We start from the raw sequence: 288,358 nt of genomic DNA, 5'->3' as shown, positions 1-288,358 counted from the left end.
AGTATCAAACTTGTATAGAAATTGTTTTATTAAATTTAAAGATCAAACAGCCGATTAGTTGGGGAGGTGATAGAGGCTGTACATAGTCGGCACCCCAATCCCCCACATGCTACATTCTCGGATGTATGGGGAAGGACGCGAATAAGGGAGATCTTAAGTAATAAAAGATCTCACCTTAAAAAACTCGCGTACGATGATGGGCTAAATGTAGCTGCGGGTGGCTATCCTGTCGAGAAACCTGCCACCACTGCGCACAAACGCGAGTGGAAGGAGGCAAAGAAACGAGCAGAGGGTGGCGTGAAGAGCAGGCAGCATGTAGAGGCACGACGGATCTAGATGGAGACCATTGGATCTTCGCATTTCGGATCTGGCGGCGTCGAGTCATGGGAGGCAGAGTTCGTAAGTATCTTGCCACTTTATTTGATTGTTTACTTAATTCATTGATTCTATGATTGTTTTAATCTTACAAATTGTGCTGATTATGATACTGTGACGGGTTACGGGGAGGAAGCCCACAACCCACGATACTGCGTATACTCGCTGGCATAGTAGACGTGACACGTGGGCCATCTTCAGAGCCGAGGGATGTATTACGAACGCGCAGTTTGAGATGGCCATGAGACCATACGGTTGACACGTACTTGAAAACTCTAAACGAATGATTTTGGTTTATTGAATTACATATATATATACTTATATACTATATATTACTTGAACAGGCACAAGCTGCTGATGATCCACCCATCGCCACTGCAGAGGGTGGACGTGAGCACTACTCATTGGACATTACGACCGATGTGAGCTCATCTGAGCATGGAGGGAGCACCGAGTCATCATCTGGGTGTCTGAGTAGTACTCAGACTTATAGTATCACATTCCATATTGAGAATGTGGTTGTATATATTTTTTTGTAAACTGAAGCCATGGGCTACTTCGCCATATGGACTCCCTTGTATATATGTGTGAAATTTTGATAGTAATATTGAATCGTGAATCGATAGTATTGCATTCATGTCTATCTTGAATCGTGTATTGACAATGTATGCATTCATGTTGTTCTTGTCTTAATCTTTCTCGTGGATATGTTCTTCGTGGATGGTCCAATGCACCAAAAAAAAATCTAGAGAGTGTTATTGGGTGCTGCAATGCTGGAACAGCATTCAGGTACCAAATAGCACTCTCTGGATTTTTTTTTGCTCTCTGTTCGCGTGTATAAATGCGTCAAAACTGCAAAAAGCCACGTGTATATATGCGGATAATCTGTAAAATACGCATGTATAAACGCGTCAAACCTGAGAAATATGCGTGTATAAGCGCATCTAAAGTCACAAAATGCATGTATAGACGCTTGTATCAACGCGTCTAAATGCAGCTAGAACTGACAGAATGCGTGTATACGCTCGTGTATCAGCGCGTCTGAACAGTCCTATACACGCGCTTTTACACGCATGTCTGTGGCCGCGATGATACACGCGCTGATACACGGGCCCGCTACTTTTTTTCACAAGTCATTTTTAGTGGCTAGGAGCGTGGGTATGAGCCCGATCCCTTGTAGTGCTCCATTCTCTGAAGTGGATTTTACCAGGGGCACAAAAAACAACTTTAGACGCCCAAGCATCCAGGAGAAAGTTCAAACAATTGTTTCTCCTAGAAGTAAGCATACAATGAAAACCTTACCATCTTATTTGGGAGAATATGAGAACTGTTCTCAAACCTTGAGGATACCCTCCATGCATAGAAGGTTGACAAAGGAGATGGATATGGGTATCGTGCAAGCTATTTTGTCAGCACCAGTGGCTTGTACCTTACCTTTGCGTGATTTGATAAAGCTTCGACCAGAGTTGTGGAATGATATTGCCACATGTTTGTCAGAGCAGGTATTGCTACAAAAGGGTCACCATCAATGTACTATACACCCCCTGAGACAAAGCATGTTATGCCAGTTCCTATCAACAAAGTAGGAAAATTTTGTGAGGATGATCAAGGAAATGCTACCCTCCCATTAGAAGTGCGAAAAGTAGCTTCAAGTGCAATACTTGATAGTGGTACAGGAGTGGGCATTGTGACAAGGTCCATTTGGGAGAAGTGGGGCAAACCAGCTATTAGGAGTACAAGGATGCGCTTGCAGCTAGTAGATAGAAGCTTAGAATATCCCATTGGGCTGCTAGAGAACACATTGGTCACCACACGTGGGATTGAATATGAGCACACATTTGCAGTAGTAGTGGATTTTGGAAAGTATCCAAACTATGAAGTGATATTGGGTAGACCATTCATGCGACAATTTCAAATGATTCAAGATTGGGGATATAATTATTTGTACCTCCGACATGATTCTATCATCACAAGGGTCAACCTAAAGAATCACTCATATCGTGATGTAACGCGGTCTCCAATAGATGAGTTTGATTCTGCTTCATCTGAGGGCTCAAGGGTTACATTGTCAGATGGGCGAGAAGATCTGTGGATGTGTGGAGCCTCATGTAAGGATTTCAACACTGAGAGACTTAAGGGTAATCAAAGTGTATCAGATGAGGCATACATTCCACAACCCTTCCCTGAGCACTTAATTGATCCCCTAGAATGGAGTCATGTCCTTGCAACATTATCGACATGTGCTTTACCTAAGCCAAATCAGTATTGTGACTCAGATGGATATGACATTATTCCTATACGAATGGTACAACCACGTGACCTTCTAGATGATTTGTACTATGGGGATGCATCCACAGCACTGCATGTAGAGGAAGTCTCAGTGGAGGATTTAACACTCAAATCTGCTAATGATGCTGATAAGGAAGATGGATGGGACTCTGATTTTGATGATGATGTGATAATCCCCGAGGAAGAGTTAGGAAAGGCACGCCTACTCTTGAGAGGAAGGGAGGTTCAAATAGAGATCCCTCGAAGCCAAACGAGGAGTTTAAGAATGAACTCTCTCGACCACCACCTCACTTCTCAGGAAAGAATGGATATCTATACTATGTCCAAGCACAAGATAGTATCAAAGACCAAGTAAAACGATTAGATGGATTCCAACCAAGAGAAAAGCTAAAAACTGTTAGGAAAAATTGCAATAAAACAAAGAGACCAAAACAAAAACTCAAGTCTCAAACAGATTCAAAAGAGAGTGTCGGAAGTGCAAATATAAAGGTTGAATGAAAAACTCTGATGCAAGATTGCAAAAGAGAGCTCAAAACCGCATGGTCTTCAATTAGTGATGACTCAAGTGGACAAGAACAAGGTCTCAATGTTCCCCCCAACTTCACACAGTACACTCTTCAAGATCGAAAGATTGTTCTTCAGCCTATGCGACAAAAGCCAAGCATGCCAGGGATTTCATATGATGGTCCAAAAGATGCAAAAAAAATTGATATTGCTGAGCCAGGAGAAGAGCCTCGCTATGTGTGGATTGCCACACAGACTTGTCCTTAAATGAGGAGAAGTTATTAATTCAAATAATAAAGGAGTATCGTGATGTTTTTGCTTGGAGTTATAAAGACCTTAAAGGAGTTGAGCCAAGCATATGTCAGCATACAATTCCATTGCGAGAGGATGCAAAGCCTTCCAAGCAACGTCCTTATACTTACAAAATGAGAATTTTGCACGAAAGATAAAAGAAGAAATAGACAAACTTTTAGAGGCAAAATTTATCTATGAGATTGAACACACTGAATGGGTTTCCCCTATTGTAGTGGTGCCCAAGAAAAATGGAAAACTTCGAGTATGTGTAAACCTCAAGAAGGTAAATGCAGCTACTGTACATGATCATTACCCACTTCCAATCACGGATCATGTTTTGGAACGTGTTACAGGGAAAAAGGCATATAGTTTCTTGGGTGGATTCTCCGGTTACAATTAAGTGTCAATTGATCCGAAGGATCAACACAAGACAGCCTTTGCTATCTACTGAAGATGGCATCTTTGCCTATCGTGTTATGCCATTTGGTCTAGCAAATGCACTTGCAACCTTTCAGCGGTTAATGAGTCATGTATTCAAGTACCTTAGGCTATTTCTTGAGATCTTCATGGATAATTTATGTGTTCACTCAGAAGAGCGTGCTGATCATATAGAACGCCTCATACTTGTGTTTCAAAAGTGTCAAGTTTATCATATATGCTTGAATCCTGACAAGTGCAAATTCATAGTAAGACAAGGGGAGATTTTGGACCATATTGTTTCTCGCAATGGTATTTCAATAGATATGGATAAAACTGATGTCATTGTCTCATTACCTCGACCTATCAACCCTAAAGGGGTACAAATATTCATGGGACATTGTGGCTATTATCGTCGATTCATCTACATGTACACTGTCCTAGCCAGACCATTATATGCTCTTCTTGTAGAGTTTAATTGGACTGATGAATGTGAGGAATCCTTTGAAAAGTTGAAGCAAGCATTAGTATCTGCACCCATCTTATGGACGCATCTTACAGACAGATTGGAACCAAATCTTTCATGTCCAACATTGCAATTGGATGTATTTTGGCTCAATCGAGAGAACATGATAAGGATTTTCCAATCTCATATGCTAGTCGACAGTTGAACAATGCTGAGAAGAACTATACCACAACAGAAAGAGAAGGTTTGTCCATGATATATGCAGTGAAAAAGTTTCGCCATTAGGCAAACAAATTTATATTTTTTGTGGACCATCAAGCACTACTATATTTGGTGAATAAGCCTTGTGCAACTGGAAGAATTGTGAGGTGGTTTGTCATCCTTCTTGAGTTTGATTTTGAAGTGGCAGTTCGAAAAGGAACAACTCATCTTAGGGCAGATCATTTGTCTCCAATCACCTCTTGGGAAGCTCCTGTGGTGGGTGTGGATGATGATATGTTAGATTCAACACTTTTCCTTATAGAGACAGCTCCTAAATGGTCTGAACCCGTCTTAGAAATTTTGACAAGTGGGCAGATACAACTAGCGGGTCCTAATGTGGACCTATGGCGACTATTCAAGTTAATCTCAGGGAGATTATATCGTCAGGGTAATGATGGAGTGTTGCGGCTTATACCTAACCCTGACCAATATGAGGAGATCTTGGAATGGGCACATGAGGGTATTCGTGGAATCCATGCATCAACTACTACTTGTGTGCGACGTATAACTCAGGATGGGCAATGGTGGCCTACCATGCATGCGGATGCTGAAAAATTTATTCGTAACTATGCTTCATGTCAAATTCAACAACCAATTCATAATGTCACATTATTCCAAATTTCAACTACACCAAGTTGGAGTAAGTATATTGTGGACTATCTTCAGCATGGTCATATTGATTGAACAATTCCTAAATATCGAAAGCATGCTATTGAAGTTGAAGCGGCCAACTATATGCTGATAGAGGGCCAACTCTACAAGAGGGGTAAGGATGGCAACTTGTGCTTATGTGTATGTGAAGCTGACTACTTGAAAATCTTGACTCATGCACATGCAGGTGTTGGGGGTGGACACTTCTTGGGTAATACCACAGCTAAGTTGATTAGGTGGTCTGGGCTTTGGTGGCCAACCTTACAAATGGATGCTGAAGAATATGTAAAATGTTGATGATTGTCAAAGGACCAAACCTCCCATCACAAAGAACAATATGCCATTGCGGCCTATGTTAAGCACACGTGCTTTTGCCAAATGGGGTATTGATTTTGTCAGTCCCATTAAACCTCCAGCTCGTCACACGCATGCCGAATATATTATAGTCGCAACTGACTATTTGACCAAATGGGTAGAGGCAAAGGCTACAATCAAAAATGATGCCAGAACCATAGCCAAGTTCTTGTATGAGTACGTGTTTACACGCTATGGCTTACCTATTGAAATTGTTAGTGATCAAGGTGTGCACTTTGTGAATGAGGTCATAGAGTTTTTACTTCAAGAATTTATGGTAATTCACAAGCATTCTGCACCCTATCATCCCCAGACCAATGGTCAAGCCGAGAGTCCTATAACAAGATTCTCTGCAAAGCACTCACAAAGATTGTTGAGGGACATAGGACTGATTGGGAGCAAAAGTTGCACTCAGTTCTTTGGGCATATAGAACAGCCTATAAAACATCTATGGGCACAACCCCATTTGATCTTGCTTTTGGGCTAGATGCAATTCTTCCCATTGAATTTCTTGTACCTACTCTACGAGTTGCTAAACAGTTGGACTGAACTGGTCATGAGCTTTCTCAATGCATTGATGAATTGGAAAAGCTTGATGAGACCCGCTTATTGGCGATAATGGGGATGTATGCTGAGAAGAGGAGACAAAAGCAATGGTATGATCAAAATGTAACAACTGGCCGATTCAAAAAAGGAGACCTTGTGCTCTTGTTCACACTTAAGAAGCATAAGCGAAAGCTCAAGAAACATGGCGTAGGGCCGTTTGTGATTAATGAGCTTACTCCTAGTGGTGCAGTGCATTTAGAGACACTAGAAGGTATGCCTAACTTCATTAATGGAAGTCGTCTCAAGAAATACAATGAACCATTAACTGAAGCCATGCTTCAACAAATGCATGCTGCACACACACGAAAAGAAGCACATGACCTACTTAAATGTCAGGCTCAAGAAGAAGCTAAAGCTAGAGTTGCAAAAGCCAAGGAGCGTCTCAAGGCTTCTGTGTTGACCTTGCTACTGATGAACAATATGTCGATCCTTTCAATATTCACGTGTGTCTTCATCTTCATGAGACTACCTACTTTGTCTCTGCCTTAATTGACTCTGGTGCAGATTATAATGTTTGCTCATTTGACACATGGGTAGCCTTGGGAAAACCAACACTTGTGCACACTCCTATTGACTTACGAAACTTCTCAGGTGAAGATAACCCTATAGAGGGAAAATGTGTCATTATGATGTCCATTCAGGATCACCAAATGTCAGTTCCCTTTTATGTGGCTAGTAAGTCCAAGGCAGTGGTAGAGGTTGTTCTTGGTCAATCATGGTTAAGTGCTACCAATTGTTCATTAGATTGGAAGAATAGATAATACAAATTACAAATTGATTCTCATTGCATCTTGGAATTTGCTGCTCCACGAGTTTTATCATGTCAAAAGGGTGGTAGTTCTACCTTACACAGCCCACTTTCAACATCTGATCTTCAAGCTCCAAGACAAATGATGTGGATAATCGATGAGTCCTCAAGTGAGGGCCATGGCTGGCATGTTCCAACTACTCTAGTCACTGCTCAAAGAAGGCCAAGCAAGAAGGAATTGTCAATTTGGCTACCCAAAGATGCGTAAAACTTGTAACATCTAGCCTAGTTGCTAAACCTCCTAAAAAGCATATCTTTTCCAAGCCTAAGCCTCAGATTGTTACTCATTGGGTCCCAAAGCATGTTCTTAAAGCACAAGGCTATTATGAGGGTGCAACAGCACTTTAGCTTCCCAAATGCCATGGTTTGCTAGAGCCAAAAGAGTGTATCAATAAGATTCCAAAAGCCACTCTTGGTTTTTCATATCAGTGGGTGCAAAGGAAATCAACACAACCTCTTCAAGATAGGATAGGTGGTTGTGATAGCACCTACAAATCTCCTTGTGTTGACCTTCCCCAAACATGTATTGAATCACCAGTTGTCCCAGCTTCTCCTTGTTACACACTTCCACCATCAACTTGTGTACCTAAGACAAATCCAACTTTACATGAGTCTCCTTTGAGCATAGATTCTAGCACTTCACTGCCTAAATCCTCTTATCTTGTGTAACATACCCATTGTAAATAACAATGTACTTGCTTCAGACTTGAAAAATATAACCTAGTTTGTCAATACAAAGACGAAGCGTGCCATCCTTCTTTCTCTGGAAAAGAACAGGCGCTCCCCATGGGGAATTACTAGGGCGAATGAATCCTTGCTCAATGAGTTGCCTAAGTTGTTCCTTGAGCTCTATGGCTTCAGGAAGAGACATTTTGTAAGGTCTCCTTGAAACTGATTCAGCCCCAGGGATTAACTCAATCCCATGATCTACTTCTCGAGATGGGGGTAGTTTTGTAAGTTCCTCTGGAAAGATATCTGAAAACTCCTGGAGCCAAGAGGGTTCTAAATCTGGGTTGCTTTCTTCTACCTTGTTGAGTTTGACAAGGAAGATCTGTTGGCCCTTACGCACTCCCTTAAGAAGGCGATTTGCTTTGACCAAATGAAATTTGGGTTTACCTGTTTTTCCCTGGGCTGATACTACCTGTCCTTGACTATTCTTAAAGGTGATGCTTCCCTCAGCACAGTGAATGTCGGCATTGTTTGCAATTAACCAGTCCATACCAAGGATTCCATCATAAATCCCTAATGGTAAGCTTCTGAAATACCCATGGGTTGATTCACCATCCAATTCAAATTCAAGATCTTCCACACAATGTCGGGATACTTCTTCTTTTCCACTAGCTAGCTAAACAATCATTGCTTGGGCTGGTTTTTGATCTAATTGTAACTTACGCAAGCATTTTGGAGAAGGAAATGAATGCGTACTACCACAATCAATCAAGAGCTGGAAAGATCTACCTTGATAAGTAGCCGGAGCTTGGATAACAGAAAACTGCTGATTAGGTCCTTGATGTTCTACAAGTGCATGAATGGTGGCTTGCTCTTCTTCTTCCATCTCTAAAGTCGGCTCACCAATCATAGAGCAGACACGGGCAGTCACTCCACGACCTCTACCACGTCCACCACTACCTCGTCCAGCCTGGCGGTTATTAAGAATCCCACGACCTTGAACTACCAGTCAATCTGTAGAGCGGTTCTCTCTATCGTGCAGTATAGTGCTCATAGAGTACTACCGATAAACAAATGTGTTAAGAAACACAATGTCAATCCAAGGACTCGACCCGATTAGTGCATGAAGGCTTATCCCATGAGGGAGAGCTCACATACACGAACCACCACTTGATGATTCAACCATTCAAACACCTCAATCAATCTCTCGATCCCTTAAATCCACTACACTAATCAAGAGAACAAGCAATGCATGGCAATCTCTTAATCCCATTCAAACATTGATTAAATCTTAGCTTTCCCTAATGCCAGCAAACCCATAAGCATGCATCTACTAACCCACAAGCTTAAGCAAGCATAGAATGTAACATTCACAAACCCACAAGCTCATAAAGAGAGTCTATCCATGAATAACTCATTGCCAATGAAGTGGGCAAGAGCTTGCATCATTGGAGACTACACACACACACACACTACAAGCATGCATACACAAGAGAAAGAAAGAAGCATTCAACTAATCATAGATTAATCTACTTCAATGATGCTAAAACAGATTAAGAGAAAGAAGTGGAGCTATACTCATTCGAGCTTGATGCTCATTAGAGTAGAATAGAGAGAGAGTTAGAGAGTTGCCATAGCTTGAGAGCTCAAGAGCTTCACTCAATAGCTTATGAGAATGGCCAAAAACGTGCTCTTTCTTTAGCTAACATCTCTTTTATAGAGATGTCACTAACCCTAACCCTAGGCCTCTTTCACACATGGGCGGACAACCCCATAAGTGAGCCTTGCTTAATACACTTAGAACTCTCATTTAGAACCCACCTTGTCCTAAAACGATTTACATTGCACTTCGGCACAAAAATATGGAAAAATTATGTGCGTCTTTATGTTCCCATGGCTACAATGCCGCTCTCTTGCATTAATTGCTTCCGGCCTCCTTCCATAGTCCGTGTTCCCGTGGAACGTTCCCCCCTTCCTAAATCGCGCACGGCTACAATCCCGCTCTCTCGCATTAATTGCTTCCGGCCTCCTTCCATAGTCCGTGTTCCCGTGGAACGTTCCCCCCTTCCTAAATCGCGCACGTCCTCGGGCGCGGTAGAAACAAAAGCTGCAAAAAACAATGGAAGACAAGTAAAGCCTTTTATTGAAAAAAAACTAGAAATGACAATCTCATACGTGAGCATGCAAGTGAAAGGCCGATTAGAGTTTTAAAGAGTGCTAAAAGGAGCGAGTAAAGACTAGTCAAAGTGAGACTAAGTGGTAGATAGTGCTATGCAAAGGCAAGTGTGTTTGTACACCGCAGGTTATGACCACAGTCTCAATGTCCTACAAGTGTTTAAGTTATGACCATATTCTCAATGTCCTACAAGTGTTTAAGTTATTCCTAAGTGGCAACCCTACTCCTAAATATAAGCCATGGTGATTGGACCTTTCTTTCTTTCTTTTTTTCTTTCTCTTTTTTGTTTTTTTTATTTTTTTGTTTTTTTTGTTTTTATTTTTTTTTGTTTAAAGAGCAGAAGATTAAAGAGAATTATTATTTTTAGCTTGATAAAGAGGAAGGTTCCATCCCAATGAGACCCAAGCAATGGCCAAGAGACCTCTGCCAAGAGAATCTAAAGGCCGCTAAGTATCTCAAGGGCGACAAACCCTTTTCTTTCTTTTTGACATAAGAAGTACCCCATGAAGATGAGGGCATCGGTCTCGAGGGCCCATAATGTACCCAAGAGTCCTACCAGCATCTATCAAGGCGATAGAGTCCTTGTACGTCTTCTTCTTAATCTTTTAGACGTCAGTGTACACCCCATGGAAACCAAGGCATCGGCCCCAAGGTGCTAAAACAACCCAAGCATTCCACATGGCCATAGACACGTCATGTCTTAAGTCACTTCTATATATTTTTTAGGGCATGTGTTTCGTAAATTTTTGTTTATCGTAGCACCTAGCCCATACCTAAGAGGTGGCTACCACTAGGGATAACTAATATACTTCTAGAGCTTAAGAACTTAGCATACTCTGTTGGTATATGTCTTGCACCATCTTCAAATAGAAATACCTTCTACTAAGTCCTCTAAGAATCTAGAAATCACTCGCCAATAGTAACAACTAATTTAAAACTTAAACCAGCCAACTGTGTGTGAACATGCAAACAATATATGCAAAAGTGAAAAGCACATAAACAACAAAAGATTATGATTTGAATACACCTTTTGTAGTGCTCGTTGATGTGCCATGTTTGTCTTGATGCATTGCTAATGTGTAGATTGCTTCTCTTTGCTCTTTGTAGGCATTGCATGTCTCCCCCCTTCCTAATTTGTGTGCACGGTAGATGGACTATTGGAGCATGTTTGTACGCTCTTGTTTTGCTGAGATCTTTGCAAAATGTCTTATTAACAAGCAAGAAAAGAAAAGAATAAAATTTGTTATTGGTGCCAATCACCGAATATAGCGGAGGGGAAAAACCCACCAGGAAAAACCCACCAGTGGGAGAAAAGTGTCCTAGCTTGTTGATCTTATTGTGGAGTTGATGTGCTTATCCTTGCACTGGCGGTGGATCCGTGTCCACTTCTGCTGAAAAGATTGTATAAATCACTTCAGGATGCAAGGACAACCCTGTACAAAAGCCGGCCTCTGGAGAAGATGGTAGAGGAAGGAGTGCTTCCTCGCTAAAATATGGCATTGGTTCTATTTGAAGGTTAAGCAAACAATGCCGATTTTGGAATTGCTCAATATAGGTGCTCATAGTGATCCAAAATTGACATGTTTAGGCTGGGGGAAGAAGGGCTTACAAGATAGGTGGTTGCAATTCATTTATGCATGTATCCCTCCATTGTTGTGCCTAAACCTCCTTAGGTAATCTACGTTGATTTGGTCCTCGGTCTGGTACTCTCATATCAAGAAGGTTATGGCGTTGGGATGTAATTCCCACAATTTGTTTCATTAAGCCCGTGCCATATCGTCGAAAGTAAGAGCGGCATAGCCAACAAATGTGTGAAGCTTTCCCTAATACGAGTCGTGCACACTCTTGACAATGTGGAAATGGATGATGCTATTGATAGAATAAAGTGACAAAGTGATGCCCATAGCAAATTTCACCTAAGGGAGCATAAAAGTACCTAGAATGAGTTTGAAAAGGAGGAGCACTATAACCCCCGCGATGTTCAGGTTGAGTACTATCAGGGTCAATACATGGTGGACATGTATCTCGCCAAGTATCCATCAGGAGGTATCTGGGCGTAGAACAATGAAATTTAGAAACTTCAAACTTTATACACTCATATCCAGCATTACAATCCCTATAAAAAACAAGTAGATAAGATCATCTCAAAAAGAACACAACCCTGTAATGGCAGAAGGAACCACATTAGTAAAATTAGTGAGACTATTCAAACACTGATCTACCAAAGAGCTTCAATTGTAGTGTTAATGCCTTACCTTTGGTTTTGGGTATATCCTTCTTAAGAGGTGGGAAGGATAGCAATTATCGAGGAATTTGAGCAAGATAAGAGGATTTAGGCAGTGAAGTGCTAGAATCTATGCTCAAAGGAGACTCATGTAAAGTTGGATTTGTCTTAGGTACACAAGTTGATGGTGGAAGTGTGTAACAAGGAGAAGTTGGGACAAGTGGTGATTCAATACGTGTTTTGGGAAGGTCAACACAAGGAGATTTGTAAGTGCTATCACAACCACCTATCCTATCTTGAAGAGGTTGTGTTGATTTCCTTTGCACCCACTGATATGAAAAACCAAGAGTGGCTTTTGGAATCTTATTGATACACTCTTCTGGCTCTAGTAACCCATGGCATTTGGGAAGCCAAAGTGCTGTTGCACCCTCATAATAGCCTCGTGCTTTAAGAACATGCTTTGGGACCCAATGAGTAACAATATGAGGCTTAGGCTTGGAAAAGATATTCTTTTTAGGAGGTTTAGCAACTAGGCTAGATGGTACAAGTTTGTACGCATCTTTGGGTAGCCAAATTGACAATTCCTTCTTGCTTGGCCTTCTTTGAGCAGTGACGAGTAGTTGGAGCATGCCAACCATGGTCCTCACTTGAGGACTCATCGATTATCCACATAATTTGTCTTGGAGCTTGAAGAGCAGATGTTGAAAGTAGGTTGTGTAAGGTAGAACTACCACCCTTTTGACATGATAAAACTCGTGGAGCACCAGATTCCAAGATGCAATCAGAATCAATTTGCAATTTGTATTGTCTATTCTTCCAATCTAATGAATAATTGGTAGCACTTAACCATGATCGACCAAGAACAACCTCTACCACTGCCTTGGACTTACTAGCCACATAAAAGGGAACTGACATCTGGTGATCCTGAATGGATATCATAATGACACATTTTTCCTCTATAGGGTTATCTTCACATGAGAAGCTTTGTAAGTCAATAGGAATGTGCACAAGTGTTGGTTGTCCCAAGGCTACCCATGTGTCAAATGAGAGAACATTATAATCTGCACCAGAGTCAATTAAGGCAGAGACAAAGTAGGTAGTCTCATGAAGATGAAGACACACGTGAATATTGAAAGGATCGACATATTGTTCATTAGTAGCCAACTATAAGGTCAACACAGAACGCGACGCTCCTTGGCTTTTGCAACTCTAGCTTTAGCTTCTTCTTGAGCCTGACATTTAAGTAGGTCATGTGCTTCTTTCCGTTGTGTGGGCAGCATGCATTTGTTGAAGCATGGTTTCAGTTAATGGTTCATTGTATTTCTTGAGACGACTTCCATTAATGAAGTTAGGCATTTGCTCACCTTCTAGTGTCTCTAAACACACTGCACCACTTGGAGTAAGCTCATTAATCACAAACGGTCCTGGGCCACATTTCTTGAGCTTTCTCTTATGCTTCTTAAGTGTATACAAGAGCACAAGGTCCCCTTTTTTGAATCGGCCATTTTTGGTACATTTTGATCATACCATTACTTTTGTCTTCTCTTATCGGCATACATCCCCATTACCACCAATAAGTGGGTCTCATCAAGCTTTTCCAATTCATCAATGCATTGAGAAAGCTCATGACCAGTCCAGTCCAATTGTTTAGCAACTCGTAGAGTAGGTACAAGAAATTCAATGGGAAGAATTGCATCTAGTCCAAAAGCAAGCTCAAATGGGGTTGCGTCCACAGATGTTTTATAGGTTGTTCTATATGCCCAAAGAACCGAGTGTAACTTTTGCTCCCAATCCGTCCTATGTCCCTCAACAATCTTTGTGAGTGCTGTGTAGAGAATCTTGTTAGTACTCTTAGCTTGACCATTGGTCTGGGGATGATAGGGTGCCATAAATTCTTGAAGTAAAAACTCTATGACCTCATTCACAAAGTGCACACCTTGATCACTAACGATTTCAATAGGTAAGCCATAGCGTGTAAACACGTACTCATACAAGAACTTGGCTGTGGTTCTGGCATCATTTTTGACTGTAGCCTTTGCTTCTACCCATTTGGTCAAATAGTCATTTGGCGACTATAATATATTTGGCATGCCTATGACGAGCTGGAGGTTTAATGGGACGACCGACAAAATAAATACCCCATTTGGCAAACGCACGTGTGCTTAACATAGGCCGCAATGGCATATTGTCCTTTGTGATGGGAGGTTTGGTCCTTTGACAATCGTCACAACGTTTCACATATTCTTCGGCATCCATTTGTAAGGTTGGCCACCAAAGCCCAAACCACCTAATCAACTTAGCTATGGTATTGCCCGAAAAGTGTCCACCCCCAACACCTGTGTGTGCATGAGTCAAGATTTTCAAGTAGTCAGCTTCACATACACACATGCGCAAGTTGCCATCCTTGCCCCTCTTGTAGAGTTGGCCCTTTATCAGCATATAGTTGGCTGCTTTACTTCAATAGCATGCTTTCAATATTTAGGAATTGTTCGATCAGTATGACCATGCTGAAGATAGTCCACAATATACTTGCTCCAACTTGGTGTAGTTGAAATTTGGAATAATGTGACATTATGAATTGGTTGTTGAATTTGACATGAAGCACAGTTACGAATAAAATTTTCAGCATCCGCATGCATGGTAGGCCACCATTGCCCATCCTGAGTTATACGTCGCACACTAGTAGTAGCTGATGCATGGATTCCACCAATACCCTCATGTGTCCATTCCAAGATCTTCTCATATTGGTCAGGGTTAGGTATAAGCCGCAACACTCCATCATTACTTTGACGATATAATCTCCCTGAGATTAACTTGAATGGTCGCCATAGGTCCACATTAGGACCCGCTAGTTATATCTGCCCACTTGTCAAAATTTCTAAGATGGGTTCAAACCATTTAGGAGCTGTCTCTACAAGGAAAAGTGTTGAATCTAACATATCATCATCCACACCCACAGGAGCTTCGCCAAAGGTGATTCGAGACAAATGATCTGCCCTAAGATGAGTTGTTCCTTTTCGGACTGCCACTTCAAAATCAAACTCAAGAAGGATGACAAACCACCTCACAATTCTTCCAGTTGCACAAGGCTTATTCACCAAATATAGCAGTGCTTGATGGTCCACAAAAAATATAAATTTGTTTGCCAAAAGGTAATGGCAAAACTTTTTCACTACATATATCATGGACAAACCTTCTCTTTCTGTTGTGGTATAGTTCTTCTCAGCATTGTTCAACTGTCGACTAGCATATGAGATTGGGAAATCCTTATTATGTTCTCCCGATTGAGGCAAAATACATCCAATTGCAAAGTTTGAAGCATCAATATGGACATGAAAGATTGGTTCCAATCTGGTGCCCAGACACTAATGCTTGCTTCAACTTTTCAAAGGATTCCTCACACTCATCAGTCCAATTAAACTTTACAAGAAGAGCATATAATGGTCTGGCTAGGACAGCGTACATGTAGATGAATCGACGATAATAGCCACAATGTCCCATGAATATTTGTACCCCTTTAGGGTTGATAGGCCGAGGTAATGAGACAATGACATCAATTTTTTCCATATCTATTGAAATACCATTGCGAGAAACAATATGGCCCAAAATCTTCCCTTGTCTTACCATGAATTTGCACTTGTCAGGATTCAAGCATATATGATAAACTTGACACTTTTGAAACACAAGTCTGAGGTGTTCTATATGATCATCACGCTCTTGTGAGTGAACACATAAATCATCCATGAATATCTCAAGAAATAGCCTAACCTGTACTCCTTGAATACATGACTCATGAAAGGTTACAGGTGCATTTGTTAGACCAAATGGCATAACACGATAGGCAAAGATTCCATCTTCAGTTGCAAAGGCTATCTTGTGTTGATCCTTCGGATCAATTGACACTTGATTGTAACTGGAGAATCCATCCAAGAAACTATATGACTTTTTCCCTGTAACACGTTCCAAAACATGATCCGTGATTGGAAGTGGGTAATGATCACGTACAGTAGCTGCATTTACCTTCTTGAGGTTTACACATACTCGAAGTTTTCCATTTTTCTTGGGCACCACTATAATAGGGGAGACCCATTTAGTGTGTTCAATGTCATAGATAAATTTTGCCTCTAAGAGCTTATCTATTTCTTCTTTTATCTTTCATGCAAAATTCTCATTGTTGTAAGTATAAGGACGTTCCTTGGAAGGCTTTGCATCCTCTCCTCGCAATGGAATCGTATGCTGACATATGCTTGGATCAACTCCTTTGTGGTCTTTATAACTCCAAGCAAAAACATCGCGATACTCCTTTATTGTTTGAATTAATAACTTCTCCTCATCTAAGGACAAGTTTGTGGCAATCCACACATAGTGAGGCTCTTCTCCTGGCTTAGCGATATCATTTTTTTTGCATCTTCTGGACCATCATATGAAACCCCTAGCATGTTTGGCTTTTGTCGCATGGGCTGTTGAAGAACAATCTTCCGATCTTGAAGAGTGTAATGTGTGAAGTTGGGGGGAACATTGAGACCTTGTTCTTGTCCACTTGAGTCATCACTAATTGAAGACCATGCGGTTTTGAGCTTCCTTTTGCAATCTTGCATCAGAGTTTTTTGTTCAACCGTTATCTTTGCACTTCCGACACTCTCTTTTGAATCGGTTTGAGACTTGAGTTTTTGTTTTGGTCTCTTTGTTTTTTTGTGATTTTTTCTAATAGTCTTTAGCTTTTCTCCTGGTTGGAATCCATTTGATCATTTTACTTGGTCTTTGATACTATCTTGTGCTTGGACAGACTTGAGTTTTTGTTTTGGTCTCTTTGTTTTTTTGTGATTTTTGCTAATAGTCTTTAGCTTTTCTCTTGGTTGGAATCCATCTGATCGTTTTACTTGGTCTTTCCTGAGAAGTGAGGTGGTGGTTGAGATTGTTCATTCTTAAACTCCTCATTTTCTTTTTGAGTTCTCTCACGTCGTTCCCTCTCATCTTGTTTACGGATTCTCTTATGGCTCTTACAACATTTAAATTTGGGTCGGCTTCGAGGGATCTCTATTTGAACCTCCCTTCCTCTTAAGAGTAGGCGTGCCTTTCCTAACTCTTCCTTGGAGATTATCACATCATCATCAAAATCAGAGTCCCATCCGTCTTTCTTATCAGTATCATTAGCCGATTCGAGTGTTAAATCCTCCACTCTGAGACTTCCTCTACATGCAGTGCTGTGGATGCAACCCCATAGTACAAATCATCTAGAAGGTCACGTGGTTGTACCATTCATGTAGGAATAATGTCATATCCATCGGAGTCACAAAATTGAATTGGCTTAGGTAAAGCACATGTCGATAATGTTGCAAGGACATGACTCCATTCTAGGGATCAATTAAGTGCTCAGGGAAGGGTTGTGGAACGTATGCCTCATCTGATACACTTCGATTACCCTTAAGTCTTTCAGTGTTGAAATCCTTACATGAGGCTCCACACATCCACAGATCTTCTCGCCCATCTGACAATGTAACTCTTGAGCCCTCAGATAAAGCAGAATCAAACTCATCTATTGGAGACCATGTTACATCACGATATGAGTGATTCTTTAGGTTGACCCTTGTGATGACAGAATCATGTCGGAGGTACAAATAATTGTATCCCCAATCCTGAATCATTTGAAATTGTCGCATGAATGGTCTATCCAATATCACTTCATAGTTTGGATGCTTTCCAAAATCCACTGCTGCAAATGTGTGCTCATATTCAATCCCACATGTGGTGACCATTATGTTCTCTAGCAGCCTAATGGGATGTTCTAAGCCTCCATCTGCTAGCTGCAAGCGCATCCTTGTACTCCTAGCTGGTTTGCCCCACTTTTCCCAAATGGACCTTGTCACAATGCCCACTCCTGCACCACTATCAAGTATTGCAGTTGAAGCTACTTTTCGCACTTGTAATGGGAGGGTAGCATTTCCCTGATCGTCCTCACAAAATTTTCCTACTTTGTTGATAGGAACTAGCATAACATGCTTTGTCTCAAGGTGTATAGTACATTGATGGTGACCCTTTTGTAGCAATACCTGCTCTGACAAACATGTGGCAATATCATTCCACAACTCCGGTTGAAGCTTTATCAAATCAAGCAAAGGTGAGGTACAAGCCACTGGTGCTGACAAAATAGCTTGCACGATACCCATATCCATCTCCTTTGTCAACCTTCTATGCATGGAGGGTATCCTCAAGGTTTGAGAACAGTTCTCATATTCTCCCAAATAAGATAGTAAGGTTTTCATTGTATGCTTACTTCTAGGAGAAACAATTGTTTGAACTTCCTCCTGGATGCTTGGGCGTCTAAAGTTGTTTTTTGTGCCCCTGGTAAAATCCACTTCAGAGAATGGAGGTGAAATAATAGAGGACATATTCTCATTAACTTTCTCATGAACTGCTGCCTACATCTCATTTGCCATGTCCTCATTAGCATCAATAACTTCATCATTGCATGGGAAGGCAAGACTAGGTGGTGGCAGAATGCCTTCTTTCAATGGGGTGTTAATTGGTGCATACTTCTCGCTATGAGCTTATGAGATAAGCTCACTTTTCATTTCCCAACTTGATGACACTTCTGGTATGGTTTCTAATGTTGGCTTAAGAGAGGTTGGGCCTATAGGTGGAGGTGGGCCCTCAAAGTATTGATTGAGCTTCCCTAATGAGTTGCTAATGTATAGCTAGATTGATCTCCTCCTCACGAGGGTTTGGGTATTCTTGAAGCTTCTTGGGTAGCTCAGATAAAGCTGTAATGCGACTTCTATGAGCATCAATGATGGCATCTAGAGTCTCGTTCACCTAATCCACAAAAACAAAACCCCCAGAACTATCCTCGGTTGTACTAGCCTCATCTTGTTTAGCACTAGGCCCAGGTTGAGGTTGATGCTCCTCATGCACTTCTTGGGATGTAAAAGCTTGATCCTTCATGTCTTGTTTAGAGACTTCTTGAGATCTAGTGGATGCACTCTTAGTTTGCTTGTTGCGGTTCTTTTTCCTCCTAGTGGTCCTTTTTCTATTGGAATGTAGGGTCTTGTCTACTAGATTTGCCTTTGCATCCCTAGTTCGAGGTGTCTCATCAGTCTGTATTTCGGCATTTTGTGTCTGTGATCTAGTCATGACTCTAAGTGGCACGACATCCTCATTATTTGATGAAGGTGGCAATGGAACTACCTCTACAAAGTTGAGTGAGACCTTTGGTTGAGAGGTGCCTTCCTCATGTGGTTTCAGCAAACAATCCTTTGGAAAGTGTTCTACACAACACCCCCTAGACAATATCTTTCAATTGGTGGAAACTGTGGTACTGTTGTATTGGATTGAGCTGCTTGCCTTGGACGATGTGGAAAATCACAAGCCCAATGGGGTTCTCCGCACTCATAACAGGGGCCCGTTAGTTTGGCTTCTACTTTCCTTTGCTGCCACCATTGACCTGAGGGGCCTGGAGTCCTAGGTTGGTAGCCGCCTAGCCAGAAAGAATTTTGTTCCCCCGGTTGAGGCTCCAGTGCTTGGCTTGGATATGCGGGACTTTCAAAGAGATTTTCCTTGGATGAATATGATGCATATTCCTCCTCCACATAGCTTGGGTTTACCCAGTCTCTACACATATTTGAATTGTCATAGTCAACAAACCTCACAGGAGTAAACCCAAGAGTAGGAGGTTGAGATCCAAGTACAGGTCGTGCTTGCTCTTATGCCATCGGTGGCTTACATTCAGAATTAGTGTACTATTGATGCATTTGTGGAGCCACTGCACCCCTTTGCTGCTCACGTTCTTGTCTCATTCTTGCCATGCGAGTACATTCTTGTGTGGTGTGGGTATAAATATTCCAAGCACAAGCCTGGCACCACTTCTTTGTGGGTTGATTTGTGACTAGAGGAGAAAAGGTATTACATTCTTCAGTTTTATGGTTACCGCCACATGCTCCACAAAGATGAGGACCAATAGGTAGTACACTCCTCATTCACTTTTGCTGCTGTTGTTGTGGCTGCATGGGTGGGCGGTAGGTTTGTCCCAATCTCCTTAGTACTAGGTTAGCTATGTGGTCTGGATTTACTAGTGCGCTAGACCCTGAACTTTGGTCATCACCCCACTGATCTCTAGGTTGCACCTCAGGGCCAGTACCATCTTTGAATTTGAAGTTATCTATGAAATCCATAGCATCATGGTAACACTCATTGAAATTTGTATGCTTCTTTGCATAGAGATGTGTGTGCAGTGTTGAATTTTTGAGTCCTTTTAAGAAGAGAGAAATTAAGCGACTCTGGGTGGGCTTCTCATCTTCTGGGCAACGATTAATGTACTGCTTCATCCTATTTACACAGTCTCTAACACTCTCAGTGTCGCCTTGCTTGAAAGAGTAGATGTTTGCTACTGTGTCATGTTGAATCCCCATGAAGGAAAAAGCACAATGAATCTCTCTTCCAAAACTCGTAAAGATTTGTCTGATACCTCTAGTGCCTGAAACCAAGCAAGGGCCTTTCCCTCAAGAGTGAGCCCAAACCCTTCAATTTGCATATGCTTGTCAGTCATCAGCTTGAAGTGCTTGCCTAAATGCTGCTACATGGTCATATGGATCTCCTGACACTTCGTACTTCTTTATCAGTTTCTGAAGAGTTGATGGCCTTACTCGTCTCTTGAATACTCATCATCAGGCCTACGGCCTCTCACTCTCAGTGGTTCCTCTCTTTGGTAAGGTGGTCCATATGCATCCCGAATTGGTGTGGGTCCCCTATTACCTGCCTCACCAACCCTCTCCAAAGATCCTGTTACCCGCATTTCAGGAGGTGCATTTATGGGAGGCTGAGTTGGCTCCCCTACCCTCCGATTGTCATAGTGAGAGAAACGTTGTTGTGGTGTAATCTGTGGTCGCACTTTTGGTGTAAGATAATATCTTGGTGCTAGAGTTGGACTACTTGCAATGGTCCACTTTGATGTTGATGGTCCCTCTCTAGTGAACTCTCGTAGGGGAGGAGCAATAGTTTCTCCAAGAAAGGTTGTCTCTCCTGGTTTAGCTGTATTAGTAGAGAACACTTCCATGAATAATGGTTGTCCTCTCCACATGAGCTCACGAATCTCCTTCCAATCTAAGGTTCGGTATTCATTGGCCCATTTATCAATGATTCGGTTCTTGTATCCTACAAGCTTCTCAACTACCACCACAAGTGCTAGAGGAAGATCTAGCTCTGGCAATCTAGTTGTGGCATAATATCCTTCTAAAGAGTCCTTATAGACCTCTTGAAGTGGGTCATCCTGAAAGACCTTTGTCACTAGAATTTGTCGTACAAACTCCCATTGGTTCTCAGCCCCCTGATCCATTTTGCTCTTGCCTTTCATTTCCCTTTCCAAATTTAGATCTACAAAAAGTAAATCATCTATGGATGGCTTTGAGGACTAGGCATTGGATGGTCCAGGCATGTCCGCCTTAATGAGCCAATCATCTCTAGACTCCCTTGCTCCGGAAGGCTTTGATAAATCTAGGAACTCACTCTTAGAGAGCTCTCCTAATTTGTCTACATTCTCTGGATGATAGGTGATTTCGTAGCGAACACCATCTCCACCCATGTACATGTTACCCTGGTCATTGACTAGAGGTGCTCTATCAAGCTCTGAGAAAAAGTCCGCAATCTTAACGAGATACCGTTGTTGTGGATCCCTAAAAATCTCAGCTCCTTGAGCATTCGTGTAGACATATTGAAGTCTCACATTGAGTGGTAACCCCATGGTGTCGGCTTCAAATGGATTAAAAGATCTTGTGGGTGTCCTATTTGGGGATAAGGGATGACTATTTGATGGCCCTAGATTGTCCATAGACAATGAGCTAGTTGTCCTAGAAAGGGTATCAAATTGGGATTCGGAAAAGGTTTCAGCAATATTTGCCAAACATTAGGGCCAAAAACGGCTAGAAAAGGGCTGTTTGTTAATCCAAGGATTAAGAAATTGTCCAATTGTGAATTGACACGTATACAAAAGTATGGCATTCTTGTCTCCTCCAAATGTCTTCTTAACGGTTCTATTTTAGTGGCGAACGGCTAAAACGCCTAAATTTAGACGTTTACGATGGCTAACATTAAAGTTTGGGTCCAAAATAGTGACAGCTTGTTCCATTTTTTATTTCAAAAAATCCAGCATTAAGATACGAAATCCTCTTTTCAGGCCTTGAAAACAACGCTATTAATGACAAAACATCATACGTCTACTTTCCGCCATCCTTTCATTTTGGCATATGGTTTATTCTTTCTTCTTTGCACTTTCAAAAGATTCACTATTCAAAAGATTCACTATTCAAAAGATTCACTATTTTTCTCTTGTCTGTGAGCTTCTATGGCGTCCTCACGTCGTCCTTCTCATAATATTACTTCTTGTGATTTTCATAACACGAGAGAAGATGGTGTTTGGAAACCCATGTCTTTTCGTGTGAATGATTGGGTAACAATGCTTCCCTCTTGCAAAGGTGCCCACAGGGTGAAAAGAACCAAGCGGAATGAAGTGAAATCCCATTGGAAAGGTCGTGTTCTTGCATTCAAAGTTACCGACAATGGCTGGCTTGCAAAAGTTCAACATGTCTACATGGCCAAAGATATGGTGTTGAACTTGGATGAACATCCAATTCTCCATTCTTACTGTAATTCAACAAACCTTTATCTATTTGACACAACACAATATTTCTCTTTCTGATATATTTGTTGTTTGTTTCATTTCAGTTATCTTTCCGTCAACAGCTGTGGAGTGGCAGCCTGTTGAGAGCTTAAGTGGCACATTCAAGGCAATTCACAAGGGGATTGCAGATGTCATGTACACAGACAAACCACCTTCATTTTACAAATCAGTGGATTTATTTGTGTATTTTGCAGAATACAGGGTTCCATCAAGAGAAGGTGTTCATGGAGAATTGTATGACATACCTATTCCCACAATAATGTCACTAGAATGGGAAGTTCCTGATCCAAATACCATAACAAGCTTCAAATCCAAAATCAAAGATGATATTCTTAAAGCAATGTCTCCTGGAAGGATTTCAAGAAGGATTAAACTTCAATGGTTCTTGCCTATACATGTCTTTGTGGCATGTTTCAAAACAATGGAATTGGAGAGGACAAGAACGATGTGGCTTAATAGAAGACTATCTCTGACTGATCTGGACACTGTACTTGGAGAAGGATGGAGTACCAAGGAAACTTTTCATATGGGGGACAATATCAGTTGTAGAGTAAGCCCAAATTCTTTGTCCATCTCATACCAACTGTGTCGCCAATCCTTAGTTTTGGGCTATGACTATAGGAGATGGAAAAGCAAGCTTGGTAGTTGGGTCCCTTTGGACTCTGAAGAGAATTGTCCAGAGTTTGAATTTAACATCATAGTCCATCCATTCATAGATCCAAGGAAACTCATAGTAACATCAAACTGGCGACTACAACATGTTAGAGAGTCGCTTGAGTTTCTGGATGAAATATCACCCGAATATAGATTCAAAGTAGATGATATTGTTATCCGTACAAGGATGGAGAGTGTAACCTCATGCATCACATGTCTCCCCCCAAAGAAAGTTGTATTTGAGCCACTTGCAAGGGCAAGTTTGTATAGTTGAAAATGATAATGTAATCAATATATTCTGCTAGATTTCGTCTCGTCTTCTTCACAAAATTGGTTAACAAATTGTTCGCGACACAAAATAAGGTTTAACAGATTGATATCAAATTATTGATACAGAATTTTACAGAAAAGTAACCCAAAAAATTGTGTTCATATGGACAAAATGAACAAAACAAAATCCAATATGTGGAATCACTCTGCAAAATCAACTTTCCTTTTGGCATGAGATGACCCTGCATCTTTAGAGAATCTTTCTCTCTTCTGTTTGCTTCGATCAAATTTTGCTGATTGAGGTTCAAGTTCTGGAGTTTTCAGAACTTGAGGTGTTGGAGAGGAAGACTTTAGAGTGGATTCCCCTAATGGTGGTAAGTTGGGCTCCTCTTTGAGACCTTCACGTGTTGGCGAGGGAGATTTGGCAGTGGGGTCTGGTTTTGGAGAAGATTCTTTGGAGGTTGGCCTTGGAGACTTGGCAGTCTTCTTGGGGAACTTGAACAAGAAATTAAATGGAGAGCCAACATTTGCCTTCTTACTACCTTTGTTGGACAAACGACGCTTCTGAATTTTAAATTTCACTGGTGAGTGAAAAGGAAGACCTTTAGCAGCACTCCTCTCTTTGACAGGGGTCTTCTCTTTGATAGGTGTCTTCTCTTTGATAGGAGGACTAGGGATCTTCTCTTTGATTGGTGTCTTCCCTTGAGCTGGTGAAGAGCTCTTCTCTTTGGTAGGAGGACTAGGGATCTTCTCTTTGATTGGTGTCTTCCCTTGAGCTGGTGAAGAGCTCATCTCTTTGGCAGGAGGACTGGGGGTCTTCTCTTTAGCAAGAGGGCTAGGGCTCTTCTCTTTAACAGGAGGGATAGGGATCTTCTCTGTAGCCTGAGGGATCTTTAATTTAGAATGGCTCTTTTTCCCCTTGGAAGACTTGCTCTTGGAAGGGCTCTTCTTTCTCTTCTTCTTCTCTTTGGCAGAGGTCTTTTCCTTCTTGAATGAGTCATCCTTGACTTTGCTTTCCTTCTTCTCCCTTTTCCTTTTCTTTGAAGTTGTAGCCTTGGCTCCAGGTGGAAAGGGAGAATCAGGATCATATGGATTGATGGATCTGCTCAAAACCATGGACACTGCCTTCTCCCTTACCCAACTCACCCAAGAATCTGAATACTCATGCAACTAAGACAAAAGAAAATAAAAAAGTAAGAAAACAGGTCACTCAATGTATTCACTAAATCAATCAATGGCTTTTATTCATGAACTTACAGGAAGTGTTGTCATTCTGAATCTTGACTCAAGAAATCTCCAAGCATTGGCAAGAACCATCCATCCACAAGATGTTGAGTCTTTTTGCAAGGGAACTTCCTGATTGAAGTACTTAAAATCTTCAAGTTTGTAGTCTACATAGGTAGAGGCTAGAAAACTCAAGATAAGTTTGACAGCACTGCAAACAAAAAATTTTGAGGGTCAACCAAATAATTGAAATCATGCAAGAAATTTGAGGGTCAACACATGGCAAAATTTGAGGGTCTTACATTTTACTTCTCCCATGGATGGATGCCAAAGAGTTCATAAAGATCACATCTCTATCCAATAGATTGATAATAATAAGACTCCAATGGCCTCTGTGATAATATGAGTACTTAAATTAGTAATGAATACTGTCATGTCTATAATAGGCAAAAGGTATTAAATTGAGAATGAGTCTTACACTTCAACATAAGGGTACACAATGTAATTGCAGGTAAGCATATCAAGGTTTTTGAGAAAACTTGCAAGATCCCCTTGCCTATTGAAAAGGCACTGTGTAACAAGGGGATCAAGAATTGTCACTTGCACAGCCATTGATTCATGCAGATCCCTCATAAGACATCTGGATACACAAACAAAACATGTCAACAAAATATGGTTCCTAGGAAATTCATCAAGAAAACAAAAGCAAATCCCTACAAACCTCAGGCAGATGAAGAGGACTGTGTCAGATATCTCAATATTAGGATTTACAAGCATGCTTGTGTCCTCAGGGGCAATGTCACAATACACCTCATCCTCTCCAGGCATGGACACATCTACAATCATCTGACCTGTCACATTCTTATAAAGCTCTGAATTGGATGAATGGAGAATCTCAGCTTGCTGAGAAAGAAGTGCATCTTCTGAAATTTTCTCTTGCTCTCTCTCTTTTTCAACTTCTTCTTTGATATCCTGAGCTTTTCTTGTATCATAAGGATGAGAAATATCTTCAATAACAACAGACTGCTTGGGTTGCCTTGCTGGAGGGATATTAAGAATTTTAAAAGCTCTCAGATCTTGACTTGGAATAGGCTCCAAAGCTTTGTCAAACTTATATCTAAGTCTGGACACCAGCACAAAATCTTTGCTCATAAGAGTGATCCTATGAGCAAATGCAGCAGCAATGTAGCCATCATTCATAAAGTCGATTAAAAAATCTTCAGCAGCCTCTTGAAGACACATGAGGGCCTGGGTTTCCCATCGAACTTTCTGAAGATATGTGTTTCTCATTTTACCAACCAACCTTTCTGATATGTCCCTGACAACCCGTGTAAATGGCAGTCGAGGGATGAGGAGACTTGTAGATTTCTGTGCTGCTCTTATCTCCCTTAAGGACTTCACCTGATAATTCAATCTCTTTCTTGCTGTCGCCCTCGCACGAGGCTTTGGAAGGGGCTTTTCCTGTTCGGAAGGACCTGGCTTGTCTTCAGCTTTTTCAGTCTGCAATGGTGGATAAACTTTCCTTGCAGTCTGCTTCGTCCTTGCCATTAAAGCTAGAAAAGGAGACCAGATCAAGCAATTTGTATTATAGGACCAAAAAATGAAGTAGCCCGAACGAAGCGATAAAGGGATTCCAAACTTTATGAAAGGTGACAATCGCTTGATTCGGGCACGAGGTAAAAATAAGAAGAATCCCGAACGAAGCGATGATGACAATCCGGGAGGTTCGGATGTAGTTTATCGCTTGATGCAGGATGCAGACCTGAACGAAGCGATGATGACAATCCGGGAGGTTCGGATGTAGGTATTCGCTTGATTCGGGCAGGAACGAAGCGATGCGGAGAATGCAAAGATCTCGGATGTCAGTTATCGCTTGATCCGGGTAGGGATTTGAAAACGCTTGATATGGGAAAAGTGGGGTTGAGAAACAAAAGGTGCTTGAGACAGTGACGGAGAAAAAAATGAATATTTTTAACATTATTTAGTATTTATACCTAAGATATGTCGTACAGAGTACCGTTGAGTACACGTGGTATATAATCATTATTGCCACGTGGCTTGAACGGTCACTATTTAATGTCTTTTAGTCACGCGCTTTTAAAATTTTTCCCCACTCATTTGCGTCAGATCAAGTTGTGCACCGTTTTCTCTTCCAAACCCTGTTTTGCAAAAATCAAAATTTATTTGGAGACCTTGGAATTGTCAAATCCCGCACCAAGCGATAGAGTCAATCCATTCTTTTTGGACCTTTCATTTTCGCTTGGTTCTGGCACATCAGAATTTTTCAGTCATTTTTGTCAAATATCTCAATGAGTAAAGGTGTTGCGGGTCGACATGAGCTTGTTGAAGAAAGCCCAAGTGAGAAGCTCTTGAATGCTATTTTGCAAGATGGTCATGATATGAAGGTATACTTTGATGCAGTGGAGATTTTCAATCCAAGGTTTTCTCTTTCAGATGTTTTGTTGAAGCTCAAGGACATTCTTGAAGATGAGTACAACCAATTTGAAATGTCAATTCAAGCTCATTGTTTTCGTGTCGGAGACCATGATTTTTGTCACCTTACAGATTTTACACAGCTATCCGTGGAGAAAGCTAAAGTAACAAAGAGGTTCAGTAGATTTTCAAATAGAACTTCTTTCACATGCCCTTCATCCATTTCTTGTCCTATCCATAAAAAACATTGCAACCTTGTCCCCAAGGATGTCTCCTTTCTTTTCTTCCTATTTTTGAAAGCAGAGATACAGGATAAAGAGCAACAACCAGAAATTGATGCAGAGAATGAGGAAGAAAACTTAATTGTCACCACAGTTTCAAAGTTAGAGAAATGTGAAATTTTAGGAGAGGAAGAAATTGATGTTCAAGCTGAGGAGAGAGAAAGTGCAAATCTTGATGTTGCAGAATTTAGGGCTTCCACTATTACTGAAGAGCCTTCAGAGGTAGCAAGTATATCTGAATCCTCTGTTACTCTTCCAAACCTTCCTTTCTTTTATATCAATGAAAAAGATTTTATTCCCCTTTCCTATCTTCAATGTCTCTTCAATATCAGAGAAGACTACTGTATTGCAGCAATTTCAGAAGCTTGTGAAGTGGCCAAAGACTTTATTGATACAGAAGTAGAGCCAAAGGAAGAGTTTTTGGCACTTGATTTGCAAACATCTGACAACTCATTTATCCCTGCTACTGATGCACTTGCCTTGTGCCTTAACAAAATGGAAGAGGGGAAACCTTCCTTGAGTGATGAGGATTTTGAGGACAGGCTAATTGAGTTAGGTATTGAGTCTTTTGGCAGAGATTTCAAGCTTCAGCCAGATTCTGATAAAGTGGAAAGGGTTGGCTCTTGCAACTTGATGAAAGACAAAGTTGTAATTGAGGATGAGTTGCAGAAGGTAGCTTCCATTTAATCCTTTGTTAAATGTCATTGTGATTGTATTTTTTTTTAATTGAGTTTTTTGTCTTGCAGATTGAATTGCTTGATAAGGATGATTTTCTGGGAAGAGCTAGAGGCACCAGAGTGAAATCTACAGAAACAAGGTCAAGAAGGCCTTCATCTGCTCTCATGCACTATTTGCCTACATTGGATAAGGCTGTGTTCTGTGCATTCCACATGAACTTCTCTGAAGATGCTGAGTTGCCAATATTTGCCTTCAAGGTGTTGTCAAGGTTTATGGGATATACTCCCCTTCAAATAAATGCTAACAAGGTTTTGCTTCTAGAGAGAGCTGCTGCTCTTAGAATCTTTGGATATGCTGCAGGTTTCAATGCCTCAAGAGCAGGATACTTTCTTTGCTACTCTAGTTATGCAGCTGCAGCTGAGGTGTCAGATATCAATCTCCTTGGAGGTTATAGAAGGAGAAAATTTTTGAGATACAGAGGTGACATGCCAAGAAGTCCCAAGAGAATCAAGTACTAATGTACACAATATTTTGCAAGGACCAACTTTATTTCAGCAAAACTTTTTGTTAGATGTACAAATGTGTTAGTAATCATTAGTCTCTTTCTTGAGGTGTTGGTGTAGTTTCAGATTGCTGGGTCTTTGATCTCATCCTTTGTAATTGCCTCCTGTAGAACCAATTGAATAATTCGTTAAGTGCATTGCTTCTTCTTTGTCCACCTCCTCCTCTTCGGGTACATCTAAAAAAGGAAGTTCTCGCTTGATAATGAGACTTTTCCAATCCTTGTGTATTCCATGTTGCAAGTGGTCCTTCTGTAGCAAAATATGGTCCATGCAAGTAAAGAATATGCTACAAAGAAAATTTTTGTTAGTACATTTAAGAAATTTCAAGTAATAGGTCTGGACACACCAATTTATAACTGTTTTGATAAGTCTGAATACTCACCAAGTAATAAGTTATGTCTTTTTCTCCCCAGGCATCTGTGATAGCTTTGATCAAAAGCTTTATTGCGTTTTTGAAATCATCTGCATAAGTATTTGAACCAACTTGTCGTCTAAGGACTTTGAAAAAATTATCGAGTTTTTTCCAAACTTCCATACGTTTGTTGGCTACATCTGGTCTACTTTTGACATTTGTGGTGATGACACACAGCTGTTTCCAACAGTTCCACATTGCGTTGACTTGTTTGGTGTCATGGTTGCTCAAAAATCTTCTCGCTTTTGCTCCTCCCATTGAAACATCTTGCAGAACATCACCTGTACCTCCAGAAAGAACAGGATCTTTTTTAAGATGCACTTCCCCACCATGAAAACCCATTTGAGAGAGCAAGGCTTCACACTTTTCTATGCACTCATCTGCAAGTTTAGTCGGCTTAATAGAATATGCATAGTCCAGATGAAGTCTGAGCAATTTGTCCAAGATTCTTATCTCTGCATGCAGTGTGCATATATGCACATTCTTCAAATGTATTGGTAGAATTGGATCCCATATTTTAACAGAAGTTGGATAATCGACAATATTCACATTATTTCTGGATGGTGGTTTTCCAATCTCATTTTCTGCAAGCCATTCTTTTGTCCCTGTGCTTGCCATGCAATAAAGACATGGATATTTGGTATTTGCTCCTCCACATACACCAAACATACACTTCAACGCCTTGAGGTCGGCACTCAAATGCCATTCCACAATGAAATCACCTACGTCATCAACATGAAGGTGTTCACCTGTATTCTGGCTCTGAATAACTGAAGGAATGTCTGTTTTTGAGAAGAGCCACTTTAATGTTTCATGACTCTCTACTGGTACCTGAGCTGATCCAATCCACCATAGCTCCATTTCTGATTGAGTTTTGTGGTGTGGAGAATCAAGCTTACCCTGACTATAGTCCAATGCTTTATTCATTAGGGATATAGATATTCTTTCCATTTTTTGACACTTTTGGATTTGAGCTTCATCTAATTTTAAAACAAATACAAGTTTTCCTTCACAATCTATTTCTCTTATGTTGTAATATCTCACCATAAAAGATTGGACTTTTCTAATGTTCATCCAAATATTATTATAAACGTTGTATTCAAAAGATGATTTTTTTTTTTGTCTCTCATATGGCATTGTTCCCTCAATATGGAAATACTCTCCGAAATGTTTAGAAATTTCCTCATTTAACATAGTTCTATATTTTCCAACATTGTGAGGTCTAGGCAACCCAAAAGCTTTGATTTTGTAATACTTAAGGACCCTGAACCAGGTTTTAGAGATGGCTCTGTATCCCTTTCTACTCACTCCCACTGTGTCACAAACTTCTTGCATTTGGGAAGGCTGGACTAATAAGTCCATATCTTTTAATAGATGTTGAAAGACCAGTTTTTTTTTAGTTTGATTTTCAGGAAGTTCTAAAAGTTTCAAGATATCCGACCTATTCATAAGCTCATTCAAAAATCTCACCCTTTCCTGAGCATTAGACATGTCAAATCCTAGAAGGTTAGTAACATGATCTCTTACAAGTTTTAACCTTTTTTTTCTTTGTCCAGATCTCTCTGTTAAGTTAACTACATCCCGCATTCGTTTTACTCGTGCTCTTAATCCTATTGGAGTTTCTTTTAAGGATTTCAATTGATCATTTTCTTGTTTCAAAGACACTATTTCGTTTTCAAGTTCTAAAATTTTTTTTGCATTCAAAGATGAAGTATTTTGAAGATATGTAGTATATTCTGCATAATTAATATGTGATTGAGATAGTCTTGAACTATAACCAAGTAAGCCATCCTCCCCATCACCAACAAATCTAATCAAATCATGTGGTGTGTGAAAAGAAGGATACCTTCCTGTTTTGGGATCCGGTGGATATAGACTTCCATCTGTCCATAGGTCAATATGCTTCTTTCCTTCGTTGCGAAGATGTTGAGCTTCATTTGCACATGATAGGGATCTTTGGTAGACACTCCGTGTAGTTGCATACTCTTGGTTGAGCTTGATGTTCAAATGAAACTTTCGATTAGATGTATCACTCATTACTAACCGAGCAAAAAGTATAAGCAGAGCTATTAGATCATGAGAGACACAGAAGAATGAGAATGAGATGTAGCTTGTGAAATTTTTAGAGAAGCAGAGGAGTGAAATTTTTTTGGAGAATGGATAAGAGCGCGTTTGGAGAGAATGGTCATTTTGCCACGTAGTCACTAAAAGAGGACAAATTTCGAGACGAGCCATTAAAGAGTAGCATGAAAACGATCTATTTTTTAAGATTTTAAAATATGCACTTAGATACGTATTCAGTCAGATAGATACGCTTTAAATACCCAAAACGGCTAAATTTGGAGCCGTTTTGACCGTCAACATTCTACTAATTAGCAAGTTAGCGAAATTCCTTACACAGCCCATTTTGAGACGTTTTTGGCCCTAATGTTTCCTACCGATTGGGTCCCACTTTCCTACGTAGGTACTCTAGAAGGTGCCCTAGACCCTATGGCAGTGTCTATATGACGTCCCGACCGCAAGTGCATAAGGTCAAATTTTAAGTTTTTTTTTTCAAAAAAATCCGAAAATTTTCAAGTTGGCTCAAACTTTGCCAGAACCCATTTTGAACCCCCTCAAACACATTAGGCCAAAAAAATAGCGTATTTTTTCAGGATCGAGAATTGCCTAAAATTTACCAGTTTCCCACACTGACTCACTATGGGAAAATGGTTCCGGGACCGAAATTTCGACGACGGGTGCTTTCTAACTCCTCTTGAAAAGTTAGATAACCTCCCAATTTTTTGTGGCAAAAAATGAAAAATTTTCCACTTTTTTCCTCCTTTTTTTTGCACCCCCTTATCCGGTGCGGTGGCGGTCTTTTTGGTGCGGTGTGTGGGTCTCTCCGCACGTGCGCTGTTCACTTTTTTGAAGTGCATGTGTAGTGAACTCAATGCGTGTGCAGTTGTGAGATTTGCAGCGAATTCAATGCCTGTGCAGCTGTGAGATTTGCAGCGAATTCAAAATGTTCAGTCTTCATGTGTGTGTACAGATTTTAGTTTCTCTACAGGTGCAGGTTTAACAGAGAACTAAAATGCACAAAATTAAAGATGCAGAACAGAAAATAAAACGAACATGCGGAAAATTAAAACTGTAAAAATTAACCTCATATAGCAAAAATTATCCTCAAACAGAATGACGGAAATGCAAAAACAGGCCTCTCTTTCGCACACAAATTAAAATTGGCAGGTTGAGCGCCTACCTCCAATCCTTCCTGTGTGTTGAATCCTTGTCCTGACCTCAAGGGAGAAGCGTAGCTAGCCAATCACACTCAAATTGCAAGACAAATAAAGAGAATTTAACAACAGATTAGTCTTAAATAAGTACCAAAATTAGTCCCAAGGCCTGCTCTCCTATCCAACAGTTTTGCAACTGATTGGAGCTTAACAAGGAGTGGTAGTGTGTGTATGGTGCTCAACTAATGTAGGCCCTCGCTCCCTAACAGCGGCGCCATTGTAGAGCGGTTCTCTCTACCGTGCAATATAGTGCTCATAGAGTACTACCGATCAACAAATGTGTTAAGAAACACAATGTCAATCCGAGGACTTGACCCGATTAGTGCATGAAGGCTTATCCCATGAGGGAGAGCTCACATACATGAACCACCACTTGACGATTCAACCATTCATTATCTCAATCCATCTCTCAATCCCTTAAATCCACTACACTAATCAAGAGAACAAGCAATGCATGGCAATCTCTTAATCCCATTCAAACATTGATTAAATCTTAGCTTTCCCTAATGCCAGCAAACCCATAAGCGTGCATCTACTAACCCACAAGCTTAAGCAAGCATAGAATGTAACATTCACAAACCCACAAGCTCATAGAGAGAGTCTATCCATAAGACCGTATTAGGTATTATGGGAAAAATCCCGCATTATGGGAATTTTGAAATTGAGAGGTTTCATGTATTATGGGAATTTCCCACTTAATGTGGGAAAAGTTATTGTGGAATTTCTTAATATAGAACGGAGGAAGGTAGTGTTGAGATAATCACTTTTCGAACCAAAAAAGTGGTATAATTAGTATTTGTGCATAAACATATTTTGAAAGGAGTTTGATAATCATGTAGGAAGGTGGTGTTGATAAACACCATTAATAAGAAAGTGGTATTTGTTTCTTTGCAAACAAGGACCTGCACCAATTGAGTGGTACACTTCACAAAATTTATGAAACAATTGAACAAATAAGATAGAAACATTATTATATAAAAAAAATGTAGGAGGCACAAAGAAAAATTTCATTCAATAAGTGAAAATAAAAAATAAAGAAGATAGTACAAAAGTACATCTGTTTTGGATATTAGAGTTATAACCTAAAAATCCACATTGTCAATATTGCATCTACAAATGCTACTCCTCATTGAAGGAACCATCAATATGAGCTTCATCCTCACAAGCCAAGCCTAAGCATGCTTTTGCTTTACGGGCTTCCTTTTCTGGTATCTTGATTCTTTTGTATGGTGGTGGATTCCTTGGTCTCCACGACCAAAGAATTGCATCAGCATTTTCCCATACTTGTTGTTCTGCCTCATTAATTTGCCAATATCCCTTCCAACAATCAGCATAAGCTTGAGTATCTGTCAAACCTTTCTTCCTTGCACAAGGTCCCCAATATTGAATCAAGAGTTTCTTGTAATTTGGTGATGTAGGCTCATCATTGTTGAGATTCAAGCTCGATGTCAGTGTGAGCCAGCTATGCTATGTGCTGGCAGATTAGGTAGGAACATGTGTGAGACATAAATGACCGCGTGTCCAGCTGGTCATAGTGTGTGGACATTAGCTAGGGTTAGTAGAGTGTGGATTATGGATTAGTGCATTATGCTTTGTGTGAGAGTGGACATGGTTTCCCTCTATGGTTAGGGTTTGCAATATACATTAGGGTTTGCTCCTGTGTGTGTGTCTCCTCCTCCTCTACCGTTCTTTTAACATGGTATCAGAGCCTTGTGCTGTTTATTAGGGTTTATGAGTGAGTGAGTGAAGAGGGAAGAAGAAGCTGTGAAAAGAAGCTGTGAAGCTGCCATTGGAGCTGTGAAGCTTGGAGCACACCAAATACTATCAGATCTGAAAGCTTGGCCTACCGGGTAAGGTCCTCTAAACATCCTTGAGCGGATTGCAGGTGAAACAGGCAAAAGCAAAGCATTTTAGAGCAAATCAAAGCAAAGCAAAATTCTGGTTTTTGAAGCTTTCCATTAAAGCTTGGGAACATTGATGTATGGTGGAAATATGTGTGATTCTGGCAAAGCAAACATGTATCTGACAATGAGAGATGTATTGGCAACTTCTATGCAAGCCCTACTGTGATTTTGGAGCAATTTACATGCATTTAATTGAGTGGAAAACTCTGGTTTTTGACCTCTCACAAAATAGAGAAAAGGAGGTGAAGATTTGATGCATTTGGAGCATATTTTTGGCAAAAATTCAACCATTGACTGGTTGCACACATACCCAAGTGTGTTGGGGACTTGGTTAGCTCTTCAATTAGCAAGTTAATCACTCCCAAAGGACTCTACAGCAGGCGGCGCTGAATCTACAGAGAAAATAGGGCAGAAAACTGTTCATTTTGGAGCGAGGAGGTCAAATTCTCACTTGGTGCTTGATATATTACACAAATTCCTTAGCAATTGGATGCTTTACATCTTGGAGAAGAGGGCTATGTGATTTGTTTGGTCAATGATGCTTAATTGAGCTGGGAATGAGCTGATTAAAACAGGCTGTCCACTGGTTGCAGAGAAACAGAGCATTTTAATTGAGCAATTAATCTTTGGTGTTTTACAATTGGACAAATTCCTCTTACATGGAGTTGATGGACACTATTGCTAAGCCAATGAATGCCTGGTTGCTCAATTTGGTGAAATATTGAAGAAATTAGAGCCAAATCATTACTGGTTTTTCTGGTTTTTCTGGTTTTTTCAAAAACAGAGAAAGGGGTTTTCAAAAATTGATAATTACACATGTCAGATGGAGTTGATACTCAACATTGAGGTTCATTAGGTGTCAATGCAAGTTTCCTATACTTGATTGCACCATTACATTGCGATTTGGAGCCTTGGAAGGCGTGTCAGTTCAGGGTATCCCGCACTGCGTGAGTCAGTTCATCTAGGATGATTACAGGTTGATTTTCTACATCAAATTTGGAGTTTGTTGGCTATCTTGGAGTATCTGGAACATTAATTGGAGTGTGGTTGAGCTGAGGAAGGCTCATTTATAGATTTGAAGTGTGCGGAAGGTGTACGCATTGAGCAACATGTCGGACAATCCAGTTCAGATTGTTGGTGAAAAGCTAGATAAGAAGAACTTCCAGGCATGGAAGTATAGGATAAAGAGTTTCTTGAAAGGGAAAGGTTTTTGGAATCTCATTACAGGTGCTGAGCTAGAGCCTGAGCTACCTCGGCAACCTACACAGCAGCAACTTATTGCTCATAAGCAATGGTCAGAGAGAGCATTCAAAGTGCTGCATTATTTGTCTATATGCATTTCTGATGCTATGCTCATACACATTCAGGATGCTGAGAATCCCAAAGATGCATGGGATACTTTGGTCAAAATGTTTGATACAGATACGAGTGCTCGCAAGTCTCAATTGCGACAGCAGATACACAATGTGAAAAGGAATAAAAGGAGCATACATGATTATGTGCAAGAAATCAAGAAGTTTGCAGATGCATTGGCCACAATAAATGCCCCCATGCCTGATGATGATTTGGTGGATATTACCTTGCGTGGTCTTGGCAAGGAATACAAATCTTTTGATACATCTATCTCAGTGAGGAGTACAGGTCTACCCGACTTCGATGAGTTGGTTTCACTCTTATTGGTTGAGGAAATCAAGCTCAGTGATTCATTTTTGGATGCATCTTCTAGCCATGATGATGGCAGAAATCAGGCTTTCTACTCGCAGAGAGGTTTTAGAGGCAGGGGGAGATTTGCATCACGAGGACGTGGTGGTAATGGTCGTGGATGGCAGGATAGACCTCCACAGCAGAATTTTCAGCCTTCATATGGTGCTCGAGGTGGTCGTGGATATGCACCTCAGCGAGGCAGAGGTAACCCCCGTGGTCGAGGACGTTGGCAAGGCCAACAAAATTCTATGCAAGATGTGGAATGCCATTATTGTGGCAAATATGGTCATATGGCGAGAGATTGCTTTCGCAAACAGAATGATTTGAGAGGGGGAAGAGCACAACGTGGTGGTCATTATGGTGGAAACTATGCACAACGTGGTGGTCATTATGGTGGAAACTATGCACAACATGGTGGCAACTATGCATCAAGTAGCAATGATGGAACTGCAAATCATTTGTTTGCCATGAAGCATGTTGTGGGTTCTATGACAACAAATGCTGAGAATGATGATACATGGTATATGGACTCAGGAGCATCAAATCATATGACATGTCATGGAGAATGGTTTGAGCACATGAAGCCAATGGATGAAAAAGGCTATGTGGAAACAGGTGATGATACCCAGCATGTCATTACACATGTTGGAAGTGTACCATTGGTCATGCATAATGGTCAGACAAAGTCTATGTCAGATGTGCTGTATGTGCCTTCGATCACTAAAAGCTTGGCCTCAGTTGGTCAAATGGTAGAACAGGGATTACAGGTTAGATTCAATGAGCATGGATGCTTTGTTGAAGACTTTAAACATGGATGTAGAGTGATTGCTAAAGGCAAGAAAGAAGGAAGATTGTTTAAGCTGGATGCTGGAATTCCTGAGCTAAAATCAGCCATGTTCTCAAAGAGCAGGAATGTGGTACAGGACATTGATATGTGGCACAAGAGGATTGGCCATGTCAATATACAGAGATTAAAGAACATGCAAACAAGAGGCATTGTCAATGGATTGCCTAGGTTCAAATATGATGGACATATGCATGTTTGTGAAGCCTGTCAGTTTGGGAAGCAGGCAAGGTTGAGATTTCCTAGAGAAGGAAATATGAGTAACAGGCCACTTGAGATAGTACACAGTGATGTATGGGGTCCTGCACAAAACCCATCTATCAAAGGCAGTCTATACTATGTTACATTCATTGATGACTTTAGCAGGATGACATGGATATACTTTCTCAGGGAGAAGAGTGAAGTATTGGAAAAATTCATGGATTTCAAAGCTTTTGCAGAAAAGCAGTATGGCTGTTGGATTAAATGTCTGAGGACAGATGGAGGTGGTGAATACACCTCAAAAGCTTTTGAGCATTTCTTGCGGAAGCATGGGATAAGGAGACAGTTGACATGCAGGTATACACCTCAGCAGAATGGTGTGGCTGAGAGGAAGAATAGAGTTATATGTGAAGTGGCAAGGGCAATGCTTAATGAAAAGAGCATGCCAGATTACTATTGGGCAGAAGCATGTGCTACTGCAGTATATATATTGAACAAAACACCTACAGCAGCCATTCATGGAAGCACGCTGTCGTGAAGTGTGCGGTACACCCAGGAAAGTACGAAACTTCTAGCTGTGAGAGTGAATGTCAAATCCAACAAGGAATTTCACGCACAAAATTTCCCAAGGAGTATTGAACATCACTATTTCCAATAACAATTACATGTGTCAACTTGCCTCAATACATCCTTGAGTTCATCCTGATGATTGCACAGAATTGCATGAAATCCTTTGAACCATTCACATGTGGGCATAACAAGTCCTTCCAATTTTTCCAATATACATGTGACTAGTTACATCCTTAACATCCAGTGCCATCAAAACCATTATTTCGAGATGCACTTTATCACCTGAAAACCTGCCTTAATATTCTAACATCTCACAAGCAAAATATAGCATTTGGCATAGCTTTAACATACTCGTAATTTCCAAAATCCATTTGAGTAGAAAGTAAGATCAATTACCCTCAACTTCAATGCATTTTTCACAAATCTCCGAGCTCCAAATTCTTTAGCTTTTTCCCCAAAGTCCTTCTATTCATTTCCAAATTCTTTTTGATGTATGGGAGATTCGATTCTCTCAATTCATATAGAGTGAGAGTAATTTTAAAGAAAATAAAATAAAATAAAACACTTAACTGACGATTTACATGCGTGTATCTCTTTATTTGTTTCACCAATCACAAGCTGCTCGCCGATTATGCGAAGGAGAAACATCTGGAGCAGCATCGCTTCAGTCGATTTTGAAAATGGCTTTTCCCCAAAATTATATCATCATGTAGTATTTAATTTACCCATTAATTCTAGCACCTACAAGGCACAAGCAGTATATATATTTTTGGAATAAAAGAAACTGGTCAAATGGACGCTGTTCGCTCACTCTGCAGAGTTTTTTCTCACACACTAGTTCGCCGCCGTCGCCTCTGGTCTTTTCTCCTTTTTCCCGCGGAGAACTCGGCCCCTTACCACCTTTTGCAGCTATTGATGCGGGAGTTTCCCATGTAAAAGGCTGCGCTCGCGTTTTCTTCCATGCTATCTAGAAAACCCCAAATATTTCCTTTTCCACGTATGTTGCTAGCCACGTATGCTGCTAGCCTTAGTGCTTTGTTTGTAACCTTAGCATTAAGGTTGTAAAGCATAACCTTAGCGCTAGTCCCACTTTGAATTCTCTGCTTTGGCACAAACACAAGATTCCCAAAGCATTCTCACACCTACGAAAACATGCTTACAAGCCCATGTTTTCTATCTCCATATTAGATATACATAAGATACATGTACCTCTACATGATGATCCATGAAGTCCAAGTGCAGTTTTCTATCTCCACATTTCCCCAACATTCAATGAACTCCTCGGCACTGTGATGTTCATTAAATCTCCATTTCTCTTGACATCTTCATAGTTTATAAATCATCATATCGGCCCATGTGATTTATAGAATCCCCAATTGCTCATTCAAGTATTTCTCCATGCCTTCATAAATGCATTCCTTTGTGCATTGGTATGCCCTCATGCCATCATATATAACTGGATGCTTCTAACTTGCCCATGAGCTCTGAGTAACAGCAAAAACATCATCCTCCATACTCATATACAAAAACTCCTAGATCTGGCTCAACCTCAGCTCGTCTTATTGAACCTCATTTACAATATGAACATATGTACATGGCATCATATAATGACTCCTCATGGCACTTAACCCATGCATCTGGATGTGTATTTGATGGCCTCACATGCACGGTTTCACATCATAGACGTACCATGGCACGACATCCACCCCCTCTAAACCTGCACATCCTCTGGTATGTGCCAAATCATCATCAAGGTCCACATATAACTGGATGTCGTCTTCATCTTCTGCAGTTCCAGGAAGATTATCCTCTTCCTCTTCAATCATATCCATACTACCACTGTCAAGCTTCTCATCCTGAATCTCTTGTGAATCAAAAGGATCACCATCATGCCTTCTTTTAAATATCTTGATTCTTTTGCGAGCCACAAGATTCTTTACTTCTGTTCCATCAAGCTCACACAGAGTATACGTGGCATTTCCATGCACATGCTTGACAATGTAAGGGCCAAACCATCTTTTTGCAAATTTTCTTTGAACAGTGAATTGGTTGTCAAGGCTACTATCGTACATTAGAACCCAATCACCTTCTTCAATAGGTTTTGGCCGGAGTCTGTGTCTACTATCAAATCTTTCTTTATTTTTCAACCTTGCATCTTTCAAGCGAGCTTTAGCAAGCTCTATATCTCCAGGCCTCCTCTCCAACTGTCTTATTCGCAATGCAAGGAGGTCATCTCTGCTCAATCCTTCCACCCAGGGCAATACGTTCCAAGTTAGAATTACTTCTTCAACTGGCATCACTGGCTTCTGACCATACATTAATTCTGCAGGCATGTATCCTGTCACTGAGCTATGAGTTGTACGGTCAGCCCACAAGGCATATGGTAGCAGCTTTGGCCACTCTCTCATCCTTTCTCTGCATGCCTTAGCCAAAGCTTTAATGATTGGAGGATGTCCTCGCTCACTTTTCCCATTGCCCTCAGGATTGTAAGCACATGTTAGGGACAGTTTGATACCAATTCTAGAGAAGAATTCCCTTGCTTCTTCAACATCTAGCTCACCCCTATCAGCTGTTATTTTCCCAACACAACCATACCGGCAATTTGTCAAATCTTCTCTTGCAAGTGCTATATACCGCATCTGCCAAATTCCCAAAGGCATTGTAACTAGATCCACTACCCATTTGTAGTGCATGGCAGGTGGGTAGGTTGGTTGCAAGCCATCACGATGCCGCACATTTGAGTACATTTGGCATACTATGCATGTTTCCACATATTGGGAAATATCCTTGTACATTCCTCTCCACCAATATTTTTCCTTTATTTTGGTAAAGGTGGCCCATACGCTTCTATGTCCAGCCCAGAGACTCTCATGGAATTCTTTCACAAGCTTTCCTTGAGTCTCTTTATCACATATGACTCTCTGTGGCATAGCATTCCTCTGCTTAGGATGCTTCTAGAGATACCCATCCTTTAGAAAGTAACCATATGCTTTTCTGCGGATCCTCTTAAATTCTGAGTCAGACCAATTTTCTTGCCTTGTTAGAGTACTCAAATATTGACCAATAAGCAACCAATCTCCTTCATATATTTCCTCAATAAAAGACTCAAGTGCATTTGATAGGCAAATATGATCCCCTTTTGCATATGCTGTAGTATAGAACTTTGTACCCACATCATCAATGTCACTAATCATCTCTTTCTCATCTTCATACCTAGCTCTTGATAGCATATCTGCAACTGGATTATCTTTTCCCGCAATATGCTCAAACTCAGGGTTTAGTGACTTGATATAAGCAATCCACCTAAGCATAGCAATATCTGGAGTGGTACAACTTGCTATCATCCCAAGAAGTGGCAAGCAATCAGTCTCCACAAGTACAGATGCCCCAATAAGATATTCTTTTTCACATTTTAGAGCAGTGACTATCCCCCATAATTCTCTCTTGATCTGTGGATACTTTCGTTGTCGAAAGCTTAATACCTTTGCTCCAAATCTAATTACATACCTATGATCATCCTCATCATCTTGCCCTACTGCCCATCCTATCCCAGTAGGACTAGTATCAACTGTAACAATCACAGGCCTGCCACACTTATAATCTGCCTTTCTCAATGTGGGTGATGATTGGAGCAAATATTTCAGCTTCCGCATAGCTTTAATATGTACTGCATTCCACAGAAATTTTTGATTTTTCCTCAAAAGTTGATAAAGAGGATCTGCTACATGTGCATAATGTGGGATCCAAATAACATAAAAGACACATGCTCCAAGAAATCTCCTCAGCTCTGTAACATTAATGCATGTCTCTTTCATTCTTTGTATTGCATCTATTTTGGCTGGACAAGGTCGGCGTCCACTAGTACTACAAAGATGTCCCACTATTAGCACTTCACCAACTCCAAACACTGATTTCTGCCCAGATAAAGTAAGATTCACCTCTTCAAGCCTGGATAGAATCATGTCACAATCCTTTATATGATTTGCCACAAACTTGCGGCACCCTTTTGAATCCAAATCCTCATCTTTGTCTTTCTCATCACAGCCCTTTATTGGCACATCATCCAAAAATGGCATAGTTTTTTGTGGTATGAAGTCCCGTAAGACTTTATTCATTCCATTCATCATATGTGCCACTGAGTTAGTGGCTCCCTGTGGTAAGGTACACATCCTTACTAATCCCAAAGGAGTTCTCATTGTGGTCAAGTCCCTGCTTTGTATATCCAGCTGGAACTGATCATATCCCGAATACAGATCACCCTTTGAGTATATAGCTTTCCCTGCAAATGCTTCTGCAAACTCATCCACAATTGGACCTGCTCCCACATTCCTGATTGTGACTTTGTTTACAGGTTGCATGTCTTGAATAAAGCGCAATGTCCCATTTTTCTTTGGTACAGTAAACCATCTGTTGGAATATGGGGCACATGAAGGCTCCAAGATTCCCATCCTGATCTTTTCCTTTAGTAATTCCATCAACTTTGGCAAGAGAGCCTTTGGTACTGGAATTGGCCGCAGGTTCCAGGGCACATGTGGAACAGTAAAGATCACCATTAGTGCTGTTACACTTGGATCAACACAGCCTATCTCATGCGGCTGAAAAGCAAAGGCTTTCCCATGTTTTACAAGCATCTCCTCAAAGCATTCCCTTTCAACTGCCAACAGAAAATCCTTCTCACCAATCTTCAGCTCTTTCAGAGTTTCTTGAGTAAATTTATGCCCAATTTTCTTCGGATCTCTAAGATTTGGCTGCATAGAAGCTTCATCTATCTTCTCCTTGCTTCCCAGTGGTGGCAAGGGCAAGGCAACTGGTTTCACCTTCTTTGCAACCGTTTTGTACTTTGTATCAACATGAGCATCCATCTCACAATTCATGTTTTTACATTCCACCCCCTCAAATTCCTGGATTATATCATACATCTCCACAGATGACACCTTTATCATTTCATTTCCACCCTGTAAGCATGCTCTTCCCATATCAAAAAGCACATCCATAGTATCTATAAATGACACCTCATCAAGCACCCCTGAAATAAACTCATTCTTCTCCAAAAGACCACACTGCTCAAAACCTTTTTGTTCATTTTGTATATGTTTTTGCATGCCACGCTTCAAATCCTTGCTTTTTACAAAAACCAGTGACCCATAGCTGGAGAATCCCTGAAAATTTGCTGAAAAACTATTTACATTGATTGAGTCCTGCGAGAACTCATTTCCCCTTGTACCATTGGAATCCCGCTTTACAATGGCACCTGGTCAAAATCCCTCATCTCCCTGTAATTCATGAACTCTCTGTTTATCTTTGGGAGTGACTGTGTCCTAAGAGACTCATGATTCCTTTCATGATTAATGCAAACTGTCAAAAACTGAACAGCTTTTTTGCCATCTTTACTCCTTATTCTTGCATATGCTGAACCATCATCCAAAACCTTTGTTTCCATCCTTACAGCTGTAATGTAGGGTTGCCCAAGAATGAGGGGATACGATGACATCTCCTGAACAAAGAAATTCTGATCATCCTTCACATCCCCTATAGTTACCCTTACATTTGGACATGCTGCATAAAGCTCACCAGATGAATTATTAGCTGCTTTAATCATCCACCCATGATCCACATCCATTGGCCACTTACATTTGTTGTAGAGATTTTTAGCCATAAGATTTATTTCAGACCCATGATCAATTAGAGCGACATATGGCTCTTCCAAATCACCTATCTTGACAAGGGTTTCAGTGGTTGCTCTTGCCCAATGGCTCCTGGAGTAATGACTCTTTGTAAGAACTTCTTTTTCATCATCCTCTTCCACAAAGCGCACTTGTCGTGCCCCATCAGCAGAGTGATTACATTCCACCACATTTTCTCTCTCTTCCTTTTTCTGTACCTGTACTCCATGAGTCTTGGAAGTGCTTGCCTCCCCTTGTGATGGAATAGATTCAATTATGGACTGCCTTTTTCTTCGTATAATATCAATTATCTCATCATGAAATTCTTTCTTTGCAATCCCCAAGACTTCCCCTAGTGTGAATTCCACCCTGCTGTTTAGAATTCTCTCTTCAAGCACCTTTTTGAGATCTGTTGCAACTTCAATATCAGATTGAAGCTTGTAGAGTGGACTTTTCCCTTTACCCTTCTCCTTCATTTTTGCTGGCACTTCTTCCATTGAAACATCATGTGGAGGTCTGCTATACTTTGGAGGCATATGTGATGGCCCAGGATCCTTCTTTTCACTTCCACGTGTAACTCTTTTTGATGGCCCTCCTTCCTCATTTTCCCTTTTTCGCTTCTCCTCTACCTGTGCCTCATTATTTTGGCATTTGGCAATATAGGCATGAATGGATAAAGAATCCACAGGCTCCTCCCAGCCAGTCTCAAGACGTATACAATCACCTGCCTCATGCAAAGCTTGCTTTGACACTTTCTTTGACGCAATTAATTCCATTGTTGATGGCCAAAAATTCTCATTCTCATAATCCTCATCATTCTCAAATCCCTGCTTTAATTGACCAACCTTTAATCCATAGGTTGCTGCCTCAACCATAGAAATGGCATGACTAGCAGCCATATCCTCTACCAGCTTTTTCATCCCTCCTTTCCCAAAGTTTGTACTCAATGGAAGACCAGTCTCTGTAAGATGGATTTTCCCATCTTTGAAAAACACAAGTTGATTTTTAAGAGCTTCTTTATAGCTAGTACAGTCCTTCTTTGCATGCTCTGGGTCATCACACCATATGCATCTATATGTAAACCCTTCTTTGCTTTGAGGTCTTTGCATAGAAGCCTGCCCCAATGGTAGACCTTTTTCTTCAATCCTGGACATCTTCAATTTTAAATCACGCATACCCTTGATAAGCTCATCCATCGGCCCATCTATCTTTGGAATTGTAGCAGCTGGTTTGGATAGATTCTCAGGGGTAACAGCAGTTATTGGGGTTGCAGAGCCCATCACCATTTTATCCCTCCTCCGCTGCCGCTTTGCTAACATAGTGACTGCATCCTCAACATCATTCCAATCACTCTTTAATCCCTGCTCTGTATTCTTATCCTCAAGGAGGATTTCCAATTTCTCCTGGAGATCTTTCCCAGTTGCTTGCAAGAAGAGCTCTGTTTTTTCTCTATCCAAAGTTGCACGCTCTATCCTTGACAACTGGGCATAACGCTTCTCAAACTCTCTTAGCAATTCTGTGGCAGAAATTCCCATTTTAGATTTTGTGACCCATTCCAAGAAAGTTCGTTTGGTCACTCGCTCAGAATCCTCCATGAAATATTCATCCTTTAAAGCAAGCTTGAACTCTTCCCAATTTCTGCCACCCTGTGCTGTCTGCAATCCTTTTATGCGCTCTCTTATTTCAGGAACGCATACCAGCTCGAAACTTCGAACCATATCCTCCTCAGTCACCCTGTTTAGCTCCATCTCCTTTATATAATTGCGCAGGTACTTTGTAATGTCCTTCCCATCAAATTGATCCACCTTTTTCACAATTGATTGTAATGCCTTGGTCGTGGAAATTTGTCCCCTCTCAGCAGCTTGTTGCTGTTGCATGTACATGGTAAACATTTGAAACATCTGCATAACTCCGGGGTCAAAATGAACCCCCTGACCCTCAGAATTCTCAGCCATAGCTTCCCTGTATATTTCACCACACTCTCACCCCAGCAGTTTCACGTCGGGTTCACCAAAAGATGTCGTGAAGTGTGCGGTACAGCCAGGAAAGTACGAAACTTCTAGCTGTGAGAGTGAATGTCAAATCCAACAAGGAATTTCACGCACAAAATTTCCCAAGGAGTATTGAACATTACTATTTCCAATAACAATTACATGTGTCAACTTGCCTCAATACATCCTTGAATTCATCCTGATGATTGCACAGAATTGCATGAAATCCTTTGAACCATTCACATGTGGGCATAACAAGTCCTTCCAATTTTTCCAATATACATGTGACTAGTTACATCCTTAACATCCAGTGCCATCAAAACCATTATTTCGAGATGCACTTTATCACCTGAAAACCTGCCTTAATATTCTAACATCTCACAAGCAAAATATAGCATTTGGCATAGCTTTAACATACTCGTAATTTCCAAAATCCATTTGAGTAGAAAGTAAGATCGATTACCCTCAACTTCAATGCATTTTTCACAAATCTCCGAGCTCCAAATTCTTTAGCTTTTTCCCCAAAGTCCTTCTATTCATTTCCAAATTCTTTTTGATGTATGGGAGATTCGATTCTCTCAATTCATATAGAGTGAGAGTAATTTTAAAGAAAATAAAATAAAATAAAACACTTAACTGACGATTTACATGCGTGTATCTCTTTATTTGTTTCACCAATCACAAGCTGCTCGCCGATTATGCGAAGGAGAAACATCTGGAGCAGCATCGCTTCAGTCGATTTTGAAAATGGCTTTTTCCCAAAATTATATCATCATGTAGTATTTAATTTACCCATTAATTCTAGCACCTACAAGGCACAAGCAGTATATATATTTTTGGAATAAAAGAAACTGGTCGAATGGACGCTGTTCGCTCACTCTGCAGAGTTTTTTCTCACACACTAGTTCGCCGCCGTCGCCTCTGGTCTTTTCTCCTTTTTCCCGTGGAGAACTCGGCCCCTTACCACCTTTTGCAGCTATTGATGCGGGAGTTTCCCATGTAAAAGGCTGCGCTCGCGTTTTCTTCCATGCTATCTAGAAAACCCCAAATATTTCCTTTTCCACGTATGTTGCTAGCCACGTATGCTGCTAGCCTTAGTGCTTTGTTTGTAACCTTAGCATTAAGGTTGTAAAGCATAACCTTAGCGCTAGTCCCACTTTGAATTCTCTGCTTTGGCACAAACACAAGATTCCCAAAGCATTCTCACACCTACGAAAACATGCTTACAAGCCCATGTTTTCTATCTCCATATTAGATATACATAAGATACATGTACCTCTACATGATGATCCATGAAGTCCAAGTGCAGTTTTCTATCTCCACATTTCCCCAACATTCAATGAACTCCTCGGCACTGTGATGTTCATTAAATCTCCATTTCTGTTGACATCTTCATAGTTTATAAATCATCATATCGGCCCATGTGATTTATAGAATCCCCAATTGCTCATTCAAGTATTTCTCCATGCCTTCATAAATGCATTCCTTTGTGCATTGGTATGCCCTCATGCCATCATATATAACTGGATGCTTCTAACTTGCCCATGAGCTCTGAGTAACAGCAAAAACATCATCCTCCATACTCATATACAAAAACTCCTAGATCTGGCTCAACCTCAGCTCGTCTTATTGAACCTCATTTACAATATGAACATATGTACATGGCATCATATAATGACTCCTCATGGCACTTAACCCATGCATCTGGATGTGTATTTGATGGCCTCACATGCACGGTTTCACATCATAGACGTACCATGGCACGACAACGCCAGAGATGCGGCTCACAGGTTACAGGCCAGACATTGGACATCTTAAAGTTTTTGGATGCATAGCTTATGTGCATGTGCCTGATGAAAGAAGAAGGAAGTTGGATCCTAAAGCAGAGAAATGTGTATTTGTTGGATATGCACAGGATCGAAAGGCCTACAAGTGTTATAATCTGTAAGATTCCTCCCCCAAACCCCTTTTTGATGTCTAGTATCTTCTTCTATAATCAATCCCTCTTCAAAAATATAAAAGACTTGTTTCTAACTGTTTTAACCTAGAGAGAGAAAATATTCTAGAGAGAGAATATTCAGATTTTTAATATTTTTAGATAGAAAATTATCTCCTCTTATTAAAATAAGTTCCCCTGAAACAGAAATTCAAAAAAGAACTTTCCAATGTGCAATTGGAATTAATTAGAAATGTGTATAAAGGACCTTAGTCTAAGGGTCTAGATTTTCAGAAAATTTTGGATTATGGTCCAATTAAGGTTCCTATGGGCCAATAGCATCAATCCATGTGTAGGGAGGAGATAAATCCAATTTGAAAAAGAAGATACCCAAAAATGAGTAAATGCTCACATAAGATGAAGAGTTGAAAATGTACAAGGTTTATTAGTAAAAAATTATGAGCAATATTAAAAGTATGACATATGTAAGGAAGAGGAGTTCTTTAAAGGAGGTGCATATTTCACATAAGATGAAGAGTTGAAAATGTACAAGGTTTATTAGTAAAAAATTATGAGCAATATTAAAAGTATGACATATGTAAGGAAGAGGAGTTCTTTAAAGGAGGTGCATATTTCACATAAGATGAAGAGTTGAAAATGTACAAGGTTTATTAGTAAAAAAATTATGAGCAATATTAAAAGTATGACATATGTAAGGAAGGGGAGTTCTTTAAAGGAGGTGCATATTTCACATAAGATGAAGAGTTGAAAATGTACAAGGTTTATTAGTAAAAAACTATGAGCAATATTAAAAATATGACATATGTAAGGAAGGGGAGTTCTTTAAAGGAGGTGCATATTTCACATGCTTGAATGAGTTTTAAACTCATAAAAATTGAGATATTTCATCTCTCCTCTCTCCTCATTTAAGTCTAGTTCCAAAAAGTTAGCTTAACTGACCTAAAAATGGTCAAATATTGACCAAACTGATTTAGAAAATTCTAGAATCAGTTTGTTTGGTTAGGAGCTCAATTTTTCCTATAAATAGAAGCCTCCCCCTTGTTGAAAAATATATAGTGTTTATGCATCGTTACTCTACTCCACCTAAGCCAAGAACTGTGAATTCATTTAATAATTCACTAGTTTTTGGAGCTTCCCTCTTTCTTCAATCCCCATTAGTGGCTCCATCAACATACTTAACCAATTGATTGGTTGGGGGCCTCTACCGTGAACAAAGAATCAAGCAAGTTGTAAGGTAATTAGTGAATATTGATCTTTCTATAATGTTTCTCTCTTCTCAACCCCTCTCAAGCTTGAGAAGTTTAATTGGTATGGTTTTTTTTAAATGCTATTGAAGTTTGAATAGTAGTGAAGAGTTACATAATGCTATTGAAGTTAATTTTCATTTATGTTTAAATTCTAATGATTTTTATGTAAATTCTCTCTCTCACTCAAGAAATGGTCATACTCATGACCCGTTCTCAAGCTTTTCATAAAGCTTTTCCTTAACCCAAGATTAAGCTATGCTTGAGGCCAAATTAATGGCTTTTCTCTATGCTTTTAGTTTATGTATATTAATGATTCAATCCATTATGGATTAATAATCCAATTAGAGATTATTTTAATTATTTCCTTAATGATAAGCATTATCCCTTAGAAATATTGAGATTTATCAGTCATAGCAGCGGAGCTATGGCAAAATTTTTATAAAAATTATGCATAAAATAATCTCATTCAAAGCATAAAAAGAGGACTTCCTACCATATTCTAGGAATTATCATATTAGATTAATTGAAAGAATTTCATTATAATCATGGAGAAATTAAATTTTAATATCATGCATAAAGGATAATTTTTTTTATATCAAAAGTGTTACTTTTATCATTTTTAATTTTCATGCATAGAAGTATGCATAAAGGAAAAAATTTTATATCAAAAGTGTTACTTTTATCATTTTTTAATTTTTCATGCATAGAAGTATGCATAAAGGAAAATTTTTTATATCAAAAGTGATACTTTTATCATTTTTAATTTTCATGCATAGAAGTATGCATAAAGGATAATTTTTTTTATATTAAAAGTGTTATTTTTATCATTTTTAATTTTCATGCATAGAAGGATGCATAAAAGAAAAATTTTTAGAACAAAAGTGTTACTTTTATCATTTTTAATTTTCATGCATAGAAGTATGCATAAAGGATAATTTTTTTATATCAAAAGTGTTACTTTTATCATATTGGATTTCATGCATAGAGGTATGCATAAAAGTTGAATATTTTATTATAAAAGTGTTACTTTTAGCATAATTGAATTTCATGCATAGAGGTATGCATAAAAGATATGGGAAGTGATAAGATATGATAAGATGCATGTGGATGTGGATGTGGATGTATGAATGTGGATGTATGGATGTGAATGTGGATGTGGATGTGGATGTATGAATGTGGATGTATGGATGTGGATGTGGATGTATGAATGTGGATGTATGGATGTGAATGTGGATGTGGATGTGGATGTATGAATGTGGATGTATGGATGTATGAATGTGGATGTATGGATGTGAATGAGGATGTAGATGTGGATGCATGGATGTAAATGTGGATGTGGATGTATGGATGTATGCATGTAGATGTGGATGCATGAATGTGGATGTATGAATGAGGACGTGATAATGTATGTATGTATGTGGATGTGGATATGGATGTGTATGTATGAATGTGGATATGGGATGTGGATGTATAAATGAGGATGTGAAAATGGAGATAAGCATGTAGATGTGGATGCATGAATGTGGATGTATGGATGTGAATGTGGATGTGGATGTGGATGTATGAATGTGGATGTATGGATGTATGAATGTGGATGTATGGATGTGAATGAGGATGTAGATGTGGATGCATGGATGTAAATGTGGATGTGGATGTATGGATGTATGCATGTAGATGTGGATGCATGAATGTGGATGTATGAATGAGGACGTGATAATGTATGTATGCATGTGGATGTGGATATGGATGTGTATGTATGAATGTGGATATGGGATGTGGATGTATAAATGAGGATGTGAAAATGGAGATAAGCATGTAGATGTGGATGCATGAATGTGGATGTATGGATGTGAATGAGGATATAGATGTGGATGTATGGATGTGAATGTGCATGTAGATATGGATGTATATATGTGAATGGGAATGTGGATGTGGATGTATGTATGCATGTGGATGTGGATATGGATGTGTATGTACGAATGTGGATATGGGATGTGGATGTATAAACGAGGATGTGAAAATAGAGATAAGCATGTAGATGTGGATGCATGAATGTGGATGTATGGATGTGAATGAGGATATAGATGTGGATGTATGGATGTGAATGTGCATGTAGATATGGATGTATATATGTGAATGGGAATGTGGATGTGGATGTATGTATGCATGTGGATGTGGATATGGATGTGTATGTATGAATGTGGATATGGGATGTGGATGTATAAATGAGGATATGAAAATGGAGATAAGCATGTAGATGTGGATGTATGGATGTGAATGTGGATGTGGATGTGGATGTATGAATGTGGATGTATGGATGTGAATGAGGATGTGGATGTGGATGCATGGATGTAAATGTGGATTTGTATGTATGGATGTAGGCATGTAGATGTGGATGCATGAATGTGGATGTATGGATGTGAATGAGGATATAGATGTGGATGTATGGATGTGAATGTGCATGTAGATATGGATGTATAGATGTGGATGTGGATGTATGTATGTATGTATGTGGATGTGGATGTATGAATGAGGACGTGATAATGAATGTATGCATGTGGATGTGGATATGGATGTGTATGTATGAATGCGGATATGGATGTGGATATGGATGTGTATGTATGAATGTGGATATGGGATGTGGATGTATAAATGAGGATGTGAAAATGGAGATAAGCATGTAGATGTGGATGTATGGATGTGAATGTGGATGTGGATGTGGATGTATGGATGTGGATATGGATGTGAATATATGATATGTGATGTGAAGGAATCTGAAGTGAAGAGATGGAAAATGATATGATTGGATGAGTACACATATAAATGAAATGTGGAATAAGTAATGTGGATTGCATGAGGGATAATGTGGAAAAATGAGAGTTAATATAGAAATTGTATTTGTAAACTGTTTGTAAATGCTGTTTGTAAATGGCTGTTTTATGTCAAGAATGCTGGGAAAGCATTTTGACCGTCTTGTGATTAAGGTCATGGAGACCTAACTGATAAAGTTGCAACTGCTGACGGAGAGTCAATGGAGGACGTCTCGCGTAGCAAGGTCGGCCGAGGTCTTGACCAGCCTCGGTTCGATTAAAATGGTGAGCTTCCGGTACGGTGGATGAGGGACCAAGGAAGCGGCCTATGAGTGAAGCGCTAGGTCACCTGCGAAGGATCCTAGAGGGTGCTGACCATACGGTGCTCGGGCTCTGGGTCGCCCAGGATACCCACGCGTGCGTCGAGGAAGATATTGTAACAAGGAGTAAGAGTTGTTTTGTGAAACCGGGCATGGATCTGGTTGACTGACCTTGCTGGTCCTCAACGGATGAGTCCATGGCTCTTTTATATGGATCTGTTGGTTGATCTTGCTGATCTTCAACGAGAGTCCATCTTGATAAGTGATTATATTGCCGAGTATTATGGGCTAGGAACTATAGAAACGGCCCCTGTGAGTGGTCAGGTGGTGAGCGTTCTAGTTGCCAATGATGCCATAGATACTCTGATGAAGGAATGATGGGAAATTTGAGAATCAACCGGATAATTTGGAAGACTGTGATCAGTGGTACTATGGTTTCATTAAAGGATTGTTTTAAAGTTAGCTGATGCTAAGAAAAAGGCAATTTCATATTGGGTGTGTAAGTGGTGTGCCTAATTTTATGTTTGCATGAACTTCCGGCTAGGGGGCCTTGGAACTCTTTTCCTTGGTACCCGGGACAAAACCTAACCAAATTCCAAATTGGATCCCATCACTACAGTGGTTGGGCGGTTGGCTAACCCATGGGATCGGATGGGGTTAGGCTGGACTGATGGATCCGTAAATCGAGACTCAACTTTTGTTAATACGATAGATAAAGTAAATCCCGGACAGTAATTGTTCTATGGATAGGAATCAACGGCTGTGCCTCTTGAATGGGGAAAAAAGCGTTGATCCCAATGATCCAAGTGCAAGTTTCTTCCTTGATCTGATCTAGTATCTTGAAGATACAATTGGATCAGCTTGATCAGAAATGATCTTGTCTTCGTTAGAGAAAAAAATTATCCTGGTGGAATCGCCCGTGCTTTCCGGTAAGGGAAGTTTTTTCCGGGTTCGATTTTGGAAAAACCGACGGATTAGTCTCTTGTCCGGATATCCGTGGACGAGGCCCCGAATGTGGGACCCCTGTCCCGCGCGAGAAGTGCTACTTCCGCTGCTAGTACCCGAATCTGTTGCTCGGTGGGAACAGGGGGACCTCACAGTTGGTATCAGAGCTTTTGGTTAATAAAGATCAATTGAGAAGACAAATAGGTCAGAAATTTATCAAGAAACACAAAAAAGGTTGTAATTGTGTGATATAATTCATACAATTTGATATTCAAATTGAAATTCGTAATTTGGTAATTGGGTCTTCAGATGGAAGTACCGCAATTATATAGAATCCTTGACTTGCTTGAGGCCTAGACATGATGGTATTTACCTTATAATTCCAAGGGCCGTGACTATCCGTATATACCGAGAGTATAACTGCAGCTCTTTACTGACAGTATATACGAGTAAATCTAAGACTTGAAATTATAAGCGTTAATGCTATCCAGATGATGATTTCGAATGTGGTTGATATGATTTTTAGTTCTGTTTGGAAACCGATGAATTGATTTGGATTCTGATTGAAAAAAGATGATCCCTGAAAATGGATTGAAATGTAATAAGCTGAGCGAAACCACAAGGTGGATGATTGGGACGAGTCCCTGTAATGATAAATGATGAAAATGATTCAGCAAATCACTATGAGATTAGTGGATTGTGCTGTCAAATTACTACTGTTAACACTTGACCGTTAGATCAAGTTAAGGGATGACAAATTGAGAACTTACTTGACTGAAATTCCCGTGGAGGAATGCTCAGAAGGAAATTTTTCGGTCTAATGGACCTTTATCATGTTAAAGATATGAATGATATGATCTGAATGAATTGTTATTTAATGATGAGTTCTAAGGGATATTTATCCCAGTATTCTGTTGGGTTGACCAGAATATAAGGAACCCCAGAATAAAATTGGATCTTAAGAAAAAGAGTTGTCCTCTACTTTATGAGATGAGGACATCTCGCACTTTTTAAGTGGGGTAGAATGTAAGATTCTCCCCCAGCCTTCGAGGTATACAGGAGTAAGAATCTCCCTTTTTGATCTTATAATTATTCCCTCTCTAAAATAAAAGAAAGATTCTGTTTAAAAAAGGAAGAACCTTTTTCCTGAATACTTCTCAAGAGTTCCACCTGTTTTAAGGATTCAGAACAACGAGTTCAGAAGTGAGAATCGATGTTTTGGATATCAAGGTTTTGGTCTCGAGTACGACCCAAAAGAAGTTCTTTATCTCTTGGGAAGTATAAGAAGTTATCTCCCAGATATTGTGGACCAAAGAAAGTAGGTGATTTAACTTACGAACTTCTTTTATCTCCTCATCTCAAAGTTCTTAATGCCTTCTATAGAAAATTGTGCCAAACCCAAATCATGGAAAGACGGTAAAACTTCAGTGGCAAGCTACCGTTGGCTTCTAAGTTACGCTAGCTCCTTCCTTTATATAAGTCGTAACTTTTACTTGTCGCTCACAGTAATCTTACTCCCATCGATCTCCTTTCTTCCTAATCTCCTTCATGGCTTGGCAACAAGAATTAGTTTTATCCATAATGATTCCTCACCTTCAAGACGCAAGTGAGTCTGTGAAGAAGGATTTTATAGAACAGTATGAGCGCTCACTTTTCCCTCACTTGGGAACTTCTGTAGCGCAGACCAAATGGCGGACCTATCAAGACATAACTAGGGTAACACCCTGGGGTCAGGAGCACTTTCGCAACAATGTCCGCTTGGCCATGGTTATTGAAGCCTTGGGTTTGGGTCCCCGATACTACTGCGTCATGAGATCAAGGCATCCTGGGTTTTCTGAGCGGGTCTTCTTATTGGCGTGTTTTCTTCCTCATGAGAAGATATGCCTTTACCCCGTTTTTGGCTTGCCTCTCAGAGGTCCTTTTGTTAGATCACCTCATACCACTGAGATAGGTGCGGCAATAACCAGCAGAATCATTCCCATAGATGAGTTACCCTATACTTGTGCAGCTTGTGAGTGCTGCTTTTGTGATCATATGATGGACGGGCTTATGGAAGTGTAAAGAGTTCTTCTATCTTTACTGTATAAGTTCCGAGAATGAATAAAGTTTAAATCTTGTTCTTATCTTGAATCTTGCTCTCCTTGAGACTTTTTCTTGGTGGTTAATCCTGATTTAAATTTTTCTCTAAATCTCATAATTCGTGCATCTTGCGAAATTATCCCAGTTTGCGAGATGAGGACATCTTGCGTTTTTTAAGTGGGGTAGAATGTAAGATTCCTCCCCCAAACCCCTTTTTGATGTCTAGTATCTTCTTCTATAATCAATCCCTCTTCAAAAATATAAAAGACTTGTTTCTAACTGTTTTAACCTAGAGAGAGAAAATATTCTAGAGAGAGAATATTCAGATTTTTAATATTTTTAGATAGAAAATTATCTCCTCTTATTAAAATAAGTTCCCCTGAAACAGAAATTCAAAAAAGAACTTTCCAATGTGCAATTGGAATTAATTAGAAATGTGTATAAAGGACCTTAGTCTAAGGGTCTAGATTTTCAGAAAATTTTGGATTATGGTCCAATTAAGGTTCCTATGGGCCAATAGCATCAATCCATGTGTAGGGAGGAGATAAATCCAATTTGAAAAAGAAGATACCCAAAAATGAGTAAATGCTCACATAAGATGAAGAGTTGAAAATGTACAAGGTTTATTAGTAAAAAATTATGAGCAATATTAAAAGTATGACATATGTAAGGAAGAGGAGTTCTTTAAAGGAGGTTCATATTTCACATAAGATGAAGAGTTGAAAATGTACAAGGTTTATTAGTAAAAAATTATGAGCAATATTAAAAGTATGACATATGTAAGGAAGAGGAGTTCTTTAAAGGAGGTGCATATTTCACATAAGATGAAGAGTTGAAAATGTACAAGGTTTATTAGTAAAAAATTATGAGCAATATTAAAAGTATGACATATGTAAGGAAGGGGAGTTCTTTAAAGGAGGTGCATATTTCACATAAGATGAAGAGTTGAAAATGTACAAGGTTTATTAGTAAAAAACTATGAGCAATATTAAAAATATGACATATGTAAGGAAGGGGAGTTCTTTAAAGGAGGTGCATATTTCACATGCTTGAATGAGTTTTAAACTCATAAAAATTGAGATATTTCATCTCTCCTCTCTCCTCATTTAAGTCTAGTTCTTCAATACCTAAGAATCTTTGTGCCTGGAATTGTTCAACATTCATATCATCTAATTGATGGGACCCTTCAGATTTTGGCCAAAAATCTGTGTACTTTCTTGCCTCTGATTGTATTGGTTTTCCAAGCTCTTCGATTACATTACTCCAATAATCTATGACGGGCCTATAATATCTTGGCACAAATGAACCATTACTTAGATTCTGCCAAAATTTTATGTAACCCTTCAATCCTGATATTACTTCTGCATGCATCTTTATATGCTCCGCCATTGGTAGTAGAGGTGGATCTCCTTTTGGTAACCTTGGTTTACCTTCACTGTCTGTCTTCCAAAGACGGATACTTCCACTCCAATTACGAATAGCTACATGTGCCTTAAATTGCATTACCGGTGTGTCTCCTTCCATGAAGAACCTGAATAGAAGTGGTTTGGAGTGACCTATAAGTGCTTCTTGCCCATCACAAATGTAGCCATCACAATATGCCTTGAAGTCAGGGACCTCTGTAAGCAAGAAGGGAGCTAGAGAAGAAGTTGAGCTGGTTCTTAAAGTATCCATCAAATGTGGTAAAGTAAAGGTTTGCCCCACTCTTAATTTCTCTAAAAACCTGCTAAACATCGCATCTATATCCTCATGTGTATGTCCGACCATTAGAAATCCCAACTGTACAGTTTTGAAAGCACCCCGTGCAACAAGCAATGACAAATAGGCAAATAAGTATCGATTTTTATTTTCTCCATCACAATTATCTAGTTGTAGCAACAAGTTTTCTAGCAACTTGCGAAACGAGGAAACCCAATTCATTGTGTCTCCCTGATTTATACATGGTTCAACAATGGGATCTTTACCATCACTCATATTGTGGTTGTCTAAATCGATAGAACCAAACAAGTACTCCAACTGCAGCCACCACTGGAATCGGTAGAACCAAACAAGTACTCCAACTACAGCCATACATGATGTAACTCCAAAGAAGAGGTTTACTGGCAGAAAACCTGATTTGTCTCATCTAAAAGTTTTTGGATGCATTGTATATGTGCATGTGCTAGATGAGCTGAGAACTAAGCTAAATCCAGAATCTTGAAAAATGTGTGTTTTATTGGGTATTCCCTTGAGGAAAAGGGATATAGGTGTTATAACCGTGCTACACGTGAGTTGAGGGTAAGCACGGATGTTGTTTTTGATGAGATGAGCAGCTGGTATGCTGTTGAAAAAGAAGCTGTTGGGGCTGATGTGAGTGGAAATGTGGTTGCACAAAATGCAAGTCAGCAATCACAGTCTTTGAGTGGACTTGTAAGATCCCTGTTCCCACCGAGCAACGGATTCACGATACTGGCAGCGGAAGTAGCACTTCTCGCGCGGGACAGGGGTCCCACATTCGGGGCCTCACCAACGGATATCCGGATAAGAGACTAATCCGTCGGTTGTTCCAAAACCGAACCCGAAAAAACTTCCTTTACCGGAAAGCACGGGCGATTCCACCTGGATAACTTTTTACTCTAACGTAGTCAAGAACATTTCTATTCGAGCTGATCCAATTGCATCTATAAGATACATGGTCAGATTAAGGAAGAAACTTGCACTTGGATCATTGGGATCAACGCTTTTTTCCCCATTCAAGAGGCACAGCCGTTGATTTCTATCCATAGAACAGTTACTGTCCGGGATTTATTTTATCTATCGTAAAAACAAAAGTTTAAGTCTCGATTTACGGATCCAATCCGATCCCATGGGTTAGCCAACCGCCCAACCACTGTAGTGATGGGATCCAATTTGGAATTTGGTTAGGTTTTGTCCCGGGTACCAAGGAAAAGAGTTCCAAGGCCCCCTAGCCGGAAGTTCATGCAAACATAAAACTAGCCACACCACTTACACACCCAATATGAAATTGCCTTTTTCTTAGCATCAGCTAACTTTAAAACAATCCTTTAATGAAACCATAGTACCACTGATCACAATCTTTCAATTTATTCGGTTGATTCATAATTTCCCATCATTCCTTCATCAGAGTATCTATGGCATCATTGGCAACTAGAACGCTCACCACCTGTCCACACAGGGGCCTTTTCAATAGTTCCTAGCCCATAATACTCGGCAATATAATCACTTATCAAGATGGACTCTCGTTGAAGAATAGCAAGATCAACCAACAGATCCATATAAAGAGCCATAGACTCATCCATTGAAGACCAGCAAGGTCAATCAACCAGATCCATGCCCGTTTTCACAAAACAACTCTTACTCCTTGTTCCAATATCTTCCTCGACGCACGCGTGGGTATCCTGGGCGACCCAGAGCCCGAGCACCGTATGGTCAGCACCCTCTAGGATCCTTCGCAGGTGACCTAGCGCTTCACTCATAGGCCGCTTCCTTGGTCCCTCATCCACCGTACCGGAAGCTCACCATTTTAATCGAACCGAGGCTGATCAAGACCTCGGCCGACCTTGCTACGCGAGACGTCCTCCATTGACTCTCCGTCAGCAGTTGCAACTTTATCAGTTAGGTCTCCACGACCTTAATCACAAGACGGTCAAAATGCTTTCCCAGCATTCTTGACATAAAACAGCCATTTACAAACAGCATTTACAAACAGTTTACAAATACAATTTCTATATTAACTCTAATTTTTCCACATTATCCCTCATATAATCCACATTACTTATTCCTCATTCCATTTATATGTGTACTCATCCAATCACATCATTTTCCATCTCTTCACTTCAGATTCCTTCACATCACATATCATATATTCACATCCACATCCACATCCACATTCACATCCATACATCCACATCTACATGTTTACCTCCATTTTCACATCCTCATTTATACATCCACATCCCATATCCACATTCATACATACACATCCATATCCACATCCATACATCCACATCCACATGCATACATCCACTATCACGTCCTCATTCATACATCCACATCCACATGCATACATCCACTATCACGTCCTCATTCATACATCCATATCCACATACATACATACATCCACATCCACATTCCCATTCACATCTATACATCCACATCTACATCCATATCTACATCCACATGCATACATCCACTATCACGTCCTCATTCATACATCCATATCCACATACATACATCCACTATCACGTCCTCATTCATACATCCATATCCACATACATACATACATCCACATCCACATTCCCATTCACATCTATACATCCACATCTACATCCACATACATACATACATCCACATTCACATCTATACATCCACATCTACATCCATATACATACATACATCCACATCCACATTCCACATTCACATCTATACATCCACATCTACATCCACATTCACATATATCCACATCCACATTCCCATTCACATCTATACATACATATCTACATCCACATACATACATACATCCACATCCACGTTCCACATTCACATCTATACAACCACATCTACATCCACATTCACATACATCCACATCTACATTCACATTCACATCTATATCCACATCTATATTCCCATTCACATCTATACATCCACATCTACATCCACATACATACATACATCCATATCCACATTCCACATTCACTTCTATACAACCACGTCTACATCCACATTCACATCTATGCATATACATCTTCATGCATACATCCATTTTCACATGCATACATCCACACTACCATCTCCACATCCACACATCCACATACATACATCCATTTTCACATTCCCATTCATATAACCCCATATGCCTTCATATCTAATCTTTTATATCACATCCATTCTCACCCTATCATCACAACCCATATACATCTTATCCTATCACATACACTTCTTACCTCATCCCATACACATCTTATCACATCTTAATTCATCTTATCACCTCTTATACACCTCTTATACACCTCTTAATTCATCTTATCACATCTTATCACATCTTAATTCATCTTATCACCTCTTATACACCTCTTATCACATCCTATCACATCTCATATCTATTTATAGAATACAAGAGAATTCTTATATTTGATATAAGATTTCTTTACACATTTACTTATGCATAAATTCCATTTAAGGAGATTAATACTTCCGAAGTAAAATCAATCTTTTATGCATCTTCCTATGCATAAATTCATTTTAAATGAAAATGACACTTTTGAATTAAAATTAATCTTTTATGCATCTTCCTATGCATAAATTCAATTTAGATGAGAATGACACTTTTGAATTAAAATTCAATCTTTTATGCATCTTCCTATGCATAAATTCAATTTAGATGAGAATGACACTTTTGAATTAAAAATCAATCTTTTATGCATCTTCCTATGCATAAATTCAATTTAGATGAGAATGACACTTTTGAATTAAAAATCAATCTTTTATGCATCTTCCTATGCATAAATTCAATTTAGATGAGAATGACACTTTTGAATTAAAAATCAAATTTTTATGCATCTTCTTATGCATAAATTCAATTTGGTAGGAATTACACTTTTAGAATAAAAGAATTTCTCTTATGCATCTAAGTTATGCATAAAATCCATTTATGATGAAAATCACACTTTTGTAAAAAAAAAGAATATCTTTTATGCATACCTCTACGCATGAAATTCAATTATGCTAAAAGTAACACTTTTATAATAAAATATTCAACTTTTATGCATACCTCTATGCATGAAATCCAATATGATAAAAGTAACACTTTTGATATAAAAAAAATTATCCTTTATGCATACTTCTATGCATGAAAATTAAAAATGATAAAAGTAACACTTTTAATATAAAAAACATTATCCTTTATGCATACTTCTATGCATGAAAATTAAAAATGATAAAAGTAACACTTTTGATATAAAAAATTATCCTTTATGCATGATATTAAAATTCAATTTCTCCATGATTATAATGAAATTCTTTCAATTAATCTAGGATGATAATTCCTAGAATATGGTAGGAAGTCCTCTTTTTATACTTTGAATGAAATTATTTTATGCATAATTTTTATAAAAATTTTGCCATAGCTCCGCTACTATGACTGATAAATCTCAATTTTTCTAAGGGATAAAGCTTATCACTAAGGAAATAATTAAAATGATCTCTAATTGGATCATTAATCCATAATGGATTGAATCATCAATATGCATAAACTAAAAGCATAGAAAAAAAACCATTAATTTGGCCTCAAGCATAGCTTAATCTTGGATTAAGGAAAAGCTTTATGAAAAGCTTCTTTTGGATTGAGAATGGGTCATGAGTATGACCATTTCTTGAGTGAGAGAGAGAAATTACATAAAAACCATTAGAATTTAAACATAAATGGGAATTAACTTCAATAGCATTTATTAAATTATGTAACTCTTCACTACTATTCACCAATTAACTTCAATAGCATTTAAAAAACCATACCAATTAAGCTTCTCAAGCTTGAGAGGGGTTGAGAAGAGAGAAACATTGAGAAATTATAGAAAAGAGCAATATTCACTAATTACCTTACAAATTGCTTGATTCTTTGTTCACGGTAGAGGCCCCCAACCAATCAATTGGTTAAGTATGTTGATGGAGCCACTAATGGGGATTGAAGAAAGAGGGAAGCTCCAAAAACTAGTGAATTATTAAATGAATTCACAGTTCTTGGCTTAGGTGGAGTAGAGTAACGATGCATAAACACTATATATTTTTCAACAAGGGGGAGGCTTCTATTTAAAGGAAAATTTGAGCTCCTAACCAAACAAACTGATTCTAGAATTTTCCAAATCAGTTTGGTCAATTTTTGACCATTTTTAGGTCAGTTAAGCTAATTTTTTGGAACTAGACTTGAATGAGGAGAGAGGAGAGATGAAATATCTCAATTTTTATGAGTTTAAAACTCATTCAAGCATGTGAAATATGCACCTCCTTTAAAGAACTCCCCTTCCTTACATATGTCATATTTTTAATATTGCTCATAGTTTTTTACTAATAAACCTTGTACATTTTCAACTCTTCATCTTATGTGAAATATGCACCTCCTTTAAAGAACTCCCCTTCCTTACATATGTCATACTTTTAATATTGCTCATAATTTTTTACTAATAAACCTTGTACATTTTCAACTCTTCATCTTATGTGAAATATGCACCTCCTTTAAAGAACTCCCCTTCCTTACATATGTCATACTTTTAATATTGCTCATAATTTTTTACTAATAAACCTTGTACATTTTCAACTCTTCATCTTATGTGAGCATTTACTCATTTTTGGGTATCTTCTTTTACAAATAGTATTTATCTCATCCCTACACATGGATTGATGCTATTCGCCCATAGGAACCTTAATTGGACCATAATCCAAAAATTTCTGAAAATCTAGACCCTTAGGCTAAGGTCCTTTATACCCATTTCTAATTAATTCCAATTGCACATTGGAAAGTTCTTTTTGAATTTCTGTTTCAGGGGAACTTATTTTAATAAGATAAGATAATTTTCTATCCAAAAATATTTAAAATCTGAATATTCTCTCTCTAGAATATTTTCTCTCTCTAGGTTAAAACAGTTAGAAACAAGTCTTTTATATTTCTGAAGAGGGATTGATTATAGGAGAAGATGCTGGACATTTTGAGAGGCTGGGGAGGAATCTTACATTCTCTCCCACTTGAAAAATGCGAGATGCCCTCATCTCGCAAACTGGGGGTAATTTCGCAAGATGCACAAGTATGAGACTGAGAGAAAATTTTTTAATTAAGATTAACCACCAATTTAAAAAAAGTCTCAAGAGAACAAGATTCAAGATAAGAACAAGATTTAAACTTTATTCATTCTCGGAACTTATACAGTAAAGATAGAAGAACTCTTTACACTTCCATAAGTCCGTCCATCATATGGTCACAAAAGCAGTCCTCACAAGCTGCACAAGTATAGGGTAACTCATCTATGGGAATGATTCTGCTGGTTATTGCCGCACCTATCTCAGTGGTATGAGGCGATCTAACAAAAGGACCTCTGAGAGGCAAGCCAAAAACGGGATAAGACATATCTTCTCATGAGGAAGAAAACACGCCAGTAAGAAGACCCGCTCAGAAAACCCAAGATGCCTTGATCTCATGACACAGTAGTATCGGGGACCCAATCCCAAAGCTTCAATAGCCATGGCCAAGCGGACATTATTACGAAAATGTTGCTGACCCCAGGGTGTTACCCTAGTTATGTCTTGATAGGTCCGCCATTTGGTTTGCGCTACAGAAGTTCCCAAGTGAGGGAAAAGTGAGCGCTCATACTGCTCTATAAAATCCTTCTTCACAGACTCACTTGCGTCTTGAAGGTGAGGAATCATTATGGATAAAACTAGTTCTTGTTGCCAAGCCATGAAGGAGATTAAGAAAGAAAGGAGATCGATGGAAGTAAGATTACTGTGAGCGACAAGTAAAAGTTACGACTTATATAAAGGAAGGAGCTAGCGTAACTTAGAAGCCAACGGTAACTTGCCACTGAAGTTTTACCGTCTTTCCCTGATTTGGGTTTGGCACATATTTCTATAGAAAGCATTAAGAACCTTGAGATGAGAAGATAAAAGAGGTTCGTAGGCTAAGTTACCTACCTTCTTTGGTCCACAATATCTGGGAATAACTTCTTATACTTCCTAAGAGATAAAGAACTTCTTTTGGGCCCTACTCGAATGAAGACCAAAACCTTGATATCCAAAACATCAATTCTCACTTCTGAACTCATTGTTCTGAATCCTTAAAATAGGTGGGACTCTTGAGAAGTATTCAGGGAAAAGGTTCTTCCTTTTTTTTTTTAACAGAATCTTTCTTTTATTTTAGAGAGAGAATAATTATAAGATCAGAAAGGGAGATTCTTACTCCTGTATATCTCGAAGGCTGGGGGAGAATCTTACATTCTACCCCACTTGAAAAGAGCGAGATGTCCTCATCTCGCAAGGTAGAGGACAACTCTTTTTCTTAAGATCCAATTTTATTCTGGGTTCCTTATATTGTGGTCAACCCAACAGAATACTGGGATAATTATCCCTTAAATAGAACTCATCATTAAATAACAATTCATTTATGTGAGATCCCTGTTCCCCACCGATCAACGGATTCGGGGTACTAGCAGCGGAAGTAGCACATCATGCGTGGGTAGGGGTCTCACACTCGGGGCCTCGCCCACGGATATCCGGACAAGACACTAATCCGTCGGTTTGTCCAAAACCGAAACTGGAAAAACTTCCTTTACTCGGAAAGCATGGGCGATTCCACCAGGATAACTCTTTACTCTAACGTAGTCAAGATCATTACGGATCAACTGATCTGACTGCACCTTTAACGGTACTTGGTCAAATCAAGGTAGAAACTTGCACTTGGATCATTGGGATCAACGCTTTTTTCCCCATCAAGAGGCACAGCCGTTGATTCCTATCCATAGAACAATTTCTATCCGGGATTTACTTTATCTATCGTAAAAACAAAGTTGAGTCTCGATTTATGGATCCATCAGTCCAGCCTAACCCCATCCGATCCCATGGGTTAGCCAACCGCCCAACCACTGTAGTGATGGGATCCAATTTGGAATTTGGTTAGGTTTTGTCCCGGGTACCAAGGAAAAGAGTTCCAAGGCCCCCTAGCCGGAATTTCATGCAAACATAAAACTAGCCACACCACTTACACACCCAATATGAAAATTGCCTTTTTCTTAGCATCAGCTAACTTTAAAACAATCCTTTAATGAAACCATAGTACCACTGATCACAATCTCCCAATTTATCCAGTTGATTCATAATTTCCCATCATTCCTTCATCAGAGTATCTATGGCATCATTGGCAACTAGAACGCTCACCACCTGTCCACACAGAGGCCGTTTCCATAGTTCCTAGCCCATAATACTCGGCAATATAATCACTTATCAAGATGGACTCTCGTTGAAGATCAGCAAGATCAACCAACAGATCCATATAAAAGAGCCATGGACTCATCCGTTGAGGACCAGCAAGGTCAGTCAACCAGATCCATGCCCGGTTTCACAAAACAACTCTTACTCCTTGTTCCAATATCTTCCTCGACGCACGCGTGGGTATCCTAGGCGACCCAGAGCCCGAGCACCGTATGGTCAGCACCCTCTAGGATCCTTCGCAGGTGACCTAGCGCTTCACTCATAGGCCGCTTCCTTGGTCCCTCATCCACCGTACCGGAAGCTCACCATTTTAATCGAACCGAGGCTGGTCAAGACCTCGGTCGACCTTGCTACGCGAGACGTCCTCCATTGACTCTCCGTCAGCAGTTGCAACTTTATCAGTTAGGTCTCCACGACCTTAATCACAAGACGGTCAAAATGCTTCCCCAGCATTCTTGACATAAAACAGCCATTTACAAACAGCATTTACAAACAGTTTACAAATACAGTTTCTATATTAACTCTCATTTTTCCACATTATCCCTCATTAATCCCCATTACTTATTCCACATTCCATGTATATGTGTACTCATCCAATCACCTCCTTTTCCATCTCTTCACTTCAGATTCCTTCACATCACATATCATATATTCACATCCATATCCACATCCATACATCCACATCCACATCCACATTCACATCCATACATCCACATCTACATGCTTATCTCGATTTTCACATCCTCATTTATACATCCACATCCCATATCCACATTCATACATACACATCCATATCCACATCCACATCCACATCCACATTCACATCCACGCATCCACATCTACATGCTTACCTCCATTTTCACATCCTCATTTATACATCCACATCCCATATCCACATTCATACATACACATCCATACATCCACATCTACATCCACATACATACATACATCCACATCCACATTCCACATTCACATCTATACATCCACATCTACATTCACATTCACATACATCCACATCCACATTCCCATACATCCACATCTATACATCCACATTCCACATTCACATCTACATTCACATTCACATACATGCATCCACATTCCCATACATCCACATCTATACATCCACATCTACATCCACATACATACATACATCCACATCCATATTCCCATACATCCACATCTATACATCCACATTCCACATTCACATCTACATTCACATTCACATACATGCATCCACATCTACATTCCCATACATCCACATCTATACATCCACATTCCACATTCACATCTACATTCACATTCACATACATGCATCCACATCTACATGCTTACCTCCATTTTCACATCCTCATTTATACAACCCCATATACCTTCACATCTAATCTTTTACATCACATCCATTCTCGCCCTATCACAACCCATATACATCTTATCCTATCACATACACTTCTTACCTCATCCCCCCATACACATCTTAATTCATCTTATCACATCCTAACTTATTTCATAAGCATCTTATCACCTCTTATCACACCTCTTATCACTTTCCATACGTATCTTATCAATTCTTATCACATCTCATACACCTCTTATCACATCTTATCACATTTCATATCTTTCTTTTTTTTTTTAAAGAGAATTCTTTTATTTGATATAAGATTTCTCTACACATTTATTTATACATAAATTCCATTTAAGGAGACTAACACTTTCGAAATTAAAATCAATCTTTTATGCATCTTCTTATGCATGATTTCAATTTGGTAGGGAATTATACTTTTAGAATAAAAGAATTTCTCTTATGCATCTAAGTTAAGCATAAAATCCAATTATGAGGAAAATCATACTTTTAGTATAAAAAGAATATCTTTTATGCATACCTATATGCATGAAATCCAATATGATAAAAGTAACACTTTTGATATAAAAATTTTTCCTTTATGCATACTTCTATGCATGAAAATTAAAAATGATAAAAGTAATACTTTTGATATAAAAATTTATCCATTATGCATACTTCTATGCATGAAAATAAAAATGGTAAAAATAACACTTTTGATATAAAAATTTATCCTTTATGCATACTTCTATGCATGAAAGTAAAAATGATAAAAGTAACACTTTTGATATAAAAATTTATCCTTTATGCATAATATTAAAATTCAATTTCTCCATGATTATAATGAAATTCTTTCAATTAATCTAGGATGATGATTCCTAGAATATGGTAGGAAGTCCTCTTTTTATGGTTTGAATGAAAATTTTTTATGCATAATTTTTATAAAAATTTTGCCATAGCTCCGCTGCTATGACTGATAAATCTCAATTTTTCTAAGGGATAAAGCTTATCATTAAGGAAATAATTAAAATGATTCTCTAATTGGATCCTTAATCCATAATGGATTGAATCATCAATATACATAAACTAAAAGCATAAGAAAAAGCTATTAATTTGGCCTCAAGCATAGCTTAATCTTGGGTTAAGGAAAAGCTTTATGAAAAGCTTGATTTGGATTGAGAATGGGTCATGAGTATGACCATTTCTTGAGTGAGAGAGAGAATTTACATAAGAATCATTAGAATTTAAACATAAATGAAAATTAACTTCAGTAGCATTTATTAAATTATGTAACTCTTCACTACTATTCAAACTTCAATAGCATTTAAAAAAAAAACCATACCAATTAAACTTCTCAAGCTTGAGAGGGGTTGAGAAGAGAGAAACATTGAGAAATTATAGAAAGATCAATATTCACTAATTACCTTACAACTTGCTTGATTCTTTGTTCACGGTAGAGGCCCCCAACCAATCAATTGGTTAAGTATGTTGATGGAGCCACTAATGGGGATTGAAGAAAGAGGGAAGCTCCAAAAACTAGTGAATTATTAAATGAATTCACAGTTCTTGGCTTAGGTGGAGTAGAGTAACGATGCATAAACACTAACTATTTTTCAACAAGGGGGAGGCTTCTATTTATAGGAAAAATTGAGCTCCTAACCAAACAAACTGATTCTAGAATTTTCTAAATCAGTTTGGTCAATATTTGACCATTTTTAGGTCAGTTAAGCTAACTTTTTGGAACTAGACTTGAATGAGGAGAGAGGAGAGATGAAATATCTCATTTTTTATGAGTTTAAAACTCATTCAAGCATGTGAAATATGCACCTCCTTTAAAGAACTCCCCTTCCTTACATATGTCATATTTTTAATATTGCTCATAGTTTTTTACTAATAAACCTTGTACATTTTCAACTCTTCATCTTATGTGAAATATGCACCTCCTTTAAAGAACTCCCCTTCCTTACATATGTCATACTTTTAATATTGCTCATAATTTTTTACTAATAAACCTTGTACATTTTCAACTCTTCATCTTATGTGAAATATGCACCTCCTTTAAAGAACTCCTCTTCCTTACATATGTCATACTTTTAATATTGCTCATAGTTTTTTTACTAATAAACCTTGTACATTTTCAACTCTTCACCTCATGTGAGCATTTACTCATTTTTGGGTATTTTCTTTTTACAAGTTAGATTTATCTCCTCCCTACACATGGATTGATGCTATTGGTCCATAGGAACCTTAATTGGACCATAGTCTAAAGATTTCTGAAAATCTAGACCCTTAGGCTAAGGTTCTTTATAGCTATTTTCAATTAATTTCAATTGCACATTGGAAAATTCTTTTTGAATTTCTGTTTCAGGGGAACTCATCTGAATTAGAAGAGATATTTTTCTATCCAAAAATATTCAAAATCTGAATATTCTCTCTCTAGAATATTTTTCTCTCTCTAGGCTAAAACAGATAGAAACAAGGTCTTTATATTTCTGAAGAGGGATTGATTACAGGGAAAGATACTAGACATCAAAAAGGGGGTGGGGGAGGAATCTTACATTCTACCCCACTTAAAAAAATGCGAGATGTCCTCATCTCGCAAACTGGGATAATTTCGCAAGATGCACGAATATGAGACTTAGAGAAAAATTTTAATCAAGATTAACCACCAAGATAAGTCTTAAAGAGAGCAAGATTCAAAATACGAACAAGATTTAAACTTTATTCATTCTCGGAACTTATACAGTAAAGATAGAGGAACTCTTTACACTTCCATAAGCCCGTCCATCATATGGTCACAAAAGCAGTCCTCACAAGCTGCACAAGTATAAGGTAACTCATCTATGGGAATGATTCTGTGGGTTATTGCTGCTCCTATCTCAGTGGTATGAGGTGTTCTAAGAAAAGGACCTCTGAGAGGCAAGCCAAAAACGGGGTAAAGGCATATCTTCTCATGAGGAAGAAAACACGCCAGTAAGAAGACTCGCTCAGAAAACCCAGGATGCCTTGATCTCATGACGCAGTAGTATCGGGGACCCAAACCCAAAGCTTCAATAACCATGGCCAAGCGGACATTGTTACGAAAGTGCTGCTGACCCCAGGGTGTTACCCTAGTTATGTCTTGATAGGTCCGCCATTTTGTCTGCGCTACAGAAGTTCCCAAGTGAGGGAAAAGTGAGCGCTCATACTGCTCTATAAAATCTTTCTTCACAGACTCCCTTGCGTCTTGAAGGTGAGAAATCATCATGGATAAAACTAATTCTTGTTGCCAAGCCATGAAGGAGATTAAGAAAGAAAGAAGATCGATGGAAGTAAGATTACTGTGAACGACAAGTAAAAGTTACGACTTATATAAAGGAAGGAGCTAGCGTAACTTAGAAGCCAACGGTAGCTTGCCACTGAAGTTTTACCGTCTTTCCATGATTTGGGTTTGGCACAATTTTCTATAGAAGGCATTAAGAACTTTGAGATGAGGAGATAAAAGAAGCTCGTAAGCTAAGTCACTTACTTTCTTTGAAGTCAGATAAGGCTCACAATATCTGGGGGATAACTTCTTAAACTCCCCAATAGATAAAGAACTTCTTTTGTGCCGTACTCGAATGAAGACCAAAACCTTGGTATCCAAAACACCGATTTTCACTTCTGAACTCATTGTTCTAAATCCTTAAAACAGCGTGACTTCTGAGAAGTATTCTAGGGAAAGGGTCTTCCTTTTCTTAAACAGAATCTTTCTTTTATTTTTGAGAGGGAATAATTTTAAGATCAAAAAGGGAGATTCTTACTCCTGTATGCCTCGAAGGCTGGGGAGGAATCTTACATTCTACCCCACTTAATAAGTGCGAGATGTCCTCATCTCGCAAGGTAGAGGACAACTCTTTTTCTTAACATCCAATTTTATTTTGGGGTTCCTTATATTCTGGTCAACCCAACAGAACACTGGGATAAATATCCCTTATATAGAACTCATCATTAATATACAGATCATATCATTCATATCTTTAACATGATAATGGTTCATTAGACCGAAAAATTTCCTTCTAAACATTCCTCCACGGGAATTTCAGTCAAGCAAGTTCTCAATTTGTCATCCCTTAACTTGATCTACTGATCAAGTGTTAACAGTAACAATTTGACAGCACAACCCACTAATCTCATAGTGATTTGCTGAATTCATTATCATCATTCCAGTATGAATATCATCACTAGGACTCGTCCCATTCATCCTCATTGTGGTTTTGTTCAGATTTTTATATTTCAACTAATTTCAGAAATCATCATTTTTCAATCAGAATTTTCAATCAGAATCCAATTCAATTCATCAATTCTCAAACAGAGTTAAAAATCATATCAACGACATTCGAATTCATCATCTGGATAGCATTAACGCTTATAATTTCAAGTCTTAGATTTACTCGTATATACTGTCAGTAAAGAGCTGCAGTTATACTCTCGGTATATACGGATAGTCATGATACTCGAAACTATAAGGTAAATACCATCATGTCTAGGTCTCAAGCAAGTCAGGGTTCCATACAATTGCGGTACTTCCAATTGAAGACCCAATTACTAATTTACGAATTTCAATTTGAATTAACAATTTGTATGAATTATATCAAACAATTACAACCTTTTTGTGTTTCTTGATAAATTTCTGACCTATTTGTCTTCTCAATTGATCTTTATTAACCAAATGCTCTGATACCAACTGTGAGATCCCTGTTCCCCACCGATCAACGGATTCGGGGTACTAGCAGCGGAAGTAGCACATCATGCGTGGGTAGGGGTCTCACACTCGGGGCCTCGCCCACGGATATCCGGACAAGACACTAATCCGTCGGTTTGTCCAAAACCGAAACTGGAAAAACTTCCTTTACTCGGAAAGCATGGGCGATTCCACCAGGATAACTCTTTACTCTAACGTAGTCAAGATCATTACGGATCAACTGATCTGACTGCACCTTTAACGGTACTTGGTCAAATCAAGGTAGAAACTTGCACTTGGATCATTGGGATCAACGCTTTTTTCCCCATCAAGAGGCACAGCCGTTGATTCCTATCCATAGAACAATTTCTATCCGGGATTTACTTTATCTATCGTAAAAACAAAGTTGAGTCTCGATTTATGGATCCATCAGTCCAGCCTAACCCCATCCGATCCCATGGGTTAGCCAACCGCCCAACCACTGTAGTGATGGGATCCAATTTGGAATTTGGTTAGGTTTTGTCCCGGGTACCAAGGAAAAGAGTTCCAAGGCCCCCTAGCCGGAATTTCATGCAAACATAAAACTAGCCACACCACTTACACACCCAATATGAAAATTGCCTTTTTCTTAGCATCAGCTAACTTTAAAACAATCCTTTAATGAAACCATAGTACCACTGATCACAATCTCCCAATTTATCCAGTTGATTCATAATTTCCCATCATTCCTTCATCAGAGTATCTATGGCATCATTGGCAACTAGAACGCTCACCACCTGTCCACACAGAGGCCGTTTCCATAGTTCCTAGCCCATAATACTCGGCAATATAATCACTTATCAAGATGGACTCTCGTTGAAGATCAGCAAGATCAACCAACAGATCCATATAAAAGAGCCATGGACTCATCCGTTGAGGACCAGCAAGGTCAGTCAACCAGATCCATGCCCGGTTTCACAAAACAACTCTTACTCCTTGTTCCAATATCTTCCTCGACGCACGCGTGGGTATCCTAGGCGACCCAGAGCCCGAGCACCGTATGGTCAGCACCCTCTAGGATCCTTCGCAGGTGACCTAGCGCTTCACTCATAGGCCGCTTCCTTGGTCCCTCATCCACCGTACCGGAAGCTCACCATTTTAATCGAACCGAGGCTGGTCAAGACCTCGGTCGACCTTGCTACGCGAGACGTCCTCCATTGACTCTCCGTCAGCAGTTGCAACTTTATCAGTTAGGTCTCCACGACCTTAATCACAAGACGGTCAAAATGCTTCCCCAGCATTCTTGACATAAAACAGCCATTTACAAACAGCATTTACAAACAGTTTACAAATACAGTTTCTATATTAACTCTCATTTTTCCACATTATCCCTCATTAATCCCCATTACTTATTCCACATTCCATGTATATGTGTACTCATCCAATCACCTCCTTTTCCATCTCTTCACTTCAGATTCCTTCACATCACATATCATATATTCACATCCATATCCACATCCATACATCCACATCCACATCCACATTCACATCCATACATCCACATCTACATGCTTATCTCGATTTTCACATCCTCATTTATACATCCACATCCCATATCCACATTCATACATACACATCCATATCCACATCCACATCCACATCCACATTCACATCCACGCATCCACATCTACATGCTTACCTCCATTTTCACATCCTCATTTATACATCCACATCCCATATCCACATTCATACATACACATCCATACATCCACATCTACATCCACATACATACATACATCCACATCCACATTCCACATTCACATCTATACATCCACATCTACATTCACATTCACATACATCCACATCCACATTCCCATACATCCACATCTATACATCCACATTCCACATTCACATCTACATTCACATTCACATACATGCATCCACATTCCCATACATCCACATCTATACATCCACATCTACATCCACATACATACATACATCCACATCCATATTCCCATACATCCACATCTATACATCCACATTCCACATTCACATCTACATTCACATTCACATACATGCATCCACATCTACATTCCCATACATCCACATCTATACATCCACATTCCACATTCACATCTACATTCACATTCACATACATGCATCCACATCTACATGCTTACCTCCATTTTCACATCCTCATTTATACAACCCCATATACCTTCACATCTAATCTTTTACATCACATCCATTCTCGCCCTATCACAACCCATATACATCTTATCCTATCACATACACTTCTTACCTCATCCCCCCATACACATCTTAATTCATCTTATCACATCCTAACTTATTTCATAAGCATCTTATCACCTCTTATCACACCTCTTATCACGTCCTATCACTTTCCATACGTATCTTATCAATTCTTATCACATCTCATACACCTCTTATCACATCTTATCACATTTCATATCTTTCTTTTTTTTTTTAAAGAGAATTCTTTTATTTGATATAAGATTTCTCTACACATTTATTTATACATAAATTCCATTTAAGGAGACTAACACTTTCGAAATTAAAATCAATCTTTTATGCATCTTCTTATGCATGATTTCAATTTGGTAGGGAATTATACTTTTAGAATAAAAGAATTTCTCTTATGCATCTAAGTTAAGCATAAAATCCAATTATGAGGAAAATCATACTTTTAGTATAAAAAGAATATCTTTTATGCATACCTATATGCATGAAATCCAATATGATAAAAGTAACACTTTTGATATAAAAATTTTTCCTTTATGCATACTTCTATGCATGAAAATTAAAAATGATAAAAGTAATACTTTTGATATAAAAATTTATCCATTATGCATACTTCTATGCATGAAAATAAAAATGGTAAAAATAACACTTTTGATATAAAAATTTATCCTTTATGCATACTTCTATGCATGAAAGTAAAAATGATAAAAGTAACACTTTTGATATAAAAATTTATCCTTTATGCATAATATTAAAATTCAATTTCTCCATGATTATAATGAAATTCTTTCAATTAATCTAGGATGATGATTCCTAGAATATGGTAGGAAGTCCTCTTTTTATGGTTTGAATGAAAATTTTTTATGCATAATTTTTATAAAAATTTTGCCATAGCTCCGCTGCTATGACTGATAAATCTCAATTTTTCTAAGGGATAAAGCTTATCATTAAGGAAATAATTAAAATGATTCTCTAATTGGATCCTTAATCCATAATGGATTGAATCATCAATATACATAAACTAAAAGCATAAGAAAAAGCTATTAATTTGGCCTCAAGCATAGCTTAATCTTGGGTTAAGGAAAAGCTTTATGAAAAGCTTGATTTGGATTGAGAATGGGTCATGAGTATGACCATTTCTTGAGTGAGAGAGAGAATTTACATAAGAATCATTAGAATTTAAACATAAATGAAAATTAACTTCAGTAGCATTTATTAAATTATGTAACTCTTCACTACTATTCAAACTTCAATAGCATTTAAAAAAAAAACCATACCAATTAAACTTCTCAAGCTTGAGAGGGGTTGAGAAGAGAGAAACATTGAGAAATTATAGAAAGATCAATATTCACTAATTACCTTACAACTTGCTTGATTCTTTGTTCACGGTAGAGGCCCCCAACCAATCAATTGGTTAAGTATGTTGATGGAGCCACTAATGGGGATTGAAGAAAGAGGGAAGCTCCAAAAACTAGTGAATTATTAAATGAATTCACAGTTCTTGGCTTAGGTGGAGTAGAGTAACGATGCATAAACACTAACTATTTTTCAACAAGGGGGAGGCTTCTATTTATAGGAAAAATTGAGCTCCTAACCAAACAAACTGATTCTAGAATTTTCTAAATCAGTTTGGTCAATATTTGACCATTTTTAGGTCAGTTAAGCTAACTTTTTGGAACTAGACTTGAATGAGGAGAGAGGAGAGATGAAATATCTCATTTTTTATGAGTTTAAAACTCATTCAAGCATGTGAAATATGCACCTCCTTTAAAGAACTCCCCTTCCTTACATATGTCATATTTTTAATATTGCTCATAGTTTTTTACTAATAAACCTTGTACATTTTCAACTCTTCATCTTATGTGAAATATGCACCTCCTTTAAAGAACTCCCCTTCCTTACATATGTCATACTTTTAATATTGCTCATAATTTTTTACTAATAAACCTTGTACATTTTCAACTCTTCATCTTATGTGAAATATGCACCTCCTTTAAAGAACTCCTCTTCCTTACATATGTCATACTTTTAATATTGCTCATAGTTTTTTTACTAATAAACCTTGTACATTTTCAACTCTTCACCTCATGTGAGCATTTACTCATTTTTGGGTATTTTCTTTTTACAAGTTAGATTTATCTCCTCCCTACACATGGATTGATGCTATTGGTCCATAGGAACCTTAATTGGACCATAGTCTAAAGATTTCTGAAAATCTAGACCCTTAGGCTAAGGTTCTTTATAGCTATTTTCAATTAATTTCAATTGCACATTGGAAAATTCTTTTTGAATTTCTGTTTCAGGGGAACTCATCTGAATTAGAAGAGATATTTTTCTATCCAAAAATATTCAAAATCTGAATATTCTCTCTCTAGAATATTTTTCTCTCTCTAGGCTAAAACAGATAGAAACAAGGTCTTTATATTTCTGAAGAGGGATTGATTACAGGGAAAGATACTAGACATCAAAAAGGGGGTGGGGGAGGAATCTTACATTCTACCCCACTTAAAAAAATGCGAGATGTCCTCATCTCGCAAACTGGGATAATTTCGCAAGATGCACGAATATGAGACTTAGAGAAAAATTTTAATCAAGATTAACCACCAAGATAAGTCTTAAAGAGAGCAAGATTCAAAATACGAACAAGATTTAAACTTTATTCATTCTCGGAACTTATACAGTAAAGATAGAGGAACTCTTTACACTTCCATAAGCCCGTCCATCATATGGTCACAAAAGCAGTCCTCACAAGCTGCACAAGTATAAGGTAACTCATCTATGGGAATGATTCTGTGGGTTATTGCTGCGCCTATCTCAGTGGTATGAGGTGTTCTAAGAAAAGGACCTCTGAGAGGCAAGCCAAAAACGGGGTAAAGGCATATCTTCTCATGAGGAAGAAAACACGCCAGTAAGAAGACCCGCTCAGAAAACCCAGGATGCCTTGATCTCATGACGCAGTAGTATCGGGGACCCAAACCCAAAGCTTCAATAACCATGGCCAAGCGGACATTGTTACGAAAGTGCTGCTGACCCCAGGGTGTTACCCTAGTTATGTCTTGATAGGTCCGCCATTTTGTCTGCGCTACAGAAGTTCCCAAGTGAGGGAAAAGTGAGCGCTCATACTGCTCTATAAAATCTTTCTTCACAGACTCCCTTGCGTCTTGAAGGTGAGAAATCATCATGGATAAAACTAATTCTTGTTGCCAAGCCATGAAGGAGATTAAGAAAGAAAGAAGATCGATGGAAGTAAGATTACTGTGAACGACAAGTAAAAGTTACGACTTATATAAAGGAAGGAGCTAGCGTAACTTAGAAGCCAACGGTAGCTTGCCACTGAAGTTTTACCGTCTTTCCATGATTTGGGTTTGGCACAATTTTCTATAGAAGGCATTAAGAACTTTGAGATGAGGAGATAAAAGAAGCTCGTAAGCTAAGTCACTTACTTTCTTTGAAGTCAGATAAGGCTCACAATATCTGGGGGATAACTTCTTAAACTCCCCAATAGATAAAGAACTTCTTTTGTGCCGTACTCGAATGAAGACCAAAACCTTGGTATCCAAAACACCGATTTTCACTTCTGAACTCATTGTTCTAAATCCTTAAAACAGCGTGACTTCTGAGAAGTATTCTAGGGAAAGGGTCTTCCTTTTCTTAAACAGAATCTTTCTTTTATTTTTGAGAGGGAATAATTTTAAGATCAAAAAGGGAGATTCTTACTCCTGTATGCCTCGAAGGCTGGGGAGGAATCTTACATTCTACCCCACTTAATAAGTGCGAGATGTCCTCATCTCGCAAGGTAGAGGACAACTCTTTTTCTTAACATCCAATTTTATTTTGGGGTTCCTTATATTCTGGTCAACCCAACAGAACACTGGGATAAATATCCCTTATATAGAACTCATCATTAATATACAGATCATATCATTCATATCTTTAACATGATAATGGTTCATTAGACCGAAAAATTTCCTTCTAAACATTCCTCCACGGGAATTTCAGTCAAGCAAGTTCTCAATTTGTCATCCCTTAACTTGATCTACTGATCAAGTGTTAACAGTAACAATTTGACAGCACAACCCACTAATCTCATAGTGATTTGCTGAATTCATTATCATCATTCCAGTATGAATATCATCACTAGGACTCGTCCCATTCATCCTCATTGTGGTTTTGTTCAGATTTTTATATTTCAACTAATTTCAGAAATCATCATTTTTCAATCAGAATTTTCAATCAGAATCCAATTCAATTCATCAATTCTCAAACAGAGTTAAAAATCATATCAACGACATTCGAATTCATCATCTGGATAGCATTAACGCTTATAATTTCAAGTCTTAGATTTACTCGTATATACTGTCAGTAAAGAGCTGCAGTTATACTCTCGGTATATACGGATAGTCATGATACTCGAAACTATAAGGTAAATACCATCATGTCTAGGTCTCAAGCAAGTCAGGGTTCCATACAATTGCGGTACTTCCAATTGAAGACCCAATTACTAATTTACGAATTTCAATTTGAATTAACAATTTGTATGAATTATATCAAACAATTACAACCTTTTTGTGTTTCTTGATAAATTTCTGACCTATTTGTCTTCTCAATTGATCTTTATTAACCAAATGCTCTGATACCAACTGTGAGATCCCTGTTCCCCACCGATCAACGGATTCGGGGTACTAGCAGCGGAAGTAGCACATCATGCGTGGGTAGGGGTCTCACACTCGGGGCCTCGCCCACGGATATCCGGACAAGACACTAATCCGTCGGTTTGTCCAAAACCGAAACTGGAAAAACTTCCTTTACTCGGAAAGCATGGGCGATTCCACCAGGATAACTCTTTACTCTAACGTAGTCAAGATCATTACGGATCAACTGATCTGACTGCACCTTTAACGGTACTTGGTCAAATCAAGGTAGAAACTTGCACTTGGATCATTGGGATCAACGCTTTTTTCCCCATCAAGAGGCACAGCCGTTGATTCCTATCCATAGAACAATTTCTATCCGGGATTTACTTTATCTATCGTAAAAACAAAGTTGAGTCTCGATTTATGGATCCATCAGTCCAGCCTAACCCCATCCGATCCCATGGGTTAGCCAACCGCCCAACCACTGTAGTGATGGGATCCAATTTGGAATTTGGTTAGGTTTTGTCCCGGGTACCAAGGAAAAGAGTTCCAAGGCCCCCTAGCCGGAATTTCATGCAAACATAAAACTAGCCACACCACTTACACACCCAATATGAAAATTGCCTTTTTCTTAGCATCAGCTAACTTTAAAACAATCCTTTAATGAAACCATAGTACCACTGATCACAATCTCCCAATTTATCCAGTTGATTCATAATTTCCCATCATTCCTTCATCAGAGTATCTATGGCATCATTGGCAACTAGAACGCTCACCACCTGTCCACACAGAGGCCGTTTCCATAGTTCCTAGCCCATAATACTCGGCAATATAATCACTTATCAAGATGGACTCTCGTTGAAGATCAGCAAGATCAACCAACAGATCCATATAAAAGAGCCATGGACTCATCCGTTGAGGACCAGCAAGGTCAGTCAACCAGATCCATGCCCGGTTTCACAAAACAACTCTTACTCCTTGTTCCAATATCTTCCTCGACGCACGCGTGGGTATCCTAGGCGACCCAGAGCCCGAGCACCGTATGGTCAGCACCCTCTAGGATCCTTCGCAGGTGACCTAGCGCTTCACTCATAGGCCGCTTCCTTGGTCCCTCATCCACCGTACCGGAAGCTCACCATTTTAATCGAACCGAGGCTGGTCAAGACCTCGGTCGACCTTGCTACGCGAGACGTCCTCCATTGACTCTCCGTCAGCAGTTGCAACTTTATCAGTTAGGTCTCCACGACCTTAATCACAAGACGGTCAAAATGCTTCCCCAGCATTCTTGACATAAAACAGCCATTTACAAACAGCATTTACAAACAGTTTACAAATACAGTTTCTATATTAACTCTCATTTTTCCACATTATCCCTCATTAATCCCCATTACTTATTCCACATTCCATGTATATGTGTACTCATCCAATCACCTCCTTTTCCATCTCTTCACTTCAGATTCCTTCACATCACATATCATATATTCACATCCATATCCACATCCATACATCCACATCCACATCCACATTCACATCCATACATCCACATCTACATGCTTATCTCGATTTTCACATCCTCATTTATACATCCACATCCCATATCCACATTCATACATACACATCCATATCCACATCCACATCCACATCCACATTCACATCCACGCATCCACATCTACATGCTTACCTCCATTTTCACATCCTCATTTATACATCCACATCCCATATCCACATTCATACATACACATCCATACATCCACATCTACATCCACATACATACATACATCCACATCCACATTCCACATTCACATCTATACATCCACATCTACATTCACATTCACATACATCCACATCCACATTCCCATACATCCACATCTATACATCCACATTCCACATTCACATCTACATTCACATTCACATACATGCATCCACATTCCCATACATCCACATCTATACATCCACATCTACATCCACATACATACATACATCCACATCCATATTCCCATACATCCACATCTATACATCCACATTCCACATTCACATCTACATTCACATTCACATACATGCATCCACATCTACATTCCCATACATCCACATCTATACATCCACATTCCACATTCACATCTACATTCACATTCACATACATGCATCCACATCTACATGCTTACCTCCATTTTCACATCCTCATTTATACAACCCCATATACCTTCACATCTAATCTTTTACATCACATCCATTCTCGCCCTATCACAACCCATATACATCTTATCCTATCACATACACTTCTTACCTCATCCCCCCATACACATCTTAATTCATCTTATCACATCCTAACTTATTTCATAAGCATCTTATCACCTCTTATCACACCTCTTATCACGTCCTATCACTTTCCATACGTATCTTATCAATTCTTATCACATCTCATACACCTCTTATCACATCTTATCACATTTCATATCTTTCTTTTTTTTTTTAAAGAGAATTCTTTTATTTGATATAAGATTTCTCTACACATTTATTTATACATAAATTCCATTTAAGGAGACTAACACTTTCGAAATTAAAATCAATCTTTTATGCATCTTCTTATGCATGATTTCAATTTGGTAGGGAATTATACTTTTAGAATAAAAGAATTTCTCTTATGCATCTAAGTTAAGCATAAAATCCAATTATGAGGAAAATCATACTTTTAGTATAAAAAGAATATCTTTTATGCATACCTATATGCATGAAATCCAATATGATAAAAGTAACACTTTTGATATAAAAATTTTTCCTTTATGCATACTTCTATGCATGAAAATTAAAAATGATAAAAGTAATACTTTTGATATAAAAATTTATCCATTATGCATACTTCTATGCATGAAAATAAAAATGGTAAAAATAACACTTTTGATATAAAAATTTATCCTTTATGCATACTTCTATGCATGAAAGTAAAAATGATAAAAGTAACACTTTTGATATAAAAATTTATCCTTTATGCATAATATTAAAATTCAATTTCTCCATGATTATAATGAAATTCTTTCAATTAATCTAGGATGATGATTCCTAGAATATGGTAGGAAGTCCTCTTTTTATGGTTTGAATGAAAATTTTTTATGCATAATTTTTATAAAAATTTTGCCATAGCTCCGCTGCTATGACTGATAAATCTCAATTTTTCTAAGGGATAAAGCTTATCATTAAGGAAATAATTAAAATGATTCTCTAATTGGATCCTTAATCCATAATGGATTGAATCATCAATATACATAAACTAAAAGCATAAGAAAAAGCTATTAATTTGGCCTCAAGCATAGCTTAATCTTGGGTTAAGGAAAAGCTTTATGAAAAGCTTGATTTGGATTGAGAATGGGTCATGAGTATGACCATTTCTTGAGTGAGAGAGAGAATTTACATAAGAATCATTAGAATTTAAACATAAATGAAAATTAACTTCAATAGCATTTATTAAATTATGTAACTCTTCACTACTATTCAAACTTCAATAGCATTTAAAAAAAAAACCATACCAATTAAACTTCTCAAGCTTGAGAGGGGTTGAGAAGAGAGAAACATTGAGAAATTATAGAAAGATCAATATTCACTAATTACCTTACAACTTGCTTGATTCTTTGTTCACGGTAGAGGCCCCCAACCAATCAATTGGTTAAGTATGTTGATGGAGCCACTAATGGGGATTGAAGAAAGAGGGAAGCTCCAAAAACTAGTGAATTATTAAATGAATTCACAGTTCTTGGCTTAGGTGGAGTAGAGTAACGATGCATAAACACTAACTATTTTTCAACAAGGGGGAGGCTTCTATTTATAGGAAAAATTGAGCTCCTAACCAAACAAACTGATTCTAGAATTTTCTAAATCAGTTTGGTCAATATTTGACCATTTTTAGGTCAGTTAAGCTAACTTTTTGGAACTAGACTTGAATGAGGAGAGAGGAGAGATGAAATATCTCATTTTTTATGAGTTTAAAACTCATTCAAGCATGTGAAATATGCACCTCCTTTAAAGAACTCCCCTTCCTTACATATGTCATATTTTTAATATTGCTCATAGTTTTTTACTAATAAACCTTGTACATTTTCAACTCTTCATCTTATGTGAAATATGCACCTCCTTTAAAGAACTCCCCTTCCTTACATATGTCATACTTTTAATATTGCTCATAATTTTTTACTAATAAACCTTGTACATTTTCAACTCTTCATCTTATGTGAAATATGCACCTCCTTTAAAGAACTCCTCTTCCTTACATATGTCATACTTTTAATATTGCTCATAGTTTTTTTACTAATAAACCTTGTACATTTTCAACTCTTCACCTCATGTGAGCATTTACTCATTTTTGGGTATTTTCTTTTTACAAGTTAGATTTATCTCCTCCCTACACATGGATTGATGCTATTGGTCCATAGGAACCTTAATTGGACCATAGTCTAAAGATTTCTGAAAATCTAGACCCTTAGGCTAAGGTTCTTTATAGCTATTTTCAATTAATTTCAATTGCACATTGGAAAATTCTTTTTGAATTTCTGTTTCAGGGGAACTCATCTGAATTAGAAGAGATATTTTTCTATCCAAAAATATTCAAAATCTGAATATTCTCTCTCTAGAATATTTTTCTCTCTCTAGGCTAAAACAGATAGAAACAAGGTCTTTATATTTCTGAAGAGGGATTGATTACAGGGAAAGATACTAGACATCAAAAAGGGGGTGGGGGAGGAATCTTACAATTTAAATCATATCATTCATAACTTTAACACGATAATGGTCCATTAGACCGAAAAAAATTCCTTCTGAACATTCCTCTACGGGAATTTCAGTTAAGCTAGATCTCAATTTGTCATCCCTTAACTTGATCTACCGGTCAAGTGTTAACAGTAGCAATCTGACAGCACAATCCACTAATCTCATAGTGATTTGCTGAAATCATTATCATCATTCCAGTTATGAATATCATCACTAGGAGTTGTCCCATTAATCCTCATTGTGGTTTTGTTTGGATTTTTATATTTCAACTAATTTCAGAAATCATCATTTTTCAATCAGAATTTTCAATCAGAATCCAATTCAATTCATCAATTCTCAAACAGAATTAAAAATCATATCAACCACATTCGTATTCATCATCTGGATAGCATTAACGCTTAAGATTTCAAGTCTTAGATTTACTCGTATATACTGTCAGTAAAGAGCTGCAGTATACTCTCGGTATATACGGGTAGTCACGGCCCTTAGAATTATAAGGTAAATACCATCATGTCTAGGCCTCAAGCAAGTCACGGATTCTATATAATTGCGGTACTTCCATCTGAAGACCCAATTACCAAATTACGAATTTCAGTTTGAATATCAAATTGTATGAATTATATCACACAATTACAACCTTTTTGATTCTTGAAATTTTTTTTGATATATTTGGCTTCTCGGTTGATCCTCATTTAACCAAAATGCTCTGATACCAACTGTAAGATCCCTGTTCCCACCGAGCAACGGATTCACGATACTGGCAGCGGAAGTAGCACTTCTCGCGCGGGACAGGGGTCCCACATTCGGGGCCTCACCAACGGATATCCGGATAAGAGACTAATCCGTCGGTTGTTCCAAAACCGAACCCGGAAAAACTTCCTTTACTGGTAAGCACGGGCGATTCCACCTGGATAACTTTTTACTCTAACGTAGTCAAGAACATTTCTGTTCGAGCTGATCCAATTGCATCTATAAGATACATGGTCAGATTAAGGAAGAAACTTGCACTTGGATCATTGGGATCAACGCTTTTTTCCCCATTCAAGAGGCACAGCCGTTGATTCCTATCCATAGAACAGTTACTGTCCGGGATTTATTTTATCTATCGTAAAAACAAAAGTTTAAGTCTCGATTTACGGATCCATCAGTCCAGCCTAACCCCATCCGATCCCATGGGTTAGCCAACCGCCCAACCACTGTAGTGATGGGATCCAATTTGGAATTTGGTTAGGTTTTGTCCCGGGTACCAAGGAAAAGAGTTCCAAGGCCCCCTAGCCGGAAGTTCATGCAAACATAAAACTAGCCACACCACTTACACACCCAATATGAAATTGCCTTTTTCTTAGCATCAGCTAACTTTAAAACAATCCTTTAATGAAACCATAGTACCACTGATCACAATCTTTCAATTTATCCGGTTGATTCATAATTTCCCATCATTCCTTCATCAGAGTATCTATGGCATCATTGGCAACTAGAACGCTCACCACCTGACCACTCACAGGGGCCGTTTCTATAGTTCCTAGCCCATAATACTCGGCAATATAATCACTTATCAAGATGGACTCTCGTTGAAGAATAGCAAGATCAACCAACAGATCCATATAAAGAGCCATGGACTCATCCATTGAAGACCAGCAAGGTCAATCAACCAGATCCATGCCCGTTTTCACAAAACAACTCTTACTCCTTGTTCCAATATCTTCCTCGACGCACGCGTGGGTATCCTGGGCGACCCAGAGCCCGAGCACCGTATGGTCAGCACCCTCTAGGATCCTTCGCAGGTGACCTAGCGCTTCACTCATAGGCCGCTTCCTTGGTCCCTCATCCACCGTACCGGAAGCTCACCATTTTAATCGAACCGAGGCTGGTCAAGACCTCGGCCGACCTTGCTACGCGAGACGTCCTCCATTGACTCTCCGTCAGTAGTTGCAACTTTATCAGTTAGGTCTCCACGACCTTAATCACAAGACGGTCAAAATGCTTTCCCAGCATTCTTGACATAAAACAGCCATTTACAAACAGCATTTACAAACAGTTTACAAATACAATTTCTATATTAACTCTAATTTTTCCACATTATCCCTCATATAATCCACATTACTTATTCCTCATTCCATTTATATGTGTACTCATCTAATCACATCATTTTCCATCTCTTCACTTCAGATTCCTTCACATCACATATCATATATTCACATCCACATCCACATCCACATTCACATCCATACATCCACATCTACATGTTCACCTCCATTTTCACATCCTCATTTATACATCCACATCCCATATCCACATTCATACATACACATCCATATCCACATCCATACATCCACATCCACATGCATACATCCACTATCACGTCCTCATTCATACATCCACATCCACATGCATACATCCACTATCACGTCCTCATTCATACATCCATATCCACATACATACATACATCCACATCCACATTCCCATTCACATCTATACATCCACATCTACATCCATATCTACATCCACATGCATACATCCACTATCACGTCCTCATTCATACATCCATATCCACATACATACATCCACTATCACGTCCTCATTCATACATCCATATCCACATACATACATACATCCACATCCACATTCCCATTCACATCTATACATCCACATCTACATCCTCATACATACATACATCCACATTCACATCTATACATCCACATCTACATCCATATACATACATACATCCACATCCACATTCCACATTCACATCTATACATCCACATCTACATCCACATTCACATATATCCACATCCACATTCCCATTCACATCTATACATACATATCTACATCCACATACATACATACATCCACATCCACGTTCCACATTCACATCTATACAACCACATCTACATCCACATTCACATACATCCACATCTACATTCACATTCACATCTATATCCACATCTATATTCCCATTCACATCTATACATCCACATCTACATCCACATACATACATACATCCATATCCACATTCCACATTCACTTCTATACAACCACGTCTACATCCACATTCACATCTATGCATATACATCTTCATGCATACATCCATTTTCACATGCATACATCCACACTACCATCTCCACATCCACACATCCACATACATACATCCATTTTCACATTCCCATTCATATAACCCCATATGCCTTCATATCTAATCTTTTATATCACATCCATTCTCACCCTATCACAACCCATATACATCTTATCCTATCACATACACTTCTTACCTCATCCCATACACATCTTATCACATCTTAATTCATCTTATCACCTCTTATACACCTCTTATCACATCTTAATTCATCTTATCACCTCTTATACACCTCTTATCACATCCTATCACATCTCATATCTATTTATAGAATACAAGAGAATTCTTATATTTGATATAAGATTTCTTTACACATTTACTTATGCATAAATTCCATTTAAGGAGATTAATACTTCCGAAGTAAAATCAATCTTTTATGCATCTTCCTATGCATAAATTCATTTTAAATGAAAATGACACTTTTGAATTAAAATTCAATCTTTTATGCATCTTCCTATGCATAAATTCAATTTAGATGAGAATGACACTTTTGAATTAAAAATCAATCTTTTATGCATCTTCCTATGCATAAATTCAATTTAGATGAGAATGACACTTTTGAATTAAAAATCAATCTTTTATGCATCTTCCTATGCATAAATTCAATTTAGATGAGAATGACACTTTTGAATTAAAAATCAAATTTTTATGCATCTTCTTATGCATAAATTCAATTTGGTAGGAATTACACTTTTAGAATAAAAGAATTTCTCTTATGCATCTAAGTTATGCATAAAATCCATTTATGATAAAAATCACACTTTTAGTAAAAAAAAAGAATATCTTTTATGCATACCTCTACGCATGAAATTCAATTATGCTAAAAGTAACACTTTTATAATAAAATATTCAACTTTTATGCATACCTCTATGCATGAAATCCAATATGATAAAAGTAACACTTTTGATATAAAAAAAATTATCCTTTATGCATACTTCTATGCATGAAAATTAAAAATGATAAAAGTAACACTTTTAATATAAAAAAAATTATCCTTTATGCATACTTCTATGCATGAAAATTAAAAATGATAAAAGTAACACTTTTGATATAAAAAATTATCCTTTATGCATGATATTAAAATTCAATTTCTCCATGATTATAATGAAATTCTTTCAATTAATCTAGGATGATAATTCCTAGAATATGGTAGGAAGTCCTCTTTTTATACTTTGAATGAAATTATTTTATGCATAATTTTTATAAAAATTTTGCCATAGTTCCGCTACTATGACTGATAAATCTCAATTTTTCTAAGGGATAAAGCTTATCACTAAGGAAATAATTAAAATGATCTCTAATTGGATCATTAATCCATAATGGATTGAATCATCAATATGCATAAACTAAAAGCATAGAAAAAAAACCATTAATTTGGCCTCAAGCATAGCTTAATCTTGGATTAAGGAAAAGCTTTATGAAAAGCTTCTTTTGGATTGAGAATGGGTCATGAGTATGACCATTTCTTGAGTGAGAGAGAGAAATTACATAAAAACCATTAGAATTTAAACATAAATGGGAATTAACTTCAATAGCATTTATTAAATTATGTAACTCTTCACTACTATTCACCAATTAACTTCAATAGCATTTAAAAAACCATACCAATTAAGCTTCTCAAGCTTGAGAGGGGTTGAGAAGAGAGAAACATTGAGAAATTATAGAAAAGAGCAATATTCACTAATTACCTTACAAATTGCTTGATTCTTTGTTCACGGTAGAGGCCCCCAACCAATCAATTGGTTAAGTATGTTGATGGAGCCACTAATGGGAATTGAAGAAAGAGGGAAGCTCCAAAAACTAGTGAATTATTAAATGAATTCACAGTTCTTGGCTTAGGTGGAGTAGAGTAACGATGCATAAACACTATATATTTTTCAACAAGGGGGAGGCTTCTATTTATAGGAAAATTTGAGCTCCTAACCAAACAAACTGATTCTAGAATTTTCCAAATCAGTTTGGTCAATTTTTGACCATTTTTAGGTCAGTTAAGCTAATTTTTTGGAACTAGACTTGAATGAGGAGAGAGGAGAGATGAAATATCTCAATTTTTATGAGTTTAAAACTCATTCAAGCATGTGAAATATGCACCTCCTTTAAAGAACTCCCCTTCCTTACATATGTCATATTTTTAATATTGCTCATAGTTTTTTACTAATAAACCTTGTACATTTTCAACTCTTCATCTTATGTGAAATATGCACCTCCTTTAAAGAACTCCCCTTCCTTACATATGTCATACTTTTAATATTGCTCATAATTTTTTACTAATAAACCTTGTACATTTTCAACTCTTCATCTTATGTGAAATATGCACCTCCTTTAAAGAACTCCCCTTCCTTACATATGTCATACTTTTAATATTGCTCATAATTTTTTACTAATAAACCTTGTACATTTTCAACTCTTCATCTTATGTGAGCATTTACTCATTTTTGGGTATCTTCTTTTACAAATAGTATTTATCTCCTCCCTACACATGGATTGATGCTATTGGCCCATAGGAACCTTAATTGGACCATAATCCAAAAATTTCTGAAAATCTAGACCCTTAGGCTAAGGTCCTTTATACCCATTTCTAATTAATTCCAATTGCACATTGGAAAGTTCTTTTTGAATTTTTGTTTCAGGGGAACTTATTTTAATAAGATAAGATAATTTTCTATCCAAAAATATTTAAAATCTGAATATTCTCTCTCTAGAATATTTTCTCTCTCTAGGTTAAAACAGTTAGAAACAAGTCTTTTATATTTCTGAAGAGGGATTGATTATAGGAGAAGATGCTGGACATTTTGAGAGGCTGGGGAGGAATCTTACAGGACTAGGAGAGTCCTCATCTAGTGGTTCAGTTGATAGACCATGGAGTGGCAGGCTACGTCATAATATCAGTCCTGCAAATGTGATTAGTACATCACATAAAGGAAAAGAGAAAGTGGTTGAGCCCCTTAGTATGCCTAACATTTTTGCAGGGCATTCTCATGTTGATAGAGAGTCTAGTGGCCAGAGATGAGCCTTGATGAGGAACTTGGGATACCAGCTATGAGAACACCTGGTGTAAAGAAGGCTATGGAAGCCATGAATGTAAAGCTGCAAAGATCTGGGAGAGTGAAGAACCCTATGCAGAGGTCTACCTATGATGGTTATGTGGCACATCACTTTGCATACATGGCAAAGGTTGTAGAAGTTGTAGAGCCCACATGCATTGATGAGGCTGTTGGAAACGTGTGTTGGCAGAAAGCCATGGATGAGGAGATGGATGCACTATATGGAAACGAGACTTGGGATTTAGTGCAATTACCTGAAGGAAAGAAAGACATTGGATGCAAGTGGGTGTACAAAGTAAAACATAACAATGATGGAAGCAAAAGCAGGTACAAGGCTAGATTGGTAGCCAAAGGATATGCGCAGACATATGGCATTGATTATGAGGAAACTTTCAGCCAAGTTGCCAAGATGGCAACAATGAGAGTTGTTCACTCACCATGAGACAGATCTTATCCAGTTCAATCTAGATGGTAATGTAACCGACTGTCAGTTCAAAGTCTTACCTCTGGGAGTTTTTGACAGGATCCTTGGAATGGATTGGCTCCACAAAAATCAAGCTGACATACACTGTCACAATGGAACCATTTCCTTCCATGACCTTTACGGGAACAAAGTTCAAGGAAATGGAGTTTTCGGATCCCCAGACCTTCAGTTAGTATAAGCTTCCAGGTTGCTAAAAGGACTTAGGAAGAAGCTGCAAATTTATGTTCTCAAAATGAACCCAGTAGACTTAAAACTTAAGGCTAAAGAACCAGAATGGTTAAGTGAATTTGATGGTCTATTTCCAAAAAACTAACTGAAATGCCTCCAATTCAGGAAGTACATCATGTGATTGAATTGACCCCCGGAGCTCAGCCACTAGCCCTGCGCACGTACAAAATGCTAGTTCCTGAAGCCATCGAACTCAAGGAACAACTTAGACAGCTGTTAGAACAAGGGTTTGTAAGACCCAGTGTTTCACCTTAGGGTGCGCCAGTTCTCTTTCAGAAAAAGAAAGATGCAACGCTTCGACTCTGTGTGGACTATAAAGGTCTAAATCAGTTGACAGTTAATTATAAGTATCTTATCCCAAGAAATGATGAGCTTTTGGACAGGCTAAATGGAGCCCTGAGCTTCACAAAGATAGATCTCAAATCCGAGTATTACCATATAAGGATCAATGATCAAAATATACCAAAAACAGCCATCAATACTCGCTATGGGCATTATGAATTTACTGTCATGCTATTCGGATTAACTAATGCCCCAGCTACATTCAATCGCCTAATGCAGGACATCCTCAGAGAATACTTGGATGATTTTGTTCTAGTTTTCTTTGATGAGATTCTGATTTACTCAAGGAATGCAGCTGACCATGAGACTCATGTCCGAAAAGTTCTTGAGATTCTAAGGAAGCACCAACTCTTTGCCAAAAAGAGCAAATGCACTTTCATTGCCGACCACGTTGAATACTTGGGCTTTCTCGTATCCAAAGATGGAATTTCTCCAGATTTCACAAAAGTCCAAGCAGTCATAGATTGGCCTGAACCAAAGACAGTGAAAGAAGTCAGAGGATTCTTGGGATTAACTTGGTATAGATTTTTTATACCAAAGAATGCTCTCATAGCTTCCCCCTGACTAACCTTCTCAAAAAGAATACCCCATTTCAAGGATTTGCTAGGTGCCAGAGTGCTTTTAATAAGCTGAAGACCGCTTTGGTAACCAGTCCCGTTCCGAAGCTGCCAAATTTCTCTCTACCCTTTGAGGTAGTAACTAATGCAAGTGGTTTTGCCCTGGGAGGTGCACTCATGTAGGAAGGTCATGCAGTGGCCTATGAATGCCGAAAGCTCAGAACGCATGAGCGGAGTTATGCTGTTCACGACCTGGAATTACTTTCAGTAGTCTATGCCTTAAAGTTGTGGAGACATTACCTATTGGGAAAAAGAATCACTTTGATGACAAACCATCAGAGTTTAAAGTGGATCTTCACTCAGAAGGACCTCAACATACGCCAAAGAAGGTGGATGGAGACCCTGTAGGAATTTGATTTTGAAATCAAGCACCGCCCAGGCAAAGAAAATGTGGTAGCAGATGCCCTCAGCAGAAAAGCCTCTTTGCTTGTAATTACTGTAGTATCAAATCCCTTGATTATTGAAGCAAGAGAGAAGATCATGCAAGATAGATTCTTTGGCCCTATTACTACCCTACTTATGCAGGAAAGCAAAACTCCACAGGAGTTGAACAGAGTTCAAGGGTACAGCCTGGATGATGGTATTATGTATTATAATCGCAAGCTATGCATTCCCGATGATGAGGGAACTAAGGATCAAATTCTGAATGAAGCCCATGACAGCCTTATAGCAAGACATCCTGGTTTCATCAAAACCTACATGCCTGTAAAGAAAAGCTTCTTTTGGCCTGGTCTGAAAAAGGATGTACTGAATCATGTACATCAATGTCTAACATGCCACAAAGTCAAAGCTGAAAGAGTAAAATTGCCTGGGAAGTTACATCCATTGGACATCCCCCAGATGAAGTGGGAATGTATCAGTATGGGCTTTATTATTGGATTACCTTCAGTGCAATCAGGTTACAACTCCATTTTTGTGGTAGTTGACAGACTAACCAAAGTTGCCCATCTGATCCCAGTAAAAGAAACCTACACCGCAGTGGATGTGGCTAGAGTGTTCCTCAAAGAAATCTTCAGATTGCATGGCCTATCCGGGAGAATAGTAAGTGATCGAGATCCCAAATTTACTTCAAGGTTCTGGACTGCATTTTTTGAAGCAGTGGGAACTTTCTTGGATCTGAGCACAACTTATCACCCTGAGACCAACGGTCAAACTGAAAGGGTAAACTAAGTAATCGAGGATATACTTCGGTCATGCTGTGGGAGAGAACCTAAGAAGTGGCTAAGCTATCTGCACCTAGTCGAGTTCGCCTACAATGCTTCTTATCATAGAAGTATTGAAGTATTGGGATGAGCCTTTTCAAAGCTTTGTAATGGACAAGATTGCTTAACTCCATTAACTTGGTCCGACCCATTGATTAGGGTCGAGGTATCTAAAACAGATTCTTGACGACATGGAGCAGCAGATGCAGGCAATTCGTAAAGATATAAAAGCTGCCCAGGATAGACAGAAGCAATATGCAGATAAGAAGAGGACAGACAGAGAATTCAAAGAAGCATATATGGTCTTCATTCGAGTACGGCCCAAAAGAAGTTCTTTATCTCTTGGGAAGTACAAGAAGTTATCCCCAAGATATTGTGGGCCATATCTGATTACAAAGAAAGTAGGTGACTAAACCTACGAGCTTCTTCTGCCTCCTCATCTCAAAGTTCACAATGTATCTCATGTAAGCCTTCTAAAGAAATATGTGCCAAGCCCAAATCATGTGCTTGATGATGAAATCCTAACCTTTTCAACCCAAGGGCAGATGGAACTCCAACCTGAAGAAATTCTTGATGTTCGAGAAAAGATTCTCAGGAACAGAATTCTCATTATTGGTAAAATGGAAGTTCTATCCTTTTGACGATGCCACTTGGGAGAATGAAGCCGATTTGTTGTGGGATTACCCCTAGTTTGTGAGATGAGGGCATCTCACATTTTTCAAGTGGGAGAGAATGTAAGATTCCTCCCCAGCCTCTCAAGATGTCCAGCATCTTCCCCTGTAATCAAATCCCTCTTCAGAAATATAAAAGATCTTGTTTCTACCAGTTTTGGCCTAGAGAGGGAAAATCTTCTAGAGAGTGTGGTAATTCGATTTTTAAATATTTTTGGATAGAAAAATATCTCATCTTATTAAAATAAGTGCCCCTGAAATAGAAGTTCAAAAAGATTTTCGAAGGTGCATTAGAAATTAAGTATAATCTATTCAAGAGGCATTATCCCTAGGGGCTCAGATTTTCAAAAATTTTTAAATTAAGGTTCCTATGGACCAATAAGATTCATCCAAATGTAGAGAGGAGATAAATAGAAGAATAAAAGGAAAATCCCCCAAAAATGAGTAAATACTCACATAAGATGAAGAGTTGACTAAGGACAAGGTTAATAGTTAAAAAAGAGAGATATTTAGATGAAATGATGCATTTTTGACACCTCAATATGGGGGAATTCTCCTCATGAAGAAGGAGGCACCTATTTCACATGTGTGAGAGAGTTTTAAACTCCCAGATAATGAGATATTTTTATCTCTCCTCTCTCCTGTTTCAACTAGATCCAAAAATCGGACTAGACTGACCCAAAAATGGTCAAAATTAACCAACCTGATCTGGAAAATTCTAGAATCAGTTGGCTTGGTTAGAAGCTCACTTTTTCCTATAAATAGAAGCCTTTCCCTTTGTTGAAACTTATTAGTATTTTGCACTGTTACCCTGCTTCTCCCAAGTGCCAAAAACTGTGAATTTTACTCATAATTCATTAGTTTTTGACCTTCTCTCTTCTAAAAGATTGGCGGCCAATCTTGTTTCAAACAAGAGTAGAACCCTCAACCCATCTAGCCAAAGGAAAGCTCTCAAATTATCCATGTAAGTTGGAGATTCTTCTCTTTGCTCTTTCTTTTATGTATTTTTTTATGATTTTTATCTTCTCTAAAATGAAATGATGTTATGCCTCATTAAAAAAAGGCATTCCCCTCTCTTCTTTAGTAGATCCAACCATTATTTATCCTACATGATTGATTATTGGATAAAATCTGTAAGATCCCTCTACCCCTTCGCGCGAGGCAGGGTTTCTCACTCAGGGCCTCGCCCTTGAATGTCCGGGTACAAGACTAAGCTGGTCGTCACTCCAAAAACACGAAATCGGGAAAAATTCCCATGCCCGGAAAGCAGGGACGATTCCACCTTTATGATTTTATTTTTTTTAAAATAAAAATCTTTCTAACGTGAACAATTCTACGCTATCCTTCAACTAAATAAATCAGATAGAAGGAAACTATCACTAATATAATTTGATCATTTTAGTAAATTCAACGCTTTTTTCCTGATCAAGGTCAGGCACAGCCATTGATCCACTTATTTGAAAAATTTATCAGGGAATTGTCTAACTATTCGAATCTTAGCGCAATCCTAATATTTTTCAATTTGATTATTAAAACTCCACTGATTCCAGCCTAACCCCATCCGGCCCATGGGTTAGCCACCACCCTACCACTGGAATCGGTGGAACCAAACAAGTACTCACCCACCCATAATTGAAATGCCTTTCTTAACTTTAGCTTTAGAAAACAGATACGCACACACTCCTCTTTATTAAACTTTAATAAAAACAATCCTTGATAAACAATTTACGGTTTATACATGTCATACTTCAAAATTTCTCATTGAGTCTTTGTTTCTCAACAAAACAGTATCACTCTAGACTCTCCGTTGAGACCAGCGAGTCAACAACGAGATCCACTGATAGATTACAAAAAACATAGGTCCATCATATAATATCTTCCTCGACATACGCATGGATGCCCTCGACACCGCGAGCCCGTGCATCGCCTGGTCAGAACCCTCCAGGATCCTCCTTAGGTGTCCTGGCACTTCACTCAGGGACCGCTTCGTCGGCCCTCGTCCATCGTACCGGAAGCGCACCATTTTAACCATACGGAGGCTGGTCAAGACCTCGGCAAGCCTTGTCGCGTGAGCTGTCCCTCGAACACTCCCCGCCAGCTGTTGCAACCGAACTTCCCTTAGATAAACATATATGCCAAATGCTCCCTCCAGCATTCTGGCGTAAGAAGACAGTCTTTTAAGAAGGCAGGGTTTCTATGCAAGTTTACAGTTTTGATTTTGTTTGAATACCATGAGTATATCTTAAATCCGTATCTCATTACTTCTAGATCCAGTTCTCAATTCTAAACAGAATTCCTCGAATTCTGTTAACTTGATCCTTAGATCAAAATCATAAATCTTAACTTAGTTTCAGATTCAGTGGGTGATTTGGGTATATTTTTCCTGAACTGGTACATCGTCATTGATTGAAACTGACGAAGGAATTAGGTCTTGGTCAATAGTCTGAGTCAGAGTTTAGGTCCTAAAATTATCTTTCTCAAAGGTACTATCTCAATTTCTCTTTTTTTTTTCTAAAATTTCTTTCAATGAATAATTGTTTACTGATTTCAAAAACATGGATTTCTTGAGGAATATTCATTTACGTCGATCTCCGATTAAAATTTATCTTTATGCATACTTCTATGCATTAAAATCAAATATGATAAAAGTAACACTTTTATAATAAAAATTTATCTTTTATGCATACTTCTATGCATTAAAATCAAATATGATAAAAGTAACACTTTTATAATAAAAATTTATCTTTTATGCATACTTCTATGCATTAAAATCAATTATGATAAAAGTAACACTTTTATAATAAAAATTTATCTTTTATGCATACTTCTATGCATTAAAATCAATTATGATAAAAGTAACACTTTTATAATAAAAATTATCCTTTATGCATACTTCTATGCATGAAAATTAAAAATGATAAAAGTAACACTTTTGCTATTAAAAAAATTATCCTTTATGCATACTTCTATGCATGAAAATTAAAAATGATAAAAGTAACACTTTTAATATAAAAAAATTATCCTTTATGCATACTTCTATGCATGAAAATTAAAAATGATAAAAGTAACACTTTTGATATAAGAAAATTATCCTTTATACATACTTCTATGCATGAAAATTAAAAATGATAAAAGTAACACTTTTGATAAAAAAGAAATTATCCTTTATGCATACTTCTATGCATGAAAATTAAAAATGATAAAAGTAACACTTTTCATATAAAAAAATTATCCTCTATGCATACTTCTATGCATGAAAATTAAAAACGATAAAAGTAACACTTTTGATATCAAAAAATATCATTAATCAATTTACTTCAATAGCATTCATCAAATTATGTAACTCTTCACTACCATTCATCAATTAACTTCAATAGCATTCAAAAAACCATTCCAATTAAGCTTCTCAAGCTTGAGAGGGGTTGAGAAGAGAGAAACATTGAGAAATTATAAAAAAGAATCAAAATTTACCATTTACCTTACAAATTACTTGATTCTTTGTTCACGGTAGAGGCCCCCAACCATTCAATTGGGTTTAGTATGTTGATGGAGCCACCAATGGGATTTGAAGAAAGAGGGAAGTGCCAAAAACTAATGAATTATTAATGAATTCACAGTTCTTGGCTTAGGTGGAGTAGAGTAACAATGCATAAACACTATATATTTTTTCAACAAGGGGGAGGCTTCTATTTATAGGAAAAATTGAGCTCCTAACCAAACAAACTGATTCTAGAATTTTCTAAATCAGTTTGGTCAATTTTTGACCATTTTTAGGTCAGTTAAGCTAACTTTTTGGAGCTAGACTTGAATGAGGAGAGAGGAGAGATGAAATATCTCAATTTTTATGAGTTTAAAACTCATTCAAGCATGTGAAATATGCACCTCCTTTAAAGAATTCCCCTTCCTTACATATGTGTCAAAATGGAATCATTATACCCAAAATATCTCATATTTTTAATATTGCTCATAGTTTTTTACTAATAAACCTTGTACATTTTCAACTCTTCATCTTGTGTGAGCATTTACTCATTTTTGGATACCCAAAATATCTCATATTTTTAATATTGCTCATAGTTTTTTACTAATAAACCTTGTACATTTTCAACTCTTCATCTTATGTGAAATATGCACCTCCTTTAAAGAACTCCCCTTCCTTACATATGTGTCAAAATGGGATCATTATACCCAAAATATCTCATATTTTTAATATTGCTCATAGTTTCTTACTAATAAACCTTGTACATAGTCAACTCTTCATCTTATGTGAGCATTTACTCATTTTTGGGTATCTTCTTTTACGAAATTGGATTTATCTCCTCCCTACACATGGATTGATCCAATTGGTCCATAGGAACCTTAATTGGACCATAATCTAAAATTTTTAAAAATCTAGACCCTTAGGCTAAGGTCCTTTATACCTATTTCCAATTAATTCCAATTGTACATTGGAAAATTCTTTTTGAATTTCTGTTTCAAGGGAACTTATTTTAATAAGATGAGTTATTTTTCTATCCAAAAATATTCATAATCTGAATATTCTCTCTCTAGAATAATTTTCTCTCTCTAGGCTAAAACACTTAGAAATAAGATCTTTTATATTTCTGAAGAGGGATTTGATTACACGGGAAGATGCTGGACATCTTGAGAGGCTGGGGAGGAATCTTACATTCTCTCCCACTTGAAAAATGCGAGATGTCCTCATCTCGCAAACTGGGGATAATCCCGCAAACAGATCAGCTTCATTCTCCCAGGTGGCATCTTCAAAAGGATAGAACTTCCATTTTACTAATAATTCTCTGAGAATTCTGTTCCTGAGAAGCTTTTCTCGAACATCGAGAATTTGTTCAGGTTGGAGTTCCATCTGTCCTTGGGTTGAAGAGGTTAGGATTTCATCATCAAGCATATGATTTGGGTTTGGCACATATTCCTTTAGAAGGCTTACATGAAATACATAATGAATTTTGAGATAAGGAGGCAGAAGAAGCTCGTAGGCTAAGTCACCTACTTTCTTTGTAATCAGATATGGCCCACAATATCTGGGTGATAACTTCTTGTACTTCCCAAGAGATAAGGAACTTCTTTTGGGCCGTACTCGAATGAAGACCATATCTGCTTCTTTGAATTCTCTATTTGTCCTCTTCTTATCCGCATATTGCTTCTATCTATCCTGGGCAGCTTTAATATCTTTACGAATTGACTGCATCTGTTGCTCCATGTCATCAAGCATCTGTCTGGACATCTCGACCTTATTCAATGGGTCAGACCAAGTTAATGGAGTTAAGCAATCTTGTCCATACAGAGCTTTAAAAGGGCTCATCCAGATACTTCGATGATAAGAAGCATTGTAGGCGAACTCGACTAGATGTAGATAGCTTAGCCACTTCTTCGGTTCCCTGCCACAGCATGTCCGAAGTATCTCTTCAATTACTTGGTTTACCCTTTCAGTTTGACCATCGGTCTCAGGGTGATAAGCTGTGCTGAGATCCAAGAAAGTTCCCACTGCTTCAAAAAATGCAGTCCAAAACCTTGAAGTAAATTTGGGATCTCGGTCACTTACTATTCTCCTCGGTAGGCCATGCAATCTGAAGATTTCTTTGAGGAACACTCTGGCCACATCCACTGCAGTGTAGGTTTCTTTTACTGGAATCAGATGGGCAACTTTGGTTGGTCTGTCGACTACCACAAAGATGGAGTTGTAACCTGATTGCACTGAAGGTAATCCAATAATGAAGTCCATACTGATACATTCCCACTTCATCTGGGGGATGTCCAATGGATGTTATTTCCCAGGCATTTTTACTCTCTCAGCTTTGACTTTTTGGCATGTCAGACATTGACGTACATGATTCAGCACATCCTTTTTCAAACCAGGCCAAAAGAAACTTTTCTTTACGGACATGTAGGTCTTGATGAAACCTGGATGTCGTGCAATAAGGCTGTCATGGGCTTCATTCAGAATTTGGTCCTTGGTTCCCTCATCATTGGGAATGCATAACCTATGGTTATAATACATAATGCCATCATCTAGGCTGTACCCTTGAACTCTGTTCAACTCCTGCGGAGTTTTGCTTTCCTGCATAAGTAGGGTAGCAATAGGGCCAAAGAATCTATCTTGCATGATCTTCTCACTTGCTTGAGTAATCAAAGGATTTGATATTACAGTAATTGCAAGCAAGGAGGTTTTTTTGCTGAGAGCATCTGCTACCACATTCTCTTTGCCTGGGCGGTACTTGATTTCAAAATCAAATTCTTGCAAGGTCTGCATCCACTTTCTTTGGCGCATGTTGAGGTCCTTCTGAGTAAAGATCCACTTTAAGCTCTGATGATCTGTCATCAAAGTAAATCTTTTACCCAGTAGGTAATGTCTCCACAACTTTAAGGCATAGACTAGTGAAAGCAATTCCAAGTCATGGACAGCATAATTCCTCTCATGTGTTCTGAGCTTTCGGGATTCGTAGGCCACTGCATGACCTTCCTGCATGAGTGCACCTCCCAGGGCAAAACCACTTGCATTAGTTACTACCTCAAAGGGTAGAGAGAAATCTGGCAGTTTCAGAACAGGACTGGCTACCAAGGCGGTCTTCAGCTTATCAAAAGCACTTTGGCACTTGGTAGACCATTGAAATGGGATATTCTTTTTGAGAAGGTTAGTCAGGGGGGGAAGCTATGAGAGCATACTTTGGTATAAAAATTCTATACCAACCAGTCCCAAGAATCCTCTGACTTCTTTCACTTTGGTTCAGGCCAATCTATGACAGCTTGGATTTTGCAGAATCTGGAGAAATTCCATCTTTGGATACCAGAAAGCCCAAGTATTCAACGTGGTCGGCAGAGAAAGTGCATTTGCTCTTTTTGGCAAAGAGTTGATGCTTCCTTAGAATCTCAAGAACTTTTCGGACATGAGTCTCATGGTCGGCTGCATTTCTTGAGTAAATCAGAATGTCATCAAAGAAAACTAGAACAAAGTCATCCAAGTATTCTCTGAGGATGTCTTGCATTAGGCGATTGAATGTAGCTGGGGCTTTAGTTAGTCCGAATGGCATGACAGTAAATTCATAATGTCCATTGCGAGTATTGATGGCTATTTTTGGTATATCTGGATCATTGATCCTGATCTGGTAATACCCTGATTTGAGATCTATTTTTGTGAAGATCTGGGCTCCATTTAGCCTATCCAAAAGCTCATCAATCCTTGGGATAGGATATTTATTCTTAACTGTCAGCTGATTTAGACCTCTGTAGTCCACACAGAGTCTAAGCGTTCCATCTTTCTTTTTCTAAAAGAGAACTGGCGCACCCCAAGATGAAACACTAGGTCTTACAAACCCTTGTTCTAACAGCTGCCTAAGCTATTCCTTGAGTTCGATGGCTTCAAGAACTAGCATTTTGTAAGAGCGTAGGGCTACTGGTTGAGCTCCGGGGGTCAATTCAATCACATGATCTATTTCTCAAATTGGAGGCATTTCAGTTAGCTCTGCTGGGAATAGATCATCAAATTCACTTAACCATTCTGGTTCTTTAGCTTTAAGCTTTGAGTCTACTGGGTTCATTTTGACAACATAAATTTGCTGCTTCTTCCTAAGTCCTTTCAGTAACCTGGAAGCTTTTATTAACTGAAGGTCTGGGGATCCGGAAACTCCAGTTCCATGGACTTTGTTCCCGTGAAGGTCATGGAAGGAAATGGTTCCATTGTGATAGTGTATGTCAGCTTGATATTTGTGGAGCCAATCCATTCCAAGGATTCCGTCAAAAACTCCTAGAGGTAAGACTTTGAACTGACAGTCGGTTACATTACCATCTAGATTGAACTGGACAAGATCTGTCTCATGGTGAGTGAAAAGAGTCTTCCCACTGGCCAATTCAACTTGCATAGGTTTCCCTGATTTCTGTTCTAAGACTAGCTTACGCAAGCATCCAGGGGAAATGAATGAATGAGAACTGCCTGAATCAATCAAAAGCTTAAAAGGCTTACCCTGATACTCTGCTGGAGTATGGATGACGGAGAACTGCTGGTTAGGCCCTTGATTTTCAATTGCAGCATAGATCTGCCCTTTTTCCTCTTCTACTACATCTGAAATTGTGACTGCTCTGGCTGCTGCAGTCTGAGATAGAACTCTTTCTCTTTTGTTGTTCCAATTCTGGGAAGGAGTTCTGAGATTACTCTGGATAGAGGCAGATGGTTGGGCTGGAATTCTTTTGGGGTTTCCCTGGCTAGGGCGAGACGGAACTTGATTAGACTGGAATGAAGGGGTTGGTCTCTGAATTTGGGGTTGGTCTCTGAATTCGGGGTTCTTGAATTCCCTGTCCCCTTGACATGGCAGGAGTCGGGCAGTCTTTTAATTGGTGACCAAAACCCTGGCATCCACAAAACATCGGTTTTCAGTTCTGAGCTCATCCTTTTGATTTTTTGAAAGTGGTGAGGTTCCTGAGAAAGTACTCTGGGGGAAGGGTCTTCCTTCACTTCTGAATCTTCCTGCATCTTGATTCTGATTCAGGCCTTACTGCCTCTTTGGGGGTGGAAAGTTGGACGTACTTCCCTGGGCTTGGAATCTCTTAAAGTTAGAGGGTTCAGGTTTTGGTGGGACCTTTACTACAAAAGCTTTGGCAAAATCTTTTGCCATTCTTACTGCTTCAGCCATGGACACTGGCTTGGCATTTTTGACCAGTGTGTCCGAGGGTTCGTTCATTCCTCAAATGAACCTGGCCATGAGTTGCTCTTCATCAAGAGGTGGTGAATATTTGAGTAGAAGGGCAAAGGCCTGGTGATATTCCTCGATGGTTTTGCTCTCCTGCTTTAGTTCTAAGAATTCGTTCATTTTGGTTTCTAAAAATCTAGGAGGGCAAAATCAAAAAATATCCTTTATGCATACTTCTATGCATGAAAATTAAAAATGATAAAAGTAACACTTTTGATATAAAAAAATTATCCTTTATGCATACTTCTATGCATGAAAATTAAAAATGATAAAAGTAACACCTTTGATATAAAAAAATTATCCTTTATGCATACTTCTATGCATGAAAATTAAAAACGATAAAAGTAACACTTGATATATCAAAAAATTATCCTTTATGTATACTTCTATGCATGAAAATTAAAAATGATAAAAGTAACACTTTTTATATTAAAAAATTATCCTTTATGCATACTTCTATGCATGAAAATTAAAAATGATAAAAGTAACACTTTTGATATAAAAAAATTATCCTTTATGCATACTTCTATGCATGAAAATTAAAAATGATAAAAGTAACACTTTTGATATAAATTTTTTTCCTTTATGCATACTTCTATGCATGAAAATTAAAAATTGATAAAAGTAACACTTTTATGTTAAAATAATAATCTTTTATGCATACCTCTATGCATGAAATCCAAATATGATAAAAGTAACACTTTTATGTTAAAATAATAATCTTTTATGCATGAAAATCAATTATGCATAATATAAAAATCAATTTCTCTATGATTACAATGAATATCTTTCAATTAATCTAGGATGATAATTCCTAGAATATGGTAGGAAGTCCTCTTTTCATGCTTTGAATGAAATTATTTTATGCATAAATTTTATAAAAATTTTGCCATAGCTTCGTTGCTATGACTGATAAGTCTCAAATTTTCTAAGGGATAAAGCTTATCATTAAGGAAATAAATAGAATGATCCCTAATTGGATCATTAATCCATAATGTATTGAATCATCAATATTCATGAAATACATAAACTAAAAGCATAGAAAAAAGCCATTAATTTGGCCTCAAGCATAGATTAATCTTGGATTAAGGAAAAGCTTTATGAAAAGCTTCATTTGGATTGAGAATGGTTCATGAGCATGACCATTTCTTAAGTGAGAGAGAGAAATTACATAAAAACCATTAGAATTAAGCATAAATAGAAATTTATGTAATTCTTAACTATCATTAATCAATTTACTTCAATAGCATTCATCAAATTATGTAACTCTTCACTACCATTCATCAATTAACTTCAATAGCATTCAAAAAACCATTCCAATTAAGCTTCTCAAGCTTGAGAGGGGTTGAGAAGAGAGAAACATTGAGAAATTATAGAAAAGAATCAAAATTCACCATTTACCTTACAAATTACTTGATTCTTTGTTCACGGTAGAGGCTCCCAATCAATCAATTGGGTTTAGTATGTTGATGGAGCCACCAATGGGGATTGAAGAAAGAGGGAAGTGCCAAAAACTAATGAATTATTAATGAATTCACAGTTCTTGGCTTGGAGTAGAGTAACAATGCATAAACACTATATATTTTTTCAACAAGGGGGAGGCTTCTATTTATAGGAAAAATTGAGCTCCTAACCAAACAAACTGATTCTAGAATTTTCTAAATCAGTTTGGTCAATTTTTGACCATTTTTAGGTCAGTTAAGCTAACTTTTTGGAACTAGACTTGAATGAGGAGAGAGGAGAGATGAAATATCTCAATTTTTATGAGTTTAAAACTCATTCAAGCATGTGAAATATGCACCTCCTTTAAAGAATTCCCCTTCCTTACATATGTGTCAAAATGGAATCATTATACCCAAAATATCTCATATTTTTAATATTGCTCATAGTTTTTTACTAATAAACCTTGTACATTTTCAACTCTTCATTTTGTGTGAGCATTTACTCATTTTTGGATACCCAAAATATCTCATATTTTTAATATTGCTCATAGTTTTTTTACTAATAAACCTTGTACATTTTCAACTCTTCATCTTATGTGAAATATGCACCTCCTTTAAAGAACTCCCCTTCCTTACATATGTGTCAAAATGGGATCATTATACCCAAAATATCTCATATTTTTAATATTGCTCATAGTTTCTTACTAATAAACCTTGTACATAGTCAACTCTTCATCTTATGTGAGCATTTACTCATTTTTGGGTATCTTCTTTTACAAAATTGGATTTATCTCCTCCCTATACATGGATTGATCCAATTGGCCCATAGGAACCTTAATTGGACCATAATCTAAAATTTTTAAAAATCTAGACCCTTAGGCTAAGGTCCTTTATACCTATTTCTAATTAATTCCAATTGTACATTGGAAAATTCTTTTTGAATTTTTTTTCAGGGGAACTTATTTTAATAAGATGAGTTATTTTTCTATCCAAAAATATTCATAATCTGAATATTCTCTCTCTAGAATAATTTTCTCTCTCTAGACTAAAACACTTAGAAATAAGATCTTTTATATTTCTGAAGAGGGATTTGATTACACGGGAAGATGCTGGACATCTTGAGAGACTGGGGAGGAATCTTACAAAATCAAGTTTTTCATAATGTTTCTCTTAAATAGGTAGAAAATATTTACATTAGAATGATTAAATACACTTGTTGAACTTCTAATTAATTTTAGAGAGAAAAAATTTGAAAAATGGTCAACCATACAAAGGAGGTTATGGTAAAATTTTCTAAAATTGTGAAAAATATATTTTTCTTTATTCAAAAAGAGTAATTCCCATCGTATATGTTTTCGTAAAGTATTATTTTTCATCCTAGATATAGAAAAATGCTTACTAAAAATATTTTATAAAAAGAAAGTGTTACTTTCTTTAGAATTAAATTCTATGTATAGAAGGAAGCTTATTGAAATTTTATTTTGATCATAAAAGAATGATTTTCATCATAAATGATTTTTATGCATAAACATATGCATAAAAGATATATTTTTATATTAAAAGTTGATTTTTATGCATAAATGGGTGCATAAAAGATTTTTTATATTAAAAGTGTGATTTTCATCATAAATGATTTTTTATGCATAAACATATGCATAAAAGATATTTTTTATATTAAAAGTGTGATTTTCATCATAAATGATTTTTATGCATAAACATATGCATAAAAGATATTTTTTACATTAAAAGTGTTATTTTTATGCATAAACATATGCATAAAAGAAATTGTTTTATACTAAAAGTGTGATTTTTATCATAAATTATTTTTATGCATAAACATATGCATAAAAGATATTTTGTTTTATATTAAAAGTATGATTTTTATCATAAATAATTTTTGTGCATAAATGGGTGTATAAAAGACGTTTTTTTGTATTAAAAGAGTAATTTTCATTATAAATGATTTGTATGCATAAACATATTCATAAAAGAAATTCTTTCATGTTAAAAGAGTGATTTTCATCATAAATGATTTTTATGATGATAAAAGTGTGACTTTCATCTGAATTGGATTTTATGCATAATTAGATGCATATAGAATCTTTATAATTAAATAAGGGTTCTCTTTAATCCTCTGTTAGTTTTTCATAAAAATTAGAAAAATGAATAAGTAGATAATATGTGAGAGAAAATTCTACCGTTTCATATTCACTAAGATGGGAATGAGAAAATTCAAATAAACTATCGAAGTTGGAGATCGAGATAAATGATTATTTTATTCCTCCTAGGAAATCATGTTTAGTTTAGAAATCTATAAGAAAATATTCAATGAATGAAATTTAGAAAAAGAGAAATTGAAATATTACCTTTCAAGAAAGATAGTTTAGTAAGAACCTTTCCGGACCTAAAACTCTGATTCAGACTATTGACCAAGACCTATATCCTTCGTCAGTTTCAATCAATGATGATGTGCCTAGTTCAGGAAAAGTGCACTTAAAACACCCGCTGAACCCGAAATTAAGTTAAGACTTTTGATTTTGATCTGAGGATCAAGTTAACATAATTTGAGGAATTCTGTCTGGAATTTAGACCTGGATCTAGAAGTATTGGCATACGGATTTAAGATTTATTCATGGTATTCAAACAAAATTAAAACTGAAAACTTGCATAGAAACCCTCTTTTCTGAAAGGATTGTCTTACGCCAGAATGCTGGAGGGAGCATTTGGCATATGTGTTTAACTAAGGGAAGTTTGGTTGCAATAGCACGCGGGGAGTGTTCGAGGGACAGCTCACGCGGCAAAAACCTGCCCAGGTCTTGACCAGCCTGGGTATAGTGAAAAATGGTGTGCCTCTGGTACGATGGACGAGGGCCGACGAAGCGGTCCCTGAGTGAAGTGCCAGGACACCTAGGGAGGATCCTAGAGGGTTCTGACCACGCGATGCACGGGCTCGCAGTGCTTAGGACACCCATACATATGTCGAGGAAGATATATGACGACGTGATTATTGTAATCTGTTACTGGAACTCGTTGTGCTCTGGTACGATGGACGAGGGCCGACGAAGCGGTCCCTGAGTGAAGTGCCAGGACACCTAAGGAGGATCCTAGAGGGTTCTGACCACGCGATGCACGGGCTCGCAGTGCTTAGGACACCCATACATATGTCGAGGAAGATATATGACGACATGATTATTGTAATCTGTTACTGGAACTCGTTGTGCTGACCAGCTGGTCCCAAACAGAGAGTCAAGAGTGGTACTGTTTTTGTGGTGAAACAAGGGATTGAATGAAAATTTTGAGTTATGAAATCTTTGATCATATCTGTTTTGTCAAAGGATTATTTTTAGATTAAAGTTTTAAAGAGGAGTGTTAGGGTTTTGTGAGCGTGTGTGTGCTTGCAAGAGCTCAAGCTCTCTTCTCCCCTACATCTTTTCAAGGGAAACTAGCAATGTCGCTATTTGAATGAGCTTTTTCATCCTTTATCTACTCTAGGAGTCATAAGTTCCTATTGCTTCCATGTACTACTTTGGATCGGAAGGAGGGGCATCTTCCCTATCTAGTTGTGCGTCCTTAAGAGCTACTCTGGCTCTATCTTGATGCCTTATAGGTGCTTAGCTAGTTCATGAATTTTGCAATTTTGTTTTATAGCTAGAAGGCCTTAATGCAATTTTGTTTTCTAGCTAGAAGGCCTTAATGCACATGCTTGCTTGTTGAGCCGTCTCGAATAAATTTTGCATACATTTTAGAGAAGTCTCCTTCTAGATGCCCATGCTTTTTTGTTCCATTTTAGAGGTTCGGATTTGTGTTATCGCTTGATGCGGGATGGAGAAAAAAATGAAGACCCGAACGAAGCGATGAGGGAAATCCTAGTGAATCGGATGTGTATAATCGCTTGATTCGGGCAGGAACGAAGCGATGCGGAGAATGCAAGGATCTCGGATGTTCGATATCGCTTGATTCGGGTAGGGAATTGAGAACGCTTGATATGGGAAAAGTGGGGTTGAGAAACAAAAGGTAGCCTGGTTTCGCTTGATACAGTGACGGAGAAAAAAATGAATATTTTTAACAATATTAAGTTTTTATACCTCGGATATGTCGTACAAAGTACCGTTGAGTACACGTGGTATGTAATCATTATTGCCACGTGGCATAAACGGTCACTATTTTATGTCTTTTAGTCACGCGCTTTTAAAATTTTTCCCCAGTTTTGGACCACTCATTTGCGTCAGATCAAGCTGTGCACCATTTTCTCTTCCAAACCCTATTTTGCAAAAATCAAAATTAATTTGGAGACCTTGGAATTGTCAAATCCCGCACCAAGCGATAGAGTCATTCCAATTTTTTTGGACCTTTCATTTTCGCTTGGTTCTGGCACATCAGAATTTTTCAGGCATTTTTGTCAAATATCTCAATGAGTAAAGGTGTTGCGGGTCGACATGAGCTTGTTGAAGAAAGCCCAAGTGAGAAGCTCTTGAATGCTATTTTGCAAGATGGTCATGATATGAAGGTATACTTTGATGCAGTGGAGATTTTCAATCCAAGGTTTTCTCTTTCAGATGTTTTGTTGAAGCTCAAGGACATTCTTGAAGATGAGTACAACCAATTTGAAATGTCAATTCAAGCTCATTGTTTTCGTGTCGGAGACCATGATTTTTGTCACCTTACAGATTTTACACAGCTATCTGTGGAGAAAGCCAAAGTAACAAAGAGGTTCAGTAGATTTTCAAATAGAACTTCTTTCACATGCCCTTCATCCATTTCTTGTCCTATCCATAAAAAACATTGCAACCTTGTCCCCAAGGATGTCTCCTTTCTTTTCTTCCTATTTTTGAAAGTAGAAATACAGGATAAAGAGCAACAACCAGAAATTGATGCAGAGAATGAGGAAGAAAACTTAATTGTCACCACAGTTTCAAAGTTAGAGAAATGTGAAATTTTAGAAGAGGAAGAAATTGATGTTCAAGCTGAGGAGAGAGAAAGTGCAAATCTTGATGTTGCAGAATTTAGGGCTTCCACTATTACTGAAGAGCCTTCAGAGGTAGCAAGTATATCTGAATCCTCTGTTACTCTTCCAAACCTTCCTTTCTTTTATATCAATGAGAAAGATTTTATTCCTCTTTCCTATCTTCAATGTCTCTTCAATATCAGAGAAGACTACTGTATTGCAGCAATTTCAGAAGCTTGTGAAGTGGCCAAAGACTTTATTGATACAGAAGTAGAGCCAAAGGAAGAGTTTTTGGCACTTGATTTGCAAACATCTGACAACTCATTTATCCCTGCTACTACTACTGATGCACTTGCCGTGTGCCTTAAAAAAATGGAAGAGGGGAAACCTTCCTTGAGTGATGAGGATTTTGAGGACAGGCTCATTGAGTTAGGTATTGAGTCTTTTGGCAGAGATTTCAAGCTTCAGGCAGATTCTGATAAAGTGGAAAGGGTTGGCTCCTGCAACTTGATGAAAGACAAAGTAGTAATTGAGGATGAGTTGCAGAAGGTAGCTTCCATTTAATCCTTTGTTAAATGTTATTGTGATTGTAATTTTTTTTAATTGAGGTTTTTGTCTTGCAGATTGAATTGCTTGATAAGGATGATTTTCTGGCAAGAGCTAGAGGCACCAGAGTGAAATCTACAGAAACAAGGTCAAGAAGGCCTTCATCTGCTCTCATGCACTACTTGCCTACATTGGATAAGGCTGTGTTCTGTGCATTCCACATGAACTTCTCTGAAGATGCTGAGTTGCCAATATTTGCCTTCAAGGTGTTGTCAAGGTTTATGGGATATACTCCCCTTCAAATAAATGCTAACAAGGTTTTGCTTCTAGAGAGAGCTGCTGCTCTTAGAATCTTTGGATATGCTGCAGGTTTCAATGCCTCAAGAGCAGGATACTTTCTTTGATACTCTAGCTATGCAGCTGCAGCTGAGGTGTCAGATATCAATCTCCTTGGAGGTTATAGAAGGAGAAAATTTTTGAGATACAGAGGTGACATGCCAAGAAGTCCCAAGAGAATCAAATACTAATGTACACAATATTTTGCAAGGACCAACTTTATTTCAGCAAAACTTTTTGTTAGAGGTACAAATGTGTTAGTAATCATTAGTCTCTTTCTTGAGGTGTTGGTGTAGTTTCAGATTGCTGGGTCTTTGATCTCATCCTTTGTAATTGCCTCCTGTAGAACCAATTGAATAATTCGTTTAGTGCATTGCTTCTTCTTTGTCCACCTCCTCCTCTTCGGGTACATCTAAAAAAGGAAGTTCTCGCTTGATAATGAGACTTTTCCAATCCTTGTGTATTCCATGTTGCAAGTGGTCCTTCTGTAGCAAAATATGGTCCATGCAAGTAAAGAATATGCTACAAAGAAAATTTTTGTTAGTACATTTAAGAAATTTCAAGTAATAAGTCTGGACACACCAATATATAACTGTTTTGATAAGTCTGAATACTCACCAAGTAATAAGTTATGTCTTTTTCTCCCCAGGCATCTGTGATAGCTTTGATCAAAAGCTTTATTGCGTTTTTGAAATCATCTGCATAAGTATTTGAACCAACTTGTCGTCTAAGGACTTTGAAAAAATTGTCGAGTTTTTTCCAAACTTCCATACGTTTGTTGGCTACATCTGGTCTACTTTTGACATTTGTGGTGATGACACACAGCTGTTTCCAACAGTTCCACATTGCGTTGACTTGTTTGGTGTCATGGTTGCTCAAAAATCTTCTCGCTTTTGCTCCTCCCATTGAAACATCTTGCAGAACATCACCTGTTCCTCCAGAAAGAACAGGATCTTTTTTAAGATGCACTTCCCCACCATGAAAACCCATTTGAGAGAGCAAGGCTTCGCACTTTTCTATGCACTCATCTGCAAGTTTAGTCGGCTTAATAGAATATGCATAGTCCAGATGAAGTCTGAGCAATTTGTCCAAGATTCTTATCTCTGCATGCAGTGTACATATATGCACATTTTTCAAATGTATTGGTAGAATTGGATCCCATATTTTAACAGAAGTTGGATAATCGACAATATTCACATTATTTCTGGATGGTGGTTTTCCAATCTCATTTTCTGCAAGCCATTCTTTTGTCCCTGTGCTTGCCATGCAATAAAGACATGGATATTTGGTATTTGCTCCTCCACATACACCAAACATACACTTCAATGCCTTGAGGTCGGCACTCAAATGCCATTCCACAATGAAATCACCTATGTCATCAACATGAAGGTGTTCACCTGTATTGTGGCTCTGAATAACTGAAGGAATGTCTGTTTTTGAGAAGAGCCACTTTAATGTTTCATGACTCTCTACTGGTACCTGAGCTGATCCAATCCACCATAGCTCCATTTCTGATTGAGTTTTGTGGTATGGAGAATCAAGCTTACCCTGACTATAGTCCAATGCTTTATTCATTAGGGATATAGATATTCTTTCCATTTTTTGACACTTTTGGATTTGAGCTTCATCTAATTTTAAAACAAATACAAGTTTTCCTTCACAATCTATTTCTCTTATGTTGTAATATCTCACCATAAAAGATTGGACTTTTCTAATGTTCATCCAAATATTATTATAAACGTTGTATTCAAAAGATGATTTTTTTTTTTGTCTCTCATATGGCATTGTTCCCTCAATATGGAAATACTCTCCGAAATGTTTAGAAATTTCCTCATTTAACATAGTTCTATATTTTCCAACATTGTGAGGTCTAGGCAACCCAAAAGCTTTGATTTTGTAATACTTAAGGACCCTGAACCAGGTTTTAGAGATGGCTCTGTATCCCTTTCTACTCACTCCCACTGTGTCACAAACTTCTTGCATTTGGGAAGGCTGGACTAATAAGTCCATATCTTTTAATAGATGTTGAAAGACCAGTTTTTTTTGAGTTTGATTTTCAGGAAGTTCTAAAAGTTTCAAGATATCCGACCTATTCATAAGCTCATTCAAAAATCTCACCCTTTCCTGAGCATTAGACATGTCAAATCCTAGAAGGTTAGTAACATGATCTCTTACAAGTTTTAACCTTTTTTTTCTTTGTCCAGATCTCTCTGTTAAGTTAACTACATCCCGCATTCATTTTACTCGTGCTCTTAATCCTATTGGAGTTTCTTTTAAGGATTTCAATTGATCATTTTCTTGTTTCAAAGACACTATTTCGTTTTCAAGTTCTAAAATTTTTGTTGCATTCAAAGATGAAGTATTTTGAAGATATGTAGTATATTCTGCATAATTAATATGTGATTGAGATAGTCTTGAACTATAACCAAGTAAGCCATCCTCCCCATCACCAACAAATCTAATCAAATCATGTGGTGTGTGAAAAGAAGGATACCTTCCTGTTTTGGGATCCGGTGGATATAGACTTCCATCTGTCCATAGGTCAATATGCTTCTTTCCTTCGTTGCGAAGATGTTGAGCTTCATTTGCACATGATAGGGATCTTTGGTAGACACTCCGTGTAGTTGCATACTCTTGGTTGAGCTTGATGTTCAAATGAAACTTTCGATTAGATGTATCACTCATTACTAACCGAGCAAAAAGTATAAGCAGAGCTATTAGATCATGAGAGACACAGAAGAATGAGAATGAGATGTAGCTTGTGAAATTTTTAGAGAAGCAGAGGAGTGAAATTTTTTTGGAGAATGGATAAGAGCGCGTTTGGAGAGAATGGTCATTTTGCCACGTAGTCACTAAAAGAGGACAAATTTCGAGACGAGCCATTAAAGAGTAGCATGAAAACGATCTATTTTTTAAGATTTTAAAATATGCACTTAGATACGTATTCAGTCAGATAGATACGCTTTAAATACCCAAAACGGTTAAATTTGGAGCCGTTTTGACCGTCAACATTCTACTAATTAGCAAGTTAGCGAAATTCCTTACACAGCCCATTTTGAGACGTTTTTGGCCCTAATGTGATTGCTAATGCATGCCAACTCCATTTGCTCCAAAAAGTCACACACATCCTCATCCTTCCTGCCATGAAATTCCGGATAAGACCACATCATGAAAACCTGTAACAATCCTTGAGCTCTCCTCAGTGGGACATACACCCTTTAGGCAAAGAACAACACCAGAGCTCTCCTCAATGGGGGCACCAGAAAGGATGTGAGGTGAAAAAAAGAAAGAAAGACCACGCCTCTATAGCCCTTCACCTCCTAACTTTGGAAACACTAACACCAACGGGGGCACCACGAGCCCCACCACAGGCTGGAACACTTCTCACGGTTCACCACACCACCCACACCAGAAAGACAGCACAAAATACGAGCACCATAGACCAAGATAAACACCCAGCAATTATATTCCCAGAAAGCACATCATACAAGCTTCTACCGACACAGAAGCCTTACACAACCATACAAACACTCAGGCCTAGATTTATTGCCAAGGGAATTCCACCACGGCCACACCACCTCAGGAATTATGACCTTGCGTCTGATGACCAAGCCTTTTTAGCCACAAACACATCAACACTTCTCTGCACTGCACTCTCTCCACAGTCGGCTTTTCCAATCAACGCAAACCTCTCGCCTCCTGCGTGCTGTGCCAATCACACCAGAAAGAACCCGACCACTCTCACTCTTCAGAGGGCGCCCCACCAACTAACCCTCAACTCTCTCTGCAGCCCATCACTTCTATGTGTGTCGGCAGCAGCTACTTCAACACCTCTCTCTCTCTCTTTGTCTATGCTGATCCTCTACCAGCCTCACAACCTCACTTCCTCTGCCACCACAGGCAGCTTCTCTGCAATGCTACCGGCCCCACCAGCCAAGCAGCAACACCTTTGTCTTTCTCTCTGCTTCACTCGGCACCCGCTCATGCTGTCCACTGTCGACTTCACCTACAGTCTTCAGCACCTGCCTTTGCTTCCACATCCAGCTTCACCTCGCCCAACCCACTTCAAAGGCTGCCTCCTTTAATCCATCGCCAGCTCTGCCTGCACACCCAAAGGCCCCCAACTTCAACAGCGGACCACCAGTCCATCGGCTCCCCTCCTTTCTTCTTCTTCTCTGCAGTGCTACCAGCTACTACCAGTAGCGATCTTCACTCAAGTGGCTCCCTCTGCTGTCGCCTCTGCTCACCTGTGTTCAGCAGCAGCAGTCATCTAGGCGCTCATCTCAGTCTTCGCCAGCCTGTCAGCCTTTGATGCCAAACAGCTCTCTTGCCTAACACGAACCCCTGGCAGACCCTTTGCACCTCCATGCTGCGTTACCACCACAAGGCGGCCTCCTCTGCATATGCCTGCGGCAGCTCTGCCCTTGCGCCTGCGGCTACGCCCGAGAGCCCCCCAGTCTCTACACGACGGCCACACACTCAAAGGTGTCTCTCTCTTTTTTTTGTCTTTAGCTGCGCATCACCCGTCAACTTCTTCTTAACCAACCTTCCATAGAGAACAGCTGGCAGTAGCGTAAAGCTTCCACGTGGTTATTCTCACTAATGGCCACGTTAATCATTATTTTTTTTATTTTGCTTAAAGCCTAATGGATGGCCACCTTTCCTTTCCACACCATGTCCAAGGCAACACTGTCCCCTTTCAATCTTTTAATTGCCCCCATGCTTCCATACCTCTTCAAATGCAATCTGCTAGTGCCCAATTATCTCTTGGACGTGCACACACTCAGAGCCATCGAACGGCTGATATCATCTCCAGCGGACCTCCAGTAGACCACGCTCCGGACAGGCATGCAACAAGCCCAAAACAAAACCATCCATCCTATACATCTACACACGCATTCCATAGCAAAGCCTTCACACATGCCATGCATCCATATGTACACAAGCCCAAAACACCTCTCAGAAAAACGCCTGACAACGTTCTCAAGCAATCCTATGGGACTCTCTAGATTTCCGTCTGCCAATTGCAAACTCATCCTTGTACTTCTAATTGCAGGTTTTCCCCACATTTCCCATACAGTTTTTGTTGCTATACTCACCCGTGCTCCGCTATCTAGAATAGCTATAGATTCAATCTTGGTGATCTCCACAGGAAGCGTAGTATTTTCTTCGGCGTCTTCACAATGCTTACCAACTTTGTTCAGAGGAACCGGAATTGTTTGTTTAAGCATTAGCCTAGAAGCCTTTCCCTTCAACAACTCCTTAACCTGAATGTTCTGGTTCCACAATCCTTGCTCAGTTAATTGTGTAGCCACTTCTCCCCACAATCTTGGCCTAAGCTTTAAGAACTCTGCCGACATTAAAGCTTGCAAACTCCCTATGTCTCGTTCCTAATGAGGTTGTCGTGTCATTGATGGTACTCGCATGATTTGGCTATGTGCTTCGTACAGTCCTAAATATGAGGGCAGTGTCTTGCATGTGAGCTTGTTGCTCCGAGCTGAGACAACAGTCTGAGCATCATCTGGTAGAGATAAAGCATCTAATTCTTGAACCCTTTGATTCGAGAATTCTACTATAGAGAACGGTGGTGACTTGTCAAAAGATGCTAGATCCTCAACTTGTTTTTGCACTGCTTCCCACATCTCCCTTGCTACTGCTTCCTCTATTTCAGGAATTTCATCTCCAAAATCCGCGGTAGTCAATGGTTTTGACTCGTCTGCATTGGTATGAGGTAAATCGTCTCCTTCAGGCATTTCTGGGAAATGTAGAGATACAACTTCACTTCCCTTTTCCATGCTTGGCGTGGCTTCTGGTATCGTCTCTAAGTTAGGCTTCAGAGAAGCAGGTCCTCTTGCGTACATAGGTGGTGGGCCGTCTATTAGAGTCTGAGTATCCCTAATCAACTGCTTATGGATAGCCAAGTTGATTGTCTCTTCACGAGGGTTGGGATATTCTTGCAGCTTCTTAGGCAGCTCAGTCAAAGCTGTGATCCTACTATTATACGCTTGAAGCGCTACATCTAAAGGCTCGTACACCTTGTCCACAAGGACTGATCCTCTTGAGCTTTCCTTAGACTCAGATGCTTTTCCCTTTTGCTCATTTTGAGTTTTCTCTCCTATTTGTTTTGTTTTCAACATTCCTTCTAGCTCTTTTGGGATAGAATTTCCTCCATCAGAGCTCTTCTGCTCCTTTGACTTCTTACTCCCCTTGCTGCATGGTTTACGTCGAGTTGATTTCTTTCTCTCTTTTTCATCTTTGGTTAGAACCTTAATCTTAGAGGGTTTGTCAACAACCTCTTTGATGTTCCTTTGCGCTTGGGCTCTAGTCACTACTCTTAGCGACAATAGTTCGTTCTCCTTCTCAGATGTCGTGGGTGATGGAATCACTTCAACATAGTTGAGGGGCGCTTTATCTTTTTGTGGTGCCGGATCTGCACGCTTCAACAAGCAATCCTTTGGTAGATGGTCAATGCTACACCCTTCGCAAAACCTCTCTATAGGTGGAAACGTAGATGCTGTGCCTATGTTTAGCTAAGAGGGGTCGTTTCTTGTTTGGACATTCTCTCGCCCAATGTGGTCCACCACATTTGTAGCATGGTCCTGTTTGTTGCGTGGGGTATAGTCTCTTTGTAGGATATGGTCCTAGATAACCTTGAGTCTTGGTTGGCTGAGATCCTATAAGCATCAAAGAGCTTGGGTCTCCATTAAAGTCATGAACTAGGCTTGGTCCGGTTGGGTTCTCAAAGTAGGGTTCGACAAGAGGATGCTCCATTTCGATGTAGTATGGTTGAGAGCTAACCATCTCCATTCCTAATTCAGGATTCTCATATTCCACATATCTAAAGGAAGCTGTGCCAGGTGGAGGAGGTTGATCTCCTACCACCGGCCGTGCTTGCTCTTGAGCAACTAAGGTTCTCTCATGGTTCACAACTTGCTGCCTAGGTGCAGAGTTGTTTGCTTGTTCCCTTTGTATCCTTGCAATGTGATTGCAGTCCGAAGTCACATGTGTGTAGTTCCATTTACAAAGCTGGCACCACTTCTTTGTTGGTTGATTGCCAACCAATGGTGAGAAGGTTGGGCACTGCTCGGTTTTATGGCTACCTCCACATCCTCCACAGACGTAGGGGCCTGTAGGTACAGTATGCATGTATGATGGTTGGGGTCGGTAGGAAGGTCTGTAGTATTGCCCCATCTTTTTCAATACTATCTCGGCAATCTGATCTGGATTAACTAATGGCACACTCGAGTCAGAGCCCTTCCCAGAGCTACGTTTATCATCCGGATGACTATCTTGGTTTCCCATGCCAGTCATGTCAAAGTTGTTATTGTAATCCATGGCATCCATGCAACACTCATTGAAGATGACATGCTTCTTTGCGTACAAGTGAGCGTGAAGCGTCTTGTTTCGTAAGCCTTCTAGGAAGATAGAAATTAGTCTCCCTTGGGTTGGCTTCTCATCGTCAGGGCATCGATTGATGTATTGCTTTAGCCTATTTACGCAATTTCGCACAGATTCTTGATCTTTTTGCTTAAAAGCGTAAATTTGAGCTACCGCATTGTGCTTAATTCCCATTTTTGAAAATGCAGCTATAAAGCTCTTTTCCAGCCCATTGAAAGATCGCTTTGCCTCAGGATCTAAAGTCTGAAACCTTGATAAAGACTTACTCTCTAGCATCAAGCCGAATCCTTCGATTTGCGTATGCGTATCCGTGACTTGATCCGCATGTATAGCTTGCTTAAAAGCTGCTATATGGTCATACTTCTTGACAAGCTTTTGCAGTGCAGATGGACTCACTTTTCTAGAATATTCCTCGGGTCATGTCTCCTATATGAGTCTCGGCCTCTATCTCTAGGCTCTTCAAATGTCAGTTCACTTGGTCTATGGGGTTCTCTTGGAGGTACATATCCACTTGCTCGTGGTCTTTCTTCTCCCCTAGATTCTCTAATAGCCCCGGGTCTCCTCGTAGGATCAATCGTTGGAAAGACTGGTCCTCTAGCAGTTGCTTGCATGGAAGGTGCTGGTTGTGAGCCACACTTGGGGTTCTAGCCCATGGTGGTGCTAGTGTTTCTCCTCGAAAGGCAGATTCATCTGGACGTGCCGTGTCTATGGTAGACACCTCAGTGAAAAGGGGCCTTCCCTTCCATGTCATTTCCCTAACCTCTTCAAGGGTTCTAAAGTCGTTCCCCCATCTATCATGAACACGCTTAGTGAAACCTTCTAGATGCTCTATGGTTATTGTATGCGTGACTTGTAAGATTCCTCCCCCAACCCCTTTTTGATGTCTAGTATCTTCCCCTGTAATCAATCCCTCTTCAGAAATATAAAGACCTTGTTTCTAACTGTTTTAGCCTAGAGAGAGAATATTATTCTAGAGAGAGAATATTCAGATTATGAATATTTTTGGATAGAAAAATAACTCATCTTATTAAAATAAGTTTCCCTGAAACAGAAATTCAAAAAGAATTTTCCAATGTGCAATTGGAATTAATTGGAAATAGGTATAAAGAACCTTAGTCTAAGGGTCTAGATTTTCAGAAATTTTTGGATTAAGGTCCAATTAAGGTTCCTATGGGCCAATAGCATCAATCCATGTGTAGGGAGGAGATAAATCCAAATTGTAAAAGAAGATACCCAAAAATGAGTAAATGCTCACATAAGATGAAGAGTTGAAAATGTACAAGGTTTATTAGTAAAAAACTATGAGCAATAAAATTTTGACACATAGGTAAGGAAGGCGAGTTCTTTAAAGAAGGTGCATATTTCACATAAGATGAAGAGTTGAAAATGTACAAGGTTTATTAGTAAAAAAACTATGAGCAATAAAATTTTGACACATATGTAAGGAAGGAGAGTTCTTTAAAGAAGTGCATATTTCACATAAGATGAAGAGTTGAAAATGTACAAGGTTTATTAGTAAAAAACTATGAGCAATAAAATTTTGACACATATGTAAGGAAGGGGAGTTCTTTAAAGAAGGTGCATATTTCACATAAGATGAAGAGTTGAAAATGTACAAGGTTTATTAGTAAAAAAACTATGAGCAATAGAATTTTGACACATATGTAAGGAAGGGGAGTTCTTTAAAGGAGGTGCATATTTCACATGCTTAAATAAGTTTTAAACTCAAAAATAATGTGATATTTTTATCTCTCATATCTCTTGAACCAAACCAAATCAAAATGGAACCAAATCGAATCAAAAAGTAACCAAACTAGGTCCAAATCTAGTCCAAATTCAACCAAACTGACTTGGAAAATTCTAGAATCAGTTTGTTTGGTTAGGAGCTCAATTTTTCCTATAAATAGAAGCCTTCCCTTGTTGAAAAAGATATAGTGTCTTATGCATTGTTACTCTACTCTACCTAAGCCAAGAACTGTGAATTCTTTAATAATTCACTAGTTTTTGATACTTCTCTCTTTCTTCAATCCCCATTGGTGGCTCCATCAACATACTAAACCAATTGATTGGTTGGGGGCCTCTACCGTGATCAAAGAATCAAGCAAATTATAAGATAAGTATAGTGAATTTTGATCTTTTCTATAATTTCTCAATGATTCTCTCTTCTCAACCCCTCTCAAGCTTGAGAAGCTTAATTGATATGGTTTTTGAAATGCTATTGAATTTAATTAATTAATGATAGTAAAGAATTACATAAAATTCTATTTATATTTAATTCTAATGGTCTTTCTCTCTCTCACTTAAGAAATGGTCATACTCATGACCCTTTTCAATCCAAATGAAGCTTTTCATAAGGCTTTTCCTTAATCCAAGATTAAGTTATGCTTGACGCCAAATTAATGGCTTTTTTCTATGCTTTTAGTTTATGTATATCGATGATTCAATCCATTATGGATTGATGATCGAATTAGAAACCATTCTAATTATTTCCTTAATGATAAGCCTTATCCCTTAGAAAAAATTGAGATTTATCAGTCATAGTAGCGGAGCTATGGCAAAATTTTTATAGAAATTACGCATAAAATAATTTCATTCAAAACATAAAAAGAGGACTTCCTACCATATTCTAGGAACTATCATCCTAGATTAATTAAAAGAATTTTATTATGCATGGAGATGTGGATGTTTGCATGTAGATGTAGATGTATGGATGTGAGTGTGAATGTGGAGGTGGATGTATGCATGGAGATGTGGATGTATGCATGTAGAAGTAGATGTATAGATGAGGATGTAAATGGAGATGTGGATGGATGGATGCATGTAGAAGTAGATGTATAGATGAGGATGTAAATGGAGATGTGGATGTGGATGGATGCATGTAGATGTAGATGTAGATGTATAGATGAGGATGTAAATGGAGATGTGGATGGATGCATGTAGATGTAGATGTATAGATGTAGATGTGAATGGAGAGGTGGATGTATGCATGTAGATGTAGATGTATAGATGTAGATGTGGATGTGGATGGATGCATGTAGATGTAGATGTACAGATGTAGATGTGAATGGAGATGTGGATGTATGCATGTAGATGTAGATGTATAGATGTAGATGTGGATGTGGAGGTGGATGTGGATGTGGAGGTGGATGTATGCATGTAGATGTAGATGTGGATGTAGATGTGGATGTAGATGTGGAGGTGGATGTATGCATGTAGATGTAGATGTATAGATGTGGATGTGAATGTGGAGGTGGATGTATGCATGGGGATGTGGATGTATGCATGTAGATGTAGATGTGGGTGTAGATGTGGAGGTGGATGTATGCATGTAGATGTAGATGTATAGATGTGGATGTGAATGTGGAGGTGGATGTATGCATGTAGATGTAGATGTATGGAGGTGAATGTGAATGTGGATGTGGATATATGCATAGAGATGTGGATGTATGCATGTAGATGTGAATGTACGCATAGAGATGTGGATGTATGCATGTAGATGTGAATGTACGTATATAGATGTGGATGTATGGATGTGAATGTGCATGTAGATGCGGATGTATGGATGTGGATGCATGAATGTGCATGTAGATGTGGATGTGAAAATAGATGTATGGATGTAGATATGGATGTATGGATGTGAATATATGATATGTGATGTGAAGGAATCTGAAGTGATGAGATGGAAAATGATGTGATGGGATGAGTATACATATAAATGGAATATGGAATAAGTAATGTAGATTGATGAGGGATAATGTGGAAAAATGAAAGTTAAAATAGAAATTGTATTGTAAACTGTTTGTAAATGCTGTTTGTAAATGACTGTTTTATGTCAAGAATGCTGGGGGAGCATTTTGACCACCTTGTGATTAAGGTCGTGGAGACCTAACTGATAAAGTTGCAACTGCTGATGGAGAGTCAATGAAGGACGTCTGGCATAGCAAGGTCGGCCGAGGTCTTGACCAGCCTCAGTGCGATTAAAATGGTGAGCTTTCGGTATGGTGGATGAGGGGCCAAGGAAGCGGCCTATGAGTGAAGCGCTAGGTCACCTGTGAAGGATCCTAGAGGGTGCTGACCATACGGTGCTCGGGCTCTGGGTCGCCTAGGATACCCACGCGTGCATCGAGGAAGATATTGGAACAAGAGTAGGAGTTGTTTTCTGAAATCGGGCATGGATCTGGTTGATTGACCTTGCTGGTCTTCAATGGATGAGTCCATGGCTCTTTATATGGATCTGTTGGTTGATCTTGCTGATCTTCAACGAGAGTCCATCTTGATAAGAGATTATATTGCCGAGTATTATGGGCTAGGGATTAGGAAACGGCCCCTGTGTGGACAGGTGGTGAGCGTCCTAGTTGCCAATGATGCCATAGATACTCTGATGAAGGAATGATGGAAAAATTAAGAATCAACCGGATAAATTGGAAGATTGTGATCAGTGATACTATGGTTTTATTAAAGGATTGTTTTAAACTGGTTGAATCTGTGAAAAGGCAATTTCATATTGGGTGTGTGAGTGGTGTGACTAGTTTTATTTTTGCATGAACATCCGGCTAGGGGACCTTGGAACTCTTTTCCTTGGTACCCGGGACAAAACCTAACCAAATTCTTAATTGGATCCCATCACTACAGTGGTTGGGCCGTTGGCTAACCCATGGGACTGGATGGGGTTAGGCTGGAATGATGGATCCGTAAATCGAGACTCAAACTTTTGTTTTTACGATAGATAAAATAAATCCCGGACAGTAACTGTTCTATGGATAGGAATCAACGGCTGTGCCTCTTGAATGGGAAAAAAAGCGTTGATCCCAATGATCCAAGTGCAAGTTTCTCCCTTGATCTGACCAAGTATCTTATAGACGTAATTGGATCAGCTCGATCAGAAATGATCTTGACTACGTTAGAGTAAAAAATTATCCTGGTGGAATCGCCCGCGCTTTCCGATAAAGGAAGTTTTTCCGGGTTCGGTTTTGGAACAACCGACAGATTAGTCTCTTATCCGGATATCCGTGGGTGAGGCCCCGAATGTGGGACCCCTGTCCCGCGCGAGAAGTGCTACTTCCGCTGCTAGTATCCCGAATCTGTTGCTCGGTGGGAACAGGGATCTACAGTTGGTATCAGAGCATTTGGTTAATAAAGATCAACTGAGAAGACAAATATATCAAAAATTTATCAAGAAACACAAAAAGGTTATAATTGTGTGAGATAATTCATACAATTTGATATTCAAACTGAAATTCGTAATTTGGTAATTGGGTCTTCAGATGGAAGTACCGCAACTATATAGAATCCTTGACTTGCTTGAGGCCTAGACATGATAGTATTTACCTTATAATTCCAAGGGCCGTGACTACCCGTATATACCGAGAGTATACTGCAGCTCTTTACTTACAGTATATACGAGTAAATCTAAGACTTGAAATTATAAGCGTTAATGCTATCCAGATGATGATTTCGAATGTGATTGATATGATTTTTAATTCTGTTTGAGAATTGATGAATTGATTTGGATTCTGATTGAAAAATGATGATTTTTAAAAATTAGTTGAAATATAATGAAACCAAATGAGGGGGAATGGGACGAGTCCCTGTGATGATATTCATAACTAGAATGATGATAACGAATTCAGCAAATCACTATGAGATTAATGGGTTGTGCTGTCAGATTGCTACTGTTAATACTTGACCGGTAGATCAAGTTAAGGGATGTCAAATTGAGAACTTGCTTGACTGAAATTTCCGTGGAGGAATGTTCCGAAGGAAACTTTTCGGTCTAATGGACCATTATCATGTTAAAGATATGAATGATATGATCTAAATGAATTCTTATTTAATGATGAGTTCTATATAAGGGATATTTATCCCAGTGTTCTGTTGGGTTGACCAGAATATAAGGAACCCCAGAATAAAATTGGATCTCAAGAAAAAGAGCTGTCCTCTACCTTGCGAGATGAGGACATCTCGCACTTTTTAAGTGGGGTAGAAATGTAAGATTCCTCCCCAACCTTCGAGGTATACAGGAGTAAGAATCTTCCTTTCTGATCTTATAATTATTCCCTCTCTAAAATAAAAGAAAGCTTCTGTTTAAAAAAGGAAGACCCTTTCCCTAGAATACTTCTCAGGAGTCCCACCTGTTTTAAAGATTTAGAACAATGAGTTCAGAAGTGAGAATCGGTGTTTTGGATACCAAGGTTTTGGTTTTCATTCGAGTACGACCCCAAAAGAAGTTCTTTATCTCTTAGGGAGTATAAGAAGTTATCCCCCAGATATTGTGACCCTTATATCTGAATTCAATGAAAGTAGGTGACTTAGCCTACAAGCTTCTTTTATCTCCTCATCTCAAAATTCTTAATACCTTCTATAGAAAAATGTGTCAAACACAAATCATGGAAAGACGGTAAAACTTCAGTGGCAAGTTACCGTTGGCTTCTAGGTTACGCTAGCTCCTTCCTTTATATAAGTCGTAACTTTTACTTGTCGCTCACAGTAATCTTACTCCCATCAATCTCCTTTCTTTCTTAATCTCCTTCATGGCTTGGCAACAGGAATTAGTTTTATCCCTGATGATTTCTCACCTTCAAGACGCAAGAGAGTCTGTGAAGAAAGACTTTATAGAACAGTATGAGCGCTCACTTTTTCCTCACCTAGAAACTTCTGTAGCTTAGACCAAATGGCAGACCTATCAAAACATAACTAAGGTAACACCCTGGGGTCAGCAGCACTTTCGTAAACAATGTCCGCTTGGCCATGGTTATTGAAGCTTTGGGTTTGGGTCCCCGATACTACTGTGTCATGAGATCAAGGCATCTTGGGTTTTCTGAGCGGGTCTTCTTACTGGCGTGTTTTCTTCCTCATGAGAAGATATGCCTTTACCCCGTTTTTGGCTTGCCTCTCAGAGGTCCTTTTGTTAGATCACCTCATACCACTGAGATAGGTGCGGCAATAACCAGCAGAATCATTCCCATAGATGAGTTACCCTATACTTGTGCAGCTTGTGAGTGCTGCTTTTGTGACCATATGATGGACGGGCTTATGGAAGTGTAAAGAGTTCTTCTATCTTTACTGTATAAGTTCCGAGAATGAATAAAGTTTAAATCTTGTTCTTATCTTGCTTTCTTTAAGACTTTTCTTGGTGGTTAATCTTGATTAAAATTTTTCTCTAAGTCTCATATTCGTGCATCTTGCGAAATTATCCCAGTTTGCGAGATGAGGACATCTCGTATTTTTTTAAGTGGGGTAAAAAAGTAAGATTCCTCCCCCAACCCCTTTTTGGTGTCTAGTATCTTCCCCTGTAATCAATCCCTCTTCAGAAATATAAAGACGTTGTTTCTAACTAGAGAAAATTATTCTAGAGAGAGAATATTCAGATTATGAATATTTTTGGATAGAAAAATAACTCATCTTATTAAAATAAGTTCCCCTGAAACAGAAATTCAAAAAGAATTTTCCAATGTGCAATTGGAATTAATTGGAAATAGGTATAAAGAACCTTAGTCTAAGGGTCTAGATTTTCAGAAATTTTTGGATTAAGGTCCAATTAAGGTTCCTATGGGCCAATAGCATCAATCCATGTGTAGGGAGGAGATAAATCCAAATTGTAAAAGAAGATACCCAAAAATGAGTAAATGCTCACATAAGATGAAGAGTTGAAAATGTACAAGGTTTATTAGTAAAAAACTATGAGCAATAAAATTTTGACACATAGGTAAGGAAGGAGAGTTCTTTAAAGAAGGTGCATATTTCACATAAGATGAAGAGTTGAAAATGTACAAGGTTTATTAGTAAAAAAACTATGAGCAATAAAATTTTGACACATATGTAAGGAAGGAGAGTTCTTTAAAGAAGTGCATATTTCACATAAGATGAAGAGTTGAAAATGTACAAGGTTTATTAGTAAAAAACTATAAGCAATAAAATTTTGACACATATGTAAGGAAGGGGAGTTCTTTAAAGAAGGTGCATATTTCACATAAGATAAAGAGTTGAAAATGTACAAGGTTTATTAGTAAAAAAACTATGAGCAATAGAATTTTGACACATATGTAAGGAAGGGGAGTTCTTTAAAGGAGGTGCATATTTCACATGCTTGAATGAGTTTTAAACTCAAAAATAATGTGATATTTTTATCTCTCATATCTCTTGAACCAAACCAAATCAAAATGGAACCAAATCGAATCAAAAAGTAACCAAACTAGGTCCAAATCTAGTCCAAATTCAACCAAACTGACTTGGAAAATTCTAGAATCAGTTTGTTTGTTTAGGAGCTTAATTTTTCCTATAAATAGAAGCCTTCCCTTGTTGAAAAAGATATAGTGTCTTATGCATTGTTACTCTACTCTACCTAAGCCAAGAACTGTGAATTCTTTAATAATTCACTAGTTTTTGATACTTCTCTCTTTCTTCAATCCCCATTGGTGGCTCCATCAACATACTAAACCAATTGATTGGTTGGGGGCCTCTACCGTGATCAAAGAATCAAGCAAATTATAAGATAAGTATAGTGAATTTTGATCTTTTCTATAATTTCTCAATGATTCTCTCTTCTCAACCCCTCTCAAGCTTGAGAAGCTTAATTGATATGGTTTTTGAAATGCTATTGAATTTAATTAATTAATGATAGTAAAGAATTACATAAAATTTTATTTATATTTAATTCTAATGGTCTTTCTCACTCTCACTTAAGAAATGGTCATACTCATGACCCTTTTCAATCCAAATGAAGCTTTTCATAAGGCTTTTCCTTAATCCAAGATTAAGCTATGCTTGACGCCAAATTAATGGCTTTTTTCTATGCTTTTAGTTTATGTATATCGATGATTCAATCCATTATGGATTGATGATCCAATTAGAAACCATTCTAATTATTTCCTTCATGATAAGCCTTATCCCTTAGAAAAAATTGAGATTTATCAGTCATAGTAGCAGAGCTATGGCAAAATTTTTATAGAAATTACGCATAAAATAATTTCATTCAAAACATAAAAAGAGGACTTCCTACCATATTCTAGGAACTATCATCCTAGATTAATTAAAAGAATTTTATTATGCATGGAGATGTGGATGTTTGCATGTAGATGTAGATGTATGGATGTGAGTGTGAATGTGGAGGTGGATGTATGCATGGAGATGTGGATGTATGCATGTAGAAGTAGATGTATAGATGAGGATGTAAATGGAGATGTGGATGGATGCATGTAGAAGTAGATGTATAGATGAGGATGTAAATGGAGATGTGGATGGATGCATGTAGATGTAGATGTAGATGTATAGATGAGGATGTAAATGGAGATGTGGATGGATGCATGTAGATGTAGATGTATAGATGTAGATGTGAATGGAGATGTGGATGTATGCATGTAGATGTAGATGTATAGATGTAGATGTGGATGTGGAGGTGGATGGATGCATGTAGATGTAGATGTACAGATGTAGATGTGAATGGAGATGTGGATGTATGCATGTAGATGTAGATGTATAGATGTAGATGTGGATGTGGAGGTGGATGTGGATGTGGAGGTGGATATATGCATGTAGATGTAGATGTGGATGTAGATGTGGAGGTGGATGTATGCATGTAGATGTAGATGTATAGATGTGGATGTGAATGTGGAGGTGGATGTATGCATGGGGATGTGGATGTATGCATGTAGATGTAGATGTGGGTGTAGATGTGGAGGTGGATGTATGCATGTAGATGTAGATGTATAGATGTGGATGTGAATGTGGAGGTGGATGTATGCATGTAGATGTAGATGTATGGAGGTGAATGTGAATGTGGATGTGGATGTATGCATAGAGATGTGGATGTATGCATGTAGATGTGAATGTACGCATAGAGATGTGGATGTATGCATGTAGATGTGAATGTACGCATATAGATGTGGATGTATGGATGTGAATGTGCATGTAGATGCGGATGTATGGATGTGGATGCATGAATGTGCATATAGATGTGGATGTGAAAATAGATGTATGGATGTAGATATGGATGTATGGATGTGAATATATGATATGTGATGTGAAGGAATCTGAAGTGATGAGATGGAAAATGATGTGATGGGATGAGTATACATATAAATGGAATATGGAATAAGTAATGTAGATTGATGAGGGATAATGTGGAAAAATGAAAGTTAAAATAGAAATTGTATTGTAAACTGTTTGTAAATGCTGTTTGTAAATGACTGTTTTATGTCAAGAATGCTGGGGGAGCATTTTGACCATCTTGTGATTAAGGTCGTGGAGACCTAACTGATAAAGTTGCAACTGCTGATGGAGAGTCAATAAAGGACGTCTCGCATAGCAAGGTCGGCCGAGGTCTTGACCAGCCTCGGTGCGATTAAAATGGTGAGCTTTCGGTACGGTGGATGAGGGGCCAAGGAAGCGGCCTATGAGTGAAGCGCTAGGTCACCTGTGAAGGATCCTAGAGGGTGCTGACCATACGGTGCTCGGGCTCTGGGTCGCCTAGGATACCCACGCGTGCGTCGAGGAAGATATTGGAACAAGAGTAGGAGTTGTTTTCTGAAATCGGGCATGGATCTGGTTGATTGACCTTGCTGGTCTTCAATGGATGAGTCCATGGCTCTTTATATGGATCTGTTGGTTGATCTTGCTGATCTTCAACGAGAGTCCATCTTGATAAGAGATTATATTGCCGAGTATTATGGGCTAGGGATTAGGAAACGGCCCCTGTGTGGACAGGTGGTGAGCTTTCTAGTTGCCAATGATGCCATAGATACTCTGATGAAGGAATGATGGAAAAATTAAGAATCAACCGGATAAATTGGAAGATTGTGATCAGTGATACTATGGTTTTATTAAAGGATTGTTTTAAACTGGTTGAATCTGTGAAAAGGCAATTTCATATTGGGTGTGTGAGTGGTGTGACTAGTTTTATTTTTGCATGAACATCCGGCTAGGGGACCTTGGAACTCTTTTCCTTGGTACCCGGGACAAAACCTATCAAATTCTTAATTGGATCCCATCACTACAGTGGTTGGGCGGTTGGCTAACCCATGGGACTGGATGGGGTTAGGCTGGACTGATGGATCCGTAAATCGAGACTCAAACTTTTGTTTTTACGATAGATAAAATAAATCCCGGACAGTAACTGTTCTATGGATAGGAATCAACGGCTGTGCCTCTTGAATGGGGAAAAAAGCGTTGATCCCAATGATCCAAGTGCAAGTTTCTCCCTTGATCTGACCAAGTATCTTATAGACGTAATTGGATCAGCTTGATCAGAAATGATCTTGACTACGTTAGAGTAAAAAATTATCCTGGTGGAATCGCTCGCGCTTTCCGGTAAAGGAAGTTTTTCCGGGTTCGGTTTTGGAACAACCGACGGATTAGTCTCTTATCCGGATATCCGTGGGTGAGACCCCAAATGTGGGACCCCTGTCCCGCGCGAGAAGTGCTACTTCCGCTGCTAGTATCCCGAATCTGTTGCTCGGTGGGAACAGGGATCTACAGTTGGTATCAGAGCATTTGGTTAATAAAGATCAACTGAGAAGACAAATATATCAAAAATTTATCAAGAAACACAAAAAGGTTATAATTGTGTGAGATAATTCATACAATTTGATATTCAAACTGAAATTCGTAATTTGGTAATTGGGTCTTCAGATGGAAGTACCGCAACTATATAGAATCCTTGACTTGCTTGAGGCCTAGACATGATAGTATTTACCTTATAATTCCAAGGGCCGTGACTACCCGTATATACCGAGAGTATACTGCAGCTCTTTACTTACAGTATATACGAGTAAATCTAAGACTTGAAATTATAAGCGTTAATGCTGTGAGATCCCTGTTCCCACCGCGCAACGGATTCGGGGTACTAGCAGCGGAAGTAGCACTCCTCGCGCGGGACAGGGGTCCCACATTCGGGGCCTCACCCACGGATATCCGGACAAAAGACTAATCCGTCGGTTTTTCCAAAACCAGACCCGAAAAAACTTCCCTTATCCGGAAAGCACGGGCGATTCCACCAGGATAATTTTTACTCTAACGTAGTCAAAACTCTTACTGATCAAACAGATCCGACTGCATCTATAAAGATACTTGGTCAGATCAAGGAAGAAACTTGCACTTGGATCATTGGGATCAACGCTTTTTTCCCCACCAAGGAGGCACAGCCGTTGATTCCTATCCATAGAACAATTACTATCCGGGATTTACTTTATCTATCGTAATAACAGAAATTGAGTCTCGATTTACGGATCCATCAGTCCAGCCTAACCCCATCCGATCCCATGGGTTAGCCAACCGCCCAACCACTGTAGTGATGGGATCCAATTTGGAATTTGGTTAGGTTTTGTCCCGGGTACCAAGGAAAAGAGTTCCAAGGCCCCCTAGCCGGAATTTCATGCAAACATAAAACTAGCCACACCACTTACACACCCAATATGAAAATTGCCTTTTTCTTAGCATCAGCTAACTTTAAAACAATCCTTTAATGAAACCATAGTACCACTGATCACAATCTCCCAATTTATCCAGTTGATTCATAATTTCCCATCATTCCTTCATCAGAGTATCTATGGCATCATTGGCAACTAGAACGCTCACCACCTGTCCACACAGAGGCCGTTTCCATAGTTCCTAGCCCATAATACTCGGCAATATAATCACTTATCAAGATGGACTCTCGTTGAAGATCAGCAAGATCAACCAACAGATCCATATAAAAGAGCCATGGACTCATCCGTTGAGGACCAGCAAGGTCAGTCAACCAGATCCATGCCCGGTTTCACAAAACAACTCTTACTCCTTGTTCCAATATCTTCCTCGACGCACGCGTGGGTATCCTAGGCGACCCAGAGCCCGAGCACCGTATGGTCAGCACCCTCTAGGATCCTTCGCAGGTGACCTAGCGCTTCACTCATAGGCCGCTTCCTTGGTCCCTCATCCACCGTACCGGAAGCTCACCATTTTAATCGAACCGAGGCTGGTCAAGACCTCGGTCGACCTTGCTACGCGAGACGTCCTCCATTGACTCTCCGTCAGCAGTTGCAACTTTATCAGTTAGGTCTCCACGACCTTAATCACAAGACGGTCAAAATGCTTCCCCAGCATTCTTGACATAAAACAGCCATTTACAAACAGCATTTACAAACAGTTTACAAATACAGTTTCTATATTAACTCTCATTTTTCCACATTATCCCTCATTAATCCGCATTACTTATTCCACATTCCATGTATATGTGTACTCATCCAATCACCTCCTTTTCCATCTCTTCACTTCAGATTCATTCACATCACATATCATATATTCACATCCATATCCACATCCATACATCCACATCCACATCCACATTCACATCCATACATCCACATCTACATGCTTATCTCCATTTTCACATCCTCATTTATACATCCACATCCCATATCCACATTCATACATACACATCCATATATCCACATCTACATCCACATACATACATACATCCACATCCACATTCCACATTCACATCTACATTCACATTCACATACATCCACATCTACATTCACATTCACATACATCCACATCCCCATTCCCATTCACATCTATACATCCACATCTACATCCACATACATACATACATCCACATCCACATTCCACATTCACATCTATACATCCACATCTACATCCACATTCACATACACCCACATCCACATTTCCATTCACATCTATACATCCACATCCATTCACATCTATACATCCACATCTACATCCACATCTACATACATCCACATCCACATCTATACATCCACATCTATACATCCACATACATACATACATCCACATCCACATTCCACATTCACATCTATACATCCACATCTACATCCACATTCACATACATCCACATCCACATTTCCATTCACATCTATACATCCACATCCATTCACATCTATACATCCACATCTACATCCACATTTACATCTTCATGCATATATCCATTTTCATGTTCATACATCCACACTCCCATCTCCATATCCACACATCCACATACATACATCCATTTTTCACATTCCCATTTATATAACCCCATATACCTTCACATCTAATCTTTTACATCACATCCATTCTCGCCCTATCACAACCCATATACATCTTATCCTATCACATACACTTCTTACCTCATCCCCCCATGCACATCTTAATTCATCTTATCACATCCTAACTTATTTCATAAGCATCTTATCACCTCTTAACACACCTCTTATCACATCCTATCAACTTCCATACGCATCTTATCAATTCTTATCACATCTCATACACCTCTTATCACATCTTATCACATTTCATATCTTTTTTTTTTTTTTTTTTAAAGAGAATTCTTTTATTTGATATAAGATTTCTCTACACATTTATTTATACATAAATTCCATTTAAGGAGACTAACACTTTCGAAATTAAAATCAATCTTTTATGCATCTTCTTATGCATGATTTCAATTTGGTAGAGAATTATACTTTTAGAATAAAAGAATTTCTCTTATGCATCTAAGTTAAGCATAAAATCCATTTATGAGGAAAATCATACTTTTAGTATAAAAAGAATAACTTTTATGCATACCTATATGCATGAAATCCAATATGATAAAAGTAACACTTTTGATATAAAAATTTTTCCTTTATGCATACTTCTATGCATGAAAATTAAAAATGATAAAAGTAACACTTTTAATATAAAAATTTTCCTTTATGCATACTTCTATGCATGAAAATTAAAAATGATAAAAGTAACACTTTTGATATAAAAATTTTCTTTTATGCATATTTTATGTATGAAATAAAAATGATAAAAGTAACACTTTTGATATAAAAATTTTCTTTTATGCATACTTTTATGTATGAAATAAAAATGATAAAAGTAACACTTTTGATATAAAAATTTTCTTTTATGCATACTTTTATGTATGAAATAAAAATGATAAAAGTAACACTTTTGATATAAAAATTTTCTTTTATGCATACTTTTATGTATGAAATAAAAATGATAAAAGTAACACTTTTGATATAAAAATTTTCTTTTATGCATACTTTTATGTATGAAATAAAAATGATAAAAGTAACACTTTTGATATAAAAATTTATCCATTATGCATACTTCTATGCATGAAAATAAAAATGGTAAAAATAACACTTTTGATATAAAAATTTATCCTTTATGCATAATATTAAAATTTAATTTCTCCATGATTATAATGAAATTCTTTCAATTAATCTAGGATGATGATTCCTAGAATATGGTAGGAAGTCCTCTTTTTATGCTTTGAATGAAAATTTTTTATGCATAATTTTTATAAAAATTTTGCCATAGCTCCGCTGCTATGACTGATAAATCTCAATTTTTCTAAGGGATAAAGCTTATCATTAAGGAAATAATTAAAATGATTCTCTAATTGGATCCTTAATCCATAATGGATTGAATCATCAATATACATAAACTAAAAGCATAAGAAAAAGCCATTAATTTGGCCTCAAGCATAGCTTAATCTTGGGTTAAGGAAAAGCTTTATGAAAAGCTTGATTTGGATTGAGAATGGGTCATGAGTATGACCATTTCTTGAGTGAGAGAGAGAATTTACATAAGAATCATTAGAATTTAAACATAAATAAAAATTAACTTCAATAGCATTTATTAAATTATGTAACTCTTCACTACTATTCAAACTTCAATAGCATTTAAAAAAAAACCATACCAATTAAACTTCTCAAGCTTGAGAGGGGTTGAGAAGAGAGAAACATTGAGAAATTATAGAAAGATGAATATTCACTAATTACCTTACAACTTGCTTGATTCTTTGTTCACGGTAGAGGCCCCCAACCAATCAATTGGTTAAGTATGTTGATGGAGCCACTAATTGGGATTAAAGAAAGAGGGAAGCTCCAAAAACTAGTGAATTATTAAATGAATTCACAGTTCTTGGCTTAGGTGGAGTAGAGTAACGATGCATAAACACTATATATTTTTCAACAAGGGGGAGGCTTCTATTTATAGGGAAAATTGAGCTCCTAACCAAACAAACTGATTCTAGAATTTTCTAAATCAGTTTGGTCAATTTTTGACCATTTTTAGGTCAGTTAAGCTAACTTTTTGGAACTAGACTTGAATGAGGAGAGAGGAGAGATGAAATATCTCAATTTTTATGAGTTTAAAACTCATTCAAGCATGTGAAATATGCACCTCCTTTAAAGAACTCCCCTTCCTTACATATGTGTCATAATGGAATCATTTTAATATTGCTCATAGTTTTTTAACTAATAAACCTTGTACATTTTCAACTCTTCATCTTATGTGAAATATGCACCTTCTTTAAAGAACTCCCCTTCCTTACATATGTCATACTTTTAATATTGCTCATAATTTTTTACTAATAAACCTTGTACATTTTCAACTCTTCATCTTATGTGAAATATGCACCTCCTTTAAACAATTCCCCTTCCTTACATATGTGTCATAATGGAATCATTTTAATATTGCTCATAGTTTTTTACTAATAAACCTTGTACATTTTCAACTCTTCATCTTATGTGAGCATTTACTCATTTTTGGATACCCAAAATATCTCATATTTTTAATATTGCTCATAGTTTTTTACTAATAAACCTTGTATATTTTCAACTCTTCACCTTATGTGAGCATTTACTCATTTTTGGGTATCTTCTTTTTACAAATTGGATTTATCTACTCCCTACACATGGATTGATGCTATTGGCCCATAGGAACCTTAATTGGACCATAGTCTAAAGATTTCTGAAAATCTAGACCCTTAGACTAAGGTTCTTTATACCTATTTCCAATTAATTCCAATTGCACATTGGAAAATTCTTTTTGAATTTCTGTTTCAGGGGAACTCATCTGAATTATAAGAGATATTTTTCTATCCAAAAATATTCAAAATCTGAATATTCTCTCTCTAGAATATTTTCTCTCTCTAAGCTAAAATAGTTAGAAACAAGGTCTTTATATTTCTGAAGAGGGGTTGATTACAGGGGAAGATACTAGACATCAAAAAGGGGTTGGGAGAGGAATCTTACATTCTACCCCACTTAAAAAACGCGAGATGTCCTCATCTCGCAGGTGGAGTATGATTTCTTTCATCACATCTTCTTCTTCTTCAATCACATTCAACTTTACGCCTTGGAAGTGGACGGTCGATTTTTCCCTGGTATTCTGCTGGAGTATGGATGACTTGAGAACTGTCGGTTAAGTCCTTGGTTTTTCAATTGCAGTAAAGATCTGCCCTTCTTTCCTCTTCTACTTCTTCTGAAATTGTGACTGCTCTGGCTGCTGCAGTCTGAGGTGGAATTCTTTCTCTTTGGTTGCCCCTGTTCTGGAAAGGAGTTCTAAGGTTATTCTGGGTAGAGGCAGATGGTTGATTTGGAGTTCTTCTGGGGTTACCCTGGCTTGGGTGAGACGGACCCTGATTAGACTGGTATGAAGGAATTGGTCTCTGAATTCGGGGTCCTAGACTTCCCTGTCCCCTTGACATGGCAGGAGTTGGGCAGTCTTTTAACTGATGACCAAAACCTTGGCATCCAAAACACCGGTTCTCACTTCTGGGCTCATTGTTCTGCATCCTTAAAATAGATGGTCCTCCTGAGAAAGTATTTTGGGGGAAGGATCTTCCTTCACTTTGGAATCTTCCTGCATCTTGATTCTGAATCGGTCCTTGCTGCCTCTTTGGAGGTGGAAAGTTTGAAGTACCTTCCTGGGCTTGGAATCTTTTAAAGTTAGAGGGTGCAGGTTTTGGCGGGACCTTTACTACAAAGGCTTTGGCAAAATCCTTTGCCATTTTTACTGCTTCAGCCATGGACACTGGTTTGGCATTTTTGACCAGTGTGTCCAAAGGTTCGTTCATTGCCCGAATGAACCTGGCCATGAGCTGTTCTTCATCTAGAGGTGGTGAGTATTTGAGTAGAAGAGCAAAGGCCTGGTGATATTCTTCAATGGTTTTGTTCTCCTGCTTTAGTTCTAAAAATTCGTTCATTTTGGTTTCCAAAAATCCAGGGGGACAGAATCTCTTTCTCAAATAGTTTTTTAGGTCATTCCAAGATTGGGTATTTCTATTTAGACGGTTGGTGTCACAGTGGTTCCTCCATGCTACCCTGGCTGTTTCCACTATTTTCAACCGGCCAAGAGCTATTTTGCTCAGCTCATTATAACCTGTGACGTCAAAATACTCTTCCATGGCTTCCACCCATTTCTCCACAGTCTCACCTAGGTTCTCCCCTTCTCCTTTGAAGGGTCCTGGTTGAGTCCTATGAAGAGCCTTGCGAACATCAGGATCAAGTTCGTTATCTTCAGTGATGACAGGGTCTGGCTGTTGACGGCTACGATTTCCTCGTCTCATGATTCTGTCAAAAATTTATATATTAGAGAGAGAATAGTTATAAGATTAGAGAGGAGATTCTTATTTTTGAATACCTCAAAAACTGGGGAGAATTCTTACATTCTACCCCACTTAAAAAAAGCGCGAGATGTCCTCATCTCGCCAAGTAGAGGACAACTCTTTTTCTTAAGATCCAATTTATTCTAGGGTTCCTTATATTCTGGTCAACCCAACAGAATACGGGGATAAATATCCCTTATATAGAACTCATCATTAAATAATTTCATTTCAGATCATATCATTCATATCTTTAACACGATAATGGTCCATCAGATCAAAAATTTTTCTTTCTGAACATTCCTCCACGGGAATTTCAGTCAAGCAAGTTTTCAATTTGTCATCCCTTAACTTGATATACCGAGTCAAGTGTTAACAGTAGCACTTTGACAGCACAATCCACTAATCTCATAGTGATTTGCTGAAATCATTATCATCATTTATCATTACAGGGACTCGTCCCATTCATCCTCATTGCGGTTTTGCTCAGGTTATTATATTTCAACTAAATTTCAAAAATCATCATTTTTCAATCAGAATCCCAATCAATTCATCAGTTCCCAAACAGAATTAAAAATCATATCAACCACATTCAAATTCATCATCTGGATAGCATTAACGCTTATAATTTCAAGTCTTAGATTTACTCGTATATACTGTCAGTAAAGAGCTGCAGTTATACTCTCGGTATATACGGATAGTCACGGCCCTTGGAATTATAAGGTAAATACCATCATGTCTAGGCCTCAAGCAAGTCAGGGATTCTATATAATTGCGGTACTTCCATCTGAAGACCCAATTACCAAATTACGAATTTCAGTTTGAATATCAAATTGTATGAATTATATCACACAATTACAACTTTTTTGTGTTTCTTGATAAATTTCTGACCTATTTGTCTTCTCAGTTGATCTTTATTAACCAAATGCTCTGATACCAACTGTGAGATCCCTGTTCCCACCGCGCAACGGATTCGGGGTACTAGCAGCGGAAGTAGCACTCCTCGCGCGGGACAGGGGTCCCACATTCGGGGCCTCATCCACGGATATCCGGACAAAAGACTAATCCGTCGGTTTTTCCAAAACCAGACCCGAAAAAACTTCCCTTATCCGGAAAGCACGGGCGATTCCACCAGGATAATTTTTACTCTAACGTAGTCAAAACTCTTACTGATCAAACAGATCCGACTGCATCTATAAAGATACTTGGTCAGATCAAGGAAGAAACTTGCACTTGGATCATTGGGATCAACGCTTTTTTCCCCACCAAGGAGGCACAGCCGTTGATTCCTATCCATAGAACAATTACTATCCGGGATTTACTTTATCTATCGTAATAACAGAAATTGAGTCTCGATTTACGGATCCATCAGTCCAGCCTAACCCCATCCGATCCCATGGGTTAGCCAACCGCCCAACCACTGTAGTGATGGGATCCAATTTGGAATTTGGTTAGGTTTTGTCCCGGGTACCAAGGAAAAGAGTTCCAAGGCCCCCTAGCCGGAATTTCATGCAAACATAAAACTAGCCACACCACTTACACACCCAATATGAAAATTGCCTTTTTCTTAGCATCAGCTAACTTTAAAACAATCCTTTAATGAAACCATAGTACCACTGATCACAATCTCCCAATTTATCCAGTTGATTCATAATTTCCCATCATTCCTTCATCAGAGTATCTATGGCATCATTGGCAACTAGAACGCTCACCACCTGTCCACACAGAGGCCGTTTCCATAGTTCCTAGCCCATAATACTCGGCAATATAATCACTTATCAAGATGGACTCTCGTTGAAGATCAGCAAGATCAACCAACAGATCCATATAAAAGAGCCATGGACTCATCCGTTGAGGACCAGCAAGGTCAGTCAACCAGATCCATGCCCGGTTTCACAAAACAACTCTTACTCCTTGTTCCAATATCTTCCTCGACGCACGCGTGGGTATCCTAGGCGACCCAGAGCCCGAGCACCGTATGGTCAGCACCCTCTAGGATCCTTCGCAGGTGACCTAGCGCTTCACTCATAGGCCGCTTCCTTGGTCCCTCATCCACCGTACCGGAAGCTCACCATTTTAATCGAACCGAGGCTGGTCAAGACCTCGGTCGACCTTGCTACGCGAGACGTCCTCCATTGACTCTCCGTCAGCAGTTGCAACTTTATCAGTTAGGTCTCCACGACCTTAATCACAAGACGGTCAAAATGCTTCCCCAGCATTCTTGACATAAAACAGCCATTTACAAACAGCATTTACAAACAGTTTACAAATACAGTTTCTATATTAACTCTCATTTTTCCACATTATCCCTCATTAATCCGCATTACTTATTCCACATTCCATGTATATGTGTACTCATCCAATCACCTCCTTTTCCATCTCTTCACTTCAGATTCATTCACATCACATATCATATATTCACATCCATATCCACATCCATACATCCACATCCACATCCACATTCACATCCATACATCCACATCTACATGCTTATCTCCATTTTCACATCCTCATTTATACATCCACATCCCATATCCACATTCATACATACACATCCATATATCCACATCTACATCCACATACATACATACATCCACATCCACATTCCACATTCACATCTACATTCACATTCACATACATCCACATCTACATTCACATTCACATACATCCACATCCCCATTCCCATTCACATCTATACATCCACATCTACATCCACATACATACATACATCCACATCCACATTCCACATTCACATCTATACATCCACATCTACATCCACATTCACATACACCCACATCCACATTTCCATTCACATCTATACATCCACATCCATTCACATCTATACATCCACATCTACATCCACATCTACATACATCCACATCCACATCTATACATCCACATCTATACATCCACATACATACATACATCCACATCCACATTCCACATTCACATCTATACATCCACATCTACATCCACATTCACATACATCCACATCCACATTTCCATTCACATCTATACATCCACATCCATTCACATCTATACATCCACATCTACATCCACATTTACATCTATGCATATACATCTTCATGCATATATCCATTTTCATGTTCATACATCCACACTCCCATCTCCATATCCACACATCCACATACATACATCCATTTTTCACATTCCCATTTATATAACCCCATATACCTTCACATCTAATCTTTTACATCACATCCATTCTCGCCCTATCACAACCCATATACATCTTATCCTATCACATACACTTCTTACCTCATCCCCCCATGCACATCTTAATTCATCTTATCACATCCTAACTTATTTCATAAGCATCTTATCACCTCTTAACACACCTCTTATCACATCCTATCAACTTCCATACGCATCTTATCAATTCTTATCACATCTCATACACCTCTTATCACATCTTATCACATTTCATATCTTTTTTTTTTTTTTTTTAAAGAGAATTCTTTTATTTGATATAAGATTTCTCTACACATTTATTTATACATAAATTCCATTTAAGGAGACTAACACTTTCGAAATTAAAATCAATCTTTTATGCATCTTCTTATGCATGATTTCAATTTGGTAGAGAATTATACTTTTAGAATAAAAGAATTTCTCTTATGCATCTAAGTTAAGCATAAAATCCATTTATGAGGAAAATCATACTTTTAGTATAAAAAGAATAACTTTTATGCATACCTATATGCATGAAATCCAATATGATAAAAGTAACACTTTTGATATAAAAATTTTTCCTTTATGCATACTTCTATGCATGAAAATTAAAAATGATAAAAGTAACACTTTTAATATAAAAATTTTCCTTTATGCATACTTCTATGCATGAAAATTAAAAATGATAAAAGTAACACTTTTGATATAAAAATTTTCTTTTATGCATATTTTATGTATGAAATAAAAATGATAAAAGTAACACTTTTGATATAAAAATTTTCTTTTATGCATACTTTTATGTATGAAATAAAAATGATAAAAGTAACACTTTTGATATAAAAATTTTCTTTTATGCATACTTTTATGTATGAAATAAAAATGATAAAAGTAACACTTTTGATATAAAAATTTTCTTTTATGCATACTTTTATGTATGAAATAAAAATGATAAAAGTAACACTTTTGATATAAAAATTTTCTTTTATGCATACTTTTATGTATGAAATAAAAATGATAAAAGTAACACTTTTGATATAAAAATTTATCCATTATGCATACTTCTATGCATGAAAATAAAAATGGTAAAAATAACACTTTTGATATAAAAATTTATCCTTTATGCATAATATTAAAATTTAATTTCTCCATGATTATAATGAAATTCTTTCAATTAATCTAGGATGATGATTCCTAGAATATGGTAGGAAGTCCTCTTTTTATGCTTTGAATGAAAATTTTTTATGCATAATTTTTATAAAAATTTTGCCATAGCTCCGCTGCTATGACTGATAAATCTCAATTTTTCTAAGGGATAAAGCTTATCATTAAGGAAATAATTAAAATGATTCTCTAATTGGATCCTTAATCCATAATGGATTGAATCATCAATATACATAAACTAAAAGCATAAGAAAAAGCCATTAATTTGGCCTCAAGCATAGCTTAATCTTGGGTTAAGGAAAAGCTTTATGAAAAGCTTGATTTGGATTGAGAATGGGTCATGAGTATGACCATTTCTTGAGTGAGAGAGAGAATTTACATAAGAATCATAAATAAAAATTAACTTCAATAGCATTTATTAAATTATGTAACTCTTCACTACTATTCAAACTTCAATAGCATTTAAAAAAAAACCATACCAATTAAACTTCTCAAGCTTGAGAGGGGTTGAGAAGAGAGAAACATTGAGAAATTATAGAAAGATGAATATTCACTAATTACCTTACAACTTGCTTGATTCTTTGTTCACGGTAGAGGCCCCCAACCAATCAATTGGTTAAGTATGTTGATGGAGCCACTAATTGGGATTAAAGAAAGAGGGAAGCTCCAAAAACTAGTGAATTATTAAATGAATTCACAGTTCTTGGCTTAGGTGGAGTAGAGTAACGATGCATAAACACTATATATTTTTCAACAAGGGGGAGGCTTCTATTTATAGGGAAAATTGAGCTCCTAACCAAACAAACTGATTCTAGAATTTTCTAAATCAGTTTGGTCAATTTTTGACCATTTTTAGGTCAGTTAAGCTAACTTTTTGGAACTAGACTTGAATGAGGAGAGAGGAGAGATGAAATATCTCAATTTTTATGAGTTTAAAACTCATTCAAGCATGTGAAATATGCACCTCCTTTAAAGAACTCCCCTTCCTTACATATGTGTCATAATGGAATCATTTTAATATTGCTCATAGTTTTTTAACTAATAAACCTTGTACATTTTCAACTCTTCATCTTATGTGAAATATGCACCTTCTTTAAAGAACTCCCCTTCCTTACATATGTCATACTTTTAATATTGCTCATAATTTTTTACTAATAAACCTTGTACATTTTCAACTCTTCATCTTATGTGAAATATGCACCTCCTTTAAACAATTCCCCTTCCTTACATATGTGTCATAATGGAATCATTTTAATATTGCTCATAGTTTTTTACTAATAAACCTTGTACATTTTCAACTCTTCATCTTATGTGAGCATTTACTCATTTTTGGATACCCAAAATATCTCATATTTTTAATATTGCTCATAGTTTTTTACTAATAAACCTTGTATATTTTCAACTCTTCACCTTATGTGAGCATTTACTCATTTTTGGGTATCTTCTTTTTACAAATTGGATTTATCTACTCCCTACACATGGATTGATGCTATTGGCCCATAGGAACCTTAATTGGACCATAGTCTAAAGATTTCTGAAAATCTAGACCCTTAGACTAAGGTTCTTTATACCTATTTCCAATTAATTCCAATTGCACATTGGAAAATTCTTTTTGAATTTCTGTTTCAGGGGAACTCATCTGAATTATAAGAGATATTTTTCTATCCAAAAATATTCAAAATCTGAATATTCTCTCTCTAGAATATTTTCTCTCTCTAAGCTAAAATAGTTAGAAACAAGGTCTTTATATTTCTGAAGAGGGGTTGATTACAGGGGAAGATACTAGACATCAAAAAGGGGTTGGGAGAGGAATCTTACAAATGCTATCCAGATGATGATTTCGAATGTGATTGATATGATTTTTAATTCTGTTTGAGAATTGATGAATTGATTTGGATTCTGATTGAAAAATGATGATTTTTAAAAATTAGTTGAAATATAATGAAACCAAATGAGGGGGAATGGGACGAGTCCCTGTGATGATATTCATAACTAGAATGATGATAACGAATTCAGCAAATCACTATGAGATTAATGGGTTGTGCTGTCAGATTGCTACTGTTAATACTTGACCGGTAGATCAAGTTAAGGGATGTCAAATTGAGAACTTGCTTGACTGAAATTTCCGTGGAGGAATGTTCCGAAGGAAACTTTTCGGTCTAATGGACCATTATCATGTTAAAGATATGAATGATATGATCTGAATGAATTGTTATTTAATGATGAGTTCTATATAAGGGATATTTATCCCAGTGTTCTGTTGGGTTGACCAGAATATAAGGAACCCCAGAATAAAATTGGATCTTAAGAAAAAGAGCTGTCCTCTACCTTGCGAGATGAGGACATCTCGCACTTTTTAAGTGGGGTAGAATGTAAGATTCCTCCCCAACCTTCGAGGTATACAGGAGTAAGAATCTTCCTTTCTGATCTTATAATTATTCCCTCTCTAAAATAAAAGAAAGCTTCTGTTTAAAAAAGGAAGACCCTTTCCCTAGAATACTTCTCAGGAGTCCCACCTGTTTTAAAGATTTAGAACAATGAGTTCAGAAGTGAGAATCGGTGTTTTGGATACCAAGGTTTTGGTTTTCATTTTTATTTACAAAACATGTTTCTACCTTTATAATACTTTCTATTTTTATTTATATATATCTTCACTTTGCGTAGGCACAAGGTGGACAAGAAGGAGGATAAGAAGACTTAGAGAGTGATGATTCCTCCGAGTAGTCGCCCGCTAGTTTTTCTTCATGCATAGTTTTGGTTCATGCAACTATGTTTCTTTTTCAGGCCTCATGTGGCTACCATCATGTGTGGACAACTTCTTGGATATAAGATGAAATTTTTCATCTTCTTTATGTATCTATGTTTTTATTCAAGCCTTATGGGGCTACGATCATGTATGGATAAATTTTTGGATATAAAATGTAATTTCTCATCTTCTTTTATCAATATTTGAAGTGTGTTCACAAATCTTTTTGTGCATATCGATCTTTAATTTAAGTTTTTATGTTGATATCTTTGCTGATCTTGATTCGTCTATGTTCAAGTAAGCAAAGCCTTAAACTAGGGAGTTGCTTGTGCAGAAAATACAATTGCATGTGCAAAAAATGTAGCTGTACATCTGCACAGGCAGCTCTTTGGAAGAAAATTTAAATTCCAGATCGCGTCTATTATGCAGTATAGACGCGTTTATAGATGCGCATATCGACACGCTTATAGCCTCTATTATAGATGCATGTCGAAAGATGCAATTTTAGATGCGCTTATAAAAATGCCTATAACATTTTAAACCACGTTGTCAAAACGAGTCTATAAATGCGCCTACGATAGTTTTTCCTTGTAGTGAGGATGGAAAAACAACAAAGGCCCTGAAAAACAAGGTAGAGGAAGCTACACATGCAAGGTTGATAAGAGGAAAAGGGGGGTGAAATGATAATCAATGAGCTGAATGTCGCCCTGAGAAAAGACAATGTAGACAGAGGACGAGATGCTAGAGGAATTTTAAGGCTGGGAAGAAAGGGAAAAAGGGCAAAGGAGGGCCTTCAGAAGAGAATCTAAGAAGAAATGGAACAAAGGAGCATGGGCGCCTACAAGGAGAGTTATCTAAAATGTATACAAAATTTAATCTAGATGGCTCAGCAAGTAGGCATGTACTAATAAGAGGAAAAGGGGGGGAAAATGACAATCAATGAGCTGAATGTCGCCCTGACAAAAGCTAGTGTAGACAAAGGAGGAGATGCTAGAGGAATTTTAAGGCTGGGAAGAAAGGGAAAAAGGGCAAAGGAGGACCTTCAGAAGAGAATCTAAGAAGAAATGGAACAAAGGAGCATGGGCGTCTAAAAGGAGAGTTGTCTAAAATGTATACAAAATTTAATCCAAATGGCTAAGCAAGCAGGCATGTTCCCTAACGCCATGCAACTAGGACCAAAATTGCACAATTCATGAATGAGCTAAGCGCCTATGATAGCAAGACAGGGCCAAAGCAGCTCTCAAGGAGGTGCAACCGGATAGGGAAAAGGCCCTCCCTCGGATCCAGAGTAGTACATGGAAGCAATGGGAACTTGTGACTCCCCGATTTGGGTGAGGAGGCAACAACTCATTCAAAGATTGATACTGCTAGTGCCCCTCGCTACATTTGAGTCACCTAGAGAAGAAGACAGGCAACAAGAAGGGAGGGACTACTAAGGAGGGATTGCTAAGGAGGGGCAACGAAGGAAATGGAAAGTCAATAGCTTAAGGAGGACTTGGTCAATATTAGCAAGTCTATCTTATCACACACGGAGACGGAGCAGCACCACCAGGAAGCTACCACCACCGCAAACTTGTAGATTGAAATAGCACAATTAGACCTCTCTACAACTAGCTTTGCAAACTTTCTATAGTCCACCGACACAGACAAGGTGTAGGAGCTCTCAACTACCTCCAATGTAGCATGACCGGCATATGGGTTGAAGGAAATGACTAAGTTGTAGCACGTCATCAAGGAAAAGGATGCTATTATCCAAATGGTGAGGTGCCAACTGGTACATCTGCAACAAGAAGAGCTATGTAGGAGGAGGATAAAAGTAGGCTAGTTGGACGAGATGCAAAGGAAAAAGTAGAAACTCGAGAAGGCCAATGGAGAAATAAATATGGAAATTGAAAATATGAAGGAGATGATAAGAAGGAGGAGGTAACTGTGTAACTGCAGGATGACTTGCATAGGGTAAGGGAAATCCAAGCAAGAATGGAGGGCCAAGTCACCCATATCATAGAGGAATTTTTAAGGAACTGTAGGCAAGGGCCAACAAAGACAAAGTAGAGTTGGTCAAAGAAGAAGCCACGTTGGAAGTCTTGGATACAGAAGAGTTCCCAAAAGTCAATCAGATAAATGCCGAAAAGAGGGAGCAATGTGAAGGTCATACTATAGAGGACCTCAAGGAGTTGTGGGGAGAGTATCTCGACAAATTAATAGTTGCGATGTGAGTCCCCACATCTTCGTACAAACAAATGGTTCCCCACCATTCACAGGGTGAAAATCCAGATGAAAGATTTGGAAATATGAATCCAACCTAGACAGGAGGCCCAAAGTCTACAAAATCCTTAGAAGCAACTACACCTAGCCAGGTGGGCAAGAAGGCTTTTTTTGACTTTGGGCAATCAAGCCTAGAGTTAACAAAAGCCTTGAAAGTAGCATCACCCTCCCAAGTGGGCAAGGAGGCCAACAACAGCGAAGCTTGGGGGGGTCTCACTTTGAGTAAACCCTCTATATCATGTGCATTCAAGGTCTATTTTTGAAATCCCTTATCTCTAAAGTTTTTATGAATAAAATATACCCTTTTCCTATTCAAACTGTGAATACCGGCTTTAAATGGTACCCTTTTGTATGATAGAAATGTGTAAAAAAGGGATTTTAAAAATCTGTGTTTGTTGAACCCATGTGCTACGCTTACATATTTATGAGTCACACCCCCTTGAGTAGTGAGGGAGGCGCCAGTAGAGAAAGAAAGCTGTAAATAGAAAATAAGGAGCGGCCTACTGTGACCAAAAATAGAAGTGTCGAAAAGAAGATTTAATATCCTAAAGGGAAACGAAAAGAAGCCAACCGCGCAATCAAAACGAAAGGGGAAAGAAATAGTGTTACGTAAAGGTTCATTAATGGACCTAATCCTCGATATGAAGAACTGAGAGAGCACGCGTGGAAAGTTGCAAAGAAGAAAAGAAAAACAATGAGGATGCACTAAAATTCCAAATTGAAGAGCTGCAAGTGCTTGTCAAAGAATTTAAAGAACATTGACAAAAACAGGATGGAAAAACAACAAAGGCCCTAAAAAAGGAGTTAGAGACATCTACACGTGCAAGGGTGACAAGAGGAAAAGGGGGAAAAATAATAATCAATGAGCTGAATGTCACCCTGTCAAACACCAATGCTGACTTGCATAAAAGAAAAGACCAAATCGACACCATGAGAAATGCGTAAAGAGGAAGTGCAAACAAAGGACAAGATGCTAGAGGACTTCAAAGGCTGGGCAAAAAGGGAAAAGGAGGACCTATAGAAGAGAATCTAAGAAGAAATGGAACAAAAGCGCATGGGCATATAGAAGTAGACTTCTGTTGTAAGATTCCTCCCGAGCCTCTAAAGATGTCCAGTATCTTCCCCTGTCATCAAATCCCTCTTCAGATATATAAAAGATCTTGTTTCTACCTATTTTGGATTAGAGAGAGAAAATGTTTTAGAGAGAGGTTATTCAGATTTCAGATAATTTGGATGGAAAAATATCTCTTCTTATTAAAATAGATTCCCCCAAATCAGAAGTTCAAAAAGATTTTCAGAAGGTGCATTAGAAATCAATTATAATCTGTTCAAAAGGTCTTATCTTAGGGGTCCAGATTTTTTAAAAATTTTAAATTAAGGTTTTAAGGGGCCAATCAGATTCATCCAAATGTGTGGAGGAGATAAATAGAAGAAGTTAAGAAAACCCCCCCAAAAATGAGTAAATACTCACATAAGATGAAGAGTGGACTAAGGACCAAAGGAAGTACTAAAAAAATGAATTAATGACACCTCAGAGTGGGGATGCCCCTCATGAAGGAGGTGCCTATTTCACATGTGTGGGGGAGTTTTAAATTCCTAAAAAATGAGATATTTCATCTCTCTTCTCTCCTAATTCAAGTCTAGTTCTAAAAAGTATGCTAAACTGACCCAAAAATGGTCAAAATTTGACTAAACTAATCTGGAAAATTCTAGAATCAGTTTGCTTGGTTATAAGCTCACTTTTTCCTATAAATAAAAGCCTCCCCCTTTGTTGAAGCTTAATAGTGTTTTATGCACTGTTACTCTACTCCACCCCAAAGCCAAAAACTGTGAATCTCTCAATAATTCATTAGTTTTTGACCTTTCCCTCTTCTAAAGAACGGGTGGCCACTCTTGTTCATATAAGAGTAGATCCCTCAAACCATCAAGCCAAAGAAAAGCTGACAGAATTTCATGTAAGTTAGAAATCATACTTTTTCTTATTCTTTTAATGGTTTTCTAATTTTTTGTTATCTTTAAAATGATAATCTGATGCTATGTCTTGCTAGAAAGGCTTTCCCCATCATTCTTAAATTCATCCCTTCTTTATCCTAGTTAAGTAATCAAATTGTTTGAATTAAACTTTTCATATTGTTTCTCTTTTAAAAGTGGAATTTGACAAGTTTAGAATGCTTTAAACAAATTGGGGATAATTTTTAAGTAATTTAAGGTTAGGAAAATTTGAAAAATGGTCAGCCATACAAAGGAGGTTATGGCAAAATTTTCTTAAGTTTTGTGAAATAAGTTTTATCTTTTATTATTCAAAAAGAGTAATCCCCATCGTTTGTGTATTCTAAAAGTTTTATTTAAATTCTATGCATAGAAAGATGCATATTGATTATTATTTTTTTATAAAAGAGTGATTTTCATTAGATTTAAACTCTATGCATAGAAAGATGCATATTGATTTTTTTAAATTATAAAAGAGTGATTTTCATTAGATTTACATTCTATACATAGAAAGATGTATATTGGATAATTTTTATTATTATAAAAGTGTCACTTTCATAAATATTGCTTTTTCTGCATAAAATGATGCATAAAAGAATTATTTTATTATAAAAGTGTTACTTTCATCAATATTGATTTTTATGCATAAATAGATGCATAAAAGAATTTTTTAATCTTAAAAGTGTTACTTTCATCAATATTGATTTTTACGCATAAATAGATGCATAAAAGAATTTTTTTATTATAAAAGTGTTACTTTCATCAATATTGATTTTTAATGCATAAAATGATGCAAAAAAGATTTTTTTAATTATAAAGTGTTACTTTCATCAATATTGATTTATATGCATAAAATGATGCATAAAAGAATTTTTTTATTATAAAAGTGTTACTTTTATCAATATTGATTTTTATGCATAAATAGATGCATAAAGATTTTTTTTATTTTTATTATAAAAGTGTTACTTTCATCAATATTGATTTTTATGCATAAATAGATGCATAAAAGAATTTTTTTTATTATAAAAGTGTTGCTTTCATCAATATTGATTTTTATGCATAAAAGATTTTTTTTAATTATAAAAGTGTTACTTTCACCAATATTGAATTTTATACATAAAATGATGCATAAAAGACTTTCACCAATACTGATTTTTATGCATAAAATGATGCATAAAAGAATTTTTTTAATTGCAAAAGTGTTGCTTTCACCAATATTGATTATTATGCATAAAATGATGCATAAAAGAAATTTTTTATTATAAAAGCGTTACTTTCATCAAAATTGATTTTTTTGCATCAAAGGATTTTCTTTTATATAAAAGTGTTATTTCCATAGAAGTTGGATTTCATGCATAAATAGATGCATACAGAATTTTTATATCAAAATAAAAGTTCCCTTTGATCCTATGTTTAAATCCCATGAATATTGGAAAATAAGTAAGTAAATACTTAGTGAAGGAAAATTATATCGATTCATATTCTCTAGGATGGTAATGAGAAAATTTAGAAAAACTATCAAAGTTAGATTTTTAGATAAATGATTAATTTATTCCTCATAAGAATTCGTGACTAGTTTTGAATTCAGTTAAGCAAAATACTCAATGAATGAAATTCAGTAAAGTAGTAATTGAAATATTACCCTTCGAGAAAGATAGTTCAGGGAGAACCTTTCCAGACTCAAACCCTGAATCAGACTATGACCAAGACGTAACTCCTTCATCAGTTTCAAGAAAAGATTATGTGACCAGTTCAGTAATCTACACTCAAATCACCCACCGAATCTGAAATTAAATTGAGACCTTTGATTTTGATATGAGGATCAAGAATTCAGAATTTGAGGAATTCTGCTTGGGAATCCAGACCTGTGTTCTAGAAGTCTTAGGATACGGAATTAAGATATACTCATTGTATTCAAAAGAAAATCAAAATTGAAAACTTGCATAGAAACCCTGTTTTCTTAAAGGACTGTCTTACGCCACAATGCTGGAGGGAGCATTGGTATATGTGTTTTTCTAAGGGAATTCAGTTTGCAACAGCTACTGCTGTGCTGGCGGCGGGGAGTGTTCAAAGGACGGATCACGCAACAAAAACCTTCCCAGGTCTTGACCAGCTTAGGTATGGTGTAAAATGGTGTGCTTTTGGTACAATGGGCAAGGGCCAACGAAGCAGTCTCCCTGAGTGAAGTGCCAGGACACCTAAGGAGGATCCAGGAGGGTTCTGACGAGGCGATGCAAGGGCTCGCGGTGCTTAGGACACCCATGCGTATGTCGTGGAAGATATATATATGTATGATGACGAGAAAATTATTGTAATCTGATACTGGATCTCGTTGCTAAGCTGCTGGTGTCAACGGAGAGTCCAGAGTGATACTGTTTTGTGAGAAACAAGGATTGAATGAAAATTTTGAGTTATGACATCTGTAACCAATAATTGTTTGTCAATGGATTGTTTATAAAATAAAGTTTAAAGAGGAGTGTGTGCGTATCTATATTCTAAAGCAAAAGTTAAGAAAGGCATTCAATTATGGGTGGGTGAGTACTTCTTTGGTTCTACTATTCCAGTGGTAACCCATGGGCCGGATGGGGTTAGGCTGGCATCAATAGAGTTTTACTAATAAAATTGATCAATAAGAATACGCTTAGAACTCGAATAGTTAAATAATAACCTGAAGACTTCTCTAATGAATAGATCAATGGCTATGCCTAATTCAATCAGGAAAGAAGCATTGATTTCTTCAAGTTAAGTCTGTAATAGTTTCCCTTCTATCTGGTTTATTCAGATGAAGGTTAGTTCAGTATCTTGACCTCGTTAGAAAAATTTATTCAAAAATTCAAAATGGTGGAATCAGCCCCGTTTTTCGGGCATGGAAAATTTTCTCGGTTTCGGTTTTCGGAATGACCACCAACTTAGTCTCGTGCCCGAACATTCAAAGGTGAGGCCTCGAGTGGAAAACCGTGCCCCGTACAAGAGGGAGCTGCTTGCGCTGCCAGCAATTAGGAATCGGTGCGCGGAGGGGGCAGTGGGATCTCACAGTGGGTATCGGAAAGCTATTGTAAATTTACGTAACAGCATCAGAAATTGCTTAAAATTTTGAAGTAAATCTGGGAAATAATGTTTTCGCTTTGTGAAATTTATGTTGAATGAACTGCAAAAATTGAAAACTCATTAATTGAATTGGAAATTTATAGATGGATACCCCAAATCTATCTGGCATTCCTGAACTCTTCCAGAGTCAAGATATGATAGCCTTTGCATTCGAGCACCTCATCAACTCTGCTAAGACCCGAGTAAGCAGAGTGAGACTCGCACGCAATTTTGAGAGTCTTTACTTTCTTGATCCTCTTGAGCGATGTCGGTATATGTGGTTTTGTGGAGGACGATGTATTAATGTCAGTGCATCAGAGGCTCAGGTAAAATATTTCCTTAGCCATGATTCTAATAAGGCCAGGGCTTGTTTAGCATGTACAACTCTTTGATCATTCACCCAAGAACTTCAGAATTTCATGCCGAGTTTTTAGGCTTCTTAGCCGCTTTATCCCTAGAAGTAGAATTACAGCACCTCTTTCTATAATGAATCATGTATACCATGCCATGTCTCCTTTGCAGTTTCGCTTCTTTATGCATATACAATTAAGGCAGTGATTTTGGGAGCCATGATGCTCTATGTATATATCGAAAACTTTTGATAATAAACAATGTTTATTATTTTCATGATTGTGAATATGGTTAGTAAAATTATCAGAGTAAATCTTGTTTCATGATGTATGATGAAATAATTATCTGTTTAAAGAATAAATTACAAAAATTAAATAATCATAAATCTATTGTCAAAGTTAAGTTGACAAAAATCTCATTTTGTCATCAGAGTCATGAGGCGCGCGTGGCCCGTGCAAGGCAATCGGATCCTCTATAACCGATGACGAAGAGTTAGATCCGGATATTTGAAAAGCCCTGCACAGATCCCAACCTAGTCCCTTCAAGGGTGAAGGAGGGGAGCATTTAGGTGAAGTAGTGGAAAAGTGGATTGAGGCCATGGAAGAATACTTTGATGTAATACTGCGAGACTAACCGTCTTGATCGAAATACCCAGACCTTGACCGATCTTAAAGCTTACCTCAGAAAGAGGTTTTGTCCTCTGGTTATCCTTGAAACTAAAATGAATGAGTTCTTGAAACTAAAGCAGGATAGCTGGACAATTACCATCAAGCTTTTGCCCTTCTCCTCAAATATTCTCCTAAATTGGATGAAGAGAAGCTGATGGCTAGATTCATTTGAGGAATAAACAAGCCATTGGACACCTTAGTAAAAGAATGCCAAACCTGTCTCAATGGCTGAAGCAGTAAGAATGGCAAAAGACTTTGCCAAAGCCTTTGTTGTTAAGGTCCCGCCAAAGCCTGCACCCTCTAACTTTAAAAGATTCCAAACCCCAAGAAATACTTCAAACTTTCCTCCCCCAAAGAGGGAGCAAGGCGGCCCAATTCAGAATCAGGATACTGGGAGATTCAGAAGTGAAGGAAGACCCTTCCCACATAACACTTTCTCAGGAGCCCCACCTCTTTTATGAATTCAAAGGGATGAGCTCAGAAGTGAGAATCAGTGTTTTGGATGCCACGGTTTTCAGCTCAAAGACTGCCCCACTCCTGCCATGTCAAGGGGATAGGGAAGTCAAGGACCGAGAGTGCAGAGACCAACCCCTCCTATCACTCAAATCAGGGTCCATCTCGTCAAAATTAGGGCAATCCCAGGAGAACTCCAGCTGAGCCATCTGCCTCTGTTCAGAGTAGCCTCATGACTCCTTCCAAAAATCGGGGCAACCAAAGAGAAAGAGTTTCGCCTCAGACTGCAGCAGCCAGAGCAATCACAATAACAGAAGTAGTGGAAAGAAAGAGGATATATTTATGGAGCAATTGAAAACCAAGGCCAAACCGTCAATTCTCCGTCATTCATACTGCAGCTAAGTATCATGGTAAGCCTTTTAAGCTTTTGATTGATTCAAGCAGTACTCATTCTTTCATTTTCCCCTGGATGCTTGCGTAAGCTAGTCTTAGATCAAAAATCAGGGAAACCTATGCAAGTTGAATTGGCAAGTGGGAAGATTCTTTTCACGCACCTTGAGACAAATTGTATTCAGTTCAATTTAGATGGGAATTTAACTGACTGTCAGTTCAGAGTTATACCTTTGGGAGTTTTCGACGGGATCCTTGGAATGGGTTGGCTCCATAAAAATCAAGCTAACATTCACTGTCATAATGGAACCATTTCCTTCCGTGACCTCCACGAAAATAAAGTTCAAGGAACTGGAATTTCAGGATCCCCAAGTCTGCAATTAGTAAAGGCTTCTAAGTTACTAAAAGGACTTAGAAAGAAGCAGCTCATTTATGTTGTCAAAATAAATCCAGTAGACTTAGAAAGAAGCAGCTCATTTATGTTGTCAAAGTTAAAAGCTAAAGAACCTGAATGGTTAAGGGATTATGATAATTTATTCCCAGCAGAATTAACAGAGATGCCTCTAATTCAGGAAGTAGATCATGTGATAGAATTGACCCCCAGAGCTAAGCCAGTTGCGCACGTACAAAATGCCAGTTCTTGAAGCCACATCGAACTCAAGAAACAGCTTAGACAGCTCTTAAAACAAGGGTTTGTAAGACCCAATGTTTCACCTTGGGGTGCAACAGTTCTCTTTCAGAAAAAGAAAGATGGAACGCTAAGACTCTGTGTGGACTACAGAGGTCTCCATCATCAGCTACTGACAGTTAAGAATAAGTATCCTATCTTCCCAGAATTGATGAGCTTCTGGATAGGCTAAGTGGAGCCCATATCTTCACAAAGATAGATCTCAAATCAGGGTATTATCAGATCAGGATTAATGAGCAAGATATCCCGAAGACATCCATCAATACTCGGTATGGGCATTATGAACTCACTGTCATGCCGTTTGGATTGACAAATGCTCCAAGTACATTCAATCGATTAATGCAGGACATTCTCAGAGAATACTTGGATGATTTTGTTCTTGTTTTCTTTAATGATATTCTGATTTACTCAAAGAATGCAGCTGACCATGAAGCTCATGTCAAAAGAGTTCTTGAGATCCTAAGGAAGCACCAACTCTTTGCAAAAAGAGCAAATGTACTTTCTCTGTCGACCATGTTGAATACTTGGGCTTTCTGGTATCCAAAGATGGAATTTCTCTAGATTGCACTAAAGTCCAAGCACTCATAGATTGGCCTGAACCAAAGACAGTGAAAGAAGTCAGAGGAATCTTGGGATTGACTGGTTGATATAGAATTTTTTTACCAAAGTATGCTCTCATAGCTTCCCCCTGATTAATCTTCTCAAGAAGAATATCCCATTTCAATGGTCTGCTCTAGGAGCCAGAGTGCTTTTGATAAGCTGAAGACCGCCTTGGTAACCAATCCCATTCTAAAGCTGTCAGATTTCTCTCTACCCTTTGAGGTAGTAACTTATGCCAGTGGTTTTGCCCTGGGAGGTGCACTCATACAGGAAGGTCATGTAGTGGCCTATGAATCCCAAAAACTTAGAATGCATGGAGGAATTATGTTGTCCCCCATGACCTAGAACTACTTTCAGTAGTATATGCCCTAAAGTTGTGGAGACATTACTTACTAGGTCAAAGATTCACTTTGATGATTGATAGATCATCAGAGCTTAAAGTGGATCTTCACTCAGAAAGATCTCAACCTACGCAAAAGAAGGTGGATGCAAACCCTATAGGAATTTGATTTTGAAGTCAAGTACCACCCAAGAAAAAAAAATGTGGTAGCCGATGCCCTCAGCAGAGTAAAAAAGCCTCCTTGCTTGTTGCAAACAAGTACTGTAGTGTCAAATCCTTTGATTATGGAAGCAAGTGAGAAGATCGTGCAGGATAGATTCTTTGGCCCTATTGCTACCCTACTTATGCAGGAAAGCAAAACTCCACAGGAGTTGAACCGAGTTCAAGGGTACAGCCTAGATGATGGAATTATGTATTATAATCACAGGCTATGCATTCCCAATGATGATGAAGGAACTAAGGGTCAAATTTTGAATGAAGCCCATGACAGCCTTATTGCAAGACATCCAGGTTTCATCAAAACAACCTACATGTCTGTAAAGAAAAGCTTCTTTTGGCCTGGTCTAAAAAAGGATGTGCTTAATCATATACGTCATGTCTGACCTGTCAAAAAGTCAAGGCCAAGAGAGTAAAAATGCCTGGGAAGTTACATCCATTAGACATCCCCCAGATGAAGTGGAAATGCATCAGTATGGATTTTATTAACTGGATTACCCTCAAAGTCAATATTAGATAAAATGGGAAAAATTCCTCAAAATGGGAATGTATTTAAAAAATTTGTTTTGGCCATAACTTGAACATGCAAACTCCAAATTTGTCGGACAAAGTAGATCTAGATTCTACTTTTCAAGCTCTTTCCAATGATATGTCACATGAATATGTTTTGACAAATTTTTGGATGAGTTTACCATACCCCCACTTTTTTCTTGGGAATGGGATTTTTCCCACTTTATCTAATATTGACTTCTCAGTGTAATCAGGTTACGACTCCATCTTGGTGGTAGTTGATAGTCTAATATTGACTTCTCAGTGTAATCAGGTTACGACTCCATCTTCGTGGTAGTTGATAGACTAACCAAAGTTGCCCATCTGATTCCAGTAAAAGAAACCTACACTCCAATGGATGTGGCCAGAGTGTTCCTCAAAGAAATCCTCAGATTGCATGGCCTGCCCAGAAGAATAGTAAGTGATCGAGATCCCAAATTCACGTCAAGATTTTGGATTGCATTTTTTAAAGCAGTAGAAACTTTCTTGGATCTTAGCACTCCTTACCACCCCGAGACTGATGGTCAAACTGAAAGGGTGAACCAAGTAATCGAAGATATACTTGGGTCATGCTGTGTGGCAGGGAACCCAAGAAGTGGCTAAGCTATCTGCACCTAGTCGAGTTCTCCTACAATGCTTCTTATCACTAAAGTATTGGGATGAGCCCTTTCAAAGCTCTGTATGGACAAGATTGCTTAACTCCACAACTTGGTACGACCCATTGATTAGGGTCGAGATGTCCAGACGACAGATGCTTGATTACATGGAGCAGCAGATGCAGACAATTCGCAAAGATATAAAAGCTGTCCATGATAAACAGAAGCAGTATGCAGATAAGAAGAGGTCAGATAGAAAATTCAAAGAAGTAGATATGGTCTTCATTCGAGTACGCCCCAAAAGAAGTTCTCTATCTCTTGGGAAGTCAAGAAGTTATCCCCTAGATATTGTGGACCATATCGAATTACAAAGAAAGTAGGTGACTTAGCCTCCTCATCTCAAAGTACATAATGTATTTCATGTGTCAACCTTCTTAAAAAGTATATACCAAGCCCAAATCATGTGCTTGAGATGAAATCTTAACTTCTTCAACCCAAGGGCAGATAGAACTCCAACCTGCAGAAATCCTTGATGTTCGCGAAAAGGTTCTCAGGAACAAAATTCTGAGAGAATTATTGGTCAAATTGAAGTTTTATCATTTTGAAGATGCCACCTCGGAGAAAGAAGCCGAACTATTACGAGATTACCCCCAGATTGCGAGATAAGGACATCTCGCATTTTTAAGTGGGAGAGAATGTAAGATTCCTCCCGAGCCTCTCAAGATGTCCAATATCTTCCCTTGTAATCAAATCCCTCTTTAAATATATAAAAGATCTTGTTTCTACCTATTTTGGCTTAGAGAGAGAAAATATTCTAGAGAGAGATTATTAAGATTTTAGATATTTTTTGATATAAAAATATCTCTTCTTATTAAAATAAATTTCCCTGAAACAAAAGCTCAAAAAGAATTTCAGAAGGTGCATTAAAAATCAATTATAATCTGTTCAAAAGGCCTTACCCTAGGGGTCTAGATTTTTCAAAAATTTTAAATTCAGGTTTTGAGGGGCCAATCAGATTCATCCAAACGTGTGGAGGATATAAATAGAAGAAATAAAGAAAATCCCCCTAAAAATGAATAAATACTCACATAAGATGAAGAGTGGACTAAGGACCAAAGGAAATACTAAAAAAATAAATTTTTGACACCTCAGAGTGGGGATTCCCCCTCATGAAGGAGGCGCCTATTTCACATGTGTGTGGGAGTTTTAAATTCCTATAAATTGAGAGATTTCATCTCTCTTCTCTCCTAATTCAAGTCTAGTTTCTAAAAGTAAGCTAAACTGACCCAAAATTCTAGAATCAATTTGCTTGGTTAGAAGCTCACTTTTTCCTATAAATAGAAGCCTCCCCCTTTGTTGAAGCTTAATAGTGTTTTATGCACTGTTACTCTACTCCAACCTAGAGCCAAAAACTGTCAATTTCTTAATAATTCATTAGCTTTTGACCTTTCCCTCTTCTAAAGAACTGGTGGCCACTCTTGTTGCAAACAAGAGTACATCCCTCAAACCATCAAGCCAAAAGAAAGGTCCCAAAATTTCATGTAAGTTAGAAATCCTACTTTTTATTATTCTTTTAATGGTTTTCTAATTTTTGTTATCTTTAAGATGATAATCTGATGCTGTGCCTTGCTGAAAAGGCATTCCCCCTCTCTCATTCTTAAATTTAGCCCTTCTTTATCCTAGTTAAGTAATCATATTGTTTCTCTTTTAAAAGTGGAATTTGATTAGTTTAGAATGCCTTAAACAAATTGGGGATAATTTTTAAGTAATTTAAGGTTAGGAAAATTTGAAAAAATGGTCAGCCATACAAAGGAGGTTATGGAAAAATTTCCTTACATTTTGTGAAATAAGTTTTATCTTTTATTATTCAAAAAGAGTAATCCCCATCATTTGTGTATTCTAAAAGTGTTATTTAAATTCTATGCATAGAAAGATGCATATTAATATTATTTTTTTATAAAAGAGTGATTTTCATTAGATTTAAATTATATGCATAGAGAGATGCATATTGATTATTATTATTATTTATAAAAGAGTTATTTTCATTAGATTTAAATTCTATACATAGAAAGATGTATATTGCATATTTTTTTAATTATAAAAGTGTTACTTTCATCAATATTGATTTTTATGCATAAAATGATGCATACAAAAGTTTTTTTTATTATAAAAGTGTTACTTTCATCAATATTGATTTTTATGCATATAATGATGCATAAAAGAATTTTTGTTTATTATATTAGTGTTTCTTTCATCAATATTGATTTTTATGCATAAATAGATGCATAAAAGTTTTTTTTTATTATAAAAGTGTTACTTTCATCAATATTGATTTTTATGCTTTTATTGCAAAAGTGTTACTTTCACCAATATTGATTTTTATGCATAAAATGATGCATAAAAGATTTTTTTTTAATTGCAAAAGTGTTGCTTTCACCAATATTGATTATTATGCATAAAAGAATTTTTTTCATTTTATAAAAGTGTTACTTTCATCAAATTTGATTTCTTTTGCATAAATAGATGCATAAAAGGATTTTCTTTTATATAAAAGTGTTATTTCCATAGAAGCTGGATTTAATGCATAAATAGATGCATAGAGAATTCTTATATCAAAATAAGAGTTCTCTTTAATCCTATGTTTAAATCCCATGAATATTGGAAAATGAAAAAGTAAATACTCAGTGACGGAAAATTATACCGTTTCATATTCTCTAGGATGGTTATAAGAAAATTCAGAAAAACTATCGAAGTCAGAATTTTAGATAAATGATTAATTTATTCCGCATAGGAATTTGTGTGACTAGTTTTAAATTCAGTTAAGCAAAATACTCAATGAATGAAATTCAGTAAAGTAGTAATTGAAATATTACCCTTCGAGAGAAAGATAGTTTAGGGAGAACCTTTCCAGACTCAAACCCTCAATCAGACTATGACCAAGATGTAACTTCTTCGTCAGTTTCAAGAAAAGATAATGTGACCAGTTCAGTAATCTACACTCAAATCACCCACCGAATCTGAAATTAAATTGAGACCTTTGATTTTGTTCTGAGGATCAATAATTCAAAATTCGAGGAATTGCTTGGGAATCCAGACCTATGATTTAGAAGTCTTGGGATACGGAATTAAGATATACTTATTATATTTAAAAAAAATCAAAACTGAAAACTTGCATAGAAACCCTGTTTTCTTAAAGGACTGTCTTACACCAGAATGCTGGAGGGAGCATTTGGTATATGTGCTTTTCTAAGGGAAGTTCGGTTGCAAAAGCTGGCGGGGAGTGTTCAAAGGATGGCTCACTCGGCAAAAACTTACCAAGGTCTTGAGACGAGCGTGGGTATGGTGTAAAATGGTATGCTTCCAGTACAATGGGCGAGGGCCGATGAAACGGTTCCCTGAGTGAAGTGCCAAGACACCTAAGGAGGATCCAAGAGGGTGACGAGGCGATGCACGGTCTCGCGGTGCTTAGGACACCCATGCGTATGTCGTGGAAGATATATATATGTATGATGACGAGAAAATTATTGTAATCTAATACTGGATCTTGTTGCTGACCTGCTGGTCTCAACGGAGAGTCCAGAGTGATACTGTTTTGTGAGAAATAAGGATTGAATGAAAATTTTGAGTTATGACATCTGTAACCAATAATTGTTTTGTCAATGGATTGTTTATAAATTAAAGTTTAAAGAGGACTGTGTGTGTATCTATATTCTAAAGCAAAAGTTAATAAAGGCATTGAATTATGGGTGGGTGAGTACTTGTCTTATTCTACTATTCTAGTGGTAACCCATGGGCCGGATGGGGTTAGGCTCGAATCAGTAGAGTTTTATAATAAAATTGATCAATAGGAATATGCTTAGAACTCGAGTAGTTAAATAATAACCTGAAGACTTATCTAATGAATAGATCAATGGTGGCTGTGCCTGATTCAATCAGGAAAAAAGTGTTGATGATTCCTTCAAGTTAAGTCTATAATAGTTTCCCTTTTATCTGGTTTATTCAGATGAAGGTTAGTTTAGATCTTGAGCTTGTTAGAATAATTCGTTAAGAAATTAAAAATGGTGGAATCGTCCCCGTTTTTTGGGCATGGGAAATTTTCCCGGGTTCAGTTTTCGGAATGACCACGAGCTTAGTCTCGTGCCTCGACATTCGAGGGCAAGGCTCCAAGTTGGAAACCCTACCCCGCACAAGAGGGAGCTGCTTCCGCTGCCAAAGCAATCGAGAATCCGTGCATGGAGGGGGCATTGGGATCTCACATCTCTAAATGTATGCAAAATTTAATCCATACAGCTCGGCCAACAGTGCAAGCATAGCACGTGGGTTCAACAGAACAGGTTTTTTAATCCCTTTTTTACACATTTTTTACGTACAAAAGGGTACCATTTAAAGGGGGTATTTACAGATTGAATAGAAAAAGGGTGTGTTTTATTATTGAAAAATTTATAGATAAGAGGTTTTTAAATTAGGCCCTGAATGCACATGATATAGAGAGTTTACATATAGAGAGTTTACATATAGTGAAGCCCCCGAGCTTAAGGCCTTCCAACTGGGACCAAAATTGCCAAATTCATGAACTAGTTAAGCACCTAAGGCAACAAGACAACGCCATGTAACAGCTCTCAAAAGGAGGAGCAGGCAGACAGGGAAGAGAGCCCTCCCTCGAATACAGACTAGTGCATGGAAGTAGTGGGAACTTGTAACTCCCAAATTTGGGTGAGGAGGGAACAACTCATTCAAAGAGCGACACTGCTAGTGCCCCTCACTACAATGGAGTCACCTAGAGAAAAAGAGAGGCAACAAGAAGGGAAGGAATGCTAAGGAGGAGACCAGTAGGACAACAGAGGAAATGGAAAGCTGATAGCTTAAGGAGGACTTGGTCGATCTCCTAGAAAGTCTATCCTATCACACAGAGACTGAAGCAACACCACCAAGAAGCTACCACGACCACAAACTTGTATATTGAACTACCACAATCAGACCTCTCTACAACAAGCTTTTGAAACGTTCTAGATTCCATTGACACATACTGGGTGCAGGCGCTGTTAACTACTTCCAACATTGCATGATGGTGGATGGGTTGAATTAAATGACTAAGCTGTAGGATGTCATCAAGGAAATGGATGCTGTTATCTAGATGGTGAGGAGCCAACTAGTACATCTGCACAAAGAGCTGTGCAGTAGGAGGATGGAAGCAGGCTGGTTGGACAAGATGCAAAGGAAACATTAGGAAATCCAGAAGGCCAACAGAGAAATAAAGATGGAAATTGAAAAGATGAAGGAGATAATGGTGGCAAGGAAGGAGCAAGTAACTGTGTAATTACACGATGACTTGGATAGGGCTAGGAAAATCCAAGCAAGAATTGAAAAGATGCAGGGGGGGAAGAGATCTTGAGCTCTTGCAAGCACACACACACTCACAAAACCCTAATAGAGAACACACAAGGTGAGAGGCTGAAAATCTTCTTCTTCTCTACTCAACACTCAACACACCATATACAAGATAAGAGTACACATCATATGAAAGGTACTCAACCAATACATACACGGGTTCTCTATAGTGTGAACCCAACTAAATGAGTTGGCGTTTAACTATGCCAGTCTCTAGAATGGCTGTCACACAGCCTGTCATCCCACTGGCCGCATATCACCCAAGATCTCACCAACCATGCCAGTGGTGTAAGTGTGGGGCCTATCCCCCAGGTGGGTCATCAGTGTCCACCGCCTCACTAGACGAGCTCGATATCTCAACACCCCCCCTCGAGCTCAACTCCATCTCATGTACACCAAGCAAAGCCCTGAATCTGCGGAGCTTCTCTGTACCCAATGCTTTGCTAAAGATGTCAGCTACCTGATCCTCTGTGCTGACATAAACAAGGTCAAGGTCTCTTGCCAAGACCTTCTCTCTGATGAAATGGTAATGGACCTCTATATGCTTTGTGTGAGCATGAAAGACTGGGTTCCTGGCCAACTGTATACTGCTAATGTTGTCACAGAAAATGACAACTTGTCTATCCACCCACTGATAGACCCAAATTTGCAAGTAGCTTTCTCAACCAAGCTACCTCACATGCTGCCATAGTAGCTCCTCTGTACTACTCGGCCTCTGTACTGGATAGAGCAATCGTACGCTGCTTCTTGCTACTCCAAGTCACAGCAGCACTCCCCAAACAAAACATGAAGCCACTGGTAGATCTTCTGTCTGAGATACTTCCAGCCCAATCAGCATCTATGTACCCATGTACACATATCTCTGTCCCAGTCTCATAGAATAGTCCACAATGCAAAGTAGACCTCACATACCTCAGTATTTGTCTCAATGCATCCAAATGCGGTTTTCGTGGAACCTGCATAAACTGACTCACCAACCCAACAGCATAGCTCAAATCTGGCCTGGTGATCGTCATGTATAGCAAGCTTCCCACTATGTGCCTATACATAGTAGGATCCTCCAAGATCTCTCCTGAATCTGCACTCAACTTGCCATTCTGATCCAACGGCACTGAGATAGGCTTACAGCCTGTCATACCATACTTGGACAACATGTCCAAGCCATACTATCTCTACAGTAATCCAATACCATGTGGTGACCTAATCACCTCAATGCCCAAGAAATATCTAAGCTCCCTTAGATCCTTCATCTCGAACTTCTGTCTAAGCAAGATCTTTACATCAAAGATCTCTGCATCATGGTCCCCCGTAATGATCAAGTCATCTACATAGATGACAACAAGCACAACCCCTCTATCACCATGTCTCACATACAGCGAGAAATCTGCATTGGCTACATGAAAGCTAATAGTGACAAGATATTCAAAAATCTTGTCATACCATGCTCTTGGTGCTTGTTTTAAGCCATACAAGGCTTTCTTCAGTCTGCAAACATGCTCGGGGTGACTCACATCCTCATAACCAGGTGGCTGCAACATATACACTTCTTCTTGCAAATCCCCATGCAAGAATGCATTCTTTACATCCATCTAATGTAAAGACCATTGCTTTGACGCAGCCACTGCTATCACAACTCTCACTGTTGCCATCTTGGCAACTGGGCTGAAAGTTTCCTCATAATCAATGCCATATGTCTGCACATATCCTTTGGCTACCAGTCTAGCCTTGTACCTGTTTATGCTTCCATCACTGTTATGTTTTACTTTGTATACCCACTTGCATCCAATGGCTTTCTTGCCTTCAGGCAATGGCTTTCTTGCCTTCAGGCAATTGCACTAAATCCCAAGTCTCATTTCCATATAGTGCATCCATCTCCTCATCCATAGCTTTCTCCCAACACACATTTCCAACAGCCTCATCAATGCATGTGGGCTCTACAACCTGCACAACCTTTGCCATATATGCATAGTGATGCGCCACATAACCATCATAAGTAAATCTTTGCACAGGATTTTTCACTCTCCCAGATCTTGGTAGCTTTTCATTCATGGCTTCCATAGCCTTCTTTACACCAGGTGTTCTCATAGCTGGGATCCCAACATCCTCATCAAGGCTCATATCTGAGCTACTAGACTCTCCATCAACATTAGAATGCCCTGCACAAATGTCAGGCATACCAAGGGACTCAACCACTTTCTCTTTTCCTTTACGTGATGTACTAATCACATTTGCAGGACTAGTATTATGATGCAGCCTGCAACTCCATGGTCTATCAAAACAGACACACTAGATGAGGACTCTCTTGGTCCACTCAAAGACTGTGATTGCTGACCTGCATTCCGTGCAACCACACTTCCACTCACATCAGCCCCAACAGCTTCTTTTTCAGCAGCATACCAGCATACCAGCTGCTCATCTCATCAAAGACAACATCCCTGCTTACCCTCAACTCACGTGTAGCACGATTATAACACCTATATCCCTTTTGCTCAAGGGAATATCCAATAAACACACATTTTTTACCTTTCAATATATGCAATGCATCCAAAGACTTTCAGATGAGACAAATCTGGTTTTCTGCCAGTAAACCTCTCCTCTGGAGTTACATCATGTATGGCTGGTTGGAGTCCTGTTCATGATGTATACTGCTGTAGAAATAGCCTCAGCCCAATAACTATGCGGCATATTTTTCTCTTCCATCAATGCTCGCGCAATCTCAGCAATGTGCCTGTTTTTCCGCTCAGCAAGTCCATTTTGCTGCGGAGTGTATCTGCATGTAAACTGTCTCCGAATACCATTCTTCTTTAAAAATTCAGAGAACTCATTGGAGAAGTACTCTCCCCCTCCATCTGACCTTAGGCACTTTACATATTTCCCTGTTTGCTTTTCAACCAAAACTCTGAAATTTTGAAAGTGAGTGAACACCTCACTCTTCTCCTTCATGAAATATACCCACACTTTCCTTGTGTGGTCATCAATAAACGTCACATAATACCTGCAGCCTCCCATAGATATGGTCTTCGTAGTACCCCATACATTTGAATGCACAATATCTAGTGCATTTCTGCTCACATATTTGTTACGTGGAAACACATGCTTTGTTTGCTTCCCAAATTGGCATGCTTCACATATTTTCTGCATACCTTCCACTTTAAATTTTGGCAGCCCTGTCACAATTCCTTTTGTCTGCATAGACTTCAATCTCTGCACATTCACATGTCCAATCCTTTTATGCCAAATGTCTGTGTCTGCAACAATTCCTGAACCATTTGCAAACATCGCAGCCTCATTTTAGGCATGTCTACATTCAACGTAAACATTCTGCCCACTCTGTTGCCTTTTGCAACAAACCTGCACTTGTCTTTAAAATCTTCAACATAACACCCATCAGGGTTAAACCGAACCTGCAAACCCTGCTCAATCATCTGGCCAACTAAAACCAGATTCTTTATTATGTTTGGAATGTGAAGTACATCTACAAGGTACTTCACTTTGCCATTCTGCATAGACAATGGCACATCTCCAACATGGGCAATTGGATGAGCAGTGTCATCCCCTGTTTCCACAAAACCTGGTCTTTTCGGGTTTTTCATCTCCTTGAACCACTCCCCATGACTTGTCATGTGGTTCGAAGCACCTGAATCCACATACCACACATCATCTTTTTGTGCTGCTTCAACATTTTCAGACATGGCATTCACGACATGCTGCATAACAAACAACCTTTCATTATCCTCATTATTTCTGCTTGAGGATGCATAGTTGTTTTGCTGCACTTTCCCATTTTGCATGTCAGCCTGCTTCTTATAACATTCTGCCTGCACATGTCCAGGCTTACCACAATAATAGCAATCCACGGCCTCTTTGACTCCCCCTGCCTCTAAATTTGCCTCTTCCACCTCCGTGTTGTTGTTGTTGTTGTTGTGTATTCTGGGACTGTTGTTGCCTGCTGCTCCTGTCCGTAATTCTGATTACCTGTTCGGCCACCTCCTTGACCGCGTCCACGGCCTCCTCTACGTCTTCCTCTTCCTGAACTTGTGTAGAAGGCCTGTTGCTCTGAACTGTTTTTGCTTTGTGAAGACTGCTGGTCTTCACCCAAGCTCTTCTCTTCTATAATCAGCCTAGATACCAAATCTGTAAAGTTGGGAATGTTTTCCCGAGTCTAAATAGACGTCTTGAACTTCTTGTATTGTGGCCCGAGACCACGCAGACAAACCTCCACCTTGTCATCATCATCTACTGACACACCAATAGATGCAAGGGATTCCACAATACCCTTTATCTTCAGTGCATAGTCATTCACATACATGCTCTTTTTCTCCACAGTATGAAGTTCATTCTTCAACTGTATCTTACATGCCTTGGTATTTGTTTCATAGAGCTTTACCAAGGTGTCCCACGCCTCCTTGGGGGACTTGGCATCCTGAATATGCCCAATCATGGTGTCCTGTATACTAATGGAGAGCCAATACATTACTTTCCAGGCTCCTTGGTTCCAGTCTTTAAACTCTTTCACATCTGCAGCAGTCGGATTTATGTCCGGTATCTCTGGTGCCTCTTCATGCTCACCTTCTATGTAGTCCCAATAGCCCTTTCCCATCAGGAAATTCGTCAATCTGAACCTCTAAGCATGGAAGTTATTCTTATCAAGCTTCTCAGCCACAATTTGAGTTATCCCATCATTTGACATCTTGGTAAACACACAATTTTACTAGAAACAGCACTCTAGTTTGTCCTGCACAAACTGCTGTATTTTTTGGAGCGGTACTGTTGCACTCTCAAATGTCACAACCAGTGACTTCAATGTGCATACATACACCCAATGGCAACTGTTGACCTCTTTGCAGCACCCACAGTGTCTACACAGTCGATCTGTCTTCCTGCAGTTCTTAAAACAGAGTTCTGCAGAGAATTAATGACTTACCTGTAGTGCTCGAAATCGCCTACTTTCTGAAAAACGGAGGCCCAGACGTGCCCGAAACGTGTTTTCGGCCCAAAAAATTATTGTCCAATAGGACAGTATAGTTGCCCTATAGCTTTACTCCCGCGAAGAAAGCTCCTCAACCAGAGATCGTTTGACGGTGCCTCCGTAGAGCTCCCGACAAGGGTGTAGTCACCAACACAAATAGGGAAGAGTAGTTAAAGCTCTTACCCTCGTACCGCTTCCTGTGGTTATCTTGCTTGTTGCAGCTCAGCCCTTAGCACGAACCAGGCTCTAATACCATGAAAAGATGCAGGGGGGAAGAGAGCTTGAGCTCTTGCAAGCACACACACACTCACAAAACCCTAATAGAGAACACACAAGGTGAGATGCTGAAAATCTTCTTCTTCTCTACTCAACACTCAACACACCATATACAAGATAAGAGTACACATAATATGAAAGGTACTCAACCAATACATACACGGGTTCTCTATAATGTGAACCCACCTAAATGAGCTGGCGCTATAACTATGCCAGTCTCTAGAATGGCTGTCACATAGCCTGTCATCCCACTGGCCGCATATCACTCAAGATCTCACCAACCATGCCAGTGGTGTAAGTGTGGGGCCTATCCCCCAGGCGGGTCAGTGTCCACCGCCTCACTAGACGAGCTCGATATCTCAACAAGAATGGAGGGCCAAGTCACCCATATCATAGAGGACCACCTTGAGATTATTAAGGAACTATAGGCAAGGGCCGAGAAAGACAAAGTAGGGCTAACAAAGAAGAAACCACATTGGTAGTCTTGGATGTAGAAGAGTTCCCAAAAGTCTATCAGATAGATGCCGAAAAAATGGAGCAATGGGAAGGTCATGCTATAGAGGACCTGAACTTGAAAAATTAACAGTTGTGATGCGAGTCCCCACATTTTCCTATAAACAGATGGTTTCCCACCATTCAGAGGGTGGAATTCTAAATGAAGGATCTGGAATTTCAAATCGAACCCAGACAGGAGGCCTAGAGTCACCAAAATCCTTAGAAGCAACTACACCCAACCAAGTGGGCAAGGAGGCTTTTGTTGTCTTTGGGCAAGCAGGCCTAGAGTCAAGAAAAGCCTTGGAAGGACCCTACGTACCAACAACGAGGCCGAGAGCAATGATGCTCGGGGGGCTCACTATAACTGAACCCTCTATATCACGTGCATTCAAGGTCTATTTTTAAAAGCCCTTATCTCTGCATTTTTCTTGAATAAAGCATACCCTTTTTCTATTCAACGTGTGAATACCCCCTTTAAATGGTACCCTTTTGTATGATAGAAATGTGTAAAAAAGGGATTTTAAAAATTCCTTTTGTTGAACCCATGTGCTACCCTTACATATTTATGAGTGCCCCCCACCCCCCCCCCCTGGCGAGCACTAAGGGAGGCAGTAGAAGGGAAAGAGAGGGGAAAGAAATAGTGTTATGAAAAGTTTCATCAATGGACCTAATCCTCTATGAAGAACTAAAAGATCACGCATGTGACATGTGGCACCTCCTTCCCACCTTCCCATTTTTTTCAAAAACATATTTTTGAAAAAGTTAATATAAAATTTTAAATAATATATATATATAACTTATTAATATAAAAAAATTTAAAATCACTATTTTCAAAGGATTATATTTTGGAATTAGACAAATAATATTTTTTTTAAGTTTATTTTATTTAATTTAAAAATAATAATTTCTTAAATTTAATATTTCTTGAAAATATTTTTTGTGTAGGATAAGCCTTTGAATAAAATTTGAAAAAATTACATTATAAAACAAATTGTAGTTATATAATTATAAAATAAAAGATATATTTAAATATATTTTTATATATCTAGTAATGATAAATATTTAGACTTGTAAATATTTATTATTAATAATATTGATTTTTTAGTGGATAATAGTTTCTTTAATTATATTTATGTTTATCTTAATTATCCAATCAATCTTAGATAGGAAATCTAATGAGATTTGAAGTGAATAACCTATTTTTCCTATATAATCACACATCTCCAGTACTATTCCACACTTATCTCTAGTGCTATCCCATCATTGAGCCTTTATAATTGATTCTCTCTTATCTTCCTTGAGAATGGGTTCTCAAAGTCGTAGGAGTCGAAAATGTGAAAGGACTAGACTTCCCCTCCTCCACCAAGTTCAAGAGGAGGATAGGAAAAGGGTAGCTCGTGAGAAAAAGAGAGAGTGGAGAGCACGTCAACGAGCAACACCTTCCGTTTGGCGATGATCCAAGTCTTGCTCCTCCTCTTCCACTTCCTCTCCCTCTACCCTCTTCCCCCCCACTACCCCTTAGTTTAGATAATTCACATGAACCTACCCTTCTTGAGCCCCCTTCTCTTCCACAAGAACCCCACCCCCCCTCCTTTTGGACGCCCATAGTATGGATAGGAAAGAACTATCAAAATCAGGGGTGCATCGTCATCCCCATGTAATCTTCCAATCCTATTTCAAAGACCTCATGCCTTTATCATAGGCATGCATGCTTGATGCTTTGATTGATCTTCCCAACATGGCCAACTCCAGGGTGCTTTCTGCCATTGGAGGTCGAAGAGAGACTAACATGGCGGTGCTACAGTGTTCATTGTTCCTATACAGTTAACAAGAAGAGGAACTCCGTGGATGCTTTGGCTGCTCGACAGGCTACTGTGGCAGCCATAAGTAGCTCCCAAATGAAGGGTTAGGTGAGTGCCACATCTCTCATCCTTTCCATAGCACCACATGCACTTAGAGTTGGGTCTATTAAACCTCAAAGTTTAGATGCCAATGAGGGTGGTGCTTTGTGGGCAAGTAGTGGTCACGTAGCTAGGCATGATTGCCTACTAGATGAAACCACCTTCATAGAAGAGGAACTCCGTGGATGCTTTGGCTGCTCGACAGGCTACTGTGGCAGCCATAAGTAGCTCCCAAATGAAGGGTTAGGTGAGTGCCACATCTCTCATCCTTTCCATAGCACCACATGCACTTAGAGTTGGGTCTATTAAACCTCAAAGTTTAGATGCCAATGAGGGTGGTGCTTTGTGGGCAAGTAGTGGTCACGTAGCTAGGCATGATTGCCTACTAGATGAAACCACCTTCATAGAAAGTTTTTGGGAGGAGAATTGTCATGCCTCACCGGTTTTCAAGAAATCTTTGCATAAGGGAGTGACAAGAGGAGTGTTCATTGAGCACGGTGCTTTCTTTCTTGAAATGACCCAAATAGAGTTGTATTCTCAGTTTGTGGGTGTCATATCCAGAGCTTAAAATTGGGAAAAGGTCATTTGAGGGGTGTACACTTTGGTTTGTGAGGTACTCAAAATCACGACAGCGTGACACATGTTGTCGTCGCGACCATGTTGAGTTCTAACTTTTTTATGATGTGTTCCATTCTATTAGTGGGCATAGAGAGTTGCCTGGTAGTCCTCGTGATTTCACCCACTCTCATTTGTGTGCACGCACAAAGGATGCCCATTTCCATAAGATGCCTTGCGTGGAGAGAAATTGCACATCATGTGGTTCACTTGCACATCTACAGATGGTAGATCTTGATGCAAGTGATGAAGAGATAGTGCCATGGCGAGAGATAGTGCACATCATGTGGTTCACTTGCACATCTACAGATGGTAGATCTTGATGAAGTGATGAAGAGATAGTGCCATGGCGATGTTATGAGTATGTGACACACCTACTCCAGAGTCATGGTGGGCAGTCCAGGAAATTGCACTTGTGGACAAACATACACCACGTTGTCACTTCATAGAGCCACATTTACGGAGCAGATCTACCCTATATACGGCACAGTCATAATTTGTGCCAAGTGGCAAGATGGTCAATTCCGAGCATGCCCGGTAGAGTTTCCTATTGGTGTGGTCATCTCTCTAGTTGATCCTGAAGAGAACTACACCTTCACACCTTTTCAAGAGATACAATCTAAGTATTACTTCTTGGAGAAGCTAATGGTTATATTTCATAATATTTGTTTCATGTTTGAGTTATATTACTTATTAGATTTTTTGTGTCCTAATCATCTCTCTTGCTTACCTCACCAGGTTGCTATTATCATCCACATTATCTATCGACATGCAGAGGCCCATGTAGATGGGATAACGAGTACCCCTGAGGCCCATGTCATTATTCGAGAGTATCATTTCTATATTAGTGAGATGATCGTTCACATGATGCACATTTTTGTGCAACACTATTTTCATCTCCATGATGATTTTTTACGAGATTGTAGGATCACACGTGGCCAGTGATGGGTTTGGTCGGATGGCTCTGGCACACTGTTCAAGTCATCACTCCACGACAGTTCTATTAGCTCTACAGGTAGTACTTATGGTTATCTTATATTCACAACAATTAAACTAAATGCACTAGAACATCTTAAAGAAAACAATAACTAAGACTTTGCTCTATGGGTTTAGAGATGGCATGTGCAGTCTAGTATATCCTAGTGATTTGGTCATTCTTTGAGACTATTCATCACAGGAAGGGAGAGCATGATGGTGCAGCCGTGTGTGTGAAATGTACATTGAGACATCATCAACTGCAACCAGATGCTGAGCGGTTTAGAGATGCGGGCCATGTGGTCGATTGGTGCTCCCAACATTTATGTGGGAGTGCAGCATCATCATATCCCAAATGTGATGTTTGGATTGTCAAGAGAGTTTTTTGGCATGTGGATGGTGGCATGATTGACCGTAGAGCCTCCCATGATTGTGACACAGTATCTGGCACCTTGGGCTTACATTCCATCAAGGGCACGTGCATGGTGACCCCCAAGATTTACACACGAAAGTTTGCATGCTTCTGTAGAGCATGTATGGATGGCGATTGGTCACATTGTGCCTCTAGAGGATGGGAAGATGCATGGATATAAATAGTCCTCTCCCCTGAGCATCTTTCACATCCAGTGTTATCGAATGAGCACACATGTCTTGTGTTCATGGGGCTAGCTATGATGACCTGATAGATTTGCTACATCAGGGGGGTGATGTATTTGTTGTTATTTTCGGTGAGGGCAATAGCAAGGGAGTGGACTACTATCTAATGAGTTGCACTAGGCCAAAGTGCATCCTTGACGAGGATACAGTGGATGATCATGGGTTTTCTTTTGACGCCCATAACATGATTGTGGTAGGCCGGTTCTACAAGTAGATTTGACTTCATTGGGGGAGTCTTGAGTTCCACCAGTGGAAGTGGGAGTTAGAGGCATTTCACTTCTCTCATCTAGTGGTTGCTACGAGGCTCACTCTTGATCAAGTACAGAGCCAAAAATAGAGTTCTCACCCACATTTTTCGCTTCGAGTGGATGACCATGAGAGCATTCTAGAGCATTTAAGAGCTAGAGAGGGTGCTACTTTGACTAGATCTCAATCTTGATAGTGATTAAACTCAAACTAGTTGGGTTAGCTCACTTACATTGTACTTAGATTTATTGGCAGTGGCTAATCTCAAAATAGATGGGGTAGCTCATTTTCATTATGCCTTGATCTTTTGAGTTAGTGGCTAAACCCAGAGTAGCAGGGTTAGCTCACATTTTGATATACTTAGTTGATGTTTTTATCATTACGCGTTTTTTCATTATTGAGGATCATTGCATTTTAGTTGGTGCTCATGGATTTTGGATTTTTTTTGACACTTTGGCTATCAAATTGTTTGTTGAAAATCCCCATGCCATCATACCTACACATGCTTTGATGGAGCTTCGATGGTAAAAAAACTTTGCAAGCATGTGAAGGGGTCCTCCCCCACATGCCCGCAAAGTTTGGTCACCATCAGAGCATGTTTGCCTTAGCAATTAGCGCCCAGTGTGGATTTTTCAAGTCTCTTGGTGCTTGAGAGGCCATGGAAAATCCCGCTCTTCCCCCTACCATCGCACCCAAACATGCTGCGCGATTGTGACCAAACTTTGTAAGCATGTGGGGGGGACACACCCCACTTGCTTGAAACGTTTGGTCCTACCATTGGAGCATGTTTGGATTAGCAATTAGCATCGACGGTGGATTTTTCAAGTCTCTTGGTGCGTGTGAGGCCATGGAAAATTGCGCTCTTCCCCATGCCATCATACCCAAACATGCTCCGATGGTGACCAAACTTTGCAAGCGTTGTGGGGGGGACCCACCCACCCCCAAATGCTTGCAAAGTTTGGTCCCCATCAGAGTATGTTTGGATTAGCAATTAGCACTCAGTGTGGATTTTTAAAGTCTCTTGGTGCTTGAGAGGCCATGGAAAATCCCGCTCTTCCCCGTGCCATCGTACCCAAACATACTCCGATGGGGAGGATGAAACTTTGTGAGCATCATATGGGGGGGGCACCCCCACATGCTCACAAAGTTTGTTCACCATCGGAGTATGTTTGGGTTAGCAATTAGTGCTTAGTGGTGCGTAAGTATCTTGGTGCTTGAGAGGCCATGGAAAATCCCACTCTTCTCCATGCCATCGTACCCAAACATGTTCTGATGGTGACCAAATTTTCGAAGCATGTGGGGGGACCCACCCCCACATGCTCGCAAAGTTTTGTCCCCATCAAATCATGTTTGGATTACCAAGTAGCGCCCAATGCGTATTTTTCAAGTGCCTTGGTGCTTGAGAGGCCATGGAAAATCCTGCTCTTTCTCGTGCCATCGTACCCAAACATGCTCCGATGGGGATGAAACTTTGTGAGCATATGGGGGGGCGACCCCCACATGCTTGCAAAGTTTGTTCACCAAATCGGAGCATGTTTGGGTTACAATTAGTGCCTAGTGCAGATTTGTCAAGTCTCTTAGTGCTTGAGAGTCCATGGAAAATCCCACTCTTCCCCATGCCATCGTACCCAAACATGCTCGGATGGTGACAAAACTTTGCAAGCATTTGGGGGGGACCACCCCACATGCTCGCAAAGTTTGGTCCTCATCGGAGCATGTTTGGATTAGCAATAAACGCACATTGCAGATTTTTCAAGTCTCTTAGTGCTTTAGAGGCCATGGAAAATCCCGCTCTTCCCCATGCCATCGTACCTAAATATGCTCCGATGTTGGTGATCAAATTTTTTAAGAATGTGGGGGGGACCCACCCCCACATGCTTGCAAAGTTTGATAATCATCAAAGCATGTTTGGGCATGAAAGCATGGGGAAGAGCAAGTTTTTCCATGGCCTCTCAAGCACCAAGAGACTTGAAATATCTACACTAGGAGCTCGAAAAGTTTGGTCACCATCAAAGCATGTTTGTGTACGATGGCATGGAGAAGAGCAAGATCCCTCTCAAGCACCAAGACTTGGGAAATCCACACTGGGAGCATATTGCTAACCCAAACATGCTCCAATGGGGACCAAACTTTGCAAGCATGTGGGGGGGAGCCGCCCCCCAATCTTGCAAAGTTTGGTCAACAACGAATTATGTTTGGGTATGATGACATGCGGAAGAGCAGGATTTTCCATGGCCTCTCAAGCACCAAGAGAATTGAAAAATCCGCATTGGGTGCTAATTGCTAATCCAAACACTCTGTGATGGTGACAAAACTTTGTGAGCATGTGGGGGTGGGTCCCCCCCAATGCTTGCAAAGTTTGGTCACCATCGGAACATGTTTAGGTACAGTGGCACGGGGAAGAGCAGGATTTTCCATGGCCTCTCAAGAACCAAGACTTGAAAAATCCACACTCGGTGCTAATTTCTAATCCAAACATGCCCCGATGGAAAGCAAACTTTGCAAGTATGTGGGGGTGGATCTTCCTAAATTTTTGCAAAGTTTGGTCACCATCGGAGCATGTTTGAGTACCATTGTATAGGGAAGAGTGGGATTTTCCATGGCCTCTCAAGCACCAAAAGACTTGAAAAATCTGCACTGGGCGCAAATTGCTAACCCATACATGCTCAATTGGGGAAAACAACTTTGCAAGCATGTGGGGTTGGGTCCCCCCCACCGCTCACAAAGTTTTGTCACCATCTAAGTATTTTTAGGTACGATGGCATGGGGAAGAGCGGGATTTTCCATGGCCTCTCAAGAACCAAGAGACTTGAAAAATCTGCACTGGGCGCTAATTGCTAATTCAAACATGCTCCGATGGGAACCAAACTTTACGAGCCTATAGGGGGTAATTGCTAATCAACATATGCTCCGATGGGGACCAAACTTTGCAAGCCTGTGAGGGGGACCCACAGGCTCGCAAAGTTTGGTCTCCCCATCAGGGCATGTTTGGATTAAACAGTCGGTCATTTGAAAGTACACCTAAACCGCCAAAACTACACCTCATTTTTTATTCTACCAAAAAAACTCCAAAAATGCTAGTTTTTTGCCCAAAAAAGGTAAAATTTAGAATGAACCTCTTAAAAAATACAAAAAAAACTAAAATTTCATACTTAAATACTCAAAATTAACTTTTTGAACTTCAAAAAGTCGTGCAAATTTGGACGTATAAAACCATCATTGTTATTGAAAATAAAATACATTATCAAAAACTGACATCTAAAGATCTAGCATTCCTTGTTCAAAAGATCCTTCACTTCCTCCCATAAAATTTGTATGGTTTGTTGTCGAAGGTAACTAGATTTCTTTCGAGTGAAGCCATAAATAAGAATTTTCACATCATCTTGATTGATATTATGTGTCATGGTGACTGTCCTCTATTTTCTTTCCCTTTGGGCTTACCTTAATTATCTCTAGGTATACTTTCTTGTTAGTGCATCATCTCCGCTTGTTTTGAACTAGTGAACATCAATTGACTATACCCTTTGATTCTCTTCTTGAATTTTGATGATCTTTGTGAATCAAAAGGGATATCCACTCTCATCATTTTCTGCTAAGACAATAATTATAATCCCCATTGTGAGCTGATTCATTTTCTTTCCACATTTTGTTCTCTTATTGGAGTCATTTGCGTGTTTTTGTTACACCAATATAAGCTTCTTGAGTCTCTCCATACATAAGTCTCTCTAGCTCTTCAATTAATTCTAGAGATTATTCTCTCTTCTTCGATAGCTCAGTGATGCACATGCCAAAGAAATGCTACTAATATTTTTATTTCAAATTGCTCTGATACATTTTTCAAGTTCCAAAATCCACTCAAAATTTTACACTTTCATGACATAAAATAAATTTCACCTTAAAAAATCTTAAAAATTTGTTGTAAAACCATCATTTGTTACTACCAAATCAATGGAGACTTCAATTTACATCAAAATTTCATAAATAAAAATGATTGTTTTTTAAAAACAAAGATTTTCACATCTTTAAATCAAATTCTTAAGATAACTTCTCTAAATTTGAATTGAATACTAAAAAAAAATATTATAACAAAAAAATATCTTAAAATAATGCGGAGGGACTAAATGTCATTAATTATACTTTCACCATGTCCTTTTTATGATTCTTGATTGCTTTTGATGAGATTTATGATGAATTTATAGTAATGAAGACATTTCCATCACACTGTGAGATCCCTGTTCCCACCGTGCAACAGATTCGGGGTACTAGCCAGCGGAAGTAGCACTTCATGCGCGGGGCAGGGACCCACACTCGGGGCCTCGTCCACGGATATCCGGACAAGAGACTAATCCGTCGGTTTTTCCAAAACCGAACCCGAAAAAAACTTCCCTTACCCGGAAAGCATGGGCGATTCCACCAGGATAACTCTTTACTCTAACACAGTCAAGATTCATTACAGATCAACTGATCTGACTGCACCTTTAACGGTACTTGGTCAAATCAAGGAAGAAACTTGCACTTGGATCATTGGGATCAACGCTTTTTTCCCCATCAAGAGGCACAGCCGTTGATTCCTATCCATAGAACAATTTCTATCCGGGATTTACTTCATCTATCGTAATAATAGAAATTAAATCTCGATTTACGGATCCATCAGTCCAGCCTAACCCCATCCGATCCCATGGGTTAGCCAACCGCCCAACCACTGTAGTGATGGGATCCAATTTGGAATTTGGTTAGGTTTTGTCCCGGGTACCAAGGAAAAGAGTTCCAAGGCCCCCTAGCCGGAAGTTCATGCAAACATAAAACTAGCCACACCACTTACACACCCAATATGAAAATTGCCTTTTTCTTAGCATTAGCTAACTTTAAAACAATCCTTTAATGAAACCATAGTACCACTGATCACAATCTTCCAATTTATCGAGTTGATTCATAATTTCCCATCATTCCTTCATCAGAGTATCTATGGCATCATTGGCAACTAGAACGCTCACCACCTGTCCACACAGGGGCCTTTTCAATAGTTCCTAGCCCATAATACTCGGCAATATAATCACTTATAAAAATCAAGATGGACTCTCGTTGAAGATCAGCAAGATCAACCAACAGATCCATATAAAGAGCCATGGACTCATCCATTGAAGACCAGCAAGGTCAATCAACCAGATCCATGCCCGGTTTCACAAAACAACTCTTACTCCTTGTTCCAATATCTTCCTCGACGCACGCGTGGGTATCCTAGGCGACCCAGAGCCCGAGCACCGTATGGTCAGCACCCTCTAGGATCCTTCGCAGGTGACCTAGCGCTTCACTCATAGGCCGCTTCCTTGGTCCCTCATCCACCGTACCGGAAGCTCACCATTTTAATCGAACCGAGGCTGGTCAAGACCTCGGCCGACCTTGCTGCGCGAGACGTCCTCCATTGACTCTCCGTCAGCAGTTGCAACTTTATCAGTTAGGTCTCCACGACCTTAATCACAAGACGGTCAAAATGCTTTCCCAGCATTCTTGACATAAAACAGCCATTTACAAACAGCATTTACAAACAGTTTACAAATACAATTTCTATATTAACTCTAATTTTTCCACATTATCCCTCATATAATCCACATTACTTATTCCTCATTCCATTTATATGTGTACTCATCCAATCACATCATTTTCCATCTCTTCACTTCATATTCCTTCACATCACATATCATATATTCACATCCATACATCCACATCCACATCCACATTCACATCCATACATCCACATCTACATGCTTACCTCCATTTTCACATCCTCATTTATATATCCACATCCCATATCCACATTCATACATACACATCCATATCCACATCCATACATCCACATCCACATGCATACATCCACTATCACGTCCTCATTCATACATCCACATCCACATGCATACATCCACTATCACGTCCTCATTCATACATCCATATCCACATACATACATACATCCACATCCACATTCCCATTCACCTCTATACATCCACATCTACATCCACATGCATACATCCACTATCACGTCCTCATTCATACATCCACATCCTCATGCATACATCCACTATCACGTCCTCATTCATACATCCATATCCACATACATACATACATACATCCACATCCACATTTCCATTCACATCTATACATCCACATCTACATCCACATACATACATACATCCACATCCACATTCCACATTCACATCTATACATCCACATCTACATCCATATACATACATACATCCACATCCACATTCCACATTCACATCTATACATCCACATCTACATCCATATACATACATACATCCACATCCACATTCCACATTCACATCTATACATCCACATCTACATCCATATACATACATACATCCACATCCACATTCCACATTCACATCTATACATCCACATCTACATCCACATTCACATATATCCACATCCACATTCCCATTCACATCTATACATACACATCTACATCCACATACATACATACATCCACATCCACGTTCCACGTTCACATCTATACAACCACATCTACATCCACATTCACATACATCCACATCTACATTCACATTCACATCTATATCCACATCTATATTCCCATTCACATCTATACATCCACATCTACATCCACATACATACATACATCCATATCCACATTCCACATTCACTTCTATACAACCACATCTACATCCACATTCACATCTATGCATATACATTTTCATGCATACATCCATTTTCACATGCATACATCCACACTCCCATCTCCACATCCACACATCCACATACATACATTCATTTTCACATTCCCATTCATATAACCCCATATGCCTTCATATCTAATCTTTTATATCACATCCATTCTCACCCTATCACAACCCATATACATCTTATCTCATCTCATACACTTCTTATCTCATCCCATACACATCTTATCACATCTTAACTCATCTTATATGCATCTTATCATATCTTATCACTTCCCATATCTTTTATGCATACTTCTATGCATGAAATTTAATTATGCTAAAAGTAACACTTTTATAATAAAATAATCATCTCTTATGCATACCTCTATGCATGAAATTCAATTATGCTAAAAGTAACACTTTTATAATAAAATATTCATCTCTTATGCATACCTCTATGCATGAATTTTAATTATTGTAAAAGTAACACTTTTATAATAAAATATTCATCTCTTATGCATACCTCTATGCATGAATTTCAATTATGCTAAAAGTAACACTTTTGATATAAAAATTTATCCATTATGCATACTTCTATGCATGAAAATAAAAATGATAAAAATAACACTTTTGATATAAAAATTTATCCTTTATGCATGATATTAAAATTCAATTTCTCCATGATTATAATGAAATTATTTCAATTAATCTAGGATAATAATTCCTAGAATATGGTAGGAAGTCCTCTTTTTATGCTTTGAATGAAGTTATTTTATGCATAATTTTTATAAAAATTTCGCCATAGCTCCGCTGCTATGACTGATAAATCTCAATTCTTCTAAGGGATAAAGCTTATCATTAAGGAAATAATTAAAATGATCTCTAATTGAATCATTAATCTATAATGGATTGAATCATCAATATACATAAACTAAAAGCATAGAAAAAGCCATTAATTTGGCCTCAAGCATAGCTTAATCTTGGGTTAAGGAAAAGCTTTATGAAAAGCTTGATTTGGATTGAGAATGGGTCATGAGTATGACCATTTCTTGAGTGAGAGAGAGAAATTACATAAAAACCATTAGAATTTAAACATAAATGGAAATTAACTTCAATAGCATTTATTAAATTATGTAACTCTTCACTACTATTCACCAATTAACTTCAATAGCATTTAAAAAACCATACCAATTAAGCTTCTCAAGCTTGAGAGGGGTTGAGAAGAGAGAAACATTGAGAAATTATAGAAAAGAGCAATATTCACTAATTACCTTACAAATTGCTTGATTCTTTGTTCACCGTAGAGGCCCCCAACCAATCAATTGGTTAAGTATGTTGATGGAGCCACTAATGGGGATTGAAGAAAGAGGAAAGCTCCAAAAACTAGTGAATTATTAAATGAATTCACAGTTCTTGGCTTAGGTGGAGTAGAGTAACGATGCATAAACACTATATATTTTTCAACAAGGGGAGGCTTCTATTTATAGAAAAATTTGAGCTCCTAACCAAACAAACTGATTCTAGAATTTTCCAAATCAGTTTGGTCAATTTTTGACCATTTTTAGGTCAGTTAAGCTAATTTTTTGGAACTAGACTTGAATGAGGAGAGAGGAGAGATGAAATATCTCAATTTTTATGAGTTTAAAACTCATTCAAGCATGTGAAATATGCACCTCCTTTAAAGAACTCCCCTTCCTTACATATGTCATATTTTTAATATTGCTCATAGTTTTTTACTAATAAACCTTGTACATTTTTAACTCTTCATCTTATGTGAAATATGCACCTCCTTTAAAGAACTCCCCTTCCTTACATATGTCATATGCACCTCCTTTAAAGAACTCCCCTTCCTTACATATGTCATACTTTTAATATTGCTCATAATTTTTTACTAATAAACCTTGTACATTTTCAACTCTTCATCTTATGTGAAATATGCACCTCCTTTAAAGAACTCCCCTTCCTTACATATGTCATACTTTTAATATTGCTCATAATTTTTTTACTAATAAACCTTGTACATTTTCAACTCTTCATCTTATGTGAGCATTTACTCATTTTTGGGTATCTTCTTTTACAATTTGGATTTATCTCCTCCCTACACATGGATTGATGCTATTGGCCCATAGGAACCTTAATTGGACCATAATCCAAAAATTTCTGAAAATCTAGACCCTTAGACTAAGGTCCTTTATACACATTTCCAATTAATTCCAATTGCACATTGGAAAGTTCTTTTTGAATTTCTGTTTCAGGGGAACTTATTTTAATAAGATGAGATAATTTTCTAACCAAAAATATTAAAAATCTGAATATTCTCTCTCTAGAATATTTTCTCTCTCTAGGTTAAAACAGTTAGAAACAAGTCTTTTATATTTCTGAAGAGGGATTGATTATAGAAGAAGATACTAGACATCAAAAGGGGGTTTGGGGGAGGAATCTTACACACACAAATAACCATGCTTTCCAAAAACTAAATGTGGTTTTTGTAATTTTCTCAAAGAGGATAAGATCTTGATCACAATTCTATTTTTCAAATAAGAAATTTGACTTTGTTAAGTGCTTGCTTTTCACAATTTGAAGATTTGCATGTTTTTTGGTTATTTAAAGAATGAAGGGAAGCAACAATGCTTAATTTGACCAAATTAAGCATGGTTGCTTTCTTACATGCTTTAAATAACAAAAAAAAATACAAATCTTTAATTGTGAAAAACAAACACTTAAGCAGTGAGATTTCTTTTATGATCTCATCCTCTTTGAGAAAAGCACAAAAAACACATTTGCTTTTTGAAAAGCGCGATTCCTTTTGTGATGAAGATGTCTTTTATAATATAAGTTCATCACATGTCTCATAAAAAGCAATCATTAAATGATCATAGTCCCCCCCTGCACCCCTTTTTCCCCTCCCAAATATGTTACTAACCATCTCTTTCCTCCCAAAAGTGCCACATGTGTCACCAACCACCCATCTCCTCCTCTAAATTGAGAAGGTCTAGGGAAGAGTTGTATTCCAGAATAGAGCCCCTCCCCCCTCGCCCAACCCCCGGCCTTGCATCCCCCCCTTTTTCCCTCCAAAATGTGCCATTAACCACCCATTTCCTCCCAAATGTGCCACCAACCACCCATCTCCTCCCAAACGTGCCACCAACCACCCATCTCCTCTAAATTTTAGGAGGTGCAGGGCAGAGTTGTATTCCAGAATACAGCCCTCCCCTTCAGCTCGAAAAAATGCAAGATTTGGAGTCACTATCTCATTTTGAGTTCCGGAAGCCGCCTCCTTCCTGTATTCCAGAATACAGCCCTCTAGAGCTCGTATTTCAGAATACAGGAAGGAGGCGGCTTTCGGAACTCAAAATGAGATAGTGACTCCAAATCTTGCATTTTTTCGAGCTCTAGTAGGGGAGGGCTGTATTCTGGAATACAACTCTGCCCTGCACCTCCTAAAATTTAGAGGAGGAGCAAGGAGGAGATGGGTGGTTGGTGGCACGTTTGGGAGGAGATGGGTGGTTGGTGGCACATTTGAGAGGAAATGGGTGGTTAATGGCACATTTCAGAGGGAAAAGGGGAGGGGGAGGGAGGAGGAGGTGTGGGGATGCTTTTTCTTGTTGGGGGGGCAGAGGGGATGGAGGTACAGGCCATAAATGGGAGGGAACTTTGCAAGAATGTGGGGGTGGGTCCTCCCCCCACATTCTTGCAAAGTTTGGTCACCATCGGAGCATGTTTGGGTACCACTGTATAGGGAAGAGCGGGATTTTCCATGGCCTCTCAAGCACCAAAAGACTTGAAAAATCTACATTGGGCATTAATTGCTAACCCAAACATGCTCCATTGGGGAAAAACACTTTGCAAGCATGTGAGGTTGGGTCCCCCCCATATGCTCGCAAAGTTTCATCACCATCGGAGCATATTTGGGTACAACGGCCTGGGGAAGAGCGAGATTTTCCATGGCCTCTCAAGAACCAAGAGACTTGAAAAATCTGCACTGGGTACTAGTTGCTAATCCAAACATGTCTGATTGGGGACCAAACTTTGCGAGCCTACAGGGGGGTAATTTCTAATCCAAACATGCTCCGATGGTGGGGACCAAACTTTGCAAGCCTGTGGGTCCCCCTCGCAGGCTTGCAAAGTTTGGTCCCCATGGGAGCATGTTTGGATTAGCAATTATCGCCCAGTGCAGATTTTGCAATTCTCTTAGAGCTTGAGAGGCCATGGAAAATCTCGCATCCCCCCACATACTTGGAAAGTTTGGTCCGCATCAGAGCATGTTTGGATACAATGGAATGGGGAAGAGCGGGATTTTGCATGGCCTCTCAAGCACAAAGAGACTTGAAAAATGTGCACTAGGCCTAGCCCAAACATGCTTCGATAGTGACCAAAATTTGCGAGAAGGGCAGGATTTTCCATGGCCTCTCAAGCACCAAGAGACTTGAAAAATCTGCAGGGGCGCTAATTGCTACTCCAAACAGGATCCGATGGGAAAAAAACTTTGCTAGCATATGGGGGTGGGTCCCCCCACATGCTTGCAAAGTTTGGTCACCATCGTAGCATGTTTGGGTGTACGATGATATGGGGAAGAGCGGGATTTTCCATGGTCTCTAAAGCACCAAGAGACTTGAAAAATTCACAGTAAGCACTAATTGCTAACCCAAACATGCTTCAATGGTGGGGACTAAAATTTGCAAGCATGTGGGGTTGGGTCCCCCCCACATGCTCGCAAAGTTTCATCATCACCATCGGAGTATGTTTGGGTATGATGACATGGGGAAGAGCGGGATTTTCCATGGCCTCTCAAGCGGCAAGAGACTTCGAAAATCCACCTTGGGCGCTATTTGCTAATCCAAAAAAAATTCAATGGTGACTAAACTTTATGAGCATGTGGGGGTGGGTCCCCCCCACGTGCTTGCAAAGTTTGGTCACTATCGAAGCATGTTTGGGTACGATGGCATGGGGAAGAGAGGGATTTTCTGTAGCTTCTCAAGCATGAAAAGGCTTGAAAAATCCATATTAGGTGCTAATTGCTAACCCAAACATGCTCTGATGGGGATTAAACTTTGCAAAGCATGTGGGGGTGGGTCCCCCCCACATGCTTGCAAAGTTTGATCACCATGGGGGTATGTTTGGGTATGATGTCATAGGGAAGAGTGGGATTTTCCATGGCCTCTCAAGCACCAAGAGATTTGAAAAACATGCACTAGGCGTGCTAATTGTTGCTAACCCAAACATGCTATGATGGTGGTGACCAAACTTTGGGAGCATGTGTGGGTGGTCCTCCCCACATGCTCACAATCTCTGCTCTCACCTCTATCAACTCCTGAGTGAGTCTTTCACACTGGCAAGTGTGGGACCCTACGTGACACAATCAACCATTCTGCTCATTTTAAAAATATAGACAAGTATATATAAACATGTAAACAAATGTATATGAATACCTCGACATCTATGTTAGTATCAATCGTGAGAACAAGCGCACCACGTGCTAGATGCTCTCCGTGGTGGTACTGTGTACATGGATACCCACCTGGGTGCCAAGTGCCTCAACCGTCGACAAACGCACAAATACAAGATCTGTAGAGCGGCTACACAGACGAAGGGCTAGTGGAGGCCACCTACCTGGTCCTGGAGATGGCCTCGGTCGACTAGCACCGCCATCAGGCTGATGGTGGCTAGTGTAATCCACCTCCTCCTCTAAGAAAAACTCTGCATATAATTTCTTTACAAAGTATACGAGAATCTGGAAGTTGTTCGGCATCCTCCCATAACATATCGACTATAGATATGTGCCACCATACGAGGATGAAAACACCGTGAAATAGTAAGGGGATTCCTTGCCCTAGGCCACAACCCATGACTATCAAGGAAAAGGTATAAGTAAGCTCCATCCATAATCGGACCAAGACCACAGACTCAACGATATGTCAGACCATGTGACACAGGGGCAGTGCAATGGTGGGCTATCCACTTATCTACATAAAAAATACTGTGAAGGCTATGAAGAGACGATAGCATCGCATCCAAGTCGGACATGATATTTAATGTAGACGGTGTCTCTCTAACAGTGCTACGGATAGCCGCTAACTCACGGTCTATCTCCCGCGATGATATCCACAATAGACGAGGGGCCCTCCTTGTGGCCCTCCTCGCGTGCTAGAACCTAAGCCTAACACAAACAGGCAGGTCAATGTGAAAGGACCATGTGAAAGGTCCAATGCTTAGTGATAAGTAGCACTAATAAAGCTATAAAACAATACTAATGAGCCCTCTGATTGTTGCTAATCCAAATCAAGAGATCAAGGAGAGTGAAAACGACATGTGAGAATGAGGCAAGACAAAAACTTTCTAGTTTTATAACCTTAATCGATGTTCGGTGGCGTGCATTTTAGGGTTTGCAAGATCAACGCTTTGGATGTATGCATAATTTTAGCGTTAGTGAGACAAACAGCCAAGATATGCATTTGGTTTTAGAGTTGGTGGGCGATCGACGGTTGCGATTTGAATTAAGTATCTCGTTCGAGATACATGGACGGCTTAGATTTTCAGTGAGTACCATGATCGAGGTATGTTTGATGGTCGAGATTCACTTCATACCTCGATCGAGATATATAAACGGCTAGGACCGTACCTTCAAAAGTGGACAAATGGATAGGTCGGATTGTGTAGATATATCTTGATCGAGGTTTTTTAGCGGCTTCATTTCATCTTGGTATCTCAAACAAGATATGTGGACAGAGATCACATTTCTTTACCTCGAACGAGATTTTTCAATGGTCAAGATGATATTTCCTTATCTCGTTCAAGATATGTGGACAGTGGAGATGGCATCATTAAATATGCTAAATGTACATTTGAGCGGGCATGTAGACGTGGATCCACTATGGCATTGACGTGGATCCGAGTGGCATGCATATCTCGATCAAGATAATGTGGTGGTGGTGACATGTACTGGTGATGACAGGGATGGTGACTTGAAACCGGAACCTACTACTACTAGTGTGGTGTTAGTTGGTATCTTGTTTGAGATATGGCACTTTAGGTGGCTCATGAGGTACGTGTCGTGTTTTAATTGATGGCGATATCACGATCGAGGTACTTTGCTCGAATTGCATTGATGTCCAAATTTTAGAGAGAGAATGAAAGTGAGTAACCTCATCTTGCAACCACCCAGGGTGGAAATCAGATGAACAATTTGGAAATCCGAATCCAACCCTCATAGGAGGTCCAAGGTAAACAAAAGCCTTCAAAGCAACTACACCGAGCCAAGTGGGCAATGAGGCTTTTGTTAACTTTGGGTGGGCAGGCCTAGAGTCAACAAAAGCCTTGGAAGTAGCTACACCCACCCAAGTGGGAAAGGAGGCCGAGAGTAGTGAGGCTCGGGGGACTCACTATAGCTAAACCCTATGTATCACGTGCATTCAAGGTCTATTTTAAAATCCCTTATCTCTGAATTTTTCATGAATAAAACATACCCTTTATTTATTCAACCTGTGAATGCCCCATTTAAATGGTACCCTTTTGTATGATAAAAATGTGTAAAAAAGGGATTTTTCTGAACCCATGTGCTTCGCTTACATATTTATGAGTGACCACCCTGTGCAGTGAGGGAGGCACTAGTAGGGAAAGAGAGCTATAAATGGAAAATGAGGAGTTGCTTGCTTGGCGACATGAAATAGAAGTGTGGAAAAAAAGATTTACTGTCCTGAAGGGAGATGGAAAGAAGCCAACCATGTAGTCAGAAGGAAAGGAGAAAGAAATAGTTTTATGGAAAGGTTCATCAATGGACCTAATCCTCGATGAAGAACTGAAAGAGCACGCGTGGGAAGTGTAAGATTCCTCCCCCAACCCCTTTTTGATGTCTAGTATCTTCCCCTGTAATCAATCCCTCTTCAGAAATATAAAGACCTTGTTTCTAATTGTTTTAGCCTAGAGAGAGAAAATTATTCTAGAGAGAGAATATTCAGATTTTGAATATTTTTGGATAGAAAAATATCTCATCTTATTAAAATAAGTTCCCCTGAAACAAAAATTCAAAAAGAATTTTCCAATGTGCAATTGGAATTAATTAGAAATAGGTATAAAGAACCTTAGTCTAAGGGTCTAGATTTTCATAAATCTTTGGATTATGGTCCAATTAAGGTTCCTATGGGCCAATAGCATCAATCCATGTGTAGGGAGAAGATAAATCCAATTTGTAAAAGAAAAAATGAGTAAATGCTCACATAAGATGAAGAGTTGAAAATGTACAAGGTTTATTAGTAAAAAACTATGAGCAATATTAAAAATATGAGATATTTTGGGAATAATGATTTTTTTATGACTCATATGTAAGGAAGGGGAGTCCCTTAAATGCTCACATAAGATGAAGAGTTGAAAATGTACAAGGTTTATTAGTAAAAAACTATGAGCAATATTAAAAATATGAGATATTTTGGGAATAATGATTTTATTATGACACATATGTAAGGAAGGGGAGTCCCTTAAATGCTCACATAAGATGAAGAGTTGAAAATGTACAAGGTTTATTAGTAAAAAAACTATGAGCAATATTAAAATGATTCCATTATGACACATATGTAAGGAAGGGGAGTTCTTTAAAGGAGGTGCATATTTCACATAAGATGAAGAGTTGAAAATGTACAAGGTTTATTAATAAAAAAACTATGACACATATGTAAGGAAGGAGAGTTCTTTAAAGGAGGTGCATATTTCACATGCTTGAATGAGTTTTAAACTCATAAAAATTGAGATATTTCATCTCTCCTCTCTCCTCATTCAAGTCTAGTTCCAAAAAGTTAGCTTAACTGACCTAAAAATGGTCAAAAAGTGACCAAACTGACTTGGAAAATTCTAGAATCAGTTTGTTTGGTTAGGAGCTCAAATTTTCCTATCAATAGAAGCCTTCCCTTGTTGAAAAATATAGAGTGTCTTATGCTTTGTTACTCTACTCCACCTAAGCCAAAATTTAGAGTGTCTTATGCTTTGTTACTCTACTCCACCTAAGCCAAAATTTAGAGTGTCTTATGCTTTGTTACTCTACTCCACCTAAGCCAAAATTTATAGTGTCTTATGCTTTGTTACTCTACTCCACCTAAGCCAAAATATATAGTGTCTTATGCTTTGTTACTCTACTCCACCTAAGCCAAAATATAGAGTGTCTTATGCATTGTTACTCTACTCTACCTAAGCCAACAACTGTGAATTCTTTAATAATTCACTAGTTTTTGATACTTCTCTCTTTCTTCAATCCCCATTGGTGGCTCCATCAACATACTAAACCAATTGATTGGTTGGGGGCCTCTACCGTGAATAAAGAATCAAGCAAATTATAAGGTAAGTATATTGAATTTTGATCTTTTCTATAATTTCTCAATGATTCTCTCTTCTCAACCCCTCTCAAGCTTGAGAAGCTTAATTGGTATGGTTTTTTTTTAAATGCTATTGAAGTTAAGTGGTGAATAGTAGTGAAGAGTTACATAATTTAATAAATGCTATTGAAGTTAATTTCTATTTATGTTTAAATTCTAATGGTTTTTATGTAATTTCTCTCTCTCACTCAAGAAATGGTCATACTCATGACCCATTCTCAATCCAAATGAAGCTTTTCATAAAGCTTTTCCTTAATCCAAGATTAAGCTATGCTTGAGGCCAAATTAATGGTTTTTTTTCTATGCTTTTAGTTTATGCATGTTGATGATTCAATCCATTATGGATTGATGATCCAATTAGAGACCATTCTAATTATTTTCTAAATGATAAGCTTTATCCCTTAGAAAAAATTGAGATTTATCAGTCATAGTAGCGGAGCTATGGCAAAATTTTTATAGAAATTACGCATAAAATAAATTCATTCAAAGCATAAAAATAGGACTTCCTACCATATTCTAGGAACTAGATTAATTAAAAGAATTTTATTATGCATGTAGATGTGGATGTTTGCATGTAGATGTAGATGTATGGATAGGTGGAAGTATGCATGGAGATGTGGGTGTATACATGTAGAAGTAGATGTATAGATGAGGATGTAAATAGAGATGTGGATGGATGCATGTAGATGTAGATGTGAATGGAAATGTAGATGTATGCATGTAGATGTAGATGTATAGATGTGGATGTGGATGTATGCATGTAGATGTAGATGTATAGATACGAATGTGGATGTGGAGGTGGATGTATGCATGTAGATGTAGATGTGGATGTGGATGTGGAGGTGGATGTATGCATGTAGATGTAGATGTATAGATGTGGATGTGAATGTGGAGGTGGATGTATGCATGTAGATGTAGATGTATGAGAAGAATGTGAATGTGGATGTGGATGTGGATGTATGCATAGAGATGTGGATGTATGCATGTAGATGAGAATGTACGCATATAGATGTGGATGTATGAAAGTGGATGCATGAATGTGCATGTAGATGAGAATGTACGCATATAGATGTGGATGTATGAAAGTGGATGCATGAATGTGCATGTAGATGTGGATGTGAAAATAGATGTATGGATGTAGATGTAGATGTGTGGATGTGAATGTGGATGTGGATGTGGAGATGTGAATATATGTATGGATGTGAATATACGATATGTGATGTGAAGGAATATGAAGTGTTGAGATGGAAAATGATGTGATGGGATGAGTATACATATAAATGGAATATGGAATAAGTAATGTGGATTGATGAGGGATAATGTGGAAAAATGAAAGTAAAAATAGAAACTATATTGTAAACTGTTTGTAAATGCTGTTTATAAATGACTGTTTTATGTCAAGATTGCTGGGGGAGCATTGTGACTATCTTATGATTAAGGTCGTGGAGACCTAACAGATAATGTTGCAACTGCTGAGACGGAGAGTCAATGAAGGACGTCTCGCGTAGCAAGGTCGGTCGAGGTCTTGACCAGCCTCGAGGCGATTAAAATGGTGAGCTTCCGGTACGGTGGATGAGGGGCCAAGGAAGCGGCCTATGAGTGAAGCGCTAGGTCACCTGCGAAGGATCCTAGAGGGTGCTGACCATACGGTGCTCGGGCTCTGGGTCGCCTAGGATACCCACGCGTGCGTCGAGGAAGATATTGGAACAGAGTTGGAGTTGTTTTCTGAAATCGAGCATGGATCTGGTTGATTGACCTTGCTGGTCTTCAATGGATGAGTCCATGGCTCCTTATATGGATCCGTTGGTTGATCTTGCTGATCTTCAACGAGAGTCCATCTTGATAAGTGATTATATTGCCGAGTATTAAGGGCTAGGAACTAGGAAACGGCCCCTGAGTGGACAGGTGGTGAGCGTCCTAGTTGCCAATGATGCCATAGATACTCTGATGAAGGAATGATGGGAAAATTAAGAATCAACTGGATAAATTGGAAGATGGTGATCAGTGATACTATGGTTTTATCAAAGGATTGTTTTAAACTGGTTGAATCTGTGAAAAGGCAATTTCATATTGGGTGTGTGAGTGGTGTGACTAGTTTTATTTTGCATGAATATCCGGCTAGGGGGCCTTGGAACTCTTTTCCTTGGTACCCGGGACAAAACCTAACCAAATTCTTAATTGGATCCCATTACTACAGTGGTTGGGCGGTTGGCTAACCCATGGGACTGGAAGGGGTTAGGCTGGACTAATGGATCCGTAAATCGAGACTCAAACTTTTGTTTTTACGATAAAAAAAAAAATAAATCCCGGATAGTAACTGTTCTATGGATAGGAATCAACGGCTGTGCCTCTTGAATGGGGAAAAAAGCGTTGATCCCAATGATCCAAGTGCAAGTTTCTTCCTTGAACTGACTAAGTATTTATAGATGTAATTGGATCATCTCGATCAGAAATGATCTTGACTACATTAGAGTAAAAAGTTATCCTGGTGGAATCGCCCGTGCTTTCCGGTAAAGGAAGTTTTCCGGGTTCGGTTTTGGAACAACCGACGGATTAGTCTCTTATCCGGATATCCGTGTGGGCGAGGCCCCGAGTGTGGGACCCCTGTCCCATGCGAGAAGCGCTACTTCCGCTGCCAGTACCCCGAATCCATTGCTCGGTGTGGGAACAAGGATCTTACAGTAAGCTTCAAAAGAAACTAGAAGAAATAGAAAATGACGAGGCCACACTAAAATTCTAGATTAAAGAGCTGGATGTGTTGGTCGAATAATTTAAAGAACAACAAAAATAGGATGCAAAAACAACAAAGGCCCTGAAGAAGGAGGTAGAGGCAGCTACACGTGCAACATGACAAGAGGAAAAGGGGGAAAAATGACAATGAATGAGCTGAATGTCGTCCTGTGACAAAAGCCAATGCTAACCTAAGGAAAAAAAAAAGACCAAATTGAGGACATGACAAAGGCATACAAAGGAACTCTAGACAAAGGACAAGATGCTAGAGGACTTCCAAGGCTAGGCAGAAAGGGAAAAAGGGCAAAGGAGGACCTATATAAAAGAATCTAAGAAGAAATGGAAGAAAATAGCATGGGCCTCTAGAAGCAAACTTCTGTAAAATGTATGAAAAATTTAATCCAGATGGCTCAGCAAACCAAAATGTGCCTTAAGGCCCTCCCAGTGGGACCAAAATTACAAAATTCATGAACCAGTTAAGTGCCTAAGGCTGCAAGACACGGCCAGAGCGGCTCTCAAGGGAGGAGAAGCCAGACAGGGATGAGACCCCTCCCTTGGATCCAGAGTAGTGCATGGAAGCAATGGGAACTTGTGACTCACGGATGTTTTGGAGGAGGTAACAACTCATTCAAAGAGCGACACTGCTAGTGCCCCTCGCTACAACCGAGTCACCTAAAAAAGAAAACAAGCAACAAGAAGGGAAGGACTACTAAGGAGAGGAGCACTATGGCAATAACGAAAGAAATGGGAAGACGATAGATTAAGGAAGACTTGGTCGATATTAGCAAGTCTATCCATCACACGAAGACTGGAGCAGCACCACCACCAGGAACCTACCATAACCGCAAACTTGTAGATTGAACTAGCACAATCATACCTCTCTACAACCAACTTTGCAAGCTTTCTAGAGTCCATTGACATAGAGTGGGCAAAGGAGCTCTCAACTACGTCCAATGCTGCATGATGGCTCATGGGTTGAAATTCAGCTTTGCAAAAAAGAGGTAGATCCTCTTTCGATTTTTCTTGTTTATGCTATTTTCTATGAATTATTGCATCCCTGTTTTATGGTTTAGGGTTAGTTTTGGGTTCTTGTAAGCTTACACATAGGATTAATTTAATATCTATGCATAAAACCTATCATAAGCTTGCAATCTCTATGCATAGCCTTCTTGCAAGCTTTATGCATAAGCTCTATTCATAGAGCTTGTGAGCTTGTGAAATCTCTATGCATAAGCTCTATGCATAGGCTTTATGCATAGAGTTTGCAAGCTTATAAAATCTCTATGCATAGGTTTCTTACAAGCTTATAAAATCTCTATGCATAGGTTTCTTGAAAGCTTGCATGGACATTGTACATAGAGCTTGCGTAGCCTTCTTGTTGAAAGCTTTTTGAATGTTTTTACTCTCTTATACATATAACATATAAGTCTTATGCTCTGTTTTTCTATGCATAAGGTATTCTCTTTATTCATAGAGTTTATATATGTTATCAAGGTAAGATCTATTATCCATGTAAAACAAGATCATGTTTATTACACCATTGGGTGATGGGATTAAGGGTTAGCATAGTGCATAAGGCATATAGCATAGAGCTTATGCATAAGTCTTGCATAGAGCGTATGCATAAGACTTATGCATAGAGCGTATGCATAAGACTTATGCATATGGCTTATGCATAGAGCTTATGCATATGGCTTATGCATAGAGCGTACGCATAAGACTTATGCATATGGCTTATGCATAAGACTTATGCATATGGCTTATGCATAGAGCTTATGCATAAGGCTTCTGCATAGAGCGTGTGCATAAGGCTTATGCATAGAGCGTAATTGCATAGAGCGTGTGCATAAGACTTATGGCTTAGGGATTGTTGGAATGCAATTGCAAATGCCTTGATTGTGGTTAACAAATGCTTATGCAAATGCCATGGTGAGGGCATTGTGAATTGTTGGTTTGTGTTGGAGCTTTTGGATGATGGATTGAGGTATGAGTCCATGCTTTATTGATGAGTTCTAAATTGTAAAAGGACATGAGTCATGCTCAATACTTGTAAGCCAACAAACTTGTTCTATCATTTGATATTATCCACATCATTTTGTACCTACACTCACCATTGCTACCACTTCAAGTTTCTATAGAATCTAACAATGTGTGAGGGTACCTTGGCATTGGTTGGAGAGGCCAAGAGGAGAATGGCTTGAACTCTTTGTGCCGTGATTGCTTGGTAAAGCGGTACAAAGGGGGATTAGGTACGCCGGTGTGAAGAAATGGCCTCAACCTTCACCTTGGAGGAAAACTCGGTGAAGGGGTGAGAAGAGCTTGGCCGGGAGATCGGCAAGCTTCAACGCGCGTCCTCAACAATCCTCACCATCGACTTTGTGGATGCATTTGGGCAATGGGGCCCCTTTTCCGTCATATTGTGTGGATATTGCAAATGCTTTGATGGACAAAGAGTGCATATGATCTTTCATGACATTGTGGGATACAAAGAGTATTGCATTGTGATTTGAGAAGTTGCATTTTCATTTGAGATTTGGTTCCAATTACAAAGGAGACTCTGGCGGAATTTTTCCAACAAGGGAGCCAAACAAGCTTATTGATTGGAGATTTACCCCATGGATACACTTGAAGAGTTATTCACAACTACCAAGGGGAGAAACACCAATCATTTGTAGCCGGATTGAGCTTTGGGACCGAATTTTGGGAATTTCTAGGATTTTACAAAATCCTAATTCAGTCCTAGGGTTTTTGGGATTAGGTCCGAGTGATTACACGACTCTATTCTACTCCTTGAGAGTTTTCAAATGAGCCATAGAACCCCTTAATCGGATATCACAATCTCGGTCAAAGTAGTCATGTTGACTTTCTGGTCAAAGTCAAACAGAATATACTTCCACTTTGACTGAATCAAAATGCTTTTAGGGGTAGGTTCTATCTTCCGTTAGCTTTCTATAGAGCCGTCAAAATCCTAATTCCGACATATATTTTGCGTTTTAGAGCCAAATTACTACTTTCAGCTGTCCCGCATAGAAAAGAATTATGGTGACTATGAGCAAAGAAAAGGCAAGGGCATCTTGAATGAGGGTTCAACCGCCCAACCACTGTAGTGATGGGATCCAATTTTGGAATTTGGTTAGGTTTTGTCCCGGGTACCAAGGAAAAGAGTTCCAAGGCCCCCTAGCCGGAAGTTCATGCAAACATAAAATTAGCCACACCACTTACACACCCAATATGAAATTGCCTTTTCACAGATTCAACCAGTTTTAAAACAATCCTTTAATGAAACCATAGTACCACTGATCACAATCTTCCAAATTATCCGGTTGATTCTTAATTTCCCATCATTCCTTCATCAGAGTATCTATGGCATCATTGGCAACTAGAACGCTTACCACCTGTCCACTCAGGGGCTTTTTCAATAGTTCCTAGCCCATAATACTCGGCAATATAATCACTTATAAAAGTCAAGATGGACTCTCGTTGAAGATCAGCAAGATCAACCAACAGATCCATATAAAGAGCCATGGACTCATCCATTGAAGTCCAGCAAGGTCAATCAACCAGATCCATGCCCGGTTTTCGAAAACAACTCTTACTCCTTGTTCCAATATCTTCCTCGACGCACGCTGTCGTGCTGTGGCACATCCATGTAGTGAAAGAAGCTCACAGACCATCCCATATGAACTCAGATGCATGGGCAGAAAAAGGTAAAAAGGGTCAAGGGTGCCTTTGCTTTGGTGTGAAAGGAACATGGTGGCCTTTTTCTTCAAAATAAATAAAATAAAATAAAAAAGGGATAAATCTGGCCAGCTACGTGGACCTTCACGCAGCTGCCAGCGCATCTTCTGGACGTTGCGAGAAAGTGCATGGAGTCGGCGCAGCTGGTGATTCTGATGGGGGGGGAGCGCCGAATCCAAGGGAGGAAGGGTTCTCAAAGGGGGGGGGGGGGGGGGCGCCTCGTTGAGGAGGAGAGCCCTGTGTGTGTGTGTGGTGGCTTGCTGCCTGCAGCCATAGGAGCAGACAGGCGTGGCTGCTGGGAGTTCGCCGTGTGGAGGCTGCAAGCGAAGTGCAGCTAGGCACAGCTAGGCACAGCTGGAAGAGCACAAGGACGGGAGAGTCCGGCTGGTACTGTGAGTGGTGGTTGGAGCAGCCGCCGCAGGTGACTCTACTGGGAGCGGATAAGGAGAGAAGCCGGCCTTGTGCAGAAGGTCGCTCAGGTGCTGCAAAGCTGGGAGGCTCAGGGGTGAATCGCCTTGAAGGCGCTGGAGCGGACAGCATACAGGCGAGCAGGTAGCTGCCGTGTGCGAAGGGTCAGTCGTCAGAGAGAAGAGTACAAGACGGGTGGGGAGCATAGTTAGCAGCACATAGCGCTGGGAAAAGGTACTGGGAATGCTGTAGGAGCGTTTCCTGCTTTCTCTGAAGCGGACAATTTAAAGCATGCTATGAGGCAATGTGTGTGCAGACTGAGGGCATAGAAGACAAGAACAAGGACATACTTTCAGATGAAGTGATCACCTGCATGCTGAACTGGTTGGGCTGTTCCTTTTTTGTTTTTTTTGTTGTTTGGAGCTTCCTGATGAAGCGTTGGTGAACACCTTTGCTGCATGCTGCTGATAGCTTGGGGAGGCATTTCTTCTCATAATCAAGGAGGGCCATGTTACATGTTTGGTGGTGGACCTGATTTCCATGAGTAGTTTATGCTGATTTTGCGTGTATACAGTGCCAGGAAATGGAGAATGGAATTCCAGAGACACCAAAGTGAAGTAATTTTTGTGAAAGGCAGTTAATGTTTTGGTGTGAATACCTTCTCTTTATGTAAAAAAATCAGCACCTTTGAGTTGTATCTCATGTAAATTTTGTGTTGTCATGTAATCAAGCAAGAGGTTATGTGAAATGACAATGTGAATGCCGTCTTGGGTGACCTGTTACTCTCACAGCCAGAAGCCCCGCGCTTTCCCAGCAACACCGCCCACGTCACGACAACTTTGGTGAACCCGACGTGAAATTGTTGGGGTGAGAGTGTGGTGAAATCCCCGTGAACTATGTATGTGATGATTTCAGCATATGTATGAGGCAGAAAACCTTGATGGCCTATGATCTAGAGGGTATTCCTTAAGGGTACAGGCAGCAGAGCCAGTATGATTTGTTGGTACCATTTGACCCAGGTGGATTAGGGAAGAAGAAGGATTACAAGGGCTTATGACACTTGTTCACCTCAAGAGAAGGGGGTAACAAGGAGCTTGTATAGACTTGTAGTTCTCTCTTAGGACTCTAGAATGGGCAACAAGGGCTTGTGACACTCATCCTTCTCGACAGCTGAGGAAGGAGAGGAGCTTGCAATGACTTGATCCATTCCTGCTACTTCAAGGGCCTATGACACTCATCTATTCCAATAACCAAGGATAGAGAGGAGCTTGTAGTGACTTGAAGCTAACCCTTTGTCTCAAGGGCTTACGACACTCGACCTTTTTGATAGCCAAGGAAGGTGAGGAGCTTGTATTGACTTGAGGTCTTCCCTACAAGTTGCAGAACAGTTAGAATGCTCAAGAACTTATGAATGCCGGAAAGGTGGACACTTCTTTGTACTCTAATTGTCGGAATATCTGAAAGAAACTCTTTGAAAAACAGGGCTAAATGTATGCAATGATAATCTGAATGAATGGTTCGACATAGAGAAAGCCCAAAACATCAGAAGGATAAAAGGAATGCCAATGCAGAATGCTGTAGAATTGAGTGTATGAACATGGAGATTAAAGCTCTACTCGTTGTTCAGGAAAGCCATATATGATGGCATTATATGTACACATGGAATGCTCATTTGTAATACATGAATAAACTATGTGCCAGTTAATGGCTGCAACCAGTTAGAGTCTTTGAAAAGAAGCTCATGGTGATTTGAAGCAGTACAGGGCATCGGTGGAAGGCGAAGGCTTTACTGGAAGGCAGACATGCCCACGACTACATCATCACACATGGGCACGAGCAAAGCCTGCTTCTGGTCAACCTTCTCTTGCACGTGTACGGCAGCTGTGGTGCCCTGGATGAGGTGCACTCCCTGTTTGCCAGAATGCATCAGCTGGATCTCTTTGCTTGGAACTTCGCCATCAAAGCTCATGCTATGCATGGACATCACATTGAAGCCCTCCACCTAGTAGGGCAAATGCAGCTTCAAGGATTCTTGCCTCACAAGTTCATCTTCATTAGCCTCTTCACCGCTCTTACCCACTAATCCACTCTCAAAGCAGGTATGTGGATGCATGCTTGCATCTATGGCAGTGAATTTGAAATGGATATTGCAGTGGGTATGGCTCTTATCACCATGTATGGCAATTGTGGGCAGCTAGAGTATGCTCAAAGAGAATTTAACAGCATGTCTCACCATGATTCCGTCTCTTGGACTGCTATGATTGCTACATATGCTCAATGTGGGAAAGGTAGTCATGCACTTTTCCTGTTTGATCTCATGATGTTGCATGGATTGATGCCAGATCTGGTCACCTTTGTTAGTGCCCTTGTTGATGCATGTGCTGGCCATGGATCACCAGCTAAAGGTAAGCAAATACATACCCATATCTTGAGCTGCAGTTTTGAAGGGAGCATTGTTGTCGAGACTGCTCTTGTCAACATGTATGGAAAATGTGGCAGTCTAGTGGATGCACGTAAGATGTTCTATAAGATGCACAAGCGAAATGTGGTATCTTGGAATGCATTGATTGGATCACATTCACAAAATGGAGGAGCCAGGATGCCCTCCAAGTCTTTGGGCAAATGCAACAAGAAGGCACATTACCTAATAAGGTCACATTTGTAAGCACTTTGATGCATGTGCCAGTGCTGTGGCCATAGCCACAGGCAAGAAGATGCACGCTTGCATCATGGGAAGTGCCTTTGAGCAGGATATTGTCATCCAGACTGCCCTCGTTAACTTGTATGGAAAATGTGGCCAATTTTCACATGCGTGCAGAGTTTATGAAAATATGTCGGAGCGTGATGATGTGACACTCATCAGCATGATTTCGGCATGCGCCAACTGTGCAGCCCTATCTAAAGGCAAACAGCTACATAAATATATTATTTGCAATGCATCTAAATCTAACATTGTTTTAGGGACTGCCCTCATAAACATGTACAGCAAATGTGGGAGCATCAAAGATGCTCAGAGGGTGTTTGATAGGATGCCCAAGCGGAATGTAATCTCGTGGAATGCAATCATTGCAGCTTATTGTCAAAATGGATTGGGTAAATAATCACTTTCACTCTATGAGCAAATGCGCTTGGACAACATGAAGCCAACTTCAATCACCTTTCTTAGTGTACTTTCTGCATGTAGCCATGCCGGTCTGTTAAGAGAGGGTTGCCGTTGCTTTGATGCCATGAAACAAGATCATGAGATCGTGCCAAATGTTGATCATTATAACTGCATGATTGACCTCTTTGGAAGGACAGGCCGGTTGATTGAGGCAGAGGAGTTGATTATTAATATGCCACTTGAACCCAGTGTTGTGTCATGGACCACCTTGCTGAGCGCATGCCGGAAGGAGGTGGATGTGGTGCGAGGAGAACGAGCTGCATTTCGCCTCTTCGATATGAATCCAGAGGACACTGTACCTTATGTTATGTTAGCAAACATATATGCTGCAGCAGCTGGCAGGGGGGGATGATGCTGAGAAGGTGATGGCTGTGATGAGGGAAGAAGGTTTGAACGAGGATGATGTTGGCTTAACCATGCGAGATGGGCAATACTACGATGCAATGCTATCTTTTGCAGATATTCTCGACACTCATGGGGAATCTAGAAACACAGTTGTGGACTGCTCTGAGAACAATCAAACTGTATTTTATGAAAGTAAAAGCTGTGAGAATTTCAACTAGGGGGATGCCAAACCAACACTTGTGCAAGTTGCATTAGCTGGCAAAGAGAATGGAGATGGAGTTTTAACAACCCTTGAAAATAGGCTTCTTATGAGCAGGATGATCAATACAGGAAATTCAACCAGTCAGGAAAGCCTTGATGAGAATGTGGGTTCAGAGGATGAAAAAGCTGAAGATAACGTGCCAAAATTTGATAAAGATGAAGGCAAATCAGTATAAATTTGAATGAAGATTAGCCTATATAGCAACTTGGTGGCACATACCGGAGGATGTGCAGGTTTAGAGGGGGTCGATGTCCTGCTGTGGCACATCCATGTAGTGAAAGAAGCTCACAGACCATCCCATATGAACTCAGATGCATGGGCAGAAAAAGGTAAAAAGGGTCAAGGCTGCCTTTGCTTTGGTGTGAAAGGAACATGGTGGCCTTTTTCTTCAAAATAAATAAAATAAAATAAAAAAGGGATAAATCTGGCCAGCTACATGGACCTTCACGCAGCTACCAGCGCATCTTCTGGACGTTGCGAGAAAGTGCATGGAGTCGGCGCAGCTGGTGATTCTGATGGGGGGGAGTGCCGAATCCAAGGGAGGAAGGGTTCTCAAAGGGGGGGGGGGGCGCCTCGTTGAGGAGGAGAGCCCTGTGTGTGTGTGTGGTGGCTTGCTGCTGCAGCCACAGGAGCAGACAGGCGTGGCTGCTGGGAGTTCGCCGTGTGGAGGCTGCAGGCGAAGTGCAGCTAGGCACAGCTAGGCACAGCTGGAAGAGCACAAGGACGGGAGAGTCCGGCTGGTAATGTGAGTGGTGGTTGGAGCAGCCCGCAGGTGACTCTACTGGGAGCGGATAAGGAGAGAAGCCGGCCTTGTGCAGAAGGTCGCTCAGGTGCTGCAAAGCTGGGAGGCTCAGGGGTGAATCGCCTTGAAGGCGCTGGAGCGGACAGCATACAGGCGAGCAGGTAGCTGCCGTGTGCGAAGGGTCAGTCGTGAGAGAGAAGAGTACAAGACGGGTGGGGAGCATAGTTAGCAGCACATAGCGCTGGGAAAAGGTACTGGGAATGCTGTAGGAGCGTTTCCTGCTTTCTCTAAAGCGGACAATTTAAAGCATGCTATGAGGCAATGTGTGTGCAGACTGAGGGCATAGAAGACAAGAACAAGGACATACTTTCAGATGAAGTGATCACCTGCATGCTGAACTGGTTGGGCTGTTCCTTTTTTGTTTTTTTTGTTGTTTGGAGCTTCCTGATGAAGCGTTGGTGAACACCTTTGCTGCATGCTGCTGATAGCTTGGGGAGGCATTTCTTCTCATAATCAAGGAGGGCCATGTTACATGTTTGGTGGTGGACCTGATTTCCATGAGTAGTTTATGCTGATTTTGCATGTATACAGTGCCAGGAAATGGAGAATGGAATTCCAGAGACACCAAAGTGAAGTAATTTTTGTGAAAGGCAGTTAATGTTTTGGTGTGAATACCTTCTCTTTATGTAAAAAAATCAGCACCTTTGAGTTGTATCTCATGTAAATTTTGTGTTGTCATGTAATCAAGCAAGAGGTTATGTGAAATGACAATGTGAATGCCGTCTTGGGTGACCTGTTACTCTCACAGCCAGAAGCCCCGCGCTTTCCCAGCAACACCGCCCACGTCACGACAACGCGTGGGTATCCTAGGCGACCGAGAGCCCGAGCACCGTATGGTTAGCACCCTCTAGGATCCTTCGCAGGTGACCTAGCGCTTCACTCATAGGCCGCTTCCTTGGTCCCTCATCCACCGTACCGGAAGCTCACCATTTGAATCGAACCGAGGCTCGTCAAGATCTCGGCCGACTTTGCTACGCGAGACGTCCTCCATTGACTCTCCGTCAGCAGTTGCAACTTTAATAGTTAGGTCTCCACGACCTTAATCACAAGACGGTCAAAATGCTTCCCCAGCATTCTTGACATAAAACAGCCATTTACAAACAGTTTACAAATACAGTTTGTATATTAACTCTCATTTTTCCACATTATCCCTCATCAATCCACATTACTTATTCCACATTCCATTTATATGTGTACTAATCCCATCACATCATTTTCCATCTCATCACTTCAGATTCCTTCACATCACATATCATATATTCACATCCATACATATATCCACATCCACATCCACATTCACATCCATACATCCACATCTACATCCATGCATCTATTTTCACATCCACATCTACATGCACATTCATGCATCCTCATCAATACATCCACATCTACATGCACATTCACATCCATACATCCACATCTATATGCGTACATTCACATCTACATGCATACATCCATTAGGAACTCAATGGAGTCTTCTTGGGCCCTTTTATTTGGCAGTTTAAGGGAGTCAAACCTTTTCTCTTAAGAAGAAACGTTTTCTAATTTGAAGCTTCAAAACGGCTACTTTATTCGAATTTGAATTTTGGGGGGAAAATGGAATTTAAAATCTAGCGGATAAAACCATATCATGTAACATATCTATGGAAAGCTCTTGATGCGTAGATCACGGATCTGTAATCTCCGCTCAAATCGGAGCTTATATGTAGAAGTTATGGAGGTCCGAAAATTGTAAAATTGCCCCCTCCCCTTTTTGGGGGAAAAAGTGCACCCTTTGACCACTCTTACACCTCTCTTACAAACCATTGGTTTTTGCTTACATGGCGGGCTCCTATTTGTCAAAAAGTTAAACGTTTCCATAACCTCATGGCAAATTAAAGGGCCCAAAAAGACTCCATTGAGTTCCTAATGCCACATCCCATCCATGCATCTACATCCACATCCTCATTTACATCCATACATCCACATTCACGCTCACATCTACATGCATACATCCATACATACACATCCACATTTACATCCATGCATCCACATCCACATCCTCATTCACATCCATACATCCACATTCATGCATCCACATCTACATGCATACATCCATACATAACCATCCACATTCACATCCATATTCTCACCCTATCACAACCTATATACATCTTATCCCATCACACATACACTTCTTACCTCATCCCATACACATCCTATCACTTCTTAACTCATCTTATCACATCCTAACTCATCTCATATGCATCTTATCACTTCCCATATCTTTTATGCATACCTCTATGCATGAAATTTAATTATGCTAAAAGTAACACTTTTATAATAAAATAATTATCTTTTATGCATACCTCTATGCATGAAATTCAATTATGCTAAAAGTAACACTTTTATAATAAAATATTCATCTCTTATGCATACCTCTATGCATGAAATTCAATTATGCTAAAAGTAACTCTTTTATAAAAAAATATTCATCTCTTATGCATACCTCTATGCATGAAATTTAATTATGCTAAAAGTAACACTTTTATAATAAAATATTAATCTCTTATGCACACCTCTATGCATGAAATTCAATTATGCTAAAAGTAACTCTTTTATAATAAAATATTCATCTTTTATGCATACCTCTATGCATGAATTTCAAATATGATAAAAGTAACACTTTTATATTAAAATAATAATCTTTTATGCATACCTCTATGCATGAAATCTAATTATGATAAAAGTAACACTTTTATGTTAAAATAATAATCTTTTATGCATACCTCTATGCATGAAAATCAATTATGCAGCATAATATAAAAATCAATTTCTCTAGGCTTACAATGAATATCTTTCAATTAATCTAGGATGAGAATTCCTAGAATATGTTAGGAAGTCCTCTTTTCATGATTTGAATGAAATTATTTTATGCGTAATTTTTATAAAAACTTTACCATAGCTTCGCTGCTATGTGACTGATAAATCTCAATTTTTCTAAGGGATAAAGCTTATCATTAAGGAAATAATTATAATGAACCCTAATTGGATCATTAATCCATAATGGATTGAATCATCAATATTCATGAAATACATAAACTAAAAGCATAGAAAAAAGCCATTAATTTGACCTCAAGTATAGATTAATCTTGGATTAAGGAAAAACTTTATGAAAAGCTTCATTTGGATTGAGAATGGGTCATGAGTATGACCATTTCTTGAGTGAGAGAGAGAAATTACATAAAAACCATTTGAATTAAACATAAATGGAAATTTATGTAACTCTTAACTATCATTAATCAATTAACTTCAATAGCATTCATCAAATTATGTAACTCTTCACTACCATTCATCAATTAACTTCAATAGCATTCAAAAACCATTCCAATTAAGCTTCTCAAGCTTGAGAGGGGTTGAGAAGAGAGAAACATTGAGAAAATATAGAAAAGATCAAAATTCACCACACTTACCTTACAAATTGCTTGATTCTTTGTTCACGGTAGAGGCCCCCAACCAATCAATTGGTTTAGTATGTTGATGGAGCCACCAATGGAGATTGAAGAAAGAGAGAAGCTCCAATTTCATACAAATTGGAGAGAATTTTAGAGAATAGTAAATATTAGCATTATTTCAGTATAGTTCTAGAATAGTAAAATTCTCCTCTTTTTTTTCAAAGGATTCATGTTCTATTTATAGGAGAGGGAGGCTCTAACCAAATCTAACTGATTTCTAGAATTTTCTAATTTTAGTTTGGTTGAATTTGGACTAGATTTGAACCTAGTTTGGTTCTTTTTTGATTCGGTTTGGTTCCTTTTTGATTTGGTTTGGTTCAAGAGAGAGGAGAGATAAAAATATCACATTTTTTTTGAGTTTAAAACTCATTCAAGCATGTGAAATATGCACCTCCTTTAATGGACTCCCCTTCCTTACATATGTGTCAAAATGGAATCATTATACCCAAAATATCTCATATATTTAATATTGCTCATAGTTTCTTACTAATAAACCTTGTACATTTTCAACTCTTCATCTTATGGGAGCATTTACTCATTTTTGGATACCCAAAATATCTCATATTTTTAATATTGCTCATAGTTTTTTTACTAATAAACCTTGTACATTTTCAACTCTTCATCTTATGTGAGCAATTACTCATTTTTGGATACCCAAAATATCTCATATTTTTGATATTACTCATAGTTTCTTACTAATAAACCTTGTACATAGTCAACTCTTCATCTTATGTGAGCATTTACTCATTTTTGGGTATCTTCTTTTACAAAATTGGATTTATCTCCTCCCTACACATGGATTGATGCTATTGGCCCATAAGAACCTTAATTGGAACATAATCCAAAAAATTTTGAAAATCTAGACCCTTAGACTAAGGTCCTTTATACCCATTTCCAATTAATTCTAATTGCACATTGGAAAGTTCTTTTTGAATTTCTGTTTTAAGGAAACTTATTTTAATAAGATGAGATAATTTTCTATCCAAAAATATTAAAAATCTGAATATTCTCTCTCTAGAATATTTTCTCTCTCTATGTCAAAACAGGCAGAGACGAGATCTCTTATGATTTTGAAGAGGGAATTGATTACAGGGAAAGATGCTGGATATCTTGAGAGACTGGGGAGGAATCTTACATTCTCTCCCACTTGAAAAACGCGAGATGTCCTCATCTCGCAAAACTGGGGGTAATTTCACAAGATGCACGAATATGAGACTTAGAGAAAAAAGAATTAAGATTAACCACAAAAAAAAGTCTCAAAGAGAGTAAGATTCGAGATAAGAACAAGATTTAAACTTTATTCATTCTTGAAACATATACAGTAAAGATAGAAGAACTCTTTACACTTCCATAAGCCCGTCCATCATATGATCACAAAAGTAGCACTCACAAGCTGCGCACGTATAAGGTAACTCATCTATGGGAATAATTCTGTTGGTTATTGCCGCACCTATCTCAGTGGTATGAGGTGATCTAACAAAAGGACCTCTGAGAGGCAAGCCAAAAACGGGGTAAAGGCATATCTTCTGATGAGGAAGAAAACACGCCAGTAAGAAGACTCGCTCAGGAAACCCAAGATGCCTTGATCTCATGATGCAGTAGTATCAGGGACCCAAACCCAAAGCTTCAATAACCATGGCCAAGCGGACATTGTTACGAAAGTGCTGCTGACCCCAGGGTGTTACCCTAGTTATGTCTTGATAGGTCCGCCATTTGGTCTGAGCTACAGAAGTTCCCAAGTGAGGGAAAAGTGAGCGCTCATACTGTTCTATAAAATCTCTCTTCACAGACTCGCTTGCGTCTTGAAGGTGAGAAATCATCATGGATAAAACTAATTCCTATTGCCAAGCCATGAAGGAGATTAAGAAGAAAGGAGATCGATGGAAGTAAGATTACTGTGAGCGATAAGTAAAAGTTACGACTTATATAAAGGAAGGAGCTAGCATAACCTAGAAGCCAACAGTATCTTGCCACTAAAGTTTTACCGTCTTTCCATGATTTGGTTTTGGCACATATTTCTATAGGAGGCATTAAGAACTTTGAGATGAGGAGATAAAAGAAGCTCGTAAGCTGTCACTTACTTTCTTTGAATTCAAATAAGGCTCACAATATCTGGGGGGATAACTTCTTATACTCCCCAAGAGATAAAGAACTTCTTTTGGGCCGTACTGGAATGAAAACCAAAACCTTGGTATCCAAACACCGATTTTTACTTCTGAACTCATTGTTCTGAATCCTTAAAACAGGCATGACTCCTGAGAAGTATTCTAGGGAAAGGGTCTTCCTTTTTGAAACAGAATCTTTCTTTTATTTTAGAGAGGGAATAATTATAAGATCAAAAAGGGAGATTCTTACTCCTGTATACCTCGAAGGCTGGGGAGGAATCTTACATTCTACCCCACTTAAAAAAGTGCGAGATGTCCTCATCTCGCAAGGTAGAGGACAACTCTTTTTCTTAAGTTCCAATTTTATTCTAGGGTTCCTTATATTCTGGGGTTCCTTATATTCTTTTTCTTAAGATCCAATTTTATTCTGGGGTTCCTTATATTCTGGTCAACCCAACAGAATACTGGGATAAATATCCCTTATATAGAACTCATCATTAAATAACAATTCATTCAGATCATATCATTCATATCTTTAACATGATAATGGTCCATTAGACCGAAAAATTTCCTTCTGATGAACATTCCTCCACGGGAATTTGAGTCAAGTAAGTTCTCAATTTGTCATCCCTTAACTTGATCTACCGGTCAAGTGTTAACAGTAAAACAGTTTGACAGCACAACCCACTAATCTCATAGTGATTTGCAGAAATCATTATCATCATTCTAGTTATGAATATCATCACAGGGACTCGTCCCATTCATCCTCATTGTGGTTTCGCTCAGGTTATTATATTTCAACTAAATTTTAGAAATCATCATTTTTCAATCAGAGTCCAAATCAATTCATCAATTCTCAAACAGAATTAAAAATCATATCAACCACATTCAAAATCATCATCTGGATAGCATTAACACTTATAATTTCAATTCTTAGATTTACTCGTTTATATACTGTCGGTAAAGTACCCTCGGTATATACGGGTAGTCATGGTACTTGGAACTATAAGGTAAATACTATCATGTTTAGGCCTCAAGCAAGTCCGGGATTCCATACAATTGCGGTACTTCCAATTGAAGACCCAATTGCTAATTTACGAACTTTTAGTTTGAATATCAAATCGTATGAATTATATCACACAATTGCAACCTTTTTGTGCTTCTTGATAAATTTTTGACATCTTTGACTTCTCAGTTGATCTTTATGTCAATTTGCTCTGATACCAACTGTGAGTCCCCCTATTCCCACCGAGCAACAGATTCGGGGTACTAGCAGCGGAAGTAGCACTTCTCGCACGGGACAGGGGTCCCACATTTGGGGCCTCGTCCACCCCACGGATATCCGGACAAGAGACTAATCTTTCGATTTTTCCAAAAACCGGACTCGGAAACACTTCTCTTACCCGGGGGATTTACTTTATCTATCGTAATAACAGAAATTGAGTCTCGATTTATGGATCCATCAGTCCAGCCTAACCCCATCCAATCCCATGGGTTAGCCAACCGCCCAACCACTGTAGTGATGGGATCCAATTTTGGAATTTGGTTAGGTTTTGTTCCAGGTACCAAGGAAAAGAGTTCCAAGGCCCCCTAGCCGGAAGTTCATGCAAACATAAAATTAGCCACACCACTTACACACCCAATATGAAATTGCCTTTTCATAGATTCAACCAGTTTTAAAACAATTCTTTAATGAAACCATAGTACCACTGATCATAATCTTCCAAATTATCCGGTTCAAATCTAACTGATTTCTAGAATTTTTCAATTTCAGTTTGGTTGAATTTGGACTAGATTTGGACCTAGTTTGGTTCCTTTTTGATTCGGTTTGGTTCTTTTTTTATTTGGTTTGGTTCAAGAGAGAGGAGAGATAAAAATATCACATTATTTTTGAGTTTAAAACTCATTCAAGCATGTGAAATATACACCTCCTTTAATGGACTCCCCTTCCTTACATATGTGTCAAAATGAAATCATTATACCCAAAATATCTCATATTTTAATATTGCTCATAGTGTTTTACTAATAAACCTTGTACATTTTCAACTCTTCATCTTATGTGAGCGTTTACTCATTTTTGGATACCCAAAATATCTCATATTTTTAATATTGCTCATAGTTTTTTTACTAATAAACCTTGTACATTTTCAACTCTTCATCTTATGTGAGAATTTACTCATTTTTGGATACCTAAAATATCTCATATTTTTGATATTACTCATAGTTTCTTACTAATAAAGCCATAGTTTCTTACTAATAAAGCTTGTACATAGTCAACTCTTCATCTTATGTGAGCATTTACTCATTTTTGGGTATCTTCTTTTACAAAATTGGATTTATCTCCTCCCTACACATGGATTGATACTATTGGCCCATAAGAACCTTAATTGGACCATAATCCAAAAATTTCTGAAAATCTAGACCCTTAGACTAAGGTCCTTTATACCCATTTCCAATTAATTTCAATTGCACATTGGAAAGTTCTTTTTGAATTTCTATTTCAGGGAAACTTATTTTAATAAAATGAGATAATTTTCTATCCAAAAATATTAAAAATCTGAATATTCTCTCTCTAGAATATTTTCTCTCTCTATGTTAGGCAGTGACGAGATCTCTTATAATTCTGAAGAGGGAATTGATTACAGGAAAGATGCTGGATATCTTGAGAGACTGGGGAGGAATCTTACATTCTCTCCCACTTGAAAAACGTGAGATATCCTCATCTCGCAAACTGGGGGTAATTTCACAAGATGCATGAATATGAGACTTAGAGAAAAATTTAATTAAGATTAACCACAAAAAAAAGTCTCAAAGAGAGTAAGATTCGAAATAAGAACAAGATTTAAACTTTATTCATTCTTGAAACATATATAGTAAAGAAAGAAGAACTCTTTACACTTCCATAAGCCCATCCATCATATGATCACAAAAGCAGCACTCACAAGCTGCGCACATATAAGGTAACTCATCTATGGGAATAATTTTGTTGGTTATTGCCGCACCTATCTCAATGGTATGAGGTGATCTAACAAAAGGACCTCTGAGAGGCAAGCCAAAAACGGGGTAAAGGCATATCTTTTGATGAGGAAGAAAACACGCCAGTAAGAAGACTCGCTCAGGAAACCCAAGATGCCTTGATCTCATGACACAGTAGTATCGGGGACCCAAACCCAAAGCTTCAATAACTATGGCCAAGCGGACATTGTTACGAAAGTGCTGCTGACCCCAGGGTGTTACCCTAGTTATGTCTTGATAGGTCCGCCATTTGGTCTGAGCTAGAGAAGTTCCCAAGTGAGGGAAAAGTGAGCGCTCATACTGTTCTATAAAATCTCTCTTCATAGACTCGCTTGCGTCTTGAAGGTGAGAAATCATCATGGATAAAACTAATTCCTGTTGCCAAGCCATGAAGGAGATTAAGAAGAAAGGACATCGATGGAAGTAAGATTACTGTGAGCGATAAGTAAAAGTTACGACTTATATAAAGGAAGGAGCTAGCGTAACCTAGAAGCCAACGGTATCTTGCCACTGAAGTTTTACCGTCTTTCCATGATTTGGTTTTTGCACATATTTCTATAGGAGGCATTAAGAACTTTGAGATGAGGAGATAAAAGAAGCTCGTAAGCTAAGTCACTTACTTTCTTTGAATTCAGATAAGGCTCACAATATCTAGGGGGATAACTTCTTATACTCCCCAAGAGATAAAGAACTTCTTTTGGGCTGTACTCGAATGAAAACCAAAACCTTGGTATCCAAACACCGATTTTCACTTCTGAACTCATTGTTCTGAATCCTTAAAATAGGCGTGACTCCTGAGAAGTATTCTAGGGAAAGGGTCTTCCTTTTTGAAACAGAATCTTTCTTTTATTTTAGAGAGGGAATAATTATAAGATCAAAAAGGGAGATTCTTACTCTTGTATACCTCGAAGGCTGGGGAGGAATCTTATATTCTACCCCACTTAAAAAAGTGCGAGATGTCCTCATCTCGCAAGGTAGAGGACAACTCTTTTTCTTAAGATCCAATTTTATTCTGGGGTTCCTTATATTCTGGTCAACCCAACAGAATACTGGGATAAATATCCCTTATATAGAACTCATCATTAAATAACAATTCATTCAGATCATGTGAGATCCCTGTTCCCACCGTGCAACAGATTCGGGGTACTAGCAGCGGAAGTAGCACTTCATGCGCGGGGCAGGGACCCACATTCGGGGCCTCATCCACGGATATCCGGACAAGAGACTAATCCGTCGGTTTTTCCAAAATCGAACCCGAAAAAACTTCCCTTACCCGGAAAGCATGGGCAATTCCACCAGGATAACTCTTTACTCTAACGCAGTCAAGATCATTACAGATCAACTGATCTGACTGCACCTTTAACGGTACTTGGTCAAATCAAGGAAGAAACTTGCACTTGGATCATTGGGATCAACGCTTTTTTCCCCATCAAGAGGCACAGCCGTTGATTCCTATCCATAGAACAATTTCTATCCGGGATTTACTTCATCTATCGTAATAATAGAAATTAAATCTCGATTTACGGATCCATCAGTCCAGCCTAACCCCATCCGATCCCATGGGTTAGCCAACCGCCCAACCAGTGTAGTGATGGGATCCAATTTGGAATTTGGTTAGGTTTTGTCCCGGGTACCAAGGAAAAGAGTTCCAAGGCCCCCTAGCCGGAAGTTCATGCAAACATAAAACTAGCCACATCACTTACACACCCAATATGAAAATTGCCTTTTTCTTAGCATCAGCTAACTTTAAAACAATCCTTTAATGAAACCATAGTACCACTGATCACAATCTTCCAATTTTTCCAGTTGATTCATAATTTTCCATCATTCCTTCATCAGAGTATCTATGGCATCATTGGCAACTAGAACGCTCACCACCTGTCCACACAGGGGCCTTTTCAATAGTTCCTAGCCCATAATACTCGGCATTATAATCACTTATAAAAATCAAGATGGACTCTCGTTGAAGATCAGCAAGATTTACCAACAGATCCATATAAAGAGCCATGGACTCATCCATTGAAGACCAGCAAGGTCAATCAACCAGATCCATGCCCGTTTTCACAAAACAACTCTTACTCCTTGTTCCAATATCTTCCTCGACGCACGCGTGGGTATCCTGGGCGACCCAGAGCCCGAGCACCGTATGGTCAGCACCCTCTAGGATCCTTCGCAGGTGACCTAGCGCTTCACTCATAGGCCGCTTCCTTGGTCCCTCATCCACCGTACCGGAAGCTCACCATTTTAATCGAACCGAGGCTGGTCAAGACCTCGGCCGACCTTGCTACGCGAGACGTCCTCCATTGACTCTCCGTCAGCAATTGCAACTTTATCAGTTAGGTCTCCACGACCTTAATCACAAGACGGTCAAAATGCTTTCCCAGCATTCTTGACATAAAACAGTCATTTACAAACTTCATTTACAAACAGTTTACAAATACAATTTCTATATTAAGTCTAATTTTTCCACATTATCCCTCATATAATCTACATTACTTATTCCTCATTCCATTTATATGTGTACTCATCCAATCACATCATTTTCCATCTCTTCACTTCAGATTCCTTCACATCACATATCATATATTCACATCCATACATCCACATCCACAACCACATTCACATCCATACATCCACATCTACATGCTTACCTCCATTTTCACATCCTCATTTATACATCCACATCCCATATCCACATTCATACATACACATCCATATCCACATCCATACATCCACATCCACATGCATACATCCACTATCACGTCCTCATTCATACATCCACATCCACATGCATACATGCACTATCACGTCCTCATTCATACATCCATATCCACATACATACATACGTCCACATCCACATTCCCATTCACATCTACACCCACATGCATACATCCACTATCACGTCCTCATTCATACATCCACATCCTCATGCATACATCCACTATCACGTCCTCATTCATACATCCATATCCACATACATACATACATCCAGATCCACATTCCCATTCACATCTATACATCCACATCTACATCCACATACATACATATATCCACATTCCACATTCACATCTATACATCCACATCTACATCCATATACATACATACATCCACATCCACATTCCACATTCACATTTATACATCCACATCTACATCCACATTCACATATATCCACATCCACATTCCCATTCACATCTATACATACACATCTACATCCACATACATACATACATCCACATCCACGTTCCAGATTGACATCTATACAACCACATCTACATCCACATACATACATACATCCACATCCACGTTCCACATTCACATCTATACAACCACATCTACATCCACATTCGCATACATCCACATCTACATTCACATTCACATCTATATCCACATCTATATTTCCATTCACATCTATACATCCACATCTACATCCACATACATACATACATCCATATCCACATTCCACATTCACTTCTATACAACCACGTCTACATCCACATTCACATCTATGCATATACATCTTCATGCATACATCCATTTTCACATGCATACATCCACACTCCCATCTCCACATACATACATCCATTTTCACATTCCCATTCATATAACCCCATATGCCTTCATATCTAATCTTTAATATCACATCCATTCTCACCCTACCCATATACATCTTATCTCATCTCATACACTTCTTATCTCATCCCATACACATCTTATCACATCTTAACTCATCTTATATGCATCTTATCATATCTTATCACTTCCCATATCTTTTATGCATACTTCTATGCATGAAATTCAATTATGCTAAAAGTAACACTTTTATAATAAAATAATCATCTCTTATGCATACCTCTATGCATGAAATTCAATTATGCTAAAAGTAACACTTTTATAATAAAATATTCATCTCTTATGCATACCTCTATGCATGAATTTTAATTATTGTAAAAGTAACACTTTTATAATAAAATATTCATCTCTTATGCATACCTCTATGCATGAATTTCAATTATTGTAAAAGTAACACTTTTATAATAAAATATTCATCTCTTATGTATACCTCTATGCATGAAATTCAATTATGCTAAAAGTAACACTTTTGATATAAAAATTTATCCATTATGCATACTTCTATGCATGAAAATAAAAATGATAAAAGTAACACTTTTGATATAAAAATTTATCCATTATGCATACTTCTATGCATGTAAATAAAAATGATAAAAGTAACACTTTTGATATAAAAATTTATCCATTATGCATACTTCTATGCATGTAAATAAAAATGATAAAAGTAACACTTTTGATATAAAAATTTATCCATTATGCATACTTCTATGCATGTAAATAAAAATGATAAAAGTAACACTTTTGATATAAAAATTTATCCATTATGCATACTTCTATGCAAGTAAATAAAAATGATAAAAGTAACACTTTTGATATAAAAACTTATTCTTTATGAATAATATAAAAATTCAATTTCTCCATGATTATAATGAAATTCTTTCAATTAGTCTAGGATGATAATTCCTAGAATATGGTAGGAAGTCCTCTTTTTATGCTTTGAATGAAATTATTTTATGCATAATTTTTATAAAAATTTTACCATAGCTCCGCTGCTATGACTGATAAATCTCAATTTTTCTAAGGGATAAAGCTTATCATTAAGGAAATAATTAAAATGATCTCTAATTGGATCATTAATCCATAATGGATTGAATCATCAATATGCATAAACTAAAAGCATAGAAAAAAAAAACCATTAATTTGGCCTCAAGCATAGCTTAATCTTGGATTAAGGAAAAGCTTTATGAAAAGCTTCTTTTGGATTGAGAATGGGTCATGAGTATGACCATTTCTTGAGTGAGAGAGAGAAATTACATAAAAACCATTAGAATTTAAACATAAATGGAAATTAACTTCAATAGCATTTATTAAATTATGTAACTCTTCACTACTATTCACCAATTAACTTCAATGGCATTTAAAAAACCATACCAATTAAGCTTCTCAAGCTTGAGAGGGGTTGAGAAGAGAGAAACATTGAGAAATTATAGAAAAGAGCAATATTCACTAATTACCTTACAAATTGCTTGATTCTTTGTTCACGGTAGAGGCCCCCAACAATTCAATTGGTTAAGTATGTTGATGAAGCCACTAATGGGGATTGAAGAAAGAGTGAAGCTCCAAAAACTAGTGAATTATTAAATGAATTCACAGTTCTTGGCTTAGGTGGAGTAGAGTAACGATACATAAACACTATATATTTTTCAACAAGGGGGAGGCTTCTATTTATAGGAAAAATTGAGCTCCTAACCAAACAAACTGATTCTAGAATTTTCCAATTCAGTTTGGTCAATTTTTGACCATTTTTAGGTCAGTTAAGCTAATTTTTTGGAACTAGACTTGAATGAGGAGAGAGGAGAGATGAAATATCTCAATTTTTATGAGTTTAAAACTCATTCAAGCATGTGAAATATGCACCTCCTTTAAAGAACTCCCCTTCCTTACATATGTCATATTTTTAATATTGCTCATAGTTTTTTACTAATAAACCTTGTACATTTTCAACTCTTCATCTTATGTGAAATATGCACCTCCTTTAAAGAACTCCCCTTCCTTACATATGTCATACTTTTAATATTGCTCATAATTTTTTACTAATAAACCTTGTACATTTTCAACTCTTCATCTTATGTGAAACATGCACCTCCTTTAAAGAACTCCCCTTCCTTACATATGTCATACTTTTAATATTGCTCATAATTTTTTACTAATAAACCTTGTACATTTTCAACTCTTCATCTTATATGAGCATTTACTCATTTTTGGGTATCTTCTTTTACAAATTGGATTTATCTCCTCCCTACACATGGATTGATGCTATTGGCCCATAGGAACCTTAATTGGACCATAATCCAAAATTTTTTAAAAATCTAGACCCTTAGACTAAGGTCCTTTATACACATTTCCAATTAATTCCAATTGCACATTGAAAAGTTCTTTTTGAATTTCTGTTTCAGGGGAACTTATTTTAATAAGATGAGATAATTTTCTATCCAAAAATATTAAAAATCTGAATATTCTCTCTCTAGAATATTTTCTCTCTCTAGGTTAAAACAGTTAGAAACAAGTCTTTTATATTTCTGAAGAGGGATTGATTATAGAAGAAGATACTAGACATCAAAAGGGGGTTTGGGGGAGGAATCTTACAGATCATATCATTCATATCTTTAACATGATAATGGTTCATTAGACCGAAAATTTTCCTTCTGATGAACATTCCTCCACGGGAATTTCAGTCAAGTAAGTTCTCAATTTGTCATCCCTTAACTTGATCTACCGGTCAAGTGTTAACAGTAACAGTTTGACAGCACAACCCACTAATCTCATAGTGATTTGCTAAAATCATTATCATCATTCTAGTTATGAATATCATCACAGGGACTCGTCCAATTCATCATCATTGTGGTTTCGCTCAGGTTATTATATTTTAACTAAATTTCAGAAATCATCATTTTTCAATCAGAGTCCAAATCAATTAATCAATTCTCAAACAAAATTAAAAATCATATCAATCACATTCGAAATCATCATCTGGATAGCATTAACACTTATAATTTTAATTCTTAGATTTACTCGTATATAGTGCCGGTAAAGTACCCTCGGTATATACGGGTAGTCATGATACTTGGAACTATAAGGTAAATACTATCATGTTTAGGCCTCAAGCAAGTCCGGGATTCCATACAATTGCGGTACTTCCAATTGAAGACCCAATTGCTAATTTACGAATTTTTAGTTTGAATATCAAATTGTATAAATTATATCACACAATTACAACCTTTTTGTGCTTCTTAATACATTTTTGACATCTTTGACTTCTCAGTTAATCTTTATGTCAATTTGCTCTGATACCAACTGTGAGATCCCCCTATTCCCACCGAGCAATAGATTCGGGGTACTAGCAGCGGAAGTAGCACTTCTCGCACGGGACAGGGGTCCCACATTCAGGGCCTCGTATATTCGGACAAGAGACTAATCCGTCAATTTTTCCAAAAATCGGACTCGGAAAAACTTCTCTTACCCGGAAAGCACGGGCGATTCCACCAGGATAACTTTTTTCTCTAACGTAGTCAAGACCATTACTGATCAAGCTGATCCGATTGTATCTATAAAGATACTCGGTCAGATCAAGGAAGAAACTTGCACTTGGATCATTGGGATCAACGCTTTTTTCCCCATCAAAGAGGCACAGCCGTTGATTCCTATCCATAGAACAATTACTATCCGGGATTTACTTTATCTGTCGTAATAATAGAAATTGAGTCTCAATTTACGGATCCATCAGTCCACCGTAACCCCATCCGATCCCATGGGTTAGCCAACCGCTTAACCACTGTAGTGATGGGATCCAATTTTGGAATTTGGTTAGGTTTTGTCCCGGGTACCAAGGAAAAGAGTTCCAAGGCCCCCTAGCCGGAAGTTCATGTAAACATAAAATTAGCCACACCACTTACACACCCAATATGAAATTGCCTTTTTACATATTCAACCAGTTTAATAACAATCCTTTAATGAAACCATAACACTACTGATCACAATCTTCCAAATTATCCGGTTGATTCTTAATTTTCCATCATTCCTTCATCAGAGCATCTATGGCATCATTGGCAACTAGAACGCTCACCACCTGTCTACTCAGGGGATTTTTCAATAGTTCCTAGCCCATATTACTCGGCAATATAATCACTTATAAAAATCAAGATGGACTCTCGTTGAAGATCAGCAAGATCAACCAACAGATCCATATAAAGAGCCAGGGACTCATCCATTGAAGACCAGCAAGGTCAATCAACCAGATCCATGCCTAGTTTCAAAAAACAACTCTTACTCCTTGTTCCAATATCTTCCTCGACGCACGCATGGGTATCCTAGGCGACCCAGAGCCCGAGCACCGTATGGTCAGCACCCTCTAGGATCCTTCGCAGGTGACCTAGCGCTTCACTCATAGGCCGCTTCCTTGGTCCCTCATCCACCGTACCGGAAGCTCACCATTTTAATCGAACCGAGGCTGGTCAAGACCTCGGCTGACTTTGCTACGCAAGACGTCCTCCATTGACTCTCCGTCAGCAGTGGCAACTTTAACAGTTAGGTCTCCACGACCTTAATCACAAGACGGTCAAAATGCTTCCCCAGCATTCTTGACATAAAACAGCCATTTACAAACAGCATTTACAAACAATTTACAAATACAGTTTCTATATTAACTCTCATTTTTTCACATTATCCCTCATCAATCCACATTACTTATTCCACATTCCATTTATATGTGTACTCATCCCATCACATCATTTTCCATCTCATCACTTCAGATTCCTTCACATCACATATCATATATTCACATCCATACATATATCCACATCCGCATCCACATTCACATCCATACATCCACATCTACATCCATTCCATTTATATGTGTACTCATCCCATCACATCATTTTCCATCTCATCACTTCAGATTCCTTCACATCACATATCATATATTCACATCCATACATATATCCACATCCGCATCCACATTCACATCCATACATCCACATCTACATACATGCATCTATTTTCACATCCACATATACATGCACATTCATGCATCCTCATCCATACATCCACATCTACATGCACATTCACATCCATACATCCACATCTATATGTGTACATTCACATCTACATGCATACATCCACATCCCATCCATGCATCTACATCCACATCCTCATTTACATCCATACATCCACATTCACACTCACACCTACATGCATACATCCATACATACACATCCACATTTACATCCATGCATCCACATCCACATCCTCATTCACATCCATACATCCACATTCATGCATCCACATCTATATGCATACATCCATACATACCCATCCACATTCGCATCCATATTCTCACCCTATCACAACCCATATACATCTTATCCCATCACATACACTTCTTACCTCATCCCATACACATCCTATCACTTCTTAACTCATCTTATCACATCCTAACTCATCTCATATGCATCTTATCACATCTTATCACTTCCCATATCTTTTATGCATACGTCTATGCATGAAATTTAATTATGCTAAAAGTAACACTTTTATAATAAAATAATAATCTTTTATGCATACCTCTATGCATGAAAATCAATTATGTATAATATAAAAATCAATTTCTCTAGGCTTACAATGAATATCTTTCAATTAATCTAGGATGATAATTCCTAGAATATGTTAGGAAGTCCTCTTTTCATGATTTGAATGAAATTATTTTATGCGTAATTTTTATAAAAATTTTACCATAGCTCCGCTGCTATGACTGATAAATCTCAATTTCTTTAAGGGATAAAGCTTATCATTAAGGAAATAATTAGAATGATCCCTAATTGGATCATTAATCCATAATGGATTGAATCATCAATATTCATGAATTACATAAACTAAAAGCATAGAAAAAAGCCATTAATTTGATCTCAAGTATAGATTAATCTTGGATTAAGGAAAAACTTTATGAAAAGCTTCATTTGGATTAAGAATGGGTCATGAGTATGACCATTTCTTGAGTGAGAGAGAGAAATTACATAAAAAACATTTGAATTAAACCTAAATGGAAATTTATGTAACTCTTAACTATCATTAATCAATTAACTTCAATAGCATTCATCAAATTATGTAACTCTTCACTACCATTCATCAATTAACTTCAATAGCATTCAAAAACCATTCCAATTAAGCTTCTCAAGCTTGAGAGGGGTTGAGAAGAGAGAAACATTGAGAAAATATAGAAAAGATCAAAATTCACCACACTTACCTTACAAATTGCTTGATTCTTTGTTCACGGTAGAGGCCCCCAACCAATCAATTGGTTTAGTATGTTGATGGAGCCACCAATGGAGATTGAAGAAAGAGGGAAGCTCCAATTTCTTATAAATTGGAGAGAATTTTAGAGAATAGTAAATATTAGCATTATTTCAGTATAGTTCTAGAATAGTAAAATTCTCATCTTTTTTTTCAAAGGATTCATGTTCTATTTATAGGAGAGGGAGGCTCTAACCAAATCTAACTGATTTCTAGAATTTTCCAATTTTAGTTTGGTTGAATTTAGACTAGATTTGGACCTAGTTTGGTTCTTTTTTGATTCGGTTTGGTTCAAGAGAGAGGAGAGATAAAAATATCACATTATTTTTGAGTTTAAAACTCATTCAAGCATGTGAAATATGCACCTTCTTTAATGGACTCCCCTTCGTTACATATGTGTCAAAATGGAATCATTATATCCAAAATATCTCATATTTTAATATTGCTCATAGTTTTTTACTAATAAACCTTGTACATTTTCAACTCTTCATCTTATGGGAGCATTTACTCATTTTTGGATACCCAAAATATCTCATATTTTTAATATTGCTCATAGTTTTTTTACTAATAAACCTTGTACATTTTCAACTCTTCATCTTATGTGAGCATTTACTCATTTTTGGATACCCAAAATATCTCATATTTTTGATATTACTCATAGTTTCTTACTAATAAACCTTGTACATAGTCAACTCTTCATCTTATGTGAGCATTTACTCATTTTTGGGTATCTTCTTTTACAAAATTGGATTTATCTCCTCCCTACATATGGATTGATGCTATTGGCCCATAAGAACCTTAATTAGACCATAATCCAAATTTTCTTGAAAATCTAGACCCTTAGACTAAGGTCCTTTATACCCATTTCCAATTAATTTCAATTGCACATTGGAAAGTTCTTTTTGAATTTCTGTTTTAGGGGAACTTATTTTAATAAGATGAGATAATTTTCTATCCAAAAATATTAAAAATCTGAATATTCTCTCTCTAGAATATTTTCTCTCTCTATGTCAAAACAAGCAGAGACGAGATCTCTTATAATTCTGAAGAGGGAATTGATTACAGGGAAAGATGCTGGATATCTTGAGAGACTAGGGAGGAATCTTACAATTCCTTTATGCATAAAAATATATTTTGATGAAAGTAACACTTTCATAATAAAAAAATTATTCCTTTATGCATAAAAATCTATTTTGATGAAAGAAACACTTCATAATAAAAGAAAAATATTTCTTTATGCAAAAAATAATAATAATCAATATGCATCTTCTATGCATGAAAATGACACTTTTAGAGTGTAGATTTGATAGGAATTACTCTTTTAGCATAATAAAAGGTAATACTTATTTCCAAAAAAAATTGCCAGAACCTCCTTTGTATGGCTGACCATTTTTCAAAATTTTCTACTTAATTTGTCTTAAAAATTAACTCTTAATTGATTTAAAGTAATCTAGACTAATCAAAATTCACTTATAAAAGAGAAAACATTATAAAAATTTTGATTCCAATAATTATCACTTTAACTAGGATAAAGAAGGGTTGATTCTAAGAAGAGAGAGGGAAAAAGCCTTTCGATCAAGGCATAGCTTCCATTTATCACTTCAACAATCATAAACATTAGAAAAACATAAAATCAATAAAGAAACTTACAAGAACCTCTACTTACATAGTTTCTTGGAGCTTTCCTTTGGCTTGAAGGTTTGAGGGTTCAACTCTTGTTTGTAACAAGAGTGGTCACCAATCTTTGGAAGAGGAAAATGTCAAAAACTAGTGAATTATTAATGAATTCACAGTTCTTGGCTTGGGAGGAGTAGAGTAATAGTGTATAAACACTATTGAGTTTCAACAAAGGGGAAGGCTTCTATTTATAGGAAAAAGTGAGCTCCTAACCAAACAAATTAATTCTAGAATTTTCCAATTCAGTTTGGTCAGTTGAGCTAACTTTTTGGAACTAGACTTGAATTAGGAGAGAGGAGAGATAATATCTCAATTTTTGAAGATTTAAAACTCAATTGCACATGTGAAGTAGGCGCCTCATTCATGAGGGGGAAATCCTCATGCAGAGGTGTCAAAAATGTATCATTACTTCTAAATATCTCCCCTTTTTAACTATTAGCTTTGTCCTTAGTCAACTCTTCATCTTATGTGAGTATTTACTCATTTGTGGGGGGGGGTTTTCTTTTATTTCTCCATTTATGTCCTCCTTACATTTGGATGAATCTTATTGGTCCATAGGAACCTTAATTTAAATTTTCGCGAAAAAATCATGCCTCTCTCTTGAACAGATTATACTTAATTTCTAATGCACCTTCTGAAAATCTTTTTGAACTTCTATTTCAGGGGAACTTATTTTAATAAGATGAAATATTTTTCTATCCAAAAATATTTAAAATCTGAATATTCTCTCTCTAGAATATTTTCTCTCTCTAGGCTAAAACAATTAGAAACAAGATCTTTTATATTTCTGAAGAGGAATTTGATTACACGGGAAGATGCTGGACATCTTGAGAGGCTGGGGAGGAATCTTACAAAATTAATTCCTAGCGCATTTTCTTGGAGGTGTACGGTCGTCCTCTCCATAACGCCGACGCTCCACTCTATTTTGCTAAGATGCTATATGCACAATTTATCCTAGAAACTCTAGTGGACTTCGCCTCCAGAGAGGCCACTGTCAACACCCATGACATACGTGAAGAGACAGTGACATTCGCAAGGGAGGAACTTGCTCTCATGTTGGAGGGCATTGGATTGGAGTTAAACAAGGTCAAAGAAAGCTTAGGGGCACAGCTAGCAGAGAAGGAGAAAGAAGCTGTATGATTATCTCAAGCGCCAACTCCTCCCCCGGCCAATAGAGGGATTCAAGAGCAGCTCACAAAGATCAGCCAAGATGTACAGACCCTCTCTTCGCGTATAGCTCCTGTGCGCCAAGGGAACCACATCTCTCATTTTTTGATACATCCTGATCTTGTGGGAGTTTCTGCTGAGGCTACTAGTTCCTCCACCCCCCAATGTCCTATATGTTACAAAGTATTTGATGGGTGGAGCGGCCAGTATATACTTCCCTGTGGACACTACTACCACTTAATATGTTTAGTGAGGCACATGCAAAGTATTTCCACATGTGCATTGTGCAGTGTCCCAATAAATCAAGGTATTTATACAGTGTTCGGCATGGCTAGCGAATATAAACCATCGGGACCTTTAGATGCAACTCCTAGTGCAATTCGCAATTTATTTCAAGATGAAAGCTAAGAAAGACATAAATCCTACTTTCGTATTGAAAATTTCTCCAAATACAATCATTTGTACAAGTATTTTTTATGAAATTAATGAAATGGCTTCTTCCTCTATGTCAGTATCTTGCTCCAAAATTCTTTCACGGTTTACCCTCTCGTCTGCTAAATTAAGCTCATCTAAGTCAATGTCCAAATTGTCTTCTATCTCAAGGCTAGTGCACGATGTACGTCCAATATCAAAGTTCTCGTCTACTACATCATCACAATCGTACATCCATCTGGGCATATCTTCTTCATCCTCTTCGCTTTCAATGTCTTGCAAGATCTTTTCATTGCTATACATGTAAACAAGTTTATCTGCTCGATCTGTAAGAAGTCGATTGCGAATAGTACTGTGAATATATTTGTACATGCTCCAGTTTCTTTCTGAGCCTGAGTTTGAAGAGCACTGACTTAGAACCTTCAACGCAAGGTTGCGCAATAAAGCATAGTGCTCACCACCATTCATCATCCACCACTTCCATGCAGGCTGCTCTTTAGCCATTTGTTGAACAAGGGAGTTGGAAAATAAACCCTCTTTCAATCGAAATGAGGTCATCTCCTTTATGCACTTTACACGATCATCAACATTATTATAAAAAGTGTTTACCACTTTATAAAAATCTTGAACCACCTCAACGTTGGACATCAAATCCATATTCCAGTATTCAGGATCTAGCATGTAAGCAGCACTGTGTAGTGGTGAATGTGCTCCAATCCATCTAGCATGGAAGTACTTCAATAGGACTTTTCTTTGTCTACTGGAGAATGGTACATGCCATTGCTTTTCCACCACTGAGTGCTCTAATTTCTCAGGACACTCCAAACTCCGTTGGAGAGTCCACCATTGCATCCATGCTTTTCCGAGATTAGGCGCTCTTTGATCAAGATTTTGTATGGCATACATAACAGGCATCATTACATGGTATGCATCCATCACACTGTTCCGCCAACTTCTTCTTATAAGTGCTGCCTTCAAGACTTTCATTTTCTCTTTCACTTTTTTGAGGTTGAGTGCTCTCCCAGTCATGAAATGTCATGCATGTAAATGTTTCGCAAACTGCATCTTTATTTCAAAGAAGAGACTCAAAAGTGTAAAAGTGAGTGCAAAACCTAGTCTCCGCTGGAAGCTTTAAAATAACTGACGTGCGAGGTCGCAAAATATCTAACACTCTCTGTCTCTTGAGCATGAATCTCACAAGCTGGCGGAGCAGTGTCGGACGATTGAGGCAAACCATTTGGTATCATCACTTTTATACCAATCTTTTAATACAAGATTCAAACTATGAGTATTACAGCCTACCGAAAAAACATGTGGATAGTGCCGCTTTAGGATTTTGGATGCATTCTTGCAATTCTTTGCATTGTCCATGATGAGTATTACAGCCTACCAAAAAAACATGTGGATAGTGCCGCTTTAGGATTTTGGATGCATTCTTGCAATTCTTTGCATTGTCCATGATGATTTGGACTACATTTTTGGCACCCACTTCCTCTATCAGAGAGCCAATGACTTGAGCAATGTAAGCCCCAGTTTTGATTGAACCAGCAGAATGAAAGTCTCACCTCTAGGTGAAATAACCATTATATGAATTAATGGTTTTCTTTGTACATTGGACCATCCATCACTTACTATACTACATCCAGAAAGCTCTATATTGCTAAGAATTATTCTTTGTACACGTTCTTTTATTTGCGCATAACATTTCTCTAGTAGATCATTTGGCATAGCATATGATGGTACGTAGGCGGTGAAAACCCTGGTCCAAACTCACCAATTTTCTTCCATGCTCTCTTCCAATGCTCACTGTCCACCATCATCACAAGCTAGCGGAGCAGTGTCGGACGATTGAGGCAAACCATTTGGTATCATCACTTTTATACCAATCTTTTAATACAAGATTCAAACTATGAGTATTACAGCCTACCGAAAAAACATGTGGATAGTGCTACTTTAGGATTTTGGATGCATTCTTGCGATTCTTTGCATTGTCCATGATGAGTAATATAGCCTACCGAAAAAACATGTGGATAGTGCCGCTTTAGGATTTTGGATGCATTCTTGCAATTCTTTGCATTGTCCATGATGATTTGGACTACATTTTTAGCACCCACTTCCTCTATCAGAGAGCCAATGACTTGAGCAATGTGAGCCCTAGTTTTGATTGAACCAGCAGAATGAAAGTCTCACCTCTAGGTCAAATAACCATTATATGAATTAATGGTTTTCTTTGTACATTGGACCATCCATCACTTACTATACTACATCCAGAAAGCTCTATATTGCTAAGAATTATTCTTTGTACACGTTCTTTTACTTGCGCATAACATTTCTCTAGTAGATCATTTAGCATAGCATATGGTACATAGGCGGTGAAAACCCTGGTCCAAACTCACCAATTTTCTTCCATGCTCTCTTCCAATGCTCACTGTCCACCATCATTCTTGACTCACACAAATATCATCATTCAAGTCACCTATCAGCCGATTTTTAGGAAATAGCCACGTTAATACACGTAATTTTTGGGAAATAGCTGCGTTTATACACGCGTTTTTTTCTCTTTCATTAAAAACATTGGCATGATTTTGTGTTTTCTGGTTTACACATAGGATGTCATCAACCTCCTCAAGCAGTTATGGGGAAGATGAGACAATGCGTCATCGTAATCGCGATGTGTGGTTAGGACAACGGATCAAATGTATGTGTAATCGATGTCAAGGATGCATTGTACGAGCACGTCGAATTACCTTAAATCACATCTCCATGTATGGAGAATGAAATCAAACAGGTTTAGAGGTGAGTAGATGTAAATTGATGGTATTCAAATGACTCATGGTATTCAAATGACTCATTATTCTAACTTTTATTTATATTTTAACAGGTTTGAAAACATCGGGTAAACATGCATGTCCTGTTTGTGGCCCTTCGTTAGTACATGAGTATGCTGACGGTTTGTGTAAGACCATATTCGATAATCATCATCAATTTCTCCCCTCAGATCATCCTAAATATGTTGCTAGTAAGAGTAACATTCCTCCACAAACACTTCGTGCAAAAGATTGGAAGCGTATTTGGGAGTCTACAAATATTCTTCCTCCAGATGGCATGAACAGGTATAGTAATGTTTTTCAATCTTGTTTTGTGTAGTCTCTAATTGGATTAAAGGTCACATAGAGCAATCCCTTGTGTAGGTACTCCATTTTTTTTCGGCTACCATATTGGACCCATCTTAAGATCAACCATCTTCTTGATCCCATGCACATCTTGAAGAATGTGGGATCTAGTATTTGGGAACATATTATTGGTAAACGAGACAATGTTAGCGTACGTGAGGACTTGCGGGTCGCAGGACATATGCATCAAGCTTGGCCACGAGAGGAGGGTGGGCACGTTCGTCTTCCGCCTGCACCATGGATTATATCAAAGAAAGAGGAGAAGCAAGTAAAGCAGGCCATCACCACTTTGCGTACTCCCACTGGATGCATGAGATCATTGAAGGGAGCCTTTACAACCACTAAGAAAAGAGGCGTTGAGTAACTATATGGGTTGAAGTCCCACGATTGGCACAAGATTCTCCAAGTAAGTGTTTTCCAAATCTTGTACGTTAAAATTAAATTTTGTAATGCCATAAACCATACATACATGTGCTCTTATGTGCGCAGTTCATACTACCTACTAGTATCGACCATTGTGCAAATAAGAGTTTGAAAAAATGTATTTATAAGATGGGCGAGCTTGTGAGCCATGTCAAATCACCCTTCATTATACCTTGCAAAATGAATGTGCATGAGGTATAACGTTGTCGTGCCATGGCACGTCTATGGTGTGAAACTGTGCATGTGAGGCCATCAAATACACATCCAGATGTATGAGTTAAGTGCCATGAAGAGTCATTATATGATGCCATGTACATATGTTCATATTGTAAATGAGGTTCAATAAGATGAGTTGAGGCAGAGCTAGATCTAGGAGTTTTTGTACATGAGTGTGGTGTGAATTATGGAGTTTTATGCATATGATGGACCTTGTAGTAGGGAACATCCTTCTTAACATGTATGGAAACGCAAAGGTTTGATGCCAGAAGAGTTAAAAGAAATTCAGTGGGAGCCAGTGTTGTGAGAACTCATCCAAGTCCGTCGAGCCATCAAAAAGAGCTTCTCTTAGCTTCTTGGTCCAGAGCTGGCAGTGGCAGCTTTGACTATGAGTATGTTAAGAGGAGGAGGAGTAAGAGGCAGTTGATGGGTCCCTTTATGAAAATGATGAGGCCTTCGCTAGAGCTTTATAAGAGGCTGAGCACCATGATGCAAGCGCAAACATGATGGGCATCATTGGTGTCGACGGATGAACATGCATACTTGCTTCTCCATATTGGTAATGAAGGGGGTGAATATGATACATCTGACGGTGGCAGCTTATGTGTAATACCTTGAGGAAACCACCCGCCAGCTTACGTGTATTACCATGTGGAAATATCTCGAAGGGATACAAGCAATAAGGAGCGCAGCTTTTTTTTTAAATGGAAGGCCGATTATTAAGCTGAAAAAGACGATGAACGCCGCATCCCTTGCGGGAAACAAAAGGAAAGAACCAGAGTTGGAAAGGGGAGTTTGACAGTTTTCAGTTTTGGGGGAATAACGTCTGCAGAAACTCGAACCAGTGTGATATCAACCAGAGTTTTTTATTTCAAGGAAATACCTTCTGTTCGTAGCTTGTAGGTGTTAGAAATAAAGGGTGAATTGAGTACTACATGATGATATACTTTTTGGAAAAACCATTTTCAAAATCTGCACTGAAGCGATGCTGCTCCCCGCGTTTCTCCTTCGCATAATCAGCATTGAAGCGACTTTTTGTGACAAGCAAAAATAAAAAACAAAGTGTAAATCCACTCATACATTCAGATAAGTTTTTTTTTCACTACTTTATTGGATTTAGGAAAAGGGTAAGACCCATAAATCCTTAAAGGATTTGGAAATGAGAAAAGCTTGGTGAACAAGCTAATGGTTTTTTTTTAGAACTTGATGTTTTGCGGAAAAAGGTATCCTCTTAGCACATTTAAATCACGGGAAGTTGGTCTTGCTTCTGCTTGATTGAATTTTGGAAGTCATGAGCATGTTATGCCATCTTTTGCTTGTGAGATGTTAGAATATTAAGGCAGGTTTTCAGGTGACTAAGAGCTTCTTGAAATGATGGTTTTGATGGCACTGGATGTAAAGAATGTAACTGGTCACATGTATATTGGAAAAATTTGAAGGTTTTGTTATGCTTACATGTGAATGGTTCAAAGGATTTGGAGAAAGGAGTCAGAGAGAAAAGGAACAAACACTTGGTATGCAATTTTGTGCAATCATCAGAATGAATTCAAGAATGTATTGAGGTGATTCGACACATGCATATGACATTGACAATGGTGATATTCAATACTCCTTGGGAAATTTTGTGTGTGAGTTTCCTTGTTAGATTTGGTACCCACTCTCACAGCTAGAAGTCTCGTACTTTCCTGGTTGTACCGCACACGTCACGACAGCTTTGGTGAACCCGACGTGAAACTGCTGGGGTGAGAGTGTGGTGAAATATACAGGGAAGCTATGGCTGAGAATTCTGAGGGTCAGGGGGTTCATTTTGACCCTGGAGTTATGCAGATGTTTCAGATGTTTACCATGTACATGCAACAGCAGCAAGCTGCTGAGAGGGGACAAATTTCCACGACCAAAGCACTACAATCAATTGTGGAAAAGATGGATCAATTTGATGGGAAGGACATAACAAAGTACCTGCGCAATTATATAAAGGAGATGGAGCTAAACAGGGTAACTGAGGAGGATATAGTTCGAAGTTTCGAGCTGGTATGTGTTCCTGAAATAAGAGAGCGCATAAGAGGATTGCAGACAGCACATGGTGGCAGAAATTGGGAGGAGTTCAAGCTTGCTTTAAAGGATGAATATTTCATGGAGGATTCTGAGCGAGTGACCAAACGAACTTTCTTGGAATGGGTCACAAAACCTAAAATGGGAATTTCTGCCACAGAATTGCTAAGAGAGTTTGAGAAACGCTATGCCCAGCTGTCAAGGATAGAGCGTACAACTTTGGACAGAGAAAAAACAGAGCTCTTCTTACAAGCAGCTGGGAAAGATCTCCAGGAGAAATTGGAAATCCTCCTTGAGGATAAGGATACAGAGCAGGGATTAAAGAGTGATTGGAATGATGTTGAGGATGCAGTCACTATGTTAACAAAGCGGCAGCGGAGGAGGGATAAAATGGTGATGGGCTCTGCAACCCCAATAACTGCTGTTACCCTTGAGAATCTACCCAAACCAGCTGCTACAATTCCAAAGGTAGATGGGCCGATGGATGAGCTTATCAAGGGTATGCGTGACCTAAAATTGAAGATGTCCAGGATTGAAGAAAAAGGTCTACCATTGGGGCAGGCTTCTATGCAAAGGCCTCAAAGCAAAGAAGGGTTTACATATAGATGCATATGGTGTGATGACCCAGAACATGCAAAGAAGGATTGTGCTAGCTATAAAGAAGCTCTTAAAAATCAACTTGTGTTTTTCAAAGATGGGAAAATTCATCTTACAGAGACTGGTCTTCCATTGAGTACAAACTTTGGAAAGGGAGGGATGAAAAAGCTGGTAGAGGATATGGCTGCTAGTCATGCCATTTCTATGGTTGAGGCAGCAACCTATGGATTAAAGGTTGGTCAATTAAAACAGGGATTTGAGAATGATGAGGATTATGAGAATGAGGATTTTTGGCCATCAACAATGGAATTAATTGCGTCAAAGAAAGTGTCAAAGCAAGCTTTGCATGAAGCAGGTGATTGTATACGTCTTGAGACTGGCTGGGAGGAGCCTCTGGATTCTTTATCCATTCATGCCTATATTGCCAAATGCCAAAATAATGAGGCACAGGTAGAGGAGAAGCGTAAAAGGGAAAATGAGGAACGAGGGCCATCAAAAAGAGTTACACGTGGAAGTGAAAAGAAGGATCCTGGGCCATCACATATGCCTCCACAGCATAGCAGACCTCCACAGGATGTTTCAATGGAAGAAGTGCCAGCAAAAATGAAGGAGAAGGGTAAAGGGAAAAGTCCACTCTACAAGCTTCAATCTGATATTGAAGTTGCAACAGATCTCAAAAGGGTGCTTGAAGAGAGGATTCTAAATAGCAGGGTGGAATTCACACTAGGAAGTCTTGGGGATTGCAAAGAAAGAATTTCATGATGAGATAATTGATATTATACGAAGAAAAAGGCAGTCCATAATTGAATCTATTCCATCACAAGGGGAGGCAAGCACTTCCAAGACTCATGGAGTATAGGTACAGAAAAAGGAAGAGAGAGAAAATGTGGTGGAATGTAATCACTCTGCTGATGGGGCACGACAAGTGCGCTTTGTGGAAGAGGATGATGAAAAAGAAGTTCTTACAAAGAGTCATTACTCCAGGAGCCATTGGGCAAGAGCAACCACTGAAACCCTTGTCAAGATAGGTGATTTGGAAGAGCCATATGTCGCTCTAATTGATCATGGGTCTGAAATAAATCTTATGGCTAAAAATCTCTACAACAAATGTAAGTGGCCAATGGATGTGGATCATGGGTGGATGATTAAAGCAGCTAATAACTCATCTGGAGAGCTTTATGCAGCATGTCCAAATGTAAGGGTAACTATAGGGGATGTGAAGGATGATCAGAATTTCTTTGTTCAGGAGATGTCATCGTATCCCCTTATCCTTGGACAACCCTACATTACAGCTGTAAGGATGGAAACAAAGGTTTTGGATGATGGTTCAGCATATGCAAGAATAAGGAGTAAAGATGGCAAAAAAGCTGTTCAGTTTTTGACAGTTTGCATTAACCATGAAAGGAATCGTGAGTCTCTTCGGGCACAGTCACTCCCAAAGATAAACAGAGAGTTCATGAATTACAGGGAGCTGAGGGATTTTGGCCAGGTGCCATTGTAAAGCGGGATTCCAATGGTACAAGGGGAAATGAGTTCTCGCAGGACTCAATCAATGTAAATAGCTTTTCAGTAAATTTTCAGGGATTCTCCAGCTATGGGTCACTGGTTTTTGTAAAAAGCAAGGATTTGAAGCATGGCATGCAAAAACATATACAAAATGAACAAAAAAGTTTTGAGCAGTGTGGTCTTTTGGGGAAGAATGAGTTTATTTCAGGGGTGCTTGATGAGGTGTCATTTGTAGATACTATGGATGTGCTTTTTGATATGGGAAGAGCATGCTTACAGGGTGGAAATGAAATGATAAAGGTGTCATCTGTGGAGATGTATGATATAATCCAGGAATTTGAGGGGGTGGAATGTAAAAACATGAATTGTGAGATGGATGCTCATGTTGATACAAAGTACAAAACGGTTGCAAAGAAGGTGAAACCAGTTGCCTTGCCCTTGCCACCAGGAAGCAAGGAGAAGATAGATGAAGCTTCTATGCAGCCAAATCTTAGAGATCCGAAGAAAATTGGGCATAAATTTACTCAAGAAACTCTAAAAGAGCTGAAGATTGGTGAAAAGGATTTTCTGTTGCCAGTTGAAAGGGAATGCTTTGAGGAGATGCTTGTAAAACATGGGAAAGCTTTTGCTTTTCAGCCGCATGAGATAGGCTGTGTTGATCCAAGTGTAACAACACCAATGGTGATCTTTACTGTTCCACATGTGCCCTGGAACCTGCGGCCAATTCCAGTACCAAAGGCTCTCTTGCCAAAGTTGCACAGGGAGCCACTAACTCAGTGGCACATATGATGAATGGAATGAATAAAGTCTTACGAGACTTCATACCACAAAAAACTATGCCATTTTTGGATGATGTGCCAATAAAGGGCTGTGATGAGAAAGACAAAGATGGGGATTTGGATTCAAAAGGGTGCCGCAAGTTTGTGGCAAATCATATAAAGGATTGTGACATGATTCTATCCAGGCTTGAAGAAGTGAATCTTACTTTATCTGGGCTGAAATCAGTGTTTGGAGTTGGTGAAGTGCTAATAGTGGGACATCTTTGTAGTACTAGTGGACGCCGACCTTGTCCAGCCAAAATAGATGCAATACAAAGAATGAAAGAGACATGCATTAATGTTACAGAGCTGAGGAGATTTCTTGGAGCATGTGTCTTTTATGTTATTTGGATCCCACATTATGCACATGTAGCAGATCCTCTTTATCAACTTTTGAGGAAAAATCAAAAATTTCTGTGGAGTGCAGTACATATTAAAGCTATGCGGAAGCTGAAATATTTGCTCCAATCATCACCCACATTGAGAAAGGCAGATTATGAGTGTGGCAGGCCTGTGATTGTTACAGTTGATACTAGTCCTACTGGGATAGGATGGGCAGTAGGGCAAGATGATGAGGATGATCATAGGTATGTAATTAGATTTGGAGCAAAGGTATTAAGCTTTCGGCGGCAACGAAAGTATCCACAGATCAAGAGAGAATTATGGGGGATAGTCACTGCTCTAAAATGTGAAAAAGAATATCTTATTGGGGCATCTGTACTTGTGGAAACTGATTGCTTGCCACTTCTTGGGATGATAGCAAGTTGTACCACTCCAGATATTGCTATGCTTAGGTGGATTGCTTATATCAAGTCACTAAATCCTGAGTTTGAGCATATTGCGGGAAAAGATAATCCAGTTGCAGATATGCTATCAAGAGCTAGGTATGAAGATGAGAAAGAGATGATTAGTGACATTGATGATGTGGGTACAAAGTTCTATACTACAGCATATGCAAAAGGGGATCATATTTGCCTATCAAATGCACTTGAGTCTTTTATTGAGGAAATATATGAAGGAGATTGGTTGCTTATTGGTCAATATTTGAGTACTTTGACAAGGCAAGAAAATTGGTCTGACTCAGAATTTAAGAGGATCCGCAGAAAAGCATATGGTTATTTCCTAAAGGATGGGTATCTCTGGAAGCATCCTAAGCAGAGGAATGCTATGCCACAGAGAGTCATATGTGATAAAGAGACTCAAGGAAAGCTTGTGAAAGAATTCCATGAGAGTCTCTGGGCTGGACATAGAAGTGTGTGGGCCACTTTTGCTAAAATAAAGGAAAAATATTGGTGGAAAGGAATGTACAAGGATATTTCCCAATATGTGGAAACATGCATGGTATGCCAGATGTACTCAAATGTGCGGCATCGTGATGGCCTGCAACCAACCTACCCACCTGCCATGCACTATAAATGGGTAGTGGATCTAGTTACAATGCCTTTGGGAATTTGGCAGATGCGGTATATTGCACTTGCAAGAGAAGATTTGACAAATCAGGTAGAAGGGCGTGCTCTTAGAACAAAGAGTACGGAAACAGTATGCAAATTTCTCTTGGAAGATGTGATCTGTCGGTATGGTTGTGTTGGGAAGATAACAGCTGATAGGGGTGAGCTAGATGTTGAAGAAGCAAGGGAATTCTTCTCTAGAATTGGTATCAAACTGTCCCTAACATGTGCTTACAATCCTGAGGGCAATGGGAAAAGTGAGCGAGGACATCCTCCAATCATTAAAGCTTTGGCTAAGGCATGCAGAGAAAGAATGCGAGAGTGGCCAAAGCTGCTACCATGTGCCTTGTGGGCTGACCGTACAACTCATAGCTCAGTGACAGGATACATGCCTGCAGAATTGATGTATGGTCAGAAGCCAGTGATGCCAGTTGAAGAAGTAGTTCTAACTTGGAATGTATTGCCCTGGGTGGAGGGATTGAGCAGAGATGACCTCCTTGCATTGCGAATAAGACAGTTGGAGAGGAGGCCTGAAGATGTAGAGCTTGCTAAAGCTCGCTTGAAAGATGCAAGGCTGAAAAATAAAGAAAGATTTGATAGTAGACACAGACTCCGGCCAAAACCTATTGAAGAAGGTGATTGGGTTCTAATGTATGATAGTAGCCTTGACAACCAATTCACTGTTCAAAGAAAATTTGCAAAAAGATGGTTTGGCCCTTACATTGTCAAGCATGTGCATGGAAATGCCACGTATACTTTGTGTGAGCTTGATGGAACAGAAATAAAGAATCTTGTGGCAGGCAAAAGAATTAAGATATTTAAAAGAAGGTATGATAGTGATCCTTTTGATTCACAAGAGACTCAGGATGAGAGGCTTGACAGTGGTAGTATGGATATGATTGAAGAGGAAGAGAATGATCTTCCTGGAAGTGCAGAAGATGAAGACGACATCCAGTTATATGTGGACCTTGATGATGATTTGGCACATACCAGAGGATGTGCAGGTTTAGAGGGGGTGGATGTCGTGCCATGGCACGTCTATGGTGTGAAACTGTGCATGTGAGGCCATCAAATACACATCCAGATGTATGAGTTAAGTGCCATGAAGAGTCATTATATGATGCCATGTACATATGTTCATATTGTAAATGAGGTTCAATAAGATGAGTTGAGGCAGAGCTAGATCTAGGAGTTTTTGTACATGAGTGTGGTGTGAATTATGGAGTTTTATGCATATGATGGACCTTGTAGTAGGGAACATCCTTCTTAACATGTATGGAAACGCAAAGGTTTGATGCCAGATGAGTTAAAAGAAATTCAGTGGGAGCCAGTGTTGTGAGAACTCATCCAAGTCCGTCGAGCCATCAAAAAGAGCTTCTCTTAGCTTCTTGGTCCAGAGCTGGCAGTGGCAGCTTTGACTATGAGTATGTTAAGAGGAGGAGGAGTAAGAGGCGGTTGATGGGTCCCTTTATGAAAATGATGAGGCCTTCGCTAGAGCTTTATAAGAGGCTGAGCACCATGATGCAAGCGCAAACATGATGGGCATCATTGGTGTCGACGGATGAACATGCATACTTGCTTCTCCATATTGGTAATGAAGGGGGTGAATATGATACATTTGGCGGTGGCAGCTTATGTGTAATACCTTGAGGAAACCACCCGCCAGCTTACGTGTATTACCATGTGGAAATATCTTGAAGGGATACAAGCAATAAGGAGCGCAGCTTTTTTTTAAAATGGAAGGCCGATTATTAAGCTGAAAAAGGCGATTAACGCCGCATCCCTTGCGGGAAACAAAAGGAAAGAACCAGAGTTGGAAAGGGGAGTTTGACAGTTTTCAGTTTTGGGGGAATAACATCTGCAGAAACTCGAACCAGTGTGATATCAACCAGAGTTTTTTATTTCAAGGAAATACCTTCTGTTCGTAGCTTGTAGGTGTTAGAAATAAAGGGTGAATTGAGTACTACATGATGATATACTTTTTGGAAAAACCATTTTCAAAATCTGCACTGAAGCGATGCTGCTCCCCGCGTTTCTCCTTCGCATAATCAGCATTGAAGCGACTTTTTGTGACAAGCAAAAATAAAAAACAAAGTGTAAATCCACTCATACATTCAGATAAGTTTTTTTTTCACTACTTTATTGGATTTAGGAAAAGGGTAAGACCCATAAATCCTTAAAGGATTTGGAAATGAGAAAAGCTTGGTGAACAAGCTAATGGTTTTTTTTTAGAACTTGATGTTTTGTGGAAAAAGGTATCCTCTTAGCACATTTAAATCACGGGAAGTTGGTCTTGCTTCTGCTTGATTGAATTTTGGAAGTCATGAGCATGTTATGCCATCTTTTGCTTGTGAGATGTTAGAATATTAAGGCAGGTTTTCAGGTGACTAAGAGCTTCTTGAAATGATGGTTTTGATGGCACTGGATGTAAAGAATGTAACTGGTCACATGTATATTGGAAAAATTTGAAGGTTTTGTTATGCTTACATGTGAATGGTTCAAAGGATTTGGAGAAAGGAGTCAGAGAGAAAAGGAACAAACACTTGGTATGCAATTTTGTGCAATCATCAGAATGAATTCAAGAATGTATTGAGGTGATTCGACACATGCATATGACATTGACAATGGTGATATTCAATACTCCTTGGGAAATTTTGTGTGTGAGTTTCCTTGTTAGATTTGGTACCCACTCTCACAGCTAGAAGTCTCGTACTTTCCTGGTTGTACCGCACACGTCACGACAACGTACTATTTTTTTTTCAGATATGTTAGTTCCAAAGCAATTGATCCAGCCACGTTGGATGATGCGCGTGTTATGGCAGTGGAGGTGGTTTGTTTGATAGAGGATACTTTTCCGCGAACCATTCTCACAAGTCAACTACATCTCATTGTGCATTTAGTGGACGAAATTGCTTTATGTGGCACTGTGCATGCACGTTGGATGTTCTTCCTAGAGCGCTTCATGAAGACCTTAAAAGACTTTGTGAGGCAAAGTGCAAGGCCTGAAGGAAGCATGGCCGAGGGTTGGTTGATACAAGAGTCTCTTGTATATATTTCAGAATTTCTTGGTCAGGTGGACAGCTCTTTGCCACGACTATGGAGCAATGAAGAGGACTTGAGGATGACCTCTATTGTGCCTCAAGGAAAAGGACAGAGTAAAGTAATTGACAGAACATTGATTGATGATCTCAATTTCACTTGCATCCTTAATAGTGATGTGATGAGCAGATGGGTTACAAGATATGAGGATGCAAAGACAAAAAGGCAAGCAGAAAGAGCTCTTTCGGAGGCAACATGGCTCTCGTAAGGCGTACCCTAAGCATCTAGCAACACTTCCGAATGATATCCATGTTGATTGGTTGCATGAGGAAATGGAGAGAGCAGAGAGCGACGAGGGGCTGCATATCACGGCAGAAGAATGGGAGTATGCACGAGGATGCATGTTAAAGGTACATAGAACTAATGTTTTGCATTAGTTGTGTAAGTGATTTGCTTTTAATATTTATTCACATTGCTTACACAAATATTGCTTCTATTTTGGTCCAGTGCACTATGTTTAATGCTATATGGTGTGAAGGCAAGCATTTTCGAACACAAAGAATTGATGAAAAGAGGAATACACAAGATTGCGGTGTCATTAGTAGCTTTGAGGGAGCTAATGGAAAAATGGATGATTATTGTGGCACAATCCAAGACATATTTAGGCTTGACTTTCGTCGCTTCTTTGTGTATGTTTTGGATGTCAAATGGCAAATGAACGTGGTGGAAAAAGGGCCTAATGCAACGAAAAAACGCCATGCAAGTGGCTATGTAACTATTGACTCTACAAAGTTTTGGCAAACAAAGAAAGATAGGCTCGTATTGCCACAACAATGTGAGCAGCTATGCATTTTTTTACTAATGTGTTTCATGTACATATATATCTAAGCTCGCGTACCCCTTGACTTTTGATATGCTAATTAATTACTAAAGTATGTGTATTTGAGTAGGTTATCTATCTACCAATGATGCATGACATTAAATGGTGGTACGTCATCCCTATTGCACTACGTTCCAAAGTGATGTATAATACATTCACTGATATGGAGCATATGGAGGATGTAACAAGCCGCAATGAAGATGATGTCGAACATGCCAATAAAGATGTTGTGATCGATGATCAAGAAATAAGAGATGATCATGATAATGAGGATGAGCATGCCATTTCTCATGATCATGAGAATGACCCTACCATTGAGGATGATGGTGATGTTGATGAGGATGATCAGGACATCGATACGATTATCAATGGAGTACAGAATATCGATAGTGGAATAAATTTAATCGTAGCCTTACAAATTGATCAAATGGATATTGATGTTGATCGTTTGGCAAGGATGGATCTTATTGAAGATGAGATCGAACCCTAACCAATCCGTCACTGTATCGTTCTAAATTGATGACATTTCTATTGTATGTGTTGTCTTTTAATTATCATCTCATGATTTATTTTTGAATATATTTTGATATATACTGTAATGTAATATGAGATGGTTTAAAGAAAATAGTTTTTAATTTTGTAAAGGAGTTCAATTTTTCTTTACCAAGCGTGTATTGATGCGTGTATTAATGCGTGTATTGATGCGTGTATTATTGCGTGTATTTTCACGCGCTTATACACACGCTGATAAATGCCAATATACACGTGAATTTAAATGCCAAAATACACGCGCCCGATTCTATTCAAATACATGCGTGACCATACATGCGCCCGTAATTTATCGCGTGTATGAAACGCGTGTATGGCAGCATTGTCTTGTAGTGATCAAAAATTTCCACATTGGAGGGAAGAATACATGTATAAATTTTCATGTCTAGGGTAAAAAGCATGACATGATAAAATAAATCATCTTTCCATTTATATAATACAAAACCAAAAGGTCAAATAATAGAGTTAGGTGTTCCATCTACTAACCAATGTTAGAGCTTCATGTGATCTCTCTCTTTATCTCTCATTAACACACACACACATAAACACATACAAAAGCAATCATTTAGGGTCTTTTCCTGCCTAGTCTATTATACACACGTATGGTTCTTTGCTACCTTTCAGCTGCCTATCTTTTATTTTTTAGGTTATCTTGACATGATATATATCTTCTTGGTCTCATGGACCCTTTTTGTTATTACATAGATGTTGGCAACATATTTGTTTCTTTCTCTCTCTCTTTTTGACTCTTTTGTGTCTTTTATAGATGTTCACATCATATTTCTTTCTTTTTACTCTCTTTCATAGACGTTGATAAAATAACTCTCTCTCTCTCTCTCTCTCTCTCTCTCTCTCTCTCTCTCTTTCTCTCTCTTACAAAAATAAAATCACACCTTACACTACAACAGAATGAGAACATAGCCACGTAAACTAGTGAGAGATGGAAGTGAGAGAGGGACCATGGGCAAATTTGTGATCTGGCGGGGTATACGTGGCTATATGCATGGATATATGTGCATCTATATGCACTCCTATAACTGCATCTATAAGTGTGTCTATATTGATATAGACATGCTTATAGACATGCATATAGACGCGCTCTATTTAATTTTTTAGTGAATAATCCCGTGTCGACACCGTAACTATTTTCCCTTCTCGTGTGCTCCCTCTGCTATACATAACCCTAAGTTTTTGCAACCCTCTCTTCCTCGTGATGGCTGCAACAAAGTCTCCTCCCAAGGACGATTCCTCACAATGTAATCTCTATCCCACTTGTCTCTCCCACCTCTTCATATATTCATGGTTTTTGAATGGTATGTTTAGAATTAGGGTTTTTTATTGGTATTCTCTTCACTCTCTCTTTCTCTCTCTCTCATGCATAAGCTTCTTATGTTTAAATTTTTTAAAGGGTATTCTCTTCTCTCTCTCTCTCTCTCTCTCTCTCTCTCTTTCCTATGCATAAGCCTAAGAGGCTTATACTTAAACCTCCTTATGCATAAGGCTTAAACCTCTTTGTGTATCCATGCTATTTTCACTTTTAGGGTTTTATATTACTAATTCTTTTATCCACTTATTGTTTTATTTTATAGGTCTTATAATCCTTTCTTTCAACTTCACCAAAAAGAGGTAAATGCTTTTCTCTCTTTCCTCTCTTTTTGATTTTGTATGTATGCATTAGGTTCTTAGGGCTTTTTTATGTATGCATTACTAATCCTTTCCTCACTCTTTTGTTGGTTTTTGATTGGTATTCTCTTCACTCTCTCTTTCTCTCTCTCTGATGTGAATAAGCCTCTTATGTTTAAAATATTTGAATGGTATTCTCTTCTCTCTCTCTCTCTCTTTCTTATGCATAAGCCTAAGAGGCTTATGCACAAGAGGGGCTTATACTTAAACCTCCTTATGCAAAAGGCTTAAACCTCCTTGTGTATCCATGCTATTCACACTTTTAGGGTGTTGTATTACTAATTCTTTTATCAACTTTTTGTTTTGTTTTGTAGGTCTTATAATCCTCTCTTTCAACTTCACCAAAAAGAGGTAAATGCTTTTCTCTCTTTCCTCTCTTTTTGATTTTGTTTGTATGCAATAGGTTCCTATGGCTTTTGTTTGTATGCATTACTAACCCTTTACTTATCCTTTTGTTGGTTTTGTAGGTCTTCTAATATTCTCTTTCAACATCACCGAAAACAGGTAAGTGCTTTCCTATCTTTCTTATCTTTTTATCCTCTCTTTCCTCTATTTTTATCTACCAAAAAGAGGGGTTTTATTTTGTAGGTCCTCTATGGATAGAGCTTAATCTATGAATAGAGCACTAATCATAGAGCTTAATCTATGCATTAAGCTCAATTCGTAGAGCTTAATGCATAGATTAAGCTCTACTAAAACTGCCTGGAAATACCTGAGTCACTCCTGACTTGTATGGGAAATCCTTTGGCACACTATCTCTATCGTTCAATCATGAACCTCTGAACCTCATGAGGCGATGTTGGAGCAAACTTCCGCCTTCTTATGTGGAAGAGAACCCCCCCTGCTGTCAGGTTAAGCCCAAAACTCCATTTACTCCTTTGATGATGGACGTCATTCTTCCCCAAAAAACTCATGGGTAAAACCTATATGCCTATAGTTGCATTTCATTTGCATTGAAACCATTCTCTATTTCTTAAGTACATCTAAGTGTAGTTTAGTTAAGGCTAAGGTTTTTTTATTATGATCAAATCCCTCATCATGTCACATTGGTATCAGAGCGTTATAGGGTAACTATCCTTAGTTCATGTTCATCCCTTAAGTCATTTAGTAATGCCCTCAAGTCGCTTCTGCTTAGTTAAATCTAGTTCTCAATATCTTGCAGGCCATCATTAGGGTTTTTTCCTTAAGTCATTTAGTAATGCCCTCAAGTCGCTTCTGCTTAGTTACATCTAGTTCTCAATATCTTGCAGGCCATCATTAGGGTTTTTTCCTTAGGCATGCATGAGTAACCCATTCATTTAGGCTCATTGCTAGGATGACTACTATGCTGACGCAAGCCCTGCCTTGTGCAACCCTATATGCTGAGCAAGAATGCAGATGGATGTGTTATTGATGCATGCCTAAGGGGAAAACCCGAATGTAGATGGATGGGTTACTAATGCTTGCCTAAGGGGAAAACCCTAAGGATGGCTTGCAAGATCTTGAGAACTGGATTTAACTGAGCGAAAGCGACTAACATGTTGTTTTACTGAATGACTTAAGGAATGAACATGAACTAAGGCTGTGTACCATGTAAAGCTCGTATACCAATGCGACATGCGGGGAATTGATCGTAGTAAAACAACCTTAAGATAAACTAAACTTCACTTAATGATACTTAAGAGATAGACAATGGTGTCAATGCAATGCAATGCAGCTATATTACATGCAATGGTTACAACTGAGATCTATGAATAGATCTATGCTGAATATCGTTCTCAGAATGAGAGAGAGATGCTGAATGCTAATTTGGTGAATGACTCTTCCTTTCTCCACTGTTGAAGTCCACCCTTGGATGCTGGCTTTCCTCTACGTAGGAGGAGGGCAACCATATGTAGAGCAATTCAATACTCAACCAACTGTTGAAATTCAGCCTGCAAATCAGCCTCTTGATGAGGATACATTCATAATACATAGAGATCTATGCATAGATTACGCTCTATGCATCGACCTCTATGTATGCAATAAGCTATATGCATAGAGCCGAATGCATGCATAGAGCTTAATATTTTTTATTTTGTATGTATGCATCAGGTTTTGAGGGATTTTGTATGTATGCGCATTGCTAATCCTTTCCTCACCCTTTTGTTGGTTTTGTAGGTCTTCTAATTTTCTCTTTCACTCAACATTACCAAAAAGAGGTAAATGCTTTCCTAACTTTTCTCTCTTTCCTATCTTTTTATCCTCTTTTTTTCTCTATTTTTATCTACCAAAAAGAGGGGTTTTATTTTGTAAGTCCTCTATGCATAGAGCTTAAGAATAGAGCTCTAATCATAGAGCTTAATCTATGCATTAAACTCTATTCGTAGAGCTTAATGCATAGATTAAGATCTATGTATGCATTCATAATGCAGAGAGATCTATGTATAGGTTACGCTCTATACATAGACCTCTATGCATGCATTACTAGGCTTTATGCATAGAGCGTAATGCATGCATAGAGCTTAATCTATGCATGGATTAAGCTCTATGCATTCATGCTGCTTAATGCATAGTGCCGGGGTATGGTTTAGTTTAGGCTAGCATGGCTCTTGCATAGTGCTTTATGCATAGGCCTCATATGCATAGCTTTATGCATAAGGCCTCATGCATGCTTTATGCACAAGGCCTCATGCATGCTTTATGCATAAGCTTTAGCATAGTTTGCATAAGGCTTGTATAGCGGCATAGTTTGCATAAGGCTTGCATAGCTTGCATAAGCTTTAGTATGTATGCATTACTAATCCTTTCCTCACCCTTTTTTTGTATGAGGTCGTCTAATCCTCTCTTTCATTCATCACAAAAAAGAGGTAAGTGATTTTCTATCTTTTCTCTCTTTCCTCTATTTTTATGGCACCTTTGGGTGCTAGGGATTTGTTTTGTAGGTTTGCGCATAAGCTTTATGCATAATCTTTATGCATCTGATCAAGGGATTAGGGGTCCTCACAATGTTTTGTAAACATTGTGAGGACCCAGGGGTCCTCACAATGTTTTGTAAACATTGCCCACCAGGTGTGCGAGATGTTAGTGCCTAAGCTGTCAGTAATTACCTTTTACTTACTCTTTGGTAGCAATTAAGGTTAAAGCTTTGAACCTTAAAGGCATGTTTACACAAGTGCCTTGGTAGTTATATGTACCCGAATGATCTTTTGGCGAGAGAGTAGTTTTTCACACTACATGAGCAGTTAGTTGTTAACATCCTGCTATTGTACTGTGTGTTATGGGGATTGGTAGTTTGATGATGATGAATACAAGACATCAGTATCTTTGATTCTCTGTGTTATGATGTTTATTGCTTCTATACTGTGTAGTTTTCATGCTTATATGTGCAGTCTACTGTTGTGTTTTTCCCTGAACTGCATGTGTCTTGATTGAATAACTGTTAGGGTAGTAAGCCCCTAACATCCACCATTTTGAATTTCTTAACGACTTTTTCTAACGAGGTCAAGATATTGAACTAACCTTCATCTAAACGTCAGGCTCAAGAAGAAGCTAAAGCTAGAGTTGCAAAAGCCAAGGAGCATTGCAAGGCTTCTGTGTTGACTTTACAGTTGGCTACTGATGAACAATATGTCGATCCTTTCAATATTCACGTGTGTCTTCATCTTCATGAGACTACCTACTTTGTCTCTACCTTAATTGACTCTGGTGCAGATTATAATGTTCTCTCATTTGACACATGGGTAGCCTTGGGACAACCAACACTTGTGCACATTCCTATTGACTTACGAAGCTTCTCAGGTGAAGATAATCCTATAGAGGAAAAATGTGTCATTATGATATCCATTCAGGATCACCAGATGTCAGTTCCCTTTTATGTGGCTAGTAAGTCCAAGGCAGTGTGGTAGAGGTTGTTCTTGGTTGATCATGATTAAGTGCTACCAATTATTCATTAGATTGGAAGAATAGACAATACAAATTGCAAATTGATTCTGATTGCATCTTGGGATCTGCTGCTCCACGAGTTTTATCATGTCAAAAGGGTGGTAGTTCTACCTTACACAACCCACTTTCAATATCTACTCTTCAAGCTCCAAGACAAATGATGTGGATAATCGATGAGTCCTCAAGTGAGGGCCATGGTGGCTGGCATGTTCCAACTACTCTAGTCACTGCTCAAAGAAGGCCAGGCAAGAAGGAATCATCAATTTGGCTACCCAAAGATGCGTACAAACTTGTACCATCTAGCCTAGTTGCTAAACCTCCTAAAAAGAATATATTTTCCAAGCCTAAGCCTCAGATTGTTACTCATTGGGTCCCAAAGCATGTTCTTAAAGCACAAGGCTATTATGAGGGTACAACAGCACTTTGGCTTCCCAAATGCCATGGGTTGCTAGAGCCAGAAGAGTGTATCAATAAGATTCCAAAAGCCACTCTTGGTTTTTTATATGAGTGGGTGCAAAGGAAATCAACACAACCTCTTCAAGATAGGATAGGTGGTTGTGATAGCACCTCCAAATCTCCTTGTGTTGACCTTCCCAAAACATGTATTAAATCACCAGTTGTCCCAACTTCTCCTTGTTACACACTTCCCATCAACTTGTGTACCTAAGACAAATCCAACTTTACATGAGTCTCCTTTGAGCATAGATTCTAGCACTTCACTGCCTAAATCCTCTTATCTTGCTCAAATTCCTCGACAATTGCTATCCTTCCCACCTCTTAAGAAGGACATACCCAAAACCAAAGGTAAGGCATTAACACTATAATTGAAGCTCTTTGGTAGATCAGTGTTTGAATAGTCTCACTTTTACTAATGTGGTTCCTTCTGCCATTACATGATTGTGTTCTTTTTGAGATGATCTTATCTACTTATTTTTTATAGGGATTGTAATGCTGGATATGAGTGTATAAAGTTTGAAGTTTCTAAAATTCATTGTTCTATGACCCAGATACCTCTTGATGGATACTTGGCGAGATACATGTCCACCATGCATTGACCCTAATAGTACTCAACTTGAACATCGCGGGGGTTATAATGCTCGTCCTTTTCAAACTCATTCTAGGTACTTTTATGCTCCCTTAGGTGAAATTTACTATGGGCATCACTTTGTCACTTTATTCTATCAACAGCATCATCCATTTCCACATTGTCAAGAGTGTGCACCACTCGTATTAGGGGAAGCTTCACACATTTGTTGGCTATGCCGCTATTACTTTCGACGATATGGCACGGGCTTAATGAAAAAAATTGTGGGAATTACACCCCAACGCCATAACCTTATTGATATGAGAGTAACAGACCGAGGACCAAATCAACGTACATTACCTGAGGAGGTTCAGGCACAACAATGGAGGGATACATGCATAAATGACTTGCAACCACCTATCTTGCAAGCCCTTCTTCCCCCAGCCTAAACATGTCAATTTTGGATCACTATGAGCACCTATATTTAGCAATTCCAAAATCGGCATTGTCTGCTTAACCTTCCCATAAAACCAATGGCAGATTTTAGCGAGGAAGCACTCCTTCCTCTACCACCTTCTCCAGAGGCCTGCTTTCTAGCAAAAGTGGACACGGATCCACCGCAAGTGCAAGGATAAGCACATCAACTCCACAATAAGATCAACAAGCCATGGCACTTTTCTCCCACTGGGTTTTTTCCCTCGGCTATATTCGGTGATTGACACCAATAACAATTTTTATTCTTGGTTAGAAGCTCACTTTTTCCTATAAATAGAAGCCTTCCGCTTTTGTTGAAACTAAATAGTGTTTTGCACTGTTACCCTGGCTCTTCCAAGTGCTAAAAACTATGAATTTTACTCATATTTCATTAGTTTTTGACCTTCCCTCTTCTAAAAGATTGGTGGCCACTCTTGTTTCAAACAAGAGCAGAACCCTCAAACCATCAAGCCAAAGGAAAGCTTTCAAATTATCTATTTAAGTTGGAGATTCTTCTCTTTTCTAATTGTTTTATGGTTTTTTATGATTTTTATCTTCTCTAAAATGAAATGATGTTATGCCTCATTGAAAAAAGGCATTCCCCTCTCTTCCAAATATTCTTTATCCTAAATGATTGATTATTGGATAAAATCAAGTTTTTCATAATGTTTCTCTTAAATAAGTAGAAAATGTTTACATTAGAATTTAAATACTCTTGGTAAACTTCTAATTAAATTTAGAGAGTTAAAAATTAAAAAATGGTCAGCCATACAAAGGAGGTTATGGCGAAATTTTCTGGCAAAATTGTTTGAAAATTTGTGAAATAAATTTCATCTTTTATTAATTAAAAAGAGTAATCCCCATCGTTAGAGTATTCTAAAAGTATCATTTTCATTCATGTATAGAAAGATGCATATTGATTAATTTTTATAAAAGAATGATTTTCAATAGAATTAAATTCTATTGAAAGATGCATATTGATTAATTTTTATAAAAGAATGATTTTCAATAGAATTAAATTCTATGAAAGATACTTATTGATAACTTTTTAATTATGAAAGTGTTACTTTCTTCATTATGGATTTTTATGCATAAAATAATGCATAAAAGTATATTTCTTTATTACAAAAGAGTTACTTTCATCATATTGATTTTTATGCATAAAAGTATGCATAAAAGAATTTTTTCTTAATTATAAAAGTATTATTTTATTATTATTGATTTCTATGCATAAAAGATTTTTTTTTAAATTATAAAAGTGTTACTTTTATCATTATTGATTTCTATGCATAAAAGTTTGCATAAAATAATATTTTTTTATTATAAAAGTTTTACTTTTATCATTATTTATTTCTATGCATAAAAGTATGCATAAAAGAATATTTTTTTATAAAAGTGTTACTTTTATCATTATTGATTTCTATGCATAAAAGTATGCATAAAAGAATATTTTTTATTATAAAAGTAATACTTTTATCATTATTGGTTTCTATGCATAAAAGTATGCATAAAAGAATATTTTTTTAATTAAAAGTGTGATTTTCATCATAAATGATTTTTATGCATAAAAGATAAATTTTTATATTAAAAGTGTGATTTTCATCATAAATGATTTTTATGCATAAACATATGCATAAAAGATATATTTTTTATATTAAAAGTGTGATTTTCATCATAAATGATTTTTATGCATAAACATACCATGTGGTGACCTAATCACCTCAATGCCCAAAAAATATATGAGCTCCCCCAGATCCTTCATCTCAAACTTTTGTCTAAGTAAGATCTTTACATCAAAGATCTCTGCATCATGGTCCCCCGTAATGATCAAGTCATCTACATAGATGACAACAAGCACAACCCCTCTATCACTGTGTCTCACATACAGCGAGAAATATCCCTTGGTTACATGAATTTAAAATTAAAAGTGTGATTTTCATCATAAATGATTTTTATGCATAAACGATATTTTTTTATATTAAAAGTGTGATTTTCATCATAAATATTTTTTATGCATAAAAGATAATTTTTTATAATAAAAGTGTGATTTTCATCATAAATGATTTTTATGCATAAACATATGCATAAAAGATATTTTTTTATAATAAAAGTGTGATTTTCATCATAAATGATTTTTATGCATAAACATATGCATAACAGATATTTTTTATGTTAAAAGTGTGATTTTTATCATAAATGATTTTTATGCATAAACATATGCATAAAATATATATTTTTATATTAAAAGTGTGATTTTCATCATAAATGATTTTTATGCATAAACATATGCATAAAAGAAATTCTTTTATATTAAAAGAGTAATTTTTATCATAAATGATTTTTATGATGATAAAAGTGTGACTTTCATCAGAATTAGATTTTATGCATAAATAGATGCATATAGAATGATTATATTTAAATAAGGGTTCTCTTAATCCTCTGTTTAATTCTCGCAAAAATTAAAAAAAATGAATAAGTAGATAATCTATGAGAAGAAATGCTACCGTTTCATATTCATTAAGATGGTAATGAGAAAATTCAATTAAACTATTGAAGTCGGAGATCGAGATAAATGAGTATTTTATTCCTAATAAGAAATTCATGTTTTTAGAAATCTGTAAGCAAATATTTGTCGAACGAAATTTAGAAAAAGAGAAATTGAAATAGTACCTTTCGAGAAAGATAGTTTACGAAGAACCTTTCCAGACCCAAACTCTTATTCAGACTATTGACCAAGACCTAATTCCTTCGTCAATTTCAATCAACGACGATGTGTCCAGTTCAAGAAAAATGTACTCAAATCTCCCACCGAATCTGAAACTACGTTAAGACTTTTGATTTTGATCTGAGGATCAAGTTAACAAAATTCGAGGAATTCTGTTTGGAATTTAGACCTGGATCTAGAAGTATTGAGATACGGATTTAAGATTATTCATGGTTTTCAAACAAAATCAAAACTGAAAACTTGCATACAAACCAACCCTGTTTTCTTAAAGGACTGTCTTACGCCAAAATGCTCGAGGGAGCATTTGGCATATATGTTTATCTAAGGGAAGTTCAGTTGCAACAGTTGGCGAGGAGTGTTCGAGGGAGAGCTCGCGGCAAAAACCTGCCCAGGTCTTGACCAGCCTGGGTATGGTGAAAAATGGTGTGCTTCCGGTACGATGGGTAAGGGCCGACGAAGCGGTCCATGAGTAAAGTACCAAGACACCTAAGGAGAATCCTAGAGGGTTCTAACCAGGCGATGCACGGACTCGCGGTGCTTAGGACACCCATACGTATGTCGAGGAAGATATATATATGTATGTTGACGAAATGATTATTGTAATCTGTTATACTGGATCTGGTTGCTGACCAGCTGGTCCCAACGCAGAGCCCAAAGTGGTACTGTTTTTGTGAAACAAGGGATTGAATGGAAATTTTGAGTTATAAAATCTATGATCATATCTGTTTTGTTAATGGATTATTTTTTTATATTAAAGTTTTAACAAGGAGTGTGTGCGTATCTGTTTTCTAAAGCTAAAGTTAAGAAAGGCATTTCAATTATGGGTGGGTGAGTACTTGTTTGGTTCTACCGATTCTAGTGGCAGGGTGGTGGCTAACCCATGGGCCGAATGGGGTTAGGCTGGAATCTGTGGAGTTTTAATAATCAAGCTGAAAAATCTTAGGATTACGCTAGGATTCGAGTAGCTAGTTAATTCCCTGATAAATTTCTCAATTGAGTGGATCAGTGGATCAACGGCTGTGCCTGATCTTGATTAGGAAAAAAACGTTGAAATTACTCAGATGATCAAATTATATCAGTGATAGTTTCCTTCTATCTGGTTTATTCAGGTGAAGGATAGTTTAGAATTGATCTCGTTAGAAAAATTCGTTAAGAAAATTCAAAATGGTGGAATCGTCCCCGCTTTTCGGGCATGGAAAATTTTCCTGGTTTCGGTTTTCGGAGTGACCACCAGCCTAGTCTTGTACCCGGACATTCGTGGGCGAGGCCCCGAGTGAGAAACCCTGCCCCGTGCATGAGGGGGCTGCTTTGTCAGCTACTACCGGGAGTCCGCGGTGTGCGGAGGGGGCAGAGGGATCTCACATTGATTCTAGCATTTGATCCACCATAGCTCATCACATTGCTATAATTTTAACACTTCATCTCCTTGAACCACTCCCCATGACTTGTCATGTGGTTCGAAGCACCTGAATCAACGTACCATACATCATCTTTATGTGCTGCTTCAACATTTTTAGACATGGCATTAACGACATGCTACATAACAAACAACCTTTCATTATCCTCATTGTTTCTGCTCGAGGATGCATAGTTGTTTTGCTGCAATTTTCCATTTTGCATGTCAGCCTGCTTCCTTTTTTTTTTTGGGGAAAAACGATCCTTCTATTAGTTAATGAGAAAACGCCATAAGGCTACAAAGCTCCCCTCACAAGGAGGGATAATAAACACAGTGAACACCGGAGCTCCACCCCCGTGGCTGGGGGCTACCTAGTAGTACATGCGGGAGGTGAGAAGAGCCAAACTGGAGGCCTGTAGTGCCAAGTGACATCCTCGCCCCTCGCGAGCGATGAGGAAAGTGCCAGGCTGCCAAGTGCGGAGGAACGCCTTGCGGCGACCTCTCATGCGATCCGAGTCGCCCTGAAGTCTCCCCCAAGGTGTGAATGATGTCCACCCAGAGGGCCTGTATGACCTCCGCCGGTGGAGTCGCCTGGCGGTCTATGGCCTCCCTGCATCAGGCTCTCCATATGTGCCAAGCTGTCATGCTGCTGATCATCTCCCATCTGTGCCCGTCCCCCTCCTGGGAGACTACCGAAGAGAAGTCTGGCGTCGGAACCACCGCCATCGCCCTGTCAAAGACCTGGATGGTCACACTGCCAGGGACGTTCTCGTATCCAAGGGCCGGGCCGCTGTCCGTGGCCTAAGACACCGCACCCCACGTCGCCATCATCTCACCTGGCGAGCCTGCAAAAACCATCCTAAGAGCGCGCTGCCAGACCTGCTGTGCCTGTGGGGGCAATCCCATAAGCAGTGCGGCTGCGACTCTTGTGCATGGCCGCACCGAGGGCAAGACACTGGGTGTCTGCCAAAAGCTAGCCAAGCCCCCACAGCTAGTCCTCTATGCGCAGTAAGCCAGAGAAAAAGCGTCACCTTCCGAGGCTGGAAGCTGGCCCAAAGGCGCTGCCAAAAGTCCCTAAGGAAGGCAGGGGAGAGCCCCTGTCGCTCGTCGCCAATGCTCGGCCGTCTCGCCGGAGTGCCCGCTATCTTGTGCCTCTGGATCCACCGCCCCAGCCCTGCTGTGTACTGAAAAAAGGGGGTGCCTGGGTTGGTAGGGGCCGAGTAGGGATCTCGCCAAAGCCACTCGCCTATATCCCACTGAAGGCGAATAAGAGGCCTGCTGTCCCAAGCCCATAATCTCCAAGAATAGTCCTCCCCTATCGAGGCCGATGAGGGGTCTACATGCCACTGTCTCTGATGAAAGCCGACCACCCGCACCCTCTACAACCCTGGAAATCATCCAAATCTAGTCGGGTCCTCTGAAGCTGGCCTCCCTCTCCCACCTCGAAGGTGAGTGGGGCGACTCTCTCTGCTGAGCCGCAGACCGCTAGAAGGATCTCATGCCGAGTAAAGACGCCCTTCCACTGTGGTGGTGGAGGGTCCTGTACTGGAGTCCGCCACTCCCGGGGGATGGCCGCCTCAATGTCCTGCCTCATCAACTCTCTGCCCCTCATCCCGACGATGAGTCTCCTCGCCTGAACCTCTAGAGGCAGCTGCTGAAAACATATCCAGTCGTCTAGGGACTGGGCTGGGCCAGAGCGGGCCCCACGACACGTGAGATCGTGATCCAACCATATGACCACTGGGAAGTCGGATCAAGGGGTTCCAGATCAATGGCTGCCTCAGGCGCTCCTCATCGGTGCCCGGGGGAGTCTGGAAGAGTGATGGCCTCAAATTCTCCCAGGCCCTCAGAAGGCTAGCTGCAAAACGCTCCTTGAAGCCAAGGCCCACTCCTCTGGATCGCTGCTCTCTGTAAAGATCCACCTGATGCTGGGGGTCTAGGGGCCGCTAAGAGAAGGAGTGCGGCTGAGAATCCTGGAAACAAGAAACTCCTTCCACGGCTCAGCGCGCTTGGTAGGAGGCCACGAACCACCAACTTGCCAAGCAAAGCTCGGCTCTGACAAATAGGATCAACTATGCCCAGGCCGCCTCTCTCCCTCGGCTAGGTGATCACAGCCCATGCCACCTTGGCTCTGGCGGGCCGCCTGTCTCGCCACCGGACCAAAGAAAGTTCCTGATGAGCCTCTGCACCTGGCCAATGCATGCCCGAGAGAAGGCCCAGCAAGAAGTGATGTACCACATGGTAGCAAGCAGAACCTGGTTGGCCACAACCACTCGGCCAGCCAGAGATAAACGAGCGGTACTCCAATACAGAAGCTTCTTCCGAATGCTCAAAAGAAGGGGGGCTATCTGCTGCTCCGGAGATATGTCAATGCCCACATAGCATCCCAAATAGCGCACTGTAGTGCCGGGGGGCAGCACTGAAACCCATCAACTGGCCTCCAAGTCGGGGGGGCCCCAGAATTGACCCACAACCCACACGACTTGTGCCAGTTGATCAAAGCGCCTGAAGCTCTGCAAAACCTGTCCATGGCTGAGGCGAAGCGGCGGAGGTTCTCCTCCCCTCCCTGAAGATAGACAGCAGTGTCATCCGCAAACTCCGAGTCTAGGAGCTCCTCCGCCGAGGTGCGGATGGGGAGCTGGAGGCCGCGCAAACATGTATCCTGTGCCGTCAAGAAAGTGCTCATGGCCTCCGCCACAAAAAGAAAAAGAAAGGGCGCCAAGGGGCACCCCTGCCGCACTGAGCGTGAGAGCTAGAACCTCTCTCCGCGCACGCCCTGTTTATCAGCACCTGGCTATGAGCCGATGTGTAGAGTGCAGAGACCCCACGGGATCCACTGAAGGGGGAAGCCCATCCTCTCCAAAGTGCCTTCCAAAAAGGCCCACCAGTCCACCCGATCATATGCCTTCTCGAAGTCGAGAAGGAGCACTGCCTGATCCTCCTGCCGAAATCTAGCCAAAGCCATAGCCTCCTAGAAAGAGAAGATGTTATCCAAGATGCTCCTATCCTGGATGAAGCCTGTGTGCGTGGAGTGGATGATGTCCGGAAGGTGAGGCTGAAGCCGCCTGCTGATCGCCTTAGCTAGGACCTTGTAGGCCGTGCCTATCAAGGTGATCGGTCTCCACTGTCTAATCTCCAGTCTGTCTCCTCCCTCTTTGGGGATCAAGTGAATCAACCCCTCTGCCATGCTGTCCGGCATGTCTCCCGACTCCATGATCTCCTGGAATGCCAATCTGAAACCCCTATGCAATAGACCCCAGTGCCTCTGGAAGAAAGCCACTGAGAGACCGTCCTCTCCAGGGCATTTGCCCCGAGGAAGTGCCTGGAGAGCCGCCTCAAGTTCCGTATCTGAGAAGGGGGAGAGAAGGGAGTGCTGCAAATGGGCCGGCACAACCGGTCTCGTGAAGCTCCAGACTACCTCCCGAGCCTCTCTCACCCTGCTCTCTGCTGGCTTAGCAGAGAGCAGATCCCTGTAAAAATCTGTGGGGCGATCGCCGGAACCCTGGGGGGATCCACCACCACCTGGCCATCAGCCTGCCGAAGACGCCTGAGACCCTCTCGTCTGAAGCGAGGCCCTGTCGCCTCAAAGAAATCTCGAGTCACTCTATCTCCAAAAAGAAGCCCGAGCATGGAATCGGAACTCCACCCTCCTCTCCTCGATGGATCTGATCTCTCTGTGCGAGCTGACTCCATCTGCTCTCAAATCCAAGGGCTCGTAGGCTCCCTCTCCTGAAGTCTCTGAAGGGAAGCTAGACTCCTCCACAGGCTCCTCTCCTGCTCTCTGAAAGCCTCCAGACGGTCCAGGGCAGCCTGTCTGAGCATCCTACTGATCTCCTGCAAACCCTTGTCAAGATCGCTGGCTGCTCATCCTCTCCTGAACTGAAGCTCCTGCCAGACCTGCTCAACTCTGGTCGCAATCTCGAGCTCCTCTATGAGACAATCTGGAATCCGGACACTTTGGCCTCGCTCTCCTCTCGTAGGGTCATCGATCTGGAGAAGCACTAGAAAGTGGTCTGAAAACGAGGAGCCTGCAAGTATACCCACAGTGCCACCTCTATCGCAAGCCCACTCATCAATGTAGAACCTGTCGATGCGGGAAAGGTTAACTCCTGTGGCCCGTCTATCCGAGCGCGAGAAAGATAAACTCCCCTGCAACCTGCCAAACTCCGAGAGAGTCCATGGATCCTGGCCTCTCACCTGCAGCACTAGTTCCTCCCACGCAGCGAGCTCCGGCCCACGAATGGTCTCCTGGCTGCCCCCATCTTGTCCTCTGCATCCTCTAGCATGTTGCAATCCCCCCCTAGGCACCAATGGTCTGCCATGGGGAGGGACTGCCTAATGGTGCTCCAGAACTCAGCTCTCCCAATCTCCCCATTGGTCGCCCCATTGGGGGCGTAGAAGTTGAGGAAGCCAATGCGGTCTTCCCCAACCCGAAGGATGATCCACTGCGCTCGACCCTGGACCAGAGTGCCAGAATCCACAACCTCGGATAGAAGCTGCTCGCTGATTGAGATGCATACTCCACCCTCGTTCCCCTGGGGGAGCCATATGCCGGTGACCAAAAAGTGTGACTCCTGCCTGGCAAGATCTTCCCGCAGGTGCGGGTACGCCCGGCAGAAAGGTGGTGCTCCTGGATGAAAAGGATATCTATGGGTCCTCCAACGAGAGCCCTCTGGATCTCCTGGCAAAGTGCCCCGACCAATGTAGCAGCGAGGTCCACCAAGACCCTTGATGTTCCATGAGAGGATCCTCATGGATGAGCTATGGCAAGTGAAGCAGCCGCCCCCACTGGCTCACCCCTCTCAGCCGGCCCAGATGAGCTGCCCTCCACTCTGTGAGTCTTGGGCACCGGCTTGGAGGGAGAATAGTCACTAACTGTCCGGGTGCGGAGTCTTTCCAAAAAGAGGGTGACCTGTCTCTGTGTACAGGCCCACTCCACCTTCGCCCTGTCCAGGGCATAGGCATGAGACCAATCCTTTGCATATATGTATCTAAAGGTAGGCTGCACCCTCGGGGCGGCATGGAGGAGAATCAGTAGCACCGCCTCAACTGAGGTGTGGATCGGATCCGCCCGCCAATCTCCTATACCAAACAAGCTCATGCGGGCTGAGTGTAATCGGGTCTGCAATAGGTCCGTGAGCCCCAAGTCACTGAAGTGGTGAGAAAACTCCAGTATCTGATCATGCAAAACTTTCTCTACAGAGTTACAATCCCATGCTGTGTCTGGGGCAACACTGAGAGGAAAGGAGAAGGCCACCATGCTGCTTACCACCACTCAAGGAGAACAAGAGGGATGGCACACCACGCAAACTCGCAAGGGCGCGACCAGTGTCTCGAACGGCGGGCCAGCATCCAACTGGAGACACCTGAAAAAACCATAATCCACTGGGAGCCCCATCACTCGCGGGGGCCCCCCCAGCAGGGGAGAACTCTATGGGGCGGGCAAAGCTAGGATCGCCATCTCCACCGGCTCGGAGTGGCGGTGGAACAGCCGCTGAACTGAACTCTGGCCTACCTAGCTACGCTGCCCCGGGGCAGTGGGTGGTCTGGAGGAGTATCCTGGAGAGGCCGAGGGAGGGATGGTGGCTCGCAGAGAGGAGGGGGGAGAGCGAGGAGAGGATGGAGAGGCATCTGCCCCAGAGGAGAGGAGTCAGGGGGGGCCACTCGGGAAGGCAAGAGGGGGCTGGGGGGGGAGAGGGGGGGGAGGAAGGAGTGCTCTCCGAGTGAGGGGAAGAGGGGGTCGCAGAGTGCGGCCCGCGATCCTCAAGAATCTGCTCCATGGAGGGGGCGGGGCCCCCCGCGGGGGGAGGCGGGAGCGGGGTCTCCAGGTGGGGGGCTCCACCGGCGGCCTCAACGGGCACTGAGACTGAATCCTTGTCCATCGAGGTGGGACCTGCTGCTGCTGGCCGCCTATCCCTGACTGGAGCATAAGTGCAGGTAGGTGCCTGGACGCCAGCCGGGGTCGCCTGTTTGCCAGCCTATCCGCCAGCCTGTGCTGCATGCTGGCGTCTGCGACGATCCCTGCGGGCCGGGCGTTTCCGCCGACGAACCTCCTGCCATCCGCCAGCCTCCTAGGACTGCGCGGCATCCTCTGCCGGGGCCTGCTCATCAGATGATGGCGCCTGCTGAGACGAACCAGGGATGTCCGGTCTCTGAGGTGGATGGCCACCCCTCGCCTCTTGAAGGGGGTCCAGAGGCGGCAAAGCATGAAGGATGAACCCCCTTGCAGGGACAGGCGCGTGCGAGGTGGCCCATCTCCCGACAGATGTAGCACTGGCCGGGGCGAATACTCCACGCGCTGTATCAGATGTCCTCTAGAAAGACAAGGGAGGAGGATCGTCTTCGGGAGGGACTCTTGTGACGGAACCACAACACGAATGGCCGGGAGTCCTGCTGCCCGAGCTATCACTGAGGCCGCTGTCTGAGGCATCTCCACCACCTGCCCGAACGCCTTGCCAATGGATGACAAGAGGGGCAAGTACTCCCTACGGAGTCTAGGAAAGCAGATAGTGATGGGGAAACCTGTCGCGCCTGCTGGCGGGTCAGAAGCGGGGTCGAAACCGTGAGTCCATCGTGCCAAGAACGCCCGGGATGAGCGGAGGGCAATGGGGCTCCGAGCCAGCACCGTCTCAGCTGCCTGGGGGGACTCGAAATCCACTTGGTAGTAGCCACGTCCCAAAAAATTGACGCTGACGATCTTGGCAGGCACGCCAACGAGGCTGCCTTGCAGAAGGTCGCGAATCTCTCTCCGCATCGGACGGCTACCCACTATCTTGCAGACCAAGGAGGAGGCCTCAAGAGCAGATACTATGGAAACAAACAACTGCTGATCTGCAGCTGTGAACTCCAGACGGAGAGCGGAATCGACAGGGGTAGTCGGAGCGGCTTCCATGGAGTCCTCCAGAGGGAAAAGGCCAGAGACCGGGGTCACCAACGGGAGGGACACAGCCCTACAAGGAAACGGAGAGGTGGAAGGTGAGAGGATAGTGGGGGCGGATCGAGAGGGAGGGAAGCTGAGGCGGGGGAGCTAGCGGTGGGAGGAGGGGCGAGATGGAGGGGGAGGAGAGGGAGAAGGCGGGGGGGGAGAGATGGCGGGGGAGGAGGCGAGGAAGGAGGCGGGGGGGGAGAGCTGGCGGGGGAGGAAGCGAGGAAGGAGGCGGGAGAGGAGAAGGCGGGGGGGAGATGGCGGGGGAGGAGAAGAGGAAGGAGGCGGGGGAGAGAGGCGGAGGAGAGGGGGGGAGAGGGGGGCGCGCGACGGCGAGGAGAGGGGGGGAGAGGAAGGAGGCGGGGGAGAGAGGCGGAGGAGAGGGGGGGAGAGGGGGGCGCGCGACGGCGAGGAGCAGCAGGGCGAGAGGGGGATGGGGCGTAGCTCGCAGGAGCAGATCGACATTGGTTTGTGTTATGTCAGCCTACTTCTTATAACAATTTGCCTGCACATGTCAAGGCTTACAACAATAAAATCATCCACGTGAATCATTATACTACCTTTGCTAATTTCCATGACCTCTTTGAATCCCCCTGCCTCTGAATTGGCCTCTTCCACCTGCGTGTTGTTGTTGTTGTTGTGAATTCTGGGACTGTTGTTGTTGCTGCTGTTAGCCATAATTTTGATTACCTATTTGGCCACCTCCTCGACCGCGTCCATAGCCTCCTCTACCTCATCCTCTTCCTAAACTTGTGTAGAAGGCCTTTTGCTCTGAATTGTTTTTGTTCTGTGAAGACTGTTGGTCTTCACCCAAGGTCTTCTCTTCTATAATCAGCATAGACACCAAATCTGTAAAATTGGGAATGTTTTCCTGAGTCTGAATAGACGTCTTGAACGCCTTGTATTGTGGCCCGAGACCACGTAGATAGACTTCCACCTTATCATCATCATCTACTGAAACACCAATAGATGCAAGGGATTCCACAATACCCTTTATCTTCAATGCATAGTCATTCACAGACATACTCTTTTTCTCCACAGTATAAAGTTCATTCTTCAACTGTATCTTTCGTGCCTTGGTATTCATTTCATAGAGTTTTACCAAGGTGTCCCACACCTCCTTGGGGGACTTGGCATCCTGTATGTGCCCAATCATGGTGTCCTATATACTGATAGACAGCTAATACATAACTTTTCTGGCTCCTTTGTTCCAATCCTTGAACTCTTCCACATCTACAGCAGTCGGATTGATCTCTGGTATCTCTAGTGCCTCTTCATGCTCACCTTCTTTGTAGTCCCAATAACACTTTCCCATCAAGAAATTCATCAACCTGAACCTCCAAGCATGGAAGTTGTTCTTATCAAGCTTCTCAGCAACAATCTAGTTTATCCCATCATTTGACGTCTTGCCAGACACACAAATTTACCAGAAACAGCACTCTGGTTTGTCTTGCACAAACTGCTATTTTTTTTTGCAGTGGTACTGTACTACACTCAAATGTCACAACCAGTGACCTCAATGTGCATACATACACCCAATGGCAACTGTTGACCTCCTTGCAGCACACACAATGTTTGTACAACCAATCTGTCTTCCTGCAGTTCTTAAAATAGAGTTCTGCAGAGAATCGATGACTTACCTGTAGTGCGAAATCACCTGAAAAATGGAGGTCCTGACGCGCCCGAAATGCGTTTTTGGCCCAAAAAAATACATCGGATAGGACATTATAGTTGCCCTATAGCTTTACTCTTGTGAAGAAAGCTCCTCAATCAGAGATCGTTTGTCGGTGCCTCCCGTAGAGCTCCCGACAAGGGTGTAATCACCAACACAAATAGGGAAGAGTAGTTGAAGCTCTTACCCTCGTATCGCTTCCTGTGCTTTTCTTGCTTGCAGCTCCGTTAGCATGAACCAGGCTCTGATACCTCGAATAGTGAGGGAGGCGCCATTAGGGAATGCGAGTTGTAAATGGAAAATGAGTAGTTTCCTACTGCTGCGAGAAAGGAAATAGAAGTGTGGAAAACAAGATTTAATGTAATGAAGGGAAACAAAAAGAATCCAACCGCGCAGTCAGAATGAAAGGGGAAAGAAATAGTATTATGGAAAGAGATTTAATGCATACATAAAAGGGTTTAATGTATGCATAAGAGCTAAATACATGCACAGATCTATGCATGTATAAGAGCTCTAATAGAAAAATTATGTAAGCATAAAATGCACAAAAAAAAAATCTCACAAAAAGAGGTTTTTGCATTAGTATAAAAATGAGAATGTGGTGCTGCTTACCTCACAAAACAAGAGGGCGTCATGGCTTTATCTCTATGAAGGAACACTTATAAAAGAAAACATTAAAAGAACAAATCAAGAAATATGCAAGATATAGCTATTAGGCATGCATAAAGCTCTAACACATGCATAGAGCTATTAGGCATACAACTTTTATGTAGCATTCGAGAAGATATCTCAATGCAATAGAGTTCTCTAATGCTCTTAAGCAACATTAGAGAGGATATCTCAAATCACAAGAGATCCTTATGCATGCACTCCAACTATTGGCATCCATATTATAGCTCTTATACATGTGCATGCTCTTATGCATTCATTAAAGAGCTTCTATACATGCATTAGAGACCTTAGTACATGCATTAAGGGCCCTCCTAAGTATAGATAATGCAAGCATGCATAAGAGTTTTACTACATGTGGTAGAGATTTATGTTTGCATTAAAAGCTCCATGAGAGCATAAAGTGCTTGAACTACTAATTAAACATACTCCCAAAAAGTGGGTAAGTGAGTGCAGTTAATACAAAACTAATATGATAGTGATTTATACCATATGATAAGACAGGGTCAGATATTGATCTCTTTCAAGGAATACCTACAAAAAAAAAGGAACATGAGTAATGGATATATAGCTATTAGGCATGCATGTAGATCCTATGCATGCATATAGATCTCTTTGTTGACACATAAGGTCTCTTATTGCATAAGAGCTATGTGCAAGCAATGACATAAAGGGAGAGAAATCAAACTTGGTTAAACTCGTAATAGAATAGTTTTTCTACCTACCTGTGTGTAAAAGAAATATTATTATTTTTAAAATATCAACTAACCAAATCCCGAAGTAGTTTTGAAGATCCCTAGAAAACAAATCAAAAAACCACATCTTCATGTAAAAAAAAGGATAGCAAAATCACTAAGATAGATCTCGTGTAAGCCCTATGCATAGAACTCAACTTATGCATAATATGCATAGAGCTGATACAAAATCTATTATGCATATGATGTATGCTATCATGCATAGAGTTGAGCAGCTTACACAAATATGCATAGATCTTATATATAATAGCTCTTTGCACATACCTCTCTAAGCATTACGTTGTATGTGTCGAGCTTATGCATTACATCCAGGCATAGAGCTTTGCCTAGATCTTCCCTTAATTCTATTTGTATGAGCTCCATGTATATAAGTTTGTATATGGCTCTATGTAAAGAGCTCCATGCATGTGTCTATGCATATGTTGTATGCAATGAGATGTATGTGGGGCGCTATTTACATATATCTCTTTAGATAGCCCACTGCATAGCATAGAGCTCTATGGATATGCCTTATGCATACAACTGCATGCATGAGGCTTATGCATAAAGAAGCATTGCTAAGCTATTTTAAATTAAAAATGTACTTAAAATATCACTAGCCTAGTGGGCTCACTAAGGCCCTAGCTAATGACAGTTCTCATATTTAATCTTTGTTAATAACAATGTTGGCTATACAAATTGAAATGTAGCATGATAAAACTAGTGTCATTCAAGCTTATGGTAGCCTAGCTCAATACTATATGCGATGTCACCGGTGGCTAGATAGCTGAACAAACCCCCTCAATACCCCAAACCAAAGAGCGCGCACACCCAGCCACCTAGACAGAAAATGTGTACATGTACACAAATCAATATGCTTTGGGAAATCAGATTCGTAGGGATGCAGCAAGAAGCTCTGGAAAACTGCGAAGACGTGAGGGGGAGGAATTAGCCCTACACAGCGTTTGAGTCTAGCAAAACATATGTAAACTTAGTACTAAGTAGAGCAATATTACATTAATTAGGCGTGTCGTCTCTAGTTCATTAGACGCCTCCTTCGAGGGACGCAAAAGGATTCACAAACGGGCATGGGATTAAGCTTGTGTGGTTCACATGTACTGTCTCTGCTGTAGTAGGCGATAGAGAAATGAGAAATGAAGAGCTAGCGTTGGTCGTCGTCGTCAACAGATTAGTATAATTGCTGGTTACAAATTGTGCTGGTGCGATCGGGGATCATTTAATGTGTTGCTAATATAGGGATCAACTGTCTGCAAAGGCAATGCAGACAGTTGATTAAAAATGTGGCCTGAGGTACTCGATGGGAAAGATGCTAAGTTGAGCTGCTGCATGTGAATGCTTTAAGCGCACGTGTGCGCGTCGATGTACGTGACGTCGAAACCGGCCTAGTGCTGCACCTTGCAAGTTCTCATGACGCGCACCGGCTTCCAAATTCTGGACTACCACAATTTGCTTCTCGCAATTACTCTGGTCCCCTAATACCGAAGTACTACTACTATTTAACAGCTCGATAAAGCGGTTCATATGCTCCACAATCTCAAGAGAGCCCTGGAGTAAAACGGACCGCATCTGGATTCGGTCATCATCGCCCGGGCACTGATTCCACCTTTTCTTGCAGGCTTCCTGCCAGCTCCAAGCCCCGTGCCACCACCCGCCTAAGCTCGTCTTCACAGGTCAACTCTTCCTGACGATCCATTATTCGAATACCTACTCTCAGTCTCTGACAGAAGACTGCCACAGGCGGCTGCATGGCCTGTGTGTCTAGAAGGAAGCCCTCACAACTCATGTGAGTCACAAGTCAACACTGCTCACATGTCCAGAGACTCCAGACCGGCCACCCACTAGCAAGACAAATCAGTACCTCAGATAAGGCCGGATCCACTGTTTTGTACTCATCACCTTCCTTAATTTTAAATCGGTGATAGCCTGATCTCAAATCAATTTTAAGTGAAGAAGAAACATGCACCTCTTTCAACTCATCAATTCATGGATTAGGGAATATATTCTTGATTGTAGATTTATTCAAATCCCTATAGTCCACACACATGCAAAAAGTGTCATCCTTATTCTTGACAAGGAGTACGAGTGATGCAAAAGGTGATTGGCTAGTAGAAGTAACCCATCCTATGTCCATAAGCTCTTGCAGTTGCTTTGCCACTTCATCCTTCTCCACTTTTAACAATCTATAAGAAGGTGGTTTGTTAATGGGCTTGGTATGCAGATCAAGATCTATCCCATGATCCCCTCTCTTTCAGCAAGCACTTTGGCATTTGGAACACATCCTCATACTCCTTTAACAATTACTTCATACCTTTATGCAAAAACTCTCCCTTTTTCTCATTGCTTTTGCAAAGCTATAAAACATATATGCATCCCATTTTCTTTAGCTCCCTCTTGAGTTGTGTTGCATTATCTTGATACTTGGCACATGAGTTTCGATAGATATAACCTCATGGTTTACATCCATGAAACTCATATACCCTTGTAAACCGATGTGAAACAACCTAAGAGTTACCAAACAATCACATCCCACAACAATTTCAATGGGACCCATATTCAATACAAGTAAATCAGCCTTGCAAGTGTAATCATTTGTGAGAATCGACCTCACATCTTTGCATACCATTATGCAATCCATCTTTGCTCAATTAGCCACTTGAACCTATTTCCACATAAAGATAAATCTATAGTCTATAATTTGAGACTGAACATGTATTTGGTGTTGAAAAAAGCATGTGTGCTTCCACTATCACTCAAAATATGTGCCACGCTTCCATTAATGCACGCCTTCAACCTAAATGTATTTACTCCTTTGCAACTGGCATAGGCATCACTTGAGCTCTTGCATAGGGTAGCCATATTGCCCTTATCATGATAATCACACATAGGCAATGGTAACCCATCATCATAGTCAACATATCCTTTCTTTGATCCACCCGGGTCAAGAGGGAATTCACCATCCTTTTCTATATCTTCGAATTCATTGTTGGCATCTTCAAAATACTCCTCATATTCATCCACATCCTCTTTAATATCTTCATGAAAAGGTTTGGTGAGAATAATACTTAGGGTCATATTTTTGGCCTTATAGAACTTCCAATGATCCTTGTTCCATTTGTCACCACACTTGAAGCACAAAACCTTGTCCTTTAAATCATTAATATGATCTTTCGTGATAATCTTGCTCTTGTTAGATGCTTTCGTATCAACTTGTTTCCCATCACCATTTGGAGGAGGTCAAGGAAACAAGTTACCGAATCTGATATTTCCCCTTCCACCTTGTCCATAGAAGATTTGCCTGAAGTTGAATATACAAGGACCCCTGTGATAAGAAACTCCACTTGAAGATTTGCCTAAAGTTAAAGTGTCAATATCAGCCCTAAAATTATGCCTTGCTCCACTAGCATGTGTATACTTTGTTTGCCTTATAGATCTTCGCAAAGAAGCATGGCCTCCTTGATGGTTTTGGGCCTTTAAAAATCCACATCTACCTTGATGTTGTTTTGTAGCCCTTTGATAAACTTCCTCAATTTTTACTCCTCACTCAAGCATTCCACATGAAGTGAAAACTTCATGAACTTGTGTACATAATCCTTGACATTGCCTATTTGAGTGAGATCATCCCATTTCTCCACCATCCTTGATCTATTAAGGGATGAAACAAAGGTTCTCCTCATCTCATTCTTGAAAACTATCCAAGTAGTGATCAAATATCCATGAGCATTCAAGTGCCGCCACCATGCATGGACACAACCTTCTAGATGCAAAGTAGGAAACAAAATCTTGTCCCTATCACTACGAGGACTAAGTTCAAAGTAAAGATCCATCTTATCAATCCATTCTTTAAATTGCTCATTGGTTGAGCCTTCACCCTTGAACTTAGTAAAAGTCAACTTGTCCTTCACTCCCTTAAACTCATCTTCATCACCACCTTGATGATGAACAGGCGGTCTATGCTCAATCGGTCTAACATGATTGCCCCCAAACTCATTGAAGTGATGAGGTCTACCATGAATAGGTTCTATCCAATTAAAATAATGACCCATCTCAACAAAGTTATGACCACTCATGTGTGAAGTATGATGATCCATCTCATCAAACTGATGCCACTCATGTGTGGGTGATTCCAATTTCCATTCACCCTTGATTCTTCAAAAACTATTCCTTTACTTTTTTCCACATTTCTCCCTTGCAATGATGAAAGCCCATTCATAGGACCATGCATAGGCATACCAAGATTACTTGTTCCACCTTGATGCTTCATTGATGGAGGAATCTTTTTCTTTCCAATAAGAGACCCATGATTCCCATCAACATGGTGCATACTAGCTTGAGGAGTATGCAATGCATTTTCATACTAGCTTGAGGAGTATGCAATGTATTTGCATGTTAAGGTCCCATAAATGCTCCATAAGCTTGTGGCCCCATCAGTGTGAAAAAGTGTTTGGTGCATATGGTTGCAACATAGGTCCGCCGTAAACTTCTTTACTTTAATCCGTATCTTGCCTCAAGCTTGAGATTTCATCATGCAACTTCTTGCTCATAGAGTTAAGCTTTTCCACCATGAGCTGAAATCTTTGGTCTAGCCTTTCAATCATAGTTTGCATGAGATACATCATGTTGTTCATGTTCATGTTTCTTCCTTTAGGTATTTGTGAAACATTTACCTCTTGATGCACACCTTCATTGATATTACCACTAATTTCTTCTTGCATAGCTCCTTGAGCATTCTAATTTGCTTCTTGTCTTGCATCTGATGTGCCTGCTTCATACTCAAGAGCTTCCTTGCAGTTCCCCTTGTTGAGTTTGGCCTTCGGCATCATCTCATTTGCTCAAAAGACTTTTGAATGGGTTCTCAAAATCTAAATTATATGGTCTTTAGCTCTAAAAGAAGGTATTTCAATGCTCTATCCACTTATGTAGTTGGCTTTGACTTGTTCAACCATGTACTAATCTCTGTTTTGACTTTTCTGGAATATGTATAAGCATACTGTATGGGTTTAGCAAAAAAGGATTTTTAAAATCCCTCTTTTACACATTTCTATCATATAAACGGGTGCCATTTAAAGGGGGTATTCACAAGTTGAATAGAAAAATGGTATGTTTTATTCATCAAAAATTCACAGATAAGGGATTTTAAAAATAGACCTTAAATGCACCTGATACAGAGGGTTTACTCAAAGTGAGCCTCTCGAGCCTCATTGTTATCGGCCTCCTTGCTCACTTGGGTGGGTGCAGCTACTTCCAAGGCTTTCATTAACTCTAGGCTTGCTTGCCCAAAGTCAACAAAAGCCTCCTTGCCCACTTGGCTAGGTGTAGTTGCTTCTAAGGCTTTTGTTGACTCTAGGCCTTCTGTCTACGTTGTTGGATTTGTAATTCCAAATCCTTCATCTAAATATCCAACCTATGAATGGTGGAAAACCATCTATTTAAAGGAAGATGTGGAGACTCGCATCGCCAACTATTAATTTGTTGAGATACTCTCCCCACACCTCCCTCAGGTCATCTATACCATGACCTTCCCATTGCTCCATTTTTTCGATAGCTATCTAATAGACTTTGGGAACTCTTCTACATCCAAAACCACTAGTCTAGCTTATTCTTTGACCAACTCTACTTTGTCTTTGTCGACCCTTGCCTGTAGTTCCTTAATAATCTGAAGGTGGTCCTCTCTGATCAGGGTGCCTTGGCCCTCCATTCTTGCTTGGATTTCCCTGATCCTAGCCAAGTCATCCTGTAAATACACAGTTACTTGCTCCTTCCTAGCCACTATCATCTCCTTCATATTTTTAATTTCCATATTTATTTCTCTATTAGCCTTCTAGAGTTCCTACCTTTTCCTTTGCATCTTGTCCAACTAGCCTACTTCCATCCTCCTCTTGCACAACTCTTCCTGCAGATGTACCACCAGCTAGATTCTCACCATATAGATAATAACATCCTTTCCCTTGATGAAATCCTATAGCTTAGTCATTTCCTTCAACCCATCTGCCATCATGCAGCATTAGAGGTAGTTGAGAGCTCCTACGCCCAGTTTGTGTGGTGGACTCTATAAAGTTTGTGTTGGTGGACTCTATAAAGTTTGCAAAGTTGGTTGTAGAGAGGTCTGATTGTGCTAGTTCAATCTACAAGTTTGCGCTGGTGGTAGCTTCCTAGTGGTGCTGCTCCAGTCTTTGTGTGATAGGATAGACTTGCTAATATTGACTAGGTCCTCCTTAAGCTACTGGCTTCCCATTTCCTATGTTGCCCTTTTGGTCCCCTCCTTAGCAGTCCTTCCCTTCTTGTTTCCTCTCTTCTTCTCTAGGTGACTCTGTTGTAGTAGCAAGGGGCACTATCAGTGTCTCACTTTGAATGAGTTGTTGCCTTCTCACCTAAATTCGGGAGTCACAAGTTCCCATTGCTTCCATGTACTACTCTAGATCCGAGGGAGGGACCTCTTCCCTATCTGTGCCTCCTTGAAAGCTGCTCCAGCCCTATCTTGCCACCTTAGGCACTTAGTTGGTTTATGAATTTTGCAATTTTGGTCTCGGTTGAATGGCCTTAAGGCACATGCCTACTTGTTGAGCAGTCTCGATTAAATTTTGCATACATTTTAGAGAACTCTCCTTCTAGATGCCCATGCTGTTTTGTTCCATTTCTTCTTAGATTCTCTTATGAAGGTCCTCCTTTGCCCTGTAGAACGGTTCTCTCTACCATGCAATATAGTGCTCATAGAGTACTACCGATCAACAAATGTGTTAAGAAACACAATGTCAATCCAAGGACTCGACCCGATTAGTGCATGAAGGCTTATCCCATGAGGGAGAGTTCACATACACAAACCACCACTTAACGATTCAACCATTCAACACATCAATCAATCTCTCAATCCCTTAAATCCACTACACTAATCAAGGCAACAAGCAATGCATAGCAATCTCTTAATCCCATTCAAACATTGATTAAATCTTAGCTTTCCCTAATGCCTACAAATCTATAAGCATGCATCTACTAACCCACAAGCTTAAGCAAGCAGAGAATGTAACATTCACAAACCCACAAGCTCATAGAGAGAGTCTATCCATGAATAAATCATTGCCAAAGAAGTGGACAAGAGCTTGCATCAATGGAGACTACACACACACTACAAGCATGCAGCATACACAAGAGAAAGAATAAAGCATTCAACTAATCATAGAGCTTGCATCAATGGAGACTACACACACACTACAAGCATGCAGCATACACAAGAGAAAGAAAGAAGCATTCAACTAATCATAGAGCTTGCATCAATGGAGACTACACACACACACTACAAGCATGCAGCATACACAAGAGAAAGAAAGAAGCATTCAACTAATCATAGACTAATCTACTTCAATGATGCTAAAACAGATTAAGAGAATGAAGTGGAGCTATACTTATTGGAGCTTCATGCTCATTAGAGTACAATAGAGAGAGTTAGAGAGTTGCCATAGCTTGAGAGAGAGCTGCCATAGCTTGAGAGCTCAAGAGCTTCACTCAATAGCTTATGGGAATGGCAAAAAACATCCACTTTCTTTAGCTAACATTTTTCTTTGTAGAGATGCCACTAACCCTAACCCTAGGCCTCTTTCACACATGGGCGGACAACCCCATAAGTGAGCCTTGCTAATACACTTAGAACTCTCATTTAGAACCCACATTGGCCTAAAACGATTTACATTCTTTGGCACAAAAATATGGAAAAATTATGTGCGTCTTTATGTTCCCATGGCTACAATCCCGCTCTCTCGCATTAATTGCTTCCAGCCTCCTTCCATAATCTGTGTTCCCGTGAGTGTTCCCATGGAATATTCCCCCCTTTCTAAATCGCGCACGTCCTCGGGTGCGGTAGAAGCAAAAGCTACAAAAAACAATGGAAGACAAGTAAAGCCTTTTATTGAAAAAAAAACCAGCAATGATAATCTCACACGTGAGCATACAAGTGAAAGGCCGATTAGAGTTTTAAAGAGTGCTAAAAGAGGTGAGTAAAGACTAGTCAAAGTGAGACTAAGTGGTAGATAGTGCTATGCAAAGGCAAGTGTGCTTGTACACCGCAGGTTATGACCGCAGTCTCAATGTCCTACAAGTGTTTAAGTTATTCCTAAGTGGCAACCCGACTCCTAAATATGAGCAATGGTGATTGGACCTTTTTTTTTTCTTTTTTCTTTTTTTTTCTTTTTTTTTGGTGTGTGTGTAAAAGATGAATAAAGAGGAAGGTTCCATCCCAATGAGACCCAAGCAATGGCCAAGAGACCTCCGCCAAGAGAATCTAAAGGCCGCTAAGTATCTCAAGGGCGACAGACCCTTTTCTTTCTTTTTGACATAAGGAGTACCCCATGAAGATGAGGGCATCGGTCTCGAGGGCCCATAATGTACCCCAGAGTCCTACCAACATCTATCAAGGCGATAGAGTCCTTGAAGGTCTTTTTCTGAATCTTTTAGACATTAGTGTTCACCCCATGGAAACCAAGGCATCGGCCCCAAGGTGCTAAGACAACCCAAGGTCCTACCAAGCATTCCACATGGTTGTAGACACATCATGTCTCGATTCACTTGTATATATTTTTTAGGGCATGATTTTCGTAAATTTTTTATTAATCCTAGCACCTAGCCCATACCTAAGAGAAGAGGTAGCTACCACTAGGGATAACTAATATACTTCGAGAGCATAAGAACTTGGCATACTCTATTGGTATATATCCTACACCGTCTTCAAATAGAAATACCTTCTACTAAGTCCTCTAAGAATCTAGAAATCACTCACCACATTTTAACAACTAATTTAAAACTTAAACCAGCCAACTGTGTGTGAACATGCAAAAAATATATCCAAAAGTTAAAAGCACATAAAGAACAAAAGATTATGATTTGAATACACCTGTTGTTGTAGTGCTCGTTGATGTTGTGCATTTGCATTGATGCATTGCTGATGTTGTGCAGATTGCTTCTCTTTGCTCTTTGTAGGCATTGCATGTCTCCCCCCTTCCTAATTTGTGTGCACGGTAGGTGGACTATTGGGGCGTGTTTGTATGCTCTTGTTTAGCTGAGATCTCTGCAAAATGTTTATTAACAAACAAGAAAAGAAAAGAAAAGAATAAAATTTGTAATTGGTGCCAATCACCGAATACAGCCGAGGGGAGAAACCCAGTGGGAGAAAAGTGCCCTAGCTTGTTGATCTTATTACCGAACTGATCTGGAAAATTTTAGAATCAATTTGCTTGATTAGAGGCTCACTTTTTTCTATAAATACAAGCCTCCTCCTTTTTGTAAAAGCTTAATGGTGTTTATGCATTATTACTCTGCTCTTGTCTTGAGTTTCTTGATAATTCAATTGTTTTTGGCTTAATCCTCTCCAAAGTAATTGGTGGCCACTCTTGCCTCAAACAAGAGTAGAACCCTCAATCCCTCAAGCCAAAGGAAAGCTTACAATTCCATGTAAGCTAAATTTTCTTACTTTTTAATTTTAAATATATGGTTTTCTTGATTTTGTTGTTTTATAGTTGGAGTTGATAAGCTTACCCTTTCACTGGTGGTGGATCCGTGTCCACTTCTGCTGGAAAGATGGTATCAATCACTTCAGGATGCAAGGACAACCCTGTACAAAAATCGGCCTCTGGAGAAGGTGGTAGAGGAAGGAGTGCTTCCTCGCTAAAATATGGCATTGGTTCTATAGGAAGGTTAAGCAGACAATTTCGATTTTGGAACTGCTCAATATAGGTACTCATAGTCATCCAAAATTGACATGTTGAGGCTAGGGGAAGGAGGGCTTGCAAGATAGGTGGTTGCAAATCATTTATGCATGTATCCCTCCATTGTTGTGCTTGAACCTCCTCAGGTAATCTACGTTGATTTGGTCCTCGGTCTGGTACTCTCACATCAAGAAGGTTATGGCATTGGGGTGTAATTCCCACAATTTGTTTCATTAAGCCCGTGCCATATCGTTGAAAGTAAGAGCGGCATAGCCAACAAATGTGTGAAGCTTCTCCTAATACGAGTTGTGCACACTCTTGACAATGTGGAAATGGGTGATGCTGTTGATAGAATAAAGTGACAAAGTGATGTCCACAGCAATTTTCACCTAAGGGAGCATAAAAGTACCTAGAATGAGTTTGAAAACGAGGAGCACTATAACCCCCGTGATGTTCAGGTTGAGTACTATCAGGGTCAATGCATGGTGGACATGTATCTTGCCAAGTATCCATCAGGAGGTATCTGGGCGTAGAACAATGAAATTTAGAAACTTCAAACTTTATACACTCACATCCATCATTACAATCCCTATCAAAAACATTGTAGATAAGATCATCTCAAAAAGAACACAATCCTCTAAAGGCATAAGGAACCACATTAGTAAATGTGAGACTATTCGAACACTGATCTACCATTTAGAGCTTCAATTGTAGTGTTAATGCCTTACCTTTGGTTTTGGGTATGTCCTTCTTAAGAGGTGGGAAGGATAGCAATTGTCGAGGAATTTGAGCAAGATAAGAGGATTTAGGCAGTGAAGTGCTAGAATCTATGCTCAAAGGAGACTCATGTAAAGTTGGATTTGTCTTAGGTACATAAGTTGATAGAGGAATTGTGTAACAAGGAGAAATTGGGACAACTGGTGATTCAATACATGTTTTGGGAAGGTCAACACAAGGAGATTTGTAGGTGCTATCACAACCACCTATCCTATCTTGAAGAGGTTGTGTTGGTTTTCTTCGCACCCACTGATATGGAAGACCAAGGGTGGCTTTTGGAATCTTTTTGATACACTCTTTTACCTCTAGCAAACCATGACATTTGGGAAGCCAAAGTGCTGTTGCACCCTCATAATAGCCTTGTGCTTTAAGAACATGCTTTGGGACCCAATGAGTAACAATATGAGGTTTAGGCTTGGAAAAGATGTGCTTTTTAGGACGTTTAGCAACTAGGCTAGATGGTACAAGTTTGTACGCATCTTTGGGTAGCCAAATTGAAAATTCCTACTTGCCTGGCCTTCTTTGAGCAATGACTAGAGTAGTTGGAACATGCCAGCCATGGCCCTCACTTGAGGACTCATCGATTATCCACATCATTTGTCTTGGAGCTTGAAGAGCAGATGTTGAAAGTGGGTTGTGTAAGGTAGAACTACCACCCTTTTGACACGATAAAACTCGTGGAGCAGCAGATCCCAAGATGCAATCAGAATCAATTTACAATTTGTATTGTCTATTCTTCCAATCTAATGAACAATTGGTAGCACTTAACCATGAACGACCAAGAATAACCTCTACCACTGCCTTGGACTTACTAGCCACATAAAAGGGAACTAACATTTGGTGACCCTGAATGGACATCATAATGACACATTTTCCTTCTATAGGATTATCTTGACCTGAGAAGCTTCATATGTCAATAGGAATGTGCACAAGTGTTGGTTGTCCCAAGGCTATCCATGTGTCAAATGAGAGAACATTATAATCTGCACCAGAGTCAATTAAGGCAGAGACAAAGTAGGTAGTCGCATGAAGATGAAGGCACACATGAATATTGAAAGGATCGACATATTGTCATCAGTAGCCAACTGTAAGGCCAACACAGCAGCCTTGCGACGCTCCTTGGCTTTTGCAACTCTAGCTTTAGCCTCTTCTTGAGCCTGACGTTTAAGTAGGTCATGTGCTTCTTTCCGTGTGTGGGCAACATGCATTTGTTGAAGCATGACTTCAGTTAATGGTTCATTGTATTTTTTGAGACGACTTCCATTAATGAAGTTAGGCATTTGCTCACCTTCTAGTGTCTCTAAACGCACTGCACCACTAGGAGTAAGCTCATTAATCACAAACGGTCCTAAGCCACGTTTCTTGAGCTTTCGCTTATGCTTCTTAAGTTTGTACAAGAGCACAAGGTCCCCTTTTTTGAATCGGCAAGTTGTTACATTTCGATCATACCATTGCTTTTGTCTCCTCTTCTCAGCATACATCCCCATTACCGCCAATAAGTGGGTCTCATCCAGATTTTCCAATTCATCAATGCGTTGAGAAAGCTCATGACCAGTCAAGTCCAATTGTTTAGCGACTTGTAGAGTAGGTAAAAGAAATTCAATGCGAAGAATTGCATCTAGCCCAAAAGCAAGCTCAAATGGGGTTGTGCCCACATATGTTTTATAGGCTGTTCTATATGCCCAAAGAACTGAGTGCAATTTTTGCTCCCAATCAGTCCTATGTCCCTCAACAATCTTTGTGAGTGCTGTGCAGAGAATCTTGTTAGTACTCTCAGCTTGACCATTGGTCTAGGGATGATAGGGTGCAGAACGCTTGTGAATTACCATAAATTCTTGAAGTAAAAACTCTGTGACCTCATTCACAAAGTGCACACCTTGATCACTAACGATTTCAATAGGTCGCATCATTTTTTACTGTAGCCTTTGCCTCTACCCATTTGGTCAAATAGTCAGTTGCGACTATAATATATTCGGCATGCGTGTGACGAGCTGGAGGTTTAATGGGACCGACAAAATCAATACTCCATTTGGCAAAAGCACGTGTGCTTAACATAGGCTACAATGGCATATTGTCCTTTGTGATGGGAGGTTTGGTCCTTTGACGATCGTCACAACGTTTTACATATTCTTCAGCATCCATTTGTAAGATTGGCCACCAAAGCCCAGACCACCTAATCAACTTAGCTGTGGTATTGCCCGAAAAGTGTCCACCCCCAACACCTGCATGTGCATGAGTCAAGATTTTCAAGTAGTCAGCTTCACATACACACATGCATAAGTTGCCATCCTTGCCCCTCTTGTAGAGTTGGCCCTCTATCAGCATATAGTTTGCCGCTTCAACTTCAATAGCATGCTTTCGATATTTAGGAATTTTTTGATCAGTATGACCATGCTGAAGATAGTCCACAATATACTTACTCCAACTTGGTGTAGTTGAAATTTGGAATAATGTGACATTATGAATTGGCTGTTGAATTTGACATGAAGCACAGTTACGAACAAATTTTTCAGCATCCGCATGCATGGTAGGCCACCATTGCCCATCCTGAGATATACGTCGCACACAAGTAGTAGCTGATGCATGGATTCCACCGATACCCTCATGTGCCCATTCCAAGATCTCCTCATATTGGTCAGGGTTAGGTATAAGCCGCAACACTCCATCATTACCCTGACGATATAATCTCCCTGAGATTAACTTGACTGGTCGCCATAGATCTACATTTAGGACCCGCTAGTTGTATCTACCCACTTGTCAAAATTTCTAAGATGGGTTCAGACCATTTAGGAGCTGTCTCTACAAGGAAAAGTGTTGAATCTAACATATCATCATCCACACCCACAGGAGCTTTGCCAGAGGTGATTCGAGACAAATGATCTGCCCTAAGATGAGTTGTTCCTTTTCGGACTACCACTTCAAAATCAAACTCAAGAAGGATGACAAACCACCTCACAATCCTTCCAGTTGCACAAGGCTTATTCACCTAATATAGCAGTGCCTGATGGTCCACAAAAAATATAAATTTGTTTGCCAAAAGGTAATGGCGAAACTTTTTCACTGCATATATCATTGACAAACCTTCTCTTTCTGTTGTGGTATAATTCTTCTCAGCATTGTTCAACTGTCGGATAGCATATGAGATTGGGAAATCCTTATTATGTTCTCCCGATTGAGCCAAAATACATCCAATTGCAAAGTTTGAAGCATCAATATGAACATGAAAGATTTGGTTCCAATCTGGTGCCCGTAAGATGGGTGCAGACACTAATGCTTGCTTCAACTTTTCAAAGGATTCCTCACACTCGTCAGTCCAATTAAACTTTACAAGAAGAGCATATAATGGTCTGGCTAGGACAGCGTACATGTAGATGAATCGACGATAATAGCCACAATGTTCCATGAATATTTGTACCCCTTTAGGGTTGATAGGCCGAGGTAAGGAGACAATGACATCAATTTTATCCATATCTGTTGAAATCCCATTGCGAGAAATAATATGGCTTAAAATTTTCCCTTGTCTTACCATGAATTTGCACTTGTTAGGATTCAAGCATATACGATAAACTTGACACTTTTGAAACACAAGTCTGAGGTGTTCTATATGATCATCACGCTCGTGTGAGTGAACACATAAATCATCCTTGAAGATCTCAAGAAATTGCTCAAGGTACTCCTTGAATACATGACTCATTAACCGCTGAAACACAAGTCTGAGGTGTTCTATATGATCATCACGCTCGTGTGAGTGAACACATAAATCATCCTTGAAGATCTCAAGAAATTGCTCAAGGTACTCCTTGAATACATGACTCATTAACCGCTGAAAGGTTGTTGGTGCATTTGTTAGACCAAATGGCATAACACGATAGGCAAAGATGTCATCTTCAATAGCAAAGGCTGTCTTGTGTTGATCCTTTGGATCAATTGACACTTGATTGTAACCGGAGAATCCATTCAAGAAACTATATGCCTTTTTCCCTGCAACTCATTCCAAAACAAGATCCGTGATTGGAAGTGGGTAATGATCACGTACAGTAGCTGCATTTACCTTCTTGAGGTTTACACATACTCGAAGTTTTCCATTTTTCTTGGGCACCACTACAATAGGGGAGACCCATTCAATGTGTTCAATCTCACAGATAAATTCTGCTCTCTAAGAGCTTGTCTATTTCTTCTTTTATCTTTCGTGTAAAATTCTCATTGTAAGTATAAGAACGTTGCTTGGAAGGCTTTGCATCCTCTCGCAATGGAATTGTATGCTGACATATGCTTGGATCAACTCCTTTGAGGTCTTTATAACTCCAAGCAAAAACATCACGATACTCCTTCATTGTTTGAATTAATAACTTCTCCTCATCTAAGGACAAGTCTGTGGCAATCCACACATAGCGAGGCTCTTCTCCTGGCTTAGCGATATCAAATTTTTTTGCATCTTCTGGACCATCATATGAAACCCCTGGCATGCTTGGCTTTTGTCGTATGGGCTGTTGAAGAACAATCTTCCGATCTTGAAGAGTGTACTGTGTGAAGTTGGGGGGAACATTGAGACCTTGTTCTTGTCCACTTGAGTCATCACTAATTGAAGACCATGTTGTTTTGAGCTCTCTTTTGCAATCTTGCATCAGATTTTTTTGTTCAACCGTTATCTTTTCACTTCCGACACTCTCTTTTGAATCAGTTTGAGACTTGAGTTTTGGTTTTGGTTTCTTCATTTTTTTGTGATTTTTGCTAACAGTTTTTAGCTTTTCTCCTGGTTGGAATCCATCTGATCGTTTTACTTGGTCTTTGATACTATCTTGTGCTTGGACATAGTATAGATATCCATTCTTCCCTGAGAAGTGAGGTGGTGGTCGAGAGTGTTCATTCTTAACCTCCTCGTCTTCTTTTTGTTTTCTCTCACATCATTCCCTCACATCTTGTTTACGGATTCTCTTATGGCTCTTACAGCATTTACGTTTAGGTCGGCTTCTTCGAGGGATCTCTATTTGAACCTCCCTTCCTCTCAAGAGTAGGCGTGCCTTTCCTAACTCTTCCTCAGGGACTATCATATCATTATTAAAATCAAAGTCCCATCCATCTTCCTTATCAGCATCATTAGCAGATTCGAGTGTTAAATCCTCCACTGAGACTTCCTCTACATGCAGTGCTGTTGTGGATGCACCCCCATAGTACAAATCATCTAGAAGGTCACGTGGTTGTACCATTCGTATAGGAATAATGTCATATCCATCCGAGTCACAAAATTGAATTGGCTTAGGTAAAGCACATGTCGATAATGTTGCAAGGACATGACTCCATTCTAGGGAATCAATTAAGTGCTCAGGGAAGGGTTGTGGAATGTATGCATCTGATACACTTCGATTACCCTTAAGTCTCTCAGTGTTGAAATCCCTACATGAGGCTCCACACATCCACAGATCTTCTCGAACATCTGACAATGTAACTCTTGAGCCCTCAGATGAAGTAGAATCAAACTCATCTATTGGAGACCTTGTTACATCACGATATGAGTGATTCTTTAGGTTGACCCTTGTGATAACAGAATCATGCCGGAGGTACAAATAATTGTATCCCCAATCTTGAATCATTTGAAATTGTCGCATGAATGGTCTACCCAATATCACTTCATAGTTTGGATGCTTTCCAAAATCCACTACTGCAAATGTGTGCTCATATTCAATCCCACATGTGTTGACCAATATGTTCTCTAGCAGCCCAATGGGATGTTCTAAGCTTCCATCTGCTAGCTGCTGCTGCAAGCGCATCCTGGTACTCCTAATAGCTGGTTTGCCCCACTTTTCCCAAGTGGACCTTGTCACAATGCCCACTCCTGCACCACTATCAAGTATTGCAGTTGAAGCTACTTTTTGCACGTCTAATGGGAGGGTAGCATTTCCCTGATCGTCCTCACAAAATTTTCCTACTTTGTTGATAGGAACTGGCATAACATGCTTTGTTTCAGGGTGTATAGTACAATGATGGTGACCCTTTTGTAGCAATACTTGCTTTGACAAACATGTGGCAATATCATTCCACAACTCTGGACGAAGCTTTATCAAATCAAGCAAAGGTATGGTACAAGCCACTGGTGCTAACAAAATAGCTTGCATGAATCCATCTCCTTTGTCAACCTTCTATGCATGGAGGGTATCCTCAAGGTTTGAGAACAGTTCTCATATTCTCCCAAATAATATGGTAAGGTTTTCATTGTATGCTTACTTCTAGGAGAAACAATTGTTTGAACTTCCTCCTGGATGCTTGGGCATCTAAAGTTGTTTTCTGTGCCCCTGGTAAAATCCACTTCAGAAAATGGAGGTGAAATAATAGAGGACATATTCTCATTAACTTTCTCATGAACTGCTGCCTACATCTCATTTGCCATGTCCTCGTTAGCGTCAATAATTTCATCATTGCATGGGAAGGCAAGACTAGGTGGCATTAGGAACTCAATGGAGTCTTTTTGGGCCCTTTAATTTGCCATGAGGTTATGGAAACGTTTAACTTTTTGACAAATAGGAGCCCGCCATGTAAGCAAAAACCAATGGTTTGTAAGAGAGGTGTAAGAGTGGTCAAAGGGTGCACTTTTTTCCCCAAAAAGGGGAGGGGGCAATTTTACAATTTTCGGACCTCCATAACTTCTACATACAAGCTCCGATTTGAGCGGAGATTACAGATCCGTGATCTACGCATCAAGAGCTTTCCATAGATATGTTACATGGTATGGTTTTATCTGCTAGATTTTAAATTCCATTTTCCCTCCAAAATTCAAATTCGAATAAAGTAGCCGTTTTGAAGCTTCTAATTAGAAAACGTTTCTTCTTAAGAGAAAAGGTTTGACTCCCTTAAACTGCCAAATAAAAGGGCCCAAGAAGACTCCATTGAGTTCCTAATGTGGTGGCAGAATGCCTTCTTTCAATGGGGTGTCAATTGGTGCAGACTTCTCGCTATGAGCTTGTGAGATCCGCTCACTTTTCATTTCCCAACTTGATGACCTTTCTGGTATGGTTTCTAATGTTGGCTTAAGAGAGGTTGGGCCCCGAGGGATAGGTGGAGGTGGACCCTCAAGTATTGGTTGAGCTTCCCTAATGAGTTGCTGATGTACAGCTAGATTAATCTTCTCCTCACGAGGGTTTGGGTATTCTTGAAGCTTCTTGGGTAGCTCAGATAAAGCTGCAATGCGACTTCTATGAGCATCAATGATGGCATCTAGAGTCTCATTCACCTTATCCACAAAAACAGAACCCCCAAAACTATCCTCGGTGGTACTAGCCTCATCTTGTTTAGCACTAGGCCCAGGTTGAGGTTGATGCTCCTCATGCACTTCTTGGGATGTAAAAGCTTGATCCCTCGTGTTTTGTTTAGAGACTTCTTGAGAACTAGTGGATGCACTCTTAGTTCGCTTGTTGCGGTTCTTTTTCCTCCTAGTGGTCCTTTTTCTATTGGAATGTAGGGTCTTGTCCACTAGATTTGCCTTTGCATCCCTAGTTCGAGGTGTCTCATCAGTCTGCATTTCGGCATTTCGTGTCTGTGATCTAGTCATGACTCTAAGTGGCACGACATCCTCATTCTCTAATGAAGGTGGCGATGGAATTGCCTCTACAAAGTTGAGTGAAACCTTTGGTTGAGAGGTGCCTTCCTCATGTGGTTTCAGCAAACAATCCTTTGGAAAGTGTTCTACACAACACCCTAGACAATATATTTGATGGAAACTGTGGTACTGTTGTATTGGATCGAGCTGCTTGCCTTGGGCGATGTGGACAATCACGAGCCCAATGGGGTTCTTTGCACTCATAACAGGGGCTCATTAGTTTGGCTTCTACTTTCCTTTGCTGCCATTGACCTGAGGGGCTTGGAGTCCTAGGTTGGTAGCCGCCTAGCAACATGAAAGAATTTTGTTCCCCTGGCCTCTAGTGCTTGGCTTGGATATGCAGGACTTTTAAAGAGATTTTCCTTGGATGAATATGATGCATATTCCTCCTCCACATAGCTTGGGTTTACCAAGTCTCTACACATATTTGAATTATCGTAGTCAACAACCCTCACAGGAGCAGTCCCAAGAGCAGGAGGTTGAGGTGCTTGCTGTTGTGCCATCAGTGGCTGCTTGCTCTTGTGCCATCGGTGGCTTACGTTCAAAATTAGTATATTGTTGATGCATTTGTGGAGCCACTCCACCCCTTTGCTGCTCACGCTCCTATCTCATTCTTGCAATGCAAGTACATTCCTGTGTGGTGTGGGTAAAGTTTTAAGCAGAGGCCTAGCACCACTTCTTTGTGGGTTGGTTTGTGACTAGAGGAGAAAAGGTATTACATTCTTCGGTTTTATGGTTACTGCCACATGCTCCACAAAGATGAGGACCTGTAGGTAGTACACTCCTCATTCGCTCTGCTGTTGCTGTTGTGGCTGCATGGGTGGGCGATAGGTTTGTCCCAATCTCCTTAGTACTAGGTTAGCTATCTAGTTTGGATTTACTAGCGCACTAGACCTTGAACTTTGGTCATCACCCCACTGATCCCTAGGTTGCATCTCAGGGCCAGAACCATCTTGGAATTTGAAGTTATCTGTGAAATCCATAGCATCATAGCAACACTCATTAAAATTTGTATGCTTCTTTGCATAGAGATGTGTATGCAGTGTTGAATTTTTGAGTCCTTTTAAGAAGAGATAAATTAATCGACTCTGGGTGGGCTTCTCATCTTCTGGGCAACGATTAATGTACTGCTTCATCCTATTTACACAGTCTCTAACACTCTCAATCTCGCCTTGCTTGATGGAGTAGATGTTTGCTACTGTGTCATGCTGAATCCCCATCAAGGAAAAAGCAGCAATGAATCTCTCTTCCAAAACTCGTAAAGAAGATTTGTCTGAAGCCTCTAGTGCTTGAAACCAAGCAAGGGACTTTCCCTCAAGAGTGAGCCCAAATCCTTCAATTTGCGTATGCTTGTGAGTCACTTGCTCGGCTTGAACTGCTTGCCTAAATGCTGCTACATGGTCATATGGATCTCTCGACCCTTCGTACTTCTTTACCAGTTTCTGAAGAGTTGATGGCCTTACTTGTCTTGAATACTCATCATAGGGCCTACGGCCTCTCACTCTCAGTGGGAACTGTTCCTCTCTTTGGTAAGATGGTCCACATGCATCCCAAATTGATGTGGGTCCTCTATTACCTGCCTCCACCAACCCCCTCCAAAGATCTTGTTACCCGCATTTCAGGAGGTGCATTTATGGGAGGCCGAGTTGGCTCCCCTACCCTCCGATTGTCATTGTGAGAGAAATGTTGTTGTGGTGTGATCTGTCGTCACACTTTTGGTGTAGGATAATATCTTGGTGCTAGAGTTGGGCTACTTGCAGTGGTCCACTTTGATGTTGAGGGTCCCTCTCTAGTAAACTCTCGTAGGGGAGGAGCAACAATTTCTCCAAGAAAGGCTGTCTCTCCTGGTTTAGCTGTATTTGTTGAGAACACTTCCATGAATAATGTTTGTCCTCTCCACGTGAGCTCACGAATTTCCTTCCAATCTAAGGTTCGGTATTCATTGGCCCATTTATCAACGATTCGGTTCTTGTATCGTGCAAGCTTCTCGACTACCACCACAAGTGCTAGAGGAACATCTAGCTCTGGCGATCTAGTTGTGGCATAATATCCTTCTAAAGAGTCCTTATAGACCTCTTGAAGTAGGTCATCCTGAAAGACCTTTGTCACTGGAATTTGTCGTACAAACTCCCATTGGTTCTCAGCCCCCCGATCCATTTTGCTCTTGCCTTTCCTGTCCCTTTCCAAATTTAGATCTACACAAAGTAAATCATCTATGGATGGCTTTGAGGACTGGGCATTGGGATGGTCCAGGCATGTCCGGCTCAATGAGCCAATCATCTCTAGACTCCCTTACTCTGGAAGGCTTTGATAAGTCTAAGAACTCACTTTTAGAGAGCTCCCCTAATTTGTCCACATTCTCTGGATGATAGGTGACTTCGTAGCGAACACCATCTCCACCCATGTACATGTTACCCTGGTCATTGACTAGAGGTGCTCTATCAAGCTCTGAGAAAAAGTCTGCGATCTTAACGAGATACCGTTGTTGTGGATCCCTAAAAATCTCAGCTCCTTGAGCATTCGTGTAGACATATCGAAGTCTCACATTGAGTGGTAACCCCATGGTGTCGGCTTCAAATGGATTAAAAAATCTTGTGGGTGTCCTATTTGGGGCTAAGGGATGACTATTTGATGGCCCTAGATTGTCCATAGACAATGAGCTAGTTGTCCTGGAAAGGGTATCAGATTGGGATTCGAAAAAGGTTTCAACAATATCTGCCAAATTTCCTACCGATTGGGTCCCACTTTCCTGCGTAGGTACTCTAGAAGGTGCCCTAGGCCCTATGGCAGTGTGTATATGACGTCCCGACCGCAAGTGCATAAGGTCAAATTTTAAGGTTTTTTTATATATTTTTTTTTTCAAAAAAATCCAAAAATTTTCAAGTTGGCTCAAACTTTGCCAGAACCCATTTTGAACCCCCTCGAACACATTAGGCCAAAAAAATGGCGTATTTTTTCGGATCGAAAATCGCCTAAAATTTACCAGTTTCCCATACTGAGTCACTATGGAAAAATGGGTCCGAGACCGAAATTTCAACGATGGGTGTCGTCTAACTCCTCTCGAAAAGTTAGATAACCTCCCAAATTTTTGCGGCAGAAAATGAAAAATTTTCCAGACCCCCTTATCCGGTGCGGTGGCGGTCTTTATGGTGCGATGTGTGGGTCTCTCCGCGCGGTGTGCTATTCACACACAATCGCCTTCTTTTATTATTATTATTTATTTATTTATTTTTATTTTTTTTAAAAGTGCGTGTGCAGTGAACTAAATGCGTGTACAGCTGTGAGATTTGCAGCGAATTCAGTGCATGTGCAGTGAACTAAATGCATGTGCAACAAATTCGAAATGTTCAATCTTCATGTGTGTGTGCAGATTTTAGTTTCTCTACAGGTGCAGGTTTAACAGAGAACTAAAATTCTGGTTTAATAGAGAACTAAAATGCACAAAATTAATGATGCAGAAAACTAAACTAAGCTAAGAACAGAAAATAAAACGAACATGCAGAAAACTGAAACTGTAAAAATTTTCCTCAAGTAGAATGACAGAAATGCAAAAACAGGCCTCTCTTTTTTCGCACACAAATTGAAATTTGCAGGTTTAGCGCCTACCTCCAATCCTTCCCGTGTGTTGAATCCTTGTCTTGACCTCGAGGGAGAAGTGTAGCCAGCCAATCGCACTCAAATTGCAAGACAAATAAAGAGAATTTAACAGCAAATTAGTCTTAAATAAGTACCAAAATTAGTCCCATAGCCTGCTCTCCTATCCAACAGTTTTGCAACCGATTGGAGCTTAGTAAGGAGTGGTAGTGTGTGTTTAGAGAGTCTATCCATGAATAACTCATTGCCAACGAAGTGGGCAAGAGCTTGCATCAATGGAGACTACACACACACACTACAAGCATGCAGCATACACAAGAGAAAGAAAGAAGCATTCAACTAATCATAGACTAATCTACTTCAATGATGCTAAAACAGATTAAGAGAATGAAGTGGAGCTATACTCATTGGAGCTTCATGCTCATTAGAGTACAATAGAGAGAGAGTTAGAGAGCTGCCATAGCTTGAGAGAGAGTTAGAGAGCTGCCATAGCTTGAGTGAAGCTCTTGAGAGCTCAAGAGCTTCACTCAATAGCTTATGGGAATGGCAAAAAACGTCCACTTTCTTTAGCTAACATCTCTTTTGTAGAGATGCCACAAACCCTAACCCTAGGCCTCTTTCACACATGGGCGGACAACCCCACGAGTGAGCCTTGCTAATACACTTAGAACTCTCATTTAGAAACCACATTGGCCTAAAACGATTTACATTGCACTTCGGCACAAAAATATGGAAAAATTATGTGCGTCTTTATGTTCCCATGGCTACAATCCCGCTCTCTCGCATTAATTGCTTCCGGCCTGCTTCCATAATCTGTGTTCCCATGAGTGTTCCCGTGGAACATGCCCTTTTTCCCTTTTTGCCCAGCCTTGAAAGTCCTCTAGCATCTTGTCCTTTGTTCGCACTTCCTCTGTACGCCTTTCTCATGGCCTCGATTTGGTATTTTCTTTTCCTCAGGTTAGCATTGGGTTTTTGTCAAGGTGACATTCAACTCATTGATTGTCATTTTTCCCCTTTTCCTCTTTGTCACCCTTGCACGTGTAGCTGCCTCTACCTCCTTTTAAGGGCCTTTGTTGTTTTTCCATCTTGTTTCTGGTGTTCTTTAAATTCTTTGACAAGCACCTCTCACTCTTCAATCTAGAATTTTAGTACAGCATCATCATTTTCATTTTCTTTCAATTTCTTTATATCTTTCCCCATGAGTTCTCTTTGACTTCTTCATCGAGGATTAGGGCCATTGATGAACCTTTCCATAACACTGTTTCTTTCTCCTTTCGTTGACTACACGGTTGGATTCCCTTCATTACATTAAATCTTTTTTTCCACACTTCTTTTTCCTATCTTGCAGTAGTAGGAAACTCGTCATTTTCCATTTACAGCTCTCTTTCCCTAATGGCACCTCCTTCACTACTCGAAGGGGTCACTCATAAATATGTAAGCATACCACAAAGGTTCAACAAAAGGGATTTTTTATATCCCTTTATTACACATTTCTATCATACAAAAGGGTACCATTTAAAGGGGGTATTGAGAGGTTGAATAGGGAAAGGGTATGTGTAGAACGGTTCTCTCTACCATGCAATATAGTGCTCATAGAGTACTACCGATCAACAAATGTGTTAAGAAACACAATGTCAATCCGAGGACTCGACCCGATTAGTGCATGAAGGCTTATCCCATGAGGGAGAGTTCACATACACAAACCACCACTTGACGATTCAACCATTCAACACCTCAATCAATCTCTCAATCCCTTAAATCCACTACACTAATCAAGGCAACAAGCAATGCATAGCAATCTCTTAATCCCATTCAAACATTGATTAAATCTTAGCTTTCCCTAATGCCTGCAAATCCATAAGTGTGAATCTACTAATCCACAAGCTTAAGCAAGCAAAGAATGTAACATTCACAAACCCACAAGCTCATAGAGAGAGTCTATGCATGAATAACTCATTGCCAAAGAAGTGGGCAAGAGCTTGCATCAATGGAGACTACACACACACACTACAAGCATGCAGCATACACAAGAGAAAGAAAGAAGCATTCAACTAATCATAGACTAATCTACTTCAATGATTCTAAAATAGATTAAGAGAATGAAGTGGAGCTATACTCATTGGAGCTTCATGCTCATTAGAGTACAATAGAGAGAGAGTTAGAGAGCTCCCATAGCTTGAGCGCTCAAGAGGTTCACTCAATAGCTTATGGGAATGGCAAAAAACGTCCACTTTCTTTAGCTAACATCTCTTTTGTAGAGATACCACTAACCCTAACCCTAGGCCTCTTTCACACATGGGCAGACAACCCCATGAGTGAGCCTTGCTAATACACTTAGAACTCTCATTTAGAACCCACATTGGCTTAAAACGATTTACATTGCACTTCGGCACAAAAATATGAAAAAATTATGTGCATCTTTATGTTCCCATGGCTACAATCCCGCTCTCTCGCATTAATTGCTTCCAGCCTCCTTCCATAATCTGTCTTCTCGTGAGTGTTCCCGTGGAACATGCCCTTTTTCCCTTTTTGCCCACCCTTGAAAGTCCTCTAGTATCTTGTCCTTTGTTTGCACTTCCTCTGTACGCCTTTCTCATGGTCTCAATTTGGTCTTTTCTTTTCCTCGGGTTAGCATTGGGTTTTTGTTAGGGTGACATTCAACTCATTGATTGTCATTTTTCCCCTTTTCCTCTTTGTCACCCTTGCACGTGTAGCTGCCTCTACCTCCTTTTAAGGGCCTTTCTTGTTTTTCCATCTTGTTTCTAGTGTTCTTTAAATTCTTTGAAAAGCACCTCTCACTCTTCAATCTAGAATTTTAGTACAGCATCATCATTTTCATTTTCTTTCAGTTTCTTTATATCTTTCCCCATGAGTTCTCTTTGAATTCTTCATGGAGGATTAGGGCCATTGATGAACCTTTTCATAACACTATTTCTTTCTCCTTTCGTTGACTACATGATTGGATTCTTTTTGTTTCCCTTCATTACATTAAATCTTCTTTTCCACACTTCTTTTTCCTATCTCGCAGTAGTAGGAGACTCGTCAATTTCCATTTATAGCTCTCTTTCCCCAATGGCACCTCCTTCACTACTTGAGGGGGTCACTCATATATATGTAAGCATACCACAAAGTTTCAACAAAAGGGATTTTTTAAATCCCTTTATTACACATTTCTATCATACAAAAGGGTACCATTTAAAGGGGGTATTGAGAGGTTGAATAGGGAAAGGGTATGTGTAGAACGGTTCTCTCTACCGTGCAATATAGTGCTCATAGAGTACTACCGATCAACAAATGTGTTAAGAAACACAATGTCAATCCGAGGACTCGACCCGATTAGTTCATGAAGGCTTATCCCATGAGGGAGAGTTCACATACACAAACCACCACTTGACGATTCAACCATTCAACACCTCAATCAATCTCTCAATCCCTTAAATCCACTACACTAATCAAGGCAACAAGCAATGCATAGCAATCTCTTAATCCCATTCAAACATTGATTAAATCTTAGCTTTCCCTAATGCCTACAAATCCATAAGCGTGAATCTACTAACCCACAAGCTTAAGCAAGCAAAGAATGTAACATTCACAAACCCACAAGCTCATAGAGAGAGTCTATGCATGAATAACTCATTGCCAAAGAAGTGGACAAGAGCTTGCATCAATGGAGACTACACACACACACTACAAGCATGCAGCATACACAAGAGAAAGAAAGAAGCATTTAACTAATCATAGACTAATCTACTTCAATGATGCTTAAGAGAATGAAGTGGAGCTATACTCATTGGAGCTTCATGCTCATTAGAGTACAATAGAGAGAGAGTTAGAGAGCTGCCATAGCTTGAGAGCTCAAGAGCTTCACTCAATAGCTTATGGGAATGGCAAAAAATGTCCACTTTCTTTAGCTAACATCTCTTTTGTAGAGATGCCACTAACCCTAACCCTAGGCCTCTTTCACACATGGGCGGACAACCTCATAAGTAAGCCTTGCTAATACACTTAGAACTCTCATTTAGAACCCACATTGGCCTAAAACGATTTACATTGCACTTCGGCACAAAAATATGGAAAAATTATGTGCGTCGTTATGTTCCCATGGCTACAATCCCACTCTCTCGCATTAATTGCTTCCGGCCTCCTTCCATAATCTGTGTTCCCGTGAGTGTTCCCGTCGAACATTCCCCCCTAAAAAATTCATAGATAAGGGATTTTAAAAATAGACCTTGAATGCATGTGATACAGAGGATTTACTCAAAGTGAGCCCCCCATGCCTCACTGCTCTTGTTGGCCTCCTTTCCCACTTGGGTGGGTGTATCTACTTCCAAGGCTTTTGTTAACTCTAGGCCTACTTGCCCAAACTCAACAAAAGCCTCCTTGCCCACTTTGGTTGGGCGTAGTTGCTTATAAGGCTTTTGTTGACTCTCGGTCTCCTGTCTGGGTTAGATTCAGATTTCCAAATCTTTCATTCAGATTTCCACCTTGTGAATGGTGGGGAACCATCTGTTTGTAGGAAGATGTAGATACTCACATCGCAATTGTTCATTTGTGGAGAAACTCTTCCTATACCTCCTTTAGGTTCTCTGGATAGCAACATCCTTTTCCTTGATGACGTCCTTTAGCTTGATCATTTCCTTCAACCCATCTGCCATCATGCTGCATTGGAGGTAGTTGAGAGCTCCTATACCCAGTTTGTGTCGGTGGACTCTATGAAGTTTGCAAAGCTTGTTGTAGAGAGGTCTGATTGTGCTAGTTCAATCTACAAATTTTTGGTGGTGGTAGCTTCCTCGTGGTGTTGCTCCACTCTCCGTGTGTGATAAGATAGACTTTCTAATATTGACCAAGTCCTCCTTAAGTTAATGGCTTTCCATTTCCTATGTTTTCCTACTAGTCCCCTCCTTAGCAGTCCTTCCCTTCTTGTTGCTTGTCTTCATCTCTAGGTGACTCCCTTGTAGCGAGGGGCACTAGCAATGTCGTTTGAATGAGTTTGAATGAGTTCCCGTTGTTGTCATAATGTACTACTTTGGATCATCGGAGGGAGGGGCCTCTTCCCTATCCGGCTGCACCTCCTTAAGAGGAGGTGCTCTGGCCCTGTCTTGATGCCTTAGGTGCTTAGCTGGTTCATGAATTTTGTAATATTTCTCCCAGCTAGAAGGCCTTAATGCACATGCTTGCTTGTTGAGCCATCTCGATTAAATTTTTCATACATTATGTCATGCTAGACCTTGAGATCATGTGGTTGAAACTATTTTAGAAGCAGTTTAGCATATATAAAAGCTTTACCAATTTAATGTTTAAGAATATTCTAAGTTAAAATTACAACTAGATGATCTTATCAAGAAAAGTATCATAAGGCCTAGCCCTTTCTCATTGGGGTGCACCAATCATCTTTCATAAAAAAAAGGATGACACCTATGATTTATGTGTGGATTGTGGAAGATTAAAGAGATAGACCATTAAAAACAAAATATCCTGCTCCTTCATGTTGTGATACAAGACTTCTATTGATGCTACCTTTGTTTTGCCTCAATAAAGCATCCTTCACCATCGAGAAGGTCTTTCTAGACATGCAATATGGTTTGTGGGTGATACTTATCATCTCCACCATAAAAAATATTTTCTTTGGCTAGTCCTTGTATGCTATGCCCGTGATCTTGAACTCCTTGCCCCATTGCTCGAGTGGGATGAACTCCCTAAATAGATCTTCGTCAATCTCCTGGATTGATCTCGGCCTCCCCTTGAGTCGGCAATTTGAATACTTCAGTAACATACAAAGTGTTGAATACTTTCTTCTCACTTCATGGGAGCATGATGATATTGCACTTCTGTAGAGTAGCTGCTCCAACTGTTGCGTGGCCTTACAGTTTTGTTGGAGCTCCTCCCAAGGCATCTCTATAAATTGTTTTAATCCCATCTTGTGCATATTTTGGATCGTGCCTATACATACATTGATGGAGTGGATCATGACAGCATTGGTTCATATGAGTTCCTACACGGTGTTGAATTTGAGATGTGTTTCTTCAACTTCCATGATTGTCTACACGACCCTAGTTGCTTTGGAGCCGGACTATTCATTTTTGGGTGCATCAAATGCCACTTGGGATGTATGGTATACCATTTAGATTCACTAGTGATGTTCCTTGGTCTTGATCTACATGAACCATTTGAAATTCCAAGTAGGAGTTCTGTTTCCATTTGGTGGATACCCTCGTTGTCAGTTCCATGTTATGTCACGAGGATGGGATTATGAGCTATTCCTGGGAGTTGAGATTACATTTTGACCCAATAGGTATTGTTACATTGGATTAGAGGGTCCATGATGCATACTACATTTGTCCATTTAACCCAAGAGGATTATACCTAGCCTAATCATTGACATTAGCTTCCTAAATCTTTCATTTGGCCTGGGGGATATTCAGCTACCTTCATTATTGATAGTGATCTCTCACACTTTCCCTTTGATCAAGCAGGAGATTGCTTAGCTTTATCATCAATGGGATTCCCTCATCCTTTCCATTTCACCCTAGTGATCATGCTACTCATGTTATGGTATTTGGGTCTTCCTTTTAACAGCGACTTATGTCATAATTTTTGGCTTTTGTATATCTCCATTGTATATGTGTGAGCAACCACCCTTCAAATTTGAGGACGAAATCATTGTAGGAGGGGATGGTTTATAATGAAGGGATAAACACATACATATGGGGGATGGGCCTAGGCACATGGGTAGGGAAAAACATAGATGCTATTTATAGTCCAATGGCTATTTTTTAGGGTTCTCCAAAAATTTTGGGCTATTTTATACTAATCATTCAAAAGATTATTTGCCCAATTATTTCTAAATTTTTAGAGGGAATGAAGAAAGATTCACCAAAAATACACTAGGCATTACAATTTTTTATAGGAATTCCAAAACATTCACCTAATTTTATAAATTTCTATGTTTTTATAGAGCACATATTTGCACACTCATATACACTTACACATTATTGAAGCTGTCTTATTTTTTACCCTGCACATGGGGCTTATGGGAATTTGCACGTGTTGTTTAGGGCATATGGGGGCCTTGGAACTATAAAAGGCACCATCCCTAGGATATTGTACCTTTTTTACATATTACCATTTTGGTCATCTTCTTGCCTAGTGCAATCTTTCATAGTGAGCTCTCCCACTTGTGGAGCTATGTGTGTATTCAATTATGAATGCCAACCATGTGTACTCCATCATGAGTGCAAACCATGTGTGTACTCCATTATGAGTGCAAACCTTTCTTGCACTTTCAACACAACCACCTCCAATGCCGAAAATAGATGAGGACAATATGGATGAACTACCTTTTACTCCCATAGCAAAATGAGACTCCACCCATTAACAAAGATGCAAATGGAGAGATCTTTCTAGAAATAGATGTATTTGGGGACATGGATCTAGTTGAGGATAAGAGAGTCAATGATGAGCTATGAGAACTAAAAACACTTAAACTTATTGCAAAATCACATGAACTAGGGGAAAAAAAATTTAGATACAAAACAAGCTTGATGCTTTTATTGATGTTTATATAGCCATTTTTATCGACGCTTTTTTAGACTCAAGCTTTGATGCATATATGGATTCTTATTTTGATGCTCTATTGACGATTTGTTTTATGACGTCACTTACCATTGAAGCCTTTGTTGAAGGGTGAAGATGCTATAGGAGTGTCAATCTATCTAGCAACATATAATAAATAAGTGGAGCCATGTACAGCGTTTTATATCCCAAGAAGTGAGTGTCTATATCCATGTTCTTTTATGTGACTTTCTCTTTTCAATCCATGTGCCCATAACATCACCACTGCTATGCATCATAATAATTTTCACCTCTTCTCAAAAAATAGCCTTTCAGGTAAGGCCCTTCAGATCTTACACAAATTCATCATATTAAAAAGTATGCTCCTACTCAATCACATAGGCTTACGAGATATAAAAGCTATATACATGCATAGTAGCTATATTATTCATTTATCTTGTTTTGTTTTTGTAAGTTCAATTTTATTTCATAATCTTTGTTCTTAAAATGACTTAACTTATCACTCCATCTTATCTTGAGGTAAGCAACACCACATTTTTAATAATAATGCCACACCCTCAAGTTCTTGAAAGTATTCTTAATTAGCAATTTATGCATTTTATGCCTACATAGAGATTTTGATGCATATGCAAAAGAGCCCTAGTTATACATGTGTAGTTCTAGGCATGCATATACAGTGTTTCACCTTGGGGTACACCAGTTCTCTTTCAGAAAAAGAAAGATGGAACGCTTAGACTCTGTGTGGACTACAGAGGTCTAAATCAGCTGACAGTTAAGAATAAGTATCCTATCCCAAGAATTGATGAGCTTCTAGAAAGGCTAAATGGAGCCCACATCTTTACAAAGACAGATCTCAAATCAGGGTATTACCAAATCAGGATTAATGAGCAAGATATCCCGAAGACAACCATCAATACTCGGTATGGGCATTATGAATTCACTGTCATGCCGTTTGGATTGATAAATGCCCCAGCCACATTCAATCGCTTAACGCAGGACATTCTCAGAGAATACTTAGATGATTTTGTCCTTGTTTTCTTTGATGATATTCTGATTTACTCAAAGAATGCAGCTGACCATGAAGCTAATGTTAGAAAAGTTCTTGAGATTCTAAGGAAGCACCAACTCTTTGCAAAAAAGAGTAAATGCACTTTCTCTGCCGACCATGTTGAATACTTGGGCTTTTTGGTATCCAAAGATGGAATTTCTCCAGATTTCGCAAAAGTCCAAGCAGTCATAGATTGGCCTGAACTAAAGACAGTGAAAGAAGTCTGAGGATTCTTGGGATTGACTGGTTGGTATAGAACTTTTATACCAAAGTATGCTCTCATAGCTTCCCCCCTGACTAACCTTCTCAAAAAGAATACCCCATTTCAGTGGTCTGCGCCAGGTGTGCCAGAGTGCTTTTGAAGATAAGCTGAAGACCGCCTTGGTAACCAGTCCCATTCTGAAGCTTCAAATTTCTCTCTACCCTTTGAGGTAGTAACTGATGCAAGTGGTTTTGCCTTGGGAGGTGCACTCATGCACGAAGGTCATGCAGTGGCCTATGAATCCCGAAAGCTCCAAACGCATGACAAGAATTATGCTGTCCACGACCTGGAATTACTTTCAGTAGTCTATGCCTTAAAGTTGTGGACATTACCTACTGGGAAAAAGATTCACTTTGATGACAGATCATCAGAGCTTAAAGTGGATCTTTACTCAGAAGGACCTCAACATGCGCCAAAGAAGGTGGATGCAGACCCTTCAGGAATTTGATTTTGAAATCAAGTACCACCCAGGCAAAGAAAATGTGGTAGTAGATGCCCTCAACAGAAAAGCCTCCTTGCTTGCAGTTACTGTAGTATCAAATCCTTTGATTATTGAAGCAAGAGAGAAGATCATGCAGGATAGATTCTTTGGCCCTATTTCTAACCTACTTATGCAGGAAAGCAAAACTCCACAGGAGTTGATCAGAGTTCAAGGGTACAGCCTGGATGATGGCATTATGTATTATAATCGCAGGCTATGCATCCCCAATGATGAGAGAGCCAAGGACCAAATTCTGAATGAAGCCCATGATAGCGTTATAGCAGGACATCCAGGTTTCATCAAAACCTACATGTCTGTAAAGAAAAGCTTCTTTTGGCCTAGTCTAAAAAAGGATGTACTGAATCATGTACGTCAATGTTTGACATGCCAGAAAGTCAAAGCTGAAAGAGTAAAAATACCTGGGAAGTTACATCCATTGGACATCCCCTAGATGAAGTGGGAATGTATCAGTATGGACTTTATTACTGGATTAGCTTCAGTGCAATCAGCTTACAACTCCATTTTCGTGGTAGTTGACAGAGGAACTAAAGTTGCCCATCTGATCCCAGTAAAAGAAACCTACACTGCAGTGGATGTGGCCAGAGTGTTCCTAAAAGAAATCTTCAGACTGCATGGCCTACCCAGGAGAATAGAAAGTGATCGAGATCCCAAATTTGCTTCAAGGTTCTAGACTGCATTTTTCAAAGCAGTGGAAACTTTCTTGGATCTCAGCACAGCTTATCACCCTGAGACCGATGGTCAAACTGAAAGGGTAAACCAAGTAATCAAAGATATACTTTGATCATGCTGTGGTTGGCAGGGAACCCAAGAAGAGGCTAAGCTATTTGCACCTAGTCGAGTTCGCCTACAATGCTTCTTATCACTGAAGTATCGGGATGAGTCCTTTTAAAGCTCTTTATGGATAAGATTGCTTAACTCCATTAACTTGGTCCGACCCCTTGATTAGGGTCGAGATATCCAAACAGATGCTTGACGACATGGAGCATCAGATGCAGTCAATTCGTAAAGATATTAAAGCTGCCCAGGATCGATAGAAGCAGTATGAAAATAAGAAGAGAACAGACAGAAAGTTTGAAGAAGCAGATATGATCTTCATTAGAGTATGGCCCAAAAGAAGTTCTCTATCTCTTGGGAAGTAAAAGAAGTTATCCCCTAGATATTGTGGGCCATATCTGATTACAAAGAAATTAGGTGACTTAGCCTACAAGCTTCTTCTGCCTCCTCTTCTCAAAGTTCATAATGTATTTCATGTAAGCCTTCTAAAGAAATATGTGCCAAGCCCAAATCATGTACTTGATGATGAAATCCTAACCTCTTCAACCCAAGGGCAGATGGAACTCCAACTTGAAGAAATTCTTGATGTTCGAGAAAAGATTCTCACGAGCAGAATTCTCAGAGAATTATTGGTAAAATGGAAGTTCTATCCTTTTGAAGATGCCACCTAGGAGAATGAAGTTGATCTGTTATGGGATTACCCCCAGTTTGCGAGATGAGAGCATCTTGCATTTTTCAAGTGGGAGAGAATGTAAGATTCCTCCCTAGCCTCTCAAGATGTCCAGCATCTTCCCCTGTAATCAAATCTCTCTTCAGAAATATAAAAGATCTTGTTTCTACCAGTTTTGGCCTAGACAGAGAAAATCTTCTAGAGAGTGATAATTCAGTTTTTAAATATTTTTTGATAGAAAAATATCTCATCTTATTAAAATCAGTTCCCCTGAAATAGAAGTTCAAAAAGATTTTCATAAGGTGCATTAGAAATTAAGTATAATATGTTCAAGAGGCATTATCTTGGGGGTCAAGATTTTCTCAAAATTTTAAATTAAGGTTCCTATGGACCAATAAGATTCATCCAAATGTAGGGAGGAGATAAATAGAAGAATAAAAGGAAAATCCCCCAAAAATGAGTAACTACTCACATAAGATGGAGAGTTGACTAAGGACAAGGTTAATAGTTAAAAAAGAGAGATATTTACGTGAAATGATGTATTTTTGACACCTCAGTATGGAGGAATTTCCCTCATGAAGAAGGCACCTATTTGACATGCTTGAATTAGTTTTAAACTCTCAAATAATGAGATAATTTTTTCTCTCCTCTCTCCTGTTTCAACTAAATCCAAAAAAGTGGACTAAACTGACCCAAAAATGGACCAAAATTGACCAAACTGATCTAGAAAATTCTAGAATGAATTGGCTTGGTTGGAAGCTCACTTTTTCCTATAAATAGAAGCCTTCCCCTTTGTTGAAACTGAATAGTGTTTTGCACTGTTACCTTGCCTCTCCCAAGTGCCAAAAACTGTGAATTTTACTCATATTTCATTAGTTTTTAACCTTTCCTCTTCTAAAAGATTGTTGGTCACTCTTGTTTTAAACAAGAGTAGAACCCTCACACCATCAAGCCAAAGGAAAGCTCTCAAATTATCTATGTAAGTTGGAGGGTCTTCTCTTTTCTAATTCTTTTATGGTTTTTTATGATTTTTGTCTTCTCTAAAATGAAATGATCATATGCCTCATTGAAAAAAGGCATTCCCCTCTCTTCTTTAGTAAATCCAACCATTCTTTATCCTAAATGATTGATTATTGGATAAAATCAAGTTTTTCATAATGTTTCTCTTAAATAGGTAGAAAATGTTTACATTAGAATGATTTAAATACTCTTGGTAAACTTCTAATTAAATTTAGAGAGTTAAAAATTAAAAAATGGTCAGCCATACAAAGGAGGTTATGGCAAATTTTTAAAAAAATTTATGAAATAAATTTCATCTTTTATTAATCAAAAAGAGTAATCCCCATCGTTAGAGTATTCTAAAAGTATCATTTTCATTCATGTATAGAAAGATGCAGATTGATTAATTTTTATAAAAGAATGATTTTCAATAGAATTAAATTCTATGAAAGATACTTATTGATAATTTTCTTATTATGAAAGTGTTACTTTCTTCATTATGGATTTTTATGCATAAAAGTATATTTTTTTATTACAAAAGAGTTACTTTCATCATATTGATTTTTATGCATAAAAGTATGCATAACAGAATAATTTTTCTATTATAAAAGTGTTACTTTTATCATTATTGATTTCTATGCATAAAAGTATGCATAAAAGTATGTTATTTTATTATAAAAGTGTTACTTTTATCATTATTGATTTCTATGCATAAAAGATTGCATAAAAGAATATTATTTTATTATAAAAGTGTTACGTTTATCATTATTGATTTATATGCATAAAAGTATGCATAAAAGAATATTTTTTATTATAAAAGTGTTATTTTTATCATTATTGATCTCTATGCATAAAAGAATATTTTTTATTATAAAAGTGTTACTTTTTTCATTATTGGTTTCTATGCATAAAAGTATGCATAAAAGAATATTTTTTTAAT

General features: G+C 39.1%; 1 protein-coding gene across 1 annotated transcript; it reads left to right on the top strand.

The window, feature by feature from the left end:
* Positions 1-193,776: 193,776 nt before the first annotated feature.
* Positions 193,777-194,737, top strand: LOC147625859 (pentatricopeptide repeat-containing protein At4g18520, chloroplastic-like). Its single transcript, XM_086817734.1, has 3 exons — positions 193,777-193,924; positions 193,979-194,041; positions 194,337-194,737. The coding sequence occupies exons 1-3, from the start codon at positions 193,777-193,779 to the stop codon at positions 194,735-194,737; spliced, it is 612 nt and encodes a 203-aa protein (XP_086673860.1).
* The last annotated feature ends 93,621 nt before the right edge of the window (positions 194,738-288,358 follow it).

This window comes from Cibotium barometz, chromosome 23 (assembly GCF_041138505.1).
Source record: "Cibotium barometz isolate CiBa-2024 chromosome 23, ASM4113850v1, whole genome shotgun sequence".
Lineage (NCBI taxonomy): Eukaryota > Viridiplantae > Streptophyta > Polypodiopsida > Cyatheales > Cibotiaceae > Cibotium > Cibotium barometz.
Note: the sequence above shows the minus strand (reverse complement) of the source record. Positions and strands in the feature narration are given on the sequence as shown.

Excerpts from the sequence above, each read along its gene's own strand:
- LOC147625859 (XM_086817734.1), top strand. The coding sequence starts at position 193,777 with ATGGATATTGCAGTGGGTATGGCTCTTATCACCATGTATGGCAATTGT. Across the intron at positions 193,925-193,978 it reads ATATGCTCAATGTGGGAAAG|ATCTGGTCACCTTTGTTAGT; the intron begins GTAGTCATGCAC and ends GATTGATGCCAG. Across the intron at positions 194,042-194,336 it reads CCATGGATCACCAGCTAAAG|CCACAGGCAAGAAGATGCAC; the intron begins GTAAGCAAATAC and ends CTGTGGCCATAG.